Consider the following 288,358-nt stretch of genomic DNA (forward strand, 5'->3'; position numbering starts at 1 on the left):
GTATTTGATGTGGTTTACGAAATATATCCAGCGGTAACGTTAGGTGACTCACCCTGTATATATATAGTGCAAGGCAGATCCACACTCGAACGCTAATACAAATGTGATATATTTTGGATCTGCATCCCAACACTGCTCCATACATTGTGCATGGTAGATCCACCTTCAAACCCTATCCCGTGCATGGCATACTGTGGCTCCACATCTCAACATCGCTGTAGATATAACGCATGGCAGAACCACACTCGAACGCTAACTCAGGTCTACTGCGGGTGCTGGGAGCCTTCTGCTTCACATGCATATACGCAGACGTACAGAAAACAGAGGTGACTGGATACAGTCGTGTGCAGTGCTACACAACACCTCACGATCAGTGCATTTTGGCAAGATGTTGGCAGATGTACTTCATTTACAAGCAATTTTAGAACACGGAACGAGAGGTTATGTCATGACCGTATGGATGCAACTGACATAAAATGGAAAGAATTGCGAAAAATGACGGTGGGATATGTATAAATTGACCGAATACACACCGAAATGCGAGGAAATTGAGGGAGTACTTGCGTATCTTCCGGCTGGCGCAGAGCGATTTGTACATGGGAACAAGTATGCAGCACCAAGAGAAATCCAAGAAAACTTCGACATCCAAGCGAAGGGAATCAGGGAAGCAGTCAATTTTTTTTCCGTCGCGGGAGCATTATACTGTATGTCTATTGAGGAACAAGTGATACACTCGAGCTGACAACTGTATTTGACGCTTTTCAGGAAGACAAAGAACCATCCGCTTCTAAACTTACTTGCATCTGCGTTAAAGGATAGAGAGAGCGGTCGGGGTAATTGATTGAGATGAAGCTGTAACTATGTATGATTTAATAGTAGAGTGATGATGCATTATAGAGAGGGAGAAGTTGCTGTAGGTCAATTTTTCCACTGTTCTGTCGGGATGCGTTAGTCGCATGACATAGCCTGCGTTCGACTCGTATACAGCCACATGTTCTGTATGTGATTTAAAGCACTGTCTACTTGCGATCGTTAACGATGAACCTGTCGGTCATCAGAGGACTTCCATCTCATGTGTGATGAAACGTAACACATTCCTCGAAATGAACTATGATTTATGCAATGTACTCCATCCCCCTGAGGCATCTTGGGTATAAATTGGAGACTTCAGCTTCATAACTAAGTTAGCGATAGGTGCATGTGAGGCACTGCAATCCCTGTGTATACATTTGCCTCAAAGATGTGCTGTTTACAGAGTTAGTGGCGGAATGACTTGTAATTTTCACGTGACAGACGCTGCTACTATGTGTTTATCTGTTTCCTTGAAGAGGTATTCCTTGATACTAACAATAATTTTATATAGGGCTGATGCAGCCATAGTAAATCTGAAGTGTCATCGGATGTGAATTGTGGACACTATACATCTCTGGAAAGCTATATTGTGCTCGTATCACACAGAGCCAGTGTTTTAAGGAAGTAGTTTTTTCTTTTACAGTTCGATAACATAATTTATCGGAGAGAAACTGGGAAGAAGGATGTAAGTCTTGCGCTTGAAATATATTTCATACAATGGAATATTAACAGCGCTACATTCCAAACGACTGATAGGTTGGAAACACAAGCGATCTAACATTGTAGCCCATTTAAGTGAGGAACATTGTAGCCATAGGAGTGCGTGTGTTTATGTTATCTTTTACCAGTACTTTCCAGGTACTGATCCTAGACTATGGAATAATACTTCAAAATTGATAGCTTGGTTGATTTATATAAAAATGCTTCGAACTCCATCCGTCTGGAGCTCCATTGTGCAAAAAAAATCATCCGTCACTTTTTCTTCTTCACCGACTGCTATTACATCGCAACACTTTAAGATATATTACTATACATTGATAAGGAGTGCTAACCTCTTCGACGTAGGCACATCTCAAGAAATCTTGGATGGGTGAGGACTTGGCAAGCTCCATTCATTCATGAGGTGCGGATGTAGCGGTGTACCGCTGGTCAATTGGAGATTAAATCGGTAACTGTGCTGCAGGGCGGGTTCGTCATTGACAGTGTGAGGGGGGTCTTTCAGTTTCTAATTTTACCCTAAGGCTGCGAGAAGGCTCTGTGACCCACATCAGCATAGAGATAGATTGTAAATTCATCACTATACTCGAAGTGTTAGAAATATGTAGAGCGCTGTCTGATGTACTTTGATGATGGGTGTGTTCGGGAATTAACAATGCATGGACGTACTGCACAGTCATCTATCCACGTTCTCAATGATACTCACAAAGTGGGGAAAGGCTGGTTTAGCTATGATACTGAAATTGGGAAACATGCTGCCACATCATTGGTCAGTGTTGAAATTACTGTAAAATTGGTAAAATTGTTCACACAATCATCTGTAATGCTTATTGTTTCTGTACATCAGGGGTGTATCCACTGGCACATTGTTGGATTCCATATAATGATTGGCTGACAATGCTTGTTTGAGTTGGAAAAAGAGTTTTGTGGAGGGGTGACACCTTATGGGGATGGCTAACACCACAACAGTGATCGCATAGATGATTGCAATATGAGGAATCAGTCGAAATGGAACGCAGAGCAATCAGCTATTCCATCAATATGACAGATGAGTTTAAATGTAGTTTGGAGACTCACGCCAGTGCCACAAACTCTTCAAATTGTCTTATGTCTTGAATGACTGTTATATAAAATCATCCAATGTGTGTAGTGTGTTATGGTAACAGCAGTAACAACATGATTTACACTGCGTGACGTCTAGAGATAACCCAGTAGACCGATATTACCTCCAAAATTAAAATTTGGCAGGGGGTTGTGGCACTTTGCAGCCATCTTGTTTAACAGTACTCGCGTCATCATCTGACGTCACAGCAGCCATCTTGACTGACGTCAATCGCATCATCAACTGACGTCACAGCAGCCATCTTTGATGACGTCAATTGCGTCACAATGCGACGTTTGGATAACAATACTTTGGGGTGATGTCCTTGTTGTCTGTGAGAGGCCATGTATCAGAACGTCGTAATGAATGACGTCAATCGCGTCATCAGCTGATGTCACAGCAACCATCTTGAATGACATCAAACGCGTCACAGTGAGTCTTTGATAACGGTACTTTCGGGTGATGTTTTTGATGTCTGCGAGAGAAAATGGTTCAAATGGCTCTGAGCACTATGGGACTTAACATCTGTGGTCATCAGTCCCCTAGAACTTAGAACTACTTAAACCTAACTAACCTAAGGACATCACACCCATCCATGCCCGAGGCAGGATTCGAACCTGCGACTGTAGCAGTCGCGCGGTTCCGGACTGGATGCCTAGAACCGCTCGGCCACCACGGCCGGCCGATGTCTGCGAGAGACTGTGGAGCGGAACGTCTTAATGTCAGTTCAGAACCTGACACAGACCTCGAAGTCATGGCAGAAAAATAAAACATTTGGCAGTGTAAAAAGTGTGTCAGAGGATAAAAGAAAACAATGTTTCAAACAACGATACAGGGCCACAAGGGGCGACTCCTGCGACTTACAGTATAGTCCGCTGTATACCATCACCCTCCTACAGTAGAGGTTATGACACTTTAAACTGTTCTGTGCAGTTGATCAATAGCTTGTATATTTAATAGGATTATCACATGTGCTCGATGCCTGCGCACATGCTGTATTTGTTTTTGGTATATTGGAGGAGAGAGATGCAGTGAAAATCTTACCTCGTTCTCTATCAGATAAAGTTAGTTGAGCTTTTATAATTTGTAACATTTCTCTCCCGATGCATGCTTGGCATGCAGCGCTGGTGACAGGAATGATTCACATTTCCCGCTAACGTTAGAAGCTGTTGGAGTGTAGAAATGTAGCTGACTTAACAGTGTAGTCCTCTAGACAGCTGAATAGCGAACTAATACTTAGTATCTGTTGGAGAGCTTTCATCATCTCATGTAAACTTCAGAAGATTTAATGTTGACGTATGTTTGTACTGGGCCATTATTCCCATACACGTAAATTGTTCAGTTGACTGCTTCTTCACATTTTGCGTCTTTATTTAGTTGTAGACATGAGAAACACGTTATTTGACTTTGTAAATTATAGGGATGATTTGGAATCTGTTACATGACCAATATCGTTGTTTATGAGTGGAAATATCAGATTACTCTATTTTTCTTTTGTCAAGTTTTTTGCATAAAGGTCTTTACAGATGGGGTAAGTTTCCAGTTACTGTATGGTTTACAGTACTCTCCACCTAGCTAAAGTTTCATGTTTCAAGAGAAATAATTCTCAGATTATGTTGCACGTGTGATCGGTAGGATACCGCTGTGTGCTTGATATCAAGAAGTACTTCGAAAGTGGTATAATATTATGGCAAACCATTGAAAATACATCTGTTATTGTAATCCCAGTGTCTGGAGATGGGTGTAGAAAAGCGAGCAAGCAAGCAGGTCCGGACAAGAAACAGTAACGTGTTTGTGCCAAGGGTGAAACGAGTCAGTCTTTGCACAACAGCTCAGAGAGTGACTTCAATCTACTGAGGGCGCTCTCTTCATGTGTTGGGACTGGATGACCGCTCAACCTCGCTCGAAATATCTAGTGCCATGAGTATACTTGTGCATGTGCTTATGCTGTCTGCCTTTGCAGTATATGTACAAATGATGTACAGGGGCTGATTTTGTATGGCTCACGATATGACTTCTATGTTTACTACATCGACATAGTATGCAGTGATATATAGCTGGGTTGGAGATTGGTTTCACACTCTAATATTCAAGCTCCTGTCCTCAGTCGGATAGCAATGTAATTGAGTAAGAATCTTTCCATATTTGACGATATGTGGGGGCACTTTTCAAGGTTTAATTGTCAGTGCTATATAGCGATCTGTATAAAATAGTTTTTTGCAACTGAAAGTCTCATCTGTAGAAAGAAGAAAAAGGGAGACGGAGCTTCAACACCAGCTGTATCAGTAATTCGGCAGGTGAATTCAATAAGAGCCAATCATAATACGCAATTCATTAACAAGACATCCTTTGTGATGGGATATAGGAGTATCTACATAACGTTGAGAACGTTCGTGTATGTTGAAAGCAGGAAGGGTAAGACGTTATGGACAGGGTGCCACATTAGGACTGTGAGGAAGAATGCATTCGATGTTATTCTGCGCCATTTTCGTAAAAATGTTCTGTTAGGGCAAGAATTTCAGTGCATACAAACCCTGACATCACGAAAGCTCCTACAAAAGAGCATGTAAAGTATTTCTGGTACACTATACAATTTCCGAGAGTTCTACTTGGTTCTTATTATAGATAGCTATGTGACTTCAGTATGGCATTGAGAATGTTGTTAGATGTGCTTGCGACAGTATGTGGTTATGCACAGCAATGCTTCAGATGCACATCATGCTTGTCGTGTTAGAATAGCGAGCAGTCGAACAGATTTCTGTTGCAAGATCTGTGACATCAGTATGCATGTCACACATCTCCCGCTAGGATCGAGAGGAACAATGCAGCCTGCGCTATGCTGGAATATATTTCTGCAGCATCTGCAAGAGTGAGTCACTTGGCAATTAGATCTTTGCTGCGATGAACACACACACGCATGCCCCAGAGGATAACTTGGCACTTATTTAGATGCGAGCAAGTCAGTGTAACACTCTAAGAACTTTAACTGTAGAGGTGACTTTGGCATGCTGTCGGCAGCGGCTTGAGAGTGATGGCTTGCACCTGATGATGGCTTGTGGCGGTGTAGATGCATGCACATCCTTGGAGCATCTGCACTTTGCAAATATGTCTTTGCTCCTGCTCGGTTGAGTCAGCAATGGTGACTAGGTGGTCATGTATTTCTAGAGGAATTTCTCGGGTGTCAAGTATGAATGGGATGCTGCAGCATCATGCTTAATGGACCTGAACGGGCACCTGTGCGTGGCTTGGCAGCACTTTGCAGGGGCTGCCAGTGCATCCCAACTTCTGGGAGTGCGTGCGGTAGCCTCCTGTGCAGTCCAGTGGACAGGGGGCGACGGGTGGTGCATACGCACGTTGTTTGCATGTCTGTTGCATTATTTTGCGAGCAGGTCTTTAGGCTGTCCTATGCGTCATTTGGAAAGTTTATGAGTTGATTTCGTGCCTGCATATCAGTGTACTGCATTATTTAGGAGGAGTTTGCAAGTCTGTCTGCTGTATACTGAAATTATTTAAGTAGCTCAGGAGTTGTTTGCGTGTCTGCAGAGCATTATTTGGGTAATGTACGAGTAGTTTACAGTTCTATAGGCTGTGTGGCGTAACCCCAAGCAAGTCAGAGCGTATGTTTTGTATCATTGTGATGAATATGCTATCTCAAATCAATCCCTCAATAAATTGTTCCAAAATAAATAAAATACACTCCTTCCTCTCTCCAGCATCCCAGCACAGGCTGAGTCATTTTCTCCTCCAGACAGCCATCTTGGGTTACACCACAGAAAGGACGACAGCGCTCTCTGGTGTTGGTGCTGTGTACTAGGCCTGGACTCCCTGGTGAACACACTGTTTGCCACCATTTCCCCGCCATCTTGGATTATGTCACAGAACAGATGACAGTGACCTCTGGTGGGAGTACTGTGTACTAGGTCAGTTGGACTCTGGAGCTCTGGATGAACACACTTGATGGTAATACCGCCTCTAATTGTTTAAATAAATAGTGGATGCAAAATAAAGACTTATGTCCAGCACAGGTCTAGTCCTTTTCTATCCAATTCCTAGAAGGAGGTGGCGCTCGGATGACTTAGGTTATTGGAGGTAGTCAGTGCTCTCTTTTCCCACCATTTCCTTATGTTAATGGAGGCAGCCCAAGTGACTTTCAAAAATGGTTCAAATGGCTCTGAGCACTATGGGACTTAACAGCTATGGTCATCAGTCCCCTAGATCTTAGAACTACTAAAACCTAACTAACCTAAGGACAGCACACAACACCCAGCCACCATGAGGCAGAGAAAATCCCTGACCCCGCCAGGAATCGAACCTGGGAACCCAGGCATGGGAAGTGAGAACGCTACCGCACGACCACGAGAGGCGGGCATCCAAGTGACTTTCCTTTACTGCCAAAATTCAAAAGTCCCTCCAGTTCCTAGGAAGAGGTGGTGGTTGGATGACTTAGGTTAGTGGAGGTAGCCCAAGTGACCTATTTCTTAGCCATTTTCTTAGGTTAGTAGAGGTAGCTGAGGTATGCTGCATTGTCCTGATGGAATTTGAAATGCCCGCCATTTTCTTCTAGGGGAGGGGGGGGGTTAGTTTAGTGGAGGTAGCCCAACTGACCTATCCTCCCACCCAAATTCAATCTTCCCACCAAAATCCTCCAACTTGGATGACTGCATCAACGCCATCGACGATATCATGCGATGTTGCCATGTCTTCACGCCGCCATCTTAGATGACGTCATCGCCGCCATCTTGGATACATCTGGCAACAATGGAGAGTGGGGTGATGCTTGCTTTTGTCCAAGGTTTCTGCAATGTTCGTAAAGGGTAGACGTCCATTATGGGCTTTGCATTTAGATATCGGTAATCGTGTCAAAACCTATATTTTCGTGTTCTGTCGACTGATTCTTTATGGAAAAACAACTATTCCTGCCCTGAACTCCATCCTGCACTAACACTTTCTTCAATTATTTCATCTTTCAGTTGTTGATCAATAAATTACTCCAAAATTGGCTGTAAGTATCTAGGTATTCTGTATGGCTTGCAGTAGACCGGTGATTCATCTGCCATTGGTATGTATTGTTCTGTAATATGCATGTAACGGCCCTCTTTTAAAAAATAAATCCTTAAATTCCAGAAGTATTTTTTGCATCCATTTCCTATTGCTTCCCTCTAGGTGCCTCACTTTTAATTGAAATCCAGCTTCAATGGCGTCTAGAGTAGGGAGACAAAGCAGGTGTTACCCACATTCCATTGTTGCCAGATGTATCCAAGATGGATGCGATAATATAGTCCAAGATGGCGTCATGCAGACTTGGCAACAGCACATGGCGTCATCCAAGATATCTGCCATTACGTCATTCAAGATGGCGGATTTTGGGCTACCTCCACTAACATAACCTCCTCCCCTATCCCAGAAAAATGGCGGGAAGTTTAAATTCCAACAAGATAATTCATCACACCTAAGAAAATGGTAGGAAAGAAAGGTCACTTGGGCTACCTCCCGTAGGAATTCGTGAGAAAAGGACTAGGACATAAGTCTTTATTTTAACACCTTCATGCAGGTGTGTTCACCACGAGGTCTGGACTCCACATCGCCACCACCAGAGGGCACTCTCATGCGTGACGTAATCCAAGATGGTGACAAACAGTGTGTTCACCATGAGACCTAGTACATATTGACACCACCAGACAGCACTACCATGGACTTTGAATCAGTTTTCGCTAGTGCCACGCCACCTGGACTTGGAAGGAAATACTTAAACTCTCCACCATGATCCTCAACCGAACGCCACGTCCCCTTACCAACCCATGTTGTTGGGCTAACGTACACTAACGTGCACTAACGTGTACTAACATGTACTGAAGTATACTAACGTTCAATAACGTCTACTAATGTGTAATAATATGCACAGTGAATGATGTCATGCAAGATGGTGGCGGAAATGGCGGGAAAACGACTCTGCCTATGTTGGACATAAGTTCTTATTTTGGAAGCAATGACTCCACCGCGAGATCTAGACCCCAACTGACCTAGTAAACATTACGGCCATCAGAGGGTACTGTCATCCCTCCTGTGACCTAATTCCAGATGGTGGTCTGTAGGGGGAAGATGGCGCTAAAATGACTCAGACTGCACTGGGCTGCTGGGGAGAGTAAGGAAGCAGTGCACTCTATTTAGTTTGGAACATGTTATTTAGCGATGTAATATATTTATCACGCTGACGCAAAACACTTGCTCTTGTGTGCTTGGGGGCACAATACACAGTCTGCAGACACGCAAACAACTCCCAATTTTCCCAAATAATTTCAATATAGACCTGCAAACTGTTCCTAAATAATGCAGCACAGTGATGTGTAGACACGCTCAGTACTCGTAAACTGTCCAAATAACGCAACGGAACATACCGTATGAGCTGCGTTCAGCCGTGCGTACCCGCGAAACATCCGCGTGGCGACTCGGCATCTAAAATGTTATCAATGTTATTCTTAGGTCAAATGGTTTTGTAAAAAATAACAGCCAAATCGACATCTCGGCAATTGTACTGTCCCAGAAATAGTTAACGCTCGCTTTTTTCATATCTCAGCTTGTATGCACGCAAATTCTTGCCCTAACAGAGCCTCTTTATGAAAATAGCGCAGAATAACATCGAATGCAGTCTTCCTCATGGACCTAACGTGGAACCCAGTCCATCAAGTCCCTTCCCGCTTTCAACGCACACAAACGCGGTATATTACGCCTCCCGAACAGTGCATTGGGCCTTGAACGAGATGTTATGTCGTGATCGCATGGATAGATCTGACCTAAAATCGATAGAATTGCGAAAAATGACGGGGGAATAGGTATAAATTGACAGAATATACACCAAAATGTTGTGAAATTGAGGAAGTACTTGCATATCTTCTGGTTCGCACCGAACAATTTGTACATGGGAACAAGTATGCGGCAACAGGAGGAATCTGGAAAACCGTCGACATCAAAACGAAGGGAATCAGGGAGGTAGTCAATTTTTTCCGTCTAGGCAGTATTTTACTGTATAAGATCGATAATGGCACGCTGCTGGTACAAAAAATCTAATACTAGAATCATGTCGTATCCCTCACTCACGTGTGGTACAATCTCTACACGTTTTTTAAATGCAGTCTGTCCTGTGCTGGGTACCACTGCTTACGTTTCACCAGATCACAACTGGCGAACTACACATGCGCACCTGTGTCTAATAATACCCTGCAACCCTTTTTCCTTCTATTCCTCTTATCCACCTCTGCATATGATTTTGTAGCATCCAATCTTACTGGTAATGACCATATATGGACTTGGGCTTCCAGTTAGCGTTTAACACCTTATTCTTCCCCAGTTCTCTGATTCGGAAACTATTACTTTCTCCTACTTTATTCACATCGCCCTGAGGCTAGCGACATTGCCTCCTTACACGCCCATTTGACCACAGCTGAAAAATTTTATACTAGCTGCAAACACTGTCCGTTTACTCTGCATTTCAGTCAATAAATCGATCTCCTCACACTCTATTGCTAACCGCACTGTTGTGAACAAACCTGTCAGACACCTGCCTGTAAAAGTCTTGTCATTTCCACATGCAACCCTCTTCAAAAAGCATCGAGCGCCCTCTGCTCAGCTTCGTGCAAAATAATTTCATTGACTGCAGCATCCAGTCCTAATTGATAGGTACATCTATTAATTTTCCTTATCCTGCTCGCAAATTGTTCCACAGTTTCCATATTTATCCTAGTTATTATCCCTAATTCTTTCCTATAATATCTGGCACTATTTCATTTTGTATATCTCTGAATTAACCCTTCTTTAAATTCTTCGAATGTTGTGGCTCCCTTAAGAGCTTCTGTCTACCCTACACACGTTTTAGATTCCCCTGTTAGTCTCAGTTTTGCAACACTCAATAATTTCTTATCAGATCAACCTTCCATCTCAGCCTGATTTCCAAGGTCTCCCACAAAGGTCTGTACATCTTCAGTTGCCTTAGCAGGAAAATCATAATTAAATTTGCAACTGAAAAACCGCACCCCATTGTGAGGACGGAGGTTCTACTAACCCACGCAGTTCTGTATTATGTGCTGTCAATTGTGCTACCTTTTCCAACAGTATGCGTGCTGCTTCTGGCTCAGACAAACTTTGCACCTCGGGTTCTGTCGAAGCTTTGTCCTTGACAACACTCATTTTGAGAACTAACACTCATAAGACAAGAAAACAAATAACATTAACTTAATTCTTCCATATAAATTATAGAGTGCAGCAATCAGTCGTCCTTTTTTAGATTTTATTACGCAAATCCAGATTTCGGCTAGTAGCTAGCCATTCTAAGTGCACTATTTTCTGTTCTCAATTCATGTAAGTCCTTGTTGCTCGGGCGTCAGTCACAGTTCTTTGAATGAAAGAACTGTGACACGTCCGAACAACAGGGACTTACATGAATTGAGAATAGAAAATGGTGCATTGAGAATGGCTAGCTATTAGCTGAAATCTGGATTTGCGTAATAAAATCTAAAAAAGGACGACTGACTGCTGCGCTCTATTATTTATAAGTCACATAACAGTCGCTGAGTGCACTCTCTTTTCGAATGGAAGGTAACCTGATTAATTCTTATATCTAATCATCATCGACTCCCAGCATTACCTAACCATATGCCCCTGAGGATTACATGTATAACATATTAGTGGAACTGATTCTGTACATGATGCTGAGTGGCCCTCATCATTACACTGTGCACATCTAACAACCATTAACCAATCGTGACTTCTAAAACTAGACGAATGTGCTGGTTCTCTACTCACAATAAAATCTACTTTACAAAATGCGCAACCATCAGACTTTTACAACATGACCCAAATACAATCAAAAACTTTTGGATTCACTGTAGCGTAGGCTGTAGGTTCAGACATTGCTCTAAGAAGGCGACATGAGTGATCTGACATCAGGGTTAGATGACCCTTTGATTGTCACCTGTGGAGAGTGAAATGAGATGTCAGAAAGACAATAGATTCGTTTAAGGGGCTCCGGAAAGGCTCAAAATCATGAAAAGTTCAATTTTTACTTTTTTTGCGTTTTCTGAATCTGCAGACTATTACCTTTTAATAGATATATAATTTATTCAATTCCGAAGACTAAAACTATTTTTAAATTTTTTTTGAAATGTGTTCTACATGGGCGTGACCCACTGTGGCGCTGTTAAACTGCTGTCAAATGGTGTTATTATTAACGTCCGTGTTCATCAGGTACATTTTAGTGATGTGAGATAAAGTATGTGTTGTGGCTAACCTGTTATGGTTCAATATATATCGCTGGTGTGATTGTCGATTGTTTCATGTTTATTTACTCTGTCGTTATCTCGAAAATATTCGTAATTAATTCTGTTTCTTGAGTCTCTGTTTTGTTGAAGTATAATAATGAGTAAAAGTAAAGTTGCTGTTGCGACTTTCAATGATGGCAACATTGTAAGGTGCAAGGTATTTAGAAATATGGGAATGAAGATAGGTTCTAACATGGTACGAGCGATGCTTGCTTTAGACAAGGAGCGCCTTCGGGCTGCAGACAGGGCTGTAAAGAGTCTAGAAATACAAGCAAGAGTAAACAGGAGGAGGAACAAGAGGAAGCTGGAGGAGGAGTTTGCAGAGGATGAAGATAATCCATCCTATGGATCTGGAATGCACTAAAAAGTTAATCCAATCTTTGTCGCTCGATTCTCAAAACTTTTATTTTCTCATACTAATTACATGTTTTCTAAGGATCTTCCAGACATATTTGTTTCAAACTTTCAGTAAATGTTACACAGTACCTTCTGCATAATTTAACACAGCCTTTTTCCAAAAAACTGTATATTTTTGAATATATAAATAAAAAATTGCAAAAAAATGTTGTGAATTTTCATTACAATTGAAAAAAAAGTCATCTTTAATAACTGAACTAAAATTTTGTAAAATCCCTGTGTTAAGTTGTAGCCCATATTCCAATAAATAATCTGTAAAAAGTTCAACTTCCTACCTCAAATACTTTGTGAGGAAAGATGTAATTTATAAGCGTTATTTTAACATTGCAAGTATTGGGCGTTCCGGAGCCCCTTAATTGACTTTGTTATTCTGGTCCTCGGTCATAGTACATCATGACAGCTTGGCGGATACGTCTGTGGCCTCTCATGCGAAACAGTAGACATCAAGCATTGCAGACAGTGCAAAGAGCAGGGCCGAGCGTGAGTCACTCGAATGCTGCTATCAGTGATGACAGCATGGCAGCACAGCTGACAATACTGCGGGGGCAACAGTGACCTACTCTGCTGTGCCGGTGGCTCTCTCATTACTCAGGGCAGACTGCCCTGCCCCATGATCAAGCAGCAGACTCCTTACTGCATTCTGGGATGTTGCTCTGGGTGTCACATACTCGTGGAGTAGGCTGTGATATTGAGGCGAGAATATTTTAGTACATGAATGGCTGAGTACTTAACACTCAAAACTATGTTTGTTTAGGGCTTAAGGCACGTACTGTAAGCACTTCCATGGTGGCAAGTGAGGAAAGCTTCTGTCCTTCCGCTAACGTATTTCAGCATTGGCTCTTGCTATACCGCTCCCAGCTAGATATGCTTTGGAATGCCTGTCAGCTATGTTTTGCTTCGCAACACATAAAACTCTCGCCAGCCTGTGGCTGGCTCTCTTCCAATTCACTTCTTCTCTGGCATACTTTTGACTGAATACAGTTGATACATTACACTACAGTTCTTTGTTGTTTCTGTCCTTCCTCCTCTACTGCTTGATGCAAATGACATCGAATCCCACAGTCACTGGCATCGACGGCCAGACGGAAAGGTAGATTTAAATAAGGCTGGTGCAAAATTTTAAAATTGGCCAGACCATTGAATCAAATGGTTTTGGGCCTTCCAGTGTCCACAGCCACACACTGCTTTACTTGCACAACTTCATTAAATGTGAATTGTTGAAGGCCTGATTGGGAATGAATTTTCAATAAAATCCCCATATCCTAGATAGGAATCATAGTTGTTTCTTATCTTTCGGAGGTGGTGCATTTTGAATGGGTCATATCTTTTCTGGATCTAGCTCAGTACATTCGTGTGGTAAGTAGTGTCCCAAAAACTTTATCTTTTCCTTTAATAACTAAGATTTCACAATTTTCACTGTCATTCCTGCAGTGTTCTAGAACTTCAGCTACATTGGAATATTGCTAATGGGTTTCTAAACCAGTGGGTGTCAATGGCCAGAAATAGTAAGACTGGGCAGCATACGTTACTAGTAGGTAATAACTCCAGTCGCTGCACACCAATAACAACATGCTGGCCTGTAGAAGGCTTCTCTGGAACTCATGGTACTAGCATCACCACCCACAGCCACTGCGTTACCACTGGTGGTGCTATAGTTGCTGGACTATTTTCTCTACCCCAGTCACATGTCCATCTGGGAACTGGGATAATAACCATCCACCCAGCGAGTACGCTCCAGTCGCAGATGATCAACACACCTGCAAGTTCGGTGAACAGCCAGGAATTTGCCAGTATCAAGCCATCGCTCATTATCGACTATTGCTGTGTTGGACTCTGTTGTCAAGGGAAAGTAAACTTCGTAGTTGGTCTTAAGACTCAGTGAGAAACTTCCAGTTGGTTAGAGTCAGAAATTAACTTTCTTTTGGACTTAGTCTATCAGAGATACTTCAGTGTTCTTGTGGGACTTGACCAAATAAGTGAGTTTTTCTATTCAGCTGTTGGACTCTGTTTGAGTTAGTTTATTTCTTGTGGGAGTCATTCTCAGTTGTGTGTATTTGCATCCTAACTGTAGTTTTGTTTCATAACAGTCACGTAATAGAAGTGTTTGTTTATACATTGTTGCCCAGGAATATCAGTTATCATCTTTGGTCACAACATAAGTGGCGATGAGAGTGTTGAAAGTTTTGTGATCTCGTACATTCCCAGTGTGGCTACTCCATACCTTTCATGTTTTTTGGTGTTTTCATTGTCCAGCCATGACTGTCATAATTGTATGCTCTCTCATTGCAATATGGCCTCTACGACTGGAGACATAACAGCTTCTTATGTGCTCTTACTACAACAGAACATGCAGCAGACCCAGTAACTGTTACTAGAGAAGTTGGCCTACATCAGAACAGCGCCAGGAGGAATTTTCAATCACATTTCCCAGATCGACGCCATGGTAAAAGAAGATGCAGCCAATTCCACCTTTCTTCTCAACTTCTGATAATGAAATGGAGCTGTGTATGAACGATATTGCCAGATTGGAGCAACTCAGCACAACTAGTGACACTCACGAAAAAGCTCTCTTATTTGCATAGTCAGAGTGTGAAGTGTAGAGTCTTCTCCAGCAACTTGACCCACAGGTGAGACCTAGGGAGCCAACGTATATGCAACTTAAGTATGAACTCTTGGAGTATTTTGACTCACACATCCCTATAGCAGCTGCGAGACATAAAGTTTTCAGTTATAACAAGAAAAACGGACAATTTATCATGAGTGGATCGTAAAACCAGCGGTTATCTTGGAATGGCAAATTCCAGTGTCTTAACGTCAACTGTAAATAGTCACATGCAAACTCCTTTGTACGCAAGTCCATTCACCAGATGAGAGTCTCAGGAATGACCTGCTGAAGTAAAATTCCCCCTCCATAAGTGCTTGTTTGCCGCTAATCAGAGAATTTGAACAAACAATGACGTCATTGGCAGCATTGCAGAATCACTCGACAGTCTTTTGGACTAGTTAACAATGCTGTATTCCAGCCTGCTCATGTCACCATGAGGTTGCTGATACCCTGGACGCTACCATCTAACCGCTGGACGTGACATGCTTCCAGACTCCCAGGAAGTTGTGCTCTTCTTTGAATTGTTTTATCCCTCACCAGCATCAGCAGTGTTATTTTTGAAAGGCCAAGTGTATTCTGTACCACAAATCAGGCCACAAGGCCGAAGTTTGTAATTTGTCTGGTGGATGAAAGTAGATGGCAAGCACCTTTCCTGATGATGATTCTAATAGCAGGCAGGAACTGCTGGTTTTGAGTCCTGATGTTCTTCAAGTACATTTAGTTCTACCCTATTTTACATACACTTCAGATGTGGAGGTATCCATCGATGGCACACTGGTCACCTTCCAGGAAGACACTATATCTTCTTCAACAGTCCTCAGTCTGCAAATATACAGGCAGTTATGTTCAATGTAACTTAAACTTTACCATAAAAATTGACCAGCTACAGTAATGATGACATTGCAGTCTGTGGCCAAATCTTGCCTACCATCCAGTACAAGGAATCAGCTCTCACTGCCAGACTTTTGGTGGTCAAGTTGCCAGGTGCCACCAATATTTTAGGTCTCGACCTCTTCTCCAAGCTAGGCCTGGAGGTACACAATTCAACTAACTTCGTGAGGGCTTTCCTGCCCAGCATATACCTGCAAGCCCTCTTACAAAAATATGTTACCATCTTTAGTGGAAAAATGACATATTTCCGAATCTATGAAACCCACATTACATTGAAACAATGACAATATGTAATCTTGTCCAGAACAAATTACCTTTGGAACTACAAAGGTTGCATGTGAGGGTGTACTCACTCCAATCACCAGCAACCTGGCCGCACCAGCCGCCGGCACGGTAACTCAGCGTGTTCTGTCATAGCGTTATCTGCCTTCTGTAATAAAAAAACTGAGTTAATGGATCAACGACGAACCGAAACGGGTGTCTTGCGATGTCCGCCCCGAGCAGATGCAACGAACTAAATGAGATTAACAAAAAAAAAGTTGTATTAGTGGAAAAACTGAATGGTTCCCTTTGGGTCTATGATGATTTGAAGTCCACGATTAATACCCTAATAATTGTAGATACCTACACAATCCCCTTGGTGGAGGCAATCATGGCAAAGCTGGCTGGCGGCATCATTTCTGCAATGATACACCTTTGGGAATTCAGTTTCCAGTTGTCTTGGATAACCAGGCAAAACGCTTGTAGATGATAAACATACCTTTCAGCTTATTTCGATAAACCAGCTACTTTCGGAATTTCTAGAGCACTGGTCATATTTCAGTGCCATCTGGAGCAATTAACGATAGGCATTCCAGGCATGACCAATTATCTGTATGACGTTATGACCATGGGGACTGCCTTAGTGGATCTGCTGCACAACCTAGAAAACTCTTCCAACGACAAATTTTTTTTTTTTTTCAGTCAGGTGGAATACTTAAGACATATCTTTAGTGCTACAGGTGTTCATCCAATGTTGAGGCATGATGAGGCCATCTGAAATCTGTCGGTTACTACAGATGCCAAATAGATCAAGCCAGTTCTCTGCCAACTGCATTATTGCAGAAATTTTATTCCACGTGCAGCGGCCATTGCAGAGCCCTTGCACCGTCTTTTGTGCAAGAATGTAAAGTGGCACTGGCCACCCACCTACCAAGAAGCCTTTAATGAAATAAACAGTCACCCACTAAGTCCATCTGCTTAATTGCATATGATCCTCAGAAGTGAATCATAGTGACTTGCGCCATAGGGTGGTGGGGTTTCGGGTTCCGCTGGATAGGCCAGGAGTTCACTACACTCAGCTGGCGGCTACGCGGGTAGCGGAGGCTGTGTGGCGTGGACTGGGCTGTTTTTTAGGTTAGAAGGCCTCGGGAAAGTACGGGGTGGGCTGCAATCTCAAAGGGTGCGTGGCAAATACAGGACGTACTTGGATCAAGGAACAGTCGGAATTGTAGTTGTAAATTGTTGTAGTTGTGCTGGGAAAGTCCCTGAGCTTCAAGCGCTAATAGAAAGCACAGAAGCTGAAATCGTTATAGGTACAGAAAGCTGGCTAAAGCCTGAAATAAGTTCTGCAGAAATTTTTACGAAGTCTCAGACGGTGTTCAGGAAAGATAGATTAGGCAGAATTGGTGGTGGAGTGTTTGTGTCTGTCAGTAGTGGTTTATCTTGGAGTGAAGTCGAAGTAGATACTCCGTGCGAATTGGTATGGGTGGAGGTTATACTTAACAGCCGAACTAAGTTAATAATTGGCTCCTTCTACCGACCCCCAGGCTCCGATGATATAGTTGCGGAACAGTTCAGAAAAAATTTGAGTCTCGTAACAAATAAATACCCCACTCATACGGTTATAGTTGGTGGGGACTTCAACCTTCCCTCGATATGTTGGCAAAAATACTTGTTCAAAACCGGTGGCAGGCAGAAAACATCTTCCGAGATTGTCCTAAATGCTTTCTCCGAAAATTATTTCGAGCAGTTAGTCCACGAACCCACGCGAATTGTAAACGGTTGCGAAAATACACTTGACCTCGTAGCAACAAACAATCCAGAGCTGATAGAGAGCATCATGACTGATACAGGGATTAGTGATCACAAGGTCGTTGTAGCTAGGCTCAATACCGTTTCTTCCAAATCCACCAGAAACAAACGCAAAATAATTTTATTTAAAAAAGCGAATAAAGTGTCACTAGAAGCCTTCCTAAGAGACAATCTCCATTCCTTCCGAACTGACTATGCAAATGTAGACGAGATGTGGCTCAAATTCAAAGATGTAGTAGCAACAGCAATTGAGAGATTCATACCTCATAAATTGGTAAGAGATGGAACTGATCCCCCGTGGTACACAAAACAGGTCCGAACGCTGTTGCAGAGGCAACGGAAAAAGCATGCGAAGTTCAGAAGAACGCGAAATCCCGAAGATTGGCTAAAATTTACAGACGCGCGAAATTTGGCACGGACTTCAATGCGAGATGCCTTTAATAGGTTCCACAACGAAACATTGTCTCGAAATTTGGTAGAAAATCCGAAGAAATTCTGGTCGTATGTACGAGTAAAGTACACAAGCGGCAAGACGCAGTCAATACCTTCGCTGCGCAGTGCCGATGGTACTGTTACCGGCGACTGTGCCGCTAAAGCGGAGTTATTGAACGCAGTTTTCCGAAATTCCTTCACCAGGGAAGACGAATGGAATATTCCAGAATTTGAAACACGAACAGCTGCTAGCATGAGCTTCTTAGAAGTAGATACCTTAGGGGTTGCGAAGCAACTCAAATCGCTTGACACGGGCAAGTCTTCAGGTCCAGATTGTATACCGATTAGGTTCCTTTCAGATTACGCTGATACAATAGCTCCCTACTTAGCACTCATATACAACCGCTCGCTCACCGATAGATCTGTACCTACAGATTGGAAAATTGCGCAGGTCGCACCAGTGTTTAAGAAGGGTAGTAGGAGTAATCTATCTAACTACAGACCTATATCATTGACGTCGGTTTGCAGTAGGCTTTTGGAGCATATACTGTATTCAAACATTATGAATCACCTCGAAGGGAACGATCTATTGATACGTAATCAGCATGGTTTCAGAAAACATCGCTCTTGTGCAACGCAGCTAGCTCTTTATTCGCACGAAGTAATGGCCGCTATCGACAGGGGATCTCAAGTTGATTCCGTATTTCTAGGTTTCCGGAAAGCTTTTGACACCGTTCCTCACAAGCGACTTCTAATCAAGTTGAGGGCCTATGGGGTATCGTCTCAGTTGTGCGACTGGATTCGTGATTTCCTGTCAGGAAGGTCGCAGTTCGTAGTAATAGACGGCAAATCATCGAGTAAAACTGAAGTGATATCAGGTGTTCCCCAGGGGAGCGTCCTGGGAGCTCAGCTGTTCCTGATCTATATAAATGACCTGGGTGACAATCTGAGCAGTTCTCTTAGGTTGTTCGCAGATGATGCTGTAATTTACCGTCTAGTAAGGTCATCGGAAGACCAGTATCAGTTGCAAAGCGATTTAGAAAAGATTGCTGTATGGTGTGGCAGGTGGCAGTCGACGCTAAATAACTAAAAGTGTGAGGTGATCCACATGAGTTCCAAAAGAAATCCGTTGGAATTCGATTACTCGATAAATAGTACAATTCTCAAGGCTGTCAATTCAACTAGGTACCTGGGTGTTAAAATTACGAACAACTTCAGTTGGAAAGACCACATAGATAATATTGTGGGGAAGGCGAGCCAAAGGTTGCGTTTCATTGGCTGGACACTTAGAAGATGCAACAAGTCCACTAAAGAGACAACTTACACTACACTCGTTCGTCCACTGTTAGAATATTGCTGCGCGGTGTGGGATCCTTACCAGGTGGGATTGACGGAGGACATCGAAAGGGTGCAAAAAAGGGCAACTCGTTTTGTATTATCACGTAATAGGGGAGAGAGAGTGTGGCAGATATGATAAGCGAATTGGGATGGAGGTCATTACAGCAAAGACGTTTTTCGTCGCGGCGAGATCTATTTACGAAATTTCAGTCACCAACTTTCTCATCCGAATGCGAAAATATTTTGTTGAGCCCAACCTACATAGGTAGGAATGATCATCAAAATAAAATAAGAGAAATCAGAGCTCGAACAGAAAGGTTTAGGTGTTCGTTTTTCCCGCGCGCTGTTCTGGAGTGGAATGGTAGAGAGATAGTATGATTGTGGTTCGATGAACCCTCTGCCAAGCACTTAAATGTGAATTGCAGAGTAGTCATGTAGATGTAGATGTAGAAATGCCTTGGATTATAGGCTGATGGCACTCATCGCCTGTAGGGTCAATGACATGAAATGTTCCATCACTTTGGCTTCCAAGATGCTTACCACAGCTTAATGTAACCATAGACAAATCGAGAACGAAGCTATCATGTTTGCTCTTAATGAATTCCATGACTGCATCTATGGCCAAAGTTTTCTCCTCTTAACTGATCACAAATCACTTCTCTGTCTCTTCCACATGGGTGCTAGCATACCTCAAAGAATTGTGCAGTACCTGCGAAGGTGAGCCATGTTCATCTCTATGTACAGTTATGACATTCAGTAACTTACGTGCACTTGAGATGCGAATGCTGACATTCGCTGCTGCCCTCCGCTGGGACAGGACTTCTTCTTGCCGTAGTTCAGTTTCTGCATCTTCCTTACCTTCTCTTTCCTGTTTGTAGATGTGACCTCCTCCTCTTTCATGCTGTCCCCCAAGTGGTCGGATTAATCTGAACCTTATTGCTTCATTTGTCACGATTTCTTCTGTTGACATCCATCTGTCAGGTTCATGTTTCTGTTCTTCTTCGTTTTCTACACATGTATTGTTGTCTAAAGCCCCAGCATTAAGTGAATTCTCATCCCACGGATTTATATTTGAGTTGCCATACTGGTTTGACTCCAGACGATTTATTAGTCCTACCTGTGCAGCTATCACTGCTTTTGTGCCTGCCCCATGCTCTATCTTGCTGCCTGTGATACCACCCCTGTTGCTTACATTGTCGCTGTATCTCTCACTCCAAGCGTCATTTACAGCTGTCTCTTTACATGTTTGTAAATAACTTCTCCTTCCCCTTTGCTTGGCATCCGGTCTGTATTGGTCCATTGAATTGCACTACTGCTGTATTCTTCACGGCCGATACCAACTGTTGGTCCTGGCTGTCATTTCACGAGTGTGCGAGCCTTCACATAAGCTTTATTTACTTTTCCTGGTTACTTGTATATTGGTTTCTCGTCCTACCTTCTCCTTATTTTGGTCTTCTATTGTTCTCTCCATGATCTGGTGTTCCCTGATCACCTCTGTCATGCCCTTGATGGTGGTCACTGTTTCCACTGTTTCTCATTGAGTCATTCATGTAGCTCATGTGTGGTTCAGGTACTCTAGTTTTGTTGAAGTTGTATTCTGCTCTTTCCACTAGCCTCATTGATCTGTCCACATTACTCAACGACCTCCCCCTATGAACAATTGCACGACTTAGGCATTTCTCTTTACAACTGCGAAACTTTCAGTTCATCATTCGAAAACATATCTGTCTAATGTAACTTGTTGAGCATTCTCTAATAATAGGCTGAAATATTCATGTGATCAAAATTTCTGAGTAAACTTCTGGAGAAACTCTTCGAATGTTTGACATTGATTTTGCGTTTTATCGATTGCTGATTATCTTCCTCCAACAAACAGCAAGCTGCCTTATTTTCTTCATTTTGCTCTAGTATGTTCCTTTGTAGTTATCGAACTAAGTTCATAAGTTTACTAAGTTTTGCCTTTTACGTTGCCACTCAAAAGTTTTCGTGTGGAACCTTCACATGATAACACTCCTTGACCCTTCTTGTAATATTGTTGATCCAACTTTTTTCCTTGTTCGTCGCTGCAATTTGTTCCGGTAGTTTTTATGCTTTGGCCCTGATGCCTGGTGTCTTTTTGCTTTTCTTTTCCCCACTTAACCTCTTCAAATATATTTACTTCCACCTGATCTGTCATGCCTGTGATTCTTTTCTTGACAGCTTCAGTTTCTTGTTTTCACCGCTGACTTTATGTCTCTAATTTTTAAGTTCATTTTTTATTGCCACTTCCATTTCTTCAATAGATCACGCGAATTTAGTCTGAAGCAGTATGATTTTATGTTTGAGTTTGCTTTTTCCTGTTCGCATTTCAGTTATATCATTTTCTAGCTTATCTAGTTTGTGTTGATCTGCTTTCATTCCATTTTTCGCTTGTTCTGACTTGTTTATATTCCATTTTCTAACTAGCTTGTTTTTTTGTTTCACTTTTGTCGTAGTAATGAGTTGTGGGGGTATAGATTGCGACACGAATTGCTGGCCAGAGAGTAGAGGAATTTCTGTGGATGAGACAAAGGTAGCAGTGCATTCTGAGTCATGATATGACGTAGACATGTTGGCGTATCAAGCTTTGTGAATAAAATATATTCGCTGTCAACCATCTCGACTCCTTTTTTGGAACTTTCCCGGACACTCAGTAGCGAAATGTTTCCATAGTGTTGACCCTGCATCGACCACGAAAGGTGCAAGTTTTTGTGTGAATCGTTTTAATGCACGTTAACAATCGGGCCATCTATTGTTGTCAGTGCAGCCCTGGCATCTGACCGAGAATTTCTCACTGTTTACGAAATGATGAGATGCTTCTGTGAATATATCATTTGGCAGCAACATGCTGTAGTGTTTACAGAACATAAATTACTTGGCAAAGCCATACGACATCTGTTGAAGGACATGAGGCCCTGATGCTACCGATCCTGGACCTTACTGCCCAGTACATTATGGATATCTGCCACCTGTATGGGACTGACAGTCTCATCATCAACCAATTATCATGAATCAGTTACATCTCCATCCAATTCGATTATGAGAAGCTGGGCCGGCCGCGGTGGCCGAGCGGATCTATGCGCTTCAGTTCGGGACTACGCGACTGCTACGGAAGCAGGTTCGAGTCTTGCCTCGGGCGTGGATGTGTGTGATGTCCTTAGGTTAGTTAGGTTTAAGTAGTTCTGAGTTCTAGGGGACTGATGACCTCAGATGTTAAGTCCCATAGTGCTCACAGCCATTTGAACCATTTGAGAAGCTGGCCACCAGCCAGTGCTATGATGCAAGTACTACAGAACTGACGTGCAATGACGCTTCCAGGTTATGAATTGAACGACACGCTGTTCTGGGGACTGAAATGCCGATAATCAGTGATGTTTCTCCTAACAGGATTTGGCCGTTGGTGCCAGAAACAGTGAGTCCAGCAGTTTTTAAACAAATACACAGCCTGTCTCAACCAAGCATCAGACCCAGTAGTCTGCTTCATTACAGAATGCTTTGTGTAGCTTAACATCAGGCGAGACTGCCGTACCTGGGCACAGGCATGCATACCATGCCAACACAGTAAAGTTGCACCACCACAATTAGCTCGTTATGAAATTCCATAAGATCACTTGTGCCATGTACACAGCGATCTCGTCATCCCTCTGCTGGAGTCAGAGGGATTCAAGTATTTTCTGTCAATAACAGACAGAGCACACCATTTGGTGGAAGCGGTCCCCTCGAAGGCAGGATGGCAGAGTCCATCGCCCGCGCCTTTTTAGAAACACGGAGAGCGCATTTTGGAATATCAGACATAGTAACGACAAACCAAGCCCGCCATTTCGAGTCGGCACTATTAGACACACTGTGTAACCTCTGTGGAATCAAATGCAACTGCACTACAGCCTGTCTTCAGGTATGAGGTACGGACGCAGTGGAAATTTATGATTACAAATCCACAGGCTAAATTAAAGGAATTTATGATGGTATCAGTACGAGAAACAATCGAGTAGGAGGTAAGAGCTAACTCTGTGCAAGAGGATGAGGGAGCTGGTGAAACAACTGAGTAAGAAATCCAGCCATCAATAACAAATACTGCAGGTTCAGTGTAGAGCTAAATGCTACTCTGTGGCAGTATTTTCCTACTGGATGACAGGGAACGTCCCAATAATAGAGTCAAGATAGTTAATAACGACTACACTCCATTCACAAACTGCAATACATCAGCATGTCTACATTGCACTATGACTCAGAACACATTGCTGTCTTTGACTTGGTCTCAGATATTCCTCTGCTCTCTGGTCAGAAATGCTTGTCACTGACGATATCCCCACGGAGCACACCCACCTCACAGAGCAGAATGTTGAAGAATAGATGTGAATGGCGTCATCACCTGACTGTGTCGTGGCTGGCTGCAACACAGAACACAGCTGGACCATTTCTCATAGTTGTGACATGTGTGGTGCTGGCGCTGTACAGTGGGTAGAGTAGCAGGTGGCACAGAAGGCTCCTGATGCGATCATACCAGGACTCTGGTGGTTTGGCTGGGGATGAAGGGAGCAGTGGCAGTGGGATTGTGGGGTTGCCTCTGCAACGGGATCTGCCCCAGCGTGTTGTGGGAGTGTAGGTGGTGACTGTTGGTAGTAGCCTCAGGCAGGTGATAGTGAGGGTGCCAGCTGTTGAAAGGCAGGACGATATGGAGGCATAGTCGATGTTGCTGAGTAGTGTGGACATATGGCCAAACCCTCAGATTATGGCAGCATACTGTATCAGACTATCGATGGTGCGGATAGTGAGGCACAAGTCATTATCGACGAATTTGACAGTAATGCCGTCTGGACTGAGGCATCTGAGATCGATCCAAATGATAACAGGATGTTCTGCTTTGGGGCTGGGTTGAGGCCAGTGGTAGCTGTTATTGTTCGTGACGTTTAGGACGATGTTCTCCCAGAGAACCCATGATGATTTGAAGCGATTAATCGAAAGTCTCGTTCATTTGTCACCAATCACAATGTAAAACGCATATACACCTCTCGTAAGAACTTTGAAAGGTGTGTGGTGGATTCAGCGCTGGCCGGACTGTGTCATCCCATAGTATGACGTATTTTCACTGTGAGAGTGCTTTGTGCATGGAGACCTTGCACACTGAGTGCAAAGCAGGAGGTGGCACGTGGATATGTCTAATGCGGTCCTTTATCCGCAGGTCCATTTACTCAGGGTAGAATGAAATCACCATGAATCGCCAATGATTTGCCATATAGTATCTCAGCAAGGGACGCTTGCAGATTCTCCTCGAAGGCAGTTCAGATGCTGAGTAGTAAGCATAGAATTGGTTCAGTCTACATCTCCCATGGCACATAAGGGCAGCTTTGAGAGCCCTATGCCACTGCTTGATCTTACCTGAAGATTGTTGAATTGGTCTCATCAGCAGCTGTTTGTATGATAATAACAGTGTTCTGTCCGGCCGGCCGCGGTGGTCTAGCGGTTCTGAGCGCTTCAGTTTGGAACCGCGTGACCGCTACTGTCGCAGGTTCGAATCCTGCCTCGGGCATGGATGTGTGTGATGTCCTTAGGTTAGTTAGGTTTAAGTAGTTCTAAGTTCTAGGGGACTGATGACCTCAGATGTTAAGTCCCATAGTGCTCAGAGCCCCCGTACATATAGGATAATGAATGACAGTATTACTAAGTGACTATCCTGAAACAGAGTACCAGTTGCAGGTTGCCTATTTAGCATCTTCCAGGCCCAACAAACATATGATATTCGATATTTCGCGTAATTATTGACCGATTTTGAAATGCTGTTGGCATCCAGGACCAACAAATATTATATTTTCAATATTTCCCTTAATTATTCATCGAATTTAAAATTCTGTCAAAATCTACTCATTAAGGGTCCTTTATCCTCAGTCAGCCCATAAAATGAACGATTTCTGTGTTTTTTCGCAAAAATGTAAATCTTTTTGTACATTATTTACTGATCCTTGGACAACATTTTCTGATTTTTTTAAAAAGTATTCATCTTCAAGCCTTCCATCTAAGGACTTAAAGTTGCTCTGTCCAAAAAGAGGTGTGTCCACAACACAAGTCCTGCAGTCTACAAATCTTATCTGAAATCAAAAACGAAACAGTTTTCTTAATTTAGGATACTGAACATGGAGTTTTTAAAATCTGAAAAAAATTGTAAAATGGTCGCATTTGAAACAAAGATCTAGTTTTTCTGTGTATTTTTGTCGTGGTTTTTGCAGTAACTAATGTCTAAACTAAAAGATAAAGTTAGCCTATTACTCCTTGCAGACATTCCTGAGGAGTAATTCAACCAAATTACAGAAAGATGTCTTTGGTAGCGTACCCACAGTCCATTCCACCAGCATGAAATACACTGTATCTCTGAAGGTTGACAGGCTTTCGCTATTTTCACTATATCATTTGGTTGTACTTTCTTCCAGTTTTCCATTTTTGTCTGGGTTATAGTTGTTAAAGAAACAACAGGCTCCACACCCACGTCTGCAATTTTAGCTACATCGTTTTCAAAAATTATTTCAAAGAAGTCATTAAATTTATCAGGCTGCCAGTGTTAAAGGAGGAATAGGCTTTTTCATATGTTCTTTTATTAGATTCCAGGCTGCTTTGCATGGATTATAGGCTTCCATTATGAAGCTATAATCGTTTTTCTTCTTTGGCTTCCTCCACTATAACTATACTGAAGCATGTGTTTAATTTCAGTGCCCCTCCATGTTCGCCATCCAGTGACACCTGTTGCCTGAGAATGACACGGCGGCTCGTCAGTACCGTTGGACCTTCTGAGACCTGGTCAGATGGAGTTAGGTTTAGTTATATGTTTAGTTTCAAGGTCCATGGCTGTATTGCAATAGTTAATCAAGATTAAGATAATACTTATCAGATTAAGTAGTTCAGGTGTGTACCATGTCTTTTCTTAATTATTTTTTGATTTTATTGTGATTTCCCTGTGTGACTTTTCTTAAGGTATCAGTGGGTCCATTTCATCACATTTCGGTTTCTGTGTTAAGAAGAGGCAACCTAGCACTGTTTCTGCAATTTTCTGTCCCCTGTCTATATCAGCTAGTGCAGCTTTGAATTCATCATGTTTTTCCTTTGGTACAGCTCTTCTGTGAAACAAATAATTTGACTGCCATGTATTTAACTGATGATTTCTCATAGTCTTCGTATTAGTCCATAATTACCTTAGAGCATTACATCATCTATATTTATTTGGTAATTTCAACTATCTAAGCTTGTGGTAATATTATCAAGGCAGACCTCATCTCTTGTTGGAAGTCTGTTTACTACAAAGAGACAATAACTATCAAATTCGAGGAAATTCTCTCTTTTGCACTACTGTCACCAGTGTTTACATTAAAACCACCACACAATGCAACTACTGACCTAAGGCATGGCAATGACATAAACAACTTTCCATTTGTGTAATAAATTATTCAAAATTTCCGTTTGGTGAATAATACACAGAAACAATAACCATATCGATATCCACTAGCTCCAAAGCAGCTAGTTATAATCCAAATATGAACTGAAATTCCTTAAGTATTTTCTTACATTAAGATTTGTGTTAGCATACACAGATACACCTCCACAGGTGGCAGTTTCTTGATACCAAGAAGTCACCATCTCAAGGTATTCAACACAGTGCCAGAAAAAAGGAATGCAACACCCTCAAGACTATGTTCAACGGTACCATGGTATGGTATGTGTATGCTGAAGTGTTGTAGTGTTAGTGGTTCCTTTGTCATGATCATCAGAGATCAGGGTTACTCAGGATGCCTATCTATGCATGCTATTACTTTGTAGGCAATAACTGTGACGAGTTTAGAGGTACAGAGTGTATTGCAACATTCATTCTAGGATATAATCAGTGAGTACATACTCCTAATGAACAGCTTCAGCTTTTTGAAGGGGATTACACTGTGAGCCTGAGAGAAGTTGGATGGACATACTGATGGATTGCTGCACATGTTGGCTGCGATGTATTGGTGATGTGTCACTGTTTCAGTCGTGGCCTGTGGACCATTTCAAAACCTATAGATCAGATTCTGGACGTCAGCATAGTACAAATGCACGTGAAGATCAACACACTGTGCAAGCAACAGTGGCCAAACCCATAGACGAAGTTTGGGCATATGTTGAACCCACCATGTCATCAAGGACCATTTGAAATCATCCACTTGCAGCAGAATTAAGATCACATGAGCCTTCAGCCAGGTTACCACTGACACAGTAACACTGACAAGCATGCCTACCCTGGTGTCATGAAGGAGTTTTCTGGAGAGTGGAATGACACTGTGTTATCTTCAGCGATGAGAGTAGATTCTGTCTGAATGTGAGTGATGGACGTTCACCTGTATGGCGTAGACCTGATGAGATGTATATTGCAGAGTGCATTTCTCTACGACAGAAAGGTTGCATCCCAAGCTTCATGGTATGGGGAGTCATTAGTTACAACTCTTGATCACATTTGGTGTTTCTACAGGGTAAGGTAACCAGTGCCCACTACACTGCATGGGCTATTCTCCCTCTGCTATTGTCATTTCTTCGAGAGGAAGGTGATGCGCTTTTTCAGTAGGACAGAGTATGTGCACAAATGGCTGCTTCCGCGTATGTGCTCTTTGTCCTGCACGAAAATTTCCCTGGTTAGGAAGATCACCAAATCTCTCACCAATGGAATACTTATGGCACATGATGAAGCTGGGACTTAGTCGTTCTCCAGGGTCTCATGAACCATTTCCGAATTGCAACAAAGGCACTAAATGCTTGGCAACTATATGATCGTTTGAACTCCAGAATGTACACCTGCACTGCCGCCAGAGTGGGATAAACTGCATGCGGAAACTCCATGGCAATAGACAATATCGCTTGTAGTTGACTGAGACCACGTGCGAGTGATGTCTGACAGACAGTTTGGGTAATGGCTTCAACTAGTGCAGACATAGCTCTGTTGTACCGACTTTGTTGTAATAAAGTGTGCATCTATTCAGATTCCAGATACGTTATTTTACATTACACATCCCATGTATAGTAGAGCAGTACATTCTTGACCTATGGCGATCCTGTTCACATTTATTTTGGGACATCTACGGGTATTGTACAACTACAATTCTGTTATGCTCCCAGTGTGTTGTGCATTTCGCAGATGTGGTCAGCAGTTGTTGTGCTATGATACCTGGTGTTACAGATAACATCTGTCAGACACCTCAAGTTATCTAAAGTGGTAATGACATTCTTCACAACAGTGCTCCAACAGTGAGTGGTGGTGCTGAACAATGGAGAGTCAGACAATCTAATATTTGATTTTGCTATTGATTCCACTCTGTTCGCAAACAAGGCTATTTTCGATCCACACCAATCCGACAGGTCAGATCTGCGTTTGCTCTCTTTGGCCAAGGTGTCATCTGCGCCACTTGTGAATTCATTCACACCAGGCCTCATGCAGCTGGCTGCATTGTCTTCTGACTCACCTACTGCACATCAAGTTGTGCCATGTAGGGAGCCAAATTGCACATTTGTTTTTTCTCTATGGATGTCGCCATGGGACCTACTGGACTGGGGACTCATCTCAATCTACCACGTGTTTGGCTGGATCAACCAACCTGTGGTATGCCATTGTACAAAGCAATTTTGCTTCGAATGACTTCATCAGTGTCAGCACAAAATTCAGCACACTGTTTAGTCACTTGGGTGAACATGTGGATATGATCAGCACTATCATTCTCGCCCCAACCTCAGACAATAAATACGAGGCTGCTACAACAGCACTCCTCTGCCGCCTCTCCTACTCTCCAGAGGACCAGTTACACCACATCATCTACAATGAAGATTTAATGGACAGGACTCTTTCTCAACTATGGTGATGGTTACACCATCAAATAGGTTTCACTTCACATCCCACCACACTCTGTGGATATTATGGGTCCTTAACTTCACCTGCAAGTCCAACTGTCCATGGTTGCCCATGAGGAGGAGACACTAGTCACTTACCCCAAACTCGTGGATAGACTGTTTTCCATCATTCAACATTGACAGTGTGTTAATAATGCAGACAACAGTGGGGTTGGACGTAACTTGCGATGCAGTGGGAATGCAATCAACATCCTCTCTACCATGAACTGAGCCCATCTAGCCCGATCTGCACTGACCCTGACGTCACTGCCGCAGTGTCACAACAAACTGTCACACACCCGTCAACTGTGCGGCACTCACGCCTGTGCAGAACTGTATCTGCTGGTACTACACTCGATTTGGCGACTCTGCACGCAGCTGTCATCCGCCATGCAACTACCCAAACTCGATGCACATTCCACAGAATGCCCACTGAACCATGCACGATACCTAAGTCACCTAGATACTCGAAACGATGATGCTGGCTCTCTCTCGCCTTGCTCTCATCATGACAATAGGCTCTTCATTCGCGATAGCATCAGCGGCCAATGCTTCCTTGTCCACTCCAGCTCAGAAGTTCGTACTTTGACTCCCTCTTCTCAATCCCCGACGCCTGTCTTCTCAGCTGTCCAGCTTCACACAGTAAACGACTCGATAATCTGTGTCTATGGATCTCAGAGATGAACACCGAACTTGGGTTGTGATGATGTTGGCGTCTGGACATTTATTATTGCGGATGTTACTGAGCCAGTACAACTTTCGTCGAAGGCTTTGCTTGGTACCTGATCTGTATGGCGGCGTTTTGTCTCTTGTTGCTAACAGCCACTCTGTCACAGGTGTCGTTGGCCACATCACCTCAGCAACTGGACACAACAAAGTCATCCACTTTATGCAACAGCCTTCGCCTCTTATCCGAACGCCCGACGTTCATCATTTAGACAACATATTAAATTATTCTTTACGCGTAGAAGAATATTGCTGTCAGTCTCCACTGTCGAGAAATTGAATATATGTAAATGGCTCTGTCAAGAAACGCACTCGCCAGTTAAAAGGTCAGAATAAAATATTCATAAATCCTTCGTATCTCATAAACACTCGGAGATAATGAAACAAGATTTTGGCAATGATTGCACGCAAAGAGAAGACTATTTTGCCAGGTGATTAATATGCAAATCTTCCATGGCTGTCGCGATATTCAAGCAACTACAGATTTTTTAAATGAGTGTTATTTTTAAGGACCATCAATAGCCTGTGAAATGAAAATTGCTGTGAGTTTTGCAGCAGTATGAGTGAAGAAGCTGCACATTTGTTTTCATACTGAGAATGGGCTTTCTCTTAACTATTGATACGTCTCGTCCTCAGTTGCTAATATGATAATACGCTGTTTTAGGATTCTGCCACAATTTTTACTACATTAGAATGGTAGTGAGATGTATACCTGTAAATTCTGCTGTGTTTAGGAAAAAGGAGCAGATGTTGACACAGCAACAAGAGAAGTAACGTAGGTATTAATCAAAACTTGACACAATCCTTCACGAATCCACGTCTCCTCAACTACATTCTTGGTATGACTGGCAACTTGAGACCAGCCCTGTGATGTAACATTTTCAATGACTTGTTTTGTCAGCATTTGAACCTTACTGAGCGTAAATTTATTGTAGTTTTGTGCCACATTACTTTTCACCGAGGCCCATGAGTAGTGGGACAACCTATGCGTCAAGACGCGCTGCATTGTTGCAAAATTTATTCAAGATGGCGGCGATGACGTCATCCAAGATAGCGGCATGTAGACTTGGCAACATCGCATGACGTGATCCAAGATGGCGGCTTTTGGTGGGAAAATAGGCCAATTGTGCTACGTACACTAACCTAACCTTCAGAAAAAATGGCGGGAATTTTGAATTTTGGCGGTAAAATAGCCCAATTGTGCTATGTCCACTAACCTAAGCCACCAGAAGAAAAAAAATGGCGGGAAGTTTGAACAGGATAATGCATGCAAAAAAACCGTACTTTTCTTTATTATTATTGATTATCATTTATTAACATTCACTATCATTTATTATTGTTTATCATTATTTATCCCCCCATGAACCATGGACCTTGCCGTTGGTGGGGAGGCTTGCGTGCCTCAGCGATACAGGTAGCCGTACCGTAGGTACAACCACAACGGAGGGGTATCTGTTGAGAGGCCAGACAAACCTGTGGTTGAAACTTCCTGGCAGATTAAAACTGTGTGCCCGACCGAGACTCGAACTTGGGACCTTTGCCTTTCGCGGGCAAGTGCTCTACCAACTGAGCTACCGAAGCACGACTCACGCCCGGTACTCACAGCTTTACTTCTGCCAGTACCTCGTCTCCTACCTTCCAAACTTTACAGAAGCTCTCCTGCGAACCTTGCAGAACTAGCACTCCTGAAAGAAAGGATATTGCGGAGACATGGCTTAGCCACAGCCTAGGGGATGTTTCCAGAATGAGATTTTCACTCTGCAGCGGAGTGTGCGCTGATATGAAACTTCCTGGCAGATTAAAACTGTGTGCCCGACCGAGACTCGAACTTGGGACCTTTGCCTTTCGCGGGCAAGTGCTCTACCAACTGAGCTACCGAAGCACAGTTTTAATCTGCCAGGAAGTTTCATATCAGCGCACACTCCGCTGCAGAGTGAAAATCTCATTCTTGAAACCTGTGGTTCCTGAAGAGGGGCAGCAGCCTTTTCAGTAGTTGCAAGGGCAACAGTCTGGATTGTTGACTGATGTGGCCTTGTAACAATAACCAACACGGCCTTGCTGTGCTGGTACTGCGAACGGCTGAAAGCAAGGGGAAACTACGGCCGTAATTTTTCCCGAGGGCATGCAGCTTTACTGTATGATTAAATGATGATGGCGTCCTCTTGGGTAAAATATTCCGGAGGTAAAATAGTCCCCCATTCGGATCTCCGGGCGGGGACTACTCAAGAGAATGTCGTTGTCAGGAGAAAGAAAACTGGCGTTCTACGGATCGGAGCATGGAATGTCAGATCCCTTAATCGGGCAGGTAGGTTAGAAAATTTAAAAAGGGAAATGGATAGGTTAAAGTTAGATATAGTGGGAATTAGTGAAGTTCGGTGGCAGGAGGAACAAGATTTTTGGTCAGGTGACTACAGGGTTATAAACACAAAGTCAAATAGGGGTAATGCAGGAGTAGGTTTTATAATGAATAGGAAAATAGGAATGCGGGTAAGCTACTACAAACAGCATAGTGAACGTATTATTGTGGCCAAGATAGATACGAAGCCCACACCTACTACAGTAGTACAAGTTTATATGCCAACTAGCTCTGCAAATGACGAAGAAATTGAAGAAATGTATGATGAAATAAAAGAAATTATTCAGATAGTGAAGGGAGACGAAAATTTAATAGTCATGGGTGACTGGAATTCGAGTGTAGGAAAAGGGAGAGAAGGAAACGTAGTAGGTGAATATGGATTGGGGCTAAGAAATGAAAGAGGAAGCCGCCTGGTAGAATTTTGCACAGAGCACAACTTAATCATAGCTAACACTTGGTTTAAGAATCATGATAGAAGGTTGTATACATGGAAGAATCCTGGAGATACTAAAAGGTATCAGATAGATTATATAATGGTAAGACAGAGATTTAGGAACCAGGTTTTAAATTGTAAGACATTTCCAGGGGCAGATGTGGACTCTGACCACAATTTATTGGTTATGACCTGTAGATTAAAACTGAAGAACCTGCAAAAAGGTGGGAATTTCAGGAGATGGGACCTGGATAAACTGAAAGAACCAGAGGTTGTACAGAGTTTCAGGGAGAGCATAAGGGAACAATTGACAGGAATGGGGGAAAGAAATACAGTAGAAGAAGAATGGGTAGCTTTGAGGGATGAAGTAGTGAAGGCAGCAGAGGATCATGTAGGTAAACAGACGAGGGCTAGTAGAAATCCTTGGGTAACAGAAGAAATACTGAATTTAATTGATGAAAGGAGAAAATATAAAAATGCAGTAAATGAAGCAGGCAAGAAGGAATACAAACGTCTCAAAAATGAGATTGACAGGAAATGCAAAATGGCTAAGCAGACATGGCTAGAGGACAAATGTAAGGATGTGGAGGCTTATCTCACGAGGGGTGAGATAGATACTGCCTACAGGAAAATTAAAGAGACCTTTGGAGATAAGAGAACCACTTGTATGAACATCAAGAGCTCAGATGGAAACCCAGTTCTAAGCAAAGAAGGGAAAGCAGAAAGGTGGAAGGAGTATATAGAGGGTCTATACAAGGGCGATGCACTTGAGGACAATATTATGGAAATGGAAGAGGATGTAGATGAAGATGAAATTGGATATACGATACTGCGTGAAGAGTTTGACAGAGCACTGAAAGACCTGAGTCGAAACAAGGCCCCCGGAGTAGACAACATTCCATTGGAACTACTAACGGCCTTGGGAGAGCCAATCCTGACAAAACTCTACCATCTGGTGAGCAAGATGTATGAAACAGGCGAAATACACTCAGACTTCAAGAAGAATATAATAATTCCAATCCCAAAGAAAGCAGGTGTTGACAGACGTGAAAATTACCGAACAATCAGTTTAATAAGCCACAGCTGCAAAATACTAACACGAATTCTTTACAGAAGAATGGAAAAACTAGTAGAAGCCGACCTCGGGGAAGATCAGTTTGTATTCCGTAGAAATACTGGAACACGTGAGGCAATACTGACCTTACGACTTATCTTAGAAGAAAGATTAAGGAAAGGCAAACCTACGTTTCTAGCATTTGTAGACTTAGAGAAAGCTTTTGACAATGTTGACTGGAATACTCTCTTTCAAATTCTGAAGGTGGCAGGGGTAAAATACAGGGAGCGAAAGGCTATTTACAATTTGTACAGAAACCAGATGGCAGTTATAAGAGTCGAGGGACATGAAAGGGAAGCAGTGGTTGGGAAGGGAGTAAGACAGGGTTGTAGCCTCTCCCCGATGTTATTCAATCTGTATATTGAGCAAGCAGTAAAGGAAACAAAAGAAAAATTCGGAGTAGGTATTAAAATCCATGGAGAAGAAATAAAAACGTTGAGGTTCGCCGATGACATTGTAATTCTGTCGGAGACAGCAAAGGACTTGGAAGAGCAGTTGAACGGAATGGATGGTGTCTTGAAGGGAGGATATAAGATGAACATCAACAAAAGCAAAACGAGGATAATGGAATGTAGTCGAATTAAGTCGGGTGATGTTGAGGGTATTAGATTAGGAAATGAGACACTTAAAGTAGTAAAGGAGTTTTGCTATTTGGGGAGCAAAATAACTGATGATGGTCGAAGTAGAGAGGATATAAAATGTAGACTGGCAATGGCAAGGAAAGCGTTTCTGAAGAAGAGAAATTTGTTAATATCGAGTATAGATTTAAGCGTCAGGAAGTCATTTCTGAAAGTATTTGTGTGGAGTGTAGCCATGTATGGAAGTGAAACATGGACGGTAAATAGTTTGGACAAGAAGAGAATAGAAGCTTTCGAAATGTGGTGCTACAGAAGAATGCTGAAGATTAGATGGGTAGATCACATAACTAATGAGGAAGTATTGAATAGGATTGGGGAGAAGAGAAGTTTGTGGCACAAGTTGACCAGAAGAAGGGATCGGTTGGTAGGACATGTTCTGAGGCATCAAGGGATCACCAATTTAGTATTGGAGGGCAGCGTGGAGGGTAAAAATCATAGGGGGAGACCAAGAGATGAATACACTAAGCAGATTCAGAAGGATGTAGGTTGCAGTAGGTACTGGGAGATGAAGAAGCTTGCACAGGATAGAGTAGCATGGAGAGCTGCATCAAACCAGTCTCAGGACTGAAGACCACAACAACAACATCATTATTTACATCATGCACATGTGTATGCAATCCAACTGTGTTAGTTCATGCCCTTGGCACCAGAGAGCGCCACCGTGACGTCATTAAAGATGGTTGATTTTGGCGGGAAGGAAGCCAATTGTGCTACATCCACTGAATTACCATTACCATTCCCCTGCACATTCAGTCTTTGCTGAGCTGTCATTGCCATGTGTTCGATCATAGAGATGGATGTGGGTGATAGAGCAGCTTTCAATAACTGCATTTGATGTAGACATTCTAGGGAGGACTGTAGCCACATTTCACTACATGAGGTGTGGAAGCGTATGATAATGGAGGAGTGTCGGAGCAATAAGTACAAGAATTCTGTTCAGCAGATTTTGGCAATGCAGAGGGATGGAGCCAGGATGCATCACGTAACCAGCATATGCTCATGTGCATGCGCTGCAGAGGGATGGAGCCAGGATGCATCACGTAACCAGCATATGCTCATGTGCATGCGCAAACTCCAGGCTTATTTACCATCAAACATTCAGTCTTCCAAAACGCAAGAGACGTTCAGTTGACGCCAGTTCGCTTTGGTGTAAGCATATTCGTATACAACGTATATACCATTGAAGCCCATTCTGCAGAATGTGTTCAATCGATGAGTTACTGGTGTTCGAAAGCGATGAGTTTAACAGCAGTGTAGTTTGCAAGCATACAGCCGAGGACTGCCCCCATAACCTCCTACACGCTGAATGGAAACATGCATTAATCCTGGAACATTTGAATAAGAACAAGAATACAGTCCTCCAAATAAATGCCCTCCAACGAAATGCTTTAAAAATGCATTACCCATCTCATGGAAACATCTGCTACTGTTGGAACTGTCTGCCTTTTCTAAAGCCCACATATAAGCTCCCAGCCCACAAGAGACGACTACTTCCGATCCAGCAGAGCAACGAACTGATCTAGTTCACGAGTTCTCCGCTAGAGGGCACTTCGATAGGTCACGTGTTCACCTGATTCAACCAATAGCAGCACAGCATCATGATGACGTAGTTGGCTTCTATATAAGGAGGAGTCAGCAGCTCTTCCATCTCTGTTCCAGTCGGTCAAGATGAAGCGTCAGTCACCACCACAGCAGAATAGAAGGAGGAGCAAGCAGCACCAGAAAAGTAAGTCCTCAAATTATTATTATTATTATTGTTGCTATTATTATTATTTCTCTACCAACATCACCTCATTTCTTATGGATATTCGTCTTGGTCCTCCAGCAGCTCCACCCATGACGCCAGCATCAGCAGGTCCCAGCATGTCCCGGTCCACGCACGTGAAGGCCTCGGACTCGTCCACGCAGGGTCCTGTAGCTCAGCTTCTCAGCATGCTGGAGCAGGATAGCCAGGTGTTAATGTCAGAGCCAGAGGCTGCGCTTGACGGGGCTTTACAGTACTGGGCTCCTTCATACGCACCATCCACTGATCATAATCTTACAAGGGACATCCCACCATCAAGAACAGCAGGCTAACAGCGCTGGTGTGGATGTCGTGGATGAGAAGATACCGACCGCTGCTTCACCTCATCCTTTACTATTCGCCTCAAGCTATGTGTTAACAGTTAGTGGTTCAAAACGTATCCATGTAGGACGTGAAGTTTCACAGTACGGTAGCCTCTTAACTGCGTTAGTGCTGGAAAATGTGCTCAAAAATATTAAAGTGAAATTTTCTGACTACGAGTGGGATGAACTGTGTCATTTAAAAACACAAATCAAGAATCATATGACTACCGAATATTATCCATCCCACTCCTACCAGGACATGCACTGTGGCAGTCTAACTGTGAGTATTCTATCAATGTATGATGATGCTACACTAAAAATTAAAAGTGCTGATGGTTATAGTATTTTCATGCATCACCCCACTGTTGATAACTTGTTCAATTTAGACATGGCTCTAACTAGTGCGATACAGAGACTAAATAGATGGTGCCCATATGTTCAGGCAGTGTACACTGACATCATTAACTGGCTTCACACATGTAGCATCCACATAGATGATATAGAACATTGTTTTAGTATGTGTATAACACCAGTGCCCAATCTTGTGTTATTCCTCGAATAAGTGTTGAAAATGTCGAACTCAAATTTACTGATGGAATACCGGAGTATTGTAATTCACCCATAACATTATGAGATATATGTGCTGAATTTCAAGCATACAAGAAGCAGCTGTTTTCCAAATACTGTACTTCTGCTGCACCGCTTAAAAAAAGAATGTACTGATTTTTTCTCATGCTGATCATATTTGTAAATATTTTAATAAATAAATATATTATTTTATAATATTAAATTTGTCATTGGGTGTTTTTTATTTGTCAACACAAAATGTCACCTACGTTAATCTATATGACTGCCTACCCTTTAAGTATACCACCTCGAATTCATTCTATGTGTAGGTTAAGGTGACTGCGCTATAATGACTACACACAAACACATATTTTTAATCATATAAAAGCGTATTCCACACCTTGACCTACCACAGTAGGTATCATGGCGGGCTGGGTGAAACACCCTCGCCTCAAGGGCTTCGTTGTAGGTGACTGGTCCTGTGATGATGACCAAGACCAGAAGACCAACAAGAATGGACCACTCCTTCCTGACAGCATACGAGCTATAATTGTAGGTCCATCCAGCTGTGGTAAGACAAATGTCCTCATGGTTCTGTTAACACCCATAGACGGAGTCCGCTTCGAGCACCTTTTCGTCTTCTCCAAAACACTCTTTCAGCCCAAGTACCAGTTACTGAAGAAAATATTAGATGGAGTAGACGGTGTAACGTACAGAGCCTTCAGTGAAAGCGACGACGTCCCCCCACCGGAAGAGGTAAAGCCTAACACAGCGTTCATATTTGACGATGTCGCTGTTGAAAAGCAAGATCAAATCCGTAAATATTTCTGCTTTGGCCGTCATATGGGTGTTGATGTATTTTATCTGAGTCAAACGTATTCCAGGATCCCAAAATAGGTGGTGAGGGACAACGCAAATCTCATTATAGCATTCAAACAAGACAACATCAATTTAAAGCACATTTACCATGCTCACGTAGGGACCGACATGTCGTACAGTGAATTTGTAAAGATATGTGCTGATTGCTGGAACCACTCACAATACGGCTTTCTCGTTATTGATAAAACCCGTAAACTAAATGACGGTAGGTATAGCCGGAACTTCCAAGACTTTCTCTATATATAAACGTACAAAAATACCTTTTCCCATCAGTTAACATTTCACCATGGACAAATTCGCACGCATGGCGGACGCTCAGTCTGAGAGATTAGGTGTGCAAAGACAGAGTGCCCGGATGTACACCGATATCAAATTTAAAAATCTTGAGTCCAGACGAGTTAAAGTTGCAAGGGAATTAAAGGACAGTCAGAAACTTCTTGCCATTAACCAAAACCGGATAGAGAACAGAATTAGCGCAATTGAGGGCGTGATAGAAGCCGAGGCCGTTGTTATTGAAGAAGATGGCGTAGGAAAAAAGGAGAAGAAGAAGTACAACAAAGCGTATATAAAACCACGTGATATTCAGAGCTCTGATTAGTATCCTTCGAGATGTCGACAAAGCATAAAGTCATTCAGGCGCGCAAAGCAGTTCGAGAGAAATTACGTTTGCTGAAGTTGGGACATATAGTTCGCGAGCAAACACTAAATGAAACTTTTAAACCTGTTACCGAATCTATCACCAAGATAGCTTTGCATAATAATGACCCAATCGCAGAATTCACCAACCAGTATCTGACCGTTAAGATAGATAGAACAATTGGTGTCAGCAGGGCGAGACCGTACATGCTGGGCTCTCAAACTATAACTCTATCCGATAACACAATACGCATCGGGGATACAGAGTTTAAAAGAACACCTGGCTTAATGAACCTAATTTTCCTAAAGCCATCAAAAAACTTAAAATACTGAGCCGATGATTGCAAAGTCTATCGGGGAATAATTAACTTGACTGATCTGTGCCCGCATCTCGTGGTCGTGCGGTAGCGTTCTCGCTTCCCACGCCCGGGTTCCCGGGTTCGATTCCCGGCGGGGTCAGGGATTTTCTCTGCCTCGTGATGACTGGGTGTTGTGTGCTGTCCTTAGGTTAGTTAGGTTTAAGTAGTTCTAAGTTCTAGGGGACTTATGACCACAGCAGTTGAGTCCCATAGTGCTCAGAGCCATTTGTACCATTTTTGTACTGATCTGTACAAAAATCCCGACGGAACACTGAAAAAGCCTGAAAACTCTAAATACACTACCGTTATACAACCTTTATTCAATGAACAAACTAAAAGTGCCGGTGAGGGTGTAGACTTACAGCATAAAGGAGTGAGCAATCAAGTCCCGCAGTATATATATTACGATGACCCAGATGAAGCAATAGACAGACTTCGACTGTTGATGGCTTCGGCTGCTGCGGGCAATACAGCTCATTCGAATGAAGTTGTATCCATAATCTCAGAGCTTCGAGAGAGAGGTATCATCGAATAAGTATGGAAACCGTGGTTCGAGAACTGCACAAGCCAGCACGCAAAACATACCCTCGTAGACATGTCATCATTAAAGGGCTGGATAACCTCTGGCAAGTTGATCTTGTAGATATGAATCGATATTCACCTCATAATAATGGATTGAAATACATTTTAATGGTTATTGATACATACTCTAAATTCGCCTTGGCATTACCTGTGAAAACGAAAACCGGTAGAGATATTGCTGTGGTGTTTGAGCGTCTGTTGCAGACAGGAACGAATCGATGCCCGACCAATCTTCAAACCGATCACGGTGGGGAGTTTTACAATGACCATTTCAAGACTGTGATGGCGCGGTATGGCATACACCACTACTCCACCTTTACCCACCTTAAATCTAGTATCGTCGAGCGGTTGAACAGAACAATCAAAGCTCAAATGTGGATGCAGTTTAATCTTCGCGGTTCGTACAAGTGGGTAGATATCCTGCCACAGATAATTGCAAAGTATAATCGAACCAAACATAGTACAATAAAAATGAGACCGATCGCTGTTCGCAATAATTCACTCATGGACACAGTATATTTCCGGATTAAAATGCTCGACCCTCGCAAACAGAGGTTCAATATAGGCGACTTAGTACGTATTTCAAAACACAGACAGCGTTCGAGAAATCGTACTTACCAAATTGGTCAGCTGAGATATTCACAGTGTCCAAAGTGCAGCGAACCAACCCTAGGACATATATCTTAAAGGACGGCAAGGGCGAAGAAATTTCAGGATGCTTTTACACGGAGGAATTGCAGAAGAGTTCTGAACCAGATGTATTTCTCATCGAGCGCGTGATAAGACATCGTGGGAATAGAGCGCTGGTTAAATGGCTAGGTTTTCCATAATCAGAAAACAGTTGGATCGAAGCTGACATGTTAGTATATAATGGGGAGAGTAGACCTCTATCTCCTCAGTAGCGTACCATGCACGATAGGAGGCACATCATAATAAGAGGTGGAGGTGGTGTTCTCGACAAGTTGCCTGTTGAATTGCACATTCCCGGATATAACTTCTGTGGGCCTGGAACAAAGTTTCAGAAGCGCCTGGCACGAGGCGATAAAGGTATTAACCTACTAGACGAAGCCTGCCTTGAGCACGACCTCGCATACGCGGCAAACACGGATCTCCCAGCACGCCACGTCGCCGACCGGATATTAGCAGATAAAGCCAAGCAAATAAGGCGAAGAAAAGATCTCGGAATAGGTCAACACGTTGCTGCAGTCGTGGTTGATAAAAACGTGTGGAAAAATTAAGTTGGGCTTGGGTGTGATGAATTTCAAACGAATTATGAAAGCAGCGCGAACAGCTTTGCGAGCGAAGAAGAACAGGAAGAAGAACAACAAACCCGGTTGTTTGAAAAACTGTATTCTCACCTCGATGTCTGCAGCTAAACGTGTGTTCAATGGTGGGAACAAGAAGAAAAACACGACTTCAATTAAACCACCTAGGGTCCTACCACTACCAAAGACTTCGGGCGGAATTATCCCGTTCCTCGTTCCAGCCCTTGCTGCCCTGTCCGCTATAGGTTCACTCACAAGCGGTGCCGCAGCTGTAGCCAAAACGGTCAAAAACGCGCAGAATGCACAAGCCCAACTAGAGGAAGCCAGAAGACATAATCGCGCTATGGAAGCAGCTGCTATCGGAAAAGGTCTCTACTTGAAACCATACAGGAAAGGACTAGGTCTCTTCATAAATAAAAAAAAAATGTCCGTTAGTTATCCTACCCAACCGAGCGCTCACGAATAAAGATCTAGTTAAAATTATTAAACAAAAACTTCACATTCGTGGATTCCGCGGCGTCTTTATGCGGAATACATTACCGAAGACCATTTGGCCGACTAATGAGTGCGGAATTGTAAATTTAGATGTTGCTGGGGGTCCAGGGACGCATTGGGTTGCGTATGTTAAGGAAAGTCCAAATACAGTTCAGTACTGCGATTCATTCGACGATTTACAGCCGCCTGAAGAATTACAAGAATTACAACACCAGCAAAAGACGCGTCTTCTACAATGTCCGGCGATATCAGGACTTTAACACATATCTCTGTGGTCATCTCTGCGCTATGTTCCTCATCACAGCGACGGCGAACCCCCTCTAGAATGCGTCATCGTCAGATCATGTGCGCGATATAAAAAGAGCTGTCATTGAACACATGACCATCATTTCATGTTTAGATGCAATGTCGTACACTCTGACTTTAAAAGAGCGAGGATCAGTATTACGCGCAAATTACTTTCCGCCGATTGATTTAAGTGCAGGGGACTGGAGTATTGCACTGATTGGTCTAGAGACTTATAACAGCATTCCAAATATTACACAGAGCAACAATAAACCACATCTTGAAATTGACGGCCGGAAGGAGATTCTACAATTACAACCTGGTGCCTACGATATTGATGATTTAAAAGAACTCTTAAAACAATCAGAAAAAGGTATTGAACTACGGGCAAACATCAATACCCTTAAATCTGAAATACGGACAGAGAGTGCTACGATCGACTTTACACAGACACATTCAATTGGTCCACTGCTAGGTTTTGCGAAGGATCGTGTTTTGGTGAAGGACGGAAGTAAATTTTACGCATCAGATCATGCTGTAGATATACTCCCAGTGAGTACAATCCACGTTGAGTGTAATATTGCCACAAACTCGTACCTGAACGATAAATTGATTCACTCAATTTACGGATTCTTTCCTACAGTCGGCACAGGGTATAAAATAGTTCAAGCCCCCACAAACGCTATATATCTCCCGGTGACTGTTCAGACACTGAACTACCTTGAACTGCGTATTGTGGATCAGAATAATCAGCCTGTTAACTTTAGAGGAGAAGAGATCATTGTACGCCTGCACTTAAGGCGAGATGGGAATAAGGTATAAAGCTAGCACACCAGGCTCACAACCCATTAGTGCATCGCGGAAGGGCAAGGTGATAACGCCTTAATTACGATTTCCTCATTTCAGCAGGTTTAAAACCGCAGAATGACGTCGCTCAACGTAACTCAGTCAGTAGAGTATGATGACCGAATTATTCGTCATGAATACTACTCGCACAAACTCTACGTTTCAAGCACATTTAACAAAAATGATGAAATTAGGATTGTTATCCAGCATCAGGACGCGGTAACACTGCCTACCAAGAGCTTCCTCTATCTGGACAACACATTTAAGAAAGCTGACGGGACTGCCGTAGCGCTCTGGAAGCTCACTCGAAATGCTGTAGCATTCCTGTTTCAAGAGATACGCTATGAACTCAACGGAATTGAAATAGACCGAACTAGAAATGTTGGTATTACATCAGCCCTTAAGACGTACGTTTCAGCCTTACCCTCTGATTTAAACAGTTTGGAAAATGCTGGGTGGTTCATAGATGCAGCAGATGGGGAGGGTGGACAAAGCCGATTTACCGCGTGCGTGCCACTAAAAATGCTTATGGGTTATTTTGAGAATATGCAGCGAATAATTATCAACGCTAAACAGGAACTTATTTTGGTGAGAAGTGCAAGTGACGCGAATTCATTCTCTCAAACAGCTGCAGAGAATGTTCAAATCAATATAAATACCATATCATGGAAAATGCCTCACATCACCGTTGCCGACGAGGAGCGCTTGAAGCTCTTAAAAGTTCTGAATGCTGGCACCTACCTACCACTAACTTTCCGATCATGGGAGCTGTTTGAATACCCAGTCCTACCTACAGCGTCCACACATACTTGGGCTATTAAAACATCAGTGCAGTTGGAAGCACCTCGATTCATCATACTCGCATTTCAAACTCAAAGGCGTGCTAATGTATCAGAGGACTCAACTGAATTTGACCACTGCAAGTTAACTAACGCCAGAGTCTACTTGAATTCAGAATACTACCCACATGAGAATCTACATCTACAGTGGGACAGCAATGTATACAGTCTAGCATTTGACATGTATGCGAGATTCTGAGCATCTTACTACGAAGGTGTTGAAAATGAAGTATGCCTACTCAGTCCACAGAGTTTCAAGAAGCTAGCGCCAATAATCGTGATTGACTGTTCAAAACAGAATGAGATAATTAAATCAGGACCTATAGATGTATGGATTGAATTTGAATCTTCAGCAAACTTCCCTGATCAGACTTCGGCATACGCTCTCGTTTTGCATGATCGTCTCGTTAACTACTGTCCGCTCGCTGGTGTAGTGCAACGAGTTGTATAAATTAATACGCGCTCTGCTAGCTCTAGCGTAGGTCACGATGTTACCTGAAGGTGTGAGGATAGTAGCTGACGTTCAAGGATTTTACTATGATGAGTGCAGGCGTTTCATAATTAAAGACTGTGCATTAATAGCATTCACGCAAAGTGATGGAGTAATAGGAACATTTGTATCAAGAGTTGAATCACCGAAACCATTTAAAGACGTCAACTGCAATAAGACAGTCAGAAGCGCCATGTGGCTAACAAAGTTCTATCATGGTATTATGTGGGACGCCCCCGGCATCTCTTATAAACATTTGCTGCAGTTGCTGAGAGTATTTGATCACAAGGAGACAATAATCTACGTTAAAGGCAATGAGAAGAGTAGCTGGCTGCGTCGAATCTTCAAATATGCGGCTATCCAGAACCTGGAATACTACGATTGTCCACCTATCCATCAACTTAGACAGCGAACGTGTGAAGAAGAAAAAAATAGTTTTGTGTCAGTATCTGAAAATGTAAAATTTCTTTTAAAATGGTTGACAAATAAATTTTTTTTCTCCATAATAATTCTTGTTGTTTTCTTTCTGACACCTACTTCCACAGAAGTAAGTTTATTGATGATACTGTTCGTGAAGCGCATTCCACTGGAGCTGTCTGAGGCAGTTTAGCTGCTTCCACCTCACCGGCGCGGCGATGAGTCAGCCGTTGAAAGTGACAGGTTCAAAATGGTTCAAATGGCTCTGAGCACTATGGGACTCAACTGCTGTGGTCCCCTAGAACTTAGAACTACTTAAACCTAACTAACCTAAGGACATCACACACATCCATGCCCGAGGCAGGATTCGAACCTGCGACCGTAGCGGTCGTGCGGTTCCAGACTGTAGCGCCTTTAACCGCTCGGCCACTCCGGCCGGCGAAAGTGACAGGACCTGTAAGAGAGAGTGCTAGGGTCGGCTTCGCCAGATGCCCGCCGTTTAAAGTGACAGGACCACGAAGAGAGTGGCGGGGTCTGTTTGTGACCAGTGGACGAAGTCCAGCACGTGTCATTCAGATTTCATCTCTGTCTTTTAATCAGTAAAAACCTTATAGGTCTCTCTCTGTGCCAGTGCAACGTATATGGATCATGATTGAGGGTCAAATAATAACAAACTCGGGCAATTTTTATTTTACAATAAAATAACTGAATTTATTATTCAATTCAGATTTTTCTTTTTTAAGCGTTGTTTGCGACATATCCGTTTACAGTAAAATGATTCACTTTTTTTCACATTATATGAGTTTACAGATACACTATTTGTCTTCAACTAAAAATATGAAAGTTCTGATCTTTGCAGATACGTGTTTTTACATTATTCATTCCAGTGGAACTTCACTAGAGATATTATTTACCTTGTAAGATAACATAATTATATAATTACGTTCTAGTACCTCTGCTATAGTTATATATATATATATATATATATATATATATATATAGGGTGAGTCACCTAACATTACCGCTGGATATATTTCCTAAACCACATCAAATACTGACGAATCGATTCCACAGACCAAACTTGAGGAGAGGGGCTAGTGTAATTGTGTAATACAAACCATACAAAAATGCACGGAAGTATATTTTTTAACACAAACCTACGTTTTTTTTAAATGGAACCACGTTAGTTTTGTTAGCACATCTGAACATATAAACAAATACGTAATCAGTGCCATTTGTTGCATTGTAAAATGTTAATTACATCCGGAGATATTGTAACCTAAAGTTGACGCTTGAGTACCACTCCTCCGCTGTTCGATCGTGTGTATCGGAGAGCACCAAATTACGTAGGGGTCCAAAGGGAACGGTGATGGACCTTAGGTACAGAAGAGACTGGAACAGCACATTACGTGCACATGCTAACACCTTTTTATTGGTATTTTTCACTGACGCACATGTACATTACCATGAGGGGTGAGGTACACATACACACGTGGTTTCCGTTTTCAATTACGGAGTGGAATAGAGTGTGTCCCGATATGTCAGGCCAATAGGTGTTCAATGTGGTGGCCATCATTTGCTGCACACAATTGCAATCTCTGGCGTAATGAATGTCGTACACGCCGCAGTGCATCTGGTGTAATGTCGCCGCGGGCTGCCACAATACGTTGTTTCATATTCTCTGGGGTTGTAGGCACATCACAGTACACATTCTCCTTTAACGTACCCCACAGAAAGAAGTCCAGAGGTTTAAGATCAGGAGAACGGGCTGGCCAATTTATGCGTCCTCCAAGTCCTATGAAACGCCCGTCGAACATCCTGTCAAGGGTCAGCCTAGTGTTAATTGCGGAATGTGCAGGTGCACCATCATGCTGATACCACATACGTCGACGCGTTTCCAGTGGGACATTTTCGAGCAACGTTGGCAGATCATTCTGTAGAAACGCGATGTATGTTGCAGCTGTTTGGGCCCCTGCAATGAAGTGAGGACCAATGAGGTGGTCGCCAATGATTCCGCACCATACATTTACAATCTACGGTCGCTGTCGCTCTACCTGTCTGAGCCAGCGAGGATTGTCCACGGACCAGTAACGCATGTTCCGTAGATTCACTGCCCCGTGGTTTGTGAAACCCGCTTCATCGGTAAACAGGTAGAACCGCAACGCATTCGCTGTTAATGACCATTGACAGAATTGCACTCGATGATTAAAGTCATCACCATGTAATTGCTTGATGTAGCGACACATGAAACGGGTGAAAGCGGTGACGATGCAGTATGCGCATGACACTACTTTGACTCAGTCCACCGGCTCTCGCAATGTCCCGTGTACTCATGTGTGGGTTCATGGCAACAGCAGCTAACACACCAACTGCACCCGCTTCTCCTTGTCCGCAGCTCGTGGTCGTGCGGTAGCGTTCTCGCTCCCCACGCCCGGGTTCCCGGGTTCGATTCCCGGCGCGGTCAGGGATTTTCTCTGCCTCGTTATGACTGGGTGTTGCGTGCTGTCCTTAGGTTACTTAGGTTTAAGTAGTTCTAAGTTCTAGGGGACTGATGACCATAGATGTTAAGTCCCATAGTGCTCAGAGCCATTTGAACCATTTTGAACCATTTGCTTTCGCGTTTCTATGAATACATTGGCAGAGCCCCCCCACGGATACCCCGCTCAAAGAAAAGAAGCATGTCAGGATTGGTCAATAGTTCGATACTGCACTTCGTTTTCTTGAGCATCGCGTCCCAAGACAACCCAGGTGCCGTGTAATAAAAGGCAGGGTCCAGAGAGTATGTGGTCGTACATAGACTGTGTCCATGTAAAGACGTGCGTACTCTCCTAAATTAGAAATGTTGAATTCTCGCCAGACATTCACGGCATGTTCATAGTCTGCATTCGTTATCGTGTCGCCTATGAGGTTGCTGGAGAATGCAGTTATGTATGGTAGCCTGGTTTCGTCGAGTTTGGCCATACTATTCACATACTCGTATGGAAAAACCCCTTTTCTTTTCACAAGTTGAAACTTTTCCTCGTCGGGAAATGCAGCTCGAGTGATATGCATATCCGCCGGAGGTAGAGTTTCAACAAGTTTCTGTAGTGGTGCCCGCATAAAACGTAGTGTATCGAGGAAGCGGAGCGTAATTCTTGGCGTCATTCGTTTGGAGAATGATATATACTTCTCGATGCTCTCAGGTAGGACACTCACCTGATCTTTCTCCAAACCGAAATCGGCCAAGTGCTCAACTAGAAAATGAGCGCCATACCCACTTAAATTATGAAAGAAAACTGCCATGTGCCTAGGTAATTGGTACTTCAAATTGCACGCATTGTGAGCAGCGGCACGGAATTTCTCTGTAAGATGACAGTGGTCCCTACGAGGAGTTTCCGCTTTTCTGTCCAACGGCAGCCCACAAATATGACACTCGGTGGCTTTATTATACAAATCTTCATTCTCCTTCGATTTGGTCATTGGAACGTTGCCGCTGTACAGCTTATCAACTTCCAGTGAAAATTTTTCAAGCTCAGAGAGCAACCAAATCGATGGATTATCGCCGACGTAAGATTTGTATCGGTTAAGGTTGGTGTCGTATGACGATACAATTTGGTAGGCTGCCGCATAAGGTGCGTGTTTTTCTGTAAAGGTGGTGTGTGAGGTCGTAGGATCGCCTTCACAGCGGGTCACAGGAGCGAGGAGGCACTCAGAGTTGGCGCACACAACAAACGGACACCGAGCCTGGTGGTGAGCATTTTTAAACTTTATGATTTTGTTTTCCTCCGTGGGCATAATAACACGTACCGCATCCTTGGAAGTACAGTCTACTAGATGCGTAGCTAATAACTGTTCAGAGGAGAAATAATTGAGGCACCTTAAACAAATATGTTTTACACGACAATCAGTTGATAGTTGGGCGGGAAGGAGTCGGGACATGTCCTTGATCCAGACATAGTGATAATGGTCACCTTCAGAAAAGAGAAGCATATTTACATGCAGCTCACACTCACCGGCAAATTTTGAGAAATGGAGGGGGCCGACTACGACATGCTTGTCTTGCTCGTCTGACTTGCTTTTCTTCTTCTCCAGGCCATAAACGTGTACCGATATTCCGGTATTCTGCACCTCAAATTTAGGTATGTCCTGGATCTTGACGGGGAACTCAATACCATCAAAGTTATAATGTATGTTAATATCACTGACGTTATATGTGCCTGGAAGACAAGGGCAATCTCTATAATTGTAGTTTCTCTCGCAAGCCAGGATTGACCATGCAAAACAAGTGTGATCTTTTCTATTTTGCACATTAATGCACACCCTCTTCTTAGCTATATCTTCAGGGAGCTTGATATAGCTAGACTCTCCATTTACCGGATCGTGGACATGTATATGGATGTCCAGGTGTAGAATTCTGCTGAGTGCCTTAGCTGAGCCTTTGACTTCCATCTCGGAAAACCGGCCCAATTTGACACTCAAGGTGGATTCACGAAACCACTCGGCGATCGATGTGCTACGCGTTATCACGCCATTATCCCCCCAAAGATAATGAATGCTGGTCTCTTCCTGACCAGACTGAACTTTGGGGGGGGGGGGGGTGCGATAATTCAATGCAGAGCACTGCACTGCACTTAACGGCGGGATAACGCGGATTATCGACTACCCTGAGCGAGGAGCTCGGTTTCCAGGACAGGGAGGCATGCGTTTAAAAATCCAACAGGATCGCGGTACCCCCCTGCCGGGTATTCGATGCGAGTGACCGAGATTCGCTCCTCGAAGGCGTCGGCAATCGCCGAGTACTGCAACTGAGGTATGGTGTCACCGACCTGATCTACTTCACTAAAAGGGTGGGGGAGAGAACTGCCGCTAGCCACAGGGTGATCACTAATACTATTACTACTACTAATACTGGGGGTCCAGCCGGTGGATGATGGTGCTGGCGATGGCGCGTGATCGTCGTTTAATGAGACTGGTATTCGTCTCGGTACACGAACCTTGCGCTGGCGGTGTCGTGGGCAGTCAGCTTCGGGAGGTGGAGAATGCGGCGACAAGAGGTCAGTGGGGCAGCCAGGCTGCGTGACCTTGGTAGCGACCTTGGTGGCGACCGCTCCCCTTGCGGCGGCTGTAGGCGGCCAGTGCGAGCAGCCGGGCAGAGGTTCGGCGATCTTGCCAGCTGCAGCTTCGCCCACACGTGCTGGCTGCTGCGAGGGACCAGCGGGCGTGCCCCAGTGCGAGCAGCTGGGCTGGGGACGGGGTCCGTGACGGCGGCTGACGCACGTGGTGGCCTGGGGGAGGTCCCAGCGTGAGAGCGGTTCGGTGACGTTGAGAGAGGCGGCAGCTTCACGTGAGGCGACAAGAGGCGCTTTCGCGGGCGAGGCGTGTCTCTGCGGGCGGTGTTGATGGCAGGGTTTAGCCACGACAGGCACACATTCGACCGTCAGCTGGGGGTCGACCGCTGCAGAGATAAAGTAATATAAGTACACTGTCTACGGTGGTGAATTCTAACGATGGCAAAGATAGTTATAATGAGAGTGAGTGAGTAATTACCTTTTTGGTTCTGACTCCAGTGCATGAACAATTCATCTTGGCAGTCTATCGCACCGTCGAAAAAATAATCAAGGCCATCATCCAATAAGTCTTTATAATGGCCTAGAACAAACAAGATATTTTATAAATGGAATTGCTGGAGAAAAAGAAATAAGTATAGTAATATTATTAGAGATAGGTAATTTTTCACTTACAAGTAGGCGACTGTTGCTGGACGGCCTGGATCTGAACCAATAGAATGAAGGTCGTCGATGGCGTTTCCTGTAACAGAAGGAAAGATAATTTTTAGTTATTTTGAAAACGATAGCTAGAGTGAAAGAGGATTTATTTTTCGGTATACTCACGTGAGTGATGTTGTTCTGGAGCTGGAGGGTGAATACAATTATGTATTGGACTATTTGGGGCAGCCCCCAGCTCTGCTTCCAACTCTAGTTGCATTTGCCTTAAGTGATCTAGGAAGAACGAAATAATAATAGTAATAATAATAATAATAATAAGACATATGAAATAAGAAAAGAAATTTTTTAAATTGTTAATATAAATGAGAAGAATATTAAAAAAAATTATACTCATAAGGCAATTCCGACTGTGACTGTAGCACAGGAGCCTGTTGGACTCGAGCCCGCTCCTTGCATTCAAGGATCAAGCCTGCGAGGTCCACTATAACAATGAGATAAATTATATAATTAAGAAGCTGAAATATGTATAAGGTATACAGGAAAATGGCTAATGAAGAAATAGAAATTATTTACTTACGCAGTAATGGCGTATCCTGGACCTTGGACGTCTTGGCTGATGAGGGCATGCTGGCTGAGTGAGCTCTCTTCAACTTGTTGAGCAGCGAAAAAACAAACGAACGATGCGGCTACAACGAATGAATGATAAAGATGAGCAGGGGGTGACTCCTTATATAAGTGTGATGATGTAGTATCACGTGATCTGAGGATGAACGAATGGGTGTTGAGGATTGTGTGGGGGTCGTGAATGAGTTCACTAGCAACTCTGGTGGCTGAAAGCTGAACTACGCAGATGCTTCGAGGACATGGGGGAGAGCTGAGCATTTTATAAAATAATTGATCGTATTTAGAATGGAGATTGAATTGAGGATTTGAGATCATAAGATGTGTTAGGATGTATGATTTATTATTAAAAAGTATTTTATATAGATGTAATTGGAGGTTGAGTGTATTAAATGGTTCAAATGGCTCTAAGCACTGTAGGACTTAACTTCTGAGGTCATCAGTCCGCTAGACTTAGAAACTACTTAGATTAACTAACCTAAGGACATCACACACATCCATGCCCAAGGCAGGATTCGAACCTGCGACAGTTGCAGCAGCGTGGTTCCAGACTGCAGCACCTAGAACCGCTCGGCCACACCGGCCGGCGTCTGTATTAAGAATGGCATTAGTAAGGATGAAGGGCATGATTTAGATAGTATGGATATGATTATGGTTAAGTATTTGTGAGCAGATACATAGAATTTGGCTCAGTTCTTATGTTGTGTAGATGTGGATTTGAGTTGCGAAGTTTGTGTTAGATCGACTTGAAAGGGGAGTAGCTACGAGCGCGTGATGGATTGCAGTATTTCGCGGTTAACTACATGTGGGGTGAGCGATGTTCTCGGCTTAGGTACTGGAAGGCGTGCTCCGGCCATATCCTAGATGGCGTGGATTGAACAACAATATTCGGTTCATAGTTAGAATATTTAGAGAGGCGTATGTCGGACGAGAGTATAAAGGAGAAGACTGTGACGTGGACAGCCTCGCGCTCGTGGCACAAGAGAGAGAGGCATAGATGACTTAGGTTAGTGGATTTCTTTGTTAGAAGTGGAGTACACAGTAGTACATGTTAGCGAATGAACATGGATCGGTAAGGGGACGTAGTGGTCGGTAGGGAGTTTAACTATTTCATTTGAAGTCCAGGCGGACTTTGCATTTTCGGACGAGAGACGTTAATTAATTGGTGAATTTAATTAAGTAGTGATGGGTACTTTGTGTTAAATTAAATTGATTGCATACGGGACTAGAGACGTACGATCGATCAAGTATACAGGAGTGGGGTTAATGAGAATAGGGTGATCACTTAAGTTAGAGCAGAACACATGAGCTGTTGTGGAAGTTTCCAGTCTTAAGGAAATAGGGTTGGCGGGAAAGTGCACGAGTGTGTTCTTTGTCCGAGAAATACACGTGGTGGATGGCATACGGCTGTGTGAGGTCGGTATCTGCAGGTTCAGACTTGCCCAGGGAATGGTCGACCTTTGTGTGATTCAGCTCCGACGCAAACAATTTTGGCAGGAAACGTGCGGAGGCGATGAATACACGTGGTGAGCGCACAAGGGGCCGGTGTGACATCAAACTCGGCAAGTTCCAGTGTGTCCAGCGAAAACATGTTTACGACGTGGGAGCGATCGTTGGGCTCACCCCCAGCGCGAATGGCCAGCCGCCTCACGTGACAGGCGTTGGCAGTGTCTCTGCGCGCTGGCCAGGGGGTGGCGAGGATTTGAACTAATTCAGTTGGAGCACGGACGTCATGGCGACTGCACTGCGATATCAAAGATGTGTGTGCTGACTGTGTTGGAGAACAAGTGATGACTGTACTGCTTGAAATAAAGTCTTCAGTCCCTTCCCCCTGCAAAATCAAAGGACGTGACTTACGTTACTATAAGTGTAGTTTATTATTTGAGGCGATTATGATAGGCTACCAGTGAAAAAAGATAAGTGACGGTGAAAGCTCGTACGTTTGATCAGTTATGGTGTTGGCATTTGAACTTGTGATAGATTTTTGTTAAGGTATGTAAGGAAAATGGCTTTCTCACCGAGAAAATCGGACATCTTGAATAAATAATAAATGATAATAATAAACAGAAGTACAGTTTTTGAGACAATATCGTGTTGGAATTTGAATTTGGGGCAATTTTCTAGTGGAGGTAGGCCTACAATAATAAATGATAATGAATGTTAATAAATGATAATGAATCATAATAAATGACAATGAATGATAATGAATATTAATAAATGGTAATCAATAATAATAAAGAAAAGTACGGTTTTTTGCATGCATTATCCTGTTGGAATTCAAACTTCCCGACATTTTTTCTTCTGGAGGCTTAGGTTAGTGGACATAGCACAATTGGGCTATTTTCCCACCAAAATTCAAAATTTCTGACATTTTTTCTGAAGGTTAGGTTAATGGACGTAGCACAATTGGCCTATTTTCCCTCCAAAAGCCGCCATCTTGGATGACGTCATGCGATGTTGCCAAGTCTACATGCCGCCATCTTGGATGACGTCATCGCCGCCATCTTGAATAAATTTGGCAACAATGCAGCGTGTCTTGATGCATAGGTTGTCCCACTACTCCCATGTTTTCTCAGTCGCATTTAAATGAGCATAATACAGAGAGAAGCCTGATTAAGCTATGCTCTTTAGCATTAGCCATTTCGACGACCTGATAGCGTGTATTTTTTAGGTTGCAGAATACTACAAGTTCCACTTACTTCGTCTTACACAAGCTAGGTTGAAGTTTATCCAATCTAACATTCTTTGCACCCAGGGAAAAATATCCGCTTTCCTCTGCTGCAGTGTTGGAGCTTTATCCATCACAACCAAGAGGTATAGCTCATTGTCCATTACTATTGTAACAGAATGTTATCTCCACAGCCGGTGTTCTTGGACGACCACTTTTATTGCGAATCTCGTGTTCAGACGTGCTGTACCGTTATTATTAATGCAGCGCCAACGTGAAACACTCGTTCACAATACCTCACGACTGTAGAACACTTCAACGCCAGAAAATATCACTTTACAATGAGAGCTAATGAACTTCGGTGCTTCCAACGCGCGACATCACGTGGCACTGTTTATCCACGGTGTGGCAATAGGGGCACTTTACCAACCGAACTACTGGTGATGTGGTAGGGAAAGCCGGCTCGCCACTGGTGTTACGTGGAAAACGGCGTCATATCGACAACTGTGAGCCAAACGTCATAAGTCGCAACTAATTTTAATAGGTATGATGTTGTTATGTTTTCTCGCTTCCCGCGCCCGGGTCCCCGGGTTCGATTCCCGGCGGGGTCAGGGATTTTCTCTGCCTTGTGATGACTGGGTGTTGTGTGATGTCCTTGGGTTAGTCAGGTTTAAGTAGTTCTAAGTTCTAGGGGACTGATGACCATAGATGTTAAGTCCCATAGTGCTCAGAGCCATTTTTTTGTTGTTATGTTTGCTTACAGTTTACTTGTGTGTGTTGCTTGACTGCATTGCGACTTGGTAGTCAATTAGTGTATGATGGGCTAAGCAGCAGGTTATGAGTGGTTGATGGGATTTACCAATGCAGAAAAGTTGACATGCTCGAGGTGTACAGAGTGTAGGAAGAATGTAGTTTCATCTTGTATGACATATGAGGCAAAATATCCCAATAGATGGCAACCATCTCAGCAATTATTTCTCATACTCTTCAACCAGTTACGTGGAAATGGTAATATAAAATCTAGACAATGTAACAGAAGGAAAGAAGAACGACAGGAGAGGGGGAAATAATATTCTTTCCGCTGTGTAGTTATTCTGCATGGTACATCCCGCCCAATTGCACGAGGAAGTGCCATGAGCTAGGCAAGTGTCCTATACATTCTCCATAAACATACCATAAACATAGGTTCCATCCCTATCATATCTCTCTCCACCAGCAGCAGCATAGAAACGATTGTGTGAATAATGTTAACTTCTGTACATGGGCATTAAGACAGGGTACTCCTGATATATCATGTGTCTTGTTAAGTGATGAAGCCACGTTTACCAGTCATGTCCAAGTAAACCCACTCTATTGGTATGTTGAAAATCCCCGTTGGCTTTCTGAGGTGGAATGTCAGTGCCCATGGAGTGGAAACACATGATGTGGGCTAGTGAAACATCAGCTCATAGGCCCGTTTTTCATAGATGGAAAGCTGAACACAGGTAAGTATCACAGACCATCTTCCACTAATGCTAGAAGACGTTCATCAGCAGACTAGGAAGAACCTAAGTACCAAAATGATGATTGTTCAGCTCATAGTGTACGAAGTAATACAGCATCTCTCCACATATTGTTTCTAAATCAATGGATTGGTTGCAGAGGACCTATACTTTGGCCCATTCCCCAGACTTGACGCCTGTAGACATTTTTCTGTGGGGAAAGGTGAAAGACGCTGTCTACAAGGACACACCAACTACACCCAATGATATGCAACGACATAATACTGCATTCTGCTCGGAAATCTCTGCTAAAATGCTACATGTGTGCTGCCATCGTTCCATATCAGACTGGAGCCTGTATTGCCATTACCAGTGGTCATTCTGAACACAGCCTGTACTGGTCAGTTGTCTCGTTACTCTTCAAAATCCACCCAACTAAAGCATGCACTAGTATTGTACTAGTGTGTGCTACGATAGGTATTGTAGAAGTGTCGGTGTGGGAACTTTTCAATATACGATATTTCGTAAAGCCGTCGGATAACAGGACGAGTTTGCTAATGTTGATGTGGCGCTCTACGAGTTTTCTGATGTCACTTCATGCTATTTCTAATTGAGAAGCGATTACGACACCTTGAATTGTCGCAGCTATTACGCGAGTGCAGATTTTTGCAGTAAGTTTTGTTACATTATGGCAATCTGTTTTGGAAGCCTACAGTATAGTAGCATTCGGCGGCGGCCGACTTGTGGCTTGCCGTGTGCGTCATAGCCACACCGGTCGCTAAAGCAGACCATGAGATTGCTCACTGTGGTGCATACTAAAATCACTTATTCACCTCACCTAAGAAACTAAATAACTATGTTAAAGTTTATCTGTTTTATTCCAAAAATGGTACATGATCTTTTTTATTAAGACAAACATAGTGTCAAAATTTGACACTGCCACCTATAACAGTTTCAGAGATATGAAAAACCCATTAAAAATACTTAACTGAGACTTAAGAAAGTAAATTCAGATAGGAACAATAACAGTTTATATTTCTCCTGTTACTTGAAAACAGTAATGGCACTCTCATTGTGCTGATTTATTTTTTAAGGATTTTCAATTCTAAACTTTCAATTATTTTTCTTTTGTAATGAAAATAACAGTTTAAAAGTTAATATTTATATTTTTTGTTAGGGTGAGAGTAAATGAGAGTGAATGTGAGTGTGTATGGGAGACATACATCAAATTTCAATTATACACTCCTGGAAATTGAAATAAGAACACCGTGAATTCATTGTCCCAGGAAGGGGAAACTTTATTGACACATTCCTGGGGTCAGATACATCACATGATCACACTGACAGAACCACAGGCACATAGACACAGGCAACAGAGCATGCACAATGTCGGCACTAGTACAGTGTATATCCACCTTTCGCAGCAATGCAGGCTACTATTCTCCCATGGAGACGATCGTAGAGATGCTGGATGTAGTCCTGTGGAACGGCTTGCCATGCCATTTCCACCTGGCGCCTCAGTTGGACCAGCGTTCGTGCTGGACATGCAGACCGCGTGAGACGACGCTTCATCCAGTCCCAAACATGCTCAATGGGGGACAGATCCGGAGATCTTGCTGGCCAGGGTAGTTGACTTACACCTTCTAGAGCACGTTGGGTGGCACGGGATACATGCGGACGTGCATTGTCCTGTTGGAACAGCAAGTTCCCTTGCCGGTCTAGGAATGGTAGAACGATGGGTTCGATGACGGTTTGGATGTACCGTGCACTATTCAGTGTCCCCTCGACGATCACCAGTGGTGTACGGCCAGTGTAGGAGATCGCTCCCCACACCATGATGCCGGGTGTTGGCCCTGTGTGCCTCGGTCGTATGCAGTCCTGATTGTGGCGCTCACCTGCACGGCGCCAAACACGCATACGACCATCATTGGCACCAAGGCAGAAGCGACTCTCATCGCTGAAGACGACACGTCTCCATTCGTCCCTCCATTCACGCCTGTCGCGACACCACTGGAGGCGGGCTGCACGATGTTGGGGCGTGAGCGGAAGACGGCCTAACGGTGTGCGGGACCGTAGCCCAGCTTCATGGAGACGGTTGCGAATGGTCCTCGCCGATACCCCAGGAGCAACAGTGTCCCTAATTTGCTGGGAAGTGGCGGTGCGGTCCCCTACGGCACTGCGTAGGATCCTACGGTATTGGCGTGCATCCGTGCGTCGCTGCGGTCCGGTCCCAGGTCGACGGGCACGTGCACCTTCCGCCGACCACTGGCGACAACATCGATGTACTGTGGAGACCTCACGCCCCACGTGTTGAGCAATTCGGCGGTACGTCCACCCGGCCTCCCGCATGCCCACTATACGCCCTCGCTCAAAGTCCGTCAACTGCACATACGGTTCACGTCCACGCTGTCGCGGCATGCTACCAGTGTTAAAGACTGCGATGGAGCTCCGTATGCCACGGCAAACTGGCTGACACTGACGGCGGCGGTGCACAAATGCTGCGCAGCTAGCGCCATTCGACGGCCAACACCGCGGTTCCTGGTGTGTCCGCTGTGCCGTGCGTGTGATCATTGCTTGTACAGCCCTCTCGCAGTGTCCGGAGCAAGTATGGTTGGTCTGACACACCGGTGTCAATGTGTTCTTTTTTCCATTTCCAGGAGTGTATATTGTATTATACCTTACGTAACTAGCAAGTGTTACGCCACCAGGGTGTCATGAACACTGTATATCCCCCTAACTGGCGGATGACGTATGTTTACAAGTGTTTGCTTTTGTAGTAAAGCAGCCAGAAAGCTAATAAGAGGATAATCAATTCTAAAGTACATTTCAAGCATAGTTTTCTCTTAGTTTTCGTTTTGTTTGGTTTGATGGAACATTTTGTTAATATTTACAGCATGAAATGACATAAATGCATCTACGAACGTTGACTGGAGTAAAACAGTTTAAGCGTGAATATTATCTTGAAAGATTGATCTGATTGGCTCAACCAGTCAGAGTAAAGTCTTTCCCGAGCATTGGAATGAGTTATATGCCCTGAAAGCAACGGCATGCCGGACGAGAGATCATGTTAGACGTGTCCAAAAAAGTTATTTGTAAAACGAAGAAGCGACTGTTATTTCGCGTTCGGTTTATATCGCCATGCAAGCAGATGTATTTACGGACAGGTCGGTGAAGTTTGAGAGATTTTGTAGTGTTTGTTGTAGAGAAAACTGCGTGTGAAACTATCTGCCTTTGTGAAGAATTCTGCGTGGCGTGTTCAGTATGCATTTACAGAACATTTTTTGGCGAGCATCTTCCTTTGAAGCACCCACTGAAAAGAACCGAGTGTGGAACTCATTTCGTAGCAGAGTATTGACTGTATTAATCTCGTAATATGTCATGTTGGACTTAGTACATTTCTGGCTGTCTTGCGTGTGATATAAGTTGCATGAACTAGTAGTAGACGTGCTATCGACGTAAATGTGGGCTTGTTGACGCCATAACTAAAGAGAATAAAAAACATGAGTATCGGGAAGCGGATTTTTCAGTGAAGGAAGGAAGCATCTATTTTTGTTCGTTATTACTAGAGATTTATAGGTTTATTTTGTTACCTGAGTTACGCGGACTATGCAATCGTAAGTATGGACGATGGATTTCTTCAACGCTACTTTTAACATCGTCTACATAGTATCTACGAATGCCGAGCAACAGATGGTGAACGAACGCTGTACTGAGGTAGGTGTACATTAATTTGCAGCTTGTTTCACTCAGTGCTTGCGAACTTTTTAACATTGCTACGTCACAATTGGTGCTTTATCGGACGGGAAATGTACAATATAGGGTTCGGAAGAGTAGGAACTTATATGAAAAAGCAGCAGTGTTTAATTGAACTTGTGAAGTGTTCACACACGTGTGGAAAAAGGAAATGGAATGTAAGACCAAAGACACGTGTGCAATTGAACGTGTTTCGAAAATACGACAACGAGTAGACTGAGGCGACGAGTAGAACGAGGCGCAGACTTGGGCAGCGACAGCGGAGCTATGGGAGGTGACGGCGCGCTGCGGAAGACCACCGGCCGCTGGGGTTGCAGCCGGAAGGGAAACAGGGGCCCGTAAACTGGCACAGGCGAAGGCTTGGGGAATGGACCCGCTGTATCGCCTAGCCGTGCAGATCACAAGGAAGAAAAGATAGGTAGTGTACTACTTCATTGTCTGTGTGCATGTGCGAAGAAACTTTGCAACATGGCAGAAAGTAATCAGAAAACAGTATATGCAAAACTAAAGGTAGATTTATGCGTTGTAGAGTGTGTAGATGATTCCATTATGGGTAACTTCAGTTTTGATGTATCACGAGCAAATGACAGTGGTTTGCCTAAGTCAATGCCTTCTAATTATAGTCTAGAAAATGAATAGAGCACCCTGGAAGTCAATGTTAAATATCTACCTGTAGCTATTCCTAAAACAAAACAGGAACCGATGTCAGTTGCCGACGAACCAAAAAACAGTGTTTCAGATATGTTTGCGAATATTCTCCAGCATATGAAAGAAATGGGATCAGATTTTAATAGCAAAATGAATGGATTGGGTGACGAGATTAAAATGTCATTAAGTTCTGATATTGATGATAAAATTAGTAAAATGGGTTCAAATATAAAATCTTCAGTAAGTTTCGATATTGACACTAAAATGAATGGGTTGGGTGTTGAGACGGATTTCAAAATGACCAAAACGGGGTCAGACACAAAAACTTCACTAAGCTCTGAAATAAATCAATTACACAGTGAAGTTGTTGATATGGAATCCAAGATGGAAAATAAAATTTCGAATTTGAGGGTTTCGTGGAAAAATAACCTAATCTTGTTTGGTAATAATATTAAAAGTGACCTTTAATCAGGTCAGCCAAGAAAGTAATATTACTATTGTAACGGTGAAAACTGAACTACATTCGCGAATTGAGCAAGTTGCTGAGGATAATGTTCAGCTAGAAGAAAAAGTAAATTCTGAGTTAGATAAAGTAAATGAACAGGTTCACAGAGTAGAAAGACACTGTGAGGATAATCATGTGGGATTGAAAACTCAAATTAAAGGGGGGAAGGAAGTGTGTGCAAAGTTTAGTGGAGCAAGTTGCTAATAATATTACTAACATTGAAACTAACATTCAACAGCTCAGTACAGACATGAACGAGCAGCTGTGTAACCATGAAAATAGACTAACGAAAGTTACACAGAAGGCTAACAAGAATAATATTCGTGTAGTGTCTAATGGTGTTCTGGAATCTTCTGAAATTGCTATGTTACGCATCGCTAATTCTTAAAATTTGATCCAAATAAGAATGTTCATCCAAAAGAATTTTGGAGTGACTTTGAAGACGTTTTACCAAAAGTATGGAACGATAAGCAAAAGATAGGTTTTATCACATAAAATTTAATGGGGGAGGTTTGAATATAGGGGAATTTAGCTTCTGATAAGTAAGACAGTTTAGGGGATTTCAAACAGGCTTTTTTCGAAGAATACTGGGGAAAGAGGAAGCAGATGGACGTTCTGAATAAGTTTTGGTCTGGGGAGAGGTATGACCCAACGAAAAATAGCATTAAAACATTTGTGCAAAAGTGGGTTACAACTTTGTCATACTTGAACTCTAAAGTAGAAACAGAGCAGATAATTATGGGAATAGAAAACAAGTTGCCGTTATATTGGTGAAATAAGATCATTTCTGCACCCAGAGATGACATTGACCGGTTTGTCCATTATTTAGTAGAAATCATTCTGAAAGAGGGGGAAAGTAACAGAAGAGAATATAGGCCTCCCACTAGACCCAATGACAATAGAATGGAAGTCAGTGCGAACAGAAAAGGCGTACAAAGAGGTAATGGTTACAAGGGTAGGTACAGAGGAAGAAGAGATACTGCTGGAGGCAGGTACAATGACAGAGTACAGTATTTTGATTGCAATCAGCTGCGAGCCGATGACAGATGAGCGTCAGTTGTCAGGTGATAGGAACGTCAGAGGCAACGACCTCGCATGGCATGGAAATGCGTAGCAGTCTGTGAGGACGCTAGCATTTACAGACTGCAACTGTACAGACTAAACCCGCTAGCAACGCCTTTTGTGAAGAAGGCACCTACTAAACAATGTATTGAATGTAATGATAATGAGATCAGAAAGGCAGAGGAGAATGGAATTGAGGAGCAATTTATTTCTTTAGAAAGGGAAGTAGCGTTTTGTGGAAGGGAAAGTTCAGACAGATATCAGCAGAACCATTCTAAAGAGGAACGTATTTCATAAAGTAAATATGTAGATCAGGAGGTGGGGGTCAATTGGCACTTCGAAACAGATGAGAGGCTACCGGTTGACTGTGGAATTAATATTGTCTAGGTACTGGAGGAAGAGGAAGAAAGCGTCGAAAAACTTATAAATAAACTAAGTAAAGAGTTTCCAGAAGGTGAAGCTGTTAAGAAGGAAGAAGGGGGTAATATAAATAATTCTGACAATACCGTAGGAAAGGTTGCAGAATCAGAGGAGAATTTAGATGACGAGGATGGGGAAGGAAGTGATGCATTTTCCATAATGAGTAATTTAGTGTAAGGTGAAAGAAGATCCAGTGAATGTTAATTTGATTTCCACAGGAGAAGTTGGTTTTGACGGATGAGAAGTTGTGCAGGATTTCCTAGAGGAGTGTGAATCAAAGTGTTTGAAAAGAAATTCAAAACATCCTATTATTGAAGTCATTGTATTTAATGATAAAGTTACTTGTTTAATTGACGGTGGTTCTGAAATTTGTCAGTGTCACAGGAATTTGTGAATGCTCTCCCAGAAAGTAAAGCAGTTGCGATAATGCCAGTAAGTGGGTTAAACATTATTGTGGCCACTGGTAGAAGCAAGAAGGTAGTGAAGCAAGAGTTAATGATGCCCATTATCATAGGTGGGGTTCAGTTGGAACACAACTGTTTGATTATTAACGGACTCAGTTTTGAGATGCTGGTAAGTGTCGAATTTTTACAGAAATACAAAGGAAGATTAGATTTTGGAAACATTGAGATGCTAATAAATGGGCGAGGGGAAACTACATCCATTTCTTTTCTTGGAGAAAAAGGTTCCACTGCCAAAGACTTGCCAATAAGCTTTTGCAGAACCACAGTAAACATTGAAGAGATTGATGAAGATGGAGAAGGGAAAGAAATTGGTCCCATTGAAATAGAATCATTTAAGCGATAGGGGATCAATAACAAACTTGATTTAGAGATATTTAATGGAGCAGGAAATAAATAGCAGTAACTAAGAAGCCTCAGGGGACACACATTCTTTACGTTGTCAGGTGGCTGACGATTACGAGGCACCCGAGTTGTTGGCAATACTATTTTCCCTTCGTTTTCGTGTTGTCAGACTTCCTCTTCTTCATTCAGAACTTCTGCTATCTTCTTTCCTTCTTCCCTATCAGTAAATAGTGTGCTAGAGTTGTACAAAGTATACAGAGAGCTTGTGTCCCAGTAGAAGCTAAAGGGACTAACCAGAAAGAGAGGAATGAAAAGTATGCTTTAATGTGACGATACAGTGATATGGCAAGAGTGCTTAGAAGCTTTTGTGATGTGTAAAGATGTTGTAAGAGTAATGTGTCAGAGGCAAGAGAGGATTGCCTGCCTAACGAGAAAAAAGAACTTTGTACTTGATGTCTTTTGAGAACCAGAGAGGTGGACTTAAGTGTATTTAATGTTTTTAGAGATGTGTGTTTTTCTTGAATGTAGTGTACGATATGGGTTTAAGAGCCACATAAGTTGGCATGAGTTGTGCTTAATGTTTTTCTATAAGGACCTTTTTGTGTGTACTATACATATATGTTACGTAATTTGGATGATTATATGATGAAAAGACACAGTATTTGGCTAGTGCAGAAGGTATATGTGTAGAGCCACGTAAGTTGGTTGGAGTTAGTTGCAGTAATGAGTAATGAAGAGCCACAGTAATTGGCTAGGAGGTTCAGTAATGTTCTATACAGAATTTTGTATTTTTTCTGGAATATTGTTTGTGAGATATACAGAGCCACAGATGTGGCATGAGTTATGTTCAGTGTTTTCTACAAGGACTTCTGGTATTCGGTACGCCAATAATGATGAGTATTCCTTATATAATATGTGTCTAATGTGTATTGCTTAAACCACAGAAGCTGGAGTAAAGTATTTTTCAGTCTGCCAACCGCAATATGGTAATTTTTTGTACACAGGATCTTTGTGAGGACTTTGCTAAAGCCACAGGAGCTGGCAAGGATAATTTGCAGTAATTTTATAAGGATTTTACTGTAGAATAGGTATTCTTTGTATACAGTAGTATGTAAGATGTGCCTCAGAGCTACGGAAGCAGACATAAGTAATTTTAGTGTTTTTCTGAAATTGTTTCATCTTTTTCTGTGTTGTATATAGGAAGTGTTGCTGAGCTGCAGGAGGTGGACGGAATAGTTTTCAGTGATTGATGATTTTGTATCTATTTGCGTAATGTGTAATGATGTTTTTCAGAGCCGCAGATGGTGGCAAAAGTAGTTTTTCAGTATATTTAATGATGTTGTATTTTTTCTTTGTGTACAATAGCTTATTAGTGTAAACTCAAGTAGTTAATTTTGTATTCTGGAAGAAAGCTAAGAAATCGTAAAATTTTGAATTAGCAATATTTCTAACAATAACTTGCTTGAAACTTCCTGGCTGATTAAAACTGTGTGCCGGACCAAGACTTGAGCTCGGGACCTTTGCCTTTCACGGGCAAGTGCTCTACCAACTGAGCTACCCAAGCACGACTCACGCCCCGTCCTCACAGCTTTACTTCTACCAGTACCTCGTCTCCTCCCTCTGTAACAGGTGCTGAGAGAGAACCTAAGGTTGAGACAGAACTAGACGCTAAATACGAGTGATGAGCCATTTTGTGATTCAAGTGTGCTTATGACTTCATTAGTAAAAACATTTGAACACCCCTCAAAGTGTCAAAAATCTAGTGTGATAGCTATAGACGACGTAATGCTTCAACTAGATTTTCAGTAAAGTTTTTGGATGTCATTAAGAGATGAAACAAAGTTAGTGTTCTTTTTTGAAAGTGAAAGAATTGGATTTAAAAAAAAGTTTGTTGTTTCTAAAACTTTTGTAAAAAAACTTCTTCATGAATCTTTTGAAAATTAACAGCATTTCGAAAAAATATAGTAATAAATAAATTTTGAAAATTGAATTTTGTTTAAGTCATTCTTTGAATAATAAAGTATTAAATCGTAAATAATCCTGTAAGAACATTAGATGTATTATTTCTTTTCAGCTGATGAAAAATATTTTTTTTTGTAAAATTAATTTCCTGTACATCATCAAGCCCTAGCCATTAACAATTGATGAAAATAGATATGTTGGAATGTTATGTAATTTAAATAATTTCATCAAATGATTTTTTTCATAAAAACAGTTTAATGAGAAGTGCCAGTGTAGTTAAGAAAAACATTAGAGCAAAAATTGTAAGAAACATAAAAATATGATCAGGAAAATTTTTAGTTTTTTACCGGGTCACAGCTATTACACGATTTCAGATTTTTGCAGTAAATTTTGTTACATTATGGCAAGCTGTTCTGGAAGCCTGCAGTATAGTAGCATTCAGCAGTGGCCAACTTGTGGATTGCCGTATGCACCATAGCCGACCTGTCGCTAAAGCAGACCATGACAATGCTCACTATGGTGCATACTAAAATCACTTATTCACCTCACCTAATAAACTAAATAACTATGTTAAAATGTATCTGTTTTATTCCAAAAGTGGTACATGATATTTTTTATTCAGACAAACGTAGTGTCAAAATTTGATACTGCTACCTATAATAGTTTCAGAGATATGAAAACCCATTAAAAAAGTACTTAACTGAGACTTAAGAAAGTAAATTCAGATAGGAACAATAACAGTTTATATTTCTCCTGTTATTTGAAAGCAGTAATGGCACTCTCAGTGTGCTGATTTATTTTGTAAGGATTTTCAGTTCTAAACTTTCGACAATTTTTCTTTTGTAATGAAACTAACAGTTTAAAAGTTAATATCTGTATTTTTTTATTAGGATGAGAGTAAATGAGAGTGAATGTGAGTGTGTATGGGAGACATACGTCAAATTCCAATTCTATATTGTATTATACCTTACGTAACTAGCAAGTGTTACGCCACCAGGGTGTCATGAACACTGTATATCCCCCTAACTGGCGGATGACGTATGTCTACGAGTGTTTGCTTTTGTAATAATACAGCCAGAAAGGTAATAAGAGGATAATCAATTCTAAAGTATATTTCAAGCATAGTTTTCTCTTATTTTTCGTTTTGTTTGGTTTGATGGAACATTTTGTTAATATTTGCAGCATGAAATGACGTTAATGCGTTTACGAATGTTGATTGGAATAAAATAGTTTAAGCGCGAATATGATCTTGAAAAATTGATCTGATTGGCTGTTCGTTTTGATCAACCAATCAGAGTAAAGTCGAACACTGAATATCTCGAGGACGAATAGTTATTGGTATGACTTGTTGTAATAAAATGACAGGATACTTCTCATTGGTGGTAAGGATTTTCGTATTTCATTATAACTCACGTGTAATGAAAGTAATCCATTTAAGGCAACGACCCTGTTAAGATTCGTGTAAATGTGTAGTCCTTATTTTGATTTGTTGCATAATTAAACGTCAATAACATTTCGGCGATTGAGGTGCAGAAAATAAGGCTGATAAAAGCTGACTTTCAGCATAAAGTAGTCATATGAGGCACCATGATATGGGACTGAGAATAGATGTGTCCTGTTGTATCCAAGGTTTTTTTTTCACCTTCGCGTTTCCTAAAAGGTTGTGGGAGTTTAATATGAACTTAACAGAAATACTTTGTGTAATATTTCATGTTATATAAATGTAGGCCTACGTGCACTCTATGTTAGGACTGTGTTTGTTTGATTTGGTGAAGTTTTATGATCTGATGTCTTCCCTGAGTGTACATCTGTCTTTCATTTTTGTCTTATTGGATGTTCATGGATATTAAAGTTTTTATTTATGTATACTACAGACAAAAATGTTCAGAAAAATAAATATTCGTTTTAATAGAACTAACGCAGGAATTATACACACGTCCATTTTTGCGAACAAAGTGTATGGTTTGCGAGCCAATAAAACCAACAACTGCCACTGGAGAACGCCGAAAGCGCAGAATCACGTCAATCACCTCGTGCCATGTGCCGACAGCGCTGTGTCTCATGCAGTGAGGTATCCCGTCTGTGTTCACTTGAACATTACCTGCCTCTTCCCGTGTGTCGACAGCTTAAATGATTGGCAATAGAATCCTGCAACAAACTCTACTAACATGTTAATTTACTGTACTTTTTGTGAGTTAATGTCAATAGTCATTTTTCCATTCAAAAAAGTACCGAAAGGTATAAGTCACTACGTTCTAACGAAAAACGAAAATCGAATTTCGAAAACAGTTTTTCGCCGTCATGTTCATATGTTAAGTCCTGAAGCGGATTTGGAAGCCCAATTAAATACGGCGTCTGGAAAATAGCTGTTTCAGTATCTGATTTAGTCAGTACAATCGCTATTTCTCTTCACTTAAATACTAGAGGTAAACAATATCATTCACAGTCTAGTACATATAATCCTCCCTCACTGCACAATAAGTCATCCCATCCATATTAGACGAATATGACAGTCCAGGTAAGTCTCAAAAACTGTTGTGCGTTTACATTGGACCGAAAATTGATTGTGGAAGCGGAAAACCGACAGCTAGAAACGGATTTTCAGAATCGATTTTTGAGTTTTACACTTGTTTTACATGACCAACCAGAAACGGTATTGTGAAATCTGTTAACGAAGTCAAGTTTTGGGAATGCCTGTGAACATAGTCAGTGAGGTTATGAGTTCCAATCCGTGATACAGAAAGCTGTAGTAAAGTATCGCAAGTGAGGAACTAACAACGATAAAGTTTGGTAATGGCCAAAAAAACTTCATAATGTAGATTGTTGATCATGATCAATTTCATGTGGTAAAGTCCTGAGGAGTGAAGCATCTCAAAACACCGACATTTATTTGCTAGCGAAAATAAATACAAGGAAACAAATAAAACAATATTTATAAGAGAATAAATAGAGCCAGTTAACATTGTGGGGACCTAACACCATGGAGTCACCCAGAACCATATCGCTGCCCTGAGAAAGCTCAACTAACCTCTCTGGACCTGCAGTTAAGTTCACTGTGATCGATGTTTGTGATAACATACTTTGTACCTTGTATGGTACTGAAATGTATTTGCGTGGAACCTTACGACCTCTTAGTTATTATTATACATAACTTAAGTCCCATATTTTTTCTTACAAACGGTAACTAATAACGACATAAGCAAATGTATTTTTCTCCCTCATTAGAGATGACTTCTTCATTTAAAATATTAGTCAAAATTACTTCATCGACAATATATATCGTGGGTGACAGCACTGTTATGTTACTCATCATCATCATCATCATCATTTAAGACTGATTATGCCTTTCAGCGTTCAGTCTGGAGCATAGCCCACCTTATACAGTTCCTCCATGATCCCCTGTTCAGTGCTAACATTGGTGCCTCTTCTGATGTTAAACCTATTACTTCAAAATCATTCTTAACCGAATCCAGGTACCTTCTCCTCGGTCTGCCCCGACTCCTCCTACCCTCTACTGCTGAATCCATCTTATCTTGATCTGTCCTCTCACAATGCGAATATACTGACACAATCCTAATTTTCTTGCTAGACACTGTCAAATCTATCCACATCAGTCGTTCGTTTACATACCTTATTGCAACTACGCTGGGTTCCATTTCTTTCCTGATGTAACGCCCTACACCCCATTGTGCTATTCCTGCTTTGACTCCTGACAGGTAGACCTTGTATTCTCCCACTTCCTCTTCTTTCTCACCCCTTACCCGAATGTCACTAACAGCTAAAACGTCCAGCCCCATCTTACTTGCAGCCTCTGCCAGCTCTACCTTCTCCCCAGAGTAGCCCCCATTGATATTAATAGCTCCCCATCTCATTACCATTTGTTTGCCAAGTCGTATCTTAGGAGTCCCTGGTTTGTCAGTTAGAGGTGGGACTCCGTCACCTCCAAGGGTCCGAGGCATTTTGCTCTGATTATTGCCAGCATCATGTTTAAAGTACCAGGGAAGCAGGTTGCTAGCCTTACTTGCCCCGAGTCTCATTGGGTTTTACCCCTAACGGCTGAGGGACTAACCGGTGGATTTGGTAGTCTTTGCCGTATGAGCACAAAGGTGACCATGACTCAGAATATGTCCGAGATGCCCAGCCTTATTCCAAAGTAACTGGTATCCCAACTGTCGGGACCACTTACTTGGCCACTCATACGTTGCCCGTGGTTCATGAACTAGGACATGACTACAGGAACCCACACCATGAACCACAACCCACACATGTTACTGCATAACCTAAATAATTTTTCGTGTTCAGATATATAACTTCACTTGTGGAAGACCACACAATGGAAAAAATATTCAAGTCGTCACGGAATATTTGCAGTACCACGAAAACAAGGCACAACAATAAAATAAAAATTAAGAAGAAACATTAGCACAAAATCCATGGGACTACTGAAGAATGGGATACAACCTGTTGGCTTTGACCAGTGACGTCAGAATTTTCCAGAGAGGATTTATGACACAGATTTAACAACAAAGATGTATTCAGAAACAAAGGGCTGCAGGAGAGAAAACAGATGGTAGGCATATATCACGTCAATTAATATTTCGATCATAATATTAAGGATATTGCTTGTTTGAGTCCTAGTACATCTGTAAAAAATTAAGGAAAAAAAGGAATAGAAGTGACGTTCGCATGGAGTACCTCATTTGATATATAAATATGTTGTATTTCAAACTTCAGTCGATCTATATGGGTTGACTGCTGTACGGGATACAAATTTAACAATTGTCGATTTCTTTGTTTTCGTTATCATTAGTATCGTGTTCTACAGTTGACCTACAGAGTGGTACAAATTTTACAAGTGTTGCTTCTTTCACCTCAACTACTGCTGCCATACATAATATTTGTAGCCCGTACTTCAGTTGGCCTATACAGGTCAACTGAAGATTAGGATAATAGTACTAACGATAACAAAGAAATCAATGTACGCAACATTGGCATCCTGTACCTCAGCTGAAATACACAAAGGCGACCTATATAGGTTAACTGAAGACTAGAATAGTAGTGCTAGTGGAGGCGAAAAATGGCGACATATGTATTGTTTGGATCCTGTTTTATTTATTTATTTATTTGCGTCCTGAATCTTTGAGTTACATATACTACACCCTAGATGTTAGACAAAATGAAATTACATTAATATACTGTTACATTGATTGTATACTTTACATTTATAAATTGTTACATTGTTATATTGCTATATTGTTAGATTACAGTTTTATATTGTTACAACAGAAATTAACTTATTTTTCAAGCTACTGTGTTACTGAGAAAAAACAGTTTTCCAAGAGATATGAAGTTATAGATTTTCTTGCAGTTTTTAACTCTTTGGGAAAATACCACTTGATAGTGAAGAATTGCATATATCTAGCAGTGGTGCGAGTATCTGTTCAGCTGATACTTTTATAATATAGTCTGCCACAGCGCCAACTATGGATGAATATTTATTTTTTAATGACTTTATGGTGTTTAACAGTTCTTCTCTACTTATGGGTCGAAGGAACATGGATGTATTTGTTACACTATTTCCAGAAATTTCCTCTAATATTTTGTTTGATGTTTTTCCCATTTGTTCCTTCACTAGCTCACCAGCAATATTGGTGTAGTAAGTATTGAAGTGGTTAGCAATTAATTTTGGGTCAGTCATCTTGTGGCCCGCCTGTGACAATACAATATTTTTGTGTGTTTCCATCTTTCCAGTAAGTCTCTGTACCGTGTTCCACATTGTCTTGGCTTTGTTTGATGATTCCATAGTAAGTTTGTCATTTTCCCTTAATTTTGCTTCCCTTATTACACAACTCAGAGTTAACTTGTATTTCTTGAAGTAGTGAGCAAATTCAGGGGTGCTATCTGTTTTTGATAGTGCAAAAAGTTCTCTTTTTCTTCTACTTTAATCCCAGATGTAATCCAAGTTTTGGGTTTGCTGGGGCCTTTACAAATTATTTTCTTTTTTGGAAATGCAATTTCAAAACAGTGCCTGTAAATTTCCGTGAAATTATCCAGCTTTTGATCTGTGTTGTAACTGTTGTAGATTTTTTTCACAAGTGGGTATTTAGCATATGTTTGAAGTGCTCAATATTTTTTATGCCGAATTTTCTCTTGTAGATAACAGTTCCATTCCTAGACAAGTCAATACTTCTGCATACGACAAGCAGCTGTGCATTGTGGTCACTGTAGCCAGTATTAAAGTTTTCTGAGGTGTGCATGTCTGTGTTTACAAAGATACGATCAATAAGTGTAGCACTAGTTTTTGTTATGTGTGTAGGGGAGTTTATTTTAGTGCACAGGTTATATTCTTGAATAATATTAAGGAATTTTTCTCTTTGGGAGCTATGTGTTAATAGGTCAATATTAAAATCGTCACACAGAACTATAGTTTTGCAAGTATTTTTAAGTTTCCCTAATGCAAGGTCAAGTTTTTTTTAAAGAAAATGTTTACATTGTGTTGGGTGATATGTAAACACACATTATTATAGCTTTTTCTGATGTTATTTCAATAGCTGAGGCTTCAAAGTGTTTTTCGCTTCCTAACTGATTTACACAGTCTGTTATGTTATATAGTCTATGTTTTCTTTTACATAAATGCAGCTTTCTCCAAGCTTTGATATTGATCTGCAAAATTAGTTCGCCAGAGTGAAACCGGTTATGTTTGAATACTGTAAATGGTCCTTCTCTAGCCAGTGCTCACAAAAACATAAAACTGATACCTCCTTCCACTCATTGCTAAGAAGCACATTTATTTCATCAAGTTTGTTTGGTAGGGACTGTACGTTTTGGTAAACGACTTTTAAAGTGTATGTATAAGTTTGTTCTGTAACACATTCCTCTATGGCACCCTCAGCTACTCTAAAAAACTTCTACCTGTCCCTTGGTGTGTGTTTCTTCCCAGCCATTTATCCAATGTGTTTTGGACCATTTCTGTGTTATTCGTTTTTTCCTTGTGTTTCGTCCTTCCTTGTGAGTCCATTTGGACCCCTATAACATGTTCTGCTTTGTTTTTTGGGCTTTCATTGCCTGTTATGAGCCAATTATCCAACGTACTGGTAAGTTTTCTAGCGTAATGCTTTACAAAATTATATATTTTCTCTGTTAGGTATTGTTTACCAGCATAGTTCTTCAGTTAATCTATATAAGTAAATGATACCATTATGTATGTCACTTTTTTCATCTAGCTAGCACCAGTATCCCATAATTCAGTTGACCTGTATACGTCAACTGAAGTACAGGATACAAAGTTTATGTATGTCGGTCCTTTCTCCTTCAGTAGTGCTAGTGTAGACTCGAAAAAATTGTGGTGATACTAGTAAAGGAAAGGGAAAAAGAGCAACAACTGCAAAATTTGTATTCTGTACTGCAGCTGACGAACTCATACTTAACACAGAGCAATATAATATGATAAAGAAATACATCAAAATAGACAAGTTAAGTAGAGCAAAAAATAAAAAACTTACCATATGCAAAAGATGTGAAGAAAAAACACATACCCACATACGGAAGAAACACAAAATCACAAAAAGCATGCATACATACAAACACATAAACCCAAAAGTTCACATCAACGAAATGAAATAAAATAATTAAACAAAAATCCACAGAAGAAAACTGCCTAACATAAGAAGATAAAGAATGGTGGCTTAACCCCAAAAAAATCCAAATCAATATTTTAACCATCTCGACGAAACCTACCCTGTTTCTTAATTATCAGTTACCCCCACTCGGATCCCAAGCTGAAATTAAGTAACAAATTTTGGAGGATACGTTTGTCCAACACATTTAAGGAGACACTTAAACAGGCAATATGTATTTGGTATACTACATCTCCATGAATATTCATCTAAATGGCTCTGTAGTGTTGAAATGCGCCCCTCCCTACAACAGATTTTATGGCTGACCATTAACCTTCTATACTATTGGTACAAACCCCAGTTGATGAAGATCTGAATTCAGTGTTATGATTGACGACAAGATGCCTAAAACCTCTACCCCCCAAGTCCTTACTTGAAGAAAAACCGTCAGAAATAACTACAGAGCCCTCTGCAACATGATCTTTAATTAATTTCACCAACACTTTCTTTGTTCGAGTACAAACTACTTTAAAAACAACATTGTCACATTCTGGACCTGAAATTACAGCCACCCAAACCCATACTCTCACCACAGGTTCCTTCCTGTTGTACTTGGTTTTGCCAAAATGAGACTCATTGATTTCTACGCTAACACCCCCACCCCTCCCCGCGCCAAAGGCCCCTTATACTGTATATTCCCCACAAACTTCCCTACAAAACGAATACCAGTCTAAAACGGAGGCTCACTCACACGACATTCATGCACACACATCCACACAGGATACCTCAAACATCAACAATGTAAAATTTTTTTTTTTGTCCACCAAGGCCAGTTTCGAATTCTCAAACAATTTTACTCGTCTAATTGAACGCCATAGCCGATCTTTGCTACACCTTCATATGAATAAATCGTGAGTACGATGTGCAGACACATTTATCTTATCAGGCGCGTATGTTCGTTACACTCACGACATCAAACGTAATCAGCAGGAAGACCAGACATTTGCAAAAATCGAATGGTTCTCGATATGTCTATGCCCAAAGCCTGCTTTAAGTCTTTCATATTCATGGGAATAGATAAATTCATACCTACAAACGAAAATAAAAAACTAAAAATTCTTCTAAATGAAAAATTATACTTCCAAATAATCTCAAACACACCAGGAATGAAATTAAGTACCGAATGAATTGTAAAGAACCAATTTAAATCAATGCAAACGAAAAAAACACTGCACAATGTCTAGCGCTGTCGTTTAAACACACATTCATTTATTTCAATGTACAAGAATAGCGCTAATCCACAACAGACAACCGATTCATTATCTCGAAAGTAAGGACATAATATCAATGAGTAACCTAGTATAACATACATAAAGAGGGTAACTTCCGATATTAGCAGACGATGACAGTCAAAACTCTCTTTCCGAGACCTTAACACTTGCGTCTAGGGGACGCCAAAGAATTGGCTTTGCTGATTGGCCACGTCGTGCCATGACGTCGTCTCCCACACCAGCCAATCCAGATCGTTGCTACTTTCTGAAACACGCTGTTCTTTAAACGAGGCCATTCCTCTGTCGATACATTGTGTGGCTAACTCGTTATAGTACTTCACTGTTGTGTGTTCTAGGCCTATGTTTATAATGGCAGATTCCAACACGTGTTTTGTCATTCCCGCTCACGCCGCGGTGAGGTACGCATAGCTGACTGTCGCTGTTGCTACTAGAGATGGCTGGACGCGGAAGGGGACGCAGAGCTGCTGCCTTGGCGGAGTTGCTGCTCACGATAGCAGGGACGTCCGGCAAGAAGAAGAGGAAGACTGCAGCGCAGTGCTTTCGCTGCCAAAAGCTTGGCCACGTTGCCAAGCACTGCAGCGGAGTAGTTGCGTGCTTGAAGTGTGCGCAAGCACATGACACACGTGACTGCAAGAAGCAGAAGGACGCCCCCTGCACCTGCGCCAACTGCGGTGGCGCATTCGCGGCCAACGCCCGTTCCTGCGCCTACAGAAGAAATTGGCGCGGACCGGAGAAGAAGACGCAGAAGCAAGTGACCACCACACACGAAGAGGTGGTCACTTGCACAGAAGACGACGTCACCAGGCGCCTTAACGACGCCGTACAAGAAGCCATGTCCGCCTTCAAATCCGCCATGGCGGAAGAGAGGGCGGCCATGCTGGCGGAACTGGGCGAGGATCGGTGTCAGATTGCTGTGCTGACGCAGGAGCTTCGCTCAGTCAAAGAAGTCTCCGCCACAACAGAGGACACCGCCACCCAGACGACTCCTCCACGTGAGAAGGAGTTCGCGACGGTGGCCACGCAGACAGACGAGCCTGCCGAAGGGGAGGCGACACAGCACAAGAAGGACACCGAAGCAGCAGCGCAAGAAGAGGAGTGGGAAGAAGTCCCATTCCTGCCGCTTCCAGACATGTACAGCGCAAGCGCTGTGACGAAGGAGATCGCTGACTCGCTTCGCGATGGTACATACCCCCACCACGACAACCCTTATCCTTTCGTTCCACCGAACCTTTCTAAACCTCCACCCCCGCACCAACCAATTGAGTATCCAGAAGGCCTTATTGGTCTTTCTAGGGAGGATTACGATCTGATCAATTCCTTCCCTATCTTCACAGAGTGGCAAATGCGCTACATCATCTTCGCTCTGGTCCACGGAGAGTATGAAAAAGCAGGATACACTATGCCCAGTATCCCAACCGAGGGAGAGCCCTCAGCACCAAGTAAGAAGAAGAAGAAAAATCGTCATATCGACAAATTCAAGAAATAGGACATCGGCACTCCTTGCCAGTATAGATCCAACCAACAGTACAGACAGAAGACTCTACAAGATTCCCAGGGGAGTAAAGGCCAACAGGCCACAAACTTCCACACGAACCTCCTCACAGTGAGGAAGTCACAAAAGGAGAGCAGCCAGCAGACGTGTTTTGTATGCGATAAAACATTCCAGCTTCGAAAAACTTTATACGCACACATCAGGAAAATGCACGATGTAGAGCCCACAAGACGACTGCAGCTATTCCTTCAATACATTGGCTAGTTTGAGAGCACATGTGGAGGAAAAAGCACATGTTTCGAACTGCGGATGAAAAGATTGTATTCCAGTCAATGGACGGTAAGAAACACCGCATAATAATAAGTTTTTACTATTCAGTAGTAGGATCGTTTCTGGTAAAACTGTAGAATTTCGGTCTTTGTGCATTCAGTAATGTGGTGCAATGTTGTACTGCAAAGTTTCTTCAAGTTCGCATGAAAGGATTATTTGTATTAACGGCCTAGTCTTAGAAGACATTTAAGTCACAATCATTGTGATCCATAATGGGTAATTAACAAACCTTATTTTTACTGTCCATAAATTGTGAAGAAACTGTTCTTTTTTTTCGTATCGCTCAACGCATGGAACCCAGATTGGAATCCAGTTTCATGTGTAACAGATTTCTTTTAGCAAAAGGAACAATTTAGACATACCGGGAGATAGTGAGCAAATTCTGAAACTGTGGGAAGAAATCGCTGTCACTTGTTAACTCTCGCTCCAAGAAAGAAGGTCAACACTGTGCCAGCAATGGGAAGATGCCAGTTCAACGAACATCTAACAAGCAGAACTTCAGTCCAAAAAGTGTCTTTGGTAAACCAACCCTGGCTGAAAAGTCAAATGTTGCTAGTGCTTTGGTGCAACCTGACAGTGAAGTGTTGAGTGTACATGTTGGCTTTGATCACACATACTCTAAGAATTAAATTTATCTGTCCTACAGTTGTGTGTGCATGTTAGGGTGTCATGGTATATAGGCCTACTGGGGAAACTCGCCATGTAAAAAAATGAGTAACGCATCATACTCAGTACCTCAGGGTGATGTGGAAATCCGAGTGTACTAAATAAAGAAAATGTCACTGTTTTTGTGTTTCTTTTGACTCATTTATCCTATTGCATATAGTTAACAAAATGTAACTGAAATATCTACTAAACTGTAACATTAATTGGACTATGTACATAGTCATTTCAAATGGTTTTGCTATTTTTCACAGGTAAAGTATGAGTATTCACCAGAATCCTACAGTACGAATCAACGAATGAAGTCAAAAAGCAAAATTAGCTTGGGCAAGCTGAAATTTGTTTATTGTTCCAGTTATTTCTTGTATTAAAACAATTCCCGAAAATCTATTTTGCTGACTTTCTTGGTCTAATTTTCTATATTTAACATGTTGGTTATGACATGCTTGGTGATGGATGTTTTGTCACCAGGCATATGGCATCAGGTGTGTGGCTTTTGGTGACAATACTGCAGTCGATGTGTTAACAGCTTTTCGGGACCTTGAGCATGAAGCATATGCATCTAGAAGTCTTGTTTAAAAAGTGCAGCCAAAATTCTAATGTCTGTCTGAGGAATTTTCCTTTAATGGAATGTTTTTGCCCAATAATTCAGTTAATGTCTGGTAATTACTTAATGTGGTAAGTGCTATGAGACCAACACCAGCCACAGCAGAGCCGTCTGCCATGGCTGCTGGCAACTTTGTGACATTGAAGGGATAATATACAAAAGTGGGCTCTGCAAGAAATTCAAACTAGTTTCCTTTGGTTAAAGCAATTAAAATCAAACTTGTGAAGCATGTTGAAAATCACATACTCCTCGCCATAATTTAGTGCATAATATATGGAAATGTTATATTTTCTTGAAACCTTAAGAACCAAACCAGATGGTTGAATTAACATATGAGTAAACCCATCACAACAGCACTATGTTGTGCATCAATTAGCTGTAGTTACAGGATAAGTAAACAAGGACAGTAAATTTTTCATACAAATTTTATTATAAAGCTTGCAAAGGTTATAGAAAAGATGGACAACAAGATAAACTTGTGTAGGCATCATTGTAAATACATTTTTACTTCAAGAAAGCTGAATCGGATAATAATCTCAAGATGCCTTAAATTGCATGACACATCACCAACCAGGTATTTTCTGTTGGAGAAATAGTCTGGTTTTTCAGAACTTTTTCATTTGTTCTTGTGAAAAACCTTGTATCAAACAGCTGTTTTTCTACGATCAATCCATTATTACATGCATGTAGTTTTGGTGACCCAATGGCAGCCATCTTAAGGCTGTATGCAAACCACCAGATAAACATATCTACATAGTTGGTCTGCATTGTGCAGGTCCCAGCAGTTTTTTATTAGATTCTGTGAATGTCTCCTTCAGTTCCATGTGGATGCCTCTGACATAAAAGTATTATGATAATTTTATTAAATGCTTTCTTGCTGTGTTGACCTATGTCAATGGTGACAAGAAAATTTTTACTGGATCGGGATTTGACACCCGCCGTATCCATGAGATATTCCTGCAAATGGCTCTGAGTGTATGAGTGCATCTGAACTGAAGAAAGTTCCCCAATGCCAAGCTAGGCTATGTATAGATACAATTGTATGCATGGTGACTGTTCTTTCGGCTGTCTGAAAGAATGGATACCATGCATATAATTGCAGAAATATAACTAGTTGTCTTATGACTGAGGTGTCCACGTCAGTCTGAAGAAGTCCGTGGAATCTAGTAAAAAACCTGGTGGCACCTGCATAATGCAGACCAACTATGTGATATATTTATCTGGTGGTTTATGTATAGCCTTAAGATTAATGGGATGCAAAAACTAGTTGCATATAGTAAAGGATTTATAAAAAGTAAAACAGCTGTTTGGTACAAGGTTTTTCACAAGAATTTGAAGCCAGCTGCAGTCTTATATCCCATATCCTATATCTGATGGATTCACAAAAAGAAGAAAAAATCATTCACTGCCCTAAGAATTTCTCCAAAAATATTACCCATTACATGGAATGACCAGATGCTGCATTCAGAACAAGAATTTTGGAGACCTATGCCGGACCAATGCCTGGTAAGTGCTAGATCAAAATATGACCTCTTTTCAACACCTCTTCATTTTCTACCTCCTTTTCATGTTCTTCTTCTTCTTCACCTAACTCTGAATTACTGTCATGGCTGTTATATAATCCGGATAAAGGCCCAACTCAGCGTTGTAGCTGGTTACTTTCTGTAGAAGTGGGCAAAATGAAGTCTTACATTTTGCATTTAAGAACTCATTCACACAGGGTGATCATGCAGACACACTTGATTTTGCCCATCACACAGACTGGCATGTGACTGAACTTGAACATGGCATCAGAGCTCACTCCCCAAAATTTACAAGAATTAGGGGACTTGTGTGCATAGATGTGGTGCCAACTCCCTCCAGCGACCTATCAAGGCTTCGTTGATTCCGTGCAAATACGCATCGTCACTGTTATCCGTGCCGAAGATAGACATACTGGCTATTAGGTAGATGGTCAAAAGGTTCTGGTTAATCTTATTTTCATTTCTTTGTGAGAATATAACATCGTTTCAATCTATAGGAACAGGAAACAGTTCGCTAGAGAAATCCCACAAGGAGTATGGTGGGGTCAGTCTGGCTCCAAACTTACCTGCTCTGAACACAACCACTTGGTTTTACAGTTCAGAGTGCAAAGTATGCACACCTAAAGCACTACAATTTTACAAGCATTCAATCTAAACATAAACAAAATTCCCTGGCATCCGTATTAACCCACCACACTGGTTATCGGTTAGATAGGCTACGCCAGATGACTTGGCAGACATTTGTAAAAGAAAGAAATGAAGGTAGTTAACTGAGGTGATGGAAAAAAAAAGAGGCAAGTGAAAGTAAAGAGTAAGTATCATTGAAGTAAAGATGCACTAGAAAATTGCATAAAGGAACTAATTGGAAAATATTTCAAAATCTTGCAGTGTACAGAAACAACTAACTTTCACTTTATTTAAATATTACTATTTGCCTAAATAAACACCTGCATAATATTGTACATACATTTTCAATAAAAAAAGTTTTGGTTGCCAGCAGCTTTTCAAGAAGTAATGTATCTTATACAAATTCATCCTACCAAATACAGTAATAAATTGTAAAGTGAAAGAGTTAAAATGATTGTTTCGATAGTTTTCTGTAAAGTGATCGGAATAATGGTGTTAACCCATTCTACAGAAATTCTGGAAGTGCTTCTTAGTATTTCAGCAGGTTATATGGTTTAATGTTTTACGTACTTTTAAATTATTCATAATTTAAGTGAACACACTGAAAACAGAAAAAAATCTAATAATTCAATTAAAAATAAATACAAGCTGAAACACTAGCAGGACCATTGAAAAAAAAATTATGAATACCATGTACAATGTACCATTATATCTGTATAGGAAGTTGAATTTTGTGTGTATGTTTGTGTTTGTTTGTGTGTCTATCGACCTGCCAGCGCTTTTGTTTGGTAAGTCTCATCATCTTTCTTTTTAGATATATTTTTCCCACGTGGATTGTTTCCCTCTATTATATTTGTAAAGGAAGTTACTTTTATTTTTAAAATAAATGCAAAAGGAAGTAGTGTGTAAGGATTAAATAATTATGGGTAAATCACCAGAAAATGTTAAGCAAACAACAGTATGTTGAAGCCACTTTTGATGATTAATTAGTAATGCATTTCAGACATTGCCCATCATCAGAATATCTGTCCAGAAACATCACAAAATATGTATGACACATTAAGCGTACTTAGATTCATAGGCAAATAAGTTAACTTACCAGAGAAAAAAAACTTTACTTCAGAGTATCATGCCAAGTGTTATCTATCATAACTTCGGAGCTCTCAACTCACAGCATTCTGCCATCACATAATTAGCTGTTATAACATACCACTAATTGACTTGGTTGTAGAAGTGCTGAGTTCATTTGTCATATTTTGACAGATAATTAACAAAAATCAACTGAAAACCATAAAAACAGTACATCGTGCTAAATGATTTTTTATTCCTTTAGGAAAACTAATAATCACAATTGAGAGTACAAAGATCACATTGGAACAAAAGTACTGTATGAATACAGGTGGTATGGGCAAGAGACGGAGGGACAAGGGGGATGTGATGAGAGGCTTCCAAATTAATCTCAGCTTATGTAAATGAGAACCAGCAATCTCTGGTATTAATAAACTTAAAATAGGGAATAGAGGCTTACTGTAAGTCTATTAGGTATTGCGCATACACATAATAAGTTGAAGGTGAAATTTCTTTAAAGTGCATAAACAGGTTATTAAATTATTCCAGCACTTAGATAAGAACACACAATATATTCAATATAATGTTATTCAAGTGGGGAGAAGCCATCTGCCTCTGTCAAACAGTAGTAAGTCACATCTTTAGCTTTTTTTGTTTGTTTTCATAGTTTAATTCTTAAGTTAGAAATGGTAGGACGGATAGTGTGTGTTGGACACAATAGGAGCTGGCTGCAGTTCATGATTGGCTGAAGGTGCTTTTAACTATGGTCAGCTGTCTTCAGGCTGCTGCATTCAGGTGTAATGGTGGCAGAGAAAGTGGTGCATTGCTTGGAACAGCTCAGGTATTATTTGTTTCACCATAGGCTCTGCTGTTGAGGCACCTTCTAGTGTATCTGATGTGGTGGGTCTGCCCTGACCATAGGGTGAGTGGCAGTCTGTAATACATTTGCATCACTTGAGGCAAGGGGTCAACATTGAGACAGATCATTGGGACGGGCGGAGTGGACGGCACATGGTAAAGTGAGGATTCATGATCAAGGAAAGATGTAAGCAGAACACGGATTAAAGGGTCAGTGGAAGGAGGATTGAGGCATGGAGGTGTACAAAATAAGAGCAGAAGAGAGGAATATCTTTGTTTGATTGTGGAACTACACTCCAGAAAATACCCTCTATGTTTTGATGGCTATCAATGTCAACACTAATAGGTAAATTTGGATATCATCTTATAATGATTGATATTGGCAGTCATTAGGTGTAGTATGATGGTCTTTGTGATGTTTGAATTCTTTGCAGTATTAGGCATGTAATATATGTATTGGCTATCTATGCAAATTCCCAGTTAGAAGTAAGTTTGCTATTAATTCGGATAGAACACTACTGTATAAATTGGGATCGTGCTTATGACATGTAGTCCGTAGTCTTGTCATAATGCTGTGACATAATCTCTTCTAGATTTGTATTTATTACGACTCAAAACCACCCCCCTGCCACCACCATTTAGTCACTATTTATTTTACTTATACCCTTGACCATACCTCCTCATCTTCCCACTGCTCTTTCACAATCCCCCCTCCCTCCAAACAAACATTCTGTATATGAAATTAGGTCAATTCTGTTGAAGAAATCATCAGCCAAGTCATGAGGACAAAAACACAGCATGGCTTCCAATGTGTGGTGCAATGGGTAAGTTAGAGTGTAAACAGGCAAGGAATCAGATGAGTCTTTCTGTCACCAAGGAAAATTAAAGAAAGGTTGTGACCTGACAAACATACTCTCAGGCTCAGTGTACCAGGGATTTATAATATTCCGTATGAGTATGGTATCAGTTATGTGGGACAGCCTCTACAAACTACTGCTAATTGCTGTGTTGATCATCATCTCAAGCATGAAAAAATGAAAATCAGCAGTTTCCGAGAACTGTTTAGAGAGTAAATGCAAGAAAGCCTTTAAACAGATGAGGATCTGTCACATATTTCTAGCTGTTGGGTCTCTGTAATTACGGAAGTAGCTGAAATTAGACTGTATGATCACAACAATATTCACACTGGCTATGTAATTATCAGTTTATTTATTTTCTATCTTCTAATACAAGAACAGACCACATGTTGCACATGAGGTAGTATATATGAATATAACACAATAGTTTCACACAATTTCAAGTTAATTAGTATAATTAAGCAATGCATGGAAGCACACGCGTCGGAAAGAAAAATTACAGAGAAAAACTTCACATAGTTCACCACCTATTACAAGTGATGGCACTGCAAGCTATGCTGGACAGCTTGCAAAAATGTGACCTATGGATGCAGAGGGTGTTGCTTTAGCATATGCTTTCTCCATGATGTAATTTAGCCAACTGCATTGTGTCCACTGGGCGTAAGTGTGAACCTCATTAATTTTATGACAGTCAGACTTGGCCCCTGACAATAGCGATGGAAGTAGTAATCAAAAGCATGGGATTCTATTCAGATTTAATGTGGAATCTTATGAGAGAACTTTTTATCCACATGAGTAAGATTATTGTGTAAAAGTGATAGTTTGACATCTTACAGAAGCCTCCTCATTGTCCTTGAGTTTTACACTCTCATGTCAATACATTAACCCCCTGATTTTATTTGGTGTTCATAAGAAGTGTGAATTTAGGATTATTTGTGAAATTAAATGCCATAATACTTGCATAGTCTGTTTCTCTGCCTGGGATTCAGAATAGAAATTTACATTCTGGCGCAAAATCCTACTTTTATCCGTGATGGATGGTGCTGATCTCCATGACTGTTCCTTTATTTAACACCCTCTACTCTAACAGGTTGCTGGCAGGCATCAGAAAGAAAACTGGAAACCCCAGCTATTAAATAAATGTAATTTTTTCTGAAACAGTGATTTACTGCCATATGGAGTTCTGCTCCACAAACAGCCACTGCCATTGGGTCTGAAGATGACCACATAAGTGGCTGAAACCAATGACCAAAAAATATTCAAATTGTGATTGAGAATGAGTAAAGTAAATTATCCAAAATAAATATAAAGTAAAAGAGTATCTCATTAGCCTCCCCTCCTATAATTAATCATAATGTTTGGGACTTAAGGATGCATGTACTGGATAACAGCTATATGTTCATATTAAAGAGTTATTTAACTTTACAGTTATATGAACAGCTGATGGTGCTCTCTAAAAATTATAAACTGGTTTGTATGAACTATTAGAGGAAACACCAGTTGAGTAAAAAAACTATTTCTAGCTTTCTGTACTCGTAGTTCCTTCCCCTGGGAAGATGAATACATTTGGGAAGACTGGGAATGAGGGGTGTGTCACTCAGACGACAAGTTGAGAGAAGCCCACCTGTATTGAACACTGATGCAATTCATTCTGGAGTACCACTTGAATTTTTGGGATCCCCACCAGGTCAGTTTAAGGAAGAAACCAAGCAGTTCAGAAGTGGGCTTCTAGATTTCTTACTGGTAGGCTCAATCAACATGCAAGTATTATGGAGATGCTTCATGAACTCAAATGAGAAAACCTTGGACAAACATGCTCTTTACATGGAAGACTATTGAGAAAATTTAGAGAAATGTCATACAAGGTACCCATCACCACATACCGTATTGTAGCTAGCAGACTAGGCCCTATGTTTGTAATAGAGAATACTGAAAAGAACTATGAGTGAATGTCTAATACATTAAAACATACGGTATTACTCTGAAACTTTGTGATTTATTTCAAATGTTTTGTTACACATTTCAGTGTAAATGATAAACTGTGATTACCAGTGACCTACATCTATAACAGTCTCACAATTTAGAGATGTGAGTATTGTCTAGACCTATTAATCTATTAACTATACAAACTACTGCTAATTGCTGTGTTGATCATCATCTCAAGCATGAAAAAATGAAAATCAGCAGTTTCCGAGACCTGTTTAGTGAGTAAATGCAAGAAAGCCCTTAAGCAGATGAGAATCTGACCCATATTTCTAGCTGTTGGATCTCTGTAATTATGGAAGTAGCTGAAATTAGACTGTATGATCACAACAATATACACACTGGCTATGTAATTATAAGTTTATTTATTTGCTATTTTCTAATACAAGAACAGACCACATGTTCCACATGAGGCAGTATATATGAATATAACACAATATTTTCACACAATTTCAAATTAATTAGTATAATTAAGCAATGCATGGAAGCATGCACATCAAAAAGAAAATTAAGCTAATTCCTCATTCAGCATTGTTTATCACAATGCCGTATGAACATAACCCGGATTCTGAAAAAATAGACAATGTGTAGGAAGATGTAGTTCGAGCATAACACTGACATATAGTTCCTTGTTTACATAACAACGACCAAAATTGAAACATAACACATACTTTGCCAGGAGCACAATATTGGGACACCCCCCTGGAAATCTATTCTATGGACTTCTCTATAATGTTGTCTGATGTCTGGGTGATAATTTCGTTATTTGTGGAACTCGAAAAGATTGAGTGCGGGATAATTATTGTGGTGACAAACGGACATATGGCATTGCCTAATATTTACGTTTGCGTTATATTTGAAGGTACCATATTTATCGCACTTCTCGCAATACAACCTAAAAGAACAAGGTAAAATCGGAAAATATAGTTAATGAATGAGCATTCACAGAATATTTTGATACATATTATGATGGTCCGCTTTTCCGCATTTGCCACACCTGCAACCGGGTTAGTCTGTCACCACATTATCGATTATTCGCATTCGATCCAGGTTTTTAAATTTATTCCCATAGTTTAAGCTCCATTGAATAATCTGGTCTTATTTGACGTTCCAAAATGACAGCTGTGGGCAATCTATATGTAATTTTTAAACAACAGGTGAGCGAAGTCGCTAATCTGGTCTTATTTGACGTTCCAAAATGACAGCTGTGGGCAATCTATATGTAATTTTTAAACAACAGGTGAGCGATGTCGCTTAATGTCAATAGAGCTCATTATACGTCTTGTCACCAGGCGGCACTGCTACACACGTTGTCTCCCTGATGACGTCATGAGCCTCAGCCAATCAGCAGACCCAATTCCCTGGCGTCCCCTAGACGCAAGTGACCTTAAAGGCCGGTTCCCACTAGGGCTGCCGCGCGTCAAAACCGCGCGTCAGCGGCGTGGTTGCCATGGAAACGGCGTCAGCGGCAAGGCGCGGCGGGCTCTGCGTCGCGGTTTGCCCATGTCGAACCGCTTCCGCTGCCGCGTGACGCGCTCCAGGTGCGCGCCGCCAATCACAGAACGCGCTGAGCGTGACGTCAGGTACGGCACCCCGGGCCTCACGAACTTCTGCCGAAGCGCTGGCGCGGACGCGGCGGCAGCTATGAAAAACATATCATCCGATTCCACGGAAACTATTCGGTAGAAAAATTTGATTCTTGGGCATGTTATAGCCTGATATCTTCTCTCGATAAAGGACCGAATTTCTTTTCGTTATTCGTCGTGGTTACTTGCTGTATCGCATTTACGTAAACCTTTACACGAAATTTTAATGAGTGTGCAGAGGTGAAAACGCATTGCGTGGACTTTGCGTACAGTTCATTTTAGGTTATACATTATTGCGTATGAAATTTAGTCAACATATCGAAATTGTTTTTATAGCTGAGAGCAGATCGATAGCTATCACCGTTCTCGAGATATTGAATGATATGTCGGCGGATGGGCTGTGCCGTGACCGCAGGCGGCTCGCTCGCGACGCGACCGATACTTCGTCCTGCTCGTCGTAAACCATGTGGTTGTATCAACCGCAAATTTCGTAAACGTTTCAAGAAATCGAAATGTGTTTTTTTGCAAACGATAACTTGTGAAAAGTCATGTATTTCGTCACATGATAAATATCCTAAATCTGTTTATCTACCGAGATATGAAAGTAACTACAGTTTTTCAGAAGGGATAGATGAATTTTTTTAAACGGCATTAATAGCATGTCGAATGAGGAGTTAAACCGAAACTAATTTGCTGGTATGTCATAAGATGTAATTTACTAAATATGTAGAGCTATTGATTATTTCCGTTCTTTTTTCTTTATCCAGTGTACTTTACTGATTCAAGACGCTTTTCGCCTTTTACTTTAAGGCATGTTCGGTGGAATCTAGAATGATTCAGTTTTGTTTTGATATGTGATACTTGCAGATTATAAAACAGTTCACATCTTTTTTTACGTGAATGACAGACTACTTACAGTGAATCGAGTTTTTGGCAGACATATACGTTTCCCCTCACCTGGTCACATGCTGGAGGTTGAACTAAAACTTAGATTATGGAACATAAGCACATTTTCATGTTCACTCTTTTTTCTTCTGTCACTCTAGCAGTAGACGTTTTACTGAAAACTCTGATTTGAAGTCGTAACTACAGTGTGTTCGCCTCATGTCCCTTCCTGTCTGGTTTGTTTATGTACATGTTGCCAAACTGCAGAATTATATGCTGAAAAATAATGTTTGTTTATTTTTGTTCTCCTTATATCTGTATGTGTGTGTGGCTAGCCGGTGATAGTTATAGAAAGTTGAAAGTGAATCCAGTAGTTGTCAGACAGTGGTTGAAAGATTTGGTGTTCAGCTGATTTCAGTTTCAGTTTAAATGTTTTGTGGAGGAGTGCATGGAAGAGGAAATTCACTGCTTACATTAATAGATAAAATAGTAGAATAGTATTTCAACAGATGATTATTATCAGAATAGTATCACACAACCCCTTTGTCCTCACTCTTTGATGCCCCATAATACGTCCCGTCAACTAACCCCTATTGTGGTCAAAGTTGTGCCGTAATTTCCTCTTCCTCCTCTATTTAATTCCGTACCTCTTCTTTAGTCACATGATCCTCGTATCTAATGTTCAGCATTCTCATGAATAACCACGTTTTGAAAGCGTCTGTTATCTTTTTGACAGAACTGTTCATCATCCACGTTTCACTTACATACAAGGCTGCACTCCACAGAAATACCTTTGTAAAATAGTATCCAACCATTAGAATTTATATTCGGCGTGAACAAATTTTCTTTTTTAGCACGCTTTTCTTGCTATTGACAGTCTTCAGTCAGGTTTGCGTCTGCACCAGGAAATGCCTTACAATTTAAAATCTGGTTTCGAAAACTGTTCCAAATACATATTATTGTTTCGTGATTCTTAAGCAAGGTGCTGGCGATGATTAAATTATGCTCTGTGCGAAATTCTATCAGGTGGCTTCCACTTTCATCCCTTCCACCTAGCCTTTGTGCTCTTACTGTTTCGTGTACCTGTTACCGTATCACATTTTAAATTTTTGTCTCGCTTAACTATCTGAATAATTTCTTTTGTCGTACATTGTTTCAATGTGTTAGGAGATAGTGAACAATCGTGAACAGTAGTCATGAAATCTGTTCATGGTGAAATGAGAAAACATGAATAATGAAATATGTGAAAGAGTACATTGTACAGAAAATGAAAAATTGGTATGTCTTCACCCAACTTCGTCTTTCCTTCATGTATGTGTAAGATATAGTTAATCAAACGCAGCGCGCGTTTCAGTGGGTCCTGCCCCGTACCTCAGTGGCTGTCCGTCATTGGCTACCACTAACACCTGCCGCTTCCAGATGGGAACGCCAAATCCGCGAGCCGCCGCGTCAACGCGGAAAACGCTTACCGCTGCCGTTGCCGCACGCCGCGCTCTAGTGGGAACCGGCCTTAACGTGATATGATCATGTGAAGGCAGTGATCTCTATGGAGAGCACTGGGTGAAGGTCTTTCGACGCCTGTGCTATTTCCGCAATTTGAAATAGAGGTGGGCCAAACGGTTATTCTGGAGTAACCGTTATCACAGTTCCAGTTATTCTTTGATAACCGTTATCGTTAACGGTTATTAATAACTGCCAAGTTATTTTTCGCTAGCGAATACCGATACCCAGCTAGCACTCAAGCTTATTTCAAGGTGGATATTGAGTTTCCGTTCAGTTGAAAATTCAAGATTGAAAAATCAACCTGTTACACAGCTTGTTTCAAGGTGGGGATTGACTTTAGGTTCAGTTGAAAATTCAAGATTGAAAAATCAACCTGTTACACAGTTTACATCAAGCTGTAAAAATTTAGCTTGAATTAAAATAATTTTCCCAAGCTTGAACTAAACTGTAATTTCCCTGGAAGGCTGTACAGCAGATGCGCGCGCAGCATAGCTTCCATAGACGTCCACGGGAAGCGCCACAAGCGTTTATAAGCCGTGACGTAAGGGTGTTGTCGTGTGTGACGTCATGACGGCGCGGAGTTTGGTTTGAGTGTGGCTGTCTCCAGTTCTGTTTTATCTTATTTTATTTACTTTTCTGAGCCTTGCTATGTTTACGGCCATTTTACCTTTGTGACGCACGTTAATGGTTGTGGTTTGTTGACAAGTTTGTTTTATACTAGAAAACAGTTCGGTACGTTAATGTTACAAATGTTAAATATTACGTAACGTAAAGTTACGTTTACGGCCATTTTACCTTTGTGATGGGCGTTAATGGTTGTGGTTCGTTGACAAGTTTGTTTTATACTAGAAAACAGTTCGGTACGTTAATGTTACAAATGTTAAATATTACGTAACGTAATTAATTAGGTTCAATAAATTCAGATTAATATATATATAGCTTAAAACAAGCTGTAAATACCAGGCTGTATTCCACGTGTGTAGATACAGCTGGAGCCAAGCTTGATAAGTCAAGCTTGAAATATAGCTTGAACTCTGCCAACTTTGATGTTTATTTCAAGCTAGAATCCAGCTAATAGGCTTGAATATTCCAGCTTTGATCAACTTGAACTTTACAGCTGGAAACAAGTTTGAAACCGACTTACTGTGCTATCTGGGTAACTCCGACAGTTAAATAACGACATAGTTGGAATCCATCAGTTTAGTTATCAGTATAACTGCGAGTAGTGTGAAATAGCAGGAATGTCGTATGAATCGTGTCATAACCTCAGCTTATTAACTCCGGGTATATTTTAGTTGATGTTAGAACGATTATTAGTGTTTCAGATTATATGTTTGTAGGTTATCGGTCGCTATTAGAAATATTATCTTCGCAGCTGCGACAGAAAGTACGCGGAACTTCGCCAAAGCACTGTTTAAGTAAAATGTTAACAACGTGTGTTTCTAAGTATGAAGTAATATGTAAACTGAGACTGTAGGTGAAATTCGAAGCTTAATTTCTTGTGCTGCTCACATAATAGAATAAAGTGTACAGCCTTGTAATACAACAAAAAATATGCGTAATGTGACAGATTCGTTTACTCTTGTGGTGTAAAAGCTAGTCCTATTTGGGAAAGTGTGAGTACGCTAATCCAAGTTTTATGTCAGATTTGGAAACTGCTCGATTTCTCCAGCTACAGCATGTTTATAACATATGAAGAAATGCAGATAGAAAAGGTTGACAGTGTTACATTTCTGGGACTACAACTCGATAATAAATTCAGTTGGGAAGGGCATACCACATTTTTTCATTCTATTATTTCATAAGGGAGCATATTCTGTGGTAACTTATCAAACGTAGCAAAAGTTTTTCGCATGTAAAAGTGTGTAATAAAAATCGTTTGTGATATCAATTCAAGAACATCATGTAGGAACCTGTTCAAGGAACTTTGTATTCTAACTACTGCTTCCTAGTATATTTATTCCTTAATGAAATTTGTTACAAGTATTTCCAACCAATAGCTTAATACATAATGTCAGTACTAGAAATGGGAACAGCAATCTACATAAAGACCTAAAATCACTTACCTTGGTCCAAAAGGGGTCCAATATTCAGGAACATGCATTTTCAATAAACTGCCAGCAAGTCAGCAACCATTAAAAACTTGGTTTCAGATAAAGCACGGTTTACAGTGTGTTTGAAAGACTATTTGATACAGAAGTGTGATTCCACCCGTCATCAATATGCCGGAAATAGCTATTTTAAGTGTGTCTATGACGTTACTACATACACATGGCAACAAACACGAAGATACATATAAATAATACAATAACATTTCCCACCAAAAATACAATCAAACCAACAGGACAACTGCGGGAAGTTGGGGGTTTTAGAGTGAGGACAAGCTAGTAAAAAAAACACACCATGAGCCCAAAACACAAAATGAAGAACAAAAAGAAAAAAAATACAGCATTCTGCTACACCAACAAAAATCTGCAGGAATCAGACACTTCCCTTGAACAATATAAGTCAACCACAGGTGACCATACCAAAACACCAATACCCACAACTAAAAGTACGAAAATGGGAATCGGACATTTCCCTTGACCTACATAGGTCAATCTCAGATGACGATACTAAAACATCAGCACATACAACTATGAAAATGGGAATCAGTCACTTCCGGTGACCTATATAGGTCCACCACAGCTACTGATGCCAAAAAACCAACACCTACAACTGCGAAAAATAAAACCACAATCCCAAAAGTCCACAAATCAATCATCCCTACATAAATTAAATCACATTCAATACTTCATAAATACACAAAACATCACAGCTAGAAAAAAAATAATAATTACCACCAGCAAATTCCGGCACTGCAACCTAGATCGACACACACAAAAACCAACTCATAAACACCATGCCGTAATGACATTCACACACGACAACACCTTTACGTCGAAGCAGACAAGTGGAATCAGACGCTTCCATTGACTGCTCCTTCTACTCTGTAGATGAATATCGTAACAGAGACTGATAGACCAACTTAGGTAAAAATTCTGCTATATTTCAGTTTTGACAGCACTTGGTTGCAACAGTCAAGATCGGGTATTCTGTGTATAATAAATTTATTGAAAGTGCGTATCTGTGTTTTATTCTGACAGTGTATCAATTCTGTAAATATTAGCAGTTACTGTGATATATTCACATATTTTGACAATCTCCTGACAAATGATGAGGATAATAATTATTATATTCCACTGTATTATGTTATACGTTCTGACATGTTATTTGTCATTCGCGACGGCCAGCGGCTATTTCCGAAGAAGTACGTAAATATTTGTTCGCTCCAGTATCTATCGTCTCTGTAATATCACCGGGGTCTAAGACTGGAGTCACTGTATCAGGAACACAGACACACAGCTATTCCGTTACCAACTTCCAGGTTACTTGTAATGGTAGTCCGATAACTGCCAGAGAGCGAGAACTGTGAGCCAATAACGATAACTGCCAGAGGGAAATACCTATCTCTGACAGTTATTTCCATAGTCGCTCGAATTCCTTATGGTACCTCTCTTTATACAACCCGTCCAAGCTAAATTGACATATGAGGCGGTGGCTTAAGGGAACGACCGTACTTGTTAATGCCTGTACTGCAGCTCCTATCAGCCACCGCTCGGACATTAATCTTATTTAATTGTTTGTGCTAAAAGTAACGAAGGCGCATGATATAGTACAAAGTTCTTATCAACAGATGGCGCGCAGTCTCACAGTTATTCCCATGGCCTATAGAACGCCTTCCAAATGGTCTATCCTCTCCTTAGTTCCTAGCCAGTTCTCCGATGAGTTGACGAGAAAGCGTAGTACGAACTTCGGTCAACAGATGGCGCGAGGCACTGTTGACATTAGACAGTTATTGAAATAACTGCCTGTATCAGAGGAACGGTTATCGCAGTAACCGTTAGTTTTCAGTAACCGGTTATTTCTATCAGTTACGTTATTTTTTGCCACCTCTAAATGTTGAAATGCGTTGTAGAATGTTTTGACGTGGCGTGACGTAACTGATGCGACGGCCAGTGTGAACTGGACACTGCACAGTAGAGATGGGCAAACTGAAACACGTAAATGTTTCGAAACAAATGAAACAGTACAATGTAATGTTTCGATACGGTGTTTCGAAACAGTGAAACAGTTTGTGTTTTGTAATCTAATAAACCTACACATTTTATCATCTTGAATGTCTACTGTATAAGTATGTCCATATAAACACAAATGAGGTGTGAGAGCGCTATTAATATCGCAGAAAGTATATAACTATCACTTAAGCGTCTTGGCAGTTTCGTATTTCCTGCAGCAAATGCGCTGCTTTTGTGTCATGTGACTTTCATACTTTTCAATTGGCTGAGGAAAGCCTTAGCTGAAGACAGAAGAACCACCACGAACGGGACTGGAGGTGGGGCTTCGACCATAAATATAATAGACTGGCCCTGATGTCATTTTCGTGGCTCCAACATCTCAGGGCTAAAGTCACGTGACTGTTGGCAAAACATGGTTGTTTCGTGTTGCGCTTTCGACTGTACTCAGCGTTTTGTTGGGGGAAATGGCATTACATTTCACGTGTAAGTGTTCCTATGATGGTGCAGATGCGTTTATGGAAATCTGCTGAAGTGACTTTTATGTTTTTTACACTTGAAATAGAGTATCACGTAAATTAAAGTGTTAAAAGTGATGCCTGTGAAGTCAGACTCATATTCCATTTTCGAAAGTATCTGTGATAATTCGGTTACGGAAGTAAGTATAACTGTTTCTCGTTCCTACTCATAGGTTCCCTAAGGATGAAAACCGAAGGCTGCTTTGGATACAGGCCCTGAAATGGAAAAACTTTAAGCCATCTGCACATACGCGCCTTTTTGTATATACAAGTGAAATTATAATAAGGTAAGAGCACCTATAGTCGACACATGAAGAGAATTTTTTTCTACCTTCTGATACTATTAAATAAATGTAGGCTCCAAAATTATTTTCTGAAACTTCAAAGTCTCACCTTCCATCTAAAATGTCATTTTTTTTAAACTGATAGTTTAAACTTTTGTAAAAATAGTAGGAACTTAACCTTTAGAGTGCACCTAAAATTGATATCCTAAAATAGACCTGCTCCTAAAGCCGACAATTTTGGCACCTATAGTTGACGTAATTCCCATATCCCATTTTCTTTTATAAGTGACTAGAGCTCAAAACGCGGCGAATCAAATGTTAGAAGTTTTGACACGAGCCCACTCTTACCGTTTAAAAGAATTTTAACGACATTTTACTTAGTTTATAGTAATTTCGTCCCGCTGGCCACCAGAGGGGCGTTCGATGTATTTGTTAGATTTTATAAATGGTACTATGAACAAATCCAGGTCAAATGTAGTTCTGACATAATTTTTCGCAAATAAAAAAGTAATTTTTGTTGGAAGCGTTTGGCAGTCAACTGAGAAATGTGGGTAAAATACGATACAAACATAGGATGACAGACCGCTGATTTGCCAACAGTCACGTGGTTTATGTTGGAGCCACACCAGGGGAGTGTCTCCCGACAGTACGCACTTGGCTGTTTTGACGTTTACTGACCGGAAGTTGGTTTCACGTGACGAGGCATCCTATTCGAAGACGCCATTCATGTTGATGTTTGCCTTGTGCTCCATTTAACTGCTTTCGTTGTTTGTTGCTGCTTCTTGTTATTTCGTTGCTGCTGTTCCATTTTGTTATTGTTTCTTGTTATTGTTTAGTTTGTTTTAGTAAACATGAGTGATTCCCAAGAAACGCTCTATAAGTGTGAGGAATGCAGTTCAGAGTTTAAAATGCGAAAGAACCTCTACGCCCATATGAGGAAAGTTCATGAACTTGATATCCATGTGTCTAAAAAAGGAAAAGGCAGTGAATTGTGTCCCCAGTGCGGAATTGCATTTATGAGATGCAGTTCATTAAAACGTCATCAAATAACTGTGCATGGCATGAAGTCGGAGGAAAACAGTCGGAAATGCCGCATTATTTGCCCACAGTGCTCTCTCTCGTTTCTCACCTATGACACACTGAGAAGACATATTCAAGAGAACCATGACGTTAGTTTTGAGTGCCAGGAGATAGAATTTGGTTGTCTTGCAGGTTTGTTTTTTATATTTATTGTGTTAGTCACGTTTTAGTAAATTTTGTTGATCCCAAGTACATAACTTAAAAATACTGCCTTAACATTGTTTTCAGACTTTGAAGAGTGGAAAATTTCTTACGAAAAAGTAAACCATGTTCGTTATGTAATGAATTGTTCGGAGCAGGAGCGACTAGAAAAACGTGTTCGATATTACCACTGCCATCGCTCTTTCAATTTCAATTCTAAAGGAACAGGTGCCAGGTGTGTCAAAAGTATGGGCACGAATAAAATAGGCAGTACTTGTCCATCCAACATGCAAGTGACAATAACAGAGGACAAATGCTGCTTAAAATTTTTTCCAAAACATATGGGACACACCCAAGATGTTGGAAGAACATTTCTGCATAGGAACGAGAGGGCAGAATTGGCAGGTAAAATGGATTATGTTACACTTATGTACATGAAATTATCAAATTTATTTGTGTGAACAGACGTAGGGTCTATCAATGTGCTTCATTTTTATTTCCTTTTTTTTTTTCTTTTTTCAGGGCGGCTGTCACAGGGTGTTCCTGTTGGACGAGTTTTACAAGATGTCCTAAGTGCACCAATCGCTGCAAGTGTGGAGAGAATCCATCTCCTTGAGAAAAAAGATTTGCATAATATAAAAAGGGATTTTGATATTGGTTATGCAACGAAGAAGCATGAAAATGATGCAGTGAGTGTGAAATTGTGGGTTGAAGAAATGAAGAGACAAAGTGACAACCCAGTACTGTATTTCAAGCAGCAAAAACAAGTGGATCCTAATTTTCAAGATGAAGACTTCATTCTTATTATAATGACAGACTTTCAGGCCGAACAACTTCTAAAGTATGGAGAAGATAAAATATGTGTGGATGGCACTCATGGCATGACTGCATATGATTTTCAACTTTTTACTATTGTTGTTGTTGATAGATTGGTGCTGGAATGCCAGTTGCATTTTGTTTTTCAAATAGGGGAGACATGTGCTTACTGTCTTTTTATTTCAAATGTGTGAGAGAAAGGGTGGGCACTGTAAAGACCAATGTGTTTATGTCTGACGATGCACCAGCATTTTATAATGCATGGTCAGCAGTAATGGGACCTGTGCCAAACCAGTTGCTGTGTTCTTGGCATATACAACGGAACTGGTCTCAGAATTTAAGGAGAATTTCTGAGGGTAGTGAGAAAAAATCAGCAGTGTTTAGTTCACTAAAGCGACTTCAGACGGAACTGGATATAGATGTTTTTAGTTGTAGTCTGGAGAAAGTGGTGGAAAACCTATTGAATGATCCGGATACTGCAGAATTTGGCAGGTACTTTCTTAAGATGTACTGTCAGCGAGTGGAAAAGTGGGCGTATTGTTTTAGGCACCGATTGGGCATCAATACAAACAATTACTTGGAGTCCCTACATAAAGTTATTAAATACAGCTATCTAGAAGGGAAAAAGTGCAGAAGGCTGGATAAGTCATTAAATGCTTTGTTATGTTTAGTGAGAGACAAAGTATATGAGGGCTTAGTGAAGCTCTCAAAACGTAAACAGTGCTCTAGGGCGTCAAGAGTGAAAGCAAGCCACAACGATAGCTCAGCTATAACAAATGGGATGATTTTATGCAGGGGTGAAGGGTTGTGGGAAGTGCTTTCTTCCACTGGTTGTGAAGTGTATGTTGTTGTAAAAAATTCAGAACTGACATGCGAAAGAAAATGTTCACTTAAGTGTAACACCTGCAACATATGTGTGCATTCGTATAAATGCAGCTGTTTAGACAACATTTTAAATTTTAACATATGTAAGCATATACATGCATGTGCCAAATCATTGTCTGGTGCTGTCCAGGAGAGTGAACAGTGTTCCTTGCCCTCTAGTGCAGACAATGAATATGTGTCAGCATTGCTTTCTGGCAATTCAGAAAAATCTGCTGACACATTTGAACAGGATGTGATGTCTCACTGTGAAACTATAGTTGCACTCAGCAAAGGAACACAGTGTGGACAGGAGACTAAGGCCAAAGTATTGAAGGATCTGAAGAAGATCATTGGCAATCTTAATAAAGATTTTTCTTTCTCACAAGAAAACACAGTAAATGTGAATGCCAAGATTGAATCTCAGGCTAGATTTTTTTCCACAAAGCGGAGAAGGATTTTGTGAGGGGTGATTAAGTTTATAAAATATATATATATATATATATATATATATATATATATATATATATATATATATATTAGGAAAAAAGTAGTTTGCCACTCACTGTAAAGGTGACATGTTGAGTTGCAGACAGACACAATGTAAAGAATGTTACACATTTAGTTTTTGGCCAAAGCCTTCTCCAGAAAACAAAACACAAACAGATTAACACTAGCAAGCACACATGACCAATATCTCCCACTGCAGATAGTGGAGATGTGTGCAGGGAGTGTGCTTGCGTGTGTAAATCTTTTTGTGTTTTCTTTTCTGAAGAAGTCTTTGGCTAAAAGCTAAATGTGTAACAGTCTTTACATTGTGCCTGTTTGCAACTCAACATGTCACCTTTACAGTGAATAGCAAACTATCCTTTTCCTAATATTGTTAATGCACATAAAGGTGGTCTTGTACATTATGGCAATTTGTGTGTGTGTGTGTGTGTGTGTGTGTGTGTGTGTGTGTGTGTGTGTGTGTGAGAGAGAGAGAGAGAGAGAGAGAGAGAGATTCCATGTAGTTGAAGGTGAATAAAAATTTAAATTTACTTGTGCATTTTTTGATTTTTATTAATCATGGTATACTAAAATAATGCGTACTGTCGGGAGACATTCCCGCCACACCAGCCCTATAGCTTCTGCACAGCAGGGAATGTCTCCCGACAGCCAAGTGCGTACTGTCGGGAGACATTCCCTGCTGTGCAGAAGCTATAGGGCTGGTGTGGCGGGAATGTCTCCCGACAGTACGCACTTGGCTGTTTTGACGTTTGGATGCCGGAAGTCACGTGACTGTCCCTTCAGTAAACACTTTGCTGCGAGGACGGTTTTCGTGCAGTGCAGTTGCATCAGTGTATGGAGATCACTGAGTTGCACACGTGAATACTGAAGGAATTAGTTAAGCACGAAGTAATTTCCATCTTATGTTTTAGTCCTTCATGTTCAATAAACAGAATAGTGTAAACGTTCCGCAGTAGGCCCATACTGAAATTTACGTAATTGATATATGTGCGTACAGATTCGCCGAAATATTCTGCCGATTAGTGTCAGTTTTTTTTTCCCCTTTCTTTCTGTGGATCTTAGTTGTTATAACGAAATGTGCGTAAAATATGGAAAATAAATGTGGTTAAAAGGTTAACACAAGGCTATACTGCTCATAAGTCTGCTACCTCGGTTTATTTCGCATTCACATGTAGGGGGACCAAACCGGCGAATATGAAGTATTTTTAATATTTTGGACGACGAAAAGCGGCTTTTAAGTAGCCATAGCATAGTTCCAGTCCTGTTGATGCAACATGGCCCAAAAATATTGTGATGTATCGTTTTTTTTTATTCCCGCCAATATTCCTGTGAAATAATCTTTTCTGTGACAAACAGAAAGAAGAATTAAGTGTAAACGGGTCACATACTGCTCAGAATGTTACTCCCATAATGCCTGTATCTTAGAACTAAACTTAATGTGTTATCACTTTTTATAGAAGTGAAGCCAATTTTACTGTGTGTGTAAACATTGGTTATCAGCGCAAGAAGCAGGGTAGTATGACTGAATTGAATGCCTAAATTCAATAAGTGCATGGTGCAGAACACCTGCTTCCTTCGGTGGTGTATCTAAATATACCAACAGAAAATCTAGTGTTAAAGAAATTGATTTAAAAAGCTACTGTGTGGACCTAGATTTTGAGTTGGCTGCTTTGGACTTATTAAATTTTATTATAATAATTGTTGTTTAGTATACCATTCCCCAGATGGCAACTTTGAAAATTTTCTCATCTAAATAGAATCTTGGCTGTGCTATTTTATGCACTTGAAATCAGAAATTGCACTGGGTGTTCATTTCAATGTACGCTTTTGCAAGGAGAGTTCTAAGGAGGAAAATTTATGAATCTATTAACAATTTATGGACTATTTGTAGCATGTCATTTACCAACCAGAGGTGATGCCTGCCTTGACACTGTTATCCCAAATCTAAATACATGGGACTATGAGATGACTTTAGTTGACCCAATGACGTCTGGCAACAGAGCACTAGTCATGGGACTTTATACAAAGAGAACTAATACTCAACCACCTGTTTCCTAGCATTCTAATTATGTATTCACAAAAAGGATCATTAACAAGGAAACATTAAACTCTTTTCAAACAGCGCAATCTGCAGTAGACTCACAGGTGGGACTACAAGAAATGGCTGTGATTAATGCATTTAAAGAGTTATTTCAGACCATCAAAACCAAATTTGATTATAGCTATCCACAGAAGACCAAAAAATGTCGCAACACAGGCAAACTCTGTGTGTGGTAAAGTATTTTGTCATAACAGACATGACATTTAAGCACTTTTGAGAATTTCAGCCAGTTTTCTTTTACATAGAAACTAAGACTTGCTGTAGTGTGACACTAAATCCTTGATTTTTGTGCTCAAACACAGTAGTAAAATCATGACAAATTCAATTACTTTCTTTGTTAACTCAAATCCTTGACCAAACACTGATACAGACCAATTATAACGTTTCATTGTGCAATTCAGTTTTATTTACACAATTAGATATCACTTAATTATAGAATACAGTTTGAATGAGCCAAGATGGTGGGACAGCATTATTTTAGTATACCATGATTAATAAAAATCAAAAAATGCACAAGTAAATTTAAATTTTTATTCACCTTCAACTACATGGAATCTCTCTCTCTCTCTCTCTCTCTCTCTCACACACACACACACACACACACACACACACACACACACACACACACACAAATTGCCATAATGTACAAGACCACCTTTATGTGCATTAACAATATTAGGAAAAGGATAGTTTGCTATTCACTGTAAAGGTGACATGTTGAGTTGCAAACAGGCACAATGTAAAGACTGTTACACATTTAGCTTTTAGCCAAAGACTTCTTCAGAAAAGAAAACACAAAAAGATTTACACACGCAAGCACACTCCCTGCACACATCTCCACTATCTGCAGTGGGAGATATTGGTCATGTGTGCTTGCTAGTGTTAATCTGTTTGTGTTTTGTTTTCTGGAGAAGGCTTTGGCCAAAAACTAAATGTGTAACATTCTTTACATTGTGTCTGTCTGCAACTCAACATGTCACCTTTACAGTGAGTGGCAAACTACTTTTTTCCTAATATATATATATATATATATATATATATATATATATATATATATATATATATATATTTTATAAACTTAATCACCCCTCACAAAATCCTTCTCCGCTTTGTGGAAAAAAATCTAGCCTGAGATTCAATCTTGGCATTCACATTTACTGTGTTTTCTTGTGAGAAAGAAAAATCTTTATTAAGATTGCCAATGATCTTCTTCAGATCCTTCAATACTTTGGCCTTAGTCTCCTGTCCACACTGTGTTCCTTTGCTGAGTGCAACTATAGTTTCACAGTGAGACATCACATCCTGTTCAAATGTGTCAGCAGATTTTTCTGAATTGCCAGAAAGCAATGCTGACACATATTCATTGTCTGCACTAGAGGGCAAGGAACACTGTTCACTCTCCTGGACAGCACCAGACAATGATTTGGCACATGCATGTATATGCTTACATATGTTAAAATTTAAAATGTTGTCTAAACAGCTGCATTTATACGAATGCACACATATGTTGCAGGTGTTACACTTAAGTGAACATTTTCTTTCGCATGTCAGTTCTGAATTTTTTACAACAACATACACTTCACAACCAGTGGAAGAAAGCACTTCCCACAACCCTTCACCCCTGCATAAAATCATCCCATTTGTTATAGCTGAGCTATCGTTGTGGCTTGCTTTCACTCTTGACGCCCTAGAGCACTGTTTACGTTTTGAGAGCTTCACTAAGCCCTCATATACTTTGTCTCTCACTAAACATAACAAAGCATTTAATGACTTATCCAGCCTTCTGCACTTTTTCCCTTCTAGATAGCTGTATTTAATAACTTTATGTAGGGACTCCAAGTAATTGTTTGTATTGATGCCCAATCGGTGCCTAAAACAATACGCCCACTTTTCCACTCGCTGACAGTACATCTTAAGAAAGTACCTGCCAAATTCTGCAGTATCCGGATCATTCAATAGGTTTTCCACCACTTTCTCCAGACTACAACTAAAAACATCTATATCCAGTTCCGTCTGAAGTCGCTTTAGTGAACTAAACACTGCTGATTTTTTCTCACTACCCTCAGAAATTCTCCTTAAATTCTGAGACCAGTTCCGTTGTATATGCCAAGAACACAGCAACTGGTTTGGCACAGGTCCCATTACTGCTGACCATGCATTATAAAATGCTGGTGCATCGTCAGACATAAACACATTGGTCTTTACAGTGCCCACCCTTTCTCTCACACATTTGAAATAAAAAGACAGTAAGCACATGTCTCCCCTATTTGAAAAACAAAATGCAACTGGCATTCCAGCACCAATCTATCAACAACAACAATAGTAAAAAGTTGAAAATCATATGCAGTCATGCCATGAGTGCCATCCACACATATTTTATCTTCTCCATACTTTAGAAGTTGTTCGGCCTGAAAGTCTGTCATTATAATAAGAATGAAGTCTTCATCTTGAAAATTAGGATCCACTTGTTTTTGCTGCTTGAAATACAGTACTGGGTTGTCACTTTGTCTCTTCATTTCTTCAACCCACAATTTCACACTCACTGCATCATTTTCATGCTTCTTCGTTGCATAACCAATATCAAAATCCCTTTTTATATTATGCAAATCTTTTTTCTCAAGGAGATGGATTCTCTCCACACTTGCAGCGATTGGTGCACTTAGGACATCTTGTAAAACTCGTCCAACAGGAACACCCTGTGACAGCCGCCCTGAAAAAAGAAAAAAAAAGGAAATAAAAATGAAGCACATTGATAGACCCTACGTCACACAAATAAATTTGATAATTTCATGTACATAAGTGTAACATAATCCATTTTACCTGCCAATTCTGCCCTCTCGTTCCTATGCAGAAATGTTCTTCCAACATCTTGGGTGTGTCCCATATGTTTTGGAAAAAATTTTAAGCAGCATTTGTCCTCTGTTATTGTCACTTGCATGTTGGATGGACAAGTACTGCCTATTTTATTCGTGCCCATACTTTTGACACACCTGGCACCTGTTCCTTTAGAATTGAAATTGAAAGAGCGATGGCAGTGGTAATATCGAACACGTTTTTCTAGTCGCTCCTGCTCCGAACAATTCATTACATAACGAACATGGTTTACTTTTTCGTAAGAAATTTTCCACTCTTCAAAGTCTGAAAACAATGTTAAGGCAGTATTTTTAAGTTATGTACTTGGGATCAACAAAATTTACTAAAACGTGACTAACACAATAAATATAAAAAACAAACCTGCAAGACAACCAAATTCTATCTCCTGGCACTCAAAACTAACGTCATGGTTCTCTTGAATATGTGTTCTCAGTGTGTCATAGGTGAGAAACGAGAGAGAGCACTGTGGGCAAATAATGCGGCATTTCCGACTGTTTTCCTCCGACTTCATGCCATGCACAGTTATTTGATGACGTTTTAATGAACTGCATCTCATAAATGCAATTCCGCACTGGGGACACAATTCACTGCCTTTTCCTTTTTTAGACACATGGATATCAAGTTCATGAACTTTCCTCATATGGGCGTAGAGGTTCTTTCGCATTTTAAACTCTGAACTGCATTCCTCACACTTATAGAGCGTTTCTTGGGAATCACTCATGTTTACTAAAACAAACTAAACAATAACAAGAAACAATAACAAAATGGAACAGCAGCAACGAAATAACAAGAAGCAGCAACAAACAACGAAAGCAGTTAAATGGAGCACAAGGCAAACATCAACATGAATGGCGTCTTCGAATAGGATGCCTCGTCACGTGAAACCAACTTCCGGTCAGTAAACGTCAAAAAGCCAAGTGCGTACTGTCGAGAGACACTCCCCTGCACAGCAAGGCCAGTCTACTAGTATCTATGGTCGAAGAGGTGGGAGCAAACTGCAGAAACAACAGATATGCTACTGGGATTCCCACATTCCATTAGTATGGCTAATATACCCATCCTGCTAATTTCAATGCACACAAAAGGAATCATTGTGGATAATAGACACAGTGACTATAGACTCACAAATAACGCCAAATAATTCGAATAAATATCAAAATATAACAGAAAAAAATTTTTGAGTTACTATAAATTTACGATGCTTCCCGTTCACCATTACACTATCAGTGATATGTCAAACAGATTGCTTGCAATTATACCTACATCAAATTTATGTACATGTCTTATAACTGTCACTCTACGCCTTTTTTTATTTTAAATGTTGTAGTCTTACTTGCGTCTCTTAATATGATTACTGTACATAAACAGAGACGTGTATGTTATAAAAAAAGTGTAATTTAACTCAATGATTTCACATATTTATTATTTTGAATGTGAATAGTAGGCGTTGTTTTAGTGTTTGGTTAGTGTTTATAAAGCAGATGTTACGCCATTTCGGAATAGGACAGTCAGCTAGAAACGAAGCTTTATTTTCGGATATCTTAAGCTTCATGCTATTGCTTGTCAAAAGATTTCGACACTCTTGAAAGTGTTTCATGAAGTGGTATGTTGTGTTTCAGTACCTGTGCCGAGCCCGAATCTCGTCCGAAACAGAACGGAATGAAACATCACTGTTTCGATACAATTAGTCCGTTCCAGGCACAGGTGGACTGAAACAGTCTTATTTTGAAACAACGATACAGTTTCTGTGTCTGGCTCGAGATCCGAGACAGGGGCGGAATGAAACACCACTGTTTCGAAACAGTGAACCATAGCCGTTCCGAAACACTGAAACAGTTCCAGCTATCGATACACTGTATCGAAACATAGAAACAGTGGCGAAGTCTACTGCACAGGTACGGCCATGGAGGTATACCTCCATGGGGACGGCGGTGGTCTGTATGTAACGTTCCTAAAAAAAAAAAAAAAAAAAAAAAAAAAAAAAAAAAAAAAAAATTAAGAACTTGTGCAGATGATACAGGCTGATTGGCGAAAAAGTGATGATGTCAGCAGCCTTTATATCTTGTGTGACACAAGACAAGACAAACCGCTTCTAATTTCTGTTGTTAGTTTGAGAATTTATTTCATTGCTTCACATAGTAATCTCACAAAACGGTGTTTATCAATTAGGAGGTGAATGTAATACTGTAGGGAAAGATTATTATATGTTGGTAATGAATCAAGGGGGTTTACGAAGTTCTGTTTGCTATCGGTCCCGTGGTTGTTGTGAATCATCGTTGATCTCTGGAACTTTATCGTTAGTTGAGGAAAGTCCGGATTATTTGTTGGGGGGCTAGACAGAAATTCCTGGTAGTGAGGTCGGACATGTCCTTTCGTGTTCCGATTCTGCTCTATTAGTATCCGTAATAGGGTGCACGTGTAAAAATTAATCATTTCCTGAAAAACATTTGTTTGTGTTTTGTGAGTGTCGTAAATTGGTAGTGACAGCAGAAGACAACACAGCTGATGGACAGAAGTATTAGTTCGCGCAGCTGACCAAAGTATGTGAAATTCCTGTTCTTCAAATTAAAGGACTGTAGTAGCAGTATTGAAATATAAAGGGTAACGCCGCAAGTGCAGGTACGTGTCCTGCGAAAGTAACAATTTGTAATTTAAGATTTATAGTCTTTAAAGAATGATTTTGTTGGGAAGAAGAAAAGGAGTGCGAAGCTTTCAATGAAAATTGCCGGTGAGCTTTATAAATTTAATATTTTCTACATTCTATACAGACAGTTGTTGACAAGGTTGCCGTGATTAACATACCTTCCTATATATTTTAGGTCATTGGAAAAAATGTGTCTGCAAGGTTGTTTCTCAGTTTTTCGTAAGTTTACTGCTAACGTTAGTGTTTTATTATGAACACAGTCATAATTTGTTTGTTTATTGATTCATTCAGTCTTTCATTCATTCAATCAATCAATCATCCTAAAATCTTTCCAGATTGTGGGACACAGAGCAAACACAAAACAAAACAGTGTGACAACACAGTAAAAATACAGTATCATTTCAGTGTACATAAAATGTAGTTTTAGCCATAAATGAGCTTGCTCTAATTGTAATAGCTGCTTTGTTTTGTTTTAAGTCTCGTGTCTTTCAAATTTTCTGAAAATTCCGCTACTGAATAGAGGCAATGACCCATTTAAGAATGCCCTAGAGGTTATACAAATGTGTGAATGATGATATGATTTTGACGTTATGTGGAAGACTGCTGTAAATTTGTAATCTTCTATTTATTGTGGAAGTTTTGTAGGAAGATGTCCTCACTGACTGGCCAGAAAGCTTTCCCTTATGTGTTGTATCTTTGTCATGGATATTAAACTTTTCATTTATGTTTTTTAAATTCATGTATGTCTTTTAAATTCATGTATGTCTTTTAAATTCATGTATGTCTTTTAAATTCATGTATGTCTTTTAAATTCATGTATGTCTTTTAAATTCATGTATGTCTTTTAAATTCATGTATGTCTTTTAAATTCATGTATGTCTTTTAAATTCATGTATGTCTTTTAAATTCATGTATGTCTTTTAAATTCATGTATGTCTTTTAAATTCTTTCTAACGTACTGATTTCTAGTACGTACGTTCAGGGAAATGGGAGGACTGACGAGTTTACAATTCTTTTCAGTAGGATGCTATGGAATTGAGCGAAGTAAGCAATTCAGACAGTGCTAAAACTTGCTATGACAGTAATCACAGACTAAAACATATTTTTATTTTGTGTTCCATTTATTTTGTTTGTGTATGCTGTTTAATGTTATTTTGAAGCTGTATGCTTAACAACTTTGTTTCCAGAGATTATTTAAGTTTTGTTGGAGTTTCACACTGGTGTTGCATGCATCACCTTTTAAACAGAAATTTTGGAGTTGTATTTTTTGTGTTTATCAATAGTTTATTCCCCAGAAACCATCTGTTTAACTGTACTGTTGTTTTATTTACTACTGTTGTAGCTGACTTAAGGTGTTCCCTGTTATAAGGATGCTTGTGTCATGTGCAAAAGATTTGTTTGTGATCCACTGTTGAGGTCTAAATAGTTATATGCAAGAGAAAGAGGCTTGGCCCAAGAATCAGTCCCTGAGGGGACACCCCCCCCCCCCCCCCCTTTTTTTTCTGTTTTGTGTTTGTCAGGTATTATGTGAACCAATTTAGAGCAGTGCCTCTAATGCCATATACTTGGAGCCCCAACAGTGTGTTGCGGTCTGGGATGTCAAAGGCTTTACTTAAGCCTAAAAAAAAAATGCCAGTGGCTCTTGGTGTTTTGTCCATTGTTTGCAAGGCATGGTGTATAAAGTCATAGATGGCACTGAGTGTTGATTTATTTTTCTTGAATCCATGCTGAATATCACACACACACACACACACACACACACACACACACACACACACACACACACACACACACACACGGGAGACTGCAGTATCTGGCAACTGAAGCTGGCTTCTGGAAATGTGCCTGTCTGAAAAGCTGAATTGACTACGTCTGAAGTGAAATGTTTGTAATACATTGCTTTATGATGCATTCTGGAATACTATCAATTCCTGATGAAATTTTCCTAAGAGCTGATGCAACTCAGTTGATTTCATCTGGAGTTGTTCTGCAAACATAGATTGAAGTGGAACAAGACTACACTTTGGTTTCTGTTTCTTCCTGGTATCTGTTTTGTCACTGATTACTAAATGTCTGCATAATAACACCTGAAAAGGTTTGCGATGTGTTGGGATCAGTTACACTGTTGTTCTCATTGTTCAGTGATGTTTGCTTTCTTCTTTATTACTTTCCATATTGCTTGGTTTTTATTTGCTAACTCTGTTATGAACTTACCATTGGCCATTTTTTTTGCATGGTACAGAACTTTTGCGCATTGAAATGTGTTTCTGAATATAGTTTTTGAGAATGGGGCGTGAGTTACGGTTTTTCCTGTACCTAAGCAATTATCTCTTCCTCGCGTTTGAGATTTAGATATCTGTTGTTGTCCATCTCTTTGCTTTTGGAATTGTGCCTCTTATTACTTGCCTTATGATGGGGAATGCAATTACAAAGTAATCTCTGGAGAAGCTAGAGAATTTCTCAAACTTTTTGTTGATATCATCTGTTTGTATAACTTCTTCCCACCTTTCTCCTGGTAATAGGGAAGTTAGTGTTTCTATATTACGTGTTGAAACGTCGTGCTGTTACAGTTCTTCTGTAGTTCTGGGTGGGCAGCAAGTACTTTTGGAGAAGTGAAATCTTTAGCTTCATGATCAGTAAGTTTTGTACTTTATAAATTTTGCGGTACAGCTTGTTTTCACAAATATCTAATCCAGGGCAATGACAGCAGTTTTTGTGATTCTATCGTTGTTCTGTCCCTTTTTAAGTTAAACATACCTGCACGTACTCCAGCTTATTTAGGAATGACTCAAAATTTCCATTTGGGGAGTGATAAATACATGCTACAGCTGTATTTGCCTCACAGACTTCAGTGAATGCCAGCTCAGTCGCTTTCTGCATTGATGATGAAACTTATTAATAGATTTATATTTTATACCTTGTTTGATTAAAATTACGGTACCTCCATTTTTATGTATTTATACAGAAACAAGTTGCTAGTATGTACCCTGGTATAGAAAAAAGACAATTTGGTCATTCTTGCTTGGTAAAAATTTGTCCATAAAAATTCATCTGTGTGGGAGCCTAGTGTCTTTGAATTGTTAGTCTGAATCTTTTCTTCCAATGAGCTGTGGCCCACTTGTGCATAAGAGGGAGATGATTGTTTTGGTGAATGGAGATGATGTGAAGATGCATCAGTTTCCTTTGATATTGTATATCATATCTCTGATTTCTGTACAGTGGTTTTTGGCAGAGCTTGTGAGAAATTTTTTCTCAAAATTTCACCAATTCAAAGGGTTGCATTTCAGTATTTGGACTGAACATTTTAATATCTTCTCAGCTTCTTGTCCTGATAACAAGCATGTGTGCGCCCCCCCCCCCCCCCCACACACACACACCTGGATTCAGTTTTACTATAAACAACAACAACAACAACAACTCAACATGTCTAATTCTCAGGCATGGCATTTTGGCACTGCTTATAAATATGGTAGTAACATTTTGAACTGTATGTGATCTTTTGACACTTAGTTGCTCATGGTGCCTCTTTGTTACAGAAGAGTCCATGTCACAGGAATATTTACTGTTCTCCAGAATAAAAAAATACTTTATTGCAATATTTTTGGGCCTTATAGGTTTTCCATTATTCTATGTCTCGGCTAGAAGTCAACCCTTAACTTCGAAACTGTTATTAAGCCCCTTTGTTTCAAGCTTTTAGATGTGAAGTTATGGTTCTGCGAAAGCTATTGACATTTTCAGGAGTTGTGCCACTTTTGATCTGCTGGGATGTACCCGTGCCCTTTTTTCAGCATAAAGTATCGAAATACGGAAGCATCCGATCCCGCCCGTCTGCTTTGACCCATGACGTCACAAATATGGCGGAAACAAAAACAAACACACTCACTTTCCACAAGAGGCCTAATGACACTAACGGGACAAGCGCGGGAAATGGGGTGTTTTGGGTGGGGGGGGAAAACTAAATATAAACAAATTTAGACGCCTTGCGTAGCTACAACGTGTAAGTGAAGACAGCCATGCATGAATACCCACCCACCTCCCCAGGGGTCGTAACCCCTGCAACCCATAGAAGATAAAGATGCTTCAGTAGCTGATTAGTGTTTTTTGTCTTTTTTTAAAAAAAAATCTCACGGGATAGAACGAACAGATCAGAAAGATAAATATAATAAACTAAAACAGAAATTGGAGGAAACAGATAATTAAAAGAAGTAATAAGTGTTTTTAAATTAAAAAAAAAAATCTCACGAGATAGAACGAACAGATCAGAAAAGTAAACAAAATAAGATAAAACAGAACTGGAGACAGCCACACTCAAACCAAACTCCGCGCCGTCATGACGTCACACACGACAACACCCTTACGTCACGGGTCAAAGCCGACGCGCGGGATCAGACGCTTCTGTTGACCCTAAAGTATTTCTTATTTGTCTTCTGTATCAGCTATTGTTTCAATCCTGCTTTTAGATTTGGCATTTCCAGGTGCAGCAAGATTCTTTAGTAGTAAGCATGCATTCTGTCTGGTGCTTTGTAATGCTCTATTACACGAATGCTTATGTTCTTCAGCCACAGTATCAAGATATTTTTTTTTCCCTTTAGTACTCTTAAAAGATGACATATGTAAAAGGGGTCAACAGAAACCTCCGATCTTACTCGTCGGCTTTGACCAGTGACGTAAGCGTGTTGTGGTGTGTGACGTCATTACGGCGCGGAGTTTGGTTTGTGATTGTGGCGTGTTTGTAGATGTCGTGTTGGTGTTTGTTGTGCCCTCTGGTGGTGTGTTCATGGTTTTCGTTTGTTTGGTGTGTTGGGGCCAGTTTGCTGTTGCTCAGTGGTGAGTGCTGTGTTCGTGGTTTTGAAGCGGAATTTGTATTAGTGAGTTAACGGTTTTGTGTGATGGTTAATGTAATGATAATTGCTGTACGTCGGGTGAGTTTGTTATTGAGTGTATTCGGTTGTGGTTTTTTGTTCAGGAATGGATATGAAAGACCGCATGAATAGTGCTCGGTTGAGGGCAATGATGGGCGAGACACCGTTAGAGCTGATCAAATTTCTACAGCTATGTTTGTTTGCTATGGTTTGTGGTGTTTTTTGATTTTTGTATTGGTGGATGGGATCGGGAGATTCTGTTGAGCTATATAGGTCAAGGGAAGTGTTCGATCCTAATTTATGGGATCGGGAGCTGTTGTAGATGCATGTAGGTTTAAGGGAAGTGTTTGTTTGCTATGGTTTGTGGTGTTTTTTGAGTTTTGTATTGGGGGATGTGATCGGGAGGTTCTGTTGAGCTATATAGGTCAAGGGAAGTGTTCGATCCCAATTTATGGGATCGGGAGTTACTGTAGATCTATATAGGTCAAGGGAAGTGTCTGATTCCGGATAAGAATGTGTTTTTTGGTATTTGGTCAGTTTTGTGATGTCGATTTTTTTCGTCATTTTGCGTGGTGTTGTATGGCGGTCGGTGGCTACATTTATGTATATTTAGTTTCTCCCCACCCAAAAACCCCCAATTTCCCACGCTTGTCCCGTTAGAGTCATTAGGCTTTTTGTGAAACCTGTGTATTTCAGTGTTTATGATACGTATGCGATGTTTTTATATCCGCCATATTGGAATTGTCGTTTATGGTCGTTTCCGCCATATTTGTGACGTCATGGGTCAAAGACGACGGGTAAGATCGGACGCTTCTGTATTTCCTGTAAAAGTGCCATGGAGTCGAGTCTTTACCAGGATATGTGGATACATAATTGTGAACTACCCAGGAAATTAACAGAAAAAACTTGGATTAGTTCTATTATGGGTTATGAAAGTGATTGGTTGAATCATTGTGACATTATGACCATGGAGATAAAGCAGGCAGTCACTCAAAACAGATGTGTTATCCATCTTGATTGTATTAATTTTTTGAGATCGCCAGTTTCAGTTGAACATGAACCATCCTCAGATCAGATTGTGTCAGTTACAAGAGTAACCCATCCAACTATCAGCATAATTTACATGCTAAAAGGCAGGTAAAATTTGCTATTTGGTTGTGTTACTCTTGCAACTGAACAATCAGGGGCTACTCTTATGACTAATACAATCAAATCTAAGGACGGTTCTTGTTAAATCAAAACTGGTCATTTTAGAAATTGATGCAATCAAGATGCGAAGTAAATCTGTTTAATCCCTGATATGAGGACTCTTCATGGTTGGAAGTGAAGAATGTAAACTGGTAGTAATAATTAAAAAGTGTCCAGTGAGGAGCAGTGGTCATGGTTGTTTTTCCTTGTGTGTGTTCACTTTATTACAAATATATATATATATATTGCTTGTGTCTGTGTATGTGTGGATGGATATGTGTGTGTGTGTGTGTGTGCAAGTGTATACCTGTCCTTTTTTCCCCCTAAGGTAAGTCTTTCCGCTTCCGGGATTGGAATGACTCCTTACCCTCTCCCTTAAAACCCATATCCTTTTGTCTTTCCTTCTCCTTCCCTCTTTCCTGACGAGGCAACCGTTGGTTGCGAAAGCTAGAATTTTGTGTGTATGTTTGTGTTTAGTTTTCGCAAACTCTTGGACTTTTTTTGTCATCAGTCTTCTGACTAGTTTGATTTGGCCCATCACGATTTCCTCTCCTGAGCAACCCCTTCATCTCTGAGTAGCACTTTCAACCTATGTCCTCAATTATTTGCTGGATGTATTCCAATCTCTGTCTTCCTCTACAGTTTTTGCCCTGTATACAGCTCCCTCTAGTACCATGGAAGTCATTCTCTCATGTCTTGACAGATGTCCTATCATCCTGTCCCTTCTTCTTATCAGTGTTTTCCACTTATTCCTTTCCTCTCCAATTCTGTGCAGAATCACCTGTCCGTCTCTCTATTATGTACACTTTTGTAAATACTTGCTGTGAAGCACAGAGCACAGATATGGAGCATCACTGTGTAAGGGTAGTTGGTCGGCACCACTCCTCTTCCTGTGGCAGACAGTAGCTACAACCACCTTCTATAAACTGCCAGATGCATGCATAATACACACAACTGGCTCTATCTTGACACCATGACAGACTTTGGGAATGGGTGAATTTCATTATGAACATTATTGGCTCGGCTTTTGACTGATTTCCTCCCACATCCATACTGTTCTTCATTGCTGCTTGAGCTGCTCTTATTGCAGATACAGTTTGTCATGCTAGATGGTAATGGGATGGTTTAAGCTCTCTTCTTAAATTTAATAGCTGCAATAGCTTCATGAGACTTCAGTCTCTTTCCCCTTCTTAATCATCCAGCAGATACTTGTGTTGCTACAAGAAATCGAGTTTCTTTGCAAAGGGATGACGACGACGACGACGATGATGATGATGATGATGATGATGATGATGGTGTATTGTATAGTTTTAAGAAAAGAGCCAAATTTTAAGTAATGTAAATTTGGAAATTTTAGGTAGACACCAAAGTAACTTATACTTGCATATTTTTATCTGAAATTATTAACTTTTATATTTACAAAGAATAACTTCAAAGGAGTGAAAACCCTGTAAAAGTGCCCAAAAATGTCAACTTTCTACCTTAAACTATAAGGCAGTGCCAAAATCCCAGAAAAGATGAGCAAATAATCAAAAAATACATGTGTATCAGGTGCTTCTCTAATTGTTTGTGTTGGTCTCAACATTAAAACCTGCCAGAAACAGTTAAATTTCAACCCTTGCACTAATAACTTTTTCAAACTATTACAATACTATGAAAGGAAAGTTGTCACTCACTACATAGTGGAGATGCTGGGAGGCAAATAGGCACAACAAAAAGACATTCACAAATAAGCTTTCAGCTAGCAAGGCCTTCGTCGAAACGAAAATAGATGCCACACACACACACACACACACACACACACACACACACACACACACACACACACACGTGCGTGGAAACGTAGCTTGGCTTGATGCCAGAGACTGCAGTTTTTTGTGTGTGTGTGTGTGTGTGTGTGTGTGTGTGTGTGTGTGTGTGTGTGTGTGTGTGTGTGTGAATGAAGCCCTTGTTAGCTGAGAGCTTACTTGTGACAGTCTTTTTGTTGTGCCCATCTGTGACTTAGCATCTCCACTATATGTTGAGTAGCAACTTTCCTTTCATAATATTGTTACAGTCCGTCCTGGATTTTCCGTTGTTTGATTTTCAAACTGTTAGTAAGATATGCATCTGTTGACTAGTGTTGTGGTGTTGTAATTGAATGTTGCTCTCAATTCAGTCCCAACTTTCACGGTAGCAGAAAATTAAGTTACTCCTATTCTCTGCAATGTGGCAGTATATGCGCACTATCAAAATTGAAACACACAATGCTGTGACACGGTGGTGCTAGAACATAAACATGGCAACACGATTTGAAAGCATAAATCATTTATTAATGTGGATATTTTACAGTAAATGTAGTTTGCTGTGTGGCATCTGATATCCCATTCCTGATAAAATTCAAGGTCCAAATAACTTTGCTGTCTCTGGCAGTTTTTAATAGTTACTTGGACAGAAAATAACTTTCAGACACTTATAGTTAACTGCTCATATTGCTTCATCAGTAGCAACTGCTATGTCGGAACAATAGTCGCCGTAAGGACTTAAAAACTGTCTGTAGAAGAACGGGAACAGTAGTAGCTTTGGAATGGAACTGCTGAAACTGTAATCTGTAACTGAATTGTAATCTATAACTGAATGTACTTAGTAACTGTGTGATGGGGACTGAGCTCTGTAAATGAATATCGGGAATTGAATGAGTGTCAGGTGTGCATTGTCTTTTGTGCCTGTTGAGAACATCTGTGCCTGTATTTCTTAGAAATGAAGTAGCCCGTGGTTGACAGTGCTCTCAAAGGCACTAGCAACACTATTGGCCGATAGATTTGATATGCACGGTGAACATGGTGCGGCAGCAGCAGATAGTCCTGATTAGCAAGTGCCATCTGGAGATTGCCGCTTGGTACTGGAAGGCACCTGGCGAGTGATGTGTTTGAGTGCTGGTGACCTCTTGTGGTATTATTCTGTACCTCTTGAGCTACGTAGGCACCAACTGGATATTGAAGTTCTAATGTTTACTTATAAATTTCATTCAAAGTACCACAATTTTTTTTGATGAAGTATGTTTTTTGTTGCAGGATGAATGCTGCTAGGGCAGCCCAGAAAGTCTGTAGGCTAAATGTGAATGGTACCACGGGTAAGTGTATTTATCAAATAAAAATATGTATTAATGCTGTGTAGGTAATGAAATTCGGTTTAAACATCATAGCTTAAAACTGGTGGATTATATTCTGATGCAAATAGTGCTTTTATTCTGCCTTAGCTTGAATTAATATGACATTAACATGTGAAAATTGTAGAAAGGAGGTGTTTTGTTTTTTTGAGGTAGCTGCAGAGGGAGAGCGACAGTCTGTAAAGATCATTGGCACTCTAGTACAAGCATAGCATGAAAATATGAAATATTCACTTTTCAACATGTAGAGAACAATATTAACATGGGATACTGCATTTTGGTACTTCATTGCATTTATTTACACAACTGACACATTTATTTGTATCTGTTGTTTGCTTCTGTGTTTTTCATGTATTTGTCCTTTGGGAGTATTCAATTAAGCTTTGTTCATTGTCATGGGATGTAGCATCACTGTCTGCAGCTGGACTGAGCCAAGAAGACATGTCACTCTGATACTATCCATGATATACCTTAATTATTTTCTTTTACGGTCACCTTAATTCAAGTTTCTTGATTTAGTGGACCTGCTAAGCAGTGCCACCAATTCTTGCTATCTTCTTCATCCACAGGGGATTGAGGGCTGGAAGAGAGCTTTGAACTTTTCAAGCTACTAAATGATGTAAACATCTTCCAGTAACTGTTTGCTGTATTTCATCTCCAATATATATCAACATTTACCACAGTGGGTGTACAGACTCTTGTGAATCGATAGAACAGATTGCCACCTCCAAATAGGTTCTTAGAACAGAATAAAATACAGCAGAATAGAATGGAATGAAATTTCTCTTAAGCTTCTTTCAACTGTTTTCGGGTGTTGATTGTCAGCAGTACCTCTTGTTCTGCGCCTCCAAAACAGCACCAAAGTTTACTTAAATACTTTACAGACAACGTTTTTACATGAACAGCTTCCATTGGCTTGAGAGGAAGAAGTGTAACATGTTATTATGAATGTACAGCACGTCACACCACAGTTTCTTCTCAAATTCTATTGAGAATAATTTCAAGTTTGCTCTTACAGTATATTTAATGTTCTCCATATTGATAGGGAAAGACTCCTCCACCTAATAACTCTTAAATTCTTCCACATTACACTAAAAGACATAATTTATACATAACTATTACAATTGTATTATACTTTAACAAATCCTTTATGCATTAGCACACTCTTATCAGAGACATTGTGCGTCTTTTAGACTAATTTCACTTCTGATTTGTTAAACAAGTTAATAGCACACAACACTCTTACTGGTGACAACACTAATTCCATCTACTGCAGCTCAACATGAATGTTGCACTATTTCATTTTCACTGAGCTGTTACCGTATCACAGTCCCCTTTATGAATAATGTTTGCTTCCTTCCTTTACTCCCCTGCCCCCGTCCTCCACCTCCTGCTCCCCGTTTATGTGACATCACTCAAATGTATCACTCAAATGTATTTTAGATCACGATACAAATGATCCTTTAGCTTACCACACAAAAAAATACTGTCTATGCCAGTATGTTTTTGTCTGCTACTGTGGATTACTTGTAACATCTCTCAGCTTTACGTGTGAAAACAGGTTGTAGTTACCACAATGTGAATTTGAAGCCATTTTGACTATTTTTTGACTGTGACTGTCTCAAGAAATATGTAAAGGATTTTTTTAAATTACTGCTACCAGTCACAAACTTTGTCAACTATTGTATTACTTATTTATTTAGCGACATGTTTCGAGGGCTATACCTCATCTTCAGGCTAAATGGCATTACAAAAACAACTTTACAATAAAGTATTACTGATGTTACATAGTCTTTTCGTAAATGCTGTGGTTATCTTCGTTCTTCTGGCGTGGCAGTCTCGTTGTGATGTGTTGAGGTGTTTCCATTTCTGTGGCTCTCTTGGTCACTGTTCACAAATTGTCACTAACATAGCAGTAACTTGGAAACATGATGACAAACAGTTCTGTAGTGCATTGGACCGCCATCTTGTCCACTGCACTACAGAACATTCGCGCGTGTGTGTGTGTGTGTGTGTGTGTGTGTGTGTGTGTGTGTGTGTGTGTGTGTGTGTGTGTGTGTGCGCGCGCGCGCGCGTGTGCGTATACCTGTCCTTTAAGGTAAGTCTTTCCACTCCCGGGATTGAAATAACTCCTTACCCTCTCCCTTAAAACTCACATCCTTTCGTATTTCCGAGTTAAATCGTGTAAAGCCTTCAGTATTATAATGTACAGTTTATGTGATACATTCATGTTATCTTCTTAAACTGTTTGACCAACATGCCATGTTCTTAACACTCTTCTGCTTAAATTTTTGAAATAATAAAAGTTTATTTATATGTTGAAATCTCTTATGTATTCCAAAATGTAAATATCCTTTATGGATAAAGCATATTAAATCATTTTCTGTACCTTTTGTTAATTTCCATAATGTAGCTTACCTCTAAAATATTCATCTGCCTTCACGTCTTCTTTTATCCTTAAGGCTAACCTCCACACTCAATCATTGGTATAACTTAGAGGTAGAAAATGTATTGATAAAATAATGGCTGGTCCTCCTGTTCTAGTTATTTTGTTCATGCAAAATGACAGTTGTGACAATGCATCCAGCACTTGATTTTGTAAACCCTTTATGTACACTATTGTTTCCTTAGGGATACCAAATGGTATCCCTAAGGAAACAATACCCATCGTGTTAATTGGCTATGCGATAACCTACTTTCCACAAGGAATGCTAACGTTTAATGATCCGTATCTATGGTTATTTCAGAGCACCAAATCAACAATTGAAATTTTTGTATGCTGCATACAATAGCCGGCAGTTCTTTTTCAGTTGCAGTATAGTTGAGATCATGTTTATTTGAACTTTTACTCGGAATGCAATGGTTTTATGTTTGCCTATCTCAGGATACCATTCACCTTGAAAATAGTTCTCATGTTATACCGTGTTCAGAAGCATCTGTAGCTAATTTAAATGCTGCATTCATTACGGGATGTTTTAATATTGGAGTGTTTACTAGAGGTTACTTAATGTTTTGAAAAGTCCCCAAAGTCCCTTCCTTCCGTAACCACTTAGATCTTTGCTTTAACGTGACAATTGTCTAGGATTGTTCTTAGTTTGACCTTGTATCTAGTGACGGGAAAATCTGACAACCCTTAGAAAGATAGTGTTTTACAATTTTTGGTTCTAGGCGTTCTCTAATTCCCTTTATTCTCTCAGATCTGGCCTTATCCCATGATTCCTACTAGATACCATGGAAAACTTCAGTTCCTCTTTTTCGTAATGGAATACATCAGTTGTGTGTTTCACCACAAAGTTCATTTTTTACTGGCTCTGTGTGTGTCTGTGATAATACTCTTAACATTCTTTCAAGGTGTACTTATGTCATAATATTTTTTGTAACTAGTTGTTATTACTTCTACTTACATAGTATGCTATTTATTAAACTATTCCTTATTTCTTTATTTAGTGTCAGGAGAAGGGGCAACAGAGGAAGAAGCAAGAGAGAATGTCCTTAAAAAAGTTAAAGAAATGCTCAGTCATTCGCCTGTTTCTCCATCTGGTGAGATGCTATCAGTGGATATGAACTCAACACACTTCGGGTAAGTGTAATGAACGTAGAAGCCAACATGATCTAAATACTTAGGAAACAGCAATCATTGTGGGGAGTGATTTTTGCTGTAGCTGTTGGGAAAATAAGAAAGTGAAGGTGCAACATTTACATAGGAAGAAAATGGAATCGAGGTCTCACTCACAACATAGTTTGAAGATACGGATGCAATGGAGAGGGACGCAATGTGTAGTAAAACTGGAAGTTGACATAGTGTGGAAGATGAAATTTAAAATACTAAAGTTAATGAAATACAAAAGTCAAACAAAGGCCAGATATGAAATGTGTCGACAACTTCACAAAATGAGGGGAAAAAATTGGGCAATGGGAGTGCAGAGGTCTAGAGCATTGGAAGCCAAAAAAGAGATTAACAAGAATTACTGTAGCTGAAGACATTATCAACTACACTTTACACTTTTTTCCTCCATCTCCATATTACCAGAAAAATGAACAGCAGTTCTTAAAGTAAAGGGTACCTTAAACATATGAATGTCTTTTCCTGATCTACTTCCCAGTTTTTGAGTTTTAAGTACACAAATTTTGTTTTCTACCTTCTCTTTGTACAATTCAAACTGTTCATGAGATATATCTTACCGAAGTGGATATGCAAGTACATATTTGACAAGACTAATATCATGCAGAAGGAAAATCTGTTTTCCAGTAACAACTCCCCAGATGTTGCATTAGCCGACTCAGTAAAGTTAACCAGCTTTAAATTATGTAAAACAAGTACAGATGAGGCAGCTAATACAGGCCACCTAAATACAGTGTTTCTATAAGTAAGTCATTCATTTTCAAAGTTCTGTATTTTACAAAATATCACATACACAAATATGATTGATGCTTGAATAGACCATAAAGTCATGGAGTTTACTTTGTGTCCACCAGTTGTCATTACCTTGACAAAATGGCGACAAAGCTACAGGATCAATATTTCATCTCAGAGCTGAAGCAACCTTCCATTTATCTGTAACAATTAATCAGCAAATATGAGAGTGTGGTACTGATAATCCTCATGAAATTGTTGCGCGTATTGAGATGTGCTGAAGGTTAAAGTTACCTGTGCAGTGTTGTGGACAAAGCTGCATAGGCTATTTTTCTTCTTTGGAAGTGTCTGTCACAGGTACCTCGTACATTGCTACAAAACCACAACTAACTGCTGATTCCGAGAATTAAATCTTTCAACCAGATGCACCCCCCTTACCCATCCTCCATTGGAGCATAAATGTTTGTTGCTACTTGAATGACTACCTTCTGCATCCCTGGATTGGGTGTATTGGTGAAGATGATGAGGCTCTGTTCCTTTGCCCCTCCCTCACCCTAGTCACCTGACTTAATGCTTTGTGACTTTTCCTTTGGCCCCCCAAGGGGCTTGTCACCCTTAGGTGGGTTCATGCTTGGCTACCATGGGGCCCAAGCTTTTATAGCACCTTTCCCCTTCCATGCTGCATGTCTAGCCTCTTGTTATTCTTTTTCCCCTTCCTTTGGGAACATGTCTGGGATGTTCTTGGGAATGTGTTCTGCATTTTCAGTAGCCTGACATTGGAACAGTCTCTCCATGTTTTTTTCTTTCTTCATTCCCCCTTCTCCTATCCTTCCTCCACTTTGGTGTTTGAATTTCCTCTTTTTTCTCTTCTTCTTCCTCCCTGTGTGCTACTGAAGGCTGGCCAACACGTATGACGCGTTACAGGTGATTGGGTAATGCTTCATTCCCAACTCCTCGTTTACAGGTAGGGTTCCCATGTACCTCCTGGTACAGGGCAGGTCCAAGGGAGGGGTGACTTCTTCAGATGTTACTTTCGCAAATTGCCAATTTGTCCCCCTGTCAGACGTTTGGGAGGTGTCACCTGAGGTGTGAACAATCACGTAAGTCAGATGCGCCCCACTCTTGAGTGGGTACCCTCAGTTGGAAGGAGCGCACCAACAAAGATCCTGGCGATAATGGATGATAGTCTCTAAATGAGCCAATCACCTTCATCATTGTCTGTGACTACTAAATATAAACAGAATGAGGCCAATGATTCAAAGACCCTCCCAGCTGCCCCACAGTTGCTCACAGTTTCGCGTGCTGAAGGAGGTCATTCCTTTGCAACAGTAAGTCCATTTCTTATTGAGAAAAGTGTTGATCAAATTGCTGGCCCTGTGAAGTCCTCCTCTTGTTTACACAATGGCACTTTGCTTTTGGAGACTACACTGATTCTTAAGCATAACCATTGCTTGCACCTTTGCTCCTCAATGGCTATCCTGTTCATGTTGAGGCGCATCGAATACTGAAGTCTTTGCATGCTGTTATTTACACTAGGTCGCTAGATACTCTGACTGAGGCAGAAATTCAAATGTACCTCTCTCATTGGGGTGTCATTCCAGCCCATCAGGTGACGAAAAAGGTAGATGCATCTTTAGTGCCCACATGAACTCCTTTTCTCACATTTCATAGAGTAGTGATTCCATCAAAGATCAAAGCAGGCTATGAAGTTATTACTGTCAGACGCAATGCACTGCTACCAGTGTCATTGTTACTAAACTCAAATGTCCTGTCGACACCTGGTCATATGTGTAACCGGTGGTTGGGATGCTCATGAGGGCGATTGTCTCCATCTTCCTCCCTGCTGTATCAATTGCAATGGCAACCACACAGCCTCCTCCTGATATTGTTCCATGTATCTCAATGAGCGGGCCATCCAGGAGATCCAAGTGAAGGAGAAAGTGCCATACCCCGTCACTCGCAAGTTGTTGGCTAGTCGGAAACCATGAATTTAACATCTGGCACTTACAGTGCTGTTCTTGCTACATCTCACTCCACAAAGGACATAGCCCTGCAGATATGCAACCTCAAATTCAGCACCATGGTTGTAAAGTCATCCAGTGTCACAGTAGCATCTCTGTCTCCTCTTCCTCCAACTGTGTAACAAGCCAGCAGACTTTCACCTCATGGGGTGAAGTCACGTGCTACACAACCGGCAGGCCGGCAAGGACAGAAGGAATACCTCTGCAAAGACTTTATGTCCCTCCAGCCAATGAACATCTGAACTGTCATCTGCCACTCGCAAAGGCTCCAAGAAATCAAACTAAAATGAATGGTCTTCTCCTTCCCCGACTCGGCGATCTTCTTTAGTGGTTTTGACATGTGATACCCTCACCCAGCCGACTTCAGTGTCACCGGTGTGCATTGCCAACCATTTTTCTGCCCTGGATGCTGCAGACCGACAGAGGGAGAATGCCAATCCCTCTGTAGATCTCGTGGAATGCGATCCTCTAGCTTCTGCACTCCGTAGCAGTGAGTCTTTGAAGGCTGGCACTCAACAGCCGTCCCCTATGGGTCTGGGGGTTAGAATAGGCCCGAGGTATTCCTGCCTGTCGTATGTGACTAAAAGGAGTTCCACATGTTTCGGCCTTTGTGTGATGATCCCCTCTAGGGTTTGACCTCTGTTCTTCAAAATTTTCCCAAAGAGTGATCCAATTGGGGAAGGACACCTTACAAGGTGCGTCTTGTCCATTGTGCATTGATATTTTTAGCCTACTTTCTTGTCATCGCATTGCAGTCCTGCCCATTTTCCATCTCTTGGGCGAGGACACCTTCCGGGGTGTATTTTCCACCATGCACTAAGCAGTGTCGATTTCTGCCTTGACGATGACCATGGACTTCTTTGCACCTTGTATCCAGCACGGTAGCCAGTCTGTGTGGTGGGGCCACCATGCACCCTGTTGGTTGTAGCCCCTGACCACACAGGGATCGCTCTGCTGATGCCTGCGCCGTTAACTCCCCACGTATGCCAAGGGGTAGATGCCCATCCCCATGGGGCATCGGGACTCCCGGCAATGGCCATCCTGCCAGGTGGCCTTTGCTGCGTCTGGGTGGCGCCCATGGGAAGGGCCTTTGGTTGGAGTGGGTTGCATCAGGACGGATGACATGCAATGAAGCGTAATCCATCATCTCTTGCTGGTGGTGAAACACCAGCAGTCTCTAAGCAATCATGAGCTCAATTCAACACACAGAAGTATGACCCCAAATCGTTCCCCTCCCTGGCCACACCATGGGAGGATCGTCAGGCTAAGGACAGCAGCGGATCTTATTCGCCACAGTACCTTGTATGTTAGAGAGCTGATGGGGAATCTTTCTTGATGATGAAGCCTCAGTTTTTTGTTGAGCATTTAAAGGACAAGTTAGGGGGTGTGGAGGGCTTGTCCAAAATGAGATCTGGGTCAGTCTTGATCAAAACAGCATCCTCTGCACAGTCATGGGAGTTACTCGCTTGTGACCAAAACAGCATCCTCTGCACAGTCATGGGAGTTACTCGCTTGTGACAAGCTGGGGGATGTTTCTATATCCATCACACACCATAAGAGCTTAAATATGGTCCAGGGTATCATTTCACAGAGACCTTCTTATGCAGTCCGAGGATGAGCTGCGTGCCAATTCAGAGCGGTGAGGTTTACATTTCGTCCACCGTGTCCACCGGGGTCAGAAGGATAATCAGGTTGCCACCGGTGCCTTCATCTTGGCCTTCGAGGGTGTTACATTGCCCGAGAAGGTCAAGGTGATGGTCTACTGGTGTGATGTAAAGCCCTATATCCCTCCCCCGATGCGGTGCTTTAAGTGCTGGAAGTTAGGCCATATGTCTTCCTGCTGTACTTCCAGCATCACATGCCGAGATTGCGAACACCATCGCATCCCAATACTCCCTGTGCTCTGCCTCCCGTCTGTGTCAACTGTGGAGAGCACCATTTGCCTTGCTCGCCTGACTGCAGGATTCTCCAGAAAGAAAGGAAAATCATGGAGTACAAGACCCTGGACTTACTGACCTACACTGAGGCTAAGAGAAAATTTGAATGCCTTCATCCTGTGCATATGACATCATCTTAAGCTGTTGCTACAACAGTTGTGGCACCATCAACTCCACCAATCCAGGTCACCCCTCAGAGCCGGAAGACTACACCTGCCCCCTTGATGGTGGGGAGCACTTCCCTCCCTGTTCCTCCTGCACCACCCCTTTTGGGAGCAACACCCCCCCGACTGTTGTGGATGTCCGTCCCCACTTCTAAGCCGGAGAAGCGTAAGTCTTCTTCGGCTTCTCTCGCTAGGAAGGGGTCTCTTGGGTCACTCACTCCCAGGTTTCTTCTAGTGGGAAAGACAACCCCTGCCAGTGGCTGAAGAGCCCAAAAGCAGCTGGTCGTAGAGCTTCACGCTCATCCTCAGTCCCAGAGACTGAGCCAGTGAAGTCCTTCCATCCAGGGAAACCCAAGAAGCAGCGAGAGAAATCCAAAAAGAAAACCATTAAGACCAAGGAATTTGCGATGGCACCCACACCACCTCTACCTACAAGCTCTGCGGCTGAGGATGGGGTGGAGATTTTGGCGTCCGCTGACCTAGGTCTTGCCAGACCCGCAGACACAATGGATATAGACTGCTCAGGCAATAAATCGGTGGCAGCAGGTGACTGAGATGCAAACGGCCTCATTAAATGTGTCATGTCCCAGTCTCAAGATATCACCCTCCAGTGGAATTGCGGCGGTTTTTTTCCACCTCCTGGCTGAGTTGTGGCAACTTGTAACCTCCCCCTCACTTATCGACCTTAATGACAGTGAAAAATTAAACAGCGTGTACCTAATGGAAATTTGGGAAAAGCAATCGTCACCGAAGTTAAACTGTCGGTAAAGAGGGAGGAAAGGGTTACATCTAAATGAAAGGAAAAATGCAAATGAAACTGGTGGAAATTAATTTTGAAAAGGGGTAAAGTTAATAAAGAAAGTAAATGTGTGGTCATTAAGTTAACAATTAACTAGCGGTAATTAGATATTTGAGATTTGGGGAAAATTACGGTCGCCAGTCCTAAGGACAACTACTATAGTAACTGAAAAAGAAAGGTTATTACACATATAATTAGCACTAGAAGCGTGGCAACTGAAGGTTGACACGTGTAGTGTGAAAACTGAAAGTTTATCAGAAGTAATAAATTTCGCTACACTCTGACTTAATTTAGCAAAAGAATTAATAAAACCGAAAAATCGAAAGTTAATTTAGTGACTGAAGTTAATAGTGAGCTTTCTTTCTGAAGCACATCGAAATTCAGTAAAATACGGTTAGTCTTGGACTACCTCAACAATCATTTCAAAAGCTACTTGAATCTACGCAATTTAGAAATAAGAGATTTAACTTTGAACTTGAATTAAATGATTCTGAACAATTAACAATAGTAAACTTTAGTACGTACCAAGCTGAGCTGCAGTCACAGGTAAGCTAAAATACGGTAACAAAACTCGCACTCTTAATTTGTGCTTGTGTAATCTAAATATTGTAACCAGCTATGAATACCTTAACTGAACTTTGAAATTAAAGCAGTGAAATCTAATGATGCTGGCGTTTGAATTTCAACGACACTCGGGTTCATTCCGGAAAAGGAAGGGACTCTGCTTGGTAATGCAACTGGGACAATGAGCAACAAAAGTTCATGCTAAGTTGCTGTAATTATAGTTACGAAAATGGTACAGTTTGAAAAGCTGAGGTCTGCCATACAGCTCTAAAACTTTACGTGCTTCCAGTCTTCCTTGTTGGTTGATTGAAGGTTTGAAGCCGTCGATCGAGGAGGTGGCGACAGTCACTCGTTGTCGGCCATCGCTGTTGCAGAAGCTGGATGTTGGCGCGCCTTCTTCTCGACACGGTCACCAGGTGAAACGGACTCTTGATGTGCGCCAGCTAATGCTTCCCGTCCGCGACACCATGTCAGAAACTATCATCGCGAGTCGAGCGCAATTACATTCTGCCAAACCCCGAAAGCGCGGGAGCTTCACACAACACACCTGCTCCACTTGCTACTCCAGCCAGACTCTCTCTCCGCCTGCGCTCCACGCGGCAGAGTTAACACTACCAAAGATCCTACACACTTTGATTCTTCACACGACCTATCGATGTAATCGTTCGATAGCAGTTTTCCCTAGGCAAGACCCAGCGTAAAAATACAAATAATATTTACGAACCAAACCAATTATACATCGACATAAATGCATAAATATATATATACAAATAGTAAAACAATTACAATATACGAAGACACAGAAATGTTATATATTCAGGTAACAAAAATAAGAAAAACAAATTTATAGTACAATAGATGGAAATAGGAGGATATGCATTTCCGGCGTTACAAACTGTTAAGCTTTACACCTGCTATCTGCATTGTCCTCCAGGAAACCTGGTTCCTAGCAATGCAGACCCCTGCCCTCCGTGGCTGTAAGGAATATTACAGGAACCGTAGTGACTATAATCGAGTGTCAGGTGGAGTTTATGTTTATCACCTAAACTCGGTCGGTAGTGAACATGTGCCCCTTCAAACCTGTCTTGAAGCTGTGGCTGTCAGAATAAGGACGACGTAGGAAATAACTGTCTGCAGTGTATATCTTCCTCCAGATGGTGCACTACCCCTGAGTGTATTAGCTGCACCGATTGATCAACTCCCTAAACCTTTCCTACTTCTGGGAGATTTTAATGCCCATAACCCCTTGTGGGGTGGTACCATGCTTACTGGCCAAGGCAGAGATGTCGAAACTGCACTGTCACAATTCGACCTCTGCCTCTTAAATACTGGGGCTGCCACACTTTTCAGTGTGGTTCATGGTAGTTACTTGCCCATTGATTTATCAATTTGCAGCCCAGGACTTCTCCCATCTATCCACTGGAGAGCACATGATGACCTGTGTGGTAGTGACCACTTCCCCATCTTCCTGTCACTGCCCCAGCATCAGGCACTCGGTCGCCTGCCCAGATGGGCTTTGAACAAGGCGGACTGGGGAACTTTCACCTCTGCTGTCACCACTGAATCTACCCCACATGGTAACATCGATTTGTTGGTTGAGCAGGTGACTAGCACAATAGTTTCTGCGGAAGAAAATGCGATCCCTTGCTCTTTTGCGTGCCCGAGGTGTAAGGCAGTCCCTTGGTGGTCGCTGGATGGTGCTGAAGCAATTAAGGAGTGTCGGCGAGTTCTACAGCGGCATAAGTGGCACCCTTCCTTGGAGCAACTCATAGCCTTCAAACGGCTCTGTGCCAATGTTCGCTAACTTATCAGACAGTGGAAGAAGGAGTGTTGGGAGCGATGCATCTCCACCGCTGAGTGCCACACGTCACTTTCCTAAGTCTGGGCAAAGATCAAACGTCTTTTCAGGTACCAGGCCCCAACAGCTGTCCCCGGTGTTAACATAAATGGCAAGTTTTGTACCGACACAAATGCGATTGATGAGCACTTTGCTTGAGCCTCTGCGTTGAACTACACCCCGCCCCCCCTCCCAGCCTTTTGCACACGCAAACGGAGTCTGGAAGGGAAAGTCTTGTCATTCACTACATGCTGTGTAGGTGATTAAACATCTCTCATCTGACTGCAAGCGACATCTTCTCTACACCTACAACCGGCTCTGGTCCGATGGCGTCTGTCCATTGCAATTGCGGGAGAGCACCATCATTCTGGTGCTCAAACCTGGTAAAAACCCGCTTGATGTGGATAGTTATTGGGACATCAGCCTCACCAACGTTCTTTGTAAGCTGCTGGAATCTATGGTATGTCGGTGGTTGGGTTGGGTCCTGGAGTCACGTGGCTTGCTGGCTCCATGTCAGGGTGGCTTCCGCCAGGGTCGCTCTACCATTGATAATCTTGTGTCCGTCGAGTCTGCCATCTGCACGACCTTTTCCAGACAGCATCTGATTGCCATCCTTTTTGACTTATGTAAAGCACACGACATGACTTGGCGACATCATATCCTTGCGACATGGTATGAGTAGGGTCTCTGGGGACCACTCCCGATTTTTATCGAAAACTTCCTGTCGCTCTGTACTTTCCGTGTCCAAGTTGGTGACTCCCATAGTTCCATCCGTATCCAGGAGAATGGAGTCCCGCAGGGCTCTGTATTGAGTGACTCTCTATTTTTAGTGACCATTAAAGGCTTCCAGTTTTCAGCCACAAAGTCGTCAGTCATGTGCTTCTGTTGGCATCATACCGTTTATCTGGAACCCGCATGTTACCTTAATGACAATCCTCTCACTGTAGTAGAGACATATCAATTCCTAGGACTGGTTTTCGATGCTTTATTGGCTTGGCTCCTTCATCTTGGTCAACTTAAGCAGAAGTGCTGGCAGCACCTCAATGCCCTCCGTTGCCTGAGCAACACCAATTGGGATGCAGATTGCTGTATGCTGCTGCAGCTCTACAGAGCCCTTGTCCAATCCTGAATTGACTATGGGAGTGTGGTTTATGGTTCGGCAGCGCCTTCAGCATTGCATTTACTCGATCCTGTGCGCCACTGTGGGGTTCGATTAGTGACAGGAGCTTGTAGGACGAGTCCGGTGACCAGTGTACTGGTGGAGGCTGCTGTCCCTCCACTGCAGATCAGACGTGCACAACTGCTTGCCAGTTATACAGCACACATTCATAGCTCCCCTGAGCGTCTGAATTACAGTCTCCTTTTCCCACCCGCGGCAGTGCATCCGCCGCATCGGTGGCCCAGATTGGGGCTAACGATTGCGGTTTGCGTGCGGTCCCTTCTCTCCGAACTGGTGTCCTTCCCTTTACCACGTCACGTACGCCTCCATGGTGTACGCCTTGGCCGCAGCTTCATCTGGACCTTCAGCATGGCTCTGAGGACTCTGTTAACCCCGCCGCTCTCCGCTGTCACTTCCTCTAGATTCTTAACATGTTTTGGGCCTCTGAAGCGGTATACACCAATGGCACAATGTCTGATGGTCACGTAGGCTTCGCATATGTTCATGGAAGACATATTGAGCAGCACTCCTTGCCAGTTGGGTGCAGTGTTTTCACTGCAGAGCTGTCAGCCATATCTCGTGCTCATGCCCTGGCGAGTCATTTCTCCTGTGTACTGACTCATTGAGCAGCGTACAAGCTATCGACCAGTGTTACCCTCGCCACCGTCTGGTAGCGTCCATTCAGGAGTCCATCTCTGCCCTGGAACAGTCCCACCATTCTGTGGTGTTTGTGTGGATCCCAGGACACGTCAGAATCCCTGGCAACGAACTTGCCGACAGGTTGGCCAAACAGGTGACGTGGAAACCGCTTCTGGAGATAGGCATCTCCAAAGCTGATGTGCGTTCTTTCTTACACCACAGGGTTTTCCGGCTTTGGGAGATGGAATGGCATAACAGCACGCACAACAAACTGCGTGTCGTTAAGGAGACTATGAATGTGTGGAAGTCTTACATGCAGGCCTCTCACAGGGAATCAGTTGTCCTCTGCCAGCTCCACATTGGCCATACGTGGCTAACGCATGGTTACCTACTCCATCGCAAGGACCCACCTCAGTGTCGCTATGGCTCCCAAATGACAGTTGTCCACCTCTTGCTGGACTGACCACTTTTAGCCACTCTGTGGCAGACTTTTAAATTTCCCAGCACCCTGCCTTCGGTGTTGGGCGACAGTACCTCCACAGCAGCTTTAGTTTTACGTTTTATCTATGAGAGTGGATTTTATACTTCTATGTTGGTTTTAGCACATGTCCTTTGTCCTCCTGTGTCCTCCACCCTAGTGCTTTTAGGGTGGAGGTTATAATGTGTTGCCGAGTGGCTGGCTTTCCCTTTTTATTTTCGTGGGTGGCCAGCCACTGTAATGTGCTTTCATCTCTTCTGTTTCTAGCGTCTCTATTTTCTTGTCCTCTTTTGTTCCTTTTAGTGTTTGTTGCCTTCCCTTCGTTGTTGTGGCTTTTCCTTTCTTTCTGCTTTGTGTTATATGTTTTGTCTGTTTTATTCTCACACTTGTGGCATTGTTTTATTAAGAACAAGGGACTGATGACCTCGTAGTTAGGTCCCTTCTCCCGCCTTTAAACCAACAAACTCAGCAGCCACTGAGAATACATTCCTTCATTTTTTTCCCTCCTCCCCCTTTCCCTGTCAAGACTATCCTCTATTGGATCGTTCGCAACCTTAGATGTAATGAGGAGGAATTACGGCTGCACTTGGAATTGCAGCATCCACTTTTCCTCTGTCTCCAGGAAACAACATTCCGTCTTCACCATCGCTTTGATATCTCTCGCATTTCTTTCTGATCTGCTTTGAACTTCCCCCTGGGGACAGCATTCTGTCTCATGGGGGAGTCATGCTGTTCATCTTGAATGACATTCAAAGTCAAACCATCTCCCTGACTGTCCAGTTTCAAGTTGTTGCACTCTGCATTTTCCTTCCTCACTTCACCTTTCTTTTATATTGTTTACATCCATCCATCTTCAGTGTCACCAGGCAGACTTCCTCCACCGTATTGGGCAACTCCATCATGCCTTTCTGCTGCTTTGTGACTTTTATGCACACCATCCCATTTGGGGCTCTCCCAGAACCTGTTAGAGAGATGCCCTCTTGGCTGACCTTATCACTCAACTTAACCTCATTTGTCTTAACACGGGAGCACACATGTTCCATTCGGACTCCACGCACACCTCTTCCCATTTGGACCTCTCATTCTGCACTGCCCACTTGCCCATTTTGAGTGGTCCATTCTCTGTGACATGTACTCCAGCGACCATATCCTGTGTGCTGTCAGTTTGCTGACTCCTACTCTACCTATGTGCACACTGAAATGGCAGTTTTCTAAGGCTAACAGGAGGCTTTACTCCTCCCTGGCAATCTTCGTTGAACAACCTTCCCCTAGTTGTGGTGTCCAGATAGACTATCTTATGAATGTTATCCTTACTGCTGTAGAACATTCTATTCCTCGCACTTCCTTTTTACCACACCGTGTCACGGTACGTTGGTGGACTGAGGTGTGGTGTGACATAATTCGTGCATGGAGATGTGCTCTCCTGGTTTTTAACAGTCATCCTATGAAGATGAAGATGAACTGCAGTCGTTATAAACAGTTGCATGTGCAGTGTCGCGTTCTTCTGGAAAGCAAAAAAGCTAGCTGGGTTTCATTTACTAGTTCTTTTAACAGTTCCACTCCCTCTTCCATCATGTGGGACAATCTCTGACAGCTATCTGGGACCCAGGTCCATTCCCCATTTTCCGGCCTGATAATAGCAGATGATGTCATTATGGACCCAATTGCTATCTCCATACTTTGGGCCGCTATTTTGTAGAGATGTCAAGCTCCATACACTATCACCCTGCCTTCCTCCATCAGAAATGGAGGAGGTGTAGGCGATAACCTTCTCTTCTCAGAATCGTGAATGCTACAGTGCCACTATTACAGTAAGAAGCTAGATCATGCTCTCACTTCATCCTCATCCTCTGCCCCAGGGCCAGACGATGTTCACATTCAGATGTTGCAGCACCTTTCTGTAGGGGCAAGCATTTTCTCCTTCAAATGTACAATTGCATCTTGGCAGAGGGCACGTTTCCCAGATGCTGGCATGAAGCCAGTCATACCCATACCTAAGCCCAGTAAGGACAAATGCCTTCCTTCTAGCTTCCACCCCACTGCTCTCACCAGCTGTGTTTGCGAGGTGCTGACATGTGTGATTCGTGCCTGGCTGGTATGGAGTATGGAGTCTCGCAATTTACTAACCACTGCAAATGTGTATTTCGAGCACACTGTTCTGCTGTTAACCATCTCGTCACTTTGTCAACCCACACCATGACTGGTTTTCTGTGGAAATGTGGCCATGTGTTTTGATTTGGAGAAAGCCTACAACTTCTGCTGTCCTCCGTACTCTCTACACGTGGGGCTTCCGAGGCCGCCTGTCCCGTTTTCTTCAGGAATTTTTAAAAGACAGTGTTCAGTGAGGGTTCTGCCTTGTTGGACCCTTTGTGCAGGAAAATATTGTGCCTCAGCCAACCATCCTAAGTGTCGTTTTCTTTCCTGTAGCCATTAACCTTTTATGGTCTGTCTCCAGCCAGGCATCTCCGGCTCCCTTTCTGTTGGGGATTTTGTGGTCTATTGCAGTTCTCCACAGACTTGTCCCCTCGAGTAGTGTCTTCGGCGTTGTCTTGAGCATCTTTACGTGTGGGGCATCGACAGTGGCTTTGCTTTTCCATCGACAAAACAGATGCTACCTGCCACTTTCCTAATGGGTGTGAACCCTTTACAGCCTTGGCTTCATGTGGCTGCTCGTGTTCACCTTGGCCTTCATTCATTTCCTAAGGACACTACTCCAGACTCGTTCTATCACTGTAAGTTTCTCGATCTTCACACGGAACTTTGTGATAATACCTTTGTGTACACTGATGGCTCTCAGGCTGACCATGGTGTTAGGTGTGCCTTTGTCATTGGCACTGACAATTTTTGGGATCTGCTTCCAGAGCACTGCTCAGTAATTAGTGGGGCTCATCGCCCTGTATATCAGGCCATGCAGTACATTGGTGACACAGGCTTTTCAATTGTCATTTGCTCAGACTCACTCTCTGTGCCCTTCAGAGACTCTGTGGGCTTACACTGTCCATCCTTAGTGGAACGGGTCCAGGAAAACTTTCACTTGCTCACTCTTGATGGAGCCATTGTGCTGTTTTTGTGGGTCCCTGGTCACATCAGACTGACAGGAAACAAGGCCGCTGACACTGCTGCCAAGGCTGCAGTCCTCCTATCTTGGCCTGCTAGTACTTCCATTCCCTCCGATTATCTCTGTGTTGCTGTCTGTCATCGGGTGGTGTCACTTTTGCGTGACCATTGGTCTTCCTGGCGTGGGAACAAACTCTCGGGGATTAAACAACTCCCAGCAGCTTGGCTGGCCTGCTCTTGGCCCTCTTGCCCTGAGGAGATCATTTTCACTAGGTTGAACATTGGATACTGTCTTTTTAGCTATCACCATTTGTTAAGTGGTGATCCCCCACTACTTTCTGCTCATTGTCCTCAACCTTCGACGGTTTGCCATTTACTGACAGAGTGCCCTTTTTTTAACCACTTACACTCTAATTTATGTTTGCTGTCTGAGTTATTGGCCATTTTAGTAAATTATGTGTGGGTTGTCAATCACTGTGTGCTGTGATGACCATTGATAGGATGTTGCTGCATAAGGTATGGAACAAATTTGAGTGCTTCTTGGATTTGTGTTTTGTGGTCAAAGGGTACAATTGTAGGAAGTTTTTAGAGTGCAAAATGTGCACTTGGTGAGCTTATGGCTCCATTCATACATCACTCGTATTTGTGCTTGTAATATATTAGAAAAAATGGAGCTTTGAAAACAAATCGTTTGTAGTAGGCCGAACAGTGCTTATGTAAGAGCTGGTATTCAACATGTCATTTTACAGGTAGCTCTCCCTTTGATAGTATATGTTTTGCCATTTGCAAGGTTGGTATGGTTGCTGGAGGGAATTGGCAACCACATCTACACACACACACACACACACACACACACACACACACACACACAGCATCTAATTCCCTCAAATTCCGGGAAGGTGGGCCGATAAGCTCTGATGCCATGTCCAATCACATCAGAGATGTGTTCGATTACGTTCAGTTCTGGTGAGATGGGACAGCACAGCAATGGGAATTCACCACTGTTTCTCGAACCATCCATAACACTCCTCTTCTTGTCACATGGCACATTATCTTGTTGAAAAATTCCACTGCTGGCAGGTAACATGATCATCACAAATGGGTGTACATGGTCTGCCATCGTGGTGCCTTGCAAGAACTCCAGTGGAGCCATGTGACTGTTTCACAGAGCATAATGGAGCCACTGCCAGCCTGTCTCCATCCCACAGTACAGGTGTCAAGGAGCTGTTCTACTGGAAGATGATGGCATGACGAAGGATGTATCAGGATTCATCAAACTGTGCAGCACTCTGCCACTGCTCTAATGACCTCGTTGTCGATGGGACGTTAAACACTAACTAACTAACTAACTCTGCCACTGCGCCAATATCCAGTGCCAATGGTCACGTGCCAATTTCAGTAGTGGTTGCCAAACTCGTGGTGTTAACATTGGCATGTGCGTGGGTCATTGGATGCAGAGGCCCTCATTAGGGGTGTTAGGTGCACTGTGTGTTCAGACACACTTGTACTGTGCCCAGATTTAAAGGTGGATGTTAGTTCTGCCACAGTTTGCCTCCTGTCCTGTTTTACCAGTCTGTCCAGCCTATGACATGGCCACTCAACCCCACGATGTCTGGATGTGGTCTCACCATGGTGTCGCTACATGCTGAAAACGCTTGTCACAGCACTCGTCGAACATCTGACAAGGTGTGCAGTTTCAGAGATGCTCATGCTGAGCCTGTGGGCCATCACACACTGTCCTTGATCAAACTCAAGATAGTGTGCCTTCCCCTTTTTACACATTGACTGCATACTCGCTGATACTACAAGAACCATGCATTTGTCTTGACTAGCAAGTCATTCCTCAGCAGGTGACACTGCCGTCGCCTGGATGGGTTTCTATTGATAGAAGATCGGTGGTCGTAATTTGCTGATTGATCGGTGTAGGTGGTGGTAAGAGGGTGCAAGGGGCAAGTCTTCTAGTGGGGGCAGTCACAGAGGTAGCAGACAAAGGGGAGAGAAACATGTGCAGCAGGAGCATAGGGTCTGAAAGTATATTGCAGAGATTGAGAGGATGATGAAAAGCTATTCTAGGTGTGGTGAGAAAAATATGACAGAATAGACCTCATTTCAGGGCTTGAATTAGGAAGTCATATACTTGTTGAAGTAGCTAATTAATACATTCGTGACAACAATAACACTGAGTGACAAGAGGTGTACTAGTGAGTTGTTTTTTATATATAGGGATTGACAGTATCTAGATTGGAGGTGATGCCCTAAGAAATTTGCTTTTGAATTGGGCTGTTTGGTACATTCAAGGCCTCACCAGTCCTTTTTCTTCACCCATCAATCTCACTGGCTCCAAAAGCTTGCAAATTTTAATATTTTTATATGTCTGTTATCCTGCTGTCATTTGGTGAGTAGATTTTCATTATATTCTTTGAAATTGTTTGATTTCGTGTTTTATCCTAAACGGAAAAAACTTAAACATTTTTTGGGATTTTGTGTGAGATTATAGAAATGCAATATTTATTTGTTGTTTTAATTTTCAGATCAGGAAGACCAGCAAATGTAAATATGGTTGGAAGACTCCAAGAGTTTTGTGTAGCTAAGCATTGGCCTCTTCCTGTATACAATTTAGTAAACGCTCAAGGCCCTTCACATATGCCTCATTTTCACATGATGTGCAGTGTCAGAGATTTTGTGGCAGTGGGTAAGTTGCATCTTGTTGCCCCAAATAAATACTGGTGTTGAAACTTTGTAGTACAAAATGTTTAAAATATGTTGATGAAAGGTAACTTTGGCTACTAACTTACTTTCAAAGCATAACACAAAATATTGGAACTGTTTGTAGTTGAATGTCACTTTACATTTTCTCCATTGTTGTAGAAGTGACATTGATGATTTTTGCCTCTTACATTCCAAATAGCTTCATCACACATGAAGGAACATAACTGCAGTAGTCTAATTAAAGGAATGGCATACACTTGACTCTGGTTTTATCTTCACTATATTATACGAGGATCATTCAGTAATTAAAGAAACAAATTAATCTGGAGAAAAAAGTGTTTATTTTTTCAAAGCAATACTTTTTCTACTTTTCAACACAATCCCCTTGAACATTTATGTACTTGTTCCAATGGGACAAGCTTTTTTATTCCGGATGCAAAGAAATCTTTATCTCGACATTTGAACCAATTTCTCACAAACTTTTTCACGTCCTCATTGTACTGGAACCTTTTCCTATGTAATGCCTCCTTCAGTGCACCAAACAAAAGGAAATCACTAGGTACTAAATCAGGACTGTAAGGAGGATGAGGGGGGGGGGGGGGGGGAGTACGGGGTGGTGACAGGAAGGGCATCCAGCCACCCCTTCAATTAACCATGGCAAATCTGACCGTAACCATGCCGACCTTGCGAAAACTGTGGGACAAAGGCACAAGCAAACGAATGTTGACACATCAGCTGGTCAGGGCTCCTCCCAGTGATGTCAACTTAGAGCCATAAAAGTATCAACCTTGCCCTACTAACAGTTTTTTCCCAGACCAATTGAATGACCCTTGTAAAATAAATCTTGACAAACTTTTACATACCCACGTATTGCAGACTGACTTCATTGCAGATCCAGACTATCTGGACACTACCTTCGACTCAAGACTGGACTCGACAATATTGCACAGAAGTGGCAGGCTCCACAGATTATACGAGGGCTGTTCAGAAAGTAAGCTCTGATTGATCGCGAAATGGAAACGACTATGATAATCCGATAAAGCTTTGCACAGATATGTTGGGCAGTGTCTCTAGTATGACCCTAGATAGCATCACGTCACTCCTCTCATTTCTAAGCTCACAATGATCGCGTAAAGTTGTCTAGAGAATAGTGTCTCCCGCCAAGTACGAGGACCTGGTGAGAAATTTCGCCTGAAGCTATACAGCCAACATTACATAACTGTCGTGCAGTTTCTTCTACAAGGCAATATTCTCAGCCGCATTCTGAAGGGGCAATGAAGATGCTCCTGCATCGTTTTCAATTGGAAATGTTTGACTACCCACAATACAGCCCGTAATTGACTCCCCCTGCGTTTCATTTCTGCTCACATGAACCGCTGGCTATGAATACAACATTTTGGCACAGAAAACGAGCTGTAGGCCAGCGTAGAGAATTGGTGGAAAGCACTGGTGGCTGTCTTTTATGATGAGGGTATTGGAAAGTTGGTACAACGCTACGACAAATGTCTTAGTCAGAACGGCAACTACGTAGAGAAATAGCTGGATGGTGTAGCTAACTGTTAAAAATAAAACATTTCTAATTTTCACTGTGGTTCCCATTTCGCGATCAATCGGAGCTTACTTTCTGAACAGCCCTCGTAAATAAGCTTAAAAAATCAAGTTTATGAATTATTGTCATAAAATATAATTAAACTTACAATTCAAAGAGTGTGTGTGTGTGTGTGTGTGTGTGTGTGTGTGTGTGTGTGTGTGTGTGTGTGTGTGTGTGTCTAATTCTGATGAAAGCGTATTTGGCCGAAAGCTTATTTGTTTGACAATATTTTTGTTGTGCATATCTGTGACTCGCATCTCCAATATATGGTGAGTAGCAATCTATCCTTTTCATAATATTCTTGTTATTCTGTCCAGCATTTGCCATTGTCAGTCTTACATTTCCTAGAGAGGTTTGTATTACAGGGTCAAATCTAAAAACTTCATTATTGGGGGATAAATTATCCAAACCTAGAACCCTGTTCCCTAACAAGATTTCAGGATATTTGGCATGGTTTCCAGACTTTTGAAAAGAAGTTAAAAACTCTTCTGTTGGTGTGGTCTCTTCATACGTGTCTGCTAAACACACTTCAAAGACCTGTGATTTGCATGTACTGCATGTCTACAACCTATGTAGGAAGAAGCGCCACAGCAGTTAAAAGTGAAGTGGCTCTGTCTGTCGGTGACTCTAACCTCTACTTTCCATTTTCAATGGCACTTAGCTACGATAACTCAATTTTTGTTCAAAATTCCTTTGTTGTAGATTTAAACACTGTCGTTATATTTCTTATAGAAGGGCTCCAGTCAAAGAGAACTATAGTAAATTTTTAAAAAAGTGTCAGAGTTGTCATGCCAGTGTCATATTGATTTATCTGCAGCATCTCAGAGGAGTAAGGTTAATGTGTGAAAGCATCCAACAGCTTGATGGGTTGTAGAAGAGCCTGTGGAACTAAAGGGTCACAGCTATTGCAGTTTTGCAGGTTACTATTGTGCTTCCCATTGGAATAGGGTTTATTATTTATTGAGCACAAGGCATTTGTACTAAGAGCATGGATGACTTCCACAATCAGGATATTGGACTGGTGGCTGGCATCAGTGGGATCAGCCAGATAACTAGCACCATCTTTAATGAGCTTTGTCACTGTCTCTTTGTTAAGAAACCTATCCACAAATGGGGGCTGTTTGCAAAGAAGTTAAACACAAACAAGAACTGAGCTTATATATGACACACATGTTTAAAGTTTTGTATCAGACAGATAAAATTGTTGCTCTGACTAATTATGAGGCCAAAAACATCAGTATAAACTTCCTATTACCAATAAAATATTTAAATATGTTTTTAAAGACTTCATTTGCCTGGCCATAGTATGGAAAGTTACTTTACCATTATTGAACTTGTTTTTAAAGATATTTTAAATCCATCTGTGGAATTACAAGAAAGTGTGCAGTTTGTCACCAAACATATTTCATTTTATTAATATAGTTTGAAGAGCTCCTGAACAAAAGCACCCTATGAGACTGTCAGCTATGAAAAGGAATTACATCCTTACTTGGAATCACCAACCGTTGATGATGATAAGAGCATCATAAATACCCTGAAAAATAATAAAGCTCATAGGGAAGAACTCTTGAAGTATGCGAATGAGAATACAGTCATCGAACTGATACAAATTGGAAGTAAAATTTGGAAAGAACAGCAACTTCCAAAAGTATGAACATTAGCACTAATACATCCTGTACACAAAAAGGAGATAAATCGGAGCCTGGGAACTACAGAGGAAGATCATTAATACTAGTGGCCAGTAAAAGCATTGCTGAACAGAGTAGATAAGCAACAAAATCCACAAATCGGTGAGTACTAAAGAGACTTTAGAAAGAGAAGATTATGCGCAGAACAAATTTTAAATCTGAAACGGGTAATCATGTATCAAAAGCAGAGATGAAAAAATTTTGTTCATGCATTTATAGACTTTAAGAAAGCCTAATATTCATGAGATAGACAAACATTGTTCCAAATTTTAGAGGAGATAAGTTTGGATTGAAGATTCGGTGAACTGATTAAACAGACTATAAGTAACACAATATCCAATGTAAACTTCAGATGAGATCTTTAAAAGGTCTTAAAGATTAAAACTGGATTGAGACTTTGTGCTTGATAAGGTGATCATTGTTCGGCAATGAGAAATGAAAGGAGTGGGTGGAATACAATTGGGGGGGGGGGGGGGGGTGAGAAAAGGAATATGGATAGACCACTAACATTCGCAGATGGTGTTGTGATATTGTCAAAATCATTAGAAGAGGTGGTTAAACCATGCAACTAGAGAGACAAGCAACTAAAGCAGGCCCGTAGATCTGTCAAGAAGACGTAGTATATGACATAGATGAAGGCGGCTCCTGGGTGGATGATAGTAGGAGGAGGGAAAATTTGGAAGGTGTAGAGGTTTAAATATGTGGGAGTATCAATAGAAACTGGGCTGAGAGAAAAAGAAGCAATGGAAGCATGAATAAACAAAATGAGCATACAAAATAAATAAGGTCAGCAACAATAAGAAGAATGATTCAATCAGTACAAAACTGAAACAGTACCAGACAATGATCCATCCTAAAGCCTTATATGCAGCAGAGAGTTGTGACCTAGTAAGAATAGAAGTACATAACTAGACTAGAACTGGTGGAATGGAAGATTCTCAGGAGGATATTGGGACCTCGAAGAACAGAAGATGGTTAGTTTAGAAGAGAAGTGAACGAAGAATTGTATGCCAAGGTAGAGAGAATCTTTGACAAAATCAGAGAATGAGCATGTTTTTCAGACACATCCTTAGAATGGGCCATGGGAGATTAGGACAGCAAATGATAGTTTCTGGTGAACAAGAGAACCGGAATATGCTGGACGCAAGAGGTACAGAGGGATTTAGAAGAACTCAGAATACAGGAACAAGAGATGTACAACATGATTATTATTAATTTAAAAAATTCGGGCTTTCACAGGTTTTGAGGGCTGAACTAGACCCAGATCAATATAACCATGGGCAGAAGAGCGAAGGGTGTTGCAAAGTATGACAATGACAATGAAAGAATATTCGACAAGGAGAAAGATCAGAAGAGACGAAGTTGACATGAATTAACATGGTCCTCAGGTAGACAAAACAAGAAGAAGAAGAAGAAGAAGAAGAAGACGAGGATAAAATATTGTTAGTGATGGTATTTTAATTACAGTTCCCACTTGTTCATTTCTGTGTTATCTTCGTCTTTGGAATGACTGTTTTTTGCATAATCCCACATTGATTTGCAGCCCTACACATTTCTTGAGGTGAAATGCAACACGAACAGTAATGGGTTGTATTACCACATTTCATCTCGTACTTCATTGTTTGAGCAGTGAGAAATTTCTCTCCTGCCAAGATAACATCAGTACTTTCTACATAACACTGCAAATGAACTTAACAGAGAGGATGATTCATGGTAATTACAACAAGCACTTGTAAACACAAAATTGTGGATAGAGGTCAGTATATTGGAAATAGTGGTAGCAATGGGTTTTTGTAAGATACCTGAATCCATATGTCCATTCAATGCAGCTCCCTTTGCAAAGTTTAATTGGAAACTGGAAGAGGTGGATATGCATCCACTGATGGCAGCAAATCCTGTTTTATTTGAAACTGATTGTCATTGTTAAGTATGACACTCACATCTAATGTTAAGTCCAGTGAAGATAAATTGCCAGTAAAAAGTAGTTATGTTGCTGTGCTTAAATGAATTATAGTATAGAAATTTACAACAATATGGAAAGGACAGAGCGGCTCACTACGTACAGGAGGAGTTGTCGCAGACAGTCACAATGAAATTGACTGCTAAAATATTAAAGCTTCGGACAAAGTGCTTCTTCCGAAGTAGAGAACGCACATGCATTCACGCAAACACAACTTGCACACATAAGGCCACTGTCTCTGGGTACTGTGACAATTTGTGCTGACCTCCTGTGTATACTTTCGATAGCCTCCATTAGTCCTATTTGATACTGGTACCTCAACTTAAACAATATTTTAATATGGAATGCCCAAGGAGACAATTAGGTTTTGTGGCTGTTCAGGATTTTTTGCTATTTTGACTGTAATAAACACATTCTGCAGTGTTCATGTTTGGCGTGCCAATGTGAAAGAATTTAAGAATTTGGCTAAGTAAATAAATGTGCATTTTAGACATTCATTTACTTGTAGGACAGGTCCAACTTGAAATTCTGGTTCTGCACTCTGTTGTTCTTTTCATTTTTACATAATCTTTCATTGATTGTGTCAAGGTTTGTGTTTATAGTGATGCATTTGTATTTTCAAACATTTATGAGTGGTACACAGATTCATACTACTTCATTGGTTCGTGGGTATTGTGTCGGATAATGTAGTGAAAGCTGTACAATATTTCAACAAAACAGCTGCTCATCATCTTTAGGTACTTAATTATGTATTACTGCAATGGTCCACCAATACATATGCTGACTCGCTAGAAAAACACAGGTGCCAAGGGGTGGGGCTATAATGTCCTCATAGGCAGATCATAGGGCAGGGTGACATCTACTGCCCCCTGGTCATGACCTTCACTTTCCTGATGTCGTAATAGGGTGGCTGCAAATTGTAGCCGAGCGTGCGTACAGGCAGTGTTGGCACTCAGTTTAAATGTGCAGACTCTGATTCTTCATCTGTGTTGACTCGAATTCGTTTGTCTGTGATCGAAGATGCCTTAGTACTGCCAGTGCTGATTTCCATACCTTGCTGAGTTGAAATCCCATGTCTCTGTTGATCAGGTCGTAACTTATATGTATTTTGATGGATAATTTAATGATGGAGTCCCAGTATGTGGAGTGGACGAAGACTTTTCTGGCTGGTCCTGTCTGTTGTGACACCTATGTTCAATTCATCTGTCCTTAATTGTGCAGCACGTCTGACCAATTTATGATAGCCCACACTGGCACGGGATTTTATATGTCCCTGGTCTCTTTAACTCTAGGTTGTCTTTAACAGAACCCAGCATAGTTTGCACTCGTGCTAGAGGGTAGAAGACACATTTTATTTGATGTTTCTTCAACAGCCTGTCAATCTTAAAGGACATGCCACAAACATAAGGTAAAAAAAACCATCGTCTTGGAGCTCTCTGTTTCTTCTGGCTGTTCTTGAGCTTTAGTGCGTACAGGTTTATCAGAGTAAGCTCCATGCATCTGAGATAACTCCTGCGCTATGATTGAGAGGCCTTAACACACCATTGTGTTGAGATGGGTGATGGCAGCTCGTAGCTCATAGATTTAGGCCAGTGAGAGTTGGTTAACGAAACACACTGTGACCCAAGGAACTATCTTCTTTTCTGCAGACCAAGACACCTAAGAATAGGGGGTGTCCATTTTCCTCCACTTCCATGGTGAAGCAAATGCTCGGATGCAGGGAGTTCGTGTTCCAGAAATGCATTGCTGCTCCATGTGGCCAAAATACAAAGGTGTCGTCCCAGAATCATGTAGGTTTCAGTACTACTGACTGAAATGCTTTTTCCTCGAAGTCTTCCATAGAAAGGTTAGCTACTATGGTAGCCCATAGCAACACATGTCAGTTTGTTCAAAATATTGTTCTTTAAATAAAATGTAAGCCGAGGAAAGCAAATGTTTGAATAGATTTAAGATGTCCTCATCCAACTTAATTCCTATAAGTTGTTATGACACCACCGGAGGTACTTGTGTGAACAAAGAGACCACGTCGAAACTCACTAATACAACTGGCTCGAGCCACAAAGTCTTCAGTCATTGTATAAAATCTCCTGAGTTTCAAAAGTGATTCATATTTTCCTGCCAAATGGCTCAGAGGCGAAGCCAAATGTTTTGCTAGGTAATATGTCGGGGCTCCAATGTGGTTCACTAAAATGAAACCTGGTCAGTGCGTGTACCTTTGCCTTACACGTAAAGTGGCACCACGTAACTACGGGTATGGTGGCGCCATCTATTGGTAGAAAGACTGACACGTGCACACAGTTTGGTGTTGCATAGTGCCAATGTGGTTTCACACCGAAGAGAAGGTGGTCACAAAATTTATCGTTTACTACTGAACGTGCAGGCAAGTAAGCAGGAGTGATTCAATTTTTGCCAGTGGAGGGAGTTGCAGACTGTCAAATGTATCGACGAGTGAAGGCTGAGTGAATACAGTCTGAGTTGTTCAAGTGTTGTGGAATGGCGCAAATGATTCCTTGAGGGGCGCAAGTCATTGGAAGACGATGCTCGTTTTGTACAGGCTCGTCATGTCATCACACCAGAAGTGGTTGTGGAAGTGAATGCTTTAGTCTTGGACAACTGCAGAATCACCGTGTATGAGATCCATCAGTGACTGCGTATTAGCATAGGCACCACCCACACCATAATGCCAACGGACGATGAAATGTATGACTGGGTCCAGGCCTGGATAAGACAGCAGCCTACTGGCTTCTTCAAGGATGGAATCGACCAACTAGCGTGGCAATGGGATAAACATGCCAAGAGTTTGGCAACTATTTTTGATTATGTGTATTGTGTATAATTACATTTTTGAATTAATAAAACTGTTATCATTACTTTACACTAGTGACTGCGTTTCGTTTGAATGCCCCTTATACACACATCAAAAAAATGTTTTGCATCACCCCGGTTCCCAGAACTCCTGAAGACAGATGTTGACTGTGAATATTGTATCACAGACACAGTCGGTTTGACAGTTCAGAGATGTCACTAAACCCACCCAAAGATATAAACAACCATGCATTAGCAGCGCCTCTGCACAGCTTCACTCGTGACATCGCTGGCAGCCACGCAGCCCGATACAGAGAGGCCCAACAACGTGCCGAATGGACTGCTCAAGATTGCCATCACGTTCCCTTCGCCGATCAGTGTCGCATATGCCTTCAACCAGGCAATTGTCAGAGACGTGCTTGAAGGCAACCCGGTTAGACTGAACGTCTTAGACACACTGTCCAGCGAGTGCAGCAAAGTGGAGGTTCCCTGCTGTTTTGGGGTGGCATTATGTGAGGCCGACGTATACCGCCGGTGTTCATGGAAGGTGCCGTAATGGCTGTACAATACGTGCATGCCATCCTCCAACCAATAGTGCAAACATGTCGGCAGCATATTGACGAGGCATTTGTCTTCATGTACGACAGTTCCCGCCCCTGTGGTGCACATCTTGTGAATGACTTCCTTCAGGATAACGACATTGCTCGACTAGAGTGGCCAGCATGTTCTCCAAACATGAATCCTATCGAACTTGCCTGGGATAACTTGGAAAGGGCTGTTTATGGGCGACCCACCAACCACTCTGAAGGATCTACGCCAAATTGCCGTTTAGGAGGGGGACAATCTGGACCAACAGCGCCTTGATGAACTTACGGATAGTATGCCACGATGAATACAGGAATGCTTCAATGCAAGAGGACATGCTGCTGGGTATTAGAGGTACTTATGTGTACAGCAATATGGACCACCACCTCTGAAGATCTTGCTGTATGGTGGTACAACATGCAATGTGTAGTTTTCATGAGCATTGAAAAGGGCGGAAATGATGTTTGTTGACCTCAATTTCAATTTTCTGTACATGTTCCAGAACTCTCGGAACCAAGGTGATGCAAAACTTTTTTTGATGGTGTATATTGCACTGGATGGGGTGTACTGGGACCCCTTCCTTCTGGATCTTATGCAGCATTGAAAATACTATATCGTGAATTAGAAGCTGAATTTGAGATCCTTATGAACTTTTGATAGTGGAATCCTTATTCAAAAACAGTTGCTCACTTATTTAATTGTATATCTTTGTGGCAGAAAAGTATGTTTTTGAGAATTTTCTAAAGCTTACGAATGTTGTGATTAATATATTGAGTAGTTAATTGTTAGCCACTCTTTGAGCAATATTTCCACTCTATTCTGCTCCTAGACCTGGGTCTTCAGCCAGTGTTTCAAAGTTTTTGATAATAATATAAACTTAGTCGGGTTATAAATACAAAATCAAATTGGGGTAATGCAGGAGTAGGTTTAATAATGAATAAAAAATAGGAGTGTGGGTAAGCTACTACAAACAACCTTGTGAACGCATTATTGTGGCCAAGATAGACATGAAGCCCACGTCTACCACAGTAGTAAAAGTTTATATGCCAATTAGCTCCGCAGATGGTGAAGAGATTGGTATAATGTATGATGAGACAAAAGAAATTATTCAGATAGTTAAGGGAGACGAAACTTTTAATAGTCATGGGTGACTGCAGTTCGATAGTAGAAAAAGGAAGAGAAGAAAATGTAGTAGGTGAATATGGAATGGGGGTAAGGAATGAAAGAGGAAGCCACCTGGTAGAATTTTGCTCAGAGCATAACTTAATCATAGCTAACACTTGGTTCAAGAATCTGAAAGGAGGTTGTATACATGGAACAGGCCTGGAGATACTGGAAGGTTTCAGATAGGTTATATAATGGTAAGACAGAGATTTAGGAACCAGGTTTTAAATTGTAAAACTTTTCCAGGGGCAGATGTGGACTCTGACAACAATCTATTGGTTATGAACTGCATATTAAAACTGAAGAAACTGCAAAAAGGTGGGAATTTAAGGAGATGGGATGTGGATAAACTGACAGTACCAGAGGTTGTAGAGAGTTTCAGGGGGAGCATTAGGGAACGATTGATAAGACTGGGGGAAAGAAATACAGTAGATGAAGAATAGGTAGCTTTGAGAGACGAAATAGTGAAGGTAGCAGAGGATCAAGTAGGTAACAAGACGAGGGCTTGTAGAAATCCTTGCCTAACAGAAGAAATATTGAATTTAATTGATGAAAGGAGAACATATAAAAATGCAGTGAATGAAACAAGCAAAAAGGAATACAAACGTTTCAAAAACGAGATTGACAGGAAGTGCAAAATGGCTAAGCAGGGATGGCTAGAGGACAAATGTAAGAATGTAGAGGCATATATCACTAGGGGTAAGATAGATACTGCCTACAGGAAAATTAAAGAGACCTTTGGAGAGAAGAGAACCACTTGTATGAATATCAAGAGCTCAGATGGAAACCCAGTTCTAAGCAAAGAAGGGAAAACAGAAAGGTGGAAGGAGTATATAGAGGGTCTATACAAGGCCAATGTATGCGAGGACAATATTCTGGAAATGAAATGGGAGATATGATACTGCGTGAAGAATTTGACAGAGCAATGAAAGATCTAAGTCAAAACAAGTTCCTGGGAGTAGACAACATTCCATTAGAACTACTGATAGCCTCAGGAGAACCAGCCCTGACAAAACTCTACCGTCTGGTAAGCACGATGTATGAGACAGGCGAAATACCCTCAGACTTCAAGAAGAATATAATAATTCCAATCCCAAAGAAAGCAGGTGTTGATGACTGCAAAATACTGACAAGAATTCTTCACAGACGAATGGAAAAACTGTTAGAAGTCCCTCTGGGAAAATCATGTTGGTTTCCACAGAAATGTTGGAACATGTGACGCAATACTGACCCTATGACTTATCTTATAAGATAGATTAAAGAAAGGCAAATCTACGTTTCTAGCATTTGTAGACTTAGAGAAAGCTTTTGACAATGTTGACTGGAATACTTTCTTTCAAATTCTGAAGGTGGCAGGGGTCAAATACAGGGAGTGAAAGGCTATTTACAATTTGTACAGAAACCAGATGGCAGTTATATGAGTTGAGAGGCATGAAAGGGAAGCAGTGGTCGGGAAAGTAGTGAGACGGGGTTGTAGCTTATCCCCAATGTTATTCAATCTGTATATTGAGCTAGCAGTTAAGGAAACAAAAGAAAAATTCAGAGAAGAATTAAAGTCTTTAGAGAAGAAATAAAAACTTTGAGGTTTGCCGATGACATTGTAATTGTCAGACAGAGCTAAGGACCTGGAAGAGCAGTTGAACGGAATTCGGAATGGACAGTGTCTTGAAAGGAGGATATAAGATGAACATCAACAAAAGCAAAACAAGGATAATGGAATGTGGTTGAATTAAATCAGGTGATGCTGAGGGAATTAGATTAGGAAATGAGACACTTAAAATAGTAAGAGTTTTGCTCTTTGGGGAGCAAAATAACTGATGGTCGAAATAGTGAGGATATAAAATGTATACTGGCAATGGCAAGGAAAGCATTTCTGAAGAAGAGAAATTTGTTAACATTGCGTATAGATTTAAATGTCAGGAAGTGATTTCTGAAAGTATTCGTGTCGAGTGTAGCCATGTATGGAAGTGAAACATGGACGTTAAATAGTTTGGACAAGAGGAGAATAGAAGCTTTCGAAATGTGGTGCTACAGAAGAATGCTGAAGATTAGATGGGTAGACCACATAACTAATGGGGAGGTATTGAATAGAATTGGGGAGAAGAGAAATTTCTGGCACAACTTAACTAGAAGAAGAGATCAGTTGGTAGGACATGTTCTGAGGCATTAAGGGATCACCAATTTAGTATTGGAGGACAGCGTGGAGGGTAAAAATCGTAGAGGGAGATGAATACACTAAGCAGATTCAGAAGGATGTAGGTTGCAGCAGGTCCTGGGAGACGAAGAAGCTTTCACAGGATAGAGTAGCATGGAGAGCTGCATCAAACCAGTCACTGCACTGAAGACCACAACAACAGCATAAACTTATTTCTTATGGATTCAACTGCTATATTACAGTACTGTGTTTGTTCACATTATAACTGTTATGTGCTATTCCATATAGTAGTTAACATTGTACATTGGTTATACGTTAGCACTGTTTGCATCATTGTTGCATGTGTATTAGTGGACATATCCTAAACAAAAGTACAACAAACGATCTTTGGGAAATCCATAAATTTCATAAAAGTGTTTTTTCAGTATTAAATCACCTAGCCAAAAAGCTTGAGATGCAATTTTCCACTAACACTGAAAATGAAACTGAGCCAGTGAGGCAAACTTCACTTATTGGGAAGTGTGCTGTGATTTGGGTAATGGAAAAACGAGTTCAAATGGTCTGGTGTCTGTTACTGTCAGCTGTTCTGATATATGGTGAATAATGGAATCTTCTATGAAAATGGCATCAAGTGATGGGAATGGTTACATTGTGCATTCTGCATGCATGCCAGAAGCTTCATCGGACATATTGAAGAGGCTGTTCTGGCAGCCATTGAGGGAGCCATGTGCAACCAAGTGCAGAGTGTGATGCATGCTGGAATGAATGATGCCCATCATTTGGTGCCCAAAGTCATACATGGATCAGTCTAGTGACTGGCAGAAGGTTGTAAAGACCAACCTTGCTCACGGAATTTCAACAAAGTGTACAATCTGCAGCATTCTTCCCTGAACTGGACGGGACCCTATGGTTCTGAACCTTGTGTAGAAGGCTTGAATCACAGACTTAGAAGGTTCTGTAATAATACAGGCTTTGATTTCCTGGACTTACCCACAAGTAAGTGGGTCAGGTGCAATACGTATCAGAGGCTGCTAGCCCGGTGGCTGTCTGTATGTGGAGTGCACAAAAAATATTTTAGCCTGGTTTGTTCAGATAATGATGATAATGAGACACATAAGTAGTGGTGTACTACTCAGAGTAATGGCCTACACAGATGAAATGATTAAAATCTTAGCCATAAATTGCTGAAGCATTCACAACCAAGTCAAGAGTTTGAAACAGTGGAACCCATAACATAAAGTACAGAAAATGGACAAAAAGCCATAATTAACAGCAGTTAGATTCTTGGAGTTAACCTAATTGTATACTGAAAAGATACTATAATGCAAAATAGAAGCGATGTATTTGTCACAATAGACAAGAAACTCAAATCCACTGATGTGGAAATTGAAGCTGCATGAGTGAGTGTTGCAGCAGGCCTCAGCATTAAGGGAGGGCACAAATTACTTACTGGATCCATCTAATGAGCGCAGTACACAGCCCCAGATGTAAGCAAAAACTTTGGTGAAAACCACAGTTCTTTAATACACATTTCCTCCTATCATGCTATCATCATTGAAGGATACTTTAATTACCGAACAAGTGATTGGGATTATTGAAGATTTTAAGAAAGGGTTGCCTTACATGACAGCCTCCTGACTATCTAAAATTTAGTTTTGGATTCCATTCATGATGCAAATATATTAGACCTAATGGCGAGGCTGTCCTTACTGAAACTGGTAATAATTTCTGCAGCAAATGCCCCATGATCACTAAAACTGAAGTATGAAGGGCAACAAAAACAAGCAGAAAGATTCGTATGTTCAGCAACTAGATGGAGACGCAGCAGCATCATGTCTCAAGCAGGAATTTGAAAATTTGATACTCCTGAACAGAAGCATGTAAAAGAACTGCGGTTCAGATTTAGAAAAGTTTATCAAGGAGTAGGTAGATACGTACTAGTAATTCGTGATGGGTGGGAATCCTCTATGGTATACAGAAAACTCGTAAAGAAACAGTGCCTTCTGTGTAATGGATGTAAAACAAAGCATAGGACTACAGGTAAAGCAACAGCGACTGAAACTAGTTTATCTGTTAAGAGAGCAATGCATGAAATCTCCAGTGACAGCTGTAGCAGAATCTTAGCAAATGATTTCTCTCAAAACGCAAAGAAATTCTGGTCATTTGTAAAGGCTGTCAGTGGCTCAAAAGTTAGTGGCTAGATCTTAATGGATGAACAGGAAATCAAAATAGAGAGTAGCACAGCAAAAGCGGAAATGCTCAGTTCTGTTTTCAGGTGACCCATGTTGTTGTTGTTGTTGTTGTTGTTGTTGTGGTCTTCAGTCCTGAGACTGGTTTGATGCAGCTCTCCATGCTACTCTATCCTGTGCAAGCTTCTTCATCTCCCAGTACCTACTGCAACCTACATCTTTCTGAATCTGCTTAGTGTATTCATCTCTTGGTCTCCCCCTACGATTTTTACCCTCCACGCTGCCCTCCAATACTAAATTGGTGATCCCTTGATGCCTCAGAACATGTCCTACCAACCGATCCCTTCTTCTGGTCAAGTTGTGCCACAAACTTCTCTTCTCCCCAATCCTATTCAATACTTCCTCATTAGTTATGTGATCTACCCATCTAATCTTCAGCATTCTTCTGTAGCACCACATTTCGAAAGCTTCTATTCTCCTCTTGTCCAAACTATTTACCGTCCATGTTTCGCTTCCATACATGGCTACACTCCATACAAATACTTTCAGAAATGACTTCCTGACACTTAAATCTATACTTGATGTTAACAAATTTCTCTTCTTGAGAAACGCTTTCCTTGCCATTGCCAGTCTACATTTTATATCCTCTCTACTTCGACCATCATCAGTTATTTTGCTCCCCAAATAGCAAAACTCCTTTACTACTTTAAGTGTCTCATTTCCTAATGTAATACCCTCAACATCACCCGACTTAATTCGACTACATTCCATTATCCTCGTTTTGCTTTTGTTGATGTTCATCTTATATCCTCCCTTCAAGACACTATCCATTCCGTTCAACTGCTCTTCCAAGTCCTTTGCTGTCTCTGACAGAATTACAATGTCATCGGCGAACCTCAATGTTTTTATTTCTTCTCCATGGATTTTAATACCTACTCCGAATTTATCTTTTGTTTCCTTTACTGCTTGCTCAATATACAGATTGAATAGCATCGGGGAGAGGCTACAACCCTGTCTTACTCCCTTCCCAACCACTGCTTCTCTTTCATGCCCCTCGACTCTTAAACTGCCATCTGGTTTCTATACAAATTGTAAATAGCCTTTCGCTCTCTGTATTTTACCCCTGCCACCTTTAGAATTTGAAAGAGAGTATTCCAGTCAACATTGTCAAAAGCTTTCTCTAAGTCTACAAATGCTAGAAACGTAGGTTTGCCTTTCCTTAATCTTTCTTCTAAGATAAGTCGTAAGGTCAGTATTGCCTCACGTGTTCCAGTATTTCTACGGAATCCAAACTGATCTTCCCCGAGGTCGGCTTCTACTAGTTTTTCCATTCGTCTGTAAAGAATTCGTGTTAGTATTTTGCAGCTGTGGCTTATTAAACTGATTGTTCGGTAATTTTCACATCTGTCCACACCTGCTTTCTTTGGGATTGGTATTATTATATTCTTCTTGAAGTCTGAGGGTATTTCGCCTGTTTCATACATCTTGCTCACCAGATGGTAGAGTTTTGTCAGGACTGGCTCTCCCAAGGCCGTCAGTAGTTCCATTGGAATGTTGTCTACTCCGGGGGCCTTGTTTCGACTCGGGTCTTTCAGTACTCTGTCAAACTCTTCACGCAGTATCGTATCTCCCATTTCATCTTCATCTACATCCTCTTCCATTTCCATAATATTGTCCTCAAGTGCATCGCCCTTGTATAGACCCTCTATATACTCCTTCCACCTTTCTGCTTTCCCTTCTTTGCTTAGAACTGGGTTTCCATCTGAGCTCTTGATGTTCATACAAGTGGTTCTCTTATCTCCAAAGGTCTCTTTAATTTTCCTGTAGGCAGTATCTATCTTACCCCTAGTGAGATAAGCCTCCACATCCTTACATTTGTCCTCTAGCCATGCCTGCTTAGCCATTTTGCACTTCCTGTCGATCTCATTTTTGAGACGTTTGTATTCCTTTTTGCCTGCTTCACTTACTGCATTTTTATATTTTCTCCCTTCATCAATTAAATTCAATATTTCTTCTGTTACCCAAGGATTTCTACTAGCCCTCTTCTTGATCCTCTGCTGCCTTCACTACTTCATCCCTCAAAGCTACCCATTCTTCTTCTACTGTATTTCTTTCCCCCATTCCTGTCAATTGTTCCCTTATGCTCTCCCTGAAACTCTCTACAACCTCTGGATCTTTCAGTTTATCCAGGTCCCATCTCCTTAAATTCCCACCTTTTTGCAGTTTCTTCAGCTTTAATCTACAGGTCATAACCAATAGATTGTGGTCAGAGTCCACATCTGCCCCTGGAAATGTCTTACAATTTAAAACCTGGTTCCTAAATCTCTGTCTTACCATTATATAATCTATCTGATACCTTTTAGTATCTCCAGGGTTCTTCCATGTATACAACCTTCTATCATGATTCTTAAACCAAGTGTTAGCTATGATTAAGTTGTGCTCTGTGCAAAATTCTATCAAGCGGCTTCCTCTTTCATTTCTTAGCCCCAATCCATACTCACCTACTACGTTTCCTTCTCTCCCTTTTCCTACACTCGAATTCCAGTCACCCATGACTATTAAATTTTCATCTCCCTTCACTATCTGAATAATTTCTTTTATTTCATCATACATTTCTTCAATTTCTTTGTCATCTGCAGAGCTAGTTGGCATATAAACTTGTACTACTGTAGTAGGTGTGGGCTTCGTATCTATCTTGGCCACAATAATGCGTTCACTATGCTGTTTGTAGTAGCTTACCCGCATTCCTATTTTCCTATTCATTATTAAACCCATGTAATGCACCTATTTTCTTCCTGCACCACTATGAAGATGGGTTGGTCGTGTTAATAAACAGCTAACATCAGTATAATTATACTAGGCTACACAACTCAGCAGAGTCCCTATCTGCTTCTATACAAAATTACAGATTTTGCTGTTAGTTCTCATTTTAACCACTGTATACCTCTTGAATTAAAAAATGCCAGTGAGTAGAAAAGTGGACAGATCACACCCAAAAAGGAAAGGCACATGCAACTACGGGAAAGCAACAGAAGTGAGCCACAAAACTACTACCCAATCTTATTTACATCCATCTGCTATAGAATATTAGGGCATGCTCTGAGTTCAGACATAACAAGGTATGTTGAACAAAGTGATTCCTTCCATCCCAAGCAGCAAGGGTTGCGAAAACAGTGATCGTGCAAAACCCAACTTGCATTTTCCTAAAATGACATTCTGAAAGTCATGCATGGATCAAGACTGTCAGTTGAATGCTGTGTTTCTCAAAAAGCATTTGACTCAGTGCTTCAAATATTTATTAACAAAATTAAGACTACATGAGAGAGTTGAAAGAAATTTGTAACTGGGTTGAGGATTTCTGGGTATGGCAGACTCAGCGTGTTGTCTTGGATTGATAGTCATTGACAGAAGTATAAGCAGTGTCTGTCATACCCCAGTGAAGTGCGCCATTGTGTTACATTAAAACCTGGCAGATACTTTTGGCAGATAATGCTGCTATCTGTTATGAATTACTGCCAGGGGGCGTGGGGGCGTGCGAGGGAAAAGCTCCTGCAGGCGCGCTATCCTCTGTGCCCTCAGTTGCTCAGATGGATAGAGCATCTGCCATGTAAGAAGGAGATCACGGGTTCGAGTCCCGGTCGGGCCACACATTTTCAGCATGTCCCCCATGATGTATATCAACGCCTGTTTGCAGCTAGGGTGTTGATTTCATTCAAGAGAAGCTGCACAGTCATAAATTGTATCTGTTCTTTTGGGACTATGAATAATCCGGTAAAACATCAAATCTCCCAACATTGCTGTGGCCGGGAGAAGACCCTGCAAGAATGGGACCAACTTTGACTGAAGAGAATCGTTAAACATGACAGAAGTGCAATCCTTCTTCAAATGGCTGCAGATTTCACTGATGGGCCATCAACAACTGTCAGCGCATGAAACATTCAACAAAACATTATTAGTATGGGCTTTCGGAGCTGAAGGCCCGCTCGACTGCACAGCACAAAGGTTTACACCTCGCTTGGGTCCATCAACAGCAACAATTGATGACTTGAAACATGTTATGTGGTTGGACGTGTCTCACTTCAGATTGTATCGAGTGGATGGACGTGTACAGGTACGGAGGCAACCTCATGAATCCATGGGCTCTGGTACATGTAGATACGACTCTGACAGGTGACACAAATTTAAGCATCCTGTCTGATTGCCTGCATCCATGCATGTCCATTTTGCATTCCAAAGGACTTGGCCAATTCCAGCAGGACAATGCGACACTCCACATGTCCAGAATTGCTACAGAGTGGCTCCAGGAAGACTCTTCTGAGTCTAAACACTGCTGCTGCCCACAAAACTCCCCAGACATGAACATTATTGAGCATATCTTGGATGCCTTGCAATGTGCTGTTCAGAAGAGATCTTACCCCCTCATACTTTTACGGATTTATGGACAGCTCTGCAGGATTCATGGTGTCGATTCCCTCTAGCACTATATCAGACGCTAATAGAGTCCATGCCATGTCGTGTTGCAGCACTTCTGCTTGCTTGTGGAGGCCCTACGGATGTTAGGCGGCAGGTGTATCAGTTTCTTTGGCTCTTCGGTGTATAATAATGTATATAAAGGAACACGACATGGAATCATAGAAAACTATCTAAAGATAACAGTACATGAAATATTAAAATAGGAAATATACACTGTGATTTTTAAGGGGACCACACTGTGGTTCAGTTAGAAAAAAAATCGATATTCAGTTTTCATCGTATTTCAATAGATTAAGGTTTTATTTAAGTACTCTGAAAAGAATTCTGCTGAAAGAAATTTTTTTGAGCATTTTCCTACCATGTGTGTTTATGTGCCATGCCCACTTTTCCGTCACCCACTTTTCTGCATATATTTTAGATCTTTATATTCCCTACATTGCACATTAGGGATATTATTTTATTTATTTATTTATTTTTTTTTTTTAACGAATGTTAGATTCTACGCATTAGCCTCATTTATTAAGAGCATCTCTCCATCAATTTGGTGCCTCCCAGGTTCTCCAGTTTTCATCGCATCCTGGTCATGGTGTATACGACCTGGGACAACTGGGAGATCTGGGAAAAACCCAGGAATTTTTTCATCTGGGAGAAAACCTGGAAAAACCTGGGATTTTTTTAGAAAACCAGGAATTTTTCATTGTTTTAGTTTTCAGTTAAATTTTTGTAACTTTTGACTGGTAAGAACCAATACTCTAACAAAGAATATTACTGTGTCTCGCAACTGCAGAATAATACTGCAGCAATGAAAAACGAATGAGAGAAAAAAAAAAAAAAAAAGAAAATAAAACTGAAGTCGTAAAGGAAATGCGCCATATACAACAACAAAACACAGTGCTCATACAAGCGTTTGCCAACAGCAAAATGTGTCAAAGGCTATAGGAAGACTATGCGATGTTTCAAAACAACAAATTGCCTCCGATGAGTGTGATGTCACAACTGTTTACATCAGATTCGTTTGATCGGTTGCGAGCGAGCTTATGTGCATGTGCACTTAGTCGCGTTTGAGTAGTACCTTCTCCCACTTCTGGCTACAGAAGTGTTGCACTTAGCAGTATAAGCACTAGCAGCAATCAGCCAGATGCTATCCGGAAAAATTTTACTGGTGCGCCAAAGCTGCCAGATCATGTATGCGCAACAGGCCCGGAACTAGGGGGTGGAGGCAAACTTGGGTATCTGCCCCTGGCGGCAGTTTTTGGGGGGAGGGGAGGGGGGCACCAAATTCATATTATTAAGGAAATAGACCTTGTTTCACAAAGCACCTAGCATCCAGCGCACGTTGGTATATCGATTACTCATATGATTTTGAATGCATCCCTGTTGGTTTTTGAACAAATTCTAAGTGGGTTTCTAAAATAATCGTAAGCTGATGTTTGAATGTGTGCATAGTGTACTTGATGTCTCTGCCAGGGGAATCCCCGTCGCATCTAGAAATAAACTTTCCTGCAGACCAAAGGGGTTGGGTCTATACGAGCTGAGCGGAATAAAGCCGAACGGGTGAATGCCAATCGCCATTTATGTGGTTCGTTGGGTTCGCAAATGATCAGTGTTGTTATACCTACTAGCGAATTCCATAGATTCAGACTACCAGAGTGGAAATAAATGACTAAAAGGAATAACAGATAGCAAATATTGCGTATTGTCTCCTCCGTGTATCCAAGAAAATGAAATTTTGCCTGAACAGTTTTGGCCAGACCGCTACACTACTAAGGGCCAGTTATACAGTCCCTGGCTAGCAACCGCTAAAGTTCTATTCTGTGAGTAGTGCGGAAAACGCATTGTACGAACAGGTAATAACGCCTAACTGGAGAATAAATGTGGGATAACTAAACCAATGATTGTGGCAGGGTTAGTGAAGTTAACCAGGGAATAAGTTTTGACACTGGCAGGAATAGTTACAGAATTAGTGATGACAAGATTGTTTATTAGAACAAGAAAGGAAAAGAAACGCAGACTCTCACAAATTACGGAAGAATATGACAATTCCAAATTTATGTAAAAGGTTCGTACTACTTTTCGATCAAATGCTTCAGAAGCTAGAGAGTATGAATGAAATGTGAAACTATTTCCTAACATAAAACTTTTTGCTTGTAGTAGGCCTAATAGGCATTTGATGTCGGTACTTTGTGAATTGTATTCTGTCGTGTTATAAAAATGACCATTTGTGCCAAGACAGTCTTGTTTATTTGGTGTGTGTGTGTGTGTGTGTGTGTGTGTGTGTGTGTGTGTGTGTGTGTGTGTGTGTGTGTGTAACAATTGCTGCAATATTAGGCAGGCCTCTTTCGTTTTATCTACAAGTGACAAAATACATGTAATCAGATTGAGAAACCACACCAGTCTTTGGTACAATTTGTATTAACAGCTTTTTTAGTATTACACAGCAACATTTCTTTTTTTCCAAGCGGCAAAACGTTTGATGAAGTTTGATGAGATAATAGATCCTTTCACAGAAAGGAAAGGACACCATGTAAAGCTGCAGCAAGGTTAGAGAGAAGAAAAGCTGGGACTTAAGGATTGAAGAAATGTGTACTATCTTGCTTATCACTTGTCTTTACTCGTTTTATGTATCCTATATTTAATTTTATGTCACACAAAACAGCAAGTTATTAGCTAATAGGCAGTAAAGACTGCAAATTTTCTGAAGAGTTATTGTTCTACCAGTTACAAATAATCCCATCCAGTATTAATTGTGAGATGTTTTAAAGAGGGGCAGGATGTCAAACCGGCAGACTGGGAGCAGGAGAGGCACCACAGGACATCTTAATTTCCACTGCCCTGAATATAGTTTGATGGCACCCATTACAAAATATTACATGTTTGAATTCCACAGAGCGAAATACAGAGACTTGCAATAGAAGAATGCTGTGTGAAGAGGCGTGGTACTGCACTTTGGCACACTTAAGATCAAATAACATGTCTTACGTTCCCTCGAACATATATGTTTTATGTATCAGACTCTTCAGAAAGATGTGCCTACAAAATGAAGATATTTTATAAAAGCCATTTTTTTTTTTAATCTTTGGTGTCCAACCTCAAACGCTCGAGGGAGGGGGAGGGCCACTATCTAGTATTGCCCTGGTTTGGAAATATCATAGATCCATTACCTGATGCACAGAGCAGTCTGAGTTGTATTGGGGAGGTGGTAGTCTCCACATGACCCATGTTTACGTTAAAAGATTTTGCTGTTTACCCTTCGTTTATTGCTCTCACGCCAAATGAAAACAAAACGGATGTCTTGGCCGGGAGCTGTCAAGTGAATTAAAATACATTCACATAATTATGGAAGGCTAAAATATGTTGTTAGTTTCAGATTGTATTTTGTTTCCACCTTTCTGACAGTCAAGCGTTGATCGCCTTGCAGAACAATGAAGTTATTTTTGTCGGTTTGTTAAAGAAATTTGACTTTTGTTAATCTTTTCTGCTGAGGCAGTCAATTTATTTGAAATGAAGTGTTTCATTCCACATTATTGGCTAGTTTCAACTGTTAGCTGCATTTCAAGTTCATGTTTTCATCATCTAGCACATATGGCATTATGCCTTAATAAAGAACCAAACATTAGATAATACAGTACTGGTACTCCAAGAAAATTTACATCTGAATCTGGACATACGAATGTGCACTTTTAAGCCGAATGATGCATTTTATTATGGTTCACAAAATTCCCATGCTCTTGGAGTATCCTCTAATGTCTTGTTTCTTTTATGACATAATGTAAGATCTTTTAATGTTTTACATGTATGAATGTCCGGGCTTCCTGCGTCATCGTAGCTGCGCAAGTGCGGCGATGCCTGTTATCTGGTGCTCTCTGGCAACTGCTGAAACGAACCTATTTCTAACAGGTTGTGGGAAAATATTCCGAATGGTTCTTTGAAAGCATTACTTTCAAAGTAAATTTCCTTTTACGCAAGAAGAACTCTGTGGGTGAATGTCCGATGAATTTCTTAAATCATAGAGCGTTTGACTCTCGTTCAAAAATGAAATCTTTGAGGACGACCATTTACAATATTTTCGAGCCCGTAAGATCAGACATTTATGTCGTTGTTAAAAATTTTACTGGCACTTTGTATGATATATCGTAAAGTGTAACACGCAAAAAAGAAAAAAAAAAAATCAACATTATGTGTGAAAGCTTAGCTTCTCTTGCAGCTTATTAATTTTAGAGACCAATATTATATGTAAAAGCTTTTCTTTCCTTGTAGCAACACTGTGTATATTAATTTAAACCATTACCTTTTCCCATTTGTGTGTTAGCACTACTTAACAGTGATGTTGCTTTTGGCTGACTACATCACGTGTCCTATGCTCTGAATATCCGCTGTCATCGGCCGGCGAGATCGTTTGTCATGAGCTACGACTGTCTTACAAAAGCGCATCGCAATCTCTATTTCAGTCCTTCGGAAAGTAACATGCGGTGTTTAGTGGAATTGGAATTTATACTTTCGTAATATGAAAATATGCAGTGTGCGTGGTGCTGCACATCAGACATCTTTCCAAAATGTGTTCTTTCCCCTGAGTTTCATTTTCTAAAGTGCCTGGAAATTCTATACCACAACAACTGAAAGGATTTATGTTTTGCAGTTCCGAGGAAAATTATACTGTTACTTAACACGGAAAAAGTGTATCTTCACTCGGGAGAAAGTGCATTTTCAACCGGGAAAAATCCGGGAATTTTTTTTTTTTTGTTTTTCTCGTCCACGTATACACCCTGCTGGTGCTGGTTCTTGTTTCAGAACCGTACAGTGTTGATTCGTGGTGTTCCTCCAAATGTCCACACTGGTAGAGGAGGTGGCATTCAGATTCTTCTGATTTAAAGTATTCTTTAAATGCTGCTGCAGTGGGTGGCTGGAGGGGAGATGGCAGCAAGGTGGTGGATCTTGTCCAGAGTTTTGGGCTTCAGAAATTGAGTGACGAGTCTGGTTGTTTCATTGAGGGTGGCATCAACTTATTTTGCGTGTGCTGATCTGTACCAAACCAGGCGTACATACTTGCTGGCAGAGTGACAGGGCGAGTGCTGAGATTTTGAGGACCCTGGTTTTGGCTCCTCATTTAGAGCTTATCAATGGGCGTATGATATTATTTCTTCCACTAACTTGTAGTTTAGTGTTCAAGCAGTGCTATTTGTCTGTTGGGACCCTATCTAGTGTTACACCCAGGGATTTAGGGTTGGTGCAATGCTCTAATAGTATCCCTTTCCATTTGATCTGTTTGGTTTGTCAGTTTTCTGTCAGCCAGCATGTTCCAAAGGTTTAAGGCACACACTTCTGTTTTCATTAGATATGGCTTCAACTGGTTATTTTCGTAATACAGATCTATCTCTTTTAGGGTCTCATTCAGACATTGTTCCAATCCTCTGATTCCCCCCCCCCCCTCCCCCCCCTTGTGTTGTAATTGCCCTGTCATCTGTGTTTACTTACAGGGAGGAGTTGATCATTGGTGTAGATGTGGAAGCGTAGTGGTGTCAACACACCTTCCTGTGGCAGTCCATTCCTCTGGTTTCTCCATCTTCTTCATTTCCCTTAAATGCCACTAGGAACCTCCAATTCTGGAACAGGTTTATGATGATGTAAGGTTACTGTCTTTAGTTTAGTGTATACCTTGTGCATCAGGAGTTTGAGATTTATGGTGTTCTATGCAGCTGTAAGGTCAGTGAAAATAGCACCCATTACATAGCCCCCTGGGAAACCATCCTTGGTGTGGTGAGTTACATCGAGCACTTGTGCGTTACATCTTCTTTCAGGTTAGAATCCAGCCTGTTGCGGTATGAGGATAGGATCTACTACCATTGTGACACGGTTTTGTATGTCTTTTGAAAATTTTATATGTGTGGCATATTGGGGAGATTGGGCAGTAGCTCTTTGTGTTTCTGGCTTCTTTACTTCATTTAATAATAGTGGCAGCAGCAGGGAGAGGGAGGTGCTTAGTATGAATACTTAACTACAAAGAGAGATTGGGTAAAACAGTCAAGAGCATGAATATGTTTACGTGCCAAAATTTTTGGTGAGGAAGCTGGAATGAGGATTGTGGCAGTTGATTCACCACTTTTCTGTCACAGTCTTTTAAAGATGAGTATATATCCTTTTTGTGCCCCAACAAGAGTATTTTTCTGCTGGTAGGTGCAAATTACTTCATAAAATCCTATGTAAAAAAAATTCAAAAACCAGTATTAGGTGAAGAAGAGAGATATTCTTCAGCTCCCTTTGTATTGTTCCTGCAAGGATTGTAATCATAAGATTAGACTAATTCCTGCATGCAAATAACCATTCTTCATGCACTCCAAATGCAATTGGAATGGGAAGAAACTATTACATGTGGTGCATGCTAATAAGGGGATTGCACAAACTTCCTCTCATTGATTTTTTTCCTATTGGCTGGGTGTGTCGACTACAACGTGGATTTCAGCACAAGTAAACAGGAAGAAACAACTCTCGACCGTTTTTTAACCCTGCTTACACACTTCATTTGGTCACTAGCATTCAAATAGTTCACAGCTGAGCAAGTAAGTGGTTAGTTTCATGAGGTCACTGGATTGAATCTGGCTCCTGGTACTTTTTTCATTCCTATGTTATGCTGGCAACATGCAGTATTAAAGTAATCCCTCCCAAATGTACTCCACTTGGGCAGCCTTGCGATGTTTATTTTTACTTGCAGCAAAGAACTACAGAATTGCAAATACATCATCAAACTGGGTAGACAGATAGCTACTAGAGCAGATTGCACAAAAATTCATCAACCATACACCATCACCAGTATTTGGTGATATGCTTCGATATGCGTGATACACCTCTAAAATGTGTAATGACTGACAAGCATTTGTTTTGCAGCGCATATCTTGAAAAATAATGCATGTGCGGAACTTTGGCATTCATCACGTGTACTGTATGCCACAATAATTACTATTTTCCATGTTTCTATGATGAATATTGTTCCGATTCGTGCAGTACTCCTTAGGTTAGATGTTATACTTATCACAAATGTAGATATAGTAATATAAATAAATTGACTGTACCGATTTCTATATCTAAATCTCTATATGTACATTGCTTGGTGCAGGGTACCCTGTACCTCTATTTGTCAGTTCCATTCCTGCTCCCCTTGCAAATGGAGCATGGGGAAAAAAATGTCAATGTATAAGCTTCTGTATGAGTTGTAATTTCTCATATCTTAGTGGTCCTTCTGCAAAATGTATGTTGGCTGCTGTAGAATCGTTTGGCAGTCAGCCTCAAATGCTGTTTTTCTGAATTTTATCATTTGATCAAGAGACTCTTATGAAACTGTGTGCTAACTTGCTCCTCCTGTGGAATGCTTGGATACTTCAGACTATACAAGGTACATATGCACACCTAAAATTCTCAAACTCAATTTATAAGGAATGTGATATGAACTACTTGTGGAAGAAAATTTCCATGGTATAATCCATTTGAGGTACGCCGATGACATTGTAATTCTGTCAGAGACAGCAAAGGACTTGGAAGAGCAGTTGAACGGAATGGACAGTGTCTTGAAAGGAGGATATAAGATGAACATCAACAAAAGCAAAATGAGGATAACGGAATGTAGTCCAATTAAGTCGGGTGATGCTGAGGGAATTAGATTAGGAAATGAGACACTTACGGGGAGCCGGAGGTGGTCAAGTCCAAAAAATTAAGTTTTTTGCTACCGAAAATTAATTGGAACATTCCTCTTTAATGTAAACTTTGAATTATTGTTCTACTCGCCCTAGAAGTGGAGTTATTACCATTTTCCCCCATGCCTGCAGAGGAAATGGGTCGCTGCTGAATGCATCTAACACCCTCTCGTGACTTCCTGGCTAACTGCTTGGGATTTTCTCGGCCTGTTACACATACAGCGCCTTATGTTACGCATACAGCAAGTGTGCAAGGGTTGGCTACATTGTTTTTTGTGACAAATGAAGCGCTAAGAGCGCGGAACATCGTCTCTTTGCTGTTTACCGTTTCGAATTAGTTCAGTGTTGCGCCTGTTGTTGTTATACTTCTTGTGTAAAACGTTGTTCTGGTTGCGATGCCGCATTTTAGTAACTGTGTATATAAGAAGAGGAAGAACGTAGGGAAAAGAAAATTAACACTAATACCAAGTTGCGATACTACGATTACTGAAACAGTGCATTCTTCTGCTAAGCAACACATGGCCAGCCATAGCCCTGTGACATCTTCTAGCAAGAAGCTGACTGGTGGAAGTGACAGATTTCATGAATATGTTAGTGACAGTGATGATATTAACGAAGTACTGAATATTGGATTATTATCTTCTGTGCTGAAAGAAAGTGTTCTGTGCAAAATGTGTTCGAGTGTAGGAGTGGGACTAGAGATAACAAAGCACTTTGGTTTAGCTTGTGAGATGAAGATAATCTGTGCATGTTGCAAGTATCAAGTGACTTTCTACAATTCACATGCCAGTTTCTTCGGTGAAAATGGATGATCTAGAGTGTTTGATGTGAATGTTCGACTTGTGTATGGTCTTCGATCCATTGGAAAATGGTCTGCTGCTGGTAAACTGTTTTGTGGTATTATGAACTTGCCATCGCCTCCAAGCAAATTTGGGTACTACTGTGAACTGGTAGGATCCTCTGTTGAAGATGTGGCTTTGAAAACCATGAAGGAAGCAGTGGAGGAATCTGTAGAAATGAACGGTGGTTCTAGGGATTTGGTAGTGGCATTAGATGGTTCCTGGCAAAAGAGGTCATAAATCTCTGAATGGGGTTGTAACTGCGACTTGTGGTGATAGTGCAAAAGTGATAGATGTTGCAATATTCTCAAAACATTGTAGGTGCAAAAATAAAATCGAAGGAGAGCACAGTGGAACCTGTGAGGCAAATTTTAGTGGATCAAGTGGAGCAATGGAAGTGGATGGAGTGAAACAAATTTTTGAATGTTCAGTTCCCAGATACAACATTAGGTACAAATACTACCTTAGGGATGGTGACTCCAAAGGTTTCAAGACTATAGAGGAACTGAAACCATATGGAAATGAATTTGTAGTTGAAAAGTTGGAATGCATTGGGCATGTGCAGAAGCGTATGGGTGCACGGCTTCGAAGGATCAAACAAACTTTGGGTTCAAGTAAGCTCAGTGATGGAAAGACAATAGGAGGGAGAGGCAGGCGTACTGATGAGGTGATTGAATGTCTACAGAGATACTATGGGTATGCTATAAGGCAAAATACTAGTAACGTTAGTGACATGCGAAAAGCAGTGTGGGCATTGTTCCTTCATACTGCCTCTTCCAATGAATACCCTCAACACAGCCTGTGCCCAAAAGATTCCAGGTGCAAATATAATTGAAAAAAGGACTATGATCACAAACATGGTTTGCCAGCAGCTGTGATAAATGCAATAAAACCAATTTTTCATGACTTAGCACAGCCAGAATTGTTACACAAATGTCTACACGGAAAGACGCAGAATCCTAATGAGAGTGTAAACAATTTGATTTGAAAAGTGATTCCTAAAAGGGTGTTTGTAAGCATAAAAACACTGCACTTTGGCATTTATGATGCAATGGCAACCTACAACCAAGGGAACAGTGTGAAGTGTGAAGTTCTGAAGGCATTAGGATTTACAGCTGGGGTGAACACTGTACGAGCACTAAGAAATATTGACAGAGAAAGGATAAGAGGAGCAGAAAGAAGAGAAAGGCATATGAAGTATGATGGAACAAGAGGCCAGAAAAGAAGACATAAGAGGAAGCTTTTGGAGGATGAAGAAGAAGACCCTGATAATCCATCCTATAGTGCAGGAATGTACTGAGAAACTTTGATAGCCATTTCCCGTAAATTAGAATTTTTCGAATATAAGGAACATTTTCTCAAAATCCACTCAAGCTAGAGAGATGAAATTTTTATACAGCACACCTAGTGGTGAAACTTACATTGTAACACAGCCATTTGGCAATATGTCCAGTACTTTCATTTCAGTTTAATTATAAAGCAATTATTTGTAAAAAAATTTGGGTCATTAATAAAAAAAATAATTGGAAGGAAACTAGAAAAAGATACTCCAAAATCCCTCTGTCATTACTGCAATACTAAACCCCTCTATATGTAAAAAAAATTCAAATTTTTCTATTTGGTAGTTTATTCATAAATGTTCCTCAAACTTAGTGATTTTAGCATGGGCAGCATAGACACCTCCGGCTCCCCTTCAAGTAGTAAAGGAGTTTTGCCATTTGGGGAGCAAAATAACTGATGATGGTCGAAGTAGAGAAGATATAAAATGTAGACTGTCAATGGCAAGGAAAGTGTTTCTGAAGAAGAGAAATTTGTTAACATCGAGTATAGATTTAAGTGTCAGGAAGTCGTTTCTGAAAGTATTCGTGTCGAGTGTAGCCATGTATGGAAGTGAAACATGGATGTTAAATAGTTTGGACAAGAAGAGAATAGAAGCTTTCGAAATGTGGTGCTACAGAAGAATGCTGAAGATTAGATGGGTAGATCACATAAATAATGAGGAGGTATTGAATAGAATTGGGGAGCAGAGGAGTTTGTGGAACAACTTGACTAGAAGAAGGGAATGGTTGGTAGGACATATTCTGAGGCATCAAGGGATCACCAATTCAGTATTGGGGGGGCAGTGTGGAGGGTGATAATCGTAGAGGGAGACCAAGAGATGAATACACTAAGCAGATTCAGAAGGATGTAGGTTGCAGTAAGTACTGGGAGATGAAGAAGCTTGCACGGGATAGAGTAGCATGGAGAGCTGCATCAAACCAGTCTCAGGACTGAAGACCACAACAACAAATCAGTTTTAAATCTGACAGGATTTGCTGTTGTCGGTGGATGCAGAGCCACCTCATATGATTTCCAAGTAACCATTGTGAACGAGTGGGCATCCAGAGACTGTAGAGAATATCATTGCTCCCAGTAGTATATAAAGCTGCTTATATTCAATGGGTGAAACAGAGAAGGCACGTATTGTGATCCAACAAGTCACACACTGGTCTCTTTTCAAGTGGTGTGCGGAGTCATGAGGCAATAAACTTGAAGTGAAGTGTGTGGAATGTGTAGTTCAGGCTGGAGGTAGTTCTGTGATGTTTTTGGGGAGCTTTTCATACTATTAATTGGATCCACTTATTTGATTATGGTGAATGTGATATTGTATGTTTGTTTCAACATCCTCAATAAAAAGTGTTGCATTTTCTTCTGCATCTTTGTGATGAGTTAGCTGTTGATGCTCCAAACCTTTGATATGAAAATGATTTAACAAGGTTGCACGTATGCATTTCTGCTGACTGGCCTTTTAAGTCACTCGAACTTACACCCACAGAAAATGTCTGGTCCAACAGTGTGGTGATATGATCAGTATGAAATCACAGGAAACAATAATGGTCAAGCAATGAGTTGCTCTTCCTGAATATGAAAAAAGTGTTTTACATATTACATCACCATTCTTAGTTTAGAGTTGAAATAAGTTATTTGTATCCTCTCTTAGTGTGATTTGTTGATGATTTTGCTCCATTGAGTCTGGATCTTTGTTGACTCAGTCCAAGTCAGTATGTAAATTTACAAGTGGTATGTTTTAAACCAATATACACCCGCATGGGCAGCATCTGTATAATATGGAAAATATCATAAGAAATATCCATATAAGTGTGAGTAGGACTCGCACACCAAGGGTTTTGATTACATATATAGATAGTTCGTCCATCCCAGGAATCAAGAATTCGACCAATTTTTTCCTGTTATTGACATGGACACTGGCATGATATTAGTCCTGGAAATTTGAGGACTTCCAAGAATGATTTAATTTTAAGCTTAAATATTTTATATAATTTAATATTTGCTATTGGAACTTTTCATTTATTTTATTAATTTTGGAAGTATTTTAAAATATTATTATATGAACTTGCTATGCTTGCTAAGCCTGTTTATGGTCTCCTCATCTCTCATTTTCATTTCGAATGTCTCTTCTATCTTCTGCTCCCACTGTTTCTCTCTCTGCCACTGCCTATCACTGATCATCGTTATCTCCTTTTTCTTTGGCTCCCACTCCCATTGTCTCCATCCATCTCTTTGCCTTTCGCTGCACTTTATACAACCATCACTACCTCCTCTCTTCCTTTCCCACTGGCACTGTCTTCTCTCTCTTCCACCATCACTGTCACTCTGCTACTCTCTTTCAGCAGAAAAAAGTGTAAATATATTCGCATGCCTAAATGTTCGATGAAGGGTGCAGAATGAGGATTGCGGAAGCCAGTTTGTCTCTTTCGACAGTCTTTTAGACAAGCATATATGTCTCTTTTTGACTCAGACATGAGCATTTTTCAGCTGGTTCTCTTATTTTCCCCATTATAGCATGGTGCACTGCTTAATAAAAACAAACTCTGTAAGTCAGTGAAATTTTGAGCTTTTATTTATACACTTGGACAAATTTATATAAATTTGAGTATAAACAACAATTAAGTATGCATAGTATAAGATTAACACACAATTGTCTCTTATCCAATGCAAGTTCTCTTTACACTACTTTACATAAAAATACACATTTTGAGGCTCCACTTACAGTATAAAAAAAATGCCATATTTGATTTCCAAGTACAAGGAATTTTGCATGACAAAATAATTTTTTGTATGGTGCTTATCCCACCAGGTGGCACCACTGAATAATTTCCTGGTCAAGACAGCCTGTATAAGCATGAAATACTGCCTACATGGAGACAGTTTGTCACAGTTTTATTGGTGAAAAAATACTGACTGAAAACATGATTACCGAGCGAGGTGGCACAGTGGTTAGCACACTGGACTCGCATTCGGGAGGACGACAGTTCAATCCTGTCTCCGGCCATCCTGATTTAGGTTTTCCGTGATTTCCCTAAATCGCTTCAGGCAAATGCCGGGATGGTTCCTTTGAAAGGGCATGGCCGATTCCTTCCCCATCCTTCCCTCACCCAAGCTTGCGCTCCGTCTCTGATGACCTCGTTGTCGACGGGACGTTAAACACTAATCTCCTCCTCCTCCTCCTGAAAACATGATTTGGTGACCCCAGAATCCTTGCTATGTGTTTACTATGTCAGTTAAAACTATACTTAAACGTTGGACCAGATAGTATGCACATATTTGATGATGTGCATAAGTACACTAACTTTGAACATCTGGATCTTGGTAATGGATAATGATAGCAAAAAAAGTTTCAAAGTTCCCTGAGAATGTCATCTTAATAATGTATGATAAAAATTTTGAATATTTGCCATGAATAGAAATTATAGATGTGGCCATCCTCATGATTGTTTCTTTTGATAATCACCCTTTTTTCTTTTTTTAAGGCAACTGCCCAGAAACAAATAGTGATTTTTAATCTGCCTAAGGAGCCATCCTAGGTCATCCCTAATCCAAAGGAACCAATCAGTTTGCTAGGGATGGAGTAAGTGTGTAAAGTTTAAATTTTGTTTTGACCCTGTAGTGTAGGATAGCTACAATACGTCCATTCTTCCGAAATGTCACTAGAATGGGCTATCCAAAACAATTGACCTCTTATCTCTGTAATAAACAGAATCTGAGGTACAAGCCCATGAAAATTCCCGTTTTCACATGCGGCTTTTTGGGGCATACTGGGTACTGTGCACTTTTGTACACTGACGATTGCCTATTCCAAAAGCATACCGATTACACAGCACAATGCAGGTTGATTAATTATAATTTTATATCTCATCACATTTAACTCTTCAAAGTTTTTCTGAGTAAATTGACAGTGATGAGATGCTGGACTTCATCATCTTGGAACAGATAAATAAGTCCCATTTGGTTTTCAAGGGAACCTTATACCATTCTTCCTTCAAAATAGTGACAAGTTTGGGTATGATGATAGAGGTGGATAGTGACCATGCACCCTTCTCTCCAATGTAGACCACAAAGGCTCCATAATATTGAGATATGGTGAGATGAGATGATTCATACGTGTGCTTGCAAAACCAGTCCTGTATGATGTGAGCTGTGTGATCAGGGGCCCTGTCATCTTGGAACCCAGAATTACCATTGGGTAGTAAACATTGTACCTTGGGATGGACCTGATGAGCCAGAACGGTCACTTAATCCTTAGCAGTAATGTGACCTTGCAGAGTAGCCATGGGGCCCATGGACTACCACTATACCGGGTGTACATAAAGTCCAGGAACACTTTCAGTTATTTATTGCAAAAGAAATAAAGATTGTATAGATGTCATACATATTGCATTTTGAAGAAAAACTCAGTTTTTTTTTACAAACATAAGATATGCGAACAATGGGTGACCCGGCAGATGTCAATACGGTAATCGAATTCTTGCCATACCAGTCCCAGCATGGCATCGTCGACTGTGGCAGTTGCTTCCCATATTCTCTCCCGGAGCTTTGCTACATCACATGGTAGAAGTGATATATATACACCAGCTCCTTAATATATCCCCACAGAAAAGTCACATGGAGTGAGGTCTGACGATTGGGGAGGCCATTTCATGAAACCAATTTCCTTGTACTCCTGACGAATGTCTCTTGTACGTGCTCCACATTCGTTTCACTCACACTGGTCATCAACTTCTCTTTGCTGGGTACAAGCTACCAGTCGTAACGAATTTGTTATGCCAGTAGTAAATGGTCTTCCTTGTTGGTGGCTTCTTACTGCTCTTGTTTCTAAACATCTGTTGAACAACTATAGCATTTTTTTTTTTTTTTTTTTTTTTTTTTTTTTTTTTTTTTTTTTTTTTAAATGGCTCCAATACACAGAAAGCTCACTCCACACCTGAACTAGGCATGTTTGTGACTAGCGCTGACTATCGGCAAATTACCAAACTCGGCTGTGGTGGTATACATGGGAGGGGGGGGAGGGACTTTCAGGGCTTCTCCTCAAAACGACATATGTGTGACATCTGTACAATGTGTGGTTCTTGTGCAATAAATAATTGAAAGTGTTCCTGGACTTTATGTACACCCTGTATGCCAGTCTAGATCATCATCATCATCATCATCAAACCCCTGCCATTTTTGTTCTTGTGACATAAACTCTGCCAGATATTGGAAACAGTGTGAAACAAGACTCATCTGACTAAATAACTTTCTTCTAGTGCTCCATAGTCCATGTTTCATGATGTTGGCACCACCTTTTCCTATTATGGGCAGTGGCATCACTGATGAGCATTTTTTGGAATTCCAAACATACTTAAGAAGTATAAATCTTCGATATGGTGCCTTTTGAAACATCAAGCACTTTGACTCCCTTGATTCCAGAACTATCCATTATATGAGCATAATTTTCCCACATTCAAATTCACTTAGTTCTGACAAAATGTTTTCGCAACTATGCCAACATTATTCTAACCACAGCTAATGAGGAAATGGCATATGTGCCATTTGTGCTCAAACACAACAGCACAACCCGCAGGCTTGGCTAGCATTTACATTTATGTTCAAGCATGCATTTCTTGCAGTTCTGTCCCACCCCTGTAGGTCTATAGTTTCCCATTTGATCATTTGTACACACTTGATGAAATGTCCATACTTCTGTTGATCAGGAAAACAGTCTTCATCAAGAGACGTGTGTTGACTGTGAAGAAGAATAGATACGTGACACTATGATGGACAATTTTTATCATCATTGTGGGAACCGCATCTCATCCTACAGAGTATCACATTTGTCACGAACAGTATGATTTTTAAGATTTTCACATCAGAGGCTTTCATGCTGGGAAGCTTGAATCCTGTGCTGTATCTCTGTCGTGGGATTCCATTTCATGGTGATAAATGATCTATTTTATTAATGTTTTTCTCTCTATTTTCCTGCTAACTTCAAAACAAATAACAGAGCAAAAATTCGATCTCTCTCTCTCTCTCTCTCTCTCTCTCTCTCTCTCTCTCTCTCCATCCCCCAGTCTCCCACGGTCCCCCCCCCACTACCGGTCCCCCCCCACTACCGGTCCCCCCCCCACTACCGGTCCCCCCCACTACCGGTCCCCCCCACTACCGGTCCCCCCCACTACCGGTCCCCCCCCACTACCGGTCCCCCCCCACTACCGGTCCCCCCCCACTACCGGTCCCCCCCCACTACCGGTCCCCCCCCACTACCGGTCCCCCCCCACTACCGGTCCCCCCCACTACCGGTCCCCCCCCACTACCGGTCCCCCCCCACTACCGGTCCCCCCCCACTACCGGTCCCCCCCACTACCGGTCCCCCCCCACTACCGGTCCCCCCCCACTACCGGTCCCCCCCCCCCCACTACCGGTCCCCCCCCCCCACTACCGGTCCCCCCCCCCACTACCGGTCCCCCCCCCCACTACCGGTCCCCCCCCCACTACCGGTCCCCCCCCCCACTACCGGTCCCCCCCCCCCACTACCGGTCCCCCCCCCACTACCGGTCCCCCCCCCACTACCGGTCCCCCCCCCCCCCACTACCGGTCCCCCCCCCCACTACCGGTCCCCCCCCCCCCACTACCGGTCACCCCCCACTACCGGTCCCCCCCCACTACCGGTCCCCCCCCCCCACTACCGGTCCCCCCCCCCCACTACCGGTCCCCCCCCCACTACCGGTCCCCCCCCCACTACCGGTCCCCCCCCCCCCACTACCGGTCCCCCCCCCCACTACCGGTCCCCCCCCCCACTACCGGTCCCCCCCCACTACCGGTCCCCCCCCCCCACTACCGGTCCCCCCCCACTACCGGTCCCCCCCCACTACCGGTCCCCCCCCCCCCCCACTACCGGTCCCCCCCCCACTACCGGTCCCCCCCCCACTACCGGTCCCCCCCCCCCCCCACTACCGGTCCCCCCCCCCCCCCCCACTACCGGTCCCCCCCCCACTACCGGTCACAAATGCCGCACGTTTGCCATTCCGGACATTTGCCACACTTGTCCCTTCACCAGGTAGCGATCCCTCAGGTAAGGGACGCCCTTCCCTGTACTGCCTCACTCCGCTTTCAAACCGCCGTCTCCACATCTTACTCGATACAACCAGTTCATAAGGGATCTTCTTCTTTGACATCTTGTCCAAATACAGAGCTTCTTTTCCGTAATCGAAATATTTATGACTTTTGGGAAACGAAAGCAATACCGACGATAATGTCAGTATATAATTAGTTCTGCCAAGTATAAATATAGATTCCTCAGTCTGTACGGTATCTTCCTTTCACGCTTACTGATTGCGATAGAAATAGTCCATCTGCATGGGAGCAACAAGAAAGTAATGATGTAATGAGAATGCGAATGTACGCTAATCATTTCTTTTTCACCACTGCATTTGTGCCTACTATAATTACTACAACTGCATACCCAAAAGGCAATAGGGGAAAGAATAAATGGGTATGTGAATTTTTGAAAAGGAGAACGACATACTCCATATTAATTTACTCTCTATAAACATTAGTTAATAAAGTGTTGCGGGGCAATGTTCAAAACATAACTGAAAACATGTTCACTAAATAGCGATAAGAACATCTATGATTGAGGTGTCATTTAAAGTCGACTTACAATTTTAAAATGTTAGAAAAAAAGGAAATGAAGTAATACAGAATGTTACGCTTGTAACGTACGTTTTTGTACTACATTGTTTAGCTCTGGTATTTGCAGGGTCACAGAGAAAGCATCTTAGGTTCTGGAGGGAAAAGCCGTAATTGTAATTACCTGCACTACAACAGAAACAAGGACAGCTTACGGAAAAATAATGTAAGTTCACAATTGACTTTGAAGCAGATAGTTCCTGTGACTTAGTATGGGCAGAGGTTATGTTCGACAACCGGAATAAATTAATAGCTGGAACCTTTTACCGACCCCCTGTCTCAGATGAAACAGTTACTGAACAGTTCAAAGAAAACTTGAGTCTCATCATAAATAGGTACCCTACTCATACAATTATAGTTGGCAGTTACTTCAATCTACCTACCGCATGTTGACAAAAATATATTTTCATAAACCCTATTGTAAATAGAAAACAACTTCCGTAATTGTTCTAATGCTTTTTTAAAATTATTTTTAACAATTAGTTGACGAGGGCATTCAAATTGTAAATGGTTACGAAAACGCACTTGACCTCTTAGCCACAAATAATCCTGAGCATCACGACGGATATAGGGATTAGTGAACATGCAGCCGTAGCGAGGCTCACGTCCATAACAAAGAAATTCATCAAAACTAAACGCGAAATATATCTATTTATAAAAGCAGCTAAAAATTCTGGTGACATCTTTCTAAGAGATAGTCTCCAATACTTCCACACTATGTAAATGAGTACCATATGTGGCTTAAGTTCAAAGAAATAGTATCAACAGAACTCAAGGTAGTTGGTACACAAAACAGGACAGAAAGCTGTTGCAGGAGCGCCGCAAAAGGCACGTATAATTTAGACAAACGCAAACTCTCCAAAATTGGTGAAGTTTTACTGAGGCTCGAAATTTGGTGCGGATTTCAATGCGAAATGCATTTAAGTTTCCACAATGAAACTCACTCTAGAAATGTGGCAGAAAATCCAAAGAGATACTGGTCCCATGTTAAGTAAACCAGCGGAAAGGCTCATTAAGTACCTTTACTGCGCGACAGAGACTGTAATGTTACTGATGACAGTGCCACTAAAGTGGAGTTAGTAAATGCATTTTTCGAAATTCCTTCACCAAAGAAGACGAAGTAAATATTCCATAATTCGAAATGAGAACAGCTGCAAACATAATTTAGAAGTAGATATTCCTGGTGTTGCAAAGCAACTGAAATTACACTGTCAGAGACAGAGGAAATGATCAGACATATTTTCAAAAAGTCTCTAATGTATAAGAAAAGTAGGTCTAATACATTTGATTCTGGTGTTCTTTAGTAACAATTAATTTTAAGTCGTAAGCTCCTTGCTTTTACTGACCTGTTTAAAGATAATCAACAATGTAGTAAGAAATTTTAATTTTTAAAGGACTATATGTAAATGTACTTAAGTAGATTTACATCTACTTTAAATGTTTGCAGCTAAACTTAAATAAAAAATATTTGAGGTGCTAAAATTGTCAACCTTAGCATCAGATCTGTTTTGGGATGTCAATTTTAGGTGCAATTCAAAGGTTCAGTTCCCATTTTCTTTTACAAAAGTGTATACTATCAGTTTAACAAAGCATGATATTTTAGGTGATAGTCGCGATTCTGAAGCTTCAGAAAATTATTTTAGAACTCACAATTATTTAACAGTATGGTCATAATATTGGAAGGTAGAAAAAGTTATCTTAACGTGGCAACAATAAGGATACTTTTGTGAGGCTTGAAACACTTTTTAATTTTTACATTAAGAACTGATTCGCATCACACTTTGCACAGGCTTTGGATCGTCAAAATGATAAATGACCATTTACCATTCTTGCGTGTGTAAAATCAGCCTAAACACGCTGAACTAATGTACATTCTATTTACAATTACAAATTAATATTAGCTCTGATAAGGCTGCTTCAATGTTTTGATAATTTTATCTCAGTAATCTGCAAGGACTCAGTGGTCTTCTTAATTTTTTAATACATTATTTTTAACGTGTTTTAGTCTAGTTTCTGAATGTGGGCAGTGGCTATCAAGCAAGGCCTAATGTTGCCTGTCTGTTCATAATTCTCTATGCTGTCGTCCAGCTTCATGTACTTCTTCTTCCTCTTCTTACCTTCAAGATTCATTTCCAATTTCATGTGCATGCAGTTTGTGAGCTCTACTTCCTTTCTCAAGCACTCCACCAAATAGTTGATTCTAGGGTGAGGGTTTCCAATAATACTATTTATTTTGTTGTGCCACCCTTCAACAGTATTCGTCGTTCGGTGCCTTTTTTCATAACAGTCCCACATTTCTATGGTGATATCCTCATTCTCTAGGCAGTTATCCACAAAGTCGTCAAAAAATTGAGAGAACCTTCCGTTATCAGGAGCTTCTGCATGAATCTCAATCCATCTGGTTTTACAACTGCCAGCACTGCACACATGCTGACGTGAAGTCTTAAATCCTCCTTCTAGCGGTACTCCTCAGTTATATTGAGAATTCGAATTCTTCCCATAAACTCTTCTTCATATGGAAATAGAATCCATTTATTTCAGTTGTGGGAAAAACTTGACGAATGGCAGATATCGCAGCTGCCTCAAAGCCCACCTTTACTTGTTTAGGACACCACTCAGAGACTGCCTTTTTTATCAAATGAAACAGACGAACATATGTGTCTTTCATCTTATTAGGGAGCAGTGCAAATACAGTAGGAAGAATGTTTGTTTCTTTAATCGGGCCTCCTAAGTCTATGTGTATGGTGTAGATTTGTGCAAACTGCTTGCTGCATCTCTTAAATGTTCCATCCATAACAAATGGGAACATGTTTTTAAACTTTCTTTTCCTTTGCTTCCACTAAAAACCATTATTCTCACCTCTAATATATCGTCTTCCAGAAGAAAACTTCTGCCATCTCCCATTTTTAATAGATGCTCATGAAGATCAATTTCATAAGAGTTCTTAGGTTCTTGTTGGTTCCTCCGCTCTTGACTCCATCGACGACGCATGGTTCTCTTCATAGATTCTGAATTAGGCATCACTGTAACAAAGTCATAAACTTTATTATGTATATTTCCCATTTCATCCGCTTATATCTCTGATAACTGTGTAGTTTCTTATCAGGACCTTCTCTTCTCCCTTTCCACTTGCTTTCTCACTTTGAGAGCCGCATCGTCAGGTGGTCCACAGAGATGTTCTAATACGTTGAACACTTCTCCGTTCCTCTAAAGCAGCTTTCCCTAGCAATGATTTGCTTTTCGGCGTAAGCACATCCATGTAACACCACCTTCTTTATATTCCCTCTGTTTAAGATACGCGTAACCTTTGTAATGAGCAGGAGGCCTGCCCTTGTTCGTTGTAATAACTTCCATACTGATGGTCACGTTAGGAACTCTGAAAGCAAACTAATGGCTCTGAGCACTATGGGACTTAACATCTGAGGTCATCAGTCCCCTAGAACTTAGAACTACGTAAACCTAACTGACCTAAGGACATCACACACAACCATGCCCGAGGCAGGATTCGAACCTGCGACCGTAGCAGTCGCGCGGTTCCAGACTGAAGCGCCTAGAACCGCTCGGCCACACTGGCTGGCCGAAAGCAAGATTTGGTTTGCTTCTTGCTTCATTATGCATACTCCTATTACATTTTATTTCCTGTTATCTATTTTTTTACGAAAATCATCTTGTATTATTTACCAATAATAGCATCCATAAAGTGCACTCAAATTCAGTTGCAAAGTTATTTTAGTTTTACTTATATTTGTTATACAAGAGGGTTGCTCCTGCATTTGAGCACAGAGCTCCATGTGTAAAGTGTGCTCTCATGATTGATAAACTGTCAAAAAGTGAGTCATCTTAAGCTGAAATCCTTGTCTGTTGAATGAGACTAAAATAGAATTTCAGAAGCCAAGAGAAAATGAAGTTTTTTGTTTTCACATAACAGATATTGAAAGAGTGAATGATTGGAAAGTAAAACATTGATACATTATTGTTGTAGATATTTTGTCATACAGTTGTCCTCCTACCTTCTTTATACATCTCCTCTTGCTCCTCTGGTTTATTCTCTCCCCCCCAAATTTTCTTCGCCTCCCTATTTTTATCCCTTTCTTAACTTTAAATCACACCTTCGTAATCTGCTGCACCAAACTCTTTTTCCCACTACACCATATTTTCGTTTAACATGCAACATTTATATTTTTCTTCGTTCACCTTGTTTCACTATACGAGGATATCTCCTACAGACTCAATTTACTTCCTCCCAATTTCATTTTTAGCACTACATTTATGTAGTTTGTTATCCATCCCAACAGAGATGAAGGGTCTTGCACAGGATAGACTAGAGTGGTACAACAACAGAAGCATGTTTGTGCAAGCAGCAGTGCATGAGCTCAGTTTGTGATGTGTTTACTAATTGTAAAGCTAGCTTCTGAAAAGCAAAGAACATGTTATTGCATATTGATTTATGGAACACATATATTTATTTTTACCCAGGTAATGGTAAAACCAAGCAAGAAGCAAAACACTCCGCTGCCAAGAAAGTTATGGATTTGATTAGAGAAGCTGGAAACCCAGACCGAGGATCAGTCCCTGTGGGTCGAGTTCCTCCTCTGTGGTATGTTGTTGCTACTTTTTTTCAGTTAAAAATGTAGATATCAGAAATGTTTGTCGCAGACTTTTCGGTGAAGTACTGACTTTCAGTGTGGTATGAAATAGGATTAAACATTCTTAAAATTTACTCATTAATTTGTTTTACGGTGAGGTATGTTGGAAATATAAAAAAATAGGAGTCATATGGTGGCTACTTAAACTGATATCAGTCATAGCATTCTTATGAAATTTACTGGTTTATTTTAGGATTTGAGGTGTGAACAGTAGCAAAGCAAAAACTAAAAATGATTGAGAAATTTATCCTTTTAAAATATTCACTTTTGAAGTATGCATTCTCAAGTTGGTTACTTCACTGTCCACAATACATGAAAGGTTTGTGCCACACACAGCCACCAAATTTACATATTACTGTAGTCCCCACCACACACACACACACACACACACACACACACACACACACACACACACACACACACCACTACAAATTTGAATCAGTGAGCCTTTTCGCATTGAATGCCCAGTTCGTGTATGGGGGTGTTAAAGGTTTTCAGATAATGTGGAAATGGATATTTGGGAGCACTGACCTTGGGAGCGTTGCTCTCAGCCCACAGTTGAACACCATATTAGAATAAACATTGTCATGAAATTTACTACCGCACAGTTTGGAGAAGTACTCCTTCATTACCCTAGCGAAGTACTAGTTTAATCACATCAAACAGGGTGAGTGTTCAAAACATGATCCACTCTTGCCATTCGGACACCAGCATCACAACACAGGCCATTGAAGCTATTTGTGAGCTTGTCAATGGTGATTGACATTTCATTGTATTTGAAATACTTTTGAACCTTTAAATCAGCTATTGAAGTGTTCAGACAATATTTAGGATGTGACTCTTCAAGCTTTGCTGGCAGTTATGTTGTAGTCTTCACGAGTTTGCTGCTGGATCACATTGTGCAAATTCCACAATATTTCCTCGGAGCAACTGTATGACATCTTCAGGTGGTTCAATCTTGCTGGTGGCTAGGTACGATTGATGGTATCCATACACCGATGCCCGGTTTGTAGAAGACGCGTGTGAAGAATGCGGAGGTGCTGAAATCGTGAATGCACAAGTGATTTGTAGATAGATGGCACCATATTCAAACGCCCCTACCAAAAATTGCAGAGCGGCTCTCGTGCGGATGCACTGTACGCTGCATTTACTAACAGTGTGGCCAGACGTTACCCACCCAAGACCATACTAGACCAATGTTATGATGGTTTGTTATCAAAAAACCATGATTTTTGTGTCGTGATTTAATAGCAGCCAATGCAGGGGTCCAGGCTGTGCTCAGTTGAAATCCTGTATCCCTGTTGATGAGATTATCAGCTGTACGTATATGTATTGCTTCCTTAATGACACAATCCCAGAAAGATGATGCCGGGGGTAAGACTTCAGTCTTTTCATGAATCATGCGATGTCCTGTATTTAGACAGTGTTCCTCAATTGCCGACTGATCAGGTTGGCGAAGGCATGTATGAAGCTGATGTTCATCGCAGCATTCTTGTACTGTGAGACATGTCTGGCCTATATATGCTGCCCCACATTGACAGGGAACCTTGTACACACCACATTTCCTCAGGCCAAGATCTTCCTTAACCAAACCCAACAGGTTTCTCAGTTTTGCAGATGCTTGAAAAACACACTTAATGCCATATCTTCTGAAAACTCTTCAGATTCTTGACGACATGGCACCAAAATATGACGAAAAGGCCAAAGTGATGGGTGTCTTCGAATCTTAATTCTGCTGCAGAGATGGAACTCACCTGGGCCTGAATGCATTACGTATCTCTCAGAATAACCGTTTTGTCGGAACACTGTCTCCAAATGTTGTATTTCACTCGACGTGCATACAGGATCAGATACCACATTTGCTCTATGAACTAACATATGTAATGCACTACCGCCTGCACATTCTTCGTGCACGTGTTCTAGAATTGCGGCATTTACGTGCGGATACCACCAGTGGTTCCTAGCCACCAGCAAGGTTGAAACACCTGAAGATGTCGTATAGTTGCTCCGAGCAAATATTGTAGAATTTGCACAACGTGATCCAGTGGCAAACCCGTGAAGACTATTTACAACATTTAGGATGATTAGGGATTCCAAAAGTCTTCTTCCCTCAAATTGTGGAGTGGCAAAGAAGAGGTGACGTGGTAACACTCATAGCCAAACCATACCTGTGCACTGAGGACATCATAATAACATTGTTGTGATAATACAAAGGCATTCTTTTGGTTGAGTTAGTCAGGTGCATCAAGCCATTTGTGCTGCCTATTAATGCGATCTACATCATGAAGTTTAAGTTACCATCCAGTTAGAAAGTTGTGGCACTTGCATAAGATTTCTGTTGCTTCTTCAGGACAGTGTCCCCTGACTACAGCAATAATACAATAGGCATTGGCTGATATGCATTGTACTATCCTGCAGTATCCATCTTCCAGCCCATATCTGGTACGGTGAGACTACCAGACATTTGGGCTGCTGCTGGTGGTGTGGTTGAGTTTATGCTCATTGTTCACTTACCACAGTAATCTCCACATGCCTTCAGCCTGATAGAGTTTCTTAGTGAAGAAAAACTGCTGGAAACTGGCTATGTTGTGTGTGTCCCTAGACTGTATTTTATTAACTGTTAATCTGTTGATAGTTTGTTCTGCACGTAATGTCTAGGTTCAATAACTACATGAGGAAGGTGCTTGGGAAAATAACCGAAACGTGTTTGCAAATAGAAAAGTTCCACACATTTGCCACAAATCCATACTATAACAAGGATACATATCTGATGCACAGTTCATTCTACATGTTCATCTATTCCTTCACTCTTCGGTTCATTCATATGAAACACTCTTTAGCAGTCAGTATCTGTATCGAACCAACAACTTTCTAATAAGAAATCACAACAAAGTCTGTTTGATGGTAGTCAAATGTTCACACAGTATTCAGCAATTAATTGTGAGGAACCAAAATATTACACATTTATTTAGTCATTATCAAACTAGTGTGTCTAATCAAAATCGTGCCATGTGATGTTAAGACAAGTAATAAAAAAGGTAAAACCAAATAAACTTTCATAAACACGTTCAGAGCCACTCCTGGTACATTCTTACTTTCTGAAAATTAGATCCTGTCTCCTTGATACTTAACCCTTTTGCAGTCAGTTGTTTTGAGTGATGGATGATAAAAATGTCAAATATCTTTAAACTGCCGTGCAGTGTTCTACTTAAATTGTCTTACATCATGCTGCATTGGATTTAAAACTATGAAAAAATACCACTTACCCACAAAAGTATGTAGTTTATTATGATGTACCCAGATTGCCATGTTGCTGTGTTAATTGTTTACAAGTGATGAAATAAAAAGTATTTTTTTAAATAAATTAAATTTGGTTTTCTTTCTGTGTAATTAACACTACACGTGATTTTAAAGAAAGCTCACTAATATCCATAAAATCTATACAAATTTCCAAATAAAATGACATAGAAAGAATGAAATTTTTAATATTATTTGCAGAAATAATAATTGTAATAATTGGTAAGTACATTACAATCTAACTGATGTATGTAGTTATCACGTAACACTTGTGTTTTCGAGCACAATGCACTTTACCAAACCATGGAAAAGCATTAGATGGTTTTGTGCTCCAGTATGAAGAGGATGTTGGTCTTTCATTGAGTCTCATATTCAGTAAGTGTGCTAATGAAACCTTTTACCTCGTCGGTCGTGACATTCTTCCATTTTTTGTATGAGCTGGACAAAGTAGCAGCATGTTTCAATGTAAATTGCGTAGATGAATTTTTTTGTGTGACAGTTGAAGTAAGGTCCGCAGCTCGTGGTCTCGCAGTAGCGTTCTTGCTTCCCCAGCACGTGGTCCTGGGTTCAATTCCCGGCGGGGTCAGGGATTTTCACCTGCCCCAAGATGACTGGATGTTGTTGTGTCATCTTCATCATCATCATTCATCCCCATTATGGTCGAAGGAAGGCAAGGGCAAACCAACTCCATTAGGACCTTGCCTAGTACGGCGGTGCGGGTCTCCCGCATTATTCCCGTATGCTCTGTTAAGAAGCATGGGACTTCATTTCCATTTCCAGTTGAGGTAATACAGTAGTGGAAAACAAATTGAAATATTCAGGTGCAGTAGATCCTAGTGTTGGCATATGCTTTGGTCCAGGCACCTCATGAAATTGAAGTGGTAGTGGCTGTGGTGTTTCAGGTACAGTCACTTCAGTGTACTGCGTATTTGCCATTCTGTCTTCACTTTCCATCTGTATTCCAGCTAGAACATCACTGTCACTTTCTGAACCACTGCTGCATTCACAAAATGCTCTGTATAGCTACTGTTTTGGAATAACTCACAAATTTCATTGTTGGACACATTTTTAAAAAAACAAATTGCAAAAGTGAATGAAATATACAAACTGAAAACATTGAACTTAAAGAAAAATGAAAACAATATGAAACAACTGTACTGCACAAAAACAAAAATGTCGGATGACATAACAAAATGTAGACAACTATTACGAAGCATGATGTCAACAAATTAACAATGTAGTAGCAGAGTTATAGATTGTCACTATTTCCCTGTAATGACACTCAGAAGTCGATAACTGTCAATGTGCATAGAAATAAACATGTTGGGCATCAGTGCTGAGCATGCTAGCGACATCTAGAGGTAAATTTCACAAGCTAAACAAAAGCAATCAGAGTACCGATGAATTGGCGCTCTCACAGTACTGGCACCAATAGGGAGTAATGATAGATTGAAACTTTGACATTCAAAGTGTTAAGTCAAGGCAGACTATCTCCCAGCTCCAAAACAAGCTATGCCCTAAGTAACTGAGATAAACTATGACCCATGACCCATGAGCATTGTATTTGCACTCATGTAATTAGGTATGTCACGTGAGTCATAAGCCTTAAATAAACTAATGTATTTTGCCAAAAAAAAATTAAAATAAAAATAACTTTGTTTATGAAGGACAGGATTAAAGATAGTATTTTCTTGATGCAAATATCGGCATTTTTGCATTATGCCATTCACATAGTGTATATGATGTACTCCATAATTGCACAATATCAGGTTTGTGATAATTCTGTCATAATCACTTATGATTTAAAGATTCATTCTGCACAGCGCTCTTCATTCACTCCTCCACAGAGTGTGTAAGATGAAAACTCTTTATTGTTATACAGACAATATTATGAAGGATAGATTGCTACGCACCATATAGTGCATATGGTGAGATGCAGAAGGGCGCAACAGAGAGACTGTTAAACAAGTAGAGTGGGAGAAGGAAAGTGAGGGGCAAGGGGTACACTGGGATGGGAAAGCAACAACAGGAGGGAATAATAATGCAGCACAAGTGAAAGTTTACCTTGGTGCAGGCGGAGATATAATGAATATAGATACAGCTGAGCAATAAGTAGACCGTTTTATTAACAATATCTACCTCCCAACCATTTTCCTTTCACTGCCACAGCTGCTGTTGAGAGTTTGTCAAATATCGCATGCCAGCTAAAGCAGTGGCCATGACAGTGGACGTGCCATGCGCGGTAATTGTTATATTTATTTATTTATTTATTTTTAATAATTTATCAGATTGAGGAGAAGTGAGGCTTCAGGTGTTCATCCTACAATTCTTTTAACCATTTCTTATTTGTGGAGATTTTAGGCCATATAAGGTTCTGTTGTAGTACCTCTTGTCTCAGTTGTCAAGCTTTTGAACGGCTTTGTGATGTTGGGAGGCCTGCAAGTTCAAATGGCTCTGAACACTATGGGACTTAACATCTGAGGTCATCAGTCACCTAGAACTTAGTACTACTGACGAAGGACATCACACACATCCATGACCGAGACAGGATTCGAACTTGCGACCATAGCAGTTGCGCGGTTCCAGACTGAAGCGCCTAGAACCGCTTGGCCGCATTGTTAAGGGCCATTGTCAGGTATTACATTCTTGTTACACTCTCTCATTCCCTTGCAGGCATAAGTCAGAGGGAGGTGATAAAAGGTTCATGCTCCAGTGACCACAACATGATTTGGATACTCATTTCAGACAGAGGATGCAAATAAGTTTCAATTTGTTATAAGGTGGGGCTTAACAGCTGTCAAATAATTGTGAAATATCATTGTAGATAGCCTTCACCCATTTAGTTTAAAGCTCAGTGCTACCAGTTTCAATCAGTAGACCATTATCAAGGTGAAGCAAAGCTTAATCAGCGTGTCACTAGAACATTTGAAGTGAACAACTTCGATGTGGGTAGAAAAACATAGCTTCTGTTTCAAAATAATCTCCAAAAGACAAAGATATGTAGGAATATTATGAAGAGGATAGTTGCTATTTACCATATAGTGGAGATGCTAAGTCGCAGGTAGGCCCAACTAAAAGACTGTCACACAATAAGCTTCTGGCCAACAAGGCCTGTGTCAAAAATAAACATCTCTCTCTCTCTCTCTCTCGCACACACACACACACACACACACACACACACTACCTCAATCCTGACAGATGGCTTCAGCTGCCAGAAACTATGGTCATGTGTGTGTGTGTGTGTGTGTGTGTGTGTGTGTTGTGTGTGTTGTGTGTGTGTTTTACAAAGTTCTTGTTGGCCAAAGCTTATTGTGTGAGTGTGTTTTTCTTGTGCTATCTGTGACCCAGTATCTCTGCTATATGATGAGTAGCAACTATCCTTTTCATAATATTCTTACATTGCATCCTGGATTTTTCGCTGTTTGAAGTAAATGTAGGAGATACACACAAGCCAATCATACATTTTGTGTGCATATCAAGTTGTTCACTTCAAATGTTGTAATAAGTTGGTTACGCTTTGCTTTGGCTTGATAATGGTCTGCTGATCGAAACTGGTACCACTGAGCATAAAAATAAACAGCTGATGGTAATCTACAGTGAAGCTTCACGCAAGGAAGTCGCTGAAATTGGAGCTGGGCTAGGCAAAACAGACATCGTACACCCAACAGGCTGTGTTCAAACAAAGGCAGCTGTGGAGAGTGTATGGTAATAATATAAACACAACCACAAAGCTTTTAAAATGTCCTTATACTGAAGTCTTCTAGCCAACCTTTTTGCTGGTATGAGGCTTCTTTACTTTTTAAAAAAGAAGAAAACATAGTTACATGAAAAACTTAGTTGGCAACAGATACAACAATGTTTGAATGCTCGTAATACTGTGGGATCAACTTATGTACTCCTGTGCCATAGTAGTTTACTGTCTGGGAATGGAACCAGCACATGACAGTTGTCTTCAGCTCATCATCATTGTGAAAATATTGTCTAGAGCACAAGAATTTCTAAAGGTGCAAGATGAAATGGAAATAGATGGGAGCAAGATAACTGGGGTAAAGTGAGCAACCCATGTCTCATCACCTGTGACATTCCTGTGGAGGAATTCTTTGCCATCATAAAGATACTGCTGCAGAAATGTCAGTGAACCTCATAAAGTGATTTACTTTGTGTTTAGGTATCAAATTTTTTGAGCACACACTCTTGAACAGCAGCTGCTTAATGACTGTTTCTTGCAATGTGGATCGCAATGTCTGTGGAAGACTGCTAGTGAGATCAGTAGTCATGGAATTATGGCTTTCCGTAATGGACTACCTTTACAAGGTTGTCTTCAGTATGGACACTTTGACTTCAGAAAATTGTGTACACTGGAGATGCAGCAGGGCCGTTCTGTGCAAAGTGGTCTAATTTTGGAAAAAAGTTCCTGCATGACCATCGTGGATTTTGCTGAAATTTTTATTTGATCATTCGCACATGTACCCAGTGAACATTGGAAAAATGTTTATTTTCACTAGTTTAATACTTGCAGAGATATAGTCATTTGTGTGACCCCATAATACAGCTATCAACAGTGCCCCAGTGAGTTTTCAGCAACTTTGAGACATATCATCTCCAGCAATATTTTCTTGGAGAAAATAAAAATTTACGATCTTGTACAACTTCTTGTGCTCTCTTAAGCAAAATAATAATAATAATAATAATAATAATAATAATAATAATAATAATAATAATAATAATAATAATAATAATAATAAAATCTTGAAGAATGATTTGCATATCAATAATTTGAAGCAAAGTCGACTGAAAAATTATGTGCACAAAAAATGTGAAGTTCAGCTTTTTGTATCTCAGAAAGTAATTACAGGATACACCTGAAACTTTGCACATGACAATGTACCAATACAAAGTCTCAGAATATAACGTTTCATTCTCCTAATATTTTCCAATAATTTACTAATTGAGGGCAAAGCTGACAATTTTTTAAAAATCCCAAAACGGCTATTTTTGATCAACTTTTACAAGTGTTCTGCAAACTCTTAAGCTGTTTTCATTAGAAAGGCCATGTTTTAAACCACCCAAAAACTAGATACGGTTTTGAAACGCAAGCATATAAGGCCCTAAAAAATAACGACATAGTGGAGGTGCATTGAAAATAGGCTCACATCGCACTGGTACTCAGATTAAATCTGACATCCTTTATTATGTTGTACAGTTGTTAAGTACCCTATGTGGAAGATATCAGAAGTCCTGATGACCAGAAAATAATGGAATAAAGAATCCAAAATAGAATAGTCTCTCTCTCTCTCTCTCTCTCTCTCTCTCTCTCTCTCTCTCTCTTTCCTGTGGTAATTTGAGGTAATCACATTTGAAGATTCAAACAATGAAAACTGCAGATTGGAGTATAAAGTCTGGTGGAGCGTGCAGGGACTAGACTGCCAACAGATTCAGTGTCGAGGGGCTGTGGGGCTGCGGAGAAAGATGGATGGCTGCATTGGCACAGATCAGCACGTGGAGAATGGGTGATATGGGAGACGACAATAGGGAGGAGATGATATGACAGAGGGTATGGAAACTGTTGAGTGGAGGGGACAGTATGTTACTTTAGGTTGTGGACACGATAATTTCAGGGGCAGAGAATGTCTTGTAAGGATAACTGCCATCTGTGCAGTTCAGAAAAGCTATTGGTGGAGGAGAGGATCCAAATGTCTTGGGCAGTGAAACAGCCATTAAAATCAAGTGTGTTATGTTCAGCTGCATGCTATGCCACAGGGTGGTCTACTTTGCTCTTGGTCACAATTTGGCGGTGGCCATTCTTCCTGGTTTACAGCTGGTCGGTGGTCATATGAATATAAAAGGCTGTGCAATGATTGCAGCAGAGCTGGTGTATGACATTGCTGCTTTCTCAGTTGTCCTTGTTTCTGATGGTTTAGGATATGCCCGTGACAGGACTGGATAGGACAGGTCCTGCACCTGGGTCTTCCACAGGTATATGATCTGTGTGGCAAGGGATTAGGATTTGGAGTGGCGTAAGGATGGACTAGGATGTTATGAAGGTTGTGTGGGTGATGGAACACCACTTTAGGTGGAGTGGGAAGGATTTTGGGTAGGATGTCCCTCGTTTCAGTACATGATGATAGTTAATCAAAGCTCTGGCAAAGGATGTAGTTCATTTTTTCCAGTCTGGTGTGGTAATGGGTTCATCCCACATGTGTAGCAATCTTTCTGTTGTGCTTTCCTCGACTCAACATATCCTCTGTATTGTGAATAGCAATCTATCCTTTTCACAATACTGTCCATACACGTGCATGTTTTTTTTTTCCCCAGTGGTAACCACACCTAGGTAACTAACAGAGCAGTTCTGTTCTAGATACGTTTCTCCATTCCATTTCCAGCTTGGTTCAACAACAGTAACACAATTTTCAAATAAAAAGGTAGTCCCTGTTGCAGGTTTGCATTTTGAAATTGATGCATTTTGCACTAGAAACACATCTTGAGAAGATCTGTGAATTAATAACATACATACATACATATATATACATACATACATATCACATAAAGTTGTGTGACTTTGAGCCTTCCAACCCCTGCTATATAGATATCGACTTAAGAAACTTATAAAAAGAACTTGCTTTAGGCATGTAAATTGCACTAACCAAAAAGTAGACACTGAATGGAGCATAACCACAGTCATCAGATATAAAAAGGGAAGCCTGAGAGAGCAAATAAATTTCTATAAAAATTCATTCTAATTCAGATTAGTACTCAGATGGACTTTCTGTACTGAGAGGTAATAATCGCACTCACCAAATCATGGAGAAAACTAATGAGAGGATGAACTTGGGGTCTACAGGCATATTGCACAATAATAAACAGTAACTGTGCTATACAGAGTGTTGGTTGTGACAGTGAGATGCATACTTGTCCATCTTGAATGACCAGCCGATCATAAGTGCCCAACAGTGGTGCTAGTTGTGCCAGGTATGTGGCCAACATTTACACATTGAAGGATAATTAAAAACAATGGTACAAGATAGTGTTTAGATTACTTAGTTCAAGTAAATTAATAGTTAGTAAATAGTGCCTTAATAGTAGCGAAAACAAATATGAAGTTGAAAATGAAAGGAATCGGCATGAGGTCATAATTGTGAGTACAAACAGCAATCCTGCTGGTAGGTACTTAACCATAGAGGTACTTAACCATAGTGTCATAAGAAATTTTGTTCTTAGTGGCAAGTTGCTCATTGAGACCCAAATCTTCTGAATGCTTCAGAAAGTTCGTTATTTCAGTTTCCTCTTTTACTCTTAGTTGTCATATGAAGGATTTGTGAAGAGTCTGTTGTTGGTTCTTGTCTACTAACCATTAGGTGCTCTGCAAATTATTTTTCTTGCTCACAAGAATGTGTTCTAACCACACATCCTGTTTGTCTGATGTATGCATGAGAGCATGGGGCACATGTTAATTTGTAGTGCTCAGAATTAACAAAGTGATCTCTACTAGGCAGTCCATTGTGATAAACTGATATTGAACCCGTTCCCTGATGGAATAAGAGTGTCTAACCCCATCCTTCTTAGGGAGACCTGAAAGCCTGTGTGATATGTTAACCCACAAATGGCAAAGTAAGATTATGAGAACTGTGAAGCCTGTTATTTATATTGGCTTATTTCTTGTGGTGCATCCTATCTGCCAGACTGACTTTATAGCCATGTGATATATTTCAAACTATCCATTTCAAGTTTTAAAGATTCGTGATGTATTGGAGTACTAGTTGTTGATCAGACATGGACAGAAAGAAACTGTTTATGAGCTGCACAGTGACATGGGGCTGCATGGATTACAGAATCACTTGTAATGGGTTTATGGAAAATGTCATACTTGATGTGCCCTTTTACTAATTCAAGGTTTAAATCCAAATACCTAAATGACTCACTACTGTTGTTCATACGTATGATGATTCAGTTTTAACCATCCGGTTGAATTATCTTTTACACATGAAGTAATGGAGCCCAGTCAGTCAGTGAACTGTATAGATTTAAACCTTCAGTGAGTAGAACAGTGCGTTAAGAGGGTGTGTAGGCCCTGGAACAACTGAGAGAAACCCAGAATTTTTTCATCCTGGAGAAAACTGGAACAACGGAATTTTTTAGAATTTGATTGCTAAAAACTAATAGTGTAACAAAGAATGTTACTGTATCCCGCTACTGCAGAATTATATTGCAGCAATAAAACATGAATGAAAGAAAGAAATAAAGTAAAACTTCAGAGTTGCAAGGGAAATGCGCCATTTGCAATGAAACACACTGCACACGTTAGCATCTGCCAACAGCAAAATGTGTTAAAGGCCTTAGGATGAAAGACGATGCAATATTTCATAACAACAAACTGCTTGTGATGAGCGTGACGTCACAACTGTTTACATTGGCTTCGTTTGAGCAGTTGCCAGCGGGCCAATGCGCCAGTGCAGTTGAGTCTCATATTAGCAGTATGTTCTCCTACGTCTGGCTGCTTGAAGAGTGGCTGTTGGCTGTACCGGCCATAGCAACAAGCAGCTGGATGCTACCCGGAAAAATTCGTCTGGCACACAGTGTTTACATTAAGTGATTTTGCTGTTTCCTCTTCGTTCACAGCTCTCACGTCAAATGAAAACAAAACGGATTACTGTGGCCAGGAACCATCAATTGAATTAAAATACATTCACATAATTATGGAAGGCTAATATACGTTATTAGTTTAAGTTTTTTGTTTTATTTTATTTCCAGGTTTTTGACAGTTGGGCATTAAGTGCCTTGCACAACAATGAAGCTATTTTCGTCAGTTTGCTAAAGAAATTTGGCTGTTATTAATCTTTTCCACTGAGGCAGTCAATATTAGAAATGAAGTGTTTCATTCCAGACTATTGGTCTTTCAACTTTTTGCTGGATTTCAAGTGCATGTTTTCATCTTCTGGCACGTATGGCATTATGCCATAATAAAGAACCAAACATGAGATAATGCAGGACTGGTAGACCAAGAAACTTTACATGCCGAAAACCACACTGAAAAGCTTAATATCAGGTTGGGGCCTACTTTGTTGTGAATCTGTACATATGAATGGCTACTTCAAGCGGAACTACGTGTTTTAGTATGGTTTACAAAATTCCATTGCTCTTGGAGTCCTGTTTCTTTCATGACGTAATGTAAGATCTCTTAATGCTTTAAACGTACCAGCATACACGCTTCCCACATCGTCATAGCTGCGTACGCACAGTAATGATTGTTTTCTGGGGTCACTGGCAACTGCTGAAATGAATATGTTTCTAATAATTCACGGGAAAATATTGCGAATGGTGGTTTGAAAAGTGTCACTTTCAATGTAAACTTTCTTTGATGCAAGATGAATTACGTTGCGTATGAGAATGTGCGATGAATTTCTTAAATCACTTTGTGTTTGACTCTAATTTAAAACTTAACTCTTTGAGGATCAGCCACTTAGAAGAATTTCGAGCACAGAGAGCTCGACGTTTATGTCGTTGTTAAAATTTTACTGGGACATCTTTGTGTAACATGCGCATAAAAGACCAACATCATAAGTGAAAGCTTAGCTTTTCTTGTAGCTTATTAATCTGAGAGACCAATATTATATGAGATAGCTTAGGTTTTCTTGTGCCTGCACTATGTATATTAATTGAAACCATAAACTTTTCCTATTTGTGTGGTCACGCTAGTGATGTTGCTATTGGGTGACTACATCAGTTGCCCCATGCTCTGAATATCTGCTGTGATTGGCTGACAAGATAGTGACATCTGCTATGACTGGCTTGCAAAATCGCATCTCAATCTCGATTTCAAAGCTTCGGAAACTAACGTGCTGTGTTTGGTCGAATTCGAATTAATGATTTTGTAATATTAAAATATGTAGTGTACTTGTGGCTGCAAATCAAATATCTTTTTTTTTTTTTTCTCTCTGACGGTCATTTACTAATGCGCTGGGAGTTTAAAGCCGGTGCATAAAACCTTAACCCTTCAAATGATTGGTATGTTTTACAATTGCAAGGGAAAGTAAACTGTCACTTAACATAGAAAATTGCATTTTCATCCGGGAGAAAGTGTATTTTTAACCAGGAAACATACAGGAATTGTTTTTCCTTGTCAGCGTATACACCCTGATTAAATATGACATTTTTTGCAGACCCACAAGGAGTGATCCTCATGTCACCCTGCTGCTCATAAACACAGGATATTTTTGTCAATGAGTGATCATGTGACTAGTATTCCACTAATTCATGAATCTTTAAAACCTGAAATTGATAATTCGAAATATATTGCATGCAACTCCAGCCTTATAGACAGGATGCACTGCTTGAAATTAGCCATTATGAATAGTAGGCTCCACAATTCTCATAATACATCTGAGAGTATGTATATCACTATACCATTTGTGGGTAACACATCATACAGGCTTGCAAGCCTCCTTAAGAAGGATGGGGTTAGAATCTCTTATTCCGCCTAGGCTTGGGTTCAGTATCAGCTTATCGATAATGAACTATGAAGCAGAGATTGTTTCGTGAATTTAGGAATCTACACATTGGCATGCACCCAGTGTCCTCATGCATACATCAGGAAAACAGGATGTGTGGGTAGAATGTGTTTTCGTAAGCACTTACTTACTTCCTGAAAACAGGCTGTGAAGAATAATTCCTTGTTTGCAGAACATCTGATGATTAGCAGGCTTGAACCAGCAATAGATTCTTTACAAATCCTTCATGTGGCAAATAAGTGTAAAAAGTTAACTCTAATAGAGGACTTTGAAGTAAAAAATTTTTGAAGCATTCAAAAGATTTTAGTCTCATTGAGCAACTTGTCACTAAGAACAATAATTTTGTTGACACAATGATGCCAGCTTTTGAAAAATTTCATTACCCGGTTCCTCAGTGGCCAAGCAAATATGTAAATGATTGATACATACCAGCCACAACTAGCAGCACTGCTTGGTGCTTACAATTAGCTGTTCATTCATGTTAGATCAGTATGCGGCTCGCTGACACAGCCAACAGGTGCACAGTGCAGTTATTGTTTAGTATTGTGTGATATGCCTGTTCACTGCAAGTCCATCCGCACATAGATTTTCTCCATGATTTGGTGAGTGTGACTGACTGTTACCTTCCAGTTAGGTTCTCCATGCCCATATACACAGAATTTTCATTCCAGAAGTAAACTGTTATAGAAGGAATTTTTACAAAAAAATGTTTCTTTTTCAGGTTTCCATTTTTACGTTTAATGATTGTGGTTGCACTCCATTCAATGTTTACTTTGTGACTACTGTGGTTTACGCTGTCTAAGGCAAGTTCTTATTATAATATTAGAAAGGAAAATGCCTCCTGAAGTTCTACAAAATTATATTTATTTCGTCACAAACCAGCTTTCGGCTTCTCAGGTCATCACCAGATGACAACTGAATATCACAAACAGATAAACACGATGTGCATCTTACACAGGTATTATTTGTATAGAAAATACAGAAGTGACAAAATACTTACATAACGAAATATTACAATAATTACGTTAACCAAGAAAGGGGTAAACAAGAGTTTTATGTAGAGAAACGTGTAACAATTGTTGAGAAATAAAATGAATTTTCAGTTTGAATCTAGTATTTGTAACAAAAACTTAATTTAACAAAGGGGAAAATGGAAATCATACACTAGGATGGCATTCTGTGTCCTATGTTTGTTGATTTCCATTATTTTCAGTAGGGTCAACCCCCCCACCTCCTCCTTGAAAGTTCATATAGCCTAACTGCCACAGCTCTGCCTGGACTGACCAATATACACTTTTTCACACTGCTTTTTATGTACACCACTCTGTGCAAAGGGCTGCATTTTATCTTTAGTACTGAATAAAAATTTTGATATGTTATGGGACAATGGAAAATCTAGAATGGAATAATGTCAATCTTACAAAAAGGGTAGTTGCTACTCACCATATAGTGGAGATGCTGAGCTGGAGATAGCCACAATAAAAAGACTGTCAAACAAAGCTTTCGGCCTAACAGGTCATCATTAGAACACACACACACACACACACACACACACACACACACACACACACACACACACACACAGGCCTGTTTGGCCAAAAGCTTTGTTTGACAGTCTTTTCTGTTGTGCTTAACCTTGACTCAGCATCTCCACTATACGGTGAGTAGCAACTATCCTTTTCACAATATTGATACGTTATTGGTATTATAAAATGAAGGCCTCCAGCTGTGAGACTTTTTTGCAACACTGTCTGAAATGTTTCCAAGGTATGGAATTTTCCATCAGGCTTTGACACTGTTGAGTGATTGCTGTTGCCCGGAGTATGGAAATGGTGTAATTTTATTCGTTTTCTTTTTTCGTAGGATATTATCGATCAGAGCAGAGCTATAAACATAGCAGGAAGCGATTTGTGTGATGGTTTGTAGTTCTTTTTATAAGTTGTGTAAGTCAGTTGTTGCAGGGGTTGGATAGGCTCATGGTCACAACTTTATGGAACACAGAGGTTATTGGTAATTTACAGAAATTCTGAAGATGTGTGGTTAGTGCAAAACATGCCAGTTTTAAAATGAATACCTGCAACAGCAACTGACTTTTTCAACAAACATAAAAAGTTGCAAGGAAACCTTTATTTGGTTCACTTTACCAGTTTAAACGGCTGAAACCAGTAAAGTGAACCAAATAAAGGTTTTCTTGTGCATCTTACGGTACTTTTTATCTCAGTTTAAATGTTCTGTAGCTGGTGAACTACAGCTATGACTGTTCTGTTCTAGTTACAAAGAAAAAAAAGTTATTTGGGTGCTTACTACTTAACAAGGAGGCATAATTATTTGTCATATTCATGACTTTTAAACAGAATCAGAATATCATTCACATAAAGTTTGTAGTATAGACTTTTGTCATTCATTATATTATAGTTTTGGAAAAATTAGTTCCCTAGATTGCAAGTTTTATTTCTGCTAAGATATCTGCTGAGCTAGTACCCACTGTGAGCCCATCTTTTTGATGATAAATTTTCCAATTAAATTCAAAATTGTTGTAACTTAGCGTTAAGTCTAGTACTTCATCAGTTCGACGACTTTGCCTTCCTTATTGTCAGCAAGTTATCCTTAATAATCTGTAAACATTCTTTTATAGGGACATTATTGTACAAAATGGTAGTTTCTAAAGCTGTTAGCTTTGCATCATCTGGTATTTTAAGATCTGTATTCTAAAATTTTGAAAGTTCATAACTGTATGCTACCAGAAAGAAGCTGAAAAGCATAGGCTTCTTTTAATTTCTTATTCAACTCTTTGTTAAACTCTTTAATTTGGAGAAGTAATGTTATTAACAATTAGTCTGAAGCAGTTTTCTGTTTCTGTTTTTTCTTTCAGACCTAAGAAACTAGTTATCAGATTTAACTTTGTGTATTGTTTGTGATCATAGACAGTTCAGAGATTTTGTATAAAATTTTTTTAAAAAGTTTGAGAACTATTCCACAAAATTTTGGGAGAACTGCCGGATGTTTGTAACTTCCTGCCACAGTATTTTGGCACAGTCTTCTGGCCATCTTCAGGTGATACTGGTGAAAACGCACTAAGCTCTGGTATTTAAGGCCTCGCCAGCACATGCGTGATGGGTTCACTTCTGCTGCGCCACAAGCCCTCTGTGGTGAAAACTTGCCGCATCAATATCATTACGATTGTCTACCTGCGGTTCCATCACAGAACTATGCTGGCTATGGAGGACGCAAAGTTTTTCAATTTTTGGATTCCATGCCAAATTCAACTGAAAACCACTGTCTCAATTAATAAGACTCACTGCCAGACAGTTATATTTCCATGGATTCATTAATAATAGAACCCCAAAAGTTAGACATATGGGCTAAAATCTTTGTCTCTCATGTAATTCATTACATGACCAGTGGAAATACAGTGTTCGGCGATGGCAGACTTACAAGGCTAAAGGAGGTGAGTATGCTGCTGATGTTCGACATTGCGACCCTGTACCAACGCCACCTAGAGAGAAGGCCTGTGCGCTGAGCAGCTCGCCTGCCAAGAGTAGTCATACAAGTTCCGTCCGTCCAAGAGCGGCTTCTACTGGCAGGAGCTTCTAGGAACGCTTTTCTCTGTCTACATGTTTTATTCCTAGTGTCGTACATCGCTATTTCAACAAAATTTCTCTTATATCAATTATTTCACACACAAATACATTAAAACATACCTGTTTTTACACTGCAAATCCAAAACTTGTAACGGGATTGATGGCTTCATTAGGCCTATACACATGTTCTTAACTACACACAAATTAGCATTTTTAATAATGAAAACATAAAGATCTCTCCATGTGAAATCCATCAATACAAAATTTAATTTAACATTGATGATTTTATTCTATCAAAATGATGAAAAATCCAAAATTGAATATTTTTTGTGCTTTTTATTTTAGAGTTCTTAATTTTTAAAATGACCAAAATTCTGCCACTTTTGACTTGCTTTGTAACCTTAAAAAGGTCACAACCCCAAAACCATTTGACTTACAGACCTGAAATTTGTACCACTTTATTCAGTTTCTTCTACAGTTTAAAGATGTGTGCTACTTTACTAGATTCACAAAAACGCTGAATTCTTCCAAACCCAATTTTTTAATCCTTAAAATTTCAAAATTAGAGTTTCTTTAAATAAATTTTATTTAACTGCAATTTGCTTTGCCAACTGTATCACAACTTTTGCAGACTGGTTCATGACAGTTACGTTAAAATGAAATAAACAAGTTACTTGTGGTAGCAGTTTTTGCAGATGATGTATATAAAATGCAGTAGTTTAAAAGAAAAAGGCATTTTGCAAGCTGCACATTAAGTGTTTTTTATTTAACTTGTGCACACAGACCCATTTTGCCTTATTTAGAAGGTGTCTTCAGTAGGTGTCATATCAGCGTCTTAAAGCTGTTTGGTTTAAGAATTGTAACTAACACAATAGAAAATAAATACTATGGAATAAATAATAATAAAACAAAACCATTCAGTTTTATTGACACAATAATGAGCTTCAAGAGATATCAATTGTTGAAAGAAAATTAGCAAAGGAGAAAGGGGAGCAGGTTGCAGCAATGCAACACTTATAATGCACGAGTCAAGCATACATACAGCAGCCTTTTAAAATAGTAGTAGTGGCATTTTAAACAAAATGCAATGAGATTCAGTACATTCTGAAAACTCCAGCACTAAACTTCACTGTCAGGCATTACTGTGTTTGAATAATGGTATCTCAAAAAAGTGTTGTTTTAAACTAATGAATTTTAAATTTTTATATTTCTTGTCTGTTTCATCTTTTTGATAATTGTGATTTATCCTTCTATGATTTCTTAAGAAGACAAACTGTGGATAAAAAGTGGTCAAAATTTTGTTGTAATCCATTCAAAAGAAACTTACACTGCATGAGTAAATGTTGTGGAAATGTAACTCATGGACGATCAATCTGAGCTTGCGTATTTAAGAAAGATTTCATGTAGAGTGAAATCATCTAATGAAAGAAAACCTGAACTACTGATAATTAAAAGCAAAAAATCTTATGGAAAGGCACAACTGAGTTGAAGTATGTCTAATGGCCCTGAGTTTGTGGATGCTGAAAAAGGCTTGTATTTGTTGAAAGCATCTGCCTTCATTACAGAAATCCTCAGTAATAAAGAAAAGTTTCGTCTCAAAAAATATTGTAAAGATAAAGCTGACAAAATAACATTGAAATTAAGTGAAACCTTCTTTCAGGAAGAAACTGGTGAAAATCAGGAAATACTTGGCTGTGATGATACACAAACAGAAATGATTGCCACGTTTAAACACAATTAGTAAAAATGAAAAATTTTCAGTGTTGACTTTCTTACCCAACTCATATAGAAAAAGAGTCTGGAGTAAGCAACTGCAGGGTGTGAAACAAAAGTGGAAGAACAGGGCCTGCTCTTTACTTCTGACCCTAGACCTTGACAGTCTTTGTCTGCTAAAACTGTTCTGTTAGTGAAAAATTTCACTGTAATGATAATACTAGCAGGTGAACACCTGACTAACATGGTTACATTTCTATGGGAAAAGATGGTGATAACAAGCCAATGTATGTTGAAAACAAATTAATTTTAGGACATGTAAGAGAAGTGTACAAACTTTTCAGATAAAATTGCATTCTCAAAAAATGCTGTATTAAGGCCAAAAAATTGTATTATAGCTGGAGCTAGTGGGATACTTACTGTTTGCATTTGTTTCAAATCATCAAAATGGAAATTAATGACAGCTGGAGCAAATTTGAATAAAATTTACAAAAAAATGCATGAAAATCTGAGGTTTCAAGAACCAGACCAATGGTTGATTTCACATTTACTGATCAATTAATCAGTATTCTTTTTTAAGTAATAGCTTTATTAATCACAATATTTCAGAGAAATACAGGGTAGTAATGAATAAAAATATTCTTACAACGTGTGTGTACAGTATGTATTCAAACTGCATAAATTCAGCATGCTGTTTACAATTAATGTTCAATTCAGGCTTCACTTACTTCTGTTGAATATGTTTTTCTTTCTAGGGACAGCATCCTTCACAATGCTTTGATTTTTCTTTTTGGTAAAATTATTAAGAAATACATTGGTTGATATCCATATTACTTTTTTGCAAGTATCTTGAGCACTGTGACTACCACATTCTCTTTCCCAGAGCAGTTCATTCATTAAAACTGAATTCCAAGCCAGGTGAAAAACCAGTTCTCTTTGGTTTGGTACTTTAAGGAACTCAGCTTCAAATTTATGACACAATTTCATAACAGTCAGGTAAGTAGTGACAACCACACTGATAATCTGAGAGCAAGGAATGAGTAGTTTTCCTCTACTTACATTCTGTATTAGGGAATACATTTCTTGTTCATCTAAAATGTTATCTAACACCAGAATATCTTTACAAAACTCACATTTAGTATTTTTCAAAACAGAGTAGCAACAATACCCTGCTATATATGTAAGAACAGGCAAATCTTCACTGGAATTTTCAGTAAGTTCTGATGGATTGACTACTATTTCATCATATATGGAAGGAATCTCAGTGTCAGTATTTGGGTCATCTGAGAAAACATCCTGTATGGACTGTATACTTATTCCGCCAAAAGCAGTTGATTTGAAATTTAGCCTAATTACAGACTGCAAGCGAAGCTTCTTTTCTACCTCATACACCTGCCTGATACTAACATTGTACTGGCCTCCACATAACTGCCTATACTTTCCAAATCTCTCTTCGAGCAAATCAGTTTGAAATTTTCCAGGTAAAAAATTGTAAAGATAATCAGTTTGAAATTTTCCAGGTAAAAAGTAGGAAAACTGCAACTCTTTAATACAATATTCAGACAATTTTATAAAGGCCTGTGTTGTTTGAATTAATGCCGAACATGTTTCTTTTGTTAGTGAGCCCTCAGGATATCGGATGTTTATTTTTTCCCATCTGCTTAGCCATTCTAACATTCCTGTTAGATATGCATACTTGGGGTCATCTACTGTACATTGTTTTAAAGGGCTCATGAATTCATCGTTTAACCTATTACCCTTAAATGGTGTTTTCACATTCGCTATTTTCCACCATTTGGGAAACAAACTAATGTAATTTGCTGTTTCCATACAGTGAACTAAGGAGTGTTTTGGACCCAGTGTTTGAAGGGCATTAGCTGTGACATCACAGAAAATTTGCAGAGCTAGTTTAGCATTTTGTTTTTCAAAGTTATTTGGTCTCATAGCTTTCAAAGTCAGACCATAACAATATTTTGCCAGTTTTTCATGTTCAAGGTCATATAGCCTCAGTAAGGTATCAAAACAGGCATAATGTATGCAAGAATCATTTTTTTGAAATGTGGGATAAATCATACAGGAATTATTTTTTTGCTTTAACCAATTATGCCAAATGCACTTCATAATGTGTACAGAGTCAATTACAAAAAACAATGGTCTCATTGAATCTTTAGGATGGTTATATACATAAGAGACTGAAGAGGGATTTGAAAATGATGACATTGCCCTTCTATTAATGGAATTATTATCTGAAATTACAGACAGTACTTTGAATCCTGTATCTTCAAGACCAAATATTATTCTTTTGATCCACTGATGCAAATTATCACCTGTTAATTTCTTGACTGGTAAAATATGGACAACATCTCTAAAGTTACTCAGTATACTGCTGATCATGAAAACATATGCAGAATTTGCTGTCAAACATTCACCATGAACCATACCAACAACACTTCCTCCTTTATAGTCAAAATATTCTTTTAGATGTATCTCATCTATTAAAAGGTTGAAATGATATTCATGTGGTTCAAGAAATTTAAATTTACCTCTTGTATATGATAAAAAATTATTTTCACATTGCTCTTTCTGGGGGCCTATGTTAATATTAGAACATACTCTTTGAATTGTTGATGGATGAGGGCCTACAAAAAAAACCATAATCTCTATTAAACCTATAAGCACATGGGGAAATACTGTAAGATAAACAAGAAAATATCATGAATGATGGAGTGTATGAAATTTTCTTTGATGATAGTAATTTCAACAGTTCAATGATAAAGTGTATGTTTTTGCTCTTTTCATACTCAGATAAATTAAGTGTCTGCAGAATGTCACATACATAACTCAAAATTTGTTCAATATTATTTGGAACATTAATCTGCATGTCAGCTTTTTCCACACAGTCTAACATATTACCTAATTCAACAATGCTTGAAACCCTTGTTAAAACCTTGTCCCCATTTAGTCCTATTTTGTTTCTTTGCTTGTTCAGGACAAATACTGATACATCAAGGCCTTCACTAACAAGAACAGCATATTTTATTACAGGAGAAGGAACTGTCTCAATGTTTGCAAACAATACAGATGTAGGTTTTGTAATGATACTCCAGAAATCAGATAGCTTTAACATTGACAGTTTTGCCTTTAACTCACACAGTGATGCAATGGACTGAGCTTTTAAATATATTTCCCTTTCCTTCAGACTATCCTGAACAGCTGCCTGAATATTTTGCTCTTCAAGTTTGTCTCTTTACCTCAGGGCCAATTCTCTTGAAGGTTTGCTCAAATAGTGAGGGCAGTTTGGAAAAACAGAAGGAACTGCTGTTGCAAGTGTGCGAGGAACATCTCCATTTCTTCTGATATCTTGAGATGTTGTTATAATTTCATGAGGGTGAAAATGCTGTTCACACACCTACAACCAATAATCCACATGATAATGCAGGACCAATTACAATGATCTTAGTAAATGAACTAATATTACTGAGGGACTAAATTAAAAAGAAACTTTCATATATGTAAATACTGAATATTACATTTTATAACTATTTCTGGCAGATATTTAGGAACTATTAGTTGAGTTATCTTTGACCTCACCGTCTGACCATTCATATAAGGCTACCTCTTCTTTCCCAAGTCACATTATTAAAAAAGCTGGTTGAGATTATCATTACTTTTTGCAAATATCTTGAGCACTGTGAGTACTACATTCTCTTTCTAGAGCAGTTCATTCATTAAAACTAACCCAAAAAGTATTTAACATGGGAAATAATAAATTGGCCTGCCCTAGCAAGTAGTACCACATGTCTCAACCATTAGAACTTGAACAGAGAAATGTATGAGCCTGACAAAGCCAGAGATATATTGGCCTTGGCAATGACAAAGAACATCAGAACATAGTATAAAAAAACTAGGCCCACTTCCTTGTTGTAGCGAAAATGAGTTAATTTTGTTACATGTAAATGTTCAATCCTTAAGTAGTATAGTTACTTAATTCCAGTACTGGCTGGATGAAATTAAGTGCAGCAATCTCTATTTGACTGAACATTGGATTAAAAGTACAGACAAAAACTTGTTTGTACAATTTGCTTATTCAGTGACAAGAAGTTATGTTTTTGAAGCATCTGCTGTGGTATTTCACACTCACAAACTTCTTATTGCATCTGTTTACCAAATGCCAGCTACTGATGAAGAAACAGTCACAAGAAGGTTCTCCACTTTAAGTCTAATGACTCCAAAACATCATCATTACAAAATTTTTTTCACTGGGGATATTAACCCAGAAATAAAAAGTAAAGAGAAAAAATGGTATTTGCTGAATGTGGTAAGCTCAATGAATTTATGTTGCTTAAATAAAAAACCAATCAGGATGGAAGCATGGCGTGGCAATAAGCAGAAATAATCAGAATGTGATACCATCAAATTAGGAATATATGACATGATGGCATATGGCTCGAACATGGAAAACTGTCTACTGATAATTTCAAGATGTTAACTAAATACAGAATTCTCAATGAAGAGAACACTGAAAGAATGAGAAATGACTTCAAACTAATTGAATGGTCCATTATACTGACCAGCTTCTACACATTCATTTCCATCATGAAGCACACACTAGGCAGTAACAGCTCTCTTGTGATGACACACTGGCAATACCATAATCACTAACCACACACTAAAAAATTTAACCACACCACAACTCAGTAAAATGAGGATATTGTACTGCTGTTGAAGAACATAACTGCTGACAATTGTAAGAACAAGAACAACTCTATAAGCTTGAGAGAAATGTACATACTTGAAATTAAAGCAGCAAAAATCAAAGCTAATGAGTACATTTTAAATTCTAAAAAGAAATGAAAACCATCTTGGAATGTGATAAAAAGTGAAACAAACATAGGAAGGGAAGAAATCACTGTCCCAATTAACTTGAATGAATATTTTGTGAATTCTGAAAGTTTCCTTGTATCACAAAGTGATGATGCATCTTATGTGGGGGCCTTCCTTTTGCAATTACAGAGTAAAACAAATAAAAGAATCACTTGGAGAAAAACTACTGCTACAGATCTTCCCAACTCAGAAAACAAGCTGAACAGCTCCAGAACAGAGAACTACCATGGGCACAGCAACTCGGTTCTAAAATGTATACTTATGAAAATTAGAAAGCCAATGCTCCATTTTGTAAATAAAATTATTGATAATAATCCTTTCCCTGAATGCCTTAATATTATAGTTACACTTCCAATAGAGAAAAATGGTGACAGAGACATACAAGGTAACTATAGACCAATATCAGTTCTCCCTATAATAGCCTATGTAAAATCACATAGAGCTGCATACATGTATAACTTCAATTAATGAAGCTATGATAAACATGGTGAAAAGCTAACAGGCCTAAACATCTAAACCTGCTAAACACAACGCCGTGTTAGATTTAGAAGAGCAGGTCTGCTGACATAGTAATGTAACTCCTCAAATGCAGTTCTCTAAATCAATAACAAAACAATCTCTTTAAACACATTACGTGGAAAACGCCGAACCACATGATGATTCGCTCTTATTCCATATTAGGCTTCACTTTCATGGAAAGCAAAAAACTAAAATCGGACAGGAAATAAAAATACGTAAGTAAATATTAGTGATACGCTCATAACTCAACAGAAATTGGCATTTAGTGTCCTTTAACTTCTGAGAATTCAGCGAGAACGTAGAAAATCAAAATTGTAGTGGACACGCTTTTAGCTTTAATTTCCCCAGAATTTAAGGTACATTAGTGGCGGTAATAACAATAATAATACAATACTCTCAAAAGATTAACACAGTAAGTGCCAGGGGATGTGTAAATTTAAGGTTATGGCTAACATTGTTTACTTTATATTACAGTATAATCGTAAATGAACTTAAATTAGTTACCTTTGTTGTTTTGCTGATTGTTAAATTTTCCCTTGGGATAGCCCGTTTCCACTTTTCTAATAATTTTTCTTCCTTTGGAAATGAAAAAACTTGCACTTTCGGTCCCGTCGGGTAATTGCCTTTACACCCGGTCACACAACATCTGTACGGCATTTTGTCTGTCACTAACACAAATTCGAACTGTGCATCACATAAATAACGTTAAAAACGTTCTAAAACAGTTACGTTGTGCTGCATTCACATACTCCCATGCACAGCACAACGTTATAACACACTTCTCGCTTCCTTTTGTTATGACTACTCTTGGCTACCCGTCATGCTGTTCGCAGGCAGCACTCAGGCCTTCTCTCTAGGTGGCGTTGCCTGTACAGTATGCATTAATTGCCCTATATAAGATTTGCTACATTTGCACGGAATCCTGTAAACACCTGCCTTGTGCAGCTATAGGTTGTCTGACAGATCCCAACAGTGATGAAATTTTTGCAGGAAGGCGAAAGATTGCTTTCACCTTATATTTTCCTAGTATTATGCTTATTTGCACTAAAATGTTACCAGTATATGGTAAACAGGCAGTTGTTTTAAAGGTCTCTTCCTCCTCTTTGCTCTGTCATTTACAGGTCTACAGCGCTCTCTCCACTTGCTGGGATGAATAACCATTCTGCAGGTGTTCCATTTGCAGATTATCAGTGTCAGAGATGACATGGGCTCAGTGAATCAAGGTCTTCAAAATGCTCATAGTTTGTGTCGGATGGTGGCAAGTAGTGGTTTGCAAGTAAAGGTCTGTGTGAGTAGGCTTTCTATATACTAAATGGCCAAGTGTGCCATTTGCTCTTGCGTCACACCAATACTTTTAAAAATGGCAGGCAACCTCCTTCTCCACCATCATAGTAAATTTTATGTTTTCTTGTATGGATTTCATATTTTGAGGAGCGAGCACTTGCTTCAACCACCTTTAAACCAACAGTATTTTGGCCATATGTTGTTGATACATTTATAGTTTGATCTCATGGTTTGGATCGTCTGCTAGAGTTCCTACAACATCTGAACTCCGAACACGAAAACATAAAATTTACTATGGAGTTGGAGGAGGAGGAGGAGGAGGAGGAGGAGGAGGAGGATTGCCTGCCATTTTTAGATATCTTGGTGATGTAAGAGCAATGGCACACTTGGCCATTCAGTATATAGAAAGCCCACTCACACAGACCTCCTTCGCTGCCATTGCTGAACACCGTATCTCCACTGGTAATGTAATGAATTACAGTGAAACAAAAATTGTAGCCCATACTTCTGACTTTTGGAGTTCTATCATTAATGAATCCGTGGAAATACAACTGTCTGACAGTGTCTCTCTTATTAATCGAGACAGCAGTTTTCAGTTGAATTCGGCATAGAACCCAGTCATTGAAAAACTTTGTGTCCTCCATAGCCAGCATAGTTTGGTGATGGAACATGGGAAGACAATCAAATTGATGTCAATGTGTCGAATTTTCACCACAGAGGGCGTGTGACGCACCAGAATCAAACGCGCTCTAGTAGTGCACACGCAACACCAGGTAAATCCACCATTCATTTGCCGTCGGAGTCTTAAATATCAGAGGCTCAGTGCATTTTCACCAGTATCACCTGAAGGTGGCCAGAAGACTCTGCGCTGGAATATTGTGGTAGGAAGTGTGAGGTCCTGCCCATTCATTGCTAATAGGGTGCCTAAGGAATGCGGCGCTCTCGGAATACATTGCAACAATTTCAAACAAATAACATTAGTTGTTTTATTTCAAGAAAGCGAGTTGACAATACTTTCTTTACAGCAAATGTCGCTACCGAGAGGTGACATGAAAACAGTACAGTTCTTGGTATACACAGAGTCCAAGGAAACATTTGATACTGACAGCGTAGCACTAACCACATTGCAGACTCGGGTCGATCCTGTGCGGCCGAGGCTAGTAGGAGCTGCGTTTATATCTACATCTACATGATTACTCTGCAATTCACATTTAAGTGCTTGGCAGAGGGTTCATTGAACCACAATCATACTATCTCTCTACCATTCCACTCCCGAACAGCGCATGGGAAAAACAAACACCTAAACCTTTCTGTTCGAGCTCTGATTTCTCGTATTTTATTTTGATGATCATTCCTACCTATGTAGGTTGGGCTCAACAAAATATTTTCGCATTTGGAAGAGAAAGTTCGTGACTGAAATTTCGTAAATAGATCTCGCCGCGACGAAAAACGTCCTTGCTTTAATGACTTCCATCCCAACTTGTGTATCATATCTGCCACACTCTCTCCCCTATTACACTGTTGTAGGGGGCGCACCTGGTGCGGTCCAATTCTGTGCACCATTGGTTGCCAATTATTCACAGCCTTCTCTGCCCTTGCGTGCCGCCTCTTCATATCAGTGTTTGTGGTTACGCCAGAACAGGAAGTTACAAACATCCGACAGTTCTCCTGTAATTTTGTAGGACAATATGTACTCCAGGAAAGTTTTAAATATCACAAATCTTGAGAAAATACTTGAGATTGCTTTCTACGTTTCCTGATATCTCCGGTATTGCAATAAATACTTCACACCACTGTTTCGTTGGCATACATGTGTCCATATGATACAGTTCAACAAAGGACATATTTAAGTGGCAATTAATCTTCGATTTTATGAAAGTACGAGGCTAGTTTGGTATGTACTCTAGAATTCTGTGTAATCTCTGAACTCCATTTTAAACTTCTAAGCATTTTTTCCAGTGTTTGCAGAGCTGATGCCTTCACAGCTTGTAATACATATGTTTTAATTGCAGTTTCAAAATATGCACAGTCCCCTTTCAAGAAACAAATACCCTAATAATATTTCAGTTTCTGTTATTGATTCAAAAAGTTACGTCAAACTAACACTTTAATCATAATTTCAGAAATGTTCCCTGCAGACTACTGTTGGTATGATTAAGAACTATTGTATCTGAAGTGACAGTTTGCAGCACATATTCTCTTATCACATATCATTGTAAGATGCTTATGCAAGTAGTATCTTTGTAAGACTGTTATTGAAGTTATCTATCCAGATTGTTGTTCATACCTATAGTCGAGTATGCGTAAGAAGTAGGCAACATTGTTATTAGCTTTCAACTGCAAATTGCAAACATCTGCAGGAGAAAACAGTAGCAGTCTATAGAGACCCGGTAACATTGAGGTGTTGGTTGCAATAGAGGTGTTTCCAAATTAAGTTAAATGATTGAGGTAGGCACTTGAAACTGCATCACCACACCCACTGCAACTATGAGGGATCTTTTTATGCAATTCGACAACAGAGTTTGTTAGCAGTTGTTTTCATGCACATTAACTGCTTAAGTACATGAAGTATTAAATTATGTGATAAAATTGCTAGCTAGTGTTTACCCACAGGAGATGAGATATTCAGCACTGCCAATAGACACATAATAATAAAAGTAGGGAAGTACCCTAGATTTGAAAATATTAGTTCACTTATTCGTGGAGGAGAGTGTGATAGGTTGCAGAAGGTTAAAAACAAAGGGTAGGTCACTTGGACTTCAGACACCACTTCTAGTGAGGAGGAGGAGGAGGAGGAGGAGGGGGTGGGGGGTGGGGGTGGTAGACAGTGATAAAGGGAAGGTGTCTGAGAGATGGTGATCTGAGAAAGTATACTGGTCACTACTGTGCCATCTTCAGTCCAGAGATGATGACAGAGTAAGAAGTAAAGCTAAATTAAGAGGAAGAAAAGTGAATAGTATAATTAAAAGCCATGAGGTGGGAAAAAGAAAAAGAAAAAAGGTGGAGATCGAAGATGAAAAATCAAAAGCAGTAAGGACAATAATCAAATATGACCTAATAACATATGAAATATATGGATAAATGTAATGAAAAACGGATTATGATAATATTAGGGGTGGGGGGGGAATCTGGATGTGTTGGAGGGCAAATTTCCATCTCTGTAGTTCAGGGACACTAGTATCTTGTAAAAGGGTCCAGGTTAGCTCCTGTGGTGTTGCAGGCTCTCATGTGCCTGGAGTTGTACTGTAAATCCTGTCCAGCAGCTGAATACTGGATATCCCAAAGGCAGACAGTTTTTCTATGCCCAACAGTGTATGACTTGTATCACCAGCAGCTGTTTGCTCATGATGCTCTATATACTGAAGTGAGTATGCCATATTAGAAAGAAGCAGATTTAAATTTCTATACCTGTATTAGAATTTTATGTTACCATCTGTGGCCCCATTTTTTATTACAGTTGTGTGTTCTCCATTCTTTCTTTATTGTACCATGGTGGTTTGTGGCAACAATTTATCTTTGTTGTTTGATTTTTTATTATTCATCCCTTTTTGTAGTATCATTGAAATAATTCTTCTGCTTGCAGTCTGATATTTTTCTCTTTTTTTTTAACTTGATTTCATTCCTTATTTTTATATGCAATGTGTTTTTGTATGAATGTGATATTTCTTTCTTTTCCTTTAGTGCACCAGTACTGGTAAGTCGTCAGGTTGACATTGTATACAGAGAGCGACGAAAGTTCCAGAGTCCACATTTACAGTCAGTGCCAGTCTTTGAAGACTACCGTGAAACTTCTCCTTTGCGTAGTCGGCCACTCATTGCACTAAACTGGAAAGAAGACAGGGATAGATGTTCTTCTGCTGAAAGGCTACCTCGTCCCATAAGTGAAGCAACAGAATGCAGTAGAGAGCCAATACCATTACCCTCTGTTGAAGACTACTTATGTGGACGTTTCCAGGATCAGTTGAAAGTTACTGGTGAGTATCTCCACACTGTGTTGTGACAGTTAGTTTACTGATATTATTTTTCTCTTTTCTTTTAACATTATTTTATTCCTTATTTATGTGCAGTGTATTTTTGTATAAGTGTGATACTTCTTTCTTTTCCTTTAGTGCACAAAAACTGGTAAGTCATGAGGTGGACACGGTTAGGTTACTGAGTCACATTTAATTGTGTATAACAGAAATGCGGAGGGAAAGCAAGACTCACAACTTCTCCCACCTCTGTCCTTCCCCTCCTCTTCTACATGCTCAGCCTCCTCCACCTACACTACATCTCTTCTCCTCCCTCTCCCACTCACACATTTACATGCATACGTATTCTGGACTCATTACCTGTAATATTTGTGGATGATTCACGGATAGTTCAGGTAGTTGTCAGCTTTCTGTGTGAAAGTGGCTTTTATTCTCAGTTTAAAGGCTTTAATCTACCTCTGGAGCAGGGAGAGAGTGGTTGGGGTTGGGATGTGTCCTCCTGTGTTTTGGGGCTAGGGGATCCCTGACCCTACCTCCTTGGCCAAGCCACCCTTTTATCCCTCTGTACATCTTTTGATTCAGTTTGCATCCCATCTGTCGCGCCCACTTTTCCATTCTAGCTGTCACACTCTGTTGAATAGTGGGTGTTCTTGAGTGTTATGGATCACTGTTGGGACAGCTGTGGGTGGGAGCAGGGCTGCCACAAGTTTTGGAAATTAGGGAAGTCATCCAATATCAGGGAATTTCAAACATATCAGGGAAATTTGGAAAAAAAAAACACACAACAATCTTGGTTTTGGCTCAACAGATAAGAGGTGTACTTACGGCAATACCACACATCATTGCTGACTGAGCAGAGCTGAGTAGCTGCTGGGTGTCGTGTGCCACCTACGTACTCCATCCTTCGTACCACCTCTCCCTTCCCTGCTGCTCCCCTCAGCTTGCAGTCAGCCTCTGCACCACTACATCTACATCCATACTCCGCAAGCCACCTGACAGAGTGTGGCAGAGGGTACCTTGAGTACCTCTATCGGTTCTCCCTTTTATTCCAGTCTCGTATTGTTCGTGGAAAGGAGGATTGTCTGTATGCCTCTGTGTGGGCTCTAATCTCTCTGATTTTATTCTCATGCTCTCTTCACAAGATATACATAGGAGGGAGGAATATACTGCTTGACTTCTCGGTGAAGGTATGTTCTCGAAACTTCAAAAAAAGCCCGTACTGAGCTACTGAGCGTCTTTCCTACAGAGTCTTCCACTGGAGTTTATCTATCATCTCTGTAACGCTTTCGTGATGACTAAATGATCCTGTAACGAAGCGCGCTGCTCTCCATTGGATCTTCTCTCTCTCTTCTATCATCCCTATCTGGTACGGATCCCACACTGCTGAGCAGTATTCCAGCAGTCGGCGAACAAGCGTACTGTAACCTACTTCCTTTGTTTTCGGATTGTATTTCTTTAGGATTCTTCCAATGAATCTCAGTCTGGCATCTGCTTTACCGACGATCAACTTTATATGATCATTCCATTTTAAATCACTCCTAATGCGTACTCCCAGATAATTTATGGAATTAACTGCTTCCAGTTGCTGACCTGCTGTATTGTAGCTAAATGATAAGGGATCTTTCTTTCTATGTATTCACAGCACATTCCACTTGTCTACATCGAGATTCAATTGCCATTCCCTGCACCATGCGTCAATTCGCTGCAGATCCTCCTGCATTTCAGTACAATTTTCCATTGTTACAACCTCTCGATATACCACAGCATCATCCGCAAAAAGCCGCGGTGAACTTCCGATGTCATCCACAAGGTCATTTACGTATATTGTGAATAGCAACGGTCCTACGACACTCCCCTGCGGCACACCTGAAATCACTCTTACTTCGGAAGACTTCTCTCCATTGAGAATGACATGCTGCGTTCTGTTATCTAGGAATTCTTCAATCCAATCACAAAATTGGTCTGATAGTCCATATGCTCTTACTTTGTTCATTAAACGACTGTGGGGAACTGTATCGAACGCCTTGCGGAAGTCAAGAAACACGGCATCTACCTGGGAACCCGTGTCTATGGCCCTCTGAGTCTCGTGGACTAATAGCGCGAGCTGGGTTTCAAATGATCGTCTTTTTCTCGAAACCCATGCTGATTCCTACAGAGTAGATTTCTAGTCTCCAGAAAAGTACTCAAACATAATACGTGTTCCAAAATTCTACAACTGATCGACATTACAGATGTAGGTCTATAGTTCTGCACATCTGTTCGACATCCCTTCTTGAAAACGGGGATGACCTGAGCCCTTTTCCAATCCTTTGGAATGCTACGCTCTTCTAGAGACCTACGGTACACCGCTGCAAGAACGGGGGCAAGTTCCTTCGCGTACTCTGTGTAAAATTGAACTGGTATCCCATCAGGTCCAGCGGCCTTTCCTCTTTTGAGCGATTTTAATTGTTTCTCTATCCCTCTGTCATCTATTTCGATAGCTACCATTTTGTCATCTGTGCGACCATCTAGAGAAAGAACTACAGTGCAGTCTTCCTCTGTGAAACAGCTTTGGAAAAAGACATTTAGTATTTCGGCCTTTAGTCTGTCATCCTCTGTTTCAGTACCATTTTGGTCACAGAGTGTTTGGACATTTTGTTTGGATCCACCTACCGCTTTGATATAAGACCAAAATTTCTTAGGATTTTCTGCGAAGTCAGTACATAGAACTTTACTTTCGAATTCATTGAACACCTCTCGCATAGCCCTCCTCACACTACATTTCGCTTCGCGTTATTTTTGTTTGTCTGCAAGGCTTTGGCTATGTTTATGTTTGCTGTGAAGTTCCCTTTGCTTCCGCAGCAGTTTTCTAACTCGGTTGTTGTACCATGGTGGCTCTTTTCCATCTCTTACCAGCTAGCCTTCATAGAGCAAGGTTTCTCCATTAATAAAAAATGTATGATAGTCGGCCGAAGCCATCTCTCTGGTAACAACATGTAAAGTACATGACAGTCTGAAATCGACTAGCATTGTTTTCAAGATTGGCATTAACAAGAGACTGATTCTGAACTGTAGCAATGCTCGAGATGGGTATGGCGAGTCTTTAAAGCAGATGCAATGTAAAGAAAATGAAGCTGAGAGAGAGAGAGGCAGAAGAGGTCCATCCTCTAGCTAGTTAATGAACTGAAGGCCAAAAAACTTCTGTAGGACTCACACTCTGAGCGTTCTGCACAAAATAAGTTTGTGTATAACCCTCTGTGTGTGTGTGTGTGTGTGTGTGTGTGTGTGTGTGTGTGTGTGTGTGTGTGTGTGTGTGTGTCCTACTCACTCCTGGCCAAGTTTATTGGCCTTCAGTTCATTAACTAGCTAGAGGATGGACCTCTTTCACCTAGGTCTCTCAGCTTCAATTTCTTCACATTGCATCTGCTTTAAAGCCTCAAGATACTGACCTCGAGCATTGTTATACTCGAAAATCATTCTCTTGTTAACGTCAATCTTCCGTGTACTTTATGTGGGATGGTTTCTTGGCTGACTATCGTACATTTTTTATTAATGGAAAACTGGTTATTATAGTTGATGCACGAGCAATGGGGCACAGCATCTGAGGTAGCGATGAAGTGGGGATATGACCATTTCATGAGTGTACTGTGAATATCAGTAATCCGCACTTAAACAACAAATCTCTGACATCGCTGCGGCCGGGAAAAGTTCCTGCAAGAATGGGATCAACAACAACTGAAGAGAATCGTTCAGTGTGTCAGAAGTGCAACCCTTCAGCAAATTGCTGCAGTTTCAATGGTGGGCCATGAGCAAGTGTCAATGTGCGAACCATTCAGCGAAATGTCATTGATATTGGCTTTTGGAGCCGAAGGCCCACTCATGTACCCTTGATGACTGCATGCTTTACAACTCACCTGGGTCTGTCAACACCGACATTGGACTGTTGATGATTGGAAACGTGTTGCTGGTTGAACAAGACTTGTTTCAAATTGTATCAAGTGGATGGACGTGTATGGATATGGAGACAGTCTCATGAACCTATTAACCCTGCATGTCGCAGGGGACTGTTCAAGCTGGTGGAGGCTCTGTAGTGGTGTGGGACGTGTTCAGTTGGAGTGATATTGGACCCCTGGAATGTCAGGATGATGACTCTGACAGGTGTCATGTATGTAAGCATCCTGTCTGATCACTTGCATCCATTACAATGGACATTGGCAATTCCAGCAGGACAATGTGACACCCCATGTGTCCAGAATTGCTATAGAGTGGATCCAGGAACACTCTTCTGAGTTTAAACACTGCTACTGGCACCAAACTCCCCAGACATGAACATTATTGAGCATATATGGGACGCCTTACAACATGCTGTTCAGAAGAGATCTCCACCCCTCATATCCTTACGGATTTATTAACAGCCATGCAGGATTCATGGTGTTAGTTTTCTCCAGCACTACTTCAGACATTAGTCATGTCCGCCCCGTGTCATGTCGTGTTGCGGCACTTCTGCATGTTCGTGGGGACCCTATACCATATTAGGCATGTGTACCAGTATCTTTGGCTCTTCAATGTGTGTGTGTGTGTGTGTGTGTGTGTGTGTGTGTGTGTGTGTGTGTGTGTGTGTGTGTGTGTCAGTCTGGGAATTGAGAATCTCAAGCACTTTTGCCTGTTATCAATGTTGATACTGGCAAGGTCCCAGGGATTCTAAGATTTTAGAGATTTTTTTTAAATTTCAGTGATATAAATGTGACATAAAATCGTGCAGGAGGTAGGTGACTGTTATTATAGTAATCAGCAGTTCTCCATTCAGGTTGATTTGGTCACAATCGTGAAAGTCAAACATCAGCCAAAGAACTACTATATTGTTCAAACAAATTTTGGGCTTGCAGCCGATCATTGTTCAATATTTCGCACGATATTTCAACTGGGCACCTGCCAGTCATCTTCAGGTGAGCCGTCGCAGACTGGTGAAAATGTCCTCCGTTCCGCAATATATAGCGTACTTTAACTATTCTGCGCATGTGTCGAAAACTTGATAGATGAACCACACTGCCCACTGGCAGCGCCCTCGTTGGTGGAATAGCAGAACTCAGTTGCCCTCTGCATTGCTATTTGCGATGGCCGTTGACGCACTCTGTCGTCTTCGATTAGAGCAAATCATGGAGATGATGTGATTCCATGCACTGTCCAGTTGGTAGCCGCTGTCACAGTTTAACAGATTTTCCGCCAGTCGTATTTCTACGGGTTCTTTAATAATGGAGCCCCAGAGAGACGTTGCTGTGGACAAAATCATTGTTTTCTCATACTCCATTGAATGTCCAGTAGAAATACAATGTTCAGCAATAGCGGACTTGCTCGGCTGCAAAAGGCGGGTGTAACGTTGATGTTCAGTGCAGCATTCTTTCACGGTGCGTGTGGTTTGACCTTTGTAAGCCGTACCACATTGTCATGGTATCTTGTAAATTCTGGCCTTTAGTAGTAACAGATTGTCCTTAACTGATCCCACAAGGTCTGCAATATTCGATGGTGGGTGGAAAACCACTTTTATTTGAAATTTTTGGAGGATTCTTGCTATTTTAAATGAAGTGTTGCCAACGAAAGGAAGAAAAGCTTAAGATTGTTCCGGCATGTTCTCCTCTTTATTCACTTACTGCTTCTTAGTTTAGTGCCCTGTTAATCTGCTGGATGGAATACCCATTTTCGCTGAATACTGTCTTTAGATGGGTGAGTTCTTGAGGTAAGCTATCTAGATCCGAGACAGTATGAGCTCTATGAACAAGTGTTTTAAGCAAACTCATGGTTTGCAATGGGTGATGGCAGCTCGATGCTTGCAGGTACAAATCAGTATGAATGGATTTCCGGTAAACTGAATGCCCTACAGAACCATCATTCTTCCTTCGAACCAGGACATCCAAGAAAGGCAAACAACCATCTTTCTCTATTTCCATGGTGTACCGGATGTTGCTATGAATGGAGTTGAGGTGATGTAGAAACTCCATTAATTTATCCTCTCCATGAGGCCACACTATGAAAGTGTCATCCACATACTTCCAAAAAACTGTTGGTTTCAAGGCAGCTGATTCAAGTGCTCTCTCCTCAAAATCCTCCATAAAAAAGTTGTCCACCAAAGGAGACAGGGGGCTACCCATGGCGACACTGTCAGTTTGTTCAAAATGTTCTGGATTAAACATAAAATAAGTTAAGGAAAGAGTGTGCCTGAACAAAACAGTGATATCAACAGGAAACATGTTACCAATCAGTGTCAAAGAATCTGCAAGAGGAACTTTTGTAAAAAGTGAGACCACATCAAAACTTACTAGAAGGTCTACACTGCTAAGATGAAAAGCCCCCAGTCTATTGATAAAATCAGCTGAGTTTCGTATGTGATGTGAGCACTTGCCCACGAAAGGCCTCAGTAAGGAAGTGAGATGTTTAGCTAAGTCATATGTAGGTGCTCCAATGTTGCTCACTATTGGATGCAGAGGAAGACCCTCTTTATGAACCTTCGGAAGGCCATACAGTCTTGGAGATACGCAACCATGTGGTCTTAACCTCTTGATGGTCTCTTGTGGTAAGGAGGAGGAATTTAATAGTGCTGAAGTTTTCCGTTGCACATGTCCTGTAGGATCGTAATCAGTCCTCCTATAGGTAGAGTCACTTAGCAGACCATACATCTTATCTGTATACACACCATGAAGTAACAAAACGGTTGCATTAACTTTGTCAGCTTTCAATACCACTACGTCAGGGTCCTCTCTCAGATTTCGTAATGCAGCCCTTTCTGCAGAGGTTAAATTACTGCGTTGAGGAGGAGCCTTCAACAGAGCATGGCAAGTTTCCCTTCTTATTTTGTCTGCAGCATCCAAAGGAAGACATCATACAGCTTCTTCAACACCTCTCAGAAAACTTATTAATGACTGTGCTGTAGGTGTAGGTGCAAAATGGAGTCCCTTGCTTAATTCAGACAGCGTCGCGTCATCCAAATTCTTCTCCGTGAGATTGACAACGGAACGTCGTACCATTATCCTTTCTGGCAACGGCTTCTGTGGCAACAGGCGGTCAAATTTTTATATCTGCCGATAATTAGCATCCTTGTGGATCCACTCGAACTTGGCCGAAGTCACTCCATCAACCCAGTCCCATGATACAGGAGAAAGATACCTTGCAACCTTCAGATGTAACTGGTAAAGTTCTGCTGAAATAGCATCTAACCTTCGTCTTGTATAGCAAATCCTCTCCTTGACAATAGCATGACTAGTCTTCTCAGTAATCTTCCATGCAGCAGCGGTCTTAATGAATATCCGAAGTTTTGAGAAGCTACGTGGTAAAAGAGCAAAGCTTTTAAGTTCTTTAACGTTTTTACTGAGATGTCGGGACCATGGCATTATACCAAAATTCGCTAGAGTGACTCATTTCATTAAGAGCACTGCTGCACGGAAGATTACTGAGAAGGCTTGATTTTCTTCATAATTCTTGGTTGTGTTAGTCACCTTTCTGTAATTGCCTTATTTGCCTAGAGAATATGTTAGGTTACCTTGCAACGGAATTGAGCCATGTTGTCCGTAAAATTTTATTTCACCAAAATTGAAAATGTAAGCATATTAATGCTAATCGTAAATTTCATCCAATCTGTATACAATGAAGTGGAATATTCTAGGTATTTTATACTATATTTTCAGTGCAGACTGGATTTCCATCTTTCACATCACACTAGCCTGACACAGTTGGGATGTTGCTGTTATTTCTGACACCCAATAATGCAGCAGGCTTCCAACACTATCCCACATGGCATGGTCACCTGTCGGCCCACTTGGGGCCACGTGCATACTGCCTGTTACACTGTGTGCCTTGTTCTGTCGTGCAGATATCATTTGCCGACCTATTTCCATGGACATTAAGGACATTAAGCTGAGGCATATGGTCACATAGGCTGCTCAATTGCCTGCATGTCAGCTGTTCGTATACCACTTCTGCCTGCACGGACATCTGTGGATGGGCACTTGGTCTGGAACATCCAATAATAGTGAGGAGTGGTTCAGAAACTTACTCTTACCAATCACAGATGTATTGGCCAGCAGGCATCCAGTTAATTTTTCCATTCTGAACAAGTTGTGAATTTTTATTTAGTTGCTGAACCACTCCTCACTAGAGTCAATCCTTTTATACTGACACTAACAGCAGATGACTTAGCAAAATCCTTAATTTTTAAAAAAAATATTTAAAGTGTGTAACCTCCGGCAGTCATATTAAATGATTAACCCATTTCAGTTCGCAGTCTTCAATACACATGAACTGCTGGGTTTGCTGTTTCAAGATCATCGATGGTGGGGATGATGACAGAATGCTCAAAGTTGTCGCTGCATCCTTATTTCACTCCCCTTTCCACAGTGTCAGTAACCCGCTTCTTTTTTGCTAGAATCAAAAACATGTGTACTTATCTGAAGCCATTTTTACATTTGATTTACTTACTGTAGTGAATTATGCATTGTTGTGAATAGTTGAATGACAAAATAAATTGCCAAGTATTAGATGACGCTAACTTCAAATTATTGTGTTTCATTTATACCTGTACTCTGCAAACCAACGTTGAAATACATAGCAGAGGGTATATCCCATTATACCAGTTATTTTGGCTTTTTCTCATCCCATTCACATATGGAGAATGGGAACAGTGGTGGTTCAAAGGCCTCTCTGTGTGCTGTAATTAATCTAATCTTGTCTTCAGGATCCATGTGGAGGAGGAGGAGGAGGGGGGGGGGGGGGGATTGTAGGCTCAGTCATCATTTAAGACAGTCCTTAAAACATTGTAAGTAGGTTTTTTCAGGATAGGTTGTCCATATGCAAGAGTCTGCCAGTTCAGTCCTTTCTACATCTCTGTGACTGCCGTAAGTCAGACAAACCTGTGACCATTTGTACTGCCTTCTCTGTATCCATTCATTATCCCCTGTTAGTCCTATCTGGTACAGGTCCCACACACTTGAGCAGCATTCTACAACCAGTTGCACGAGTGATTTGTAAGCAGTCTCCTTTGTAGACTGATCGCAGTTCCCCAGTATTCTACCAATAAATCTAAGTCTACCAACTGCTTTACCCACAACTTAAGCTCTGTGATCATTTCATTTCATATCTCTACAAAGTGTCACACCCAGGTATTTGTAAGAGTTGACTGATACAAAGTGTGATTCATAGATATTGTAGTCATTCGGCATTGTTTCTTTGTTATATGAAGTGCGCAATACATTTCTGAACATTTAAAGCAAGTTGCCAATCTTGGCACCACTTTGAAATCGTATGTATGAAGATATGACTGAATATTTGTACACCTTTTTACAGAGAGTACTCCATTATAGATAACTGCATCATTTGTGAAAAGTCTGAAGTTATTGTTAATATTGTCCATGAGGGCATTAACATACAACATGAATAGCAAGGCTCGCAACATGCTTAAACTAGGGCACAGCTGAAAGTTACATCTACATCTTTCGATGACTCTCCATCCCAGGTAACATGCTGCAGCTTCCCCACCTAATAATCCTCAATCCAGTCACTAATTTTGCTTGATATAGCACACTGTTGTATTTTTGATAATAAGTGCAGATGTGGTACTGAGTTACATGCTTTTTGGGACTCAAATACCGTATCTTCCTGACTTCCTTGATCCAAAGCTTTCAGTTTCTCGTGCGATAAAAGTGCAATTTTGATTTCACATGATCTATGTTTTCGGAATCCTTATGCTGGTTACATAAATAAGGTCATTCTTTTAAAGAAACCTCATTACGTTTGACCTCGAATATGTTTTAAGATTCTACAACAAATTGATGCCAACAATATTGGACAGTAGTTTTGTGGACCGCTTCTGCTACCCTTCTTGTAGACAGGTGTGACCTGTGCTTTCTTCCAACTACTGAGCACAGTTCTGTGATAGATTGTAGTTAATGGAGGAGCTAATTCAGCAGCAAATTGGGTATAGAATCTTGTAGGGATTCCATCAGCCAATTTTAACCCCAGCACTGACCCTAATGCTTACTTCACTCTTGTTCTCAGTGTCAAGATGACTAAATTGGGACAATTCTCCTGGATTTCTTCTTTGCACAGAGACATTTAAACTCAGATTTAAGCATTTCTGGTTTTGCTTTTGCTTTGCTACACTCAGATTCAGTTCAGTTCTTGTCTCATACACAAATGACTGGACTGTAGCTTCAGTGTCCCTAACACTGTTAACATATGGCCAGAATTTCTTTGGGTTTTATGAAAGAGCATTCAACAATATTCTGCTACAGTAGTCATTGACAGCTTCGTGCTTTGCTCTCTTGACAGCCAAATGTGTTTTATTCAACATCTCTCTATTCTTTTACACCTATTCTGCACCAGTCTCTGTTTCTTTAGAATGCCATGGAGGAGCACTCCTGTCATGAACCATTCTACTGGATACATATTTGTCCAATGCATGATCAACTATTCTTTTAAATTTTAGCCATAGTTCCTCTACATGATCCTGTCCTGAGCGGCAAGTTTAAAGTTCCTCATTGAGATATGACACTAGTGCCTCTTTATGTAGTATGCTGAAAATATATATCTTTCTTCTTGTTTTAATTGCCCTTTGTACTTTGTTGATCATAGTTGCCATTTCATCTAATATATTTGCATCATAAGTGGGGTCTGAACTGTCTGTAGATTCAGAAGGGATTCCATAATGTTTCAGTATTTACTAAACGGTAATTATCCCAGTTGATTGTTGGACTATTAAGGACACCTCCAATGATGACAGTATGACTGTTGAACTCTGATGTTTCTCCAAAAGTTTTTCATTACATCAAAAGGCTTGTCTGGTGGTCATTAGAAGAATCTAATTACAATTGTATGCCCATCCCTGATACTAATTCTTGCCCAGTCTTCTGTTTCTATCTCAATGGATGTGAATATCTTGTTTACTATGAAAAATGTACCACCTCTAGTAGCACACCCTTTTGACATATACTTCATTTTTCCTCAAAAATCTCACTGTTCTCAACTTCAGGCTTTAACCAGCTTTCTGTACCTAGTGTTATGTAAGTATCACTGCTTTTTAGAACCACTTCAGACTCTGGCACTTTGTTGGAGTACTCTGGCAATTAACCACTAGAATTTTAATACTCTCACTTTTGGTGTACATTTCTTTGAATCTTACAATGATAGTCATCTGGACTGCTGGAGAGTTGCCCAGTCTAAAAGACCTTCGTGTGCAGGCCACACACAGCCACCTACTAGGGTAGCAGCCTTACAGCATACCGGGCGCATTTAGGGGAACCCTACAATCTCAGAGCTATGGTAAAAATCTAGGAAGTCAGAGCTGAGCTTGTCACAGATGCTCAGCAGTCTCTTGTTCATGGTTTGTGTTCGCCTCCCCTTTTCACGGGACACAGCATGTTTACAAACAGATGAAGTGAGTCTCACTGGCTCTGTTTTGCTTTCAGTGGAAGAAAGCACCTCAAATTTGTTGGTTAGGGGGATGGATGTAACAGCCCGAGTTTTCCCTCATCTCTGTCTTCCATATAAAGGATGTCTTATCACTGACACATCACTCATAGTTAGGTGGACAAATAGTGATAGATCCCATATTTCCTGCAGAGGAGACAGTATCCACAGGAGAGAATAGTACTTGAAGCACCTTTGATACGTGACTCTCAGTAGCTCTCCTAACACACCCATTTGCAGCAATTTCCAGTTGCTTGACGGTTGTTGTTGTTGTTGTGGTCTTCAGTCCTGAGACTGGTTTGATGCAGCTCTCCATGCTACTCTATCCTGTGCAAGCTTCTTCATCTCCCAGTATCTACTGCAACCCACATCCTTCTGAATCAGCTTAGTGTATTCATCTCTTGGTCTCCCTCTACGGTTTTTACCCTCCACACTGCCCTCCAATGCTAAATTTGTGATCCCTTGATGCCTCAAAACATGTCCTACCAACCGATCCCTTCTTCTGGTCAAGTTGTGCCACAAACTTCTCTTCTCCCCAATCCTATTCAATACCTCCTCATTAGTTACGTGATCTACCCACCTTATCTTCAGCATTCTTCTGTAGCACCACATTTCGAAAGCTTCTATTCTCTTCTTGTCCAAACTAGTTATCGTCCATGTTTCACTTCCATACATGGCTACACTCCATACAAATACTTTCAGAAATGACTTCCTGACACTTAAATCTATACTCGATGTTAACAAATTCCTCTTCTTGAGAAACGCTTTCCTTGCCATTGCCAGTCTACATTTTATATCCTCTCTACTTCGACCATCATCGGTTATTTTACTCCCTAAATAGCAAAACTCCTTTACTACTTTCAGTTTCTCATTTCCTAATCTAATTCCCTCAGCATCACCCGACTTAATTTGACTACATTCCATTATCCTCGTTTTACTTTTGTTGATGTTCATCTTATATCCTCCTTTCAAGACACTGTCCATTCCATTCAACTGCTCTTCCAAGTCCTTTGCTGTCTCTGACAGAATTACAATGTCATCGGCGAATCTCAAAGTTTTTACTTCTTCTCCATGAATTTTAATACCTACTCCGAATTTATCTTTTGTTTCCTTTACTGCTTGCTCAATATACAGATTGAATAACATCGGGGAGAGGCTACAACCCTGTCTTACTCCTTTCCCAACCACTGCTTCCCTTTCATGCCCCTCGACTCTTATAACTGCCATCTGGTTTCTGTACAAACTGTAAATAGCCTTTCGCTCCCTGTATTTTACCCTTGCCATCTTCAGAATTTGAAAGAGAGTATTCCAGTTAACATTGTCAAAAGCTTTCTCTAAGTCTACAAATGCTAGAAACGTAGGTTTGCCTTTTCTTAATCTTTCTTCTAAGATAAGTCGTAAGGTCAGTATTGCCTCACGTGTTCCAACATTTCTACGGAATCCAAACTGATCTTCCCCGAGGTCGGCTTCTACCAGTTTTTCCACTCGTCTGTAAAGAATTCGCGTTAGTATTTTGCAGCTGTGATTTATTAAACTGATAGTTCGGTAATTTTCACATCTGTCAACACCTGCTTTCTTTGGGATTGGAATTATTATATTCTTTTTGAAGTCTGAGGGTATTTTGCCTGTCTCATACATCGTGCTCACCAGATGGTAGAGTTTTGTCATGACTGGCTCTCCCGAGGCCATCAGTAGTTCAAATGGAATGTTGTCTACTCCCGGGGCCTTGTTTCGACTCAGGTCTTTCAGTGCTCTGTCAAACTCTTCACGCAGTATCTTATCTCCCATTTCGTCTTCATCTACATCCTCTTCCATTTCCATAATATTGTCCTCAAGTACATCGCCCTTGTACAAACCCTCTATATACTCCTTCCACCTTTCTGCCTTCCTTTCTTTGCTTAGAACTGGGTTGCCATCTGAGCTCTTGATATTCATACAAGTGGTTCTCTTCTCTCCAAAGGTCTCTTTAATTTTCCTGTAGGCAGTATCTATCTTACCCCTAGTGAGACAAGCCTCTACATCCTTACATTTGTCCTCTAGCCATTCCTGCTTAGCCATTTTGCACTTCCTGTCGATATCATTTTTGAGACGTTTGCATTCCTTTTTGCCTGCTTCATTTACTGCATTTTTATATTTTCTCCTTTCATCGATTAAATTCAATATTTCTTCTGTTACCCAAGGATTTCTATTAGCCCTCGTCTTTTTACCTACTTGATCCTCTGCTGCCTTCACTACTTCATTCCTCAAATCTACCCATTCTTCTTCTACTGTATTTCTTTCCCCCATTCCTGTCAATTGTTCCCTTATGCTCTCCCTGAAACTCTCTACAACCTCTGGTTCTTTCAGTTTATCCAGGTCCCATCTCCTTAAATTCCCACCTTTTTGCAGTTTCTTCAGTTTCAATCTGCAGTTCATAACCAATAGATTGTGGTCAGAATCCACATCTGCCCCAGGAAATGTCTTACAATTTAAAACCTGGTTCCTAAACCTCTGTCTTACCATTATATAATCTATCTGATACCTTTTAGTATCTCCAGGATTCTTCCAGGTATACAACCTTCTTTTATGATTCTTGAACCAAGTGTTGGCTATGATTAAGTTATGCTCTGTGCAAAATTCTACAAGGCGGCTTCCTCTTTCATTCCTTCCCCCCAATCCATATTCACCTACTATGTTTCCTTCTCTCCCTTTTCCTACTGACGAATTCCAGTCACCCATAACTATTAAATTTTCGTCTCCCTTCACTACCTGAATAATTTCTTTTATCTCGTCATACATTTCATCTATTTCTTCATCATCTGCAAAGGTAGTTGGCATATAAACTTGTACTACTGTAGTAGGCATGGGCTTTGTGTCTATCTTGGCCACAATAATGCGTTCACTATGCTGTGTGTAGTAGCTAACCCGCACTCCTATTTTTTTATTCATTATTAAACCTACTCCTGCATTACCCCTATTTGATTTTGTATTTATAACCCTGTAATCACCTGACCAAAAGTCTTGTTCCTCCTGCCACCGAACTTCACTAATTCCCACTATATCTAACTTTAACCTATCCATTTCCCTTTTTAAATTTTCTAACCTACCTGCACGATTAAGGGATCTGACATTCCACGCTCCGATCCGTAGAACGCCAGTTTTCTTTCTCCTGATAACGACGTCCTCCTGAGTAGTCCCCGCCCGGAGATCCGAATGGGGGACTATTTTACCTCCGGAATATTTTACCCAATAGGACGCCATCATCATTTAATCATACAGTAGAGCTGCATGTCCTCGGGAAAAATTACGGCCGTAGTTTCCCCTTGCTTTCAGCCGTTCGCAGTACCAGCACAGCAAGGCCGTTTTGGTTAATGTTACAAGGCCAGATCAGTCAATCATCCAGACTGTTGCCCCTGCAACTACTGAAAAGGCTGCTGCCCCTCTTCAGGAACCACATGTTTGTCTGGCCTCTCAACAGATACCCCTTCGTTGTGGTTGCACCTACGGTACGGCCATCTGTATCGCTGAGGCACGCAAGCCTCCCCACCAGCGGCAAGGTCCATGGTTCATGGGGGGATGCTTGACGGTAGTGTGGGTGATTTTCAGCCAGCATACACAGTGGGGCTGCATTGTGCCCGCTGCAGTATTTCACAGAATAGTTAACCCACAAATAACATTAAACTGAGCTTGCTGGTTGTTTCTTACTTTATGGGTCTGATATATTATAAGTATGAACTGTAGCTTTTTAGGAATGAAGCGATTTACAGCCATTAATCCTCAGTTAATGACCAGCATCAAAACCGATATAGGGATTAGTGAACACAGGGTTGTCGTAGCGAGATTGAATATTGTAAACCCCAAATCCTCTAAAAATACACCTATTCAAAAAAGCAGATAAAAATTCACTTGACGCCTTCCTGAGAGACAATCTCCACTCATTTCAAATTAATAATATAAGTGTAGACCAGATGGGGCTTAAATTCAAAGAAATAGTATTGGCAGCAATTGAGAGGTTTATACCAAATAAACCAACAAACGCCGGAGCTGATCCTCCTTGGTACACAAAATGGGTTAGAACACTGTTGCAGAAACAATGAAACAGACATGCCAAATTTAAACAGACGTAAAATCCCCAAGATTGGCGATCGTTTACAGAAGCTCGAAACTTAGTGCGGAGTTCTATGCGAGACGCCTTTAACAGTTTCCACAACGAAACTTTGTCTCGAAACCTAGTAGAAAATCCAGAGAGATTCTGGTTGTATGTGAGGTATGTTAGTGGCAAGAACATCGCCTTCTCTGCGCGATAACAATGGAGATAATTACTATTAAAAACAGTCTTGATCACGATTTATTTAACAAGGTGACCGGTTTCGACCACTACTGTGGTCATCTTCAGACCTACAAGATGTATACAAAGCACTAATTAGAGGGCTACATGCGTTAACGAAAATACATGAAGTTATAAGGCTATAAAGCTATAAAACGTTGAATTACCATTGAGTAGGAACCCCTTTCTGTTGGAGAATCACAACTGGAGAAACCAGTGCACGTCTTACTTTATATAATGGAGGCTCCACCCACTTCTGACTGCATGATGTCATTATTAACCAATGAATATAATAGAGGGAAACATTCCACGTGGGAAAAATATATTTAAAAAGAAAGATGATGAGACTTACCCAACAAAAGCGCTGGCAGGTCGATAGACAAACAAATAAACACAAACATACACACAAAACTCTAGCTTTCGCAACCAACGGTTGCCTCGTCAGGAAAGAGGGAAGGAGAAGGAAAGACAAAAGGATTGGGTTTTAAGGGAGAGGGTAAGGAGTCATTCCAATCCCGGGAGCGGAAAGACTTACCTTAGGGGGAAAAAAGGACAGGTTTACACTCGCACACACACACACATGTCCATCCACACATACACAGACACAAGCAGACATTTGTAAAGGCAAATGTCTGCTTGTGTCTGTGTATGTGTGGATGGACATGTGTGTGTGTGCGAGTGTAAACCTGTCCTTTTTTCCCCCTAAGGTAAGTCTTTCCGCTCCCGGGATTGGAATGACTCCTTACCCTCTCCCTTAAAACCCAATCCTTTTGTCTTTCCTTCTCCTTCCCTCTTTCCTGACGAGGCAACCGTTGGTTGCGAAAGCTAGAGTTTTGTGTGTATGTTTGTGTTTATTTGTTTGTCTATCGACCTGCCAGCGCTTTTGTTGGGTAAGTCTCATCATCTTTCTTTTTAAATTTATTAACCAATGAGTTATACATCGAATTACAATTTAAAATTTCTTAGTTAAAAGAACATTGTCAAGAATTAGAAATAAATACACACTAAACTTAGCTTATTAAACAGCTATTGTCAATTAAAAAGCATTAAAAATATTTAAATATGTAGGAAAATGAACTTCGGTTTGGCAGTACATGGGTTGCCCTCTCATGGCCTGTCAGTGAACCATTTGGAACCACTGGTTGCTATGGTGAAGTTAGACGCCGTTGCAAAGATGAAGAAGCAAGCTTTTTCCACTGAAGTTGTTGTAGAGTCGATAGTCGAACAAGTGGTTGCCATGGTGAGGACAAACGCCGATGCAAAGATGTGGCAGCAGGCTTCTTTCCAACGAAGTTGTTGCGAAGTGGAATGGAAAAGACTGTGGCGTCAGACGATGTATTATTGAGCAGCAACTTGTCTTTATTGAAACGAAAAGAATAAGCTACAATAATCTGTAGCTGATATATATACTAAATGCTGCCCAAATACACTATGAAGTAGTTGACCATATATATGAAATATTATCTATGAAGTTAATATGTAGATTACAAGTGCCAATTTTTTTATAAGGCATTGCCATTCCTCAAGTTACATACCAGTCATATAAGCAAATAAAAATGAAAGAATTTAAAATTATAAAATTATGAGCCATTGTCAAAAATAAAATAAAACAATGTGAATTAGCAAAATGCAATCTGAAAGCATAAAAGCATTAATTCTGAAACAGTCAATCATAAAATAATGTTTGGTAAAATACAATTACAATGTGAAGATAAAATATTTGCTAAAAGTCTTAATAATTTAAAAGACCTTTTTTTAAAACAAATACAGAAGAGTAGACATTCTAAAGCAGATCATCGAAAAGCTCAAAGAAATGTTTGTCTTTGAACTGAAGTTGTTTGTTTAAAACAGATAATGGATTACTTTTGTGAAGTGAAAAAATTTCAATTTCTCTAAGGTATTTAGCAGTGGTCCTTTTGGCACAGTATGTAATATTTTCAAATTGCTAGAAATGCAACCCTCAGAATGATTGTATTCGTCAAGATGTTGACCGAATATTGATTTGATATGTGCAGCACCAGTAGTATGTTCTTTGAAACGTGTTAAAAAGTTTCGGCCAGTTTGGCCAATATACTGTTTCTCACAGTCATTACATATTATTTTATAAACACCTGACTTTTGGTATCTATTTGAGTTTCCAATTGTGTGTTTCAGTTTCATCTGTAGGGGGTTATTAGTTTTAAATGCTATTGCCACGTTTGTGTTCTTAAATAATTTATTTATTTTATCTGAGATAGGTCCCATGTATGTCATTTGTGTAAATCTCTTCTTGGAATTTATAACGGCATCATTTTTTTCTTGTAATTTTTTATATAACAGATCAACCTGATGGGAATTATAATTGTTAGCAACTGCTATCTGTTTTAATGTATCAATTTCCTTTTGGATTGCATCATGTTGGAGAGGTAATTTCAGTATTCTATGTATCATAGTTTTAAAAAATGTCATTTTGTATCTTAATGGATGGCATGATGTAGCATTTATTATTACGTCGGTTGATGTGGGTTTTCTGTAAATAGAAATAGTATGTCTTCCATTCTGTTTTGTAATTGTGAGGTCAAGGAAATTAATACTATTTTTACTTTCATGTTCTACTGTAAATACAAGTTTTGGATGTAAATTATTTAAGTTGTTAGCGAAAGCGTCAATTTCTTCCTTAGAGCCGTTATATAATAGCAGTGTGTCGTCAACATATCTTTTGTAGTATATAATTTTATTTGTTATTTCTGGATTATTTTTGAAAAATTGGATTTCAACATAGTTGACGAAGATATCTGCTATAGTGCTAGCCAGGGAATTTCCCATTGCAAGTCCTTCTTCTTGTATGTATATTTTATTATTAAATGAAAAATAATTAAAATCTAGAGTAATTCTTAACAGTTCGATGAATTCTACTATTTCTTTGGGGCTCATGATTTTGTGATGCGTTAAGTTATCATTAATAATAGAGATAGTCTCTTGAATAGGTATATTCGTGTAAAGATTTGTGATGTCCAACGATGCAAACCTTGCGTTTTTTGGAATATCCACATCATAAATTAACTTAGTTAATTCGAAACTGTTTTTAATACTATAATTTTCTTCATAAACATAGAAGGATTTTAAGATTTCATTGAGCTTTTTGTTTAGGTTATAAGAGGGACAGTTGGTATTGTTAACAATTGGACGAATTGGTAAGTTTGGTTTGTGTAATTTGATTTGCGATCTCAACTTAGGTAAAGTGGGGTTCATAACTCTAAGTGTTATTTTATCTTTAGGTGAAAGTAAAGAGTCATTATCATCAATCAGCTTTTTAATTTTTGTTTGAAATCTTGAAGTCGGGTCTTTATTAACCTCAGTTATTCCATTAGTGTTAAAAAATTGTAAAGTTTTAGAAACATAATCATCTTCGCTAACAATGACTAGAGTATTCCCTTTATCTGCCTTGATTGCAATAGCTTTATTAGTTATTAACTTCTGGTTGATTTGCTTTACAAATTTTAATTCATTATTATGTTTATTTTTATCTTTTTCATTAGTAATAACATTCTTAGTTTTACGTGCAATGTCACATATTTCAGACCTACTAAATTGTGCATGTTTTGCAGCAATCTTTACATCAGCAATCACACGTTTAATATTTGCATTGCTCAATTGTGGAGCTAAATTATATTTTAGGCCTTTGTTTTCAAAGTGTTGTCTCGGCAGGAGTAAAAGAAATTTTGGTTAAATAAATCGTGATCAAGACTGTTTTTAATAGTAATTATTTACAAGACATTGATCACTGCTGTTCCCGTAATGCATTCAAAAGTAATTCAATTATTGCCTAGTCAGGTAGTGGGAGATTACAAGAAGTTTAGAGGGTTACGCACTAAAATTATGAAACTTAATACCAAAATATCTTTTAACAAACAATGCCTGATGAATTATGTGATTCCTAATTATGTAAAAATTAGTTTTAATACCAGATCAAATATAGAAAAGTTTTTACGACAGAAGAGTAGCATTCTGTGGATTAGATCTGAAATTAAAGATGCATATAAAGAAAAAGATGCATTAAATCTTGAAATGTACAATTTACATTTAAAAATTAGCAGTCAGTTGTCACCATTAATATTTTCACAGCTACTTAACTTTACAGATAAGAAAATTAATGCAGTGCGAGAAACTATTCTTAATAAGCATAATAAGAAAATTGCAGCCCTTGTTAGTCACCAAAATATGTGTTCACAAGATGTTTCACCAAATGTACATCATTTCCATCCAAGAGTAACCAATCTAACCAAAATTTCTTTTACTCCTGCCGAGACAACACTTTTAAACAAAGGCCTAAAATATAATTTAGCTCCACAATTGAGCAATGCAAATATTAAACGTGTGATTGCCGATGTAAAGATTGCTGCAAAACATGCACAATTTAGTAGGTCTGAAATATGTGACATTGCACGTAAAACTAAGAATGTTATTACTAATGAAAAAGATAAAAATAAACATAATAATGAATTAAAACTTGTAAAGCAAATCAACCAGAAGTTAATAACTAATAAAGCTATTGCAATCAAGGCAGATAAAGGGAATACTCTAGTCATTGTTAGCGAAGATGATTATGTTTCTAAAACTTTACAATTTTTTAACACTAATGGAATAACTGAGGTTAATAAAGACCCGACTTCAAGATTTCAAACAAAAATTAAAAAGCTGATTGATGATAATGACTCTTTACTTTCACCTAAAGATAAAATAACACTTAGAGTTATGAACCCCACTTTACCTAAGTTGAGATCGCAAATCAAATTACACAAACCAAACTTACCAATTCGTCCAATTGTTAACAATACCAACTGTCCCTCTTATAACCTAAACAAAAAGCTCAATGAAATCTTAAAATCCTTCTATGTTTATGAAGAAAATTATAGTATTAAAAACAGTTTCGAATTAACTAAGTTAATTTATGATGTGGATATTCCAAAAAACGCAAGGTTTGCATCGTTGGACATCACAAATCTTTACACGAATATACCTATTCAAGAGACTATCTCTATTATTAATGATAACTTAACGCATCACAAAATCATGAGCCCCAAAGAAATAGTAGAATTCATCGAACTGTTAAGAATTACTCTAGATTTTAATTATTTTTCATTTAATAATAAAATATACATACAAGAAGAAGGACTTGCAATGGGAAATTCCCTGGCTAGCACTATAGCAGATATCTTCGTCAACTATGTTGAAATCCAATTTTTCAAAAATAATCCAGAAATAACAAATAAAATTATATACTACAAAAGATATGTTGACGACACACTGCTATTATATAACGGCTCTAAGGAAGAAATTGACGCTTTCGCTAACAACTTAAATAATTTACATCCAAAACTTGTATTTACAGTAGAACATGAAAGTAAAAATAGTATTAATTTCCTTGACCTCACAATTACAAAACAGAATGGAAGACATACTATTTCTATTTACAGAAAACCCACATCAACCGACGTAATAATAAATGCTACATCATGCCATCCATTAAGATACAAAATGACATTTTTTAAAACTATGATACATAGGATACTGAAATTACCTCTCCAACATGATGCAATCCAAAAGGAAATTGATACATTAAAACAGATAGCAGTTGCTAACAATTATAATTCCCATCAGGTTGATCTGTTATATAAAAAATTACAAGAAAAAAATGATGCCGTTATAAATTCCAAGAAGAGATTTACACAAATGACATACATGGGACCTATCTCAGATAAAATAAATAAATTATTTAAGAACACAAACGTGGCAATAGCATTTAAAACTAATACCCCCTACAGATGAAACTGAAACACACAATTGGAGACTCAAATAGATACTAAAAGTCAGGTGTTTATAAAATAATATGTAATGACTGTGAGAAACAGTATATTGGCCAAACTGGCCGAAACTTTTTAACACGTTTCAAAGAACATACTACTGGTGCTGCACGTATCAAATCAATATTCGGTCAACATCTTGACGAATACAATCATTCTGAGGGTTGCATTTCTAGCAATTTGAAAATATTACATACTGTGCCAAAAGGACCACTGCTAAATACCTTAGAAGAAATTGAATTTTTTTCACTTCACAAAAGTAATCCATTATCTGTTTTAAACAAACAACTTCAGTTCAAAGACAAACATTTCTTTGAGCTTTTCGATGATCTGCTTTAGAATGTCTACTCTTATGTATTTGTTTTAAAAAAAAGGTCTTTTAAATTATTAAGACTTTTAGCAAATATTTTATCTTCACATTGTAATTGTATTTTACCAAACATTATTTTATGATTGACTGTTTTAGAATTATTGCTTTTATGCTTTTAGACTGCATTTTGCTAATTCACATCGTTTTGTTTTATTTTTGACAATGGCTCATAATTTTATAATTTTAAATTCTTTCATTTTTATTTGCTTATATGACTGGTATGTAACTTGAGGAATGGCAATGCCTTATAAAAAAATTGGCACTTGTAATCTACATATTAACTTCATAGATAATATTTCATATATATGGTCAACTACTTCGTAGTGTATTTGTGCAGCATGTAGTATATATATCAGCTACAGATTATTGTAGCTTATTCTTTTCATTTCAATAAAGACAAGTTGCTGCTCAATAATACATCGTCTGACGCCACAGTCTTTTCCATTCCACTTCGCAACAACTTCGTTGGAAAGAAGCCTGCTGCCACATCTTCGCATCGGCGTTTGTCCTCACCATGGCAACCACTTGTTCGACTATCGACTCTACAACAACTTCAGTGGAAAAAGCTTGCTTCTTCATCTTTGCAACGGCGTCTAACTTCACCATAGCAACCAGTGGTTCCAAATGGTTCACTGACAGGCCATGAGAGGGCAACCCATGTACTGCCAAACCGAAGTTCATTTTCCTACATATTTAAATATTTTTAATGCTTTTTAATTGACAATAGCTGTTTAATAAGCTAAGTTTAGTGTGTATTTATTTCTAATTCTTGACAATGTTCTTTTAACTAAGAAATTTTAAATTGTAATTCGACTTATAACTCATTGGTTAATAATGACATCATGCAGTCAGAAGTGGGTGGAGCCTCCATTATATAAAGTAAGATGTGCACTGGTTTCTCCAGTTGTGATTCTCCAACAGAAAGGGGTTCCTACTCAATGGTAATTCAACTTTTTATAGCTTTATAGCCTTATAACTTCATGTATTTTCGTTAACGCATGTAGCCCTCTAATTAGTGCTTTGTATACATCTTGTAGGTCTGAAGATGACCACAGTAGTGGTCGAAACCGGTCACCTTGTTAAATAAATCGTGATCAAGACTGTTTTTAATAGTAATTATTTACAAGACATTGATCACTGCTGTTCCCGTAATGCATTCAAAAAACAATGGAGATACTATCGAAGACAGTGCTGCCAAAGCAGATTTACTAAACACAGCCTTCCGAAATGCTTTCACAAAAGAAGACGAAGTAAATATTCCAGAATTTGAATCGAGAACAGTTGCCAACATGAGTAACGTAGAAGCAAATATCCTTGGAGTAGTGAAGCAACTCAAATCGCGTAATAAAAGCAAGTCTTCTGGTCCAGACTGTATCCCAGTTAGGTTCTTTTCGGAGTATACTGATGCATTAGCTACATACTTAACAATCATATACAACCCTTAACTCGACGAAAGATCAGTACCCAGAGACTGGAAAGTTGCACAGGTCACACAAATATTCAAGAAAGGTAGTAAGAGTAATCCACCAAATTATAGGCCCATATTGTTAATGTCGATATGCAGCAGGATTTTAGAACATATATTGTGTTCGAACATTATGAATTACCTTGAAGGAAACGGTCTGTTGACACACAGTCAACATGGGTTTAGAAAACATCGTTCCTGTGAAACACAACTAGCTTTTTATTCACATGAAGTGCTGAGTGCTATTGACAAGGGATTTCAGATTGATTCCATATTCCTGGATTTCTGGAAGGCTTTTGACACTGTACCACACAAGCGGCTCGTAGTAAAATTGCATGCTTATAGAATATTGTTTCAGTTATGTGAGTGGATTTGCGATTTCTTTTTAGAGAGGTCACAGTTTGTAGTAATTGACGGAAAGTCATAGAGTAAAACAGAAGTGATTTCAGGCGTTCCCCAAGGTAGTGTTGTAGGCCCTTAGCTATTCCTTATCTATATAAACAATTTGGGAGACAATCTGAGCAGCCGTCTTTGGTTGTTTGCAGATGACGCTGTCATTTATCGACTAATGAAGTCATCAAAAGACCAAAACAAACTGCAAAACGATTTAGAAAAGATATCTGAATGGTGCAAAAAGTGGCACTTGACCTTAAATAATGAAAAGTGTGAGGTCATCTACATGTGTACTAAAAGGAACTCGTTAAACTTCGGTTACACGATAAATCAGTCTAATCTAAAAGCCATAAATTCAAGTAAATACCTAGGTATTACACTTGGGGGGGAAGGCTAACCAAAGGCTGCGTTTTATTGGCAGGACACTTAGAAAGTGTAACAGACCTACTAAGGAGACTGCCTACACTATGCTTGTCCGTCCTCCTTTAGAATACTGCTGCGTGGTGTGGGATCCTTACCAGGTAGGACTGACGGAGTACATCGAAAAAGTTCAAAGAAAGGCGGCATGTTTTGTATTATCGTGAAATATGGGAGAGAGAGTCACAGAAATGATATGGGATTTGGGCTGGAAATCATTAGAAGAAAGGCGTTTTTCGCTGCGGCAGAATCTTCTTACGAAATTCCAATCACCAATTTTCTCCTCCGAATGCGAAAATATTTTGTTGACGCTGACCTACATAGGGCGGAACGATCACCACGATAAATAAGGGAAATCAGAGCTCCTACAGAAAGATAGAAAATGAGATCTGTTATGGTGACAGAAAAATGTAATCAAATTTTACAGTTTCTCTGAAATCTTTTTCAGGGTATATTCACTAACAAATCTGAAAGTGGTGTTAACTTAAGATTAATGCAGACAATACAAGCGCCTGTTAAAACACAAAACTAATGTGAGCCAGTATGTTGGTGATTTACAGTATCTGTAACTGAAAAATCCTGATTTACTACAAAATAGGTTATGAACAACACTCATAACTTAATGAAGTATCCAAAATTTTTCAAAAATGTATGTTTATTCAACAGTATATACTGAAATTCCGTGTGAATGATTCTTTGAACTAGAATATTGCTGCTAGACTTGTACATTAGACTCAAATGTTGTTTATAGCTGATGCTATAGCTCAAAGTATGTTTCTCGTGACATAGTTTATGAAAATACTCCATATATCATAACATGTTCACAGGTCGTGATACTATCAACATGAAAACAAATTTAAATTTTATGTCACATTTTTGTGGCTAAGTTTTTAAAGTGATTTTTATCTGAAACATGTGATTTAACTTGGCATACAGAGAGAGAACCAGAAATCAGCTTATGTACATGAACAATTATGTGAATTGCACAGTTTTTTCACTTTGGTCATTTTATGTTGCCTTTTACACTAGCATGTTAAAGATGAGTGCTGCAGTATTAGTATGCCCCACAAAATCAATGAAAAATGTGGAGCAACAGCAGTGCAAGTCATCCACTTGGGAGTGGCTAATTAGTCAACAGTTGTGGAGGATCTGTCATGACAATTGCTTAAGTTTATCAGGTGTACAAAAAAAAATGATTTCTTTGATTTATCGAGGCTCTTTTCAAGGGACGGGTTTTCTATTTCCATTTATTTATAAATTAGATTTATTGATGTTTCTATTAGCAACAGTGATTTTTTAACACACACACACACACACACACACACACACACACACACACACACACACACACACACAGTTTCAAATATCGTCCCTCCTATGTCAGCATCACAAACATGCAAAAAACAGCATTTTGACTTACATACATCAGTGAGTTCCTTTTTTGTCTTCTTTGTTATGGGGAAATCTTGAATGTGTTGCAGTGATAGTCTAGGATAAAAAGCAAGATCCGTTATCAAGTTAAAAAGTTTACTTTTTAGTGCCATAACAGTGAATGTAATACATTTTGTGAGTATGGGACTGTTTTGGCATGTACTATCTAATGCCAGAATAACCAATATGTCATATTAGCACTTTTGACACTCCATTGAATGCTCTCAGTTCACTGTTCAAATATGGATGATCTACATACATTGTTTGGATGTGCCAACAATTTTTTGTGTGCAATTTAAACTTTCATTATTAAGTCATTTCGAGTGCAAGTGTTGCCCAGAATGCTCTAGCTGTTCATTTATGTGCTCAGTACATTACAGACAGGTATTTAGGACAACTTAAATAGCTACAAAGTACACCAATATATTCAGAAGTCTAAATGGTTCCAATTCTACTGGAATCTCACGTGGTCTAGTGAACAATTTTAGTCTTAAAGTTGTGATGAAATACCCACCTCTAATGATGATAAAACACCCACCTCAAATGATAATGGCCACATTGTTATTGTGATAATGTCTAATAAAAGTACTTGCAATCAGGATGAAATTAACAAAGTGAAAATGTAGTGAAACTTCATCACTGTGATTCTAATCGTAGAATATAAATGTAGGTTTTATAGTAGCAAAATGTCAAGATCATTCTCAAATACATTTCCTGTTATGTTGTTGTAATAGAGAGTAGGCTATGAAAGTTAATGAAACATTTCAGGAAATAAAAATCAAATAACAAGAAATATATAAGATTGCCTTCCGTTCCATGAGAGCATACAGTTGTGATTTTTCTCTTATCAACTTCCAGTGTGGTGAAGCTTTGGTATTAAATGCTTTTTCAAAATGCTGTTGAGTAGTACAAAATTGTCACACACTGACAACATTGCAAACTGTTAGTACATCTTGACTTATCCTACCACGGAATCACTGTCAACAGAATTTATAATGAAGGTTTCTTGACTCAAGCCTGAATATTACTGTGATGTACAGCAACAGTAAAGCCAGATTTGAAAACCATAATTGCAAACCAATGTCTCTTAAAAACCGCAAACAAGTATCCCACAAGTACAATAGTTAGGATTCTTAGACCGATGAAAGGTCAGTGTCATAAATGTTCCAAATGTAATCTGCCAATGGGTAGGGGGAGAAAGCTGTTGAAACATGATGATGATGAGAAATATTTGTACGGAAGAGAACTGGCTCAAAAGAAGCCCAGTGTTTATTATGTACAACTCAAGTGTTGTGGCTGTGTAATTTGATCTAGAAGTTGTTGTTCTTTCGAAATGGATCCTGTGGCTAAATATTATACCAAAGTAAAATTGCTGGCTTATAATTTGACTTTACACAATCTGAGAATTGAAGATTTTACTTGTTAGTCATGGAATGAGACAGATAATAATAATAAAAAGTGTGAATTAAAATTGCCATGTGTGTCTACACTATGTCACGGTGTGTCAAATAAGTGATGATGGTGTTAGTTGTATGTGGTGGTCAGCTGCATGAGAATGACCTAAAATTGCATTCCGTTCATCAGATATTTTTGAAACAGGTCACACAGAAATGAAGTGTGACTCTGTTGACTCAAAGCTAAAGTATGTGCTAGTACATCTTCCTGAAGGTTGGGCACACGAAAAACTGTGGGGAAATCTTATCCTTTCGTTGTCTACAGTATGTTGTAAGACTACTCTTCTCATGTCTAAGTATCTAGGAGGACAGCTCCCAAAACTTCAATGCACAACTTTTACATAATACACTGTGAAAGAAATTAAACTTTTTCTTAAGACAGAATTTGATGGTGACAGTACTGAAGTACCCTCAAAAAGAAAGGAGCAGCATTCTGGATGTATGTCTATTTCTATGGCATATGTGAAAACATTCAGATTGCTGCATAAAAATTGAAGGATCTGCTCACAATGTGTCAGAAACAAATGACTTATAGGCACATCATGAACGTTGACACAGTCTGTTGAATAATGAATCTGTGTGTGTCACATTGCCTGGACACTCAAAAGGACCCTGAAGTACTTCGAAAAGGACCTTTACATAGAATAAAAGAGTTATGTGAAGTTTTTTAAGTTGGTTTGTTGACTGCACGTTGTTGGTAATATATCTTCATTTGTTGCTTTGTAACAGACATTTTGAAGCTCTAGAATTGGAGTGATACCCACTTTATCAACTTTGCCTTATATAAATGGTGTTTCTAATGCCAGAACAATGAATGTGCAATACCTGTAAACTAGTGTGTGACAGCTATAAATCTCATATCATAAAATTTCGAGGTCTGATGTCAATAAATCAAATGCAAAAAGATTCCTCACACTCCCACCATCGATTTTTAAAGATCTGCAAATCATTCAGGGGCCTCTATCTCAAAACCAATAAACTGCACTTTCATTGTTTCAGGAAAAACCGGGACAAGCCCCCCTGCAGATCTAGGGATTCAAATAGGCCTGAGGTATTCCTGCCTGTCGTACGAGGCGACTAAAAGGAGTTTCACACGTTTGCCCTTTATGTGATGGTCTCCTATAGGGTTTGACCTCCATTCTTCAAAATTTTCCCGAAGAGTGAGCCAATAGGGGAAGGGCGTCTTAAAAGATGCATTGTGTCCATCGTGCATTGAGATCTTTAGCCCACTTTCTTGTCGCCGCATTGCAGTCCTGCCCATTCTCCATCTCTTGGGCGAGGACACCTTCCTGGTTGCATTTTCCACCATGCAGTATTCAGTGTCGATTTCTGCATTGACGATGACCATGGACTTCTTTGCAATTGATACCCAGTGTGGTAGCCAGTCTGTTGTGGTGGGGCCGCCATGTACCCTGTTGGTTGTAGCCCCTGGACCACACAGTGATCACTCAGCTGTTGCCTGTGCCGTTAACTCCCCACGTATGCCAAGGGGTAGATGCCCTTCCCCTTGGAGCATCGGGACTGCCAGCAATGGCCATCCTGCCAGGTGGCCTTTGCTGTGGCTAGGTGGCGCCCGTGGGGAGGGCCCCTGGTTGGAGTGGGTGGCATCAGGTGGATGACATGCGATGAAGCGTGGTCCATCATCTCTTGCTGGTGGTGAAACACCAGCAGTCTCTAAGTGATCATGAGCTCAATTCAACGCACAGAAGTATGACCCCAAATCGTTCCTCTCCCTAGCCACACCATGGGAGGAACGTCAGGCTAAGGATGGCAGTGGATCATATTCGCCCCGGTACCTTGTATGTTCGAGAGCTGATGGGGAATCTTTCATGATGATGAAGCCTCAATTTTTTTGTTGAGCACTTAGGGGAAGAGTTCGGGGAGGTGGAGGGCATGTCCAGACTGAGATCTGGGTCAGTCTTGATCAAAACAGCATCCTCTGCCCAGTCACGGGAGTTACTTGCTTGTGACAAGCTGGGGGATGTTTCTGTAACCATCACGCCCCATAAGAGCTTAAATATGGTCCAGGGTATCGTATTTCACAGAGAGCTTCTTTTGCAGTCTGACAATGAGCCGCGCATAAATTTAGAGTGGCAAGGTGTATATTTCATCCGGCGTGTCCACCAGGGTCCGAAGGATAATCAGGTTTCCACCGGTGCCTTCCTCTTGGCCTTTGACGGTGACACATTGCCCGAGAAGGTCAAGATGATGTAAAGCCCTGCATCCCTCCCCCAATGCGTAGCTTTAAGTGCTGGAAGTTTGGCCATATGTCTTCCCACTGTACTTCCAGCATCACATGCCGAGATTGTGAATGCCCATCACATCCCAATACTCCCTGTGTCCCGCCTCCCATCTGTGTCAGCTGCGGAGAGCACCATTCACCTTGCTCACCTGACTGCAGGATTGTCCAGAAAGAAAGGAATATCATGGAGTAAAAGACCCTGGACTGACTGACTTACACTGAGGCTAAGAGAAAATTTGAACGCTTGCATCCTGTGTGTATGACATCATCTTACGCTGCCAACCCAGGTCACCTCTCAGAGCCAGAAGACTACACCTGCCCCATTGATGATGGGGGGGCATTTCCCTCCCTGTTTCTCCTGCACCACCTCTTTCAGGAGCAACACTCCCCAACCGCCGGGGACGTCTGTCTACACTTCTAAGCCGGAGAAGCATAAGTCTTCTTCGGCTTCTCTCGCTAGGAAGGGGTCCCTTGGGTCACTCACTTCCCAGGTTTCTTCTAGTGGGAAAGATGACATCTGCCAGTGGCTGAAGAGCCCAAAAGCAGCTGGTTGTAGGGCTTAATGCTCATCCTCAGTCCCGGAGACTTAGCCAGTGAAGACCTCCTGGCCAGGGAAACCCAAGGAGCAGTGAGAGAAATCCAAAAAGAAAACCCCTAAGACCAAAGAAATTGCAGTGGCACCCACACCACCACCTACAAGCTCTGCGGCTGAGGATGGGATGGAGATTTTGGCGTCCGCTGAGGACCTAGATCTCGGCCGACACGCAGACACAATGGATATAGACTGCTCAGGCAATAAACTGGTGGCAGCAGGTGACTGAGGTGCAAACTGCCTCACTAAATGTTCCATGCCTTCCCAGTCTCACAATGTCACCCTCCAGTGGAATTGCGGCAGTTTTTTCCACCGCCTCGCTGAGCTACGGCAACTGTTAAGCTTTACACCTGCTATCTGCATTGCCCTCCAGGAAACCTGGTTCCCAGCATTGTGGACCCCTGCCGTCCGCAGCTATTAGGGATATTACAGGAACCATAGCGACTATAATAAAGTGTCAGGTGGAGTTTGCATTTATGTCCTAAACTCGGTCTGTAGTGAACATCTGCCCCCTCAAACCCCTCTTGAAGCTGTGGCTCTCAGAACAAGGACGGCGCAGGAAATAACTGTCTGCAATGTATATCTTCCTCCAGATGGTGCAATGCCCCTGAATGTATTGGCTGCACTAATTGATCAACTCCCGAAACCTTTCCTACTTCTGGGAGATTTTAATGCCCATAACCCCTTGTGGGGTGGTACTGTCCTTACTGGCGGAGGCAGAGATGTTGAAACGTTACTGTCGCAATTCGACCTCTGCCTCTTAAATACTGGGGCTGCCGTACATTTCAGTATGGCTCATGGTAGTTACTCGGCCATTGCTTTATCAATTTGCAGCCCTGGACTTGTCCCATCTATCCATTGGAGAGTACATGACGACCTGGGTGATAGTGACCACTTCCCTACCTTCCTCTCACTGTCCCTGCACCAGGTACACGAACGCCTGCCCAGATGGGCTTTGAACAAGGCGGACTGGGGAACTTTCACCTCTGCTCTCACCACTGAATCTCCCCCACGTGGTAATATCAATGAGATGGTTGAGCAGGTTTCTGGCACAATTGTTTCTGCAGCAGAAAACGCGATCCCTCGCTCTTCTGGTGGTCGCCGGAAGTCGCTGAAGCAATTAAGGAGTGTCGGCGAGTTCTACTGTGGCATAAGTGGCACCCTTCCCTGGAGCACCTCATAGCCTTTAAACGGCTCTGTGCCCGTGTTCATTACCTTATCAAACAATGGAAGGAGGAGTGTTGGGAGAGACACGTCTCCACTGTTGGGTGCCACACGTCACCTTCCCAAGTCCGGGCAAAGATCAAACATCTTTTCAGGTACCAGGACCCAACAGCTGCCCCCGGTGTTAACATAAATGGTGAGTTATGTACCGAAGCAAACGCGATTGCTGAGCACTTTGCTTGAGCCTCTGCGTTGGAGAATTACCCCCCCCCCCCCCCCCCCCTAGCTTTTGCACACTCAAACGGAGGCTGGAAGGGAACGTCCTGTCATTCACTACATGCTGTGGTGAATCCTATAACGCCCCATTTACAGAGTGGGAGTTCCTCAGTGCCCTTGCACATTGCCCTGACACAGCTCCTGGTCCTGATTGCATCCACAGCCAGATGATTAAACATCTCTCATCTGACTAAAAGTGATACCTACTCATCGTCTTCAACCGGATCTGGTGCGATGGCATCTTTCTATCGCAATGGCGGGAGAGCACCATCATTCTGGTGCTTAAGCCCGGTAAAAATCCGCTTGATGTGGATAGCTATCGGCCCATCAGCCTCACCAACAATCTTTGTAAACTGTTGGAACATATGGTATGTCGGCAGCTTGGTTGGGTCCTGGAGTCACGTGGCTTGCTGGCTCCATGTCAGGGCAGCTTCTGCCAGGGTCGCTCTACCATTGATAATCTTGTGTCCATCGAGTCTGCCATCCGAACAGACTTTTCCAGATAGCAACACCTGTTGCCGTCTTTTTTGACTTGCATAAAGCATGTGATACGAGTTTCCAACATCATATCCTTGCGACATGGTATGAGTGGGGTCTCCGGGGACCACTCCCAATTGTTATCCAAAACTTCCTGTCACTCGGTACTTTCCGTGTCCAAGTTGATGACTCCCATAGTTCCATCCATATTCAGGAGAATGGAGTCCCGCAAGGCTCTGTATTGAGTGTCTCTCTATTTTTAGTGTCTCTCTATTTTTAGTGTCTCTCTATTTTTAGTGTCTCTATTTTTAGTGTCTCTCTATTTTTAGTGTCTCTCTATTTTTAGTGTCTCTCTATTTTTAGTGTCTCTCTATTTTTAGTGTCTCTCTATTTTTAGTGTCTCTCTATTTTTAGTGTCTCTCTATTTTTAGTGTGTCTCTATTTTCAGTGTGTCTCTATTTTTAGTGTGTCTCTATTTTTAGTGTGTCTCTATTTTTAGTGTGTCTCTATTTTTAGTGTGTCTCTATTTTTAGTGTGTCTCTATTTTTAGTGTCCATTAAAGGTCTAGCAGCAGTTGTCAGGCCCTCCGTCTCACCTTCTCTGTATGCAGAAATTGACAATGGGAGTGTGGTTTATGGTTCGGCAGTGCCTCCAGCATTGCATTTACTCGATCCTGTGCACCACTGTGGGGTTTGATTAGCGACAGGAGCTTGTAGGACGAGTCCGATGACCAGTGTACTGGTGGAGGCTGGTGTGCCTCCACTGCAGATCATAAGTGCACAACTGCTCGCCAGTTATACGGCACACATTCATTGTTGCCCTGAGCATCCGAATTGCCATCTCCTTTTCCCGCCCGCGTCAGTCAATCTCCCGCATCAGTGGCCCAGATCAGGACCAACGATTGTGGTTCGTGTGCGGTCTCTTCTCTCCGAACTGGAGTCCTTCCCTTTACCACCTCTACTTGCGGTCTGTTCACGTACGCCTCCATGGTGTACACCATGGCCGCAGCTTCGTCAGGACCTTCTGCATGGCCCTAAGGACTTTGTTAACCCCGCCGCTCTCCACTGTCACTTTCTCTCGATTCTTGACATGTTCGGGGCTCTGAAGCGGTTTACACTGATGGCTCAATGGTTGATGGTCACGTAGGCTTCGCATATGTTCATGGAGGCCATATTGAGCAGCACTCCTTGCCAGTTGGGTGCAGTGTTTTCACTGCAGAGCTGGCGGCCATATCTCGTGCTCTTGAGGACATCCGCTCATGCCCTGGCGAATCATTTCTCCTGTGTACTGACTCATTGAGCAGCGTGCAAGCTATCGACCAATGCTACCTGGCCACCCTCTGGTAGCATCCATTCAGGAGTCCAGCTATCCCCTGTAACAGTCCCGCCATTCTGTGGTGTTTGTGTGGACTCCAGGACACGTCGGAATCCCCGGCAATGAACTTGCTGACAGTCTGGCCAAACAGGTCATGCGGAAATCGCTTCTGGGGATAGGCATCTCAGAAGCTGACGTGCGTTCTGTTTTACACCACAGGGTTTTCCAGCTTTGGGAGACGGAATGTCATAACAGCACGCACAACAAACTGCATGTCATTAAGGAGACCTTGAATGTGTGGAATCCTTCCACGCAGGCCTCTCACAGGGAATCAGTTGTCCTCTGCCAACTCCGCATTGGTCATACGTGGCTAATGCATGGTTACCTACTCCGTCACGGAGGACCCACCTCAGAGTCGCTGTGGCTCCCAAATGACAGTCATCCACCTCTTGCTGAACTGCCCACTTTTAGCCGCTTTGCGGCAGACTTTTAACTTTCCCAGCATGCTGCCTTTGGCGTTGGGTGACAATGCCTCCACAGCAGCTTTAGTTTTAAATTTTATCTATGAGAGTGGGTTTTATACTTCTATGTAGGTTTTAGCGCATGTCCTTTGCCCTTAGTGCTTGTAGGGTGGAGGTTTCAATGTGTTGCAGAGTCGCTGGCTTTCATCCCTTTTTATTCTCGTGGTTGGCCAGCCGCTGTAATTTGCTTTAATCTCTGCTGTTTCTAGCGTCTCTCTGTTTTCTTCTCCTCTTTTGTTGCTTTCCCTTTGTTGTTGTGGCTTTTCCTTTCTTTCTGTTTTGTGTTATATGTTTTGTCCGTTTTATTCTCACACTTGTGGCATTGTTTTATTAGGAACAAGGGACTGATGACCTCGTAGTTTGGTTCCTTCTCCCACCTGTAAACAAACCAACCAACCAACCAACTGGGACAAGTCACAGAATTCGAAACTCGTGCTCAGTGTTAAATGGTAGTAAAGTTTGCTAAAGCACTTTGTAACTAAACACATGCCTACTGAAGGTATCCTGATCAATTTCTTTTTGGTATATTTTCATGTATTGTGAAGTGAACAGTAAACAAGCGTTTTTGAAATTGTATGTTTGGTTGATGAATAGTCAAATTAAAAAAATATCTGTAGGATTTCTCCAATAAATGTCACATAAAAACTAACCAAGATCCCTTTTAAGGCCTTGGTTGCAGTTTTGGCAAGTTAACTCCAGAAGTGTAAAGGTATTAGTGGTCAGTAAATGCCCTTTAGAAAACATTTGGAATTTCGTTTCTGAAGGATTGATAAACAGGAAAATGAAAGAGGTGAAATGGTGGTTTGTTTTGTTTTCCATTTGCGATTTCTATCAATCAGTAATTTGGAGGATTTCTAAGTTGTTCTCTTATTTGATGATAAGTTTTCCTGTAATCTTAAGAGTGACTTATCGTTCATTTTTATCCATAATGGCTAGAGTGACGAGTGATTTACATTTGTAAGATATAGAGGAAAAGAAAACACCAGCCTTCAGTCAAAAAAGAAAAGAAAAGAAAAAAAAGCAGGATGCATTTTGAGCACTGGATGTCTATCTTTTAAGCCCTTAGCACATTATTTTGCCTTTATTTGTACATGATAAAAGCAGTAAGTAAATTTTGATAGTTACTTATTTTACTCACATTTGTTTCATGATCAGATAAAAATAAAATTATATGACAGGATGAACAAGAAACTGTTATTTGCACATGATGTCAAAATATGTAAGCATCTGAAGATATGCTGCAAGTGCTCAAAATGCATTAGACTTGAATTAAAAACCATATTTTTGACTGAAAGCTGCTTTTTTATGAATTTTAATTAATTCTTTTTTACATTTTATCTGTTATTAAATTTGTAGCTTTAGGTAGTCTCATTTATAATCTTTGTTGCTATCAAACCAACTAAGTTTTTACTAGGTGCCTTGAAGTCAGTTCACATGTAGAAATTATGATTTAGATTTTGAGGGTCTTAAATGAATGTGAATGCCAGAATAATTTTCTCAAAAAGGCGAAAGATGATGTGGCCTCTCATTGTTCAGTTCAGTTCAGTTAGTATTCTACCTTTTTTTTGGGTGGTGGTGGGGGAATGTGTAAGGCTTTTACTTGTAGCAAAACTTTTTATGTAACTCGTTGCTATAAAGTTGCCTGTAATTTTGATAAGTGTATCCACTTGATCAGTTAATATAACTGGATTTCTATGACCTAGTAGATAGTGTCGGAAGTTCCATGCGGCTTTTCGCGGATGATGCTGTAGTATACAGAGAAGTTGCAGCATTAGAAAATTGTAGCGAAATGCAGGAAGATCTGCAGCGGATAGGCACTTAGTGCAGGGAGTGGCAACTGACCTTTAACATAGACAAATGTAATGTATTGCGAATACATAGAAAGAAGGATCCTTTATTGTATGATTATATGATAGCGAAACAAACACTGGTAGCAGTTACTTCTGTAAAATATCTGGGAGTATGCGTGCGGAACGATTTGAAGTGGAATGATCATATAAAATTAATTGTTGGTAAGGCGGGTACCAGGTTGAGATTCATTGGGAGAGTCCTTAGAAAATGTATTCCATCAACAAAGGAGGTGGCTTACAAAATACTCGTTCGACGTATACTTGAGTATTGCTCATCAGTGTGGGATCCGTACCAGATCAGGTTGAAGGTGGAGATAGAGAAGATCCAAAGAAGCGCGGCACGTTTCGTCACAGGGTTATTTGGTAACCGTGATAGCGTTACGGAGATGTTTAACAAACTCAAGTGGCAGACTCTGCAAGAGAGGCACTTTGCATCGCGGTGTAGCTTGCTCGCCAGGTTTCGAGAGGGTGCATTTCTGGATGAGGTATCGAATATATTGCTTCCCCCTACTTATACCTCCCGAGGAGATCACAAATGTAAAATTAGAGAGATTAGAGCGCGCACAGAGGCTTTCAGACAGTCGTTCTTCCCGCGAACCGTACGCGACTGGAACAGGAAAGGGAGGTAATGACAGTGGCACGTAAAGTGCCCTCCGCCACACACCGTTGGGTGGCTTGCGGAGTATAAATGTAGATGTAGATGTAGATGTAGATGTAGATGTAGATTTATGTCTCTTCAAATTCCGTTAATCTGTTTGTGTATTGGTGTGTGAAATTATCTAAAAATCCTTTCAAAATCTGTTTCAGATCAGATGTAACTGAGAAAAGAAACCAGCATTTTACTATGTATATTTTGTGATTTACTATGGATATTTTGTGAGGATCGTTCCTGTGCGAGATATAAATTCATTTTGAAGTAAGAAATTGCTATACAGTTGACATTTTCACATTGTAATGAACCGAGTTTATAATATATTTTGATGTTAATGTTAAGTAAAAAATTTTTGATTAAAGTGGAGGCTTTTTTCACAACTGAAGTTTGAATTATTTCCATCTGAAATAACTGTAAGAAGTGGAACATTTTACGTTGCATAGGACTCTGATAAAACTAAACAGTCATCAAAACGTAAGTTAAGGAATTTCTGATATAAAAGTGTCTGTGTGCAGCACAACAGTGCAATGAGTTCTAGCAGTAGGACAGAAATGTTATGTAAAAAATATATACTTATTAAAAACTTATTGCCAGTTTGTTGGCTACATTTTTAATGCTTTATGTGTGTTATATGTGTGAGAAGTTTATAAAGTAATTTTGAAGCCAGAGAGTTGTGTAGTTTAGGCTTCCACATTGTACTGAATTATATTTTTAATGTAAATATTAAGGAATGAATTTGTAATGAAACTGTAGAATTTTTTTTGTCCCTGAAGTACATCCTATTCCCATTTGAAATAAGTTTCAATAGTGCAGCATTTGACATGGCAAAGGCCTCTCGAAACTGTGCAATTTTCAAAAAATAAGTTATTGAATGAATGTCTTGTGTGAAAGTGGGTTGGTGCAATACATTGTTGTGTTCCATAATCAAAATGCATGCGCGCGCGTGTGTGAGTGCGCTCACACACGCGCGCGCGCACACACACACACACACGTACGTTTTAACAGTACATTGAAACTGAGTAATACGACACATTATTAAAAAATGATCGTGGCTTTGTTGTTGTTGTTGTTGTCATTGTCTTCGTCATTTGCAGCTCTTAGACTAATCTCTTCTGTGCAAGTCTCTTCGTATCTGCATAACCACTGCAACCTACAAACATCTGAACATGTTATTTTATTTACCCCTGGTAACCTACTATCATCTCTCCAAACCCACACTCCGATCTTATATCTTACTGATGATTTCTTCATAACTCTGGATGTCTGCTATCAACAGATCCCTTCTTTTAGTCAGGTTGTGTCGTAAATTTCCTTTTTCTCTAATACTATTAAGTACCTCTTAAACAGTTACTTGGTCTAGCCACCTAAACTTAAGCATTCTTCTGTGGCATAACATCTCTGGGGCTTCTGTTCTCCTCTTGTCTGGACTGCATATCTTCCACATTTCACTTCTGTACAGGGAACCGAGATTGATGTTAGATGTTAACAAATTCCTCTTTTTCAGAAATGCTTTTTTTGCTAGTGTCAGTCTGCATTTGTATCATCTCTACTTCGGCTGTCAACAGTAATTTGGCTGCTCAAATAACAAAGCTTATCTAGTACTTCCAGTGACTTGTTTCTTAATGTAATTCTGCCAGCATCACCTGATTTGCCTACATCCCATTAGCCTTATTTTACTTTTATTCATGTTCCTCTTATCTCTCATCAATACACAAGCCTTTCCATTCAGTTGCTCTTCCAATTTTCTTTGCTGTCTCAGAATTATCATATCGTCAGCAGACCACATAGTTTTTATTTCTTCTCCCCAAAATTTAACTCTCTCTCCAAATTTATGCTCTGTTTTTACTTGCTCAGTGTGCAGATTGAATAGTATTGTTGATAGGCTACAACCCTCTCTCTCTTCCTATTTAACTATGATTTCCCTTTCACATCATTAAGCATAACTACAGTATAATTTCTGTACAGATAATAAATAACATTTTTGCTCCCTGCATTTTATCCATGGCAACTCAAAATTTCAAATAGCAGTAAACATTGCTGAAATCATTCTCTTGATCTATAAAGGTATAAACTTATGAATATAATAGAAAGAAACATTCCACATGGGAAAAATATATTAAAAAAAGTGCTGTGACTTACCAAACGGGAAAGCGCTGGTAGATAGACACAATAAAAACACACAAACAAACACACAAATTTCAAGCTTCCGCAACCCTCGGTTGCTTCATCAGGAAAGAGGGAAGGAGAGGGAAAGACGAAAGGACCCGCACGCACACACACACACACACACACACACACACACACACACACACACACACACACACACACACACACATCCATCTGCACATATACAGAAACAAGTAGACATATGTAAAGGCAAAGAGTTTGGGCAGAGATGTCAGTCGAGGCGGAAGTACAGATGCAAAGATGTTGAGTGACAAGTGATGTACGAGGGGCGGCAACTTGAAATTAGCAGAGGTTGAGGCCTGGTGGGTAACGGGAAGAGAGGATATATTAAAGGGCAAGTTCCCATCTCCGGAGTTCTGACAGTCTGGTGTTAATGGGAAGTATCCAGATAACCCAGACGGTGTAACACTGTGCCAAGATGTGCTGGCCGTGCACCAAGGCATGTTTAGCCACAGGGTGACCCTCATTACCAACAAACACTGTCTGCCCGTGTCCGTTCATGTGAATGGGCAGTTTGTTGCAACTACCCTCCCGACCTGGTACAGAAGCAAATAACCACAGCCACCTCCTCATCCCCTCAAACCCAGAACCTTCCACAGAACCACCCCAAAGTGCCCCACTTGTGACAGGAAACTTTCTGGGACTGGATCAAACTCTGAATGTGGCTCTCCAGCAGGGATACGACTTCCTCAAATCCTGCCCTGAAATGAGATCCATCCTTCATGAAATCCTCCCCACTCCACCAAGAGTGTCTTTCTGCCGTCCACCTAACCTTCATAACCTCTTGGTTCATCCCTACGAAATACCCAAACCACCTTCCCTACCCTCTGGCTCCTACCCTTGTAATCGCCCCCAGTGTGAAACCTGTCCCATGCACCCTCCCACCACCACCACCACCACCACCACCTACTCCAGTCCTGTAACCTGGAAGGTGTACACAATCAAAGGCAGAGCCATGTGTGAAAGCACCCACGTGATTTACCAACTGACCTGCCTACACTGTGAAGTCTTCTATGTGGAATGACCAGCAATGAACTGCTGGTTTGCCATTGGGGCTCTTGATATTCATACAGCTATTTCTATTTCTTCCAAAGTTCTCTTTAATTTTTCTGTAGTCAGTATCTATCTTTTTCCCTAGGTTCTCAGCCTCTCATTTATCCTAGAGACATTCTGGCTTAACCATGTTTTAGACACCTGTATTCTCTTTAACCTGTGTCATTTGTTGCCTTTTTATATTTTTCCACTTCTGTCAATGAAATTTGGCATTTCTTGTGTCGACCATGGATTTTCTTCAGTTTCAATCTATAGCCCATAACCAGTAAATTAGCTGAGTCTACATCTGCTCCTGCAAGCACCTTAAAATTTAAAATCTGGCTTCAGAATCTCTGTCTTACCATTATATAATCAATCTGAAACCTTCCAGTCTCCACAGGTTTCTTTCATGTAAAAAACTATAGTTCACACAATTCTTAAAAGAAGTGTAACAATGGTTAAATTATCCTGTGGCAAAATTCTGCCAGGCAGCTGCTCCTTTCATTCCTTTCCCCCAGTCCATGTTCCTTTCTTTTTCCTTCTTTTCCTTTTCATACCATCAAATTATAGTCACCTATAAAAAAATTAAATTTTCGTCTTTCTTAACTATGTGAATAATTTCCTTTATCAAATCATAACTTCTTCCAGCCTCTTCATCTGCAGCATTTGTTGCTGTATAAACTTTTATTACTGTGTTGGCTTCATGTCCACCTTGGCTATGATGATGCTTTCAACTGTGGTGTTCGTAGTAGCTTACCTGCATACCTATTTTGTTGTTCATCATTAGGCCTACTACTGCATTACCCCTGTTTGATTTTGTGTTGATAACCTCACTGACTTGCCCAGAAGTCCTGTGCTTCCTGCCACTGCACTTCACTAATTCCCACTGTATCTAACTTCATTGTAGCTGTTATAACTCCAACCACAGTAAAAGATGTGGTTGTCAGAAACCAATTGTTTATTATGTTGTGGTGTGACAGCATAAGTACAATACAGTTTAGAGAAAATGTTTAGGACAACTAGTCAGAGCTGGTACATGGCTATATAAGAAGCATTTGCCCACCAGGGGCTGCTTGCTATTGGCAGCAGGTGATAGAGGTGCCAGACTTAAGTTCGGCTGCCTCTGGTGGAGGTCCAGAGTGGTTGAATGGCATGCTGCATAAGTGAATGCGCATATTGACACACGTCATGGTAGTAATGGCGAATGTGCAGTAATGTCTGGGTTACCACACCCCTCCTTCTGGAGAGGTGGTGGTGGTGGTGGTGGTGGGGGGGGGGGGGGGGGGGCAAGGAGTAGAGCAACCAGATGCCTAATTTTCCATGGTGCACTATGGTTGACACATCCATATTCTCTGGAGTGGGTGTACTGGTTGTCAACAGGAGTGGGTGGACTGGGTGTCAACAGTTCCTGATCCACAAGTACCAGTGAGTAAGGACAGAAGTCGTGTGAATGCAGAAAGGTGTGCCTTCTGCCTCCTCCAAGAGAGCAGGTGGATGACCCAGCGCCCAGCACCCTGTAGGCAGGTTGGACTCTTCTCTAAGTGCCATGGGCTTGGGAGCTGAAGTGTCTGGTGGTTATGTAGGAGCATCAAGAAGCCAAGCCAGGTGGGGCTGGTCCACTGGTGGAACACCTGGATATGACATTGGTAGGTTTTGCAGCCCAAGACAGCATGCTACCCACAGCAAACTGCGATGTCAGTGGGAGGAATCACTAGCATAATGAACCACAGGGAAGCATCTATGCCCACCTGAGGGAGCAGCTGATTGTAGTGGCGTGGTACGAGGCACTTCTTGGTACACTCCATGAAAACACAGCTGTGGATGATGCCTGGAAATCCAAAGCAGGTGTCGGCCGAACCGCCAAGCTAAGACTGGAGTTATGGTTGCAAACTGTGATGATGTTGGTACAAATGCAGGATGAATGTCCAGCAGCAGGAGATAGAGCAGTGTCCGCAGTTGCAGGCCATGCGGGAGTTCGGCTGGGTTCTTGTCCCTGATTGGAGTCATTCTGTAAGAACTGAGAGAGAATGTAAAAGCCTCCTCCACTGGTAATTATGTGACATACTTGTGCATTTATATTTTGGACATTAGGCCCTGCCATTAGATTGGAGAGGAAAGGGAGGCACTGTGATGTGGCGAATGCCATTGCATGAACAAAAGTTTTTAAGGGATTGAGCCAAAAATTGAGAACCACTGTCCATAATCAATGTACAAGGTAAGCCTTAGGAATTAAAAAAAAAAAAATGAGAGCAACTTGTCAGTCACATGTGCTGCAGTAGACAGACAGTGAGCAACACAAGTGACTTGGAAAATGGATCAACAATCAACAACTAAAGAGTGTCTGTAGAATGTATAGCAAAATCAGTAAGCAAGCTTTTCCATGGTAGTGTGGGCAATGGCCAAGGGAGAAAAACATTGTGTGGTGTCACCTGTTAATTTGAACACTTGGCAGTAGGCTACAACCTGGTACTCCACCTTGTGATCAATGCCTGGCCAGAAAACGTGCCAACATGCCATTTGTTAAGTACAGGAGGCTTCCCAATGACCTTGATGTAACAGTATGAGAAAACCCTAGGCAATGTTGCTGGAATCACAACACTGGGAATACCCTGTTCTGTCGATAAGATAATGACACCATCTAATGGAAAGATAACAGAAAGCATAATTCTGCAATGGGATGGCTGCCTGATCCAGCGGATGGTCAGGCCATGCATGGTGTATCATGCACACAATTTGTTTAAGCACACTGGTCTGGAGCTACTGCAAATGCAATGCTGGTGCTCATAATGGGGAAACCATCAACAGTCTGCCTACTTTCTCCTTCAAGTTGGAAACAACAGTGCTTCCCTGATCAAACAGGGGATTGGGCCCCATCGGCAGTGCTGCAGCATAGGGTGGAAATGGACCTCATAATTATATCTCGACAAAAATAATGTCCAATATTGAAGATGATGAGAGGCTTTGTCAGGTAAAGCGGCTGAAGGGTGAAACAAGGAAACTAATGAATTTTGACCTGCGAGTAAGTGGAATTTTTTACCTTATAAGAATCAGGGTGTATACGACCCGAGACAACCGGGAGATCCGGGAAAAACCCGGTAATTTTTTAGAATTCCGGGAATTTTTGGTTGTTTTAGTTTTCCGTTAAATTTTTGCAATTTTGACTGGTAAGAATCGATAGCCTAACAAAGGATATTACTGTATCCTGCTACTGCAGAATAATACTGCAACAACTGAACGAGAAAAAATATGAAAATAAAACATAAATTGCATATGAAATGTGCAATATACGACAACAAATCACAGTGCTCATACAAGCTGTTTGCCAACAGCAAAATGTGTCAAAGGCTTTAGGAAGACTATGCAATGCTTCATAACAACAAATTGCCTCGGATGAGCGTGACGTCACAATGTTTACATCAGATTCGTTCCAGCAGTTAACGAGCGGGCTCATGCGCATGCGCAGTTGAGTGGCGTATGAGTTGTACCTTCTCCCCCTTCTGGCTACAGAAATGTGGCTGTTGGCTGTGTAAGCAATCGCAGCAAGCAGCTAGGTGCAACCTGGAAAATTTTTACTGCCACGCCCAAGCTGCTAGATTCACGCATGCGCAGCAGGCGCGGATCTGTGGGGGTGGGGGGCAAACCGAGGTATCTGACCCGGGTGACAATTGCGCGGGGGTCACCAAATTCATAATCTTAAGGAGAAAAAAACCTTGTTTCACAAAGCGCTTAGCATCCAGTGCACGTTGGTCTATCGATTACTCTATGATTTTGAAACGCATCCCTGTTGGTTTGTGAACACACTCTTTAAGTTGATTTCTGAATGAATCATACGTTAATTTTTGAATGCATGCATAGTATACGTGATGTCTGTCAGGGGAATCCTCGTCGCATCTAGAAATAAACTTTCCAGCAGGCAGAAGGGGACCGGGCTGTACGTGCTGAGCGGAGTAAAGCTGAACGAGTTAACGCCAATCACTGTCTGATTGTATTGTTGATTGGGTTTGCAAATGATCAGCGTTGTTATAATTACGAGGGAAATTCATAGTCAGACTACCAGAGTGGGAATGGAAATGGCTCTGAGCACTATGGGACTTAACATCTGAGGTCATCAGTCCCCTATAACTTAGAACTACGTAAACATAACCAACCTAAGGACATCACACACATCCATGCCTTAGGCAGGATTTGAACCTGCGACCGTAGCGGTCGCGCGGATTCAGACTGGAGCGCCTAGAGCCGCTCGTCCACACCGGCCGGCACCAGAGTGGAAATAAACGACTAACAGAAATAACAGGTAAGAAAGATTACGTATTATCTTCTCGGTGTATCCAAGAAAATGAAATTTTGTCAGAAAATTTTTGGCCAGATCGCTACACTAGTAACGGCCAGTTGTATAGTTCCCGTCTAGCAGCCGCTTAAGTTCTATTCTGGAAGTAGCGCGGAAAATAGTTTGTATGAAAATAACAACGCATAACTGGAGAATAATCAGGGATAACTAAACCGGTGATTCTGGCGGGGTTAGTGAAGTTAATCGGTGTGAAAGTTTTGACAAAGGCAAGAATAGTCATGACAAAATTGTTTGTTAGAACGAGGAAGGAGAAGAAGCGGGGATATCACACAAATTAGGGAAGAATATGACGATTCCAAATTTATATGAAAATCTCGTACTACTACTTTTCGATCTCATGCTAGAGAAACTGAAGCATATGAATGAAATATGAAACTATTTTCTAACATAAAGCTTTTTGCTTGTAGTAGACCTAATAGGCATTTTATGTTGGTCTTTGTGAATTATATTCTGTTGTGTTATAAAAATGACCATTTGTACCAAAACAGTCTCGTTTATTTGGTTTGTGCTACATTTCTGCAGTGCTAGAAAGGCCTATTTTGTTTTATCTAGCAAACAGTGACAAAATAGATGTAATCAGATCGAGAAACCACACAAGTCTTGGGTGCTATTTGTATTAACAGCTTACGCAGTATTAGACAACGATATTTCGATTTTTCATCTAAACCTTTGACGAACTTTGATGAGGTAATAGATTCTTTCCCAGAAAGGAAAGCACTCCGTGTAAAGCTGTAGCAATATTAGAGGGTAAACAATGCTAGGAGCTAAGGGTTGTAGAAATGTGTACTGTCTTGCTTGTCTCTTGTCTTTACTGGTTTTATGTATACTATATTTAATTTTATGTTACCCAAAACTTGAAGTTTTTAGCTAACAGGCAATAAAGAGTGCAAATTTTCTGAAGAGTTCTTGTTCTACCGATTACAAATAATCCCATCCAGTATTAATTGCGGCCGGCTGGAGTGGCCGTGCGGTTCTAGGCGCTACAGTCCGGAACCGTGCGACCGTTACGGTCGCAGGTTCAAATACTGCCTCGGGCATGGATGTGTGTGATGTCCTTAGGTTAGTTAGGTTTAAATAGTTCTAAGTTCTACGGGACTGATGACCTCAGCAGTTAAGTCCCATAGTGCTGAGAGCCATTTATTAATTGCGAGTTTTTTTTTTAAAGAGGGGCTAGAACGACTGGGAGCAAGAGAGGCACCACAGGACATTTTAATTTACACTGTCCTGATTATAGTTTGATGGTATCCAGTACAAAATATACACGTTTCAATTCCACGGAGCGAAATACAGTGACGTGAGATAGAAGAATGACACACTTAAGATCAAATAACGTGTCTTACATTTCCTCGCTCATATATGTTTTATGTATCAGACTCTTCAGAAAGATGTGCGCTACAAAATGAACATCTTAAGGGGGGGGCACTATTTTAGTATTGCCCCGATCCAGAAATATCGTAGATCCGGGGCGGATGCGCAGAGCAGTCTGAGTTACAATGGGAAAGTGTTTAGTCTCCACGTGACCCGTGTTTATATTTAGTGATTTTGATGTTTCCTCTTCGTTTACTGCTCTTAAGTCAAATGAAAACAAAACGGATTTCTGTGGCCAGGAGCTATCAAGTGAATTAAAAATACATTCACATAATTACGGAAGGTTAATATATGTTATTAGTTTCAGATTTTATTTTATTTCCACTTTTCTGACAGTCGTGCATTAATCGCCTTGTAGAACAAGGCAGTCAATGTGTTTGAAACGAAGTTTATAGTTCCATACTATCGGCTAATTTTAACTGCTCGCTGCTTTTCTAGTGCACATTTTCATCTTGTAACACATATGGCATTATGCCATAATAAAGAATAAAAAATGAGTTAATACAGTACTGGTACTCCAAGAAAATTTACATCCCGAAACACACACTGAAAAGCTTAATAACAGGTCGAGGACTACTTCTTTGGGAATCTGGATATACGAATGTGCTCTTTAAGTATGCACTTTATATGTGCCATTTTAGTATGGTTCACGAAATTCCGATGCTCTTGGAGTAACCTCTGATGTCTTGTTTCTTTTATGACGTAACGTAAGATCTTTTAATGTTTTACACGTACGAACATAAGGGCTTCCTGCGTCATAGCAGCTGCCGGAGTGCAGTGGCGCCTGTTATCTGGCGCTCTCTGACAACTACTGAAACGAACCTATTTCTAACTGGTCGCGGGAAAATATTGGGAATGGTGATTTGAAAAGCGTTACTTTCAAAGTAAATTTCCTTTGACGCAAGTTGAACTATGTGCGAGAGTGTATGATGAATTTCTTAAATCACAGAGCGTTTGATGACAAGCCATTTAGAAGTATTTCGAGCCCAGAAGATGAGACATTCATGTCGTTTTTATTAGGACATTGATGTAGTGCCACGGGAAGCTCTCTCTCCTCTGCAGTAGCTAATTTATTTGTAGAAACCTTTGAGGACAAGTCAGTGGACTCGGCTAAAACTTTTCCTGGCACATTTGTGTGATCTACCATAAAGTGTAACACGCGCAAAAAATATCAACATTATATGTGGAAGCTTAGCTTCTCTTGCTGCTTATTAACCTTGGAGACCAAAATTATATGTGAAAGCATTGCTTATCTTGTAGCAACACTGTGTATATAAATTTAAAACATTAACTTTTCCTGTTTGTATATCCGCGCTATTTTTGATGTTGCTATTAGCTGACTACATCACGTGTCCTGGGATCTGAATATCCGCTGTCATTGGCTGGCGAGATCACGTGACATGAGCTATGACTGGCTTACAAAAGTGCATCGCAATCTCGATTACAATGGTTCGGAAAGTAACATGCGGTATTTGGTGGAATTCTAATTTATAAGTGTCAGGAAGTCGTTTCTGAAAGTATTTGTATGGAGTGTAGCCATGTATGGAAGTGAAACATGGATGATAAATAGTTTGGACAAGAAGAGAATGGAAGCTTTCGAAATGGTGGTGCTACAGAAGAATGCGGAAGATTAGATGGGTAGATCACATAACTAGTGAGGAGGTATTGAATAAAATTGGGGAGAAGAGGAGTTTGTGACACAACTTGACTAGAAGAAGGGATCTGTTGGTAGGACATGTTCTGAGGCATCAAGGGATCACCAATTTAGTATTGGAGGGCAGTGTGCAGGGTAAAAATCATAGAGGGAGACCAAGAAAAGAATACACTAAGCAGGTTCAGAAGGATGTAGGCTGCAGTACATACTGGGAGATGAAGCAGCTTGCACAGGATAGGTTAGCATGGAGAGCTGCATCAAACCAGTCTCAGGACTGAAGACCACAACAACAACTTTCGTAACATGAAAATATGCAGTGTACATGTTGCTGCATATCAAAAGGGGTTGTCTTCCCTGAGTTTCGTTTTCTAAAGTGCCGAGAAATTATACGCCCGTATATAAAAACATAACCATTCAAAAGGATTGATAAGTTTTACAGTTCCGAGGGGAAATATACTGTCACTTAATAACGCGGAAAAAGTGTGTTTTCATCCAGGAGAAAGTGTATTTTTAATTGGGAAATCCCAGAAAAATCCGGGAATTTTTTTTTCCTCATCCACGTATACACCCTGAAGAATACATGAAACTTTAAAGCATAAGCTATTGCAAGGATTTCTTTTTCCACTTGTGAATAGTATTGCTGAGCTATGTCAGCTCTGTGAGCTCTGTAATTGTCTGGGGCGTGTGCAGTTGGAGTGATTGGGACCCCTGATATGTCTAGATGTGATTCTGATAGGTGACATGTACGTAAGCATCGTGTCAGATCAACAGCATCCATTCATGTCCCTTGTGCATTCCGAGAAACTTGATCAATTCCAGCAAGACAATGCTACACCCCACACATCCAGAAATGCTACAGAGTGGCTCCAGGAACATTTTTATGAGTTTAAACACTTCTGCTGGCCACCAAACTCCCCAGACATGAACCTTATTGGGCATATCTGTGATGCCTCGCAACATGTTGTTCAGAAGAGATCTCCACCCCCTCATACTCTTATGGATTTATGGACAGCCTTGCAGGATTCATGGCATCAGTTCATGTTGAGTGGCATCAGTTCATGTTGAATGTTTTCTTGGAAGGCCACAAAGCAAGGTGTAGAGTGTAATTTGTTTTTAAGTTTTACAAATGCTTGCTTGCAGGTTGTTGACCACTTGAAAGGAACTTTGTATGAAGCAACTGGTGCAGTGGGTGAACCAGAGTGGCTGTACCTGGAGTAAACCTGTGTGTGTGTGTGCTATTTTACCAAGGAACTGGTTGAATGAGGCAAAGCCTTAAGGGCGGGAACATGCTGTTTCAGGGGTTGAACTCATTGCCAAGAAATTTCATGATCGAAATACATAGTAGAGGGTTGAAAAAATTGTGACTTAGTAAGACTACAATGAAGGCCTGCGGTTTGCAAAACAGTGAAGAGAGAAAGGAGGTTACGTAGTATTCTTCCAAGTGCCTCTTACTGTGATATCGTCAGGTAACTGATGCAGCAAGAAACATTTCACATAACGTGCCTCAAAAAGTGTTGATAGATAGCTGGGGCACTAGCCACTCTAAATATTAAATACTGATAGTGATAAAGACCAAAGGTTAGTTAATTACAAGCGAATGTTTCAGTGCATCATCTAATGGAACCTGCAGGTAGGCCTCAGCTAAGGCAATTTTAAGAAAGAATTGCCCCCTTGCTGATTTTACAAGTACTTAATCAGCTCAAGGCAGAGAGTATGTGTCAATAACAGACAGTGCATTTATGGTAACCTTAAAGCCTCACAAAGTTGGAGCTGATGGGAAGCTATATTTTACAATAACTAGTGGTATAGCTCATTCATGTGTTGAAATTGGTCAGATAACTTCTAGTGACATCATCTGATCCAATTCAGAGTTAACTTGTTCATCACAGGCATGGTCCATGCCTGGAAAAAATGCAGCCGAGCCAAAGGTTTACGTGTGATACATTCTGTGAAGTTGTTCATGCGCCCTAATTCATCGGAAACAAATCCAACAATTCAGAACACAATGAATCTTGGTTGCAATAAGGAACCTGATGTGATAAAATATGCACAGTGTCAGTAATAGAATATTCAAAAGCATCTAACCAAAAAAAAATTTCAATTTGAGGATCATTAACAACCATATGTGATAGGATTAATTACACATTTGCAAGCTGTGGTGGCAGTAAATTGATCAAAAACAGGAGTAAGCTATTTCTTACCAGATGGAATATGACCGGAGCCAAGGGTGAGGGGCCTAGCCTTGCATACATTTGAGTGTTGAGAAATGAAATAACTGTTCCAGTGTCCACTTGTAGCCATAATGATTTTTTCAATGAAGAACTTATTCTGACCTGCAATTATGAAAGAGAATGAACATCAACATCCACTTGTTCTGAGGAAGGCCTTGAACGACGGACTGAATGCAATGTGGCTTTTCTTGTGACACTTGCGGCATGATGCCCACCACCTAGGCCATGCGGCTCTCTCATGCTGCACAAAGTAAGAGGAGCATGACAAAAGTGCCATGCGGTGTCCTTGTTACTGACGAATTTGTCCGTTGTGGCAAGATTTCCTGGCTTGAATTGCATCTACTTCCTCTTCATTTGTGCGAGCTTGTTGCTGTATGCCAAAGTGGTTTAGTATCAACAATGTTGACATTGGCCCATGCTTCAGTTTGGTGGCCCGCAGCGTGAGACTCTTCAAAGGACTGAGAAATGTGTAAAACTTCGTCCAAGGATGGGTCTTCACATTTAAAGGCTAAGTGACAAACTTCCTTATGGGATGCTAGGCAGATGATTGCATCTCTTAACAGAGGAGTCTACATTGAATTTTTGGAGATTGTAGTAATAAAGTGACTCTTATGGCTCAGACCCTGCAGCTCTGCTGTCCAAGCCCAATAAGACTGACGTGCCTTCTTGTGGCACCGGTAAACTTAGATGCGAGCGGCAATACAAGACACATTTCGTGTTACTGTACCTCATAACATTCTGCAATATAGTAATAATAGTACTGAGGCTGAATGTGGTAATTGAGGGTTTCCACATCTGTCATGTTGTACTGTTTAAGGGATTATTGGACTCGTTTTATTGAGGTTTTGTAATTGCTATGTGGGCTTCAGTACAAATTTTCATCATGTTGCTCTCCTTAAAACAGTAGCCCGACACAACAACAAGCCAGGTTCTACTACATCATAGGCCACACATTGCAAGGGTAAACACTTTTCCTTGGAATGGTTTTAGAAGCTGCTCTCTACAGAGGCATCAGTGGATAAGTTGTATGCCATACAGCCAGTGAAGTGGATAGGGAAATCAATCATCTACACTTGTTGAATGGCTTTCCCCAGTAAGCTTCATGACATTTTCATTTGTCTGGCCCAGCTATTTATGGTGGAGATGGTGAGTTTGCTGTAGATGATCACAATGTGATCATGATCCGCCCCCCTGGCTTATAAAATCACGGTGAGAGATGGAGAACAGATGGAAAAATCGACATCTTAGTTGTGAGAAGATGAAGGTACCGCTGTGGGTGAGAGTTCATTTAGTAAGCTTCTATTGGTGAAAGGATTGCTGAACTGATTCTGAAGCATGAGTCTGAACATCACCATAAATTACATAAGGTGGGTGGATCTGCAGGAGCTTCCTGCAATAAAACTTTTAATCATTAGTTCTATGTTATATGTCTTTCTTAAATGACCCAGAATCAGAAACAAATTTGCTGGAAAATTTCAAGGATAAATTCACATTTTGATGTTAACTTCAAAAGCTTTTAGAGGCCACACTGCAGGTGTTATATAAATACTAGGCTCTGTTGCCGTTCTTACACACAGTCTCTAACCTATATTTCATGAGTTTTCTTTGGGAGGTACATCTGAAATCTTCGAGAGAGGAAAGGCAAAAGCATTTCATTAATTCACATACTACAGGGCGGGAGTAATACTATTGACAGTTCACAATAAATCTGTTAAAAATGCTTGACATGCGGCAGTCACATCTTTTTCCCTTTCTGCCCTGTCAGCTGTATTTTCAAACAGAAGAGTTGTAGATATGAACAGAATGTATTTCTCATAGTACTGTGAAAAATGATGCGTCTCGTTCCACCAACTGGGAAAAGATTATCAATGGATTCATTGCCATATTTGGAGATTGCTGTGAATACGAGTAGACCTACACTTATAAAAACTTTAAGTTCAAGAACATCAATATCATGTGACAAAAGATATGTTCTTTTGACAGTAATTTTAATTTACCAATTTTATTCTTTGATGCTACTGAATCTTGTCTAAAATCTCTTGAGGTAAAAGTAGACCCCATACTTATCCTACATTTGGACTGCTACCCGAGGCATTAGCCCTAAATCACAGACCAGGAATCTGCAACACTGTGTTACATTGTCTTGTTCTGATATTAGTTGGTGATTGTGGCTTTCTCCATTTGAAGCAGTTTCCCCTATCATAAAAATGGGAATTATCGGATCATCTTCACCTGTTTGTATGTCCTCCATCGCACCACTATCATCCTCTTCCTGTTTTGAATTCATATCATCATCACTTTCTTTCACATAATCTGGATCATTATCACTGTTATCAAAAACTTCATTAATCATTTTTTCCAAATGCAAAGTTCAGTTTAACTACTCTGAGAACTTGATAAAAATAACCAGTCTCTTCAGGTTCTTTCAAATTATGAGAGTGACCTGGTAGAGGCTACATTTTGTGAACGAGACTAATTATGAGACACTGTCAATAATAACCATAATATATTGCACCAGAATCATCACAAAAAACAAAATGTTGATGAACGGGTCTGACAAATAGGTGATCACACCTGTCTGCAAGATGTCACGGCAACTGTGCCGTGGATTTACTGAAGGTCCAATAGTGCAATACAATCCCCACCTTCACAGTGAGAAACCAGCACTACAATTGAAAGTTACACAGAGGGATAAGGTGAAACAACTTCAGATATGGAGGGGATGTCCACCAGAAAGTGGTGTAATGTTCAGATGAGTGGAGTAGTAAACAGAAGGTGCAGAGTTCAAAGAGACCTGTTTGCATTTTTTTATCCTTTGTAGAAATGTTAAATCTTCAAATTTAACACATATATTTCGGACAACACAACAACACATATAAGTCACTGAGTAAGTTGACCTGTGTACAAGTCAGCATTCGATCAAACACTGAGTCTCAGTCTAGCGGCCGCTGCTCGGCTGGCCGCTTAGGTGGCGCAGCTGCTGCATGGCTGGCAGACAGCGCCGCACGTAGAGGGCATGCGTAATTGCGCGGCGGCACTTTGAATAATCGGCGAGTCACAACACTTTTCCCCCCTTTGAAATTGTTGCACTGGTCTTGATGGAGGTGTCCTGGAGATGGCTAACGTCCATAGGCGTTGTTTGACTCGCCGTAAAGTCTCGAGGAGGAGGCTTCCCGTACGGACGGAAGTGTCCCCGATGGTAATGGGTCGAGATGACAGGAGACGTGGGGGTCGAATCTGCTGGGGCCCCATGCACCAATCTGCCCATTGTGGCAAGTCCAGTTGATATGACAGGAGACATGGGCGATGTGTCGGCGTCCATTGGAGGAGGAGGCAAGTAGATTTGCTCAGACATAGGATGGTCCTTCGGTTCCTGCATGGGCACGTCTCCTGGTGGCGTCCGTTCCGGTGCTGGCATCGCGATGACAGTGAGAGGGCTGCGTTGTGAGTATTGAGAGATGCCAAGATCCCGAGCGTCAGGTAGAGCCAAAGGTGGTGTGGCAGCATTCGGAACAGGCGTTGCTGGCACCTGAGGCCGAAGCTGGTCCGAATGATGCACTGCAACACCCATGTCCGTCTGGATTTCAAACAGGTGTCTGCCACGGTGTCTTAAGATGCGGCCCGGGATCCATTTTGGCCACCTGCCATATCCCCGTACCCAGACGAGGTCGTCGGTGGTGAACCGGCCAAGTGAAGGCACCCGCGGCCGTGAGGTGGGGGGCCGCAGAAGATGAAGTAGCGTGCGGGGCTGTCGGCCATGTAAGAGCTCAGCCGGACTGTGGTCGCCCATGGGGGTGAAGCGGTACGACGCCAGAAACTGGAGGAGCGCCTCATCAGCAACAGAAGAAGTCAGAAGTTTCCGCATCTGAGCCTTAAATGTGCGGACCAGTCGTTCAGCTTCACCGTTGGATTGTGGATGGAACGGTGGGGCCGTGACATGCGTAACGCCGTGACGAGCACAAAAATCCTCAAATTCGGAAGAGGCAAATTGCGGACCATTACCAGTAACAAGAGTAGAGGGGAGGCCTTCCAAAGAAAAAATGTGGGCTAGAGCACTGGTGGTTGCCGCTGTGGTAGGTGACGTGCAACGTACAATGAAAGGAAAGTTAGAGTAGGCGTCAATGACAAGGAGCCAATAAGTGTCTAAAAAGGGTCTCGCAAAGTCAGCATGAATGCGCTCCCAGGGCTTCTCAGGCGAAGGCCACGGTGACAAAGATGACTTTGGGGCAGCGGCCTGTGACGCACAAGGGCCGCAGGCAGCGACCATGTGTGCTATTTCAGAGTCAATGCCAGGCCAGTACACATGATGGCGCGCCAGAGATTTTGTGCGAAACACACCCCAGTGCCCTTGGTGAAGGAGGCGCAGGACCGAAGCACGCAAAGACGCAGGTACCACAACACGCGGCGAAGCATTGTCAGTGGAGAGGAGGATAACACCATCCCTAGCCGTGAGGCGGTAGTGCAAAGTGTAGTAGTTCCGCAACGGATCAGAAGTCTTAGCGGACGGGCGATCTGGCCAACCCTTCTGAATGCAGCGTAAAACCTGGGAGAGGGTAGGGTCAGAACCCGTAGCAGCCGCCAGCCTGTCCCCAGTGATGGGGAACCCATCCACAACCCGCTGCTCGGCAACATCCAGGTGGAAACACAAAAGTTCGTCCCTATCAAATGTCTGATCAGGACCCATGGGAAGGCGAGACAAAGCATCAGCATTCGCATGTTGAGCCATTGGCTGGAAATGAATCTCATAATTGAAACGGGACAAGTAAAGAGCCCAACGCTGGAGGCGGTGTGCAGCCTTGTCGGGAAGTGACGTTGATGGATGAAACAAGGAAACAAGTGGTTTGTGATCCGTAACAAGATGAAATTTGGAGCCATAGAGAAAAACACGAAACTTATGAAGAGCATAAATGATGGCCAAAGCTTCTTTCTCAATTTGAGAATACTTTTGTTGGGCATCCGTGAGCGTTTTGGAGGCATAAGCAATGGGTTGTTCCGAACCGTCAGAAAAACTGTGCGCAAGGACTGCCCCAACCCCGTATTGAGAGGCGTCTGCGGCAAGAACAAGATGTTGGCCAGGTCGATAAGTAGCCAGGCACGGGGCCTGTTTCAGCATAGTCTTTAATTTCTGGAAAGCTGCGTCACATGACGCGGACCAGTGAAAAGGCATGTTTTTATGCAACAGGCGATGCAACGGCTGAGCCACCGACGCCGCAGACGGTAAAAACTTGTGATAGTATGCTATTTTCCCCAAGAAGGCCTGCAGTTCCTTAACAGATGTAGGGCGAGGAAGGGCATCGATCGCAGCGACAGTTTGTTGAAGCGGACGAATACCATCCCGACAGAGTTGAAACACCAAGTACGTGATAGAGGCCTGAAAAAATTGTGATTTCTGAAGATTACACTTAAGACCGGCAGTCTGTACGACATTAAAAAGTGTGCGGAGATTTTGAAGATGTTCTTCAGTGGTGGAGCCAGTGACAACAATGTCGTCCATGTAATTGATACACCCAGGGACAGGGATCAATAATTGTTCCAAGAATCGCTGAAAGAGAGCAGGGAGCAGGGGCACTAGCAACCCCGAATGGCAAGCGTTGGTATTGATAGAGGCCGAAAGGCATGTTAAGGACAGAAACTGCCGGGAAGCAGCGTCGAGAGGAAGTTGATGATAAGCTTCTGGCAGGTCAATTTTAGAAAAATACTGGCCTCCAGCGAGTTTAGTGAACAGTTCTTCAGGACGGGGCATAGGGTAAGTGTCGATGAGGCATTGAGCATTTACAGTGGCTTTGAAATCGCCACAGAGACTAATATCACCATTGGGCTTAGCAACTACAAGGACAGGAGAGGACCACTCACTGGAAGTGACAGGAAGCAAGACCCCTGAAGCAGTGCGACGATCCAACTCCCGTTTTACCCAATCACGAAGGGCCACAGGAATGGGCCAAGCCCGAAAAAACTTAGGCCGAGCAGTGGGTTTGAGCGTGATATGAGCTTCAAAGTCGTTTGCACGGCCTAACCCAGGAGAAAAAAGGGACGAAAATGTTGTCGACAAGGAATCCAGTTGAGCATAAGGAATAGCGTCAGAGACAATATTGACAGAGTCATCTATGGAGAACCCAAAAATGCGAAAGGCATCGAAACCAAAAAGATTTTCTGCGTTGCTCTGGTCGACCACAAATATGGGAACAGTGCGAACGACGGATTTGTAAGATACCTCAGCATGAAACTGTCCCAAGAGAGAAATCTTCTGTTTATTGTACGTCCGTAATTGCCGAGTGACAGGGGACAGGAGTGGAGAACCCAGCTGAAGATACGTCTGAGAATTAATTATAGTGGCAGCAGAACCGGTATCCACTTGCATGCGAACATCTCGACCACGGATTTGGACAGTGAGGAATAACTTCCCTGAAAGGGAAGAAGTGTAATTGACAGACAACACAGAATCAGAATCAGCGTCATGTTCATGAACATCATGTATGCGGTCGGATTTACAAACGGAAGACACATGACCTTTCTTTTTGCAATTGTGACACACAGCCCAACGTTGGGGACAATCCTCGCGTGAATGTTTCGTAAAACACCGCGGACATGAAGGAAGTTGCCGGGGATTTTGCTGCAGTTTCTTAGTGGGTTGTTTACGGCTAGGCCGAGGCTGCGCGTGGGAGCGCACTGCGGCCACGTCGGCCGGCAGGGACGCGCTGCACGCGTCGTCAACAGCGCACAGAGGTTGTATTTCCCCGACGTCACCCCACGATTCTATTTGCGCCCCAGCGGCGTGAGAAATTTCAAAAGACTGCGCAATGGAGAGAACTTCATCTAGAGTCGGATTCGCCAACTGAAGGGCACGTTGCCGAAATTCTTTGTCGGCCGCCGACCGGATAATAGCATCCCGTACCATGGAATCGGCATAGGATTCTTTGTGAATGTCAGTAACAAATTGACACTTTCGACTGGGCCATGAAGTTCAGCAGCCCAAGCGTGATAGGATTGATTTGGTTGTTTCTGACAACAATAAAAGGCAACACGAGAGGCTACCACATGCGTTTGCTTTTGAAAATAGACAGACAGAAGTGAGCACATTTCAGCAAAGGACAAAGATGCAGGATCTTTCAAAGGAGCCAATTGAGACAACAACCAATACATTTGAGGTGAAATCCAGGAAAGGAACAGAGACTTACAAGGTTGTTCGTCCGTAACAGAAATGCCAAGAAGTGCTGTCGAAGACGTTTTTCATACCAGTCTTCCGCCGTCTCGTCGTAAGGTGGAAAAGGAGGTACAGCCAACGACGAGAAACGCCCCGCATTTGACGCCGCTACGAAATCGCGAATCGCCGCTGTTAGAAGCATTTGCTGTTCAAGGAGATTTTGCAAGAGTTGCTCGACAGTAGCCATGGAACCCTGTGAGTCAACGGTGAAAAGGAAAAATCCACTACCTCGTCACCAATTGTTAAATCTTCAAATTTAACACATATATTTCGGACAACACAACAACACATATAAGTCACTGAGTAAGTTGACCTGTGTACAAGCCGGCATTCGATCAAACACTGAGTCTCAGTCTAGCGGCCGCTGCTTGGCTGGCCGCTTAGGTGACGCAGCTGCTGCTTGGCTGGCAGACAGCGCCGCACGTAGAGGGCGTGCGTAATTGCGTGGTGGCACTTTGAATAATCGGCGAGTCACAACAGAAATTCTTTAGAAAGAGAAAAATGGCTAAATTTTAGTAAATTTTACCAAATATTTTTCTTAAAAGTAGTAAAAGTTTCCATGAATCTGATCTGATTTCCTGTAACTGTTGGATCTTTCTTGTTTTGAAAATGATGATGAGAATTTTTCTCTGCTCAGATTTGTGATGATAATGCAGTATTTTACTGGGAGTTACGCATAATCAATTAAAGGTAGTGATGTATGTTTTTCATTCAGTGAGAGAAGTTTGGAACTTAACGCAATGTAATGAGGTTGCTACAGAGATGATAGTAATGTATGTGTGATACCATTTTTACCCTTACTTTTGATGTTCCGTGACTAAACTATTCTGGTAATAATCAAACATTGGGAGTTGATGCAGGTCTGCTGATCAATTTTCCCATAGTGGCGTAGCTGTCTCGTGTAAGAGTCTGCGTACCATGGAGTGGGGTTACTTTGATTCATGGGGTAACGGTTAAAAATCTTATAATTTTTAAAATGAGGAATTACTTCATTTCTGAATGCAACTGTATGATTTTGTTTTTTGCGTTGGCAGCACCTGCAAAAGGATCAGTGTCGGAGAATTTCATAAAAAACTTTGAGTATTGCATTTTAATTATTTCAAAGGCTTAAATAACTTAGAGTGTACCACACTGGATATGAAGGGGGTTAGAAAAAAATGATAGTTTATGATGCTGTGTGTTAATTAGCTTGAGTAAGAAGTCTTGTTATGTATTCTAACCTCCTCAAGCATTTCATTCATTGATAATTTCTTTTTATGTGGTGTCACTGATCATAGGCTTGGGGTTCTTTGATCATTGATCAGTCTCACCCCCAGACCTAACAATTTGGCTGTTTTTGTCATTTTCAACATAAACTATCAATATATTTTCAGTTTTGACTTCTTTTTCCAATGCTATGTCAAGAACAAAGCATTTAGGTGCTCTTGCCTATTGCAATTATAACGAGGAAGTGTTGGAGCAAGCTGTAATAGCTGTTGCAGAATGTCGTATGACCCTGTATATGTGGATTTTGAAAGAAATAATAATAAGTTTGCAATAAGTGCCGTGGAAAATATGTAAAAAATGCCAGGAGCTCAGTCAATATTTTCTGAAAATGAAGAGAAATCTGTATTGAAAGCTTCTGCCAAATGTTACTGGGGATGTCCTGTACAATCTTGGAGAGCCATGTGGCTCGATCAGCGATAATCCACTGCTGGTATGGGTGATATTTCTGGTGGTGTGCACAGAGCACGTGGTGGCGCCACCAACTGTGCCGATCAGGGAGCAAGGGGTACGCTCTAGCAAGTAGAGAGGATTTTTGCTTTGGGACGCTTAGCAGTAACGTCGTTTGGGAAGTCTACAGACAGTACAGGTGCTGTGCGAGGCAGCAAGGAGAGCACATCTAAATGGGGCTGTTTTATCTGGGTGGCTGCACCATAGCAAATGTAGCCAGTGTGGAAGCAGTCACGTTTCTGGGAAGCTGTTGGTATATTTTGTTTCCTGCATGTCTCCTGGCACCGGGATCTGAGGCAACTGGCTTCATTGAACAAGAGGGTAAGGGCCTTGCCTGTGCTGTGAATTGTGGCCAAAATCAACTACTGGGTTCAGTGTTCTTGAATTCATTTTCTTGGCTGGCCGTTGTTACTCCTACTGAGTCTGTCCTCGAATGTGTTAATTTCAACTTGCTTAGTACGCAAGGTTATAGTGAGAGCTGTATGTGATGTGATGATTAACATTTACTAGGGCCTGGATTGCTGATACATTCTGTTTGTAGATTGCTACTGTCAGTGTTAACCGTTATTAAAACAGTTTGACAGGTCCATGTCTAAGTGCCGCCTGGTAATTGTATTTATATCACACGACGGAGTTAAGCCGGCCAATTACTATGGATATACAAGGATAAAATTTCCCCTGGATATATTTTGTTGCAAATTGCAATAATATTACTGGTACGTTTCTATGTGAAGTGACAGTGTGTCTGAGAGACACGTGTCTAACTCTAAATGAGTAGTTTTATAAATTCTTACAAGTTACTTAGAGGCCAGTTGTTATTGTGAGTTTAAATAGTTTGAAACTGATTCTGTTAATGAAAGTACAAGAATTCCTTCAATGACAGTATGTGGATATGGTAATCAATTCTGATTTAATCACAAATTTAAGTGTGGCTATTTGCTGTAAGTCACCTTGTGTTTTGTGTCGGGGGAGGGGCAGTCCCGATATACTGAGGGGGAGACCGGTCTCGATATACCGTTAGCCTGCACGCTAGTTACTTGCATTTGATTTCGTTTTATCAGGACTTCTGCTGTTTGTCTTGGTAGTGGGTGTGGGGTCCTGGGTTGTGTCCTGCTTGTGCTGTTGTGTTTTTTCTGCCCCCTTTGCCCATGCGTGCCGGCTAGCCGTGTATCTAGTCTGCCCGTGGCTTAATGTATAATTGAACTTACACACATGAGATAATAGATTTGTATTGCTTAGCTGATGTTCGTTAATAAGTTGATTAATTCTACAGATGATGTGCTGTAATGAATTATTGTGTTTCTAGTTACTTAAGGCAGATGTCAGTCTGTTGTAGATACCCACTCGTTCTTGGATTTTTCATGCCTAATCATGACCTTTGCTGCTCCCGTTTGGGGTTCCATGCCGAGCCTGTATTGGAAACAGCTGAGTGGGTGGGTGTCCGCTTCTGGGCAAAGTTGTTCTATCCCATGAGGTTGCTAGGTCACATGAGATTTTATGTTTTATATCCTACATTGTTGGGTGCCTGCCATTTAAGTAACATGGTAGTGTGCCTCGGTATCTGATTTGTTGTTGCCTGTACTCGGCATTACTTTGGCAATACCAATCACTGCAGTAATGAAAGACTACATTTCCTCGTTAAATTTTAGTAAATTGTTCTTCAGGTTGATCATAGTTTTTGAGTAAATAATTTTTAACTCATTTCACTAAATGTGTAATAGGCCATAAGTGCCGTGGTTTGTGAATGTTTAAATTTTGAAGTAACTTGCTCTCACCTAAATGGTAAATTTAAAAATGTGTTGATGGTTTTATTTGTTATTGTCTTGTTTAAATGTGCCAAATAAATGTTCAGTGCAACTATCGATGGTGATTGATGTCTCACTTGGTCCAGTCCTACCACCTCGCAGCCTATTGTGCTGAGCTTGTGTTCTCACATAAAAGTTGAATTTTATGCTGTGCTGACACATTTTTGGTAGCAGAGTGTGGTTGTGTTTCTGGGTCCCTGGGTCAGGTATCACTATCCCATTTTTGTGTCTGGTGATGAATTAGGTTATTTACCTTAACTTGTATTTTCATTGTGGGAGCAATCTCTGTTGGCTGTATTATGGTACAGGATGATGAAGCCAGTCACCCACAGCTCTGGGGGTGTCCAGGACTGAGCCAGTTGAGGAGAGAGCAGCTAGTTTATGAGCTTAAGATACATGGTACGCCGGCTGATGGGACAGTGACAGATAAGACAGCACATTTGCAGGGAGTTTTGGACCGTCTGTTATGCCTCACTGGGGAAGGCATTGGTGAGGAAGTTTCGGTGTTGTCCATGTGTGCTGAGTCGCTTTCTGGTGTGTGATAGAATCTCGAGTTTATGAGGGATAGTAACCCTTCCTGTACACAGATTAACGGGGTTCAAACCCAGCTCATTCATGGGGTTAATAGATTGGGAGATTTAGAACAGTTGAAGGTGACCCCTGAACAGAAGGCCAATATTGACGAGTTGCGTCAGAGAGCTATGGCATTGCAGTTTGATCTTAATGCAGTAGGGTTGCAGGGGGAAGAGAGCGTAGGAGGAGGTACATTGGTACAAGACCCGGTTAATGAATCAGTGCTGACAGGGAAATTAATGGAAGTTGAGCAGCCATTGTTCGAGCCATCTGTTAAGTTACCTAATCCTATACTTATTTTAGTTCAGGGATGGAGCATTCTGGTGATAGATGAGTTGTTGCATGTTGTCAAGGTTCTGTTGTTATTGGTACATTTGGAAACGTATGCCGATGCACTAGGTGTTGACCACCGAGTTATTCTTCAACTGATTTATCCTATGGCAAAGGGGTTATTGAGTATTATTATTAGTGAAGTATTGAGAGTTAAAGGCAGCCTTTCCGATTTGCGGCAGAAGATCATTGAACATAAATTCACGCCACGCATGACTTGGCAGGCCAATATTTTTATCGTGTCCAGCATCAAACTGAGACCCTCGAACAGTGTATCGATGAAATTCGTGTCGCCAATACAGTGCTGGACTTAAATATAACTGAGAGGGAGGCTGTAGAGAGTTTATTGCAGGGCATCAGACTGGAGGACAGGTCACAGGTTATGTTTGCCCCTAAGCCAACTACCATCGGTGAACTTGAGACTTTGATTTATCAGATTGAGGGGCTCCATTTTGCTGATAGTAAGAGAGCCAGTGTGTGAGAGGCGGATCCTATAACTACCTGGGTGCAACCTGATCATATTGAAGGAGAGATAAATGATGTTGGGAATAGGAGCTGTATTCGTTGTAGGAGTTTTGAGCATTTGGTGCGTGCTTCTCCAGAGAGATGGAAACCGCGCCCAAATAACTGACGGTTAAGGAACAGGGACACCTTTAGTCAGGAGCGTATGATGAAGCGATGTAATCACATAAGAACAGTTGGTAGCCAGTCACTGCCGTTCGTGTGTGGCACCTTAAACCATGAATCAGTCTGTGTGTTAGTAGATTCTGGCAGTAGTGTGTCCTTGTTAGACCATCAATGGTATCAGGAGTATCATCCAGTATGTAAGCTACATCCCTTGCAACCAACCTCTATCTGTTCAGGATTCTGAATTTGGGCTCAGGCATTTGCCAGGTAGTCAGGCAGAGGGATTATTGGCACTTCTGAATTGTTTTCCTGATGTGATGACTAATAAGCTCAGTGTGACAGATAAAATTTGTTACCATATCCGCTTGACCGATGATGTGCCAGTTAGACAACCACCGTACAGACTGTTACCGCCGAAGATGGAGGTGTTGCACCAGTTAGTTGGAGGAAGGAGTGATCAGGAAATTGACCTCTCCTTATGCTTCTCCGGTGTTTTTGGTGCCTAAGGCAGAGGCTTGGTATCACCCAGTAGTGGACTATAAACAATTAAACCAGAAGGTTGTTTGGAGTCAGTGCCATTGCCCAACTTGCACCATTGTTTTACCTGGTTTGCGGGGGCAAAGATCTTTACCATCCTGGACCTCAACCAGGCTTACTATCAGATTCTGTTATTCTAAGAGTCTAAACCAGTCACTGCATTGAGCGCGGACTGGAACCTTTATGAGTTTAATCTGGTGCCATTCGGGTTGTCAATGGGCATGGAGGTCCTGTCTCGGCTGCTAGATAACATCTTGGGGGATGTGAAGTACAAGTTTGTTTATAATTATAATTGGCTGTACCAGATTTTGGTAAGCGTTTTATTGTTCAGACGGATGCATCTAATTCTGGGGTGGCAGCAGTGCTGCTCCAGGAGGATGAAGGTGAACATTGTCCGATAGCATACGCATCCAGGACACTCTCGCCTGCGGAGTTAAAATATTCTGTGCATGAATGGGAAGCATTGGCAGTACTCTTCACTTTAAATGAAACAACAAGTTTACTGTTACCAGTCACCGTTTTATTTATCTCAATGATGTGTTTTAAAGGTTTAAACCTCCATCATCAGGTGGATTTACATTAGTTAGTATGACATTTGTGTGTGTGTTGTGCTACAATTTTTTGGAGGAACTTGTGGCACTGACTAGTGGAGAAACAAGACTATATTCTGAAATTTTTTCTTGTTTCTCCACTAGACAGTGCCACAAGTTCCTCCAAAAAATCGTAACACAACACACACACAAATGTCATACTAACTAATGCAAATCCACCTGATGGATGTTTAAACCTTTGAAAAGCGCTGTGGAGATAAATAAAACGGTGCCTGGTAACAGTGAACTTGTTGTTTCATTTAGTGTCAATAACAGTCACAGTAAAGCCTAACCTAAAATGTTCGCATTTAAAGTACTCTTCACTTTAGAAAGGTTTTGTTTCTACCTAGAACATAGACATTTCTATTTGGAGGCCGACAACCAGGCATTAAGCTGTGTACTGGCCCGCCCCAGGAAAACCGGACGTATCGCCCAGATCTGCCTTCAGATTCAGCGTTAAGCATCTAAGGGGAATGGAAAATTCTATAGCGGACGCGCTGAGTTGGATGTTTGAAGAGGGACAGGGAGGAGACCAGGATACTACTGGCATAGGGAATGCAAGTTTGGTTATGGGTATTCTAACTGAAGTTCCGGAGTTGTTTGGCAGTTTGAGAGAAAAGTGAGTCATAGATCCTACCTTGAGTCCATAAAACAGCAGCTCCTAGAAGGGAAGCAGGTGCCGGGCTATAGCACAGAAAAGGGCATCATATACTACCAAACTAAGAGCAACAGAAAGGTTAAGATTTGTCTGCCGAGTGAACTAGTCCCGGCAATTTTCCATTATTTCCATAATTCTGTGGTGGGAGGCCATTTGGGAGTCGCCAAGACTATTGCTAAGATCTGGGAACGTCTAACCTGGGCGACATTGTATAAAGACATTTGTAGATTAGTAGAGCAATGCTAGGTTTGTTAGGAGTCCAAGCCCAACTCTAATGTGAGGAGAAGGTTGCTGCAATCTATCAGAGAGAATGATTATATCAGACCATTACTGACAACACTGAATGGTAATAGATATATACTGGTAGTGGTGGATGCATTCAAACCCTTTGTATGGCTCATCCCTAGTAGTGGAATAACAGTGGGTTTAACCATTCGCCATCTGACTAACATTTTTTTGGTCTTTGGTCCACCACGGTCGCTTGTTAGTGATAACCGCCTGCTTTCGTGTTGCGGCAGTTTAGGAGATTATGTTTTGAAAGTGCTATACATCATGTCACTACTATTCCCTACTACTACCCGCAACCTTCATTTGTGGAGAGGGTGAACCGTACTCTTAAGGCCGCTCTCACAGCCTTCCACCAGAAGTCGCAGCGAAGATGGGACAAGATGATCCCTTGGTTGAAATTAGCCTTCAACTCTATCTGCCACGAAGTGAGTAGGGCTGCTCCTCTGTTATCTTGTGAACACCCTACTCATCAATTTGTGGTTCATCAAAGATTTACTGACCAAGGAGGTGACCAACAAGCTCCTTCAGCAGAATTGGAAACGTGCCAGGAAAAATATCGAGTTTGCAAACCGGAAAAAGCGCAGCACTACAATGATGGGCACTGTCCATTTAAGGTCCAACCAGGGGCAACAGTTTTCATCCATAATTTTGCGGCAGGGGGACAAGGGAAAGACAAAATCTTGAGCAAAGCTCTAGCAAGTGGCAAGAATTTTTGCTTTGGGACGTCTAGCAGTAACGTTATTTGGGAAGTCTGGCTGACAGTAAAGGCGCCGTGCGAGGCAGCAGGGAGAACACATCTAAAAGGGGCTGTTTTACCCGGGTGACAGCGCCATTGCAAATATCGCCATCGTGTAAGCAGCCATGTTACTGGGAAGCTGTTGGTGTATTTCACTTCCTGCATGTCTCCTGGCACCGGGATCTGCGGCGGCTGGCTTCATTGAACAAACAAGAGGGTAAGGGCTTAGCTTGCGCTGCAAATTGTGGCCAGAATTGACTACTGGTTCAGTGCTGTTGACTTCATTTTCTTGGCTGACCATTGCTTCTACTATTGAGTCTGTCCTCGAATGTGTTAATTTCAACTTGCTTAGTACACAAGGTTATAGTGAGAGCTGTATGTGATATGATGATTAATATTTACTAGGGCTGGGATTGCTGATACAGTCTGTTTGTAGACTGCTACTGTCAATATTAACTGCCATTAAAATAGTTTGACTGGTCCATGTCTAAGTGCCGTCTGGTAATTGTATTTATATCACACGATGGAGTTAAGCCGGCCAATTGCTATGGATATACGTGGATAAAATTTTCCCTGGATATATTTTGTTGCAAATTGCAATAATATTACTGGCACTTTTCTATCTGAAGTAACTACTCTAAATGAGTAGTTTTATAAATTCTTAAAAGTTACTTAGAGGCCAGTTGTTATTGTGAGTTTAAATAGTTTGAAACTGATTCTATTAATGAAAGTACAAGAATTCCTTCAATGACAGTATGTGGATATGGTAATCAATTCTGATTTAATCACAAATTTAAGTGTGGCTATTTGCTGTAAGTAGCCTTGTGTTTTGTGTCGGGGGGAGGGGCAGTCTCGATATACCGAGGGGAGACCGGCCTCGATATACCGTTAGCCTGCACGTTAGTTACTTGCATTTGATTTCATTTTATTGGGACTTCTGCTGTTTGTCTTGGTAGTGGGTGCAGGGTCCTGGGTTGCGTCCTGCTTGTGCTGTTGTGTATTTTCCACCCCCTTTTCCCGTGCATGCTGGCTGGTCGTGTATCTCGTCTGCTCGCGGCTTAATATATAATTGGCCTTACGCACATGAGATAATAGATTTGTACTGCTTAGCTGATGTTCGTTAATTGGTTGATTAATTCTACAGATGATGTGCTGTAATGAATTATTGTGTTTCTAGTTACTTAAGGCAGATGTCAGTCTGTTGTAGATACCCACTCGTTCTGGGATTTTTCATGCCTAATCATGACCTTTGCTGCTCCCGTTTGGGGTTCCATGCCGAGCATGTATTGGAAATAGCTGAGTGGGTGGGTGTCTGGTTCTGGGTGTAGTTGTATCCCACAAGGTTGCTAGGTCACATGAAATTTTATGTTTTATATCCTATATTGTTGTTGGATGCCTGCCATTTAAGTAACATGGTTGTGTGCCATGGTATCTGATTTGTTGTTGCCTGTACTCAGAATTACTTTGGCAATACCAATCACTGCAGTAATGAAAGACTACATTTCCTCGTTAAATTTTAGTAAATTGTTCTTCAGGTTGATCATAGTTTTTGAGTAAATAATTTTAACTCATTTCACTAAATGTGTAATGTGCCATAAGTGCCGTGGTTTATGAATGTTTAAATTTTGATGTAACTTGCTCTCACTTAAATGGTAAAGTTAAAAATGTGTTTATAGTTTTATTTGTTATTTGTCTTGTTTAAATGTGCCAAATAAATGTTCAGTGCAACTGTCGATGGTGATTGCCTGATGTATCACTTAGTCCAGTCGTACCAACCCACAGCCTATTGTGCTGAGCTTGTGTCATGTAAAGTTGAATTCCATGCTGTGCGGACACACCACTTGGATTTGTGCATGTTTGCTAAAACTCTTTTTAACAGACAAGGCAGAACAGTTTCTAAATTTAAAAATCTTCCTGGACAAGCTTGACAAAAACGTGTAACACAAATGAGTTGCTACTGACATAAACAAGTTTCAGGTGGTTTCCCCTGAAGTTATTACGGAACATCTCAGTGACTTCAAAAACGCTTTAGATAATGTGCCTGACTCAAATATTTTGAAGTACTATGAGTCTAAATTGGGTAATCATCCAGGGAAGAAGATAAGAATATATTGATTAAGAGTGAAATTCCTAAAAAAGGCCATAAATTTTTCTAAAAGTTCCACATTGATAATGGTTTGTGGGTCTACACCTTTATGACACTTAGAAAGAGAGTGCTCCATGTGTTCCACCATGTTAAAGTCAGTTGTTGGATCAATGCCTCAACATTCAGAGATTGATTTGTAAGCAGTTTTTTTTTGCCTGATGCAAAAAGATTGCCTGTACATGAAGTTCTTATTGGTGATAATCTTTCTCCTCATTTAGACGAAGAGGTCATAGGACTTTGTGGTGAAAATAACATTGATTTTTATGTTTAATTGCACATTTGATGCACCCATATCAACCTCCTGATGTTGCATTCTTCTGCCCAATGAAAACCGCCAGTCGACAAGTGCTGACACATTGGGAGATAAAAAATGTTAAACTGACAACTGTTCCAAAGCACCCACTTCCAGATCTTTGGCAAAAAGCTCTCAATAAAATGCATCAAGCTCTTCTTACAAAGACATAACTTCTGGGGTTAAACGAAATATCATGAGCGGGTTTTGTGCAGCTGCCATTCATCCTTTCAACAAAAACAAAAAGTTCTGAATAATCTTCCAAGAGAATGCATTGAAGAAGAGGAAACTGAAAGCACTTTGACAGATTTCTTGAAGGTATTAAGATATGGAAGCACTTCAAACCAGCCTGCACAAGAAAGAGAAGACAGCTAGATGTAATTCCCAGAGGGAGTATTGCATCATGAGAGAAAATGTCCCAATCTGAAAATCAACATAGAAATAAGCAGAGAGTGGAACAGAATGCCACCTCAGATTCCAATCATCAAGAAATAGAAACTCAAGCATTGGTTGATTTTTTTCAACTCAAGCTTGAGTTGCAGTTGTATACAGTGAGGATATCCCAGATACACAACTGAATGAAAATGACACTGAGGAAGTTGTGGTAGAATACAAAGACAAGGAGACAGAGTGCACTTTAGGAAGCTTCTTATTGGTAAAATTATTTTTGAGACATGGCAAAAAGACCTACAAATTTGTTTGCCAAATTACCAAATCAGATCCATTACTTGGAGAAGGTTTGAATTCAGTTGTAAATAAAAGGAAGAATAAAAGAATTCAGGATGATATTTCTGAAATGGAACACAATGATACTGAATCTTTTTTTGTCAAACTGGTAGAGGAGGGTGAATATATTATGTTTCTATTTTAAATTAATATTCAAGAGTTATAGATTTAAGATGATGACTGATATTAGTTCCTAATTATGGTTTTATAATTAATAATTCAAATGCCAAAGAAACTGGGATTGATGTTTTGATTTTTGTTTAATCTTTCTAGAATTTGTAATAGTTTGTAAGATAGAGTAATAAATAATAGAGCTGATTTTTTAAAAAAGTGTTTTTTATTGCCTTTGTCAACATCACCCTCAAACTCTTAAAAATGTAATAATTTTTTTTGCTCTTAACGGATTTTTTTTTTTTTTTTCATTCCGTAGAAGGAGTGTCACTTAAGGGGACACACCCCTGAATGGGCTGCATTTTTAGCATTATTTTCACCCTCATAGTACAACTGATCTGTAAATGAGAGATAAAATTCCTACACACAATTAAGTCAAAGAATTTCCCAAAAAATCATTGAGATGTTTATTATATTTTGGTACTGACAACAATATTAATAATAGTATAAAAAATGGGCCATTGTTTCACTGTAGTACCATTCTCTTTGGAACCACTGACTGCACAGCTTGGAAAAAGAGTCAGAGTACAGACAACATTCACATAAGTGTTTTATGCCTCCAATTTCCTACCCTGATGCAGATCTGTGAAAAAGACAAGTAATTTAATTTACTACAATAAAACTATTTAAAAATGTAGCTCAGATATCACCATCATCACCATCACATTATAAATTTTTCAGGAAATAGTAGGCAAGGGAGGTAGAGGACGTCATTCTAAATATCTGTACAAATTTTTGTAAGTTTAACTTCAGTCATTTAGGAGAAAAGTGCCTGAATGATGTGAATTCAAATTTTTGGTAAATCGCAAAAGAAGATTTATGGTATTATTAACTTACCACTATGTTCATTTAGAACATTCATGCTGCATACTCGCAGTTGTCGTCCCGTTTCCTTTTCCTCCATACTCTTTCTCTTCATTCTTTTCTTTATCCTTGACCACTTGGTAACAGCTTCTGCAGCTGTCTCTGCTTCGGTTACCCACTGCTTATCAATAGCAGTTAGAGCTGAAGGCATATTTCTTCCTGTCTGGATGTCAAATTTCTTCGTAACATTGATCCTTGAAATTGCATCATCATTGAATGTTATTATTGCATCCATAACATCAATCTTCAGCACTGTCAGCCCAACAAATACAGTTTTTGGTATTCTCTCCTATACACAGCTGTTGAAGCTTTCATTTGCACTCAGAGAGAGACCATACATACATTTCTTAAGTAGATCTTTATTTGCCAGATGCCTATATATAGGCCTAATTGCCTCCATTACAGCAAGTGGTAAGGAATGCTTATGGGTATATTGTATGCCTGTAGCATTGCTCAACCAGTACTTCCACCAAGAATCTTCCCGTTTTGGACACAAACCATGCTGTGGGGTTTCATCTGTTGACACTATGAAACCATGTTGCCCAAACAGCTCATCTCATGTTCTCCAAATCTACATTTCTCCTCATTGCTAGTCCATAATAGTGAGTAAAAGAATCAATTTCACTTTTTGTAAGATGACCTGGACCACCTACATGTTTCCCATCTGACAGTTTTTTGTTTTTTTTTTTTCACTGATGTCTTTACATAATTTTTTCAGCTGAGGTCCCATTCTTTTTTGTACATGCTCAACACATTCAAGCTTTTCTATCAGTGTCCCCATATGGTCTGTCATTAACAACAGTAGTGTGTTCTTTAGTTCCATTCCCAAGGTAGCCTACATACCTCACACCACAACTGACCTCTGATTTTCTAAAAATGCTTAGAACTCCTTTCATTTCCATGTTTCCACTTGGGCCATCAAATTTCTTTACACAAACATGGGTGCCAATAATTTTACTTGAACAACCCTGTCAGTGCTTTGTTAAGACATTCATAATCTAGTATCTTACCAGTTTCAATAAATGTGGCAGTTACAACCCCATTCAGAGAAGTATGACCTCTCTTCTTCCAAGATCCATCAAATGCTGCTACAATGTCTGTATTCTCAGACAAGGCTACTGTTTCTTCTGATACTCTTTTTATTGAATATTCACTTACACCACATAAAGCATTATGTATTAATTTATTGTATCTGTCAAACATCAGTGGAGGTGGAGGCAAATCCATCACTGCACGAAAAGTCTGGACAGCTCTCCTTCCCATTCCAATACATTGTATTGCATAAGCAAGCTAAATATCTACACTGTAATGTCGACTATCAATTACTGGCGATGTCATAGTACCATTGTGCATCTTACAAGAGTTACAGGCAATCACTAACCAACTTGAAAGACCTTTCCTCGATTAAGTGCCTTCAGAAACATCAATACTATCTTTGCAATTGCAGTACTTTAAACTTAATTATTCTTTCGAAACTGACCATGAGAGGGAAATGTGGGAGCTGTTATAGGGTAGTGAGTAGAGGGATTTGTTACCAATCTTGTAGGAAATACTTTCTCACTGGTGGGGATGCAGTGGGGAGAGTGTTGGGAGAACAGAAGAGTCTCTCTCCTGGAACTGCAGAGTATGCAGTAGGAACATTTTGATTTGGGAACAGGAAAGGAAGTATGTGCTCTTCAGGCACAGTTAGAGGAAGTGAGGAAGGAACTGGTAAGGATCAAGGGAGATAGGGGGGGGGGGGGGGGGAGGAGGGTGGTTGGGGACTGGCAGCTGGTAAGAGAATAGGAAGAAAGAGAACGTGATCTGACAGTTTTGTCATCAATACCAAAAACTGGGATCCACCACAGCCAGAGTTAAGTGGAGAAGAACCTCAGGTAGAACAAGGAGCAGAAAATGTGCAGCACACTTCAACCAAGGCCAAGAAGCCTAGGAGTCTACAAAGTGCTAGGATGAAGAAAGTGCTGCTGCTTGGCAGTAGCCATGGGTGAGGTGTAGGCCCTCAGTTATAGGAGAGTCTAGGGGCAACATACAAGGCCACTAGTATCTTCAAGCCACATGCAGGGCTAAGTCATGTGATAGAGGACTTAGGGGCTTTGTCTAAGGACTTTATAAAAGAGGACCATGTAGTGATAGTGGGTGGGGCGGTAAACTGTTTGGACAGGGATGGGGAATATGACATAGGTGGTGACCTGGACAAGATAGCTTCCCTAACTCTTGGCACCAACGTACACTTCATTGAGCTGTTCCGGCATCATGATCGGCCACACCTCGATGGAGCTGTGAGGCGAATCAGTGTGGGGTTAGGGATGGCTCTGAGGGCAGCCAGCTTTGCTAATGTTTCTCTGGTGCCCATTGGGACTATCAACATATGGGGTTTCACTAGGCATGGCCTACACCTACACAGGACTGGGAAAGGAGGATTGGTACTGCTGATTCATGAAAGTATAGGGGGTGGATCTCGGGCCACACAAAGTCAAATGCCTGTTGTCATGGGTAGGAAAAGTAAGTCTAATTTTTTATAAATTCAGATAACAGGTTCCCTGCCTAAATAATATTTCCAGCACTTTAAAAAATATTGAAACAATCACTCAGAAGACACTCACAGACTCCAAATATCACACATACCAGATGTCACAAAGAAAAACAAACAATTGGAAAGAGTAACATAGGGCATTTCACAGACTTAACAATCCTCCATCAAAACATGCAATCAATAAAAAATAAAATACAACTTTTAGAAGTTGAGCTCCAATCTTTGAACTGCACAGTAATTTGTGTTACTGAGCACTGGTGTAGAGAGACAGAAATCAAACATGTAGTGTTATTATCATATGAAAGGGCAAACTCTTACTGTAGAACTGCTTCAAGGGGTGGAGGACCATTCATTTACATCAGAAAAGAAACACAGTTCAGATCATGACACGACCTCAGTACGGCAAGTGAAGACAAACACTTTGAAATATCAGCTATGGAATTAACAGGGCTTGATATCACCAAGAAATTAATCATTTTATGTGTGTCTAGATCTCCTAGTGGAAGCGTGGACACTTTTTTCAATAAATTAACAGGAGTTCTACACTCCTGGAAATTGAAATAAGAACACCGTGAATTCATTGTCGCAGGAAGGGGAAACTTTATTGACACATTCCTGGGGTCAGATACATCACATGATCACACTGACAGAACCACAGGCACATAGACACAAGCAACAGAGCATGCACAATGTCGGCACTAGTACAGTGTATATCCACCTTTCGCAGCAATGCAGGCTGCTATTCTCCCATGGAGACGATCGTAGAGATGCTGGATGTAGTCCTGTGGAACCGCTTGCCATGCCATTTCCACCTGGCGCCTCAGTTGGACCAGCGTTCGTGCTGGACGTGCAGACCGCGTGAGACGACGCTTCATCCAGTCCCAAACATGCTCAATGGGGGACAGATCCGGAGATCTTGCTGGCCAGGGTAGTTGACTTACACCTTCTAGAGCACGTTGGGTGGCACGGGATACATGCGGACGTGCATTGTCCTGTTGGAACAGCAAGTTCCCTTGCCGGTCTAGGAATGGTAGAACGATGGGTTCGATGACGGTTTGGATGTACCGTGCACTATTCAGTGTCCCCTCGACGATCACCAGTGGTGTACGGCCAGTGTAGGAGATCGCTCCCCACACCATGATGCCGGGTGTTGGCCCTGTGTGCCTCGGTCGTATGCAGTCCTGATTGTGGCGCTCACCTGCATGGCGCCAAACACGCATACGACCATCATTGGCACCAAGGCAGAAGCGACTCTCATCGCTGAAGACGACACGTCTCCATTCGTCCCTCCATTCACGCCTGTCGCGACACCACTGGAGTCAGGCTGCACGATGTTGGGGCATGAGCGGAAGATGGCCTAACGGTGTGCGGGACCGTAGCCAAGCTTCATGGAGACGGTTGCGAATGGTCCTCGCCGATACCCCAGGAGCAACAGTGTCCCTAATTTGCTGGGAAGTGGCGGTGCGGTCCCCTATGGCACTGCATAGGATCCTACGGTCTTGGCGTGCATCCGTGCGTCACTGCGGTCCGGTCCCAGGTCGACGGGCACGTGCACCTTCCGCCGATCACTGGCGATAACATCGATGTACTGTGGAGACCTCACGCCCCACGTGTTGAGCAATTCGGCGGTACGTCCACCCGGCCTCCCGCATGCCCACTATACGCCCTCGCTCAAAGTCCGTCAAGTGCACATACAGTTCACGTCCACACTGTCGCGGCATGCTACCAGTGTTAAAGACTGCGATGGAGCTCCGTATGCCACGGCAAACTGGCTGACACTGACGGCGGCGGTGCACAAATGCTGCGCAGCTAGTGCCATTTGACGGCCAACACCGCGGTTCCTGGTGTGTCCGCTGTGCCGTGTATGTGATCATTGCTTGTACAGCCCTCTCGCAGTGTCCGGAGCAAGAATGGTGGGTCTGACACACTGGTGTCAATGTGTTCTTTTTTCCATTTCCAGGAGTGTAGATAAAGTCTCAAGTACAAAGGTCAACATAATTATGTGTGGGGACATTAACTTCAACACTAATATCATAAAGGAATCCAGCAGCACCCTCATAAATATCCTTCTGAGTTTTGGCATGTCCCTATTGGTCAATAGTGCAATAAGGGTTACTACAATGACTGCATCAGTAATTGACCATGTGGCCACAAATATGGACAGGGAAAAATGTGATGCAGCTGTAAAAGATCTCAGACCATCAGACCATGTCTGTCAAATAACAACAGTAAAAATCAGGCATCGAGTCATTCCCTAAACTACAAGCCTACAAACAACATCTAATAGAAATCAAAATAAAGGATTTTTCAAAGGAACCAGCAAAACAAAGCTGGAATGTAGTGTATATGGAAACCAATGTGAATACAAAATTCTCCACATTATTTAAACTGAACTTTGAAAAGGCATTTCCAAAAGTATGCATGTCTGTATCAACATCTCACAAAAACAGATGGATAACAGCAGGTATTAAGAAGTCCTCCCAAACACTTAAATACCTCAGTTTCATTAAAAAGAGTTGCAATGATCCAGAATTCTTAAATTTCTGTCATAGATACAAAAAGATCTATAGGGAGGTGCTGATTGTTGCAAAAAGGTAATTTAATGGCAAAATAATATATAATGTAGAGAATAAAAGCAAAGAAGTCAGGGATGTAATAAAAAAGGAAACAGGGAGAGACAAAAAAACCCAGAATAACATACTGCTAAGGGAGGGGGATAAGGTAATAAATGATCCACAACATTTAGCAAACTATGTAAATGAGCATTTTTGAAGTATTGCAGAGAAGTTAGGGCAAACATTCCCCAAAACAAATAATATAACACCTGTAAATAATGTTGCACTAAATACAATGATGTTATTTCCAACCATAGAGAATGAAGTCAATAAAACTGTTCGAAAACTAAAAAATAAAAAGTCAGTAGGCTTAGATGAAGTACCAATATGTTTACTGAAGCAATGCATAGAGATTATACAAGGCCCCTTAAGGGGAGATGGAAGGCAACTTTTATTCCTATTCTGCCAATGCTATTTTACCCTTTGAATAGCTACACTTTTCAAAAGAACAATAAGTGATAAAACAATGAAATTTTTACTGCATATACTCGTATATAACATATATACCTCAGTTTACAAGTAAAATGAACATAATACCTCTTATGGTTTCTAAGAAAAAAAATTATTCTTTCACTAGTAAAATTAAATTTTTTTGTACATTAATCATTATAAAACAGTTTCTGATTGCTTGGTGGTTCTCAATTTACTTGTAATAACTTATTACCATCTGCAGCACAAATTGACCAAATTTCATGTTTCTAATCCCATTAGTTTATCAAATAATGGTATCTGAAAGCAAAAAAATGTATTTATGATAAAAATCCGTTTAAAGTTTAATATTGCAATTCTAGTACAGTTATTGATGAGAATTACCCACCGCTAATATTTTCCTGCACCATACTGAGCATCATCTGAATCATACTGGTCTTCTTTTCTTCTCTTGATCCCTTTTCTATTCTGTCTGGCCTCTTTTGTGTATTTTAAATTAGCAATATCTGCTTTGCGGATTCTCTCTTTATTTATTTGCACCCAGGATTTTGCAGTATTTCCACTAGATTTTATGCCCAATAATTTCAAAACACCCAGTTTTCTAATTACACCATCATTGAAGCATAAAATAGCATCATAAACACCAAATACTGACACCTCTCCTCTCTCCGAGCTCAAAATCTCACTCATTCAACGTCAATTTTGGAACGAACGGAAAATGATAATGCCCATAAACAATACATTTTTGAAATCAGCATGAAATGCTCTCTTCTGTAGACCAATAAATTTTTTTTCAAATTTTTGGTCATTTTCACGAGCTTCTCCCCTTAAAGCAGTTACTTTCTTCCAAGAAAAAATTAAAGGCCGGTTTCCACTAGGGCTGCCGAGCATCAAAACCGCGCGGCAGCGGCATGGTTGCCACGGAAGCGGCGCGACGCGGCGCGCTGGGGTCTGCATCGCGGTTTGCCTATGCTGAACCGCTGCCGCGTGCCGCGCTCTAGATCCACGCCGCCAAGCACAGAACGCGCTGAGCGTGACGTCAGGTACGCAACCCCGGGCCACACGAACTTTCGCCGAACCGCTGGCGCGCACGCGGTGGCAGCTATGAAATACATATCGTCCGATTCCAAGGAAACTATTCGGTAGAAAAATTTGATTCTTGTGCATGTTACAGCCTGATATCTTCTCTCGATAAAGGACCGAATTTCTTTTCGTTATTCGTCGTGGTTACTTGCTGTATCGCATTTATGTAAACCTTTACACGAAATTTTAATCAGTGTGCAGAGGTAAAAACGCATTGCGTGGACTTTGCGTACAGTTCATTTTAGGTAATGCATTATTGTGTATGAAATTTAGTCAACATATCGAAATTGTTTTTAAAGCTGAGAGCAGAACGATAGCTATCACCGTTCTCGATATATTGAATGATATGTCGGCGGACGGGCTATGTGGTGACCACGCTGGTCGCTCGCGATGCGACCGATACTTTGTCCTGCTCGTCGTAAACCACGTGGTTGTATCAACCGCAAATTTCGTAAACGGTTCAAGAAATCGAAACGTGTTTTTTTGCAAATGACAACTTGTAAAAAGTCATGTATTTCGTCGCATGATAAATATCCAAAATCTATTTATCTACCGAGATATGAAAGTAACTACAGTTTTTCAGAAGGGATAGATGAATTTTTTTAAACGGCATTTAATAGCATGTGAAATGAAAAGTTAAACCAAAACTAATTTGCTGGTATGTCATAAAATGTAATCTGCTAAGTATCTACAGCTATTATTTCCTTTGGTAAGTAACAAACGTTTTTTTCTCGATCCAGTGTACTTTATTGGTTCAAGACGCGTTTCGCCTTTTACTTTAAGGCATCTTCGGTGGAATCTAGAATGATTCAGTTTTGTTTTGATATGTGATACTTGGAGATTATAAAAGAGTTCGCATCTTTTTTTACGTGAATAACTGGTTACTTACAGTGAATCGAGTTTTTGGCAGACATCTGCGTTTCCCCTCACCTGGTCACATGCTGGAGGTTGAACTAAAACTTAGATTATGGAACATAAGCACATTTTCACGTTCGCTCTTTTTCACTAGCTATAGACATTTTACCGGAAACACTGATTTGAAGTCGTAACTACAGTGTGTTCACCTCATGTCCCTTCCTGTTTGGTTTGTTTATGTACATGTTGCCAACCTAAGGAATTATACGCTGAAAACTAATGTTTGTTTATTTCTGTTCTCCTTATATCTGTATGTGTGTGTGTGGCTAGCCAGTGATAGTTATAGAAAGTTGAAAGTGAATGCAGTAGTTGTCAGACAGTGGTTGAAAGATTTGGTGTTCAGCTGATTTCAGTTAGGTTTTAATGTTTTGTGGAGGAGTGCATGTAAGAGTAAATTCACTGCTTACATTAATAGATAACAATAGTAGAAAAGCATTTCAACACATGATTATTATCAGAATACTGTCACCCAACCCCTTTGTCCTCACTCTTTGACGCCTCATAATATGTCCTGTCAACTAACCCCTCTTGTAGTCAAAGTTGTGCCGTAATTTCCTCTTCCCCCTCTATTTAATTCAGTATCTTTTCTTTAGTTACACGATCCTCGTATCTAATCTTCAGCATTCTTATTGATCACCACGTTTTGAAAGCGTCCATTGTCTTCTTGACAGAACTGTTCATCATCCACATTTCACTTACATACAAGGCTGCACTCCACTCAAATACCGCACTCCACACAAATACCTTTGTAAAATAGTACCCAACCATTAGAATTTATATTCGATGTGAACAAATTTTCTTTTTCAGAACGCTTTTCTTGCTATTGACAGTCTTCATTTTATATCCTTTCTACTTCTGCCTTCTCAATTACTGGGTCCCTTTCAAGTCATTGAAGTCTTAGAAACGCAGTTTGGTTTCTGTACAAGTTGTAGATAATCTTGTGGCCCTGTGTTTTATCGATGACATCTCCAGTGCTTCAAAGAATGTTTTAATTAAGATTGTCAAAACCTTTCTCTAAACAGCGAAATGCTATAAACACAGTTTCGCAGTTCTTCAGTGTGTCTACTTAGCTAAGTGGTAGGGTCAGTATTGCCTTGCGTGTTCAGACATCTCACAGGTATCTAACATTGTGCTTATGTTAGTTTGTACAACCGCTCCCCCTCTCCTCTCTACATATTCCTTCCACTTTCTAGCCTTCTCTTATTTGCTTAGTTCTGGCTTGCCAAATGAGTTCTTGACAGGTGCTTCTCCTTTGAGCAAGGTTTCCTTACTTCTTTCTCATTTTCATTCTCCTATGTTTTCCGAGTGCAAAATCGCGCTGCATGTTTAGACATTTCTATTTCCCATGGCCTACTTTATTTGGTGCATTTTTATATTTTTCCCTGTTGTCAAATTTAATATATCACATTTTATCTAACGATTTCTTCTGTACTTTTTTCCCGTTCACATACTCTGCTGCATTCACCACTTCTTCTCTCAAAGATACCCATCCGTGTTTTAGCGGATTCCTTCCTCTGTTTTAGTCAGTCGTTGCAGTACGGTAACTTTAAGATTATCGAAAAACTGTGGGTCTTGACTTATTCTAGTTCCATCTCCTTAATTTACTACAATTTACTGTCTCTTTAGTTGTAAACTGCAGCTCGTAACCAATAAATTATTGTAGGTTTGCGCCTTATAATTTAAAATCTGGTTTCGAAAACTCTGTTCCAAGGTGCTGGCAATGATTACATTATGCTCTGTGGGAAATTCCATCAGGCGGCTTTCACTTTCATCCCTTCCCCCTAGCCTTTGTGTTCTTACTGTTTTCGTGTACCTGCTACCGTATCACATTTTAAATTTTTGTCTCGCTTAACTATCTGAATAATCTCTTTTATCGTACATTGTTTCAATGTGTTAGGAGACAGTGAACAATCATGAACGGTAGTCATGAAATCTGTTTATGGTGAACTGAGGAAACGTGAATAATGAAACATGTGAATGAGTACATTGTACAGAAAATGAAAAATTGGCATGTCTTCACCCAACTTTGTCTTTCCTTCATGTAGGTGTAAGATACCTCAGAGGCTGTCCGTCATTGGCTACCGCTAACGTCCGCCGCTTCCAAATGGGAACGCCAACTCCGCGAGCCGCCGCGTCAAAGCGGAAAACGCTTGCCGCTGCCGTTGCCACACGCCGCGCTATAGCGGGAACCGGCCTTAAGAGGGTATCAGAGTAACCCCACTTATGGTTTAACGTCGATTATTCGGTTTCTTCGACATATCGTTCACTAAAAAATCAAATTCATTGTATGGTTAATACCAATATTCAGATTTTTTGTTTTGTTTTTGGTAAGTTTCTATTTTAGAAAATACGGCCATTTGAGTTTTGAAATTGATCAATGACACTCCATTCCACGCTATCTTATTACACTGGGAATGCATTGATGTTTTTCCCCATGACCACAAGTTGCGGAAGTAAGAAACTGTCTGTGGTGCATATTAAAACTTCTTTCGTCATTTAGGGACAGATAAACATAGAAAAACTAAGAGAGACTAGTAAGTTGCTTTGGTGCTTAAATGTTTAATCGGTTGCATTCTCATATCGTCTAAAACCTTTGTTTTACCATCTTTCCAGTTCTTAATGACTTTATCAAGTACTTATATGGCGATTCCAACCATGGGGTTGCTAGTCTCGATATCTAATTGTCATTTCCTTATGTTGTATTTATGTGAACCACAGTTTTTCATTTAAACAAGATCTAATGAGCAATAGCATGAGGAGACCGGTAGATGGTCCTAGGCCATATCTCGACGGTGTTATTCTATCTTCACAGTAGCCTCCAAGCGTTTTGCCTGGTTTAAGAACATGGTCAAATGGGGCCAAATGAAACTATTTCATTTGCCCATCATTAAGCATTTTAGCTACACTTTAGCTGAAGCAGAGAACAGTAGCCTATTTACCTAACACATTAGATTAAGTCCAGGAACACAATTTACATTCCATCCACATTCTGGCGGTTGATTGTCTGAAACTACACTGAGATGAAAAAGTCATGGGATAGCTATATGCACATATACAGATGGCAGTAGTATCATGTACACAAGGTATAAAAGGGCAGTGCATTGGCGGAGCGGTCATTTACAGAATTTACATCAGTTTCCGATCGCCTTACGTGTGCCTACTGTGGTGTCACCGCCAGACACCACACTTGCTAGGTGGTAGCTTTTAAATCGGCCGCGGTCCGCTAGTATACGACGGACCCGCGTGTCGCCACTGTCAGTGATGGCAGACCGAGCGCCGCCACACGGCAGGTCTAGAGACACTGACTAGCACTCGCCCCAGTTGTACAGCCGACGTTGCTAGCCATGGTTCACTGAGAATTACGCTCTCATTTGCCGAGACGATAGTTAGCATAGCCTTCAGCTACATTTGCTACGACCTAGCAAGGCGCCGTATTCAATTGATATTGAGATTCTATTAATGTATCATCAAGAGCGATGTTCTACAAATGTGGATTAAAGTTAAGTATTCCTGAAGCTACGTACTTTTCTTTATAGCATTCATTACGTATCCTGTTTCAGACCTCACGCCAGCCTGCGTGAGTTAAGCGCGTGCCTTTCGGCTTCCTCTCATTGTGTCTAGGCTGTCTTGTCTAGACACAACACCTACATCAGACAACTAGGGACCAACAAGTCTCCCAGCGCTTACGAGGTCTACGTCCCTTACCTAAAATACCTCCCCTCTACCACAATCACATACATCACCTATTTACGACCAGTGCCTCTCCTTAAACCACTTCCCAACCGCCTGAAAAGCTGCTCAGGCTGTAACCAAACCCAAATCCAATAAAAACCCCATCTTCGCCAAAGCAAGAGACCCATTTCACTCTTGTGCTTCCTGGGGCAAGTACTGGAGTGTGTTATCTACAGAGACCTTACCGAATTCCTGAATGACCATAGCGTTATGACCCTTGAGCGGTTCTGAAATGAACACAGTATCATCAATCAATCAATCAAATCCTGCGTCTGATGGATCACGTATGCAGTGCGCTGGACAAGAAACACAGCACAAGAATGGTATTTCTCGACATCGAGAAAGTGTTTGGTAAATTATGGCAGGATGGCTTAATTTACAAGGAATTCCCATTGGAAATTACAGGACACATGATACACATGACTGACTCGATCCTGGTGGGGAGAAAATACTCAATTAGGTGCAGTAAATGTGTTAGTACGATCAGGGATGCTGTGACTTGGGTCCCACAGGGTTTGGTTCTGAGCCCTGTGCTATACTATACACAAATCATGTGCCAAAACTGACAAGAAACGAAGTAGTGTGGTACACTGACGATACAACGGTTTATAAATGTCGTAGCTGCCTTACTTCATTTGCCATGAAGCTACAACAGCACCTAGACAAAATCAATAATTTGTGCAAAAATCTGGATAATTAAAATAAATCGAGACAAAACGGCAGCTATCACGTTCACTAGAAAAATAATCCTCCCAAGAAGGCAGATTTCCTTAGCCAGTAGAAACATCTAGTGGAGCAACTCTATAGTCAACCCAGTCCACCAGCCAGATCAACAACTGATTTTCGCCAAACTGATAAACAGGTCACATATTAGAGGCTGCCCTGCATACAATCAGTTATATCTGCTCCTGAAGCGTGGGGGGGGGGGGGGGGGGGGCTGGGAATTGAAGCAAAACTAAAACTGTACAGGGCTGTCAACCACCCTACATTATTAAATGGGTCTGCACAACTTCAGGCACTGCAAAATCAGGATCCTCTGTACCATAGCTGATGCAGAGAGATACGAGTATATGCACAAAATGCTCATTAAAGATTTGTGCTCCTCACATACATTAAAAGAAAATAAGAAATTCGGTTTGAGAGGACTACAGCTTCGACCCACCATCTTATGAATAAGTTAGGCACACAAATTCCCGGTGCTTCAGGTAAAAGACCAATCTCCACACTAACCAGACAGTTTAGATCATAATAGATACAGACTCACAGTGATGCATGTAAAAAAAAAAAATGGTTCAAATGGCTCTGAGCACTATGGGACTTAACATCTGTGGTCATCAGTCCCCTAGAACTTAGAACTACTTAAACCTAACTAACCTAAGGACATCACACACATCCATGCCCGAGGCAGGATTCGAACCTGCGACCGTAGCAGTCGCGCGGTTCCGGACTGAGCGCCTAGAACCGCAAGACCACCGCGGCCGGCGATGCATGTAAACAATCATTCAGATATCAAAACAAAAGCCACATCAATCATTCAGCCATGCTTGCAGTCAGGTTGGCAAATTACTGTCGTGATTATGAGAGAAATAAATATAGATAATGCAGCGAAATACAGATATCCTCAGGTGATCCATGCAGAAAGGTTTCAGACGTGATTATGGCTGCATGACAGGAATTAACAGGCCTTGGACGTAGAATGGAATGGAATGGTAGGTAGAAACATGGGACATTCAATTTCGGAAATCTTTAGGTAATTCAGTACTACAGGATCCACAGTGTGAAGAGAGTGCCAAGAATATCAAATTTCAGGCATTACCTCTCACCACAACAAACAAAATGTATGGCGGCTGTAGAATAGTCAGGCGGTTTCTGCCCCAAAGTACTGTAATCAAAGATGGCGGCCATGACGTCAGCTGATGATGCGAGTAGCCTTATCCAAAATGGTGGGAAGATAGATCAATTGGGCTACCTCCACTAACCTGTCACCCGACTGCCATCTCATCCTAGGAACTCGCGCGAAGTTTGAATTTTGCTGGGAAGATAGGTCAAGTGGGCTACCTCAACTAACCTAATAAACTGGCGGGAAAGAAAGAGGAGTTGGGCTACCTGCACTAACCTAAGTCACTCGACCACCACCTTGTCCTAGGAACTGGCGGGAAGTTTTAATTTTGGAGGGAAGATAGGTCACTTGGTGTATCTCTAGTAACCTAAGAAAATGGCGGGAAAGAAAGGGCACTTGGGCTACCTCCACTCACCTAAGTCACCTTTTCCTAGGAACTGGACATAAGTCTTTATTTAAACAATTAGAACCAGTACCACCATCAAGTGTGTTCGCCATCCTTTTGGAAAATGGGAGTGAATTTTGCTCTAAGACCTTACTCCTGCAGCTTAGGGGAGTTAGTGTGTTGCCTCCGCTAGAAGCTGCTCATTAAATTCGAATATAATTTGCTTAAATTTATTATCTACCTACAGCATTAGTTCCGTGTCACCGCCACAAGAGGCTGAGATATTGGTTGTCGGTGTTTTAATAGCTGTGTTACATGCACTCATTCAGCTGAACATATCAAGAGGAAGAAGAATATGGTCCTGCAAATAAATTCTTCGCACAACGCATGGAAGCACCTGTCACACAAGAGGCAACTGCCTCCGACCGAAGAACTCACCTAGTTCGCCACTACTACAGTGCTTCACGATATGTCACGTTGTCATCCAGGTGTATGTGTGTCGCAGCCCCATCCACGGCGACAGAGCACATTGATATCCATTAAAAATAAGAACGACAACCGACTAGCCTACTTTCAGACCCGCTGTCGTCTGCCGAACACAAAGTGTCGCTTATGTTAAGAACACTCATATAGGTAAGAAAAGGGCTTTCAACTACTTAGTTTCAACTACTTCTTCAAGGTCATCCAACCACATTTCACCTATGTACATCGAAGCTCGGATGGCACCTAGTTTCGTTTATTATGCTGATACAAAACACTCATCCTGCCACCGGTCTGTAGGGGAAAATTTGGTGTTAAAAAGGAATCTGCCTGTTCTGGGATGCTGGAGAGAGGAAGGATTGTAGTTTATTTATTTTTTTGAACAATTTATTTAGCCACTGATTTCACCTAATTTATTTATTTATTTATTATACTGATGCAAAGCACACACCCTGACATGCTTGGAATCACAATATACAGTTTATAGACCTGGAAACTGCTCCTAAATAATGAATTATGCCGATGTGTAGCGGTGCAAACAGGTAGTAAATTTCCCAAATTATCCAGTACACACCATGCAGACGTGCTAACTACTCGTAGATCAACGAAATAATGCATTCAAACACTTTCACAATGCTTAAACACCGGAAGATAATTCAGTACACAAACACTCAGAGCAAGTAAAAATCGCAACTTATCGTATAAGTAAGAAAAGGTGTTGGGCAGAGATGAATTTAAAAAAAATAGTGTATTACCTGAAAGCATATAGCATCTATCAATATTTGACGTCATAGTGCACTACACACGCCTACTAAAAGAATCGCCCTAACTGAAGCCAGTACACGCTATCACAGCTGATGGAAAAAAAGCATCACAGTACTGGGGGAAATGTCGTCCTAAAAGACTGTGTTCTCATCCATATACAATCACAAACTACGAGATGGAGCTACTACGCCAACAGTCTCGCGGCCCGTGCAGCTCTAGCCGAAAACACATGATATCTTGTGAACCTTGTATGAAGGGTATCAGACGGATGCCATATTCCTTGACTTCCGGAAAGCGTTTGACTCAGTGCCCCACTGCAGACTCCTAACTGAGGTACGAGCATATGGGATTGGTTCCCAAATATGTGAGTGGCTCGAAGACTTCTGAAGTAATAGAACCCAGTACGTTGTTCTCGATGGTGAGTGTTCATCGGATGGAGGTGAGGGTATCATCTGGAGTGCCCCAGGGAAGTGTGGTAGGTCCGCTGTTGTTTTCTATCTACATAAATGATCTTTTGGATAGGGTGGATTTCAATGTGCAGCTGTTTGCTGATGATGCTGTGGTGTACGGGATGGTGTCGTCGTTGAGTGACTGTAGGAGGATACAAGATGATTTGGACAGGATTTTTGATTGGTGTAAAGAATGGCAGCTAACTCTAAATATAGATAAATGTAAATTAATGCAGATGAATAGGAAAAAGAATCCCGTAATGTTTGAATACTCCATTAGTAGTGTAGCGCTTGACACAGTCACGACGATTAAATATTTGGGCGTAACATTGCAAAGCGATATAAAGTGGGACAAGCATGTAATGACAGTTGTGGGGAAGACGGATGGTCGTCTTCGGTTCATTGGTAGAATTTTGTGAAGATGTGGTTCATCTGTAAAGGAGACCGCTTATAAAACACTAATACGACCGATTCTTGAATACTGCTCGAGCGTTTTGGATTCCTATCAGGTTGGATTGAGGGAGGACATAGAAGCAATTCAGAGGCGGGCTGCTAGATTTGTTACTGGTAGGTTTGATCATCACGCGAGTGTTACGGAAATGCTTCAGTAACTCGGGTGGGAGCCTCTGGAGGAAAGGAGGCGTTCTTTTCGTGAATCGCTACTGAGGAAATTTAGAGAACCAGCATTTGAGGCTGATTGCAGTACAATTTTACTGCCGCCAACTTATATTTCGCGGAAAGACCACAAAGATAAGATAAGAGAGATTAGGGCTCGTACAGAGGCATATAGGCAGTCATTTTTCCCTTGTACTGTTTGGGAGTGGAACAGGGAGAGAAGACGCTAGTTGTGGTACGAGGTACCCTCCGCCACGCACCGTATGGTGGATTGCGGAGTATGTATGTAGATGTAGATGTAGATGAAGCCTCACTTAAATGCCTCGCTGCACCAAGGCGAAAGTCCCGCTTACCCCCCAAATGCATCATGTTCGTCCAAAAGTATACTGATGCAGCTGCCCCTAATGGCTACGAAGCGCCGATATCACAGTTCCCCAACACCTCTCCTTCTGAGATTTTGTTTGACATCACGTAGTATGCTCAAGCAGGGACCGTACGAGAACCACCATTCTGCATTCGATTATTTATTTAATATCAACTTGACTCCTATAATAAGACAACAATTAAAAAAAATCTCCTACCATACTAAATGTCCTCTTTCTACGAAAATAGACAAAGTCTAGTTTGATTTAGTTTTATGAGCAAAATCGGTATAGTTTTTTCGCGTTTGACTGAAAAACTTGTCACGTCGGCGAAGACATTTACGTGGAAACCCATATTTCCACTCGCGAATACAGATGTCGGTGATTTAGCATATACCAAATCACCCCCTATAATTTCTAAAGTCAAATAAGATCTTTCTAGAGAACCGGCAAACATGTCTTACACATGCTAGATGCACACACCACAATCGATCTCCTCTCAACTAAATAAAGATGTCAAATGCGAAGAAGCAGTTAACCAAACAATTTACATAAGAGAATAATGGCCCAATGCAAACACATGTCCATATTGAATCTTGTCAAATTTCCATTTGATGACGAAAGCTGTCCAACACATACTAAATATTAGTTCGGTATTCGGTCGTCTAGAGGACTACACGGTTAAGTCAACTACATTTCCGCATTGCAACAGCCCTCTCCATTTGGACAGTCCCCGCCGTTAGCAGGAAACGTGCATCGTTCCCACCACAGGCCACGCACAGACAGAATCATCCTACGAAATCGACCACAAATATCTTTGATCACTAAACTTACAATTAAAAGATTACGATTGCGGTTTCAGTTGAATGACATTCGACAATGAGCGCAGTATCGGAAATACACCTTGCTGACGGCTGTGGCTCTGGAAATAGAAATATCAGTACCATTCTCATGACTTGATATACTCTTCCCTTTCCTCCCACAGTATTCCACGTCAAATCCATACCCTCCATACGACTAGACATAGTCGTTTCCTTTACACATGTCGGAGCAAAAACACATGCTTTATAAACCTGATGTTCGAATCCTGCCTCGGGCATGGATGTGTGTGATGTCTTTAGGTTAGTTAGGTTTAATTAGTTCTAAGTTCTAAGCGACTGATGACCTTTAGAAGTTAAGTCGCATAGTGCTCAGAGCCATTTGAACCATTTTTTATAAACCTGATGTTCATGGCAAACCTATCACATATTCCCTACCACTAACTATAATATGTCATCATGTCATTA

The 288,358-nt window shown here is 40.8% G+C and overlaps 4 protein-coding genes across 4 annotated transcripts; 3 read left to right on the top strand and 1 right to left on the bottom strand.

Annotated features, from left to right (window-relative positions):
* The first annotated feature begins 92,770 nt into the window (after window positions 1-92,770).
* LOC126176249 (uncharacterized) lies at window positions 92,771-94,346 on the top strand. Its single transcript, XM_049923394.1, has 3 exons — window positions 92,771-93,327; window positions 93,424-93,741; window positions 93,859-94,346. The coding sequence occupies exons 1-3, from the start codon at window positions 92,967-92,969 to the stop codon at window positions 94,344-94,346; spliced, it is 1,167 nt and encodes a 388-aa protein (XP_049779351.1). The 5' UTR covers window positions 92,771-92,966.
* A 35-nt stretch (window positions 94,347-94,381) lies between these two features.
* Window positions 94,382-95,479, top strand: LOC126176250 (uncharacterized). Its single transcript, XM_049923395.1, has one exon. It carries the CDS (start codon window positions 94,382-94,384, stop codon window positions 95,477-95,479), a length of 1,098 nt encoding a protein of 365 aa, XP_049779352.1.
* A 3,234-nt stretch (window positions 95,480-98,713) lies between these two features.
* On the bottom strand, window positions 98,714-101,355 carry LOC126176251 (uncharacterized). The gene is made up of 4 exons (XM_049923396.1): window positions 100,859-101,355; window positions 100,445-100,762; window positions 99,879-100,334; window positions 98,714-99,792 (listed from the first exon to the last, which is right to left on the bottom strand). Exons 1-4 carry the CDS (start codon window positions 101,217-101,219, stop codon window positions 98,714-98,716), a joined length of 2,214 nt encoding a protein of 737 aa, XP_049779353.1. The 5' UTR covers window positions 101,220-101,355.
* Window positions 101,356-102,543: 1,188 nt separating this feature from the next.
* Window positions 102,544-239,539, top strand: LOC126174912 (RISC-loading complex subunit tarbp2-like). Its single transcript, XM_049921350.1, has 7 exons — window positions 102,544-103,117; window positions 112,246-112,304; window positions 115,788-115,920; window positions 131,881-132,041; window positions 172,672-172,792; window positions 202,306-202,598; window positions 238,948-239,539. Exons 2-7 carry the CDS (start codon window positions 112,247-112,249, stop codon window positions 238,956-238,958), a joined length of 777 nt encoding a protein of 258 aa, XP_049777307.1. The 5' UTR covers window positions 102,544-103,117; window position 112,246; the 3' UTR covers window positions 238,959-239,539.
* The last annotated feature ends 48,819 nt before the right edge of the window (window positions 239,540-288,358 follow it).

The sequence above is a fragment of the Schistocerca cancellata genome, chromosome 3, assembly GCF_023864275.1.
Source record: "Schistocerca cancellata isolate TAMUIC-IGC-003103 chromosome 3, iqSchCanc2.1, whole genome shotgun sequence".
NCBI lineage: Eukaryota > Metazoa > Arthropoda > Insecta > Orthoptera > Acrididae > Schistocerca > Schistocerca cancellata.

Excerpts from the sequence above, each read along its gene's own strand:
- LOC126176251 (XM_049923396.1), bottom strand. The coding sequence starts at position 101,219 with ATGAGTGATTCCCAAGAAACGCTCTATAAGTGTGAGGAATGCAGTTCA. Across the intron at positions 100,763-100,858 it reads AGAATTTGGTTGTCTTGCAG|ACTTTGAAGAGTGGAAAATT; the intron begins GTTTGTTTTTTA and ends CATTGTTTTCAG. Across the intron at positions 100,335-100,444 it reads CGAGAGGGCAGAATTGGCAG|GGCGGCTGTCACAGGGTGTT; the intron begins GTAAAATGGATT and ends TTCTTTTTTCAG.
- LOC126174912 (XM_049921350.1), top strand. The coding sequence starts at position 112,247 with ATGAATGCTGCTAGGGCAGCCCAGAAAGTCTGTAGGCTAAATGTGAAT. Across the intron at positions 112,305-115,787 it reads AAATGTGAATGGTACCACGG|TGTCAGGAGAAGGGGCAACA; the intron begins GTAAGTGTATTT and ends TTCTTTATTTAG. Across the intron at positions 172,793-202,305 it reads GGTCGAGTTCCTCCTCTGTG|TGCACCAGTACTGGTAAGTC; the intron begins GTATGTTGTTGC and ends CTTTTCCTTTAG.
- LOC126176249 (XM_049923394.1), top strand. The coding sequence starts at position 92,967 with ATGAGTGATTCCCAAGAAACGCTCTATAAGTGTGAGGAATGCAGTTCA. Across the intron at positions 93,328-93,423 it reads AGAATTTGGTTGTCTTGCAG|ACTTTGAAGAGTGGAAAATT; the intron begins GTTTGTTTTTTA and ends CATTGTTTTCAG. Across the intron at positions 93,742-93,858 it reads CGAGAGGGCAGAATTGGCAG|GGCGGCTGTCACAGGGTGTT; the intron begins GTAAAATGGATT and ends TTCTTTTTTCAG.
- LOC126176250 (XM_049923395.1), top strand. The coding sequence starts at position 94,382 with ATGTCTGACGATGCACCAGCATTTTATAATGCATGGTCAGCAGTAATG.